The 288,358-nt window shown below is 41.8% G+C and overlaps 6 protein-coding genes across 13 annotated transcripts; 2 read left to right on the plus strand and 4 right to left on the minus strand.

Moving 5' to 3' along the window:
• Positions 1 to 24,935: 24,935 nt before the first annotated feature.
• ADGRE5 (adhesion G protein-coupled receptor E5) lies at positions 24,936 to 50,893 on the plus strand. 2 transcript variants are annotated; one of them, XM_063292520.1, is made up of 16 exons: positions 24,936 to 25,131; positions 30,679 to 30,813; positions 33,332 to 33,475; positions 35,570 to 35,616; positions 36,944 to 37,036; positions 40,162 to 40,330; positions 40,757 to 40,870; positions 42,493 to 42,722; positions 43,558 to 43,731; positions 44,988 to 45,176; positions 45,876 to 46,093; positions 46,483 to 46,549; positions 47,061 to 47,152; positions 47,440 to 47,608; positions 47,888 to 47,995; positions 48,926 to 50,893. In XM_063292520.1, the coding sequence occupies exons 1-16, from the start codon at positions 24,951 to 24,953 to the stop codon at positions 48,956 to 48,958; spliced, it is 2,163 nt and encodes a 720-aa protein (XP_063148590.1). In that variant the 5' UTR covers positions 24,936 to 24,950; the 3' UTR covers positions 48,959 to 50,893. The 2 variants fall into 2 exon arrangements, with proteins under 2 accessions (XP_063148590.1, XP_063148591.1); XM_063292521.1 differs by lacking the exon at positions 30,679 to 30,813 and having other exon boundaries at positions 48,926 to 50,890.
• A 2,788-nt stretch (positions 50,894 to 53,681) lies between these two features.
• DDX39A (DExD-box helicase 39A) lies at positions 53,682 to 69,209 on the minus strand. Of its 3 annotated transcripts, none has more exons than XM_063292524.1 (12): positions 69,188 to 69,209; positions 67,190 to 67,342; positions 65,198 to 65,408; positions 64,204 to 64,331; positions 62,750 to 62,842; positions 61,325 to 61,508; positions 58,931 to 59,049; positions 56,768 to 56,899; positions 56,508 to 56,617; positions 56,161 to 56,305; positions 55,533 to 55,680; positions 53,682 to 53,968 (listed from the first exon to the last, which is right to left on the minus strand). In XM_063292524.1, exons 3-12 carry the CDS (start codon positions 65,403 to 65,405, stop codon positions 53,952 to 53,954), a joined length of 1,284 nt encoding a protein of 427 aa, XP_063148594.1. In that variant the 5' UTR covers positions 65,406 to 65,408; positions 67,190 to 67,342; positions 69,188 to 69,209; the 3' UTR covers positions 53,682 to 53,951. The 3 variants fall into 3 exon arrangements, with proteins under 3 accessions (XP_063148594.1, XP_063148593.1, XP_063148595.1); XM_063292523.1 differs by lacking the exon at positions 69,188 to 69,209 and adding an exon at positions 68,609 to 68,738; XM_063292525.1 differs by lacking the exons at positions 67,190 to 67,342; positions 69,188 to 69,209 and adding an exon at positions 68,609 to 68,727.
• An 8,988-nt stretch (positions 69,210 to 78,197) lies between these two features.
• C2H19orf67 (chromosome 2 C19orf67 homolog) lies at positions 78,198 to 99,983 on the minus strand. The gene is made up of 6 exons (XM_063296489.1): positions 99,706 to 99,983; positions 89,897 to 90,041; positions 85,266 to 85,366; positions 84,401 to 84,586; positions 84,025 to 84,147; positions 78,198 to 78,425 (listed from the first exon to the last, which is right to left on the minus strand). Exons 1-6 carry the CDS (start codon positions 99,981 to 99,983, stop codon positions 78,251 to 78,253), a joined length of 1,008 nt encoding a protein of 335 aa, XP_063152559.1. The 3' UTR covers positions 78,198 to 78,250.
• A 9,894-nt stretch (positions 99,984 to 109,877) lies between these two features.
• Positions 109,878 to 193,032, minus strand: PKN1 (protein kinase N1). Of its 2 annotated transcripts, none has more exons than XM_063292528.1 (22): positions 192,539 to 193,032; positions 141,225 to 141,525; positions 135,249 to 135,394; positions 133,422 to 133,551; positions 132,611 to 132,756; positions 131,541 to 131,754; positions 130,987 to 131,187; positions 130,698 to 130,807; positions 130,141 to 130,284; positions 127,660 to 127,735; positions 125,669 to 125,825; positions 125,114 to 125,210; positions 124,948 to 125,030; positions 123,921 to 123,999; positions 118,395 to 118,486; positions 117,610 to 117,786; positions 117,261 to 117,323; positions 116,506 to 116,582; positions 115,769 to 115,911; positions 114,714 to 114,821; positions 114,342 to 114,422; positions 109,878 to 113,630 (listed from the first exon to the last, which is right to left on the minus strand). In XM_063292528.1, exons 1-22 carry the CDS (start codon positions 192,557 to 192,559, stop codon positions 113,427 to 113,429), a joined length of 2,850 nt encoding a protein of 949 aa, XP_063148598.1. In that variant the 5' UTR covers positions 192,560 to 193,032; the 3' UTR covers positions 109,878 to 113,426. The 2 variants fall into 2 exon arrangements, with proteins under 2 accessions (XP_063148598.1, XP_063148597.1); XM_063292527.1 differs by lacking the exon at positions 192,539 to 193,032 and adding an exon at positions 148,180 to 148,287.
• A 15,536-nt stretch (positions 193,033 to 208,568) lies between these two features.
• Positions 208,569 to 232,412, plus strand: LOC134489702 (transitional endoplasmic reticulum ATPase-like). 2 transcript variants are annotated; one of them, XM_063292529.1, is made up of 18 exons: positions 208,569 to 208,728; positions 211,091 to 211,202; positions 216,267 to 216,439; positions 217,270 to 217,412; positions 217,629 to 217,759; positions 218,275 to 218,406; positions 218,749 to 218,851; positions 219,149 to 219,282; positions 220,261 to 220,396; positions 221,085 to 221,197; positions 222,410 to 222,574; positions 226,343 to 226,465; positions 228,071 to 228,283; positions 229,055 to 229,233; positions 229,789 to 229,918; positions 230,591 to 230,749; positions 230,891 to 231,042; positions 231,691 to 232,412. In XM_063292529.1, the coding sequence occupies exons 1-18, from the start codon at positions 208,709 to 208,711 to the stop codon at positions 231,794 to 231,796; spliced, it is 2,424 nt and encodes an 807-aa protein (XP_063148599.1). In that variant the 5' UTR covers positions 208,569 to 208,708; the 3' UTR covers positions 231,797 to 232,412. The 2 variants fall into 2 exon arrangements, with proteins under 2 accessions (XP_063148599.1, XP_063148600.1); XM_063292530.1 differs by lacking the exon at positions 208,569 to 208,728 and adding an exon at positions 208,871 to 208,889.
• A 2,496-nt stretch (positions 232,413 to 234,908) lies between these two features.
• On the minus strand, positions 234,909 to 245,154 carry PTGER1 (prostaglandin E receptor 1). 3 transcript variants are annotated; one of them, XM_063292531.1, is made up of 3 exons: positions 244,981 to 245,154; positions 236,417 to 237,278; positions 234,909 to 235,658 (listed from the first exon to the last, which is right to left on the minus strand). In XM_063292531.1, the coding sequence occupies exons 2-3, from the start codon at positions 237,245 to 237,247 to the stop codon at positions 235,404 to 235,406; spliced, it is 1,086 nt and encodes a 361-aa protein (XP_063148601.1). In that variant the 5' UTR covers positions 237,248 to 237,278; positions 244,981 to 245,154; the 3' UTR covers positions 234,909 to 235,403. The 3 variants fall into 3 exon arrangements, with proteins under 3 accessions (XP_063148601.1, XP_063148603.1, XP_063148602.1); XM_063292533.1 differs by lacking the exon at positions 244,981 to 245,154 and adding an exon at positions 244,711 to 244,845; XM_063292532.1 differs by lacking the exon at positions 244,981 to 245,154 and having other exon boundaries at positions 236,417 to 237,328.
• Positions 245,155 to 288,358: the final 43,204 nt, after the last annotated feature.

Raw genomic sequence — 288,358 nt, forward strand, 5'->3', positions numbered from 1 at the left:
TCATGCTAAAAACTTTTCAGGAAAAAATTGAAAAAGCAACCCTTCTTTCTCTCTCAAATCTATTTCTTACATGAGGCTACAATCCTAAACACACGCAGTGAACTCAGTGGGATTTACTTTGGAGGGGCTATATATAGGATTATACTATTATTCCTGGCATGAGCTCAAGACTTACTGTCTGTGTTATTCTTAAAGAATACTTCCCCACCCCCTTCTGATCTGTTTCGAGGTGCTGCTTTGTGTATTTTCTTTAGAGCTGGAAGAGAACACAGCCAGGACTTCTCTGGAGCTGGATCACAGACATTTGGCCAGCTGGCTCCTCAATCTGTTGTCATAGGGTCAAGCCATGGCTTTATCAGAGAGTTTTTCCTGAAGAGTTGATGGCCCTTTTGTGTTTTAATCTATCTAGAAATTAACCTTGGCTGAGTCAGTGTTAACCTTGGTTTCCTCTTTTTTAACATTTATATTTTTAGACTGGATATTGTCTTTACTGTGCCTTTAAACCACACTGGCTCCTATGGGTGAAATTGATCAGTTATAAATAAGGTATGTTTTGGTGGAGCAGGTGCTACTGTATTTAGCTGCATTTATTTGACTCCATTAAAGATGATGGGGAGCCAGTTTGGTGTAGTGGTTAAGGCATCAGGGTAGAAATCAGGAGACTGTGAGTTCTAGTCCTGCCTTAGGCACAAAGCCAGCTGGGTGACCTTGGGCCAGTCACTCTCTCTCAGCCCCGGGAAGAAGGCAATGGCATACCACTTACAAAATCTTGCCAAGAAAACTGCAGGGACTTGTCCAGGCAGCTGCCAGGAGTCAATACTGACTCAAAGGCACAAAAAAAAAAAGATACAATCTCATGGGGACACAGTACAGCACCCCTTAGGAGCACCTTGTATGACTGAATCTCTTCCTAAGCAATCCTGGGCAAAGACATGTTTGGTTTAAGATGTTCTGAACAGGTGCTTCATGTCTGTCTATGTACAGTCTGAATCACATTTTGTTCAGATTTCTTCTCAGCCCTAATAACAAGAATAGCAATATTAAAAGGGTAAAGTTTCCATAGCACTGTGGTTTTTATCCTGGAAAAGTTTTAACTGATGACTTTTTGCATGTCACCACCTTTTAAAGCAGTATTTTTCAATAATTTTTGGGCCAAAATCTAGATTCAGCTTTTGAGTTGGATGCCAGGTATAATCCAAAAAAAGGGGTCAGAGCTAAGTTTGATTTAATTTAATACAGTAAATATTGTTACACCTTTGCTGTGTTAAAACTTACAATTCAGAGAAAACTTTTCAAAGGACTTTGGAAGCCATATACATGGGTTTAGAGCAGTGTTTCTCAGCCTCAGCAACTTTAAGATGTGTGGACTTCAACTCCCAGAATTCCCCAGCCAGCATGCTGGCTGGGGAATTCTGGGAGTTGAAGTCCACACATCTTAAAAGTTGCTGAGGCTGAGAAACACTGCTTTAGAGGGAAAGGATTTTGAAGGCTACAGATAATGTACCACTGTTTTAAAGGCTCAGGACCCTGGCAGGAAAATAAGTTAGCGGCTTTATCCATAGTCTACACTAATTCCAGAGTCGTCTTAGAGTATGAAAGAGAAGCCAAGAATCCTTTTCTTTTTTGTCATTGGCTCCATCATGGTTTTCTGGTTACCACGCTTCTCTGAGAACACTTGTAGTCTTGGAAGCAGTTGAGGGGGCCATGATACATGCCAAGGCAGAAAGAATATATTTTTAACTTTAAGACATATTTTAGTATTTGTCATGTGGAGGACTTCCTGGAATTTCACATTCTTTGACCCTAATTGGTTCCACTTCTTAAGTGACTTTTAGGGGGAAATAGGGATGACATCAGTGTACTTTAGCAATACCCTGTTTTTCAGTCACAAAACCCACACATGATAAATTCTAAGTGCAGTGCTTAATAGAGTCTGGAGGTCTAGCCTTGTTGACTAATTGAAGCTCTTTTTCTCTAGAGTAGACATCCATCCTCATGCTTCTTGCTAGAAATGTTCACGAAAGAGGGAGATGCAGATTAATTAAAGGTTATATTTATTCATCTACTATTCTCTTAAATTATCTACAAGTTATTTTTTGAAAAAGTTAAATAACTTTTTTCATATGCAGCTTTCCCCAATAAGTGCATTTGTGACCATAATTCTCCCTAATATATAGCATATTATGTGTTCTGTACGTACATGTGAGATTTGAAGAGATGATTTCCTACAGCTGATCCTCATATGCCAAGCCTTGTTTAGCTTGTAATAATGGGATAGCTGAGTCAAACAAACGTAGCTTGATTTAGTAAATTGAGGGGAGAGTGAGTCTTTTGTCCATGCATACAGATTTCTTACATCTCTGTTTCTAATGCAGAGAAACAAATCAAGAGATCTTCAGCTAAACAAAGTTTCCCATATTCTCTTAACAGGAAAACTGTTCTTATCATTTCTTAGAAAAAAACTAAGATTTAGAATTGGGTTAATATCCTGATTTGATAGGAAGCTGGTAACAATAGTTTTTTTTAAACTATGATTAGACATTGCTTCTTAGTTTAATTGCAGCTCCTGCGAAAGGACTAGTTACATGGAGATGGGTTTTCAATGCGTTATTTTTAATGAGATATATAATCCAATTTAACCTTTGTGCTCACAGATCTGATAGGCATTGTCTTTACCCATGAAAATAATGGACTGGAAATGGTGAGATTTGACTGTAAAGTCTCCCCCCCCCCCCCCAGGGAATGAGTAAATGACGATATCCCACCAAGATCTCCTTTTCTTAACTGTCTGAGGAAAACAAAATCCCTCCCTTTAAAAACCAATGTTCACTTCTTCATCTTTTCTTTCAAAACAAGAACAATTAGAAATTGCCATTTTTTGTTGGTTTGGATAGTGTGTGAGACTAAGGATGGCACAGTCAAAACAGAATTTAAAAGATTCAAGTATGCAGAGCCAAAGCCAGAAGACAAAGTACAGAAGAAAGAGCAGTCGATGCTTATCTATGTTTGCTTAGTCACTGCTGAGGAAGAGAGCAAGACTGATTGGAAACCTGTTCTGATTTTCTCCTCCAGACTCTGTGGAATTTTCTAAAATTTCTCCCCCAAAGCCAAATGATTTTCTCCTGTTGTCATAGCTGCCTAGACTTACATTTGCTAAATGATTGGATTTGCACAGGCCTCAGGTAGAGCCAGTTCACTTCTGACAGAAATTGTAGTTTGTTTCCCTGTTGATTTCCTCCCTGCCTGATGACAGCCACACCAGAGGTTCCCCTGCCTTGTCCCCTCCGATCTGTAGCCCTGCAAACTCTGATGGAACTTTATCTGTCTTCCTACCCATGGCTTCCCTCTTGCCTATGGATATTGACTTCAGTACATTTTCCCTCAGGACTTGTTTTTTCAGCTTCTGCATGACTTCCTTACAATTGTGTCCCGAGTGATTTGGAATAACTTCATCTGTCCATCTGGCTGGAAGCACAGCCTTGGAATTCAGCCACTTACTGGGCTTTTTGTACGCCATTCTGGCCCTTTAGCCAAAGGGGCCCATTTACTTTTCTGGCCCTTCTTCCCATCGGTTCAAATCTTGACAGCTATTATATACTGAACCTGTAGATGAATGAGGGTTGTCGAATATATAGTGAACTTGTATGAAAGATATCCCCCCAGATAATATGTTCTGCCCCAACACAGTCTCTCTCATATGGTTGACATTTAAATCAAAGTTCCTATCATAGCTTAGGTAGCACTGCCTTTCACAGAACTTGGAAGGGCAAAGAAGTCTGTAGTATAGTATGCATATTAATTCTATCCTGTAATGGCAACCAAACTGAAATTTTCACGCTGGCCCCTCCCCTCATTCTGAAACATTGCACTGTATTGTTTTCCTTTGTTTATCTTTTCCTTCGTTTCTGAATTCGTGCTAAGGTGTTAGATCAGAGAGATGAAATATGAATTAAGCATCAAGGAGAAGAACAATATTTGGGATCCAGTATTATCCCGTTAGGAACTTATTGCTAGAAAATGTGGCCTAGGGTGTCAGATGAACTATAAAAAAGAGAGCAGAGTAGATTTTGTTATTTATCCTAGAAAGAAAAAGAGTGGGAAACTAGTTCATATTATGCCAGGATGCTGCCCCTTGACTTGAAAAAAAGTATGCATTTTATTCTTGTACCACAAAACAAACCAGAGGGCATCCAAGTTGGTTTGAGTCAAATCAGGCTGCTTTCTGGATCACCACATTAGGGAGAGAACTGCATCTTGTAATTAGTATATATCCATAGCCACAGTTGTTCTTTGGTTACATATCTTGCAGACATAAAACATGAAGAATCTGGACTAGCTCCTCTTCCTATTTATAAGTTCAGGGAATTCCCACTCAAGGCTGGTGTAGGGGACCAATCCAGAAAGCTATTTCCAGTGCCAGAAATGATGACTTATTGCCACTCCTGCTCATATGGAATGCGTAGGTCCTGGACTAGCAGCCTCTAATCGACGTCCACGTAGCTAAGAATGTGAGAGCTTGAGCTTGACCTAGAAAACCAGAGTCCTGGACTTTTAGTCGGTCAGAGAGGGGAGTCAAAGTCTGCAGGGTACCTCCAGGGCATCGCAGTGAAAAAAGATGTTTTGCTCTGATTGTATTACACACTCTGAATGAGCCTTCCCATCTGAGTTCAGCTGTCAATGTATTCATAGCATTGCCTCAAATAATTTCCAGGTCATTCATATTAGAATGGCTACGAGCAGCCAGAAAACAGGACATTATGGAAATTTCCACCAATTCAGAATATTGATGCTGAGCATTAAGTTAAATAACGATGAAGTGCAAAGGCCTAGGGGACAAGCGATCTCAGTGATGTAGATAGTTACTCTTGTGGAGATCAAAGTACTGAGTCTTCTGGAAGGAGTACGCCACAGGGGAGAGGAGTTAGCGATGGCAGATCCTTAGCTGATGCGAACGGGAGTGAAGACTTATGGGAAAGAACATGATCCAAGGATAAGTTTCTCATGGGCCCCCTGCAGTTCTCTGTTGCATCCTACCCAGATTTGGCCTTCCATTGTATGCTTATGAAGCAATTTAATGGGAATCCTTTTATGTATATAGCAGCCTTTCTCAACCTTTTCACCCCGGAGGAACCCTTGAAATATTTCTCAGGCCTTGGGGAAGCCCTGCACATTCAGGCTCAAATATAGGCCAGAAGTTGCAAAATTACTATATTCCTTTCATGGGTAGGCGTGTATAGATGCATTAACAGTCCGTGTTCTTAAACTAAAAATAAAGAATGAAACTTACCTCTTTAATGTGAAGTTGCCCAAATTTGAAATAATTTTTTAAATAAATCGTGATCTCCCAGGGAATCCCTAGTGACCTTGCGCGGAACCCCAGGGTTCCACAGAACCCTGGTTGAGAAACCCTGGTATATAGTCTTATAATACATCTATATATATAACATGCAGAAGAAAATCTGTGCTGTGGGGCCCTGTGCTGATATGACGCTTATTTTTCCTTGGTGACAAAATTCTGCTTAGGCTTTGGAAGTGGGGAAAGTCCTTGGTTATTTCTTCACATTCAGTTCAGGAAATGAAGCTGCTTTTCCATCTTGGTTACACATAGTAGTTCTGCAACTACCACAACTTCCTTTGCTATTTGCTGTTCCCTAGGTAGAAAGAGTAATTTCAAAATGGTATGAAAAGACTGTTCTTTGCTCCAATCAAGCAATGAGACAGATGGAGATTTCCATCTCAGGTTTATTTGTTTGTTTGTTTGTTAGGTTTATATGATTACCCAATTCACAAAAAAACAACTCTGGGTGACTTACAATTTGTGTGGGAGAATAAAAACAAGGAACTAAAAAATAAAATACCATAAACATCCAAACAGAAAAGAGAATAACAGAAATAACAAAAATTAACTGAGGCCAACCAATGCATATGTCATTTAAGATCTTTCATTCTAGACAGGCTCATTCCATCTTCTGACCCAATGCCAAGGGGAAGAACCAGGTTTTCAGGGCCATGCAGAAGGACAGAAGGGTTGGGGCCATCTGAACCTCAAAGGGAATGTTGTTCCACAGATTAGGTGTTGTGACAGAGAAGGACTCCCCCCCACCCACCCCCACGTTCTGCCAGGGGACACTGTTCCATAGAAGGAACCTGAAGTATAACCACTCTGCCAGATCTCATAGGCCAAGCAGAGATAATTAGAGACAGCTGGTCCTGCAAATATCCAGCTGTGTGCCATGAAAGATTTTATAGAAGATAAGCAGCACCTTGAATTGCACTTGGAAGCTTGTAGGGAGCAAGTACAGGTTGTGAAATTGTGGTGTTACGTGGTTATACTATGGTGTGCCCTTATCTGTTTGCATCAATGCATTTGGGCCCAATTGGAAAAGCTTCTGGAGGTTTTCAAGAGCAGCCACATGTAAAGTTCATTGCAATAATCCAAATAGGAGGTGATAAGAACATGTGACTATGAGCAGAGCCTCCTGATCCATGACTGGCACAGTTGGTGTGCAAGGTAGATTTGTGCAAAGGTGCTCATGAGCTGTCCAGCTCTTCCAGCTAAACCTGAGAGCCCAAGAGGGACTCCCAAATTGCTCATCAGTTCTGCCTATGTGGGGTATAACACCATCCAGGACCAAAGAGAATCTCTAGAATTGGGGTACCCAAAAGCCCACAGCCGCCCAGTCTTGCTCAGGTTGAGCTAAAACCTGTTTTTCCCGATACAGGCCCTCACAATCTCCAGACACTGGAAATCAAATCTTTACAGTATCATTTGGTCAGCCTAGGGTGGAGATATATAATTAGGTATCATTGACATATTGATATTTGACTCTATGTCACCCAATGCTTTTATGTAGATGTTAAATAAGAATGGAGAAAAAGAGCCCTGAGGAGTCCCACAAAGCAGGAACTTTAGTTAGATTTCCTCCCCCAAAACTGACTGGAAACAATCCTGGTGGAAGGAGAAAAACCATTACGACACTGTTCTTCTGACCTCTAAACCTCAAAGCCAGGCCAGAAGGTGCCATAATCAGTGATATTGAAAGCTGCTGAGAGATCAAGGAGAGCTAGAATAGATGCACTACCTCCATCCTGGTTACTGCAGAGATAATCTATAAGTAAAATCAGTGCTGTTTCAGTACTACATCCTGGTCTGAAACCTGGCTGAAAAGGATCTAGATAATTTTTTCTCCAGGGCCCTCAACAACTTTCCCTAAAAAGAGAAGGTTGAAGACTTGATGGAAATTGTCCAGTGTTGTTGAATCCAGGGAAGGCTTCTTGAAGAGCTAGAGGTACCACTCTCTCCCCCAAGAATGCATTTATTATTTCTTGGATCGAACTACATGTTGTCTTCCAGGAGGCCTTAAGCAGTCAGGAGGGACATAGATCTAATATACAAGTAACTGCATTCACAGCTCCACTTTCACAGGACAAACAGGTTCAAAGTCTTTCCAAGCAACCATGCTAAACAGTGCCCTGCTCACCTTCAAGGGACTTGCAAAACTGGAGTATAACTCAGTGAATCCAATTGTTTATCTGACAATTGCTTGGAATAGTCTTCACAATGCCTTGTAAATGTTCTTCTGATCCCTCCTTCCCCAGGAGAGATTGAGTTACCCTGAACAAGGTAGCTAGGCAGCAGTTTATGGACGGAAGAGTGGAAAAACAGTTACATTTTGTTGCTCTTATCACCGCAAGGTGTGGGAAAAGTCCCTCATGGAATAAATTTGATGAAGTCTTGAGAAGCAGCAAAAAGATTTTATTAACGTTCTTGCAAGGACAGGTGCCCAGCCAAAATAGGCACACCCCTTCACACAAAGCATGCAGTTTTATTCCCTACCCCCGGCCGGTGAAATTCCTCCTCCTGTTCCCCATTGGATAGGTACTTGGGAGTTCACAGCCTACCCGAGATGACTTAGATTTTGCAGGAAGTCCCGCCTTTGTTTATATCTCCCATTCCTCACTTTTTACCTCCCCCAGTCCCCTATTTATTCTTTTCCTTATAAGGCAGCTAGCCCCCTTGGAATAAGTAGGTCAGGGTCTTGTCTGACCACAAAGTTCGCTAGAACTGGTTTTGAGCATATTTTCAGCATTGGTTAGGCAGCTTATTTCCTTTATACCTGCCCTTATGGAGATACAGTCTCCTGTTTCCCCTAACCATATATCCCACATCCTCAATATACTGATAAGCAAGCCTAGCTGCTAGAAAGCAAGCTTCAGTTGGCAAGTTACTGAAAAAGCAAGTTCTGTTCTATTGTAGGCCTTGCAAAAACAACATCGATATCCCCCCTTTCTCACAAAGGTAATCCTTAAGAACGGTTCTTACCCATGCTTGATTGGATTAACTCCTTGTCTTCCTCCAATGGCATTCCAGGCATCCCTTCTGCTGTTTCATCTTCCAGAATTCCTCAGAGAACCAAGGAGTTCTTCAGGATTTATGGACAGAGAGAAGCTGCACAGGCACAATCAGACCCATGGCCATGATTGCCCATTCATTCCAGGCAGCAATGACAGCCTAGATCAATCCTGCTTAGAGACTTTGGAACAACTGCAAGCTTCCTCTGAAACCCAACGTGGTTCATCAGGTGCCTGGAGTGGACCAATCGAAGAGGTCCTTCCTCCCTGCACCAAGGAGTGGCTGCAGTGCACTCTGGGGCTAGCAGAGAGTGATCCAACTATGGTGGGGGGTTGATGGTGATAACCTCCCAATTTTAGATTATGCCACCACTGCCCCAAGATAAAAACCAGGTCCAACGTGTGACCGCTACAATGGCCCTATAAAAACCTGAGTCAGGTCTGAATCACCTCCAAACCCATGCCCGTAGAGAGCAAATTAAAGTCCACCAGTACCATGAGTCTGGAAAACTCCACTCCCAACCCAGACAGGGCCTCAAGTAGCTCAGGCAGGGAGGCTGCTGTGCAGCAAGGAGGCTGATATAGTAGCAGCAGTCCCATTTGATCCAGCCAGCAGAGTCTCACAACTGGCATTGCTTCTGAAAACCACCAGGGTTTCACAAATAACTATAGCTACTTCAAGTTCCTCTGCCCTGGGGTCACAGCTATTGCCATATTTGGAACTTAGATGGCCACATCTCCAAAAGGGGAAGCCCCCACTGCTGGTACCCAGCCAGGTCTTGGTAATGGGCGCCTGGTCAGCCCTCTCATCCGTTATTTGATCACAGATGAGGGAAGCTTTATTACAGGCCAATTTGACATTCCGTAGTGATAACTGGAAACCTGGGACACTGAGGGACTGATAACTAGGCCCTGGGATTGAGCACAGGGGGTTCGAGAGCAGAATTGGGATTAAACACTAAGGCGGCCTGCCTCTTGCATCTCACCATATCTCCCTCTGCCCATCACCATGGTGTTGTTAGGGCTGCCTGTATTCTCTTGGACAAACTAGCTTTTTCCTGGAAAAGTCTATGCCATTTCATTCAAATTTGTGGGTCCTCTTGTGAGTTTCAGTGACCCATTCCCTCTGTTATTTTGGTGTTAAGACACGAGCAAATACTGATACCCCAACTCACCCTCTGTTGAACTGTTCTGAGAGGCTGGCCTTACCACCAGCAGGTAAGGGAACTGCCTCTGGCAATTTTGTATGTCCCCAAAGGGCAACAAATGGGCATTCATTCAATATAGTACTGCATTTTAGTGACAGAAGAAAAGAACATCTGGCATTTTCAATAACTTGGCCAACCTTGAGTACTACTTGAAGTTTGACTTCACATAGCAAAATACATTGGATTGACCTTAACTACCTCCCCCACAATTTCAGAATAGCAGGCTTGAGGTCCTTCCTTCCTTCCTTCCTTCCTTCCTTCCTTCCTTCCTTCCTTCCTTCCTTCCTTCCTTCCTATCCCACCTTTATTATTTTTACAAATAACTCAAGGCAGCGAACATACCTAATACTCCTTCCTCCTCCTATTTTCCCCACAACTACAACCCTATGTGGTGAGTTGGGCTGAGAGAGAGTGACTGTAATGAATTTTGCTTTCTTGACTTGACTTTCTTGGATCTTACTGTGTCACACAAGTGTTGAAGGCACCAGAGCTCTGTAAAAACAACCAGCTGCTCTAAACTAAGCATCATTGGTGGGGTTTTACAGTGATAAAATAGTCTCACGTTTCCGTGGAGATGAATGGAGACATCTCAAAAGCAGCTTAAGGCTGATTGGTGTGGCTAGACTGCTTTGTTTTCTAGCAGCCTTGTTGGGTCCTGCAGATTTATATCTTTCTGTCTATGGATGCGTGCACAGGCACATACTCTTCATCTCTTTGCAGTATGCTGTTGATTGCAATGGGGCACACCAGTCAATATATCATGTGGTATATGTTGTGATCACGCATCAAGAATTTCTACCATACGTACAGTAGTCATGGGCTCTCTAGTTGTCCTTCCTAGTACACAGTGTTACTTAGCGCCTCGCTGAACTCTGTCTAGATTGTTTGGCTCGTTACCATATTGGATTTTCTACCAGTAACTTCCTTTCCGATTGTGCTAAGAGGTGCTTAGCCTGCCCCACCAGGGCACGTTTGCATATGCAGTACTGGCTCAGATATCATGCTGAGTCATAATGCAGTTTATTTGGTTTGGTCTTAGAGTTTCATGTGAACCTAGCCCATGTGCTTGGTATGCTGTGTTCCACATAGCTTAGTTTGCTAGGCAAACTCAGGCAATTAGGGTTATGCATTATTACCCATGGCTTAATCGGCAGGGTGAACATGTCCACAGGCATGTATCTTCAGTTTCCAGAATTCTCCACATGGAAAGGATGACAGTTAAGCTAACTTACTTTTGTGATAGAGACATACCCAGAAAGATACAGAGAATGTAATGAAAATTGATAGGATTGTTTTGGTCTAAAATTTAAGTATCATTTCATTAAGTATTTGGGCTAAATTTGTTTGCAGTGTGTCGCTAGATACGGCTATAATTCCTGGTTGCCCTTCAGCAATATTTGAATTATTTCCCCGAAAAATGTGGCATTTTAAACGCCTGGCCAGCATTATTCACGCTTGTATGAAATAGCCTCAGTATCTGAGGGCGCTTCTACATCATCCTCCTTGCTGCTTGCAAAGCCATCTGAGGCTTTTTTAAAATGCACTGGAGATTGATCCAGACTGCTTTGACTATTTTCAGATCTGACTGAATGGAAACATGAATGTAGATGTGCTTACGCATTTGTATCCCTTAAGTTTGCAGAAGGCCACTGGTTCCCTCTTTTGACCAAAATCAAAGAGAATAAATTGCTAACCTTTCCCTCTGTTTCTGTGCTTGCCATGGTGACAGGCCTCTGTTACTTTCCAAACCCCTAATTGATAGGATGACAAGTCTATTTTATCCTGATCATGCCAGCTCATTCTGTCCTGTGTTCCCAGGAGCTGGGAGGCTGGCAAGCCACAAATTCCTTTCAGCGGAAGTCCAGAATGATCCTTCCAATACAAGGCCATTTCATTTTAAATACACGGCCATTTCTAAAGCAACTATTTGATGCCCTGAAATGGCATTGCACTACTATGGGCCAGAGCAAAATTGCCTGTGGTTGCAAGCCCAAGGCACAATATCATGAGATTAACAGCATATGTGTGTGAGCGAGATGTTATCTCTCAATGTGCCATTCTTTTGCAGTTCATTAAACTGGGCCAGTTCTGGACATGTAGAAACCTGGGTTTTTGCCTTTGTCCGTTGGCTCTGAAATAATTTCCCAGCTATTTTATCACCCCCCTCATGGCACTCCTCAGGGTACTCATTGTAAAGTATAACAAGAGGAAGTTGCAGCGGCAACTATAATAATTCCTTCTCTAGAGGCTTCTGGGGGAAAAACAGTTGGGAATCAAATTGGTATACTTAAGAGGAATATGACAGTTGTAACCAGTCTGTATCATATGATCCAGCTCCCCCACGGGTACCTATTTACATGCTAATCTGTCAGAGAAGAGTTTCCTCAGACTTGCATATAAGAAAGGTAGTTCTGGCAACCTTGCTCCTGAATTCTCTACCCTTTGTCTGCCTGAAACAGTCAGTCAGTCTCTCTCTCTCTCTGTTCTGAGAAGTTCAGGGATTTCAGTACAGAGTCCTTAAATATCTTCTATGTGGTTGTTTACACAAAAGTTGCAACATTTGAGAGTTTCCTCCAAATAATATCTGAAACCTTAAAGAACAGCTGCCATGTGGTTTAACCCAGGCAAGATTTTTTTTACATCTCCTTCATGGGTGCAATGTTTCTGTTAACCACTTTGCTTCCTTGAGCATTTCTATTAGCTGTCAGCCTATTTTGTTCTTGCACGTAGCCTAGTCCTGCTTTTCAATATCTGAAGATCTCCTTATGAGAATTCCTACTTTCATTGTTCTGGAAGTTTAATGGCTCCTAACTTCACTTCTCTTCAGCAAAGGTTCGTTACCTTGTCGTGGTGCTGGAGCTTGAGCACCTCAGTGATGCCATGAGATAAACCATGAAGGGCCACCCAAGACGGGAAGATCATGACAGAGAGGTCAGACTAAATGCGATCCCTGGGGAAGGTAATGGCAACCCACCCCAGTATTCTTGCCGTGAAAACTAAATGGATCAGTACAACCAGAGATATGTCGGTATAGCATTGGAAGATGAGACTCCCAGGTTGGAAGATGGTCAAAATGCTACTGGGGAGGAACAGAGGATGAGTTCAACTAGCCCCAGATGTGATGACGCAGCTAGCTCAAAGCCGAAAGGACGGCTAGCGGCCGACGGTGCTGGTGGTGAACGGCGAATCCGATGTTCTAAGGATCAACACACCATTGGAACCTGGAATGTAAGATCTATGAGCCAGGGCAAATTGGATGTGGTTATTGGTGAGATGTCAAGATTAAAGATAGACATTTTGGGCGTCAGTGAACTGAAATGGACTGGAATGGGCCACTTCACATCAAATGACCACCAGATCTACTACTGTGGACAAGAGGACCACAGAAGAAATGGAGTAGCCTTCATAATTAATAGTAAAGTGGCTAAAGCAGTGCTTGGATACAACCCAAAAAACAACAGAATGATCTCAATTCGAATTCAGGGCAAACCATCTAACATCACAGTGATCCAAATATACGCCCCAACCACAGATGCTGAAGAAGCTGAAGTAGAGCAGTTCTATGAGGATCTGCAGCACCTACTGGACAACATGCCTAAAAGAGATGTTATTTTCATCATGGGAGACTGGAATGCTAAGGTGGGCAGTCAAATGACACCTGGAATTACAGGTAAGCATGACCTGGGAGAAAAAAACGAAGCAGGACATAGGCTGATAGAATTTTGCCAAGACAACTCACTCTGCATAACAAACACTCTCTTCCAACAACCTCAGAGACGGCTTTATACATGGACTTCACCAGATGGACAACACCGAAATCAGATTGACTACATCCTTTGCAGCCAAAGGTGGCGGACATCTCTACAGTCGGTAAAAACAAGACCTGGAGCTGACTGTAGTTCAGATCACAAACTTCTTCTTGCACAATTTAGGATCAGACTAAGGAGATTAGGGAAGACCCACAGATCAGCTAGATAATGAGCTCACTAATATTCCTAAGCAATATGAAGTGGAGGTGAAGAATAGATTTAAGGGACTGGACTTAGTAGATAGGGTCCCAGAAGAACTATGGACAGAAGTTCGCAACATTGTTCAGGAGGTGGCAACAAAATACATCCCAAAGAAAGAGAAAACCAAGAAGGCAAAGTGGCTGTCTGCTGAAACACTAGAAGTAGCCCAAGAAAGAAGGAAAGCAAAAGGCAACAGTGATAGGGGGAGATATGCCCAATTAAATGCAAAATTCCAGAGGTTAGCCAGAAGAGATAAGGAATTATTTTTAAACAAGCAATGCACGGAAGTGGAAGAAGACAATAGAATAGGAAGGACAAGAGTCCTCTTCCAGAAAATTAGAAACATTGGAGGTAAATTCCAGGCAAAAATGGGTATGATCAAAAACAAAGATGGCAAGGACCTAACAGAAGAAGAAGAGATCAAGAAAAGGTGGCAAGAATATACAGAAGACCTGTATAGGAAGGATAACAATATCGGGGATAGCTTTGACGGTGTGGTCAGTGAGCTAGAGCCAGACGTCCTGAAGAGTGAGGTTGAATGGGCCTTAAGAAGCATTGCTAATAACAAGGCAGCAGGAGATGACGGCATCCCAGCTGAACTGTTCAAAATCTTGCAAGATGATGCTGTCAAGGTAATGCATGCTATATGCCAGCAAATTTGGAAAACACAAGAATGGCCATCAGACTGGAAAAAATCAACTTATATCCCCATACCAAAAAAGGGAAACACTAAAGAATGTTCAAACTGTCGAACAGTGGCACTCATTTCACATGCCAGTAAGGTAATGCTCAAGATCCTGCAAGGCAGACTTCAACAATTCATGGAGCGAGAATTGCCAGATGTACAAGCTGGGTTTAGAAAAGGCAGAGGAACTAGGGACCAAATTGCCAATATCCGCTGCATAATGGAAAAAGCCAGGGAGTTTCAGAAAAACATCTATTTCTGTTTTATTGACTATTCTAAAGCCTTTGACTGTGTGGACCATAACAAATTGTGGCAAGTTCTTAGCGGTATGGAGATACCAAGTCATCTTGTCTGCCTCCTGAAGAATCTGTATAATTACCAAGTAGCAACAGTAAGAACAGACCAGGGAACAACGGACTGGTTTATGATTGGGAAAGGAGTACGGCAGGGCTGTATACTCTCACCCTACCTATTCAACTTGTACGCAGAACACATCATGCGACATGCTGGGCTTGAGGAATCCAAGGCTGGAGTTAAAATCGCTGGAAGAAACATTAACAATCTCAGATATGCAGATGATACCACTTTGATGGCTGAAAGCGAAGAGGAACTGAGGAACCTTATGATGAAGGTGAAAGAAGAAAGTGCAAAAGCTGGCTTGCAGCTAAACCTCAAAAAAACCAAGATTATGGCAACCAGCTTGATTGATAACTGGCAAATAGAGGGAGGAAATGTAGAAGCAGTGAAAGACTTTGTATTTCTAGGTGCGAAGATTACTGCAGATACTGACTGCAGTCAGGAAATCAGAAGACGCTTAATCCTTGGGAGAAGAGCAATGACACATCTCGATAAAATAGTTCAGAGACATCACACTGACAACAAAGGCCCGCATAGTTAAAGCAATGGTGTTCCCCATAGTAACATATGGCTGCGAGAGCTGGACTGTAAGGAAGGCTGAGAGAAGGAAGATCGATGCTTTTGAACTGTGGTGTTGGAGGAAACTTCTGAGAGTGTCTTGGACTGCAAGAAGATCAAACCAGTCCATCCTCCAGGAAATAAAGCCAGACTGCTCACTTGAGGGAATGATATTAAAGGCAAAACTGAAATACTTTGGCCATATAATGAGAAGACAGGACACTCTGGAGAAGGTGCTGATGCTAGGGTGAGTGGAGGGCAAAAGGAAGAGGGGCCGACCAAGGGCAAGGTGGATGGATGATATTCTAGAGGTGACGGACTCGTCCCTGGGGGAGCTGGGGGTGTTGACGACTGACAGGTAGCTCTGGCGTGGGCTGGTCCATGGAGTCACGAAGAGTCGGAAGCGACTGAACGAATAAACAACAAAACTTGACTTCTAACAGTATAAAAATCCCTGCCGTCTAATAAAAAAACCAAATTTCCTGAATCTTATAAAATAGATAATAGCACCAGTGACATGCGTGAAACAGAAAAATATTTAGTTCTGGGCTTGAAATGAATTAACACCTTCAGAGTATTATGTCAACAAGACTCAAATATGCCCTGTTCTGATGGAATAAAACTCAAAACTGAATGTTCCAGTGGAGTAAAACTCCATTTTGTACTTTAAGATACAAACCTTCCTCCCTTGTTTTTCATATATACTACTCAGCATATACATAAAATCAGCATTGGGGTCAAAACAAACATTTTAAAAATCATATAGCAAATAATGGAAGCAACATTTAAACATGCTTTTTGTAGCCCGGTTTGCAAACAGTCTCAGAACTGATCCAACAAAAAAGCCAGCATTAGCAATGAATTTATTTCAACACAGCCCTTTAACAATATAATAACACAAAAACACAGTCTGGTTATTAGCTCAAGTCTCTAATATACATGCACACGGCTCTCTTTCCCATTTGGCAGTCTGCCTGCTTAGCTCAACAAGCAAATCAACATAGCTTATTTGACTGTCTACCTGAGAATAAAGCATGCACACATGCAGAGAACATACAGGAAGCGCAGCATTACGTTATAAACCCTGAATCCTAAATTCTCCAGAGAAGGAGCTTAGAAACAGCAATAAATTTGCATATCAGGCAACCACATTCTTTTTTTTTTAACGTTTTGCTGGTTGGCCATATAGATGGAAGTTGGACAGCTGATATTGCTGATATGTCATCTGATGGGGCCTCACCCTTGGAACTCCTTTCCTGTAGAAACTCAGTCCACTCTATCCCACCTCTGCTTTAGGAAAGCTGTTCTATAGAGTTTGGTTTTCCTACTCTATACTTCTGAGCCCTGTGTAATTAAATTTGTTTTGGTAGCCATTGTCAGTCCTGTGTGGATCATTCACTATGGGTGCAATACAGTCCCAGCTCTATGCTCAAAATAGTTGAAGCTTCTGGAAACTCTCCAAAAATAGCCCTACATAATCATCTTGCAGTGGTCTAGTTATGATATACCCAAGGTATGACTGCATTTCTGAATCTAATCAGATCAGGAGCAGGGGCAGCTGGTTCATTAAATGCAATTGTACACATTTTCATGCTGTAACTATCATTTGGAAGTCCAGAAAAAGTGATATCAAAGTACACTGCCAAAACTATGAATCTGCTCTGTTAGGGTAAGCACATCCTTTTCCAGAACTAGTTGAATCCCAATTCTAAAGATTGATTTTCTACTTGCCAACAATACCTCCATCTTAATAGTTTTTAATTTAGGTTGTTCTCGGCAATGGCAAACCACCCCGCTATAGTCTGCCAAGAAAACATCGCAAAAGCGACATCTCCCCAAAGGGTCAAAGGTGACCCAAAAGCGACATCTCCCCAAAGGGTCAAAGGTGACCCAAAAGCGACATCTCCCCAAAGGGTCAAAGGTGACCCAAAAGCGACATCTCCCCAAAGGGTCAAAGGTGACCCAAAAGCGACATCTCCCCAAAGGGTCAAAGGTGACCCAAAAGCGACATCTCCCCAAAGGGTCAAAGGTGACCCAAAAGCGACATCTCCCCAAAGGGTCAAAGGTGACCCAAAAGCGACATCTCCCCAAAGGTGCTTGCACAGGGGACCTTTCACTTTCACACTATTACTGAAAGTAGCAGGGTTCAAAGGAATCAAGCTCTCTCTTGGTTTTGTGTGATCTGGAACAATAAAGCTGAGTATAATCAGCATATTGCTGGCATCTCACTGCTTCCTGATGCAATCCTTTCTTAGTACAGTGCTTGAGTAAAACTGCTTGACCTTTTGGGGCAAGTTGCCTGTTGGAATTTCTCAAACAGCTCCAGTGAAGAGACCCAGGTAATATAGACCATTGCCATTTTCCTGAGTGGTTTATTTATTTCTGCCTTACCTTGAAATTTTGGCCATTTCAAATTAGAAAAAAGTGGGATGCTTTCCTGGCAACTTCTTAATAACACTGTGACAGGGTAGCCCCCTCCGTAAGAGGGCAGGGTTCCCTTCTTCTTTGGGTTATTACATCACTCCCACAGAAAAGGTGAAAGAGGTCACCTCTGTATGGTAAGCAGTGGCAAGAGCAAGAAATGAAGGAAGAGGAAGCATGAGTGACTCCATCTCTCCCTGTCACCAGTTCCGTCAGTGCGGCAAAGGAGCGTTTTTGTCTAGAATAGGTATTTGAAAGTTCATGCACTGTGTACCAATGGATTTGGGGCGGGGTGGTTGCTTTCTGGCAGGGCAGAGATAGGCTGCTCTCAAAATGGTGCAATTAGCGGGAAACTTGTCAGTTAAACCAAAATCAGCAGGGTGCATGAGCTTACTCTAATTTCCCCTTTCTTTATCTGCTCCTCTCCAGATTCCTTCCTACTGTAATAGGTTTTTTCATTTGCTAGTTTGGGCCAGCTGTGGTACCTAGGTCATTTGGCACCTAAACTAAATTTGTGAGCGTTAACTTCACACTTGCTTCCTATCTTATTGAGGTTTACGGATTACGAGAACACATGCATTTTTCCCTTAGCTCCTCCTTCTTAGCTTTCCCGGAGACTATTCCTGGCAGAGGCTAGGTATAGATGAGGCAGGCAGTACAAAAGTTGGAGAGCGGGGTACCTCCACCACTGTGAAAGTTGCAGATTTGGGCTAGAGGGCAGCAGGTACAGAACAGCATCACTGAGGGTATTAAAGGGTATTGAAGTGTCTTTATACTGAGAGCATGGGAAGATTTGAGGATGAAGTATGAGAAAATGGCGTGTTTCAGCTGCGTAGGGGTTTCAGATTTGTAGTCTTTGGAATTCCTGTTAGAAAGTAGATTTGGGCAAGGCTGACTTTATAGGCTCTTCAGCAGATAATACTTGGAATTTTCTAAGTATGTTAAGGATGCTGTCGTATGGCTAGTGTGGCCACTCACGAAAATCCATTTGACAGAAAGCAAACTACAGTAGTGCAGCAAGCAAACATCTCTGCCTGATCTTTGGGAAGAGGAACTCTGAGTAGAACCTAAGGAGCTAAGAAAAGTTACTGGTTGCTGAAAACAGGGTAGCATATTGTTTGTTTGAATCAAGACGCAGGGAGGATGTTTACCACATGACTTTGAGGGTTGCCTGTCCAACTGGAGTAACTTTGGTTAATGATTCTTGAACATTTCCTGGTTCATAATTGGCTTAGAGTCTTGAACTCCATCTCCCACTGCTGAGTATAACAAGTCAGAAGCATCTTAAGCAGGTTGTGATCTGAGAAAGCATAGCCAAATACTCTCAGCGAATTCCAAGCTAGAGAGGCAGGTCCATACAGCAGCGTTGAAGCTTTGAACCAGAGAAGGCGGGTAAGTGTCGAATATGGGAGTGAGGATAAATTCCTCTATACATATTAATCTGTGAAATAATACTTTCATAGCATGCAGAGTTTATTCCTCCCCCCCCCCAATAAATAATAGAAAAAAAGAAAAATACTCTTCATTTTCTTCACAGTAGTGTGAAAACTCTCAAAATGCTTGAAACAGCAGTCAGAAAAGCTACAGAAATGAGATAAAACAGCAGAGATCTGTATGAGAAAATGCAATGAAAAGTTTTTTCAAACTATGTTACAGAAACTTGATGATAGCATAAAAGCGTGTGCCAGTAATGTGACTGATAAGACACTTTTAAGTTACTAAATGAGGCCATGATCCAGGCAGAGTGAATCGAAGTGGCCGTATCTTGGGCTGGTGGCTAGCATGTCATGTGGGCACCCTAATCCAGGCACCAGATCTCAGCAACTAACCCTGGGGAGTTATCCTTAGCCTTAACTGACTGGAAATGTTTGGGGCTAAAGTAACTGTCCCCAGTCAGCTGAGTCAACTGAACAGCTTATGTGGTGTGGGGGCCAGCAACCACCTTTCTTCCTGCCATGATGGAAACAGAATTACAGTACAGTATTGCTTTAGTTTTCACATCCCCTGTGTCCGCCATGGCTGTGAAAAGGAGGCAGAAAAGATGGGGGTGAGTAAACACAGTTTTGGTTTTGGTTTTAATTTAAAATTGTCTCTGTCAGGGGAAAAAACAGGAAATTACTGCCCCCTAGCCTCCTTTGGGGTAGCTGGGAGGGGGCCATACTGGCTAATGTACAACTGCCTAGTTATTCCAAATTGTGTGCCACTAGTTCCTAGAGGTACATTAGTTGATTGAGGGAGGGGATAGTCCACTATTATGTACCAACAGAGCAATAACATAGTTAAACTGCATTTTTATTTTGACTGTTTTATTCTCATGTCAGTGTTTACCACCCAGAGTCTTTATTCACTGGGGAAATTTACAAATATTGCAAATAGAGTCAAATGTACTCAGCTTTGAGAGGGTGGCTTCAAATTATAATAAGAGTTGAGCTAGAAGAAAAATATTTATAATTCAAAGATGAAGAAAGGAAAGCATAATAATCTATCATCAATATATATATATATCGTTTTTAAAGGATCAGTTATCAGCTTTAACTTCTCTTTGAATAAGAGCTAACTTTAAAAAAAAATCAGAAGATTCCTCAAGTGTTCGTTTAAAAAGCAATAATTAGCAGGTCAAACTGAAGGGCAGTAAAAAAAATGGAGATACTTTTATACCTCTCAGTTCTTTGCTCTCTCTTTTTTTAATTGCCCATCTAACAATTGCTTGGATGGGCAATTAAAGTGGAAGGAAGGATGAATAGATGGATGGCTATTTATACCATCCTAAAAATGACAGTTGGAATTTTTTTTTCATAATGTCATCTCCTTTCCCAGCCTAGTGCTGGAGTTTCTGATGGAGGGAGCCAGAAAATTGGCTAATCCTTTCAGCAGGCAGAACCCTCAGGGCAACCTTCTCTGGCCTCAGCAGCTAAGCAGGGCTGGTTAATACTTCATGGGAGACCTTTAGGAAATACCAGATGTTTAAACTGGAATTGGAAGTTGAGAAAACATCCCAGAAGACAGTGAAAAACCACTTTGGTAATGCTGCCAGGAAAACTACATGGACATGACTTGAAGAAGACTTTATCTTATGTAACATTATTGAACACTAAATACTTAGTATCCTGGTGGAAAAATTAACCCAATAAAAACCAACAACAGTGGTTTTATTTTCTGAAGTTAGCAGGTTACAGTGAATCACTGGTCTCATATATCCAGATGAGGCAAGAGTCAGTTTATATGGAAAACTGATCAAAGAAAATTTGAGTATGCATTTACACTAATCAAAGGCCATCAATAAAGAGAATTGCTTTGCAACTGATAGGGAAACAAGGTAATTTTAAAGGAGACACATCTGAAAACATTTGAACATATACTTTGGAATGCAAGATTATACAAGAGGTGGTAGTTATTCTAAAAGCTGATCATGTACCTTACAGCAGGAGGAGGAAAAAATAAGGAAGCCCAGCGGTATATATCTATGAATTTACTGTCTTTGTTCTAGGCATAAGTTCTATAGGCATTGTAACAAGAATTCCATACTTAAAAGGAACCATCAAAGAAATATACAGTAGCTCAAAGCATATATATGCAAAACCATATAAAAATCATTATAAAATAGTGTAATTAATCCAGGCAATTTTTTTATTCCAAATCACCACAATATTCCTGGTATGACACAGTGAACATGAATTATGCAATAAATTATATAGGTGGAGTAAATTAATTAAAACAAATGAACATAAAGGTATATATTTTATTCTTGAGATTAAGATTTGGTATCTTTTTTATGAACTATGATAGTCTTTAAAAAAAAAAGTACTATAAATGATCAGGAGAGGCATATTCTCCCAAAAATCTTGTGTTTCTACTACTCAGCAGCTGGCTAATAAAGAGAAAAAATGTTTTGAAAAATGTTAAAGTGATTCCTGTGCGTGCGTGCGCGCAACACACCTTATTTCAGGTAACTAAATTATTTTGACCTTGCGCAGGAGGGAAGTGAAAGAAAAGATGGCAGGTGTTTGGTTCTCCCCAATGGGTTGCACAGGAAGGAAATTAGCCATTCAGACTGAGGAGGAGACCGTCCAGACAATGCTGTTTGTAATCTAGCCAGAACTTCCTGAGCCGGGGATCCTCCAGATATGTGGACTTGAATTCCCAGAATTCCCTGGTCATTCTGGGATTTAAAGTTCATTCATTTGGAGAAGGCTGAAATAGTCTTTTACATTAACATTGGCATTCCTATCAGGCTTAAACAAGTTCCAATGGAAGAGAATGTCTGTAACTCAGGGTTGAACTATGGAGTCTCTCTGAGCTTCATTGTTTGCTTGCTGACATTTCCTTATCCAGCTAGGTAACTTCATCAGAGAGCAACAAGAAGTCCACAGTTAAACAAATTTTAACAATGTTTGCCATTCACATTTTTCCTGACACATATTCCCAAAAACTGAGTACCAGAACTTAGAAAATACTAAAGAAGAAAGTATCTCTGAGAACATGCAGGAAGCATCTTGCATGCCATGGTGTGCTCAAGGTACACTTTGCACCCCAGTGAAAGAGTGTGCCTTGCAGGCTGAGACTAGAAAATGCTGTTTAGAAACTGAACAGAGATCAGACCGGTCATCTGTAAATTATGAATATCTGGAAGAATGAATTCTTGGATGTGCATGAATCAAGGGAATTATATATAAAAATGTTTGGTTGAATTATTGAAGAAAATGATAGATACATGGAAATGAAAACATTTTAGCATTCCCTTTTGTAAACATTGAAGTCCAAATGGTAAATACAAAAAAAACAACAGATCTCCACCCTCCCAAATAAAATCATAGCTTCCTTTTAACATTTTTGTTTATTCTTTGTTAATGTAAACAAATATACCTTATTCTTTCTTCATCTTTCCAGTTGTGCTGGGCTGCAATTCCTAGAATTCTGAGACACTTGTAGTCCATCATGAGGGCAACAGGTTGCAGAAGGCAGAAATGTAGCTGATCATATTTTCTAACATAAATAAAGGCTTGAAAGATGCTTCCTGATGGAGGGTCCTGGCACACCCAAGCAAATACCAACTTTTATTCTTAATGGATTTTCTCTCAAAAGAGAAGTGGTGTTAAAAATGATGGGAAATGGTGGAAAGATTATACATGGAGAAGGAAGTTGCCTGGACACCCAGGTAGGGTAATTGTCCACAAACAAAGTCATATATAGTAATTTTTCCATTACTTGAACACTGAGCCAGGAGGAACAACCCCCCCCCCCCCCATGTTGTTCTACCTACCTCAAAGGTATTTGGGTTGCAAATACTGAATATCTGAGTTCCTTCCTAATGTCACAAGGCAACCCCCACCCCACAAAAAGTTAAACTTGACAGGGTTCCTTCAGAAAAAAAAAAGATGCTACAATGCCTGAGGCCCATAAGTGTAGCTTTTTGGATCCTGTGTAATGTCCTGATGTGGAGAAATGCTCTAATATCTGTAAATTTCAGTGGACTTTCTATGGCTATCATCTGTTTGGTATTCAAATGAAATGAGAGCTGATATCTCCCAGCAACAATAAGACTTGCATGTGGCAGTAGGTCAATTTCCAACAAACTGATGTGAGAGCTTCTAGGTGCAACTTAATAGCCTTCCTAGCCCTAGAAGGGAGAGGATCTCCAGTCATGATGTAAGAGCCAGTGCACTATAATGGACAAAGACCAGTAGGTAAGGTTCACATCCCCATTAAACCATGAAACTCGATGGATGCCCTTGGGCAGTGCTTAGGTCTAAGCTTATTCTGCCAGTACAAGATTGTGACAGTAAAATAGGAAGAGATATGCATACTGCCATTGATCTGCTTGGAGGAAAGATTAGTATGCAATTGGGTGCCCTCCAAGTGTGTTTACACCTCACCATCTTTGGCCATGCAAATTGAAGATGAAGTAGTCTAATGTATCTGGAGGGTGCCAAGTTGAAGAAGGTCAGTATATGGAATAAGACAAACTATTGGACATTCCCTGATCCTATCCTCTCTCTCTTTCTTCTCAGGCCTCCTTATTTTTATTTTCCAACCACTTCTGGTCCAAAATCAAGGTAAGTACTTCTTGGATCAAAAAGTCCTTAGAAGCATTAGAAAGCTCATTTAAAACCACTGCTGTTAAACAAATTTGCTTTCTCTTGAGTAGGTGTACCAAAACTGGACTGCAAAAATCTGACTTCTAAATAAAAGCAAAATAAAAGACTCTTCATTCTTTGAGTCCAGTACTGGTAGCCCTACTCTTGAGTAGTGTAGACTATGCTGAATTTCCAAAAGGAAGAGCTATTGTGCTACATGTGTAGCCACATTCAGAAAGCAATTCAAGGGGATCTTATTCAGACCAAGAGGCGCTGAAAGCAGAAATATGGGGGAGCATGTCTTATAAAGGTATGGTTTTTCAGGTAAGCTCATGTGATTATGCACCGTTAGTTTTAGCTTTAGACATTTTAGATGGGTACCTGGTGTTCTTAAGTATGACAAGTAAATAATGAGCCTAAGCATGACACACCTTCAAGGGAGAAAAACATGGGACCTCTGCAGGCAGTTGGGATGGAACTGGTCATCTTCATTTAGAGTGGTGGAAAGGAGAAGATGGGGAACCAGAGTGGAAGCTGAATAGTGACATAGGTGCCTGCCAGGTATGGCTGACCACTCAGAACCAGAGATGAAGCCTTGTGTAGAAGCAGCAGCACAAACACTGGATTCCAGAGGTTATCAGGGCTTCTTGGTTGCTTGGAAGCTCGGAGGAGGAGTGGACGGTTTGGAGATGTTTAAACAGCTTGCGCACTGGTTTGGCCAGAACTAAGATTATATAGAAAAATGGGGGTTTCTCCCTGAGGACAAGGATATTTGCTGCGAATGTGGCAATATTCAAACAACTACCCATCTTTTACAGTGCCCTTTGGGACCGACATGCTCACAGAGTGACTTATTGGTCAGAAACACCTTTGCTATCAATGTGGCCTGGCATTGGGCTAGAGTTACATAAATTTTATATTTTTATTAAAGGTTTTTAACTTCTTAAATTTTAATTAATACTTTCCCCTTTTCTACTTCCTGCATTTCTCACACGAAATGAGAGGAGATGACTGCTAAAACAGGGCAACAGCTCATAATGCAAGAACGGCTTCCATATGGCAATGATCAAACTCTCTTATTTCCAATTTTGAAAAGACACCATATAAAAACAAAAAGGGGACACACTTTTCTCACCCCAGCAATGTGGATGCACCCTGTATTGATGGGAAGATCTCCACCCAAATTTCTTCTCAGCCTGCTTCTACAGATTGACTAGTTTCCCTTCCTTTCCTCCCTTTTGAGATTGGTCTCTATTTTTAAACCCAGCAAAGAAATTTATTTCTGATGTCAATTTTTCCCCCTAATGGTCTTCTTATAGCTAGCAGAAACTGCACAGATGTGAAGTGTGGAATACATGCTCTATATCAGTTGGACAGTGGGGACATCTGCTGCCAATGCAAACAGGGGTTTCAGTTACCTGATGGGAGAAGTAAATTCCGGAATGTGAGTGAAGGTAACTGTACAGGTAAGTGCTTTCTGGAGCCCTTGTTTCTTTACGCATGGCACGCATCCTTATTCCAGGCAATGCACTGACAGCACATGAGCAAAGAGGGTTACTGCAGAGCGAGAAGCCTGTAATGTTATGCTGCTGTGGAGCTGGAAATGGCTACAGCAAACTCTCAATAAACTCTTCTCTTCCCACCTGGGATTGAAAGCAAAGAGTTTCTCGCATCTGTGGCCAAAACTGTGGAAGAGGATGAAGTTCAGTTGCTGTCCTGCCACCTGTACTTTTTTCTCCTAACCTCTTTCTTGCACTGCTTCAAACACTTGGGGTTGACGTGAATTTGAAGCCACTTAGGTCTGTGTAGCCTTGTTCATCAATGTCTGTTTCTGACCAGCAGCAACTCCTTGAGATCTTGCAGTGGGCCCAACCAATTTAGGAAATAATTGTCTGCTAGGCTTTTGGTCTGCTGGGGATTGCACTCCAAAAAAGTGTGCAAGCTATGACAAAATCTAAATTTGATTTAATTGATCTTAAAATACTTACTTCTGTTTACTTGAAAAATTGGACGTACTTACTCATTTTCTCTTTTTGTCCTGTTAAAAATTATAATTTGATGGCAATTTATGGACAGATGTATTCAAGATTTTTGCAAGCTCTGCACACCTAGGACCTAAGGTTATGCACTCCTTTTTAGAGGAATTCTCCAAACTCAGCTGTCTTTTCCTGGAGTTTCCCAACTGACTTGTTGCATGCAGAGCTATGGATGTCTTGACCTGCAAGAGTTCCTTTTGATCTCAGAACTAACCAATCAGAGCCCGGTGGTCCATGAAGATGGGCCATTCCAGGAACATATTGAGAAAGGAACTTTTTCCATATCTTAAATGTAATTGGAGTAAACATAATGCCAATATTGAGCTAGTGGGCAGTGTTCTGTGCTATTTTTATTTTAATGCTACTAAAATGCACATTTAGAGAAAGCATCAGAAAACGATTTTCGTGATTGACTCCTAGCAGCTGAATATATTGTATTTTTTTAACTTGAATTGAATACTTGCTTGTTCCTTTGCCTTTCCGTTTGGGGGAGGGGATAGTTTTAGGTTTGCTGAGAATACCATAAACTAGGCTGACACTTTTTTTCTAGTCTTATCTTTTGTGGGGGCATCGTTTTAAATTCAGGGTCCTTTTCCTTTCAAGAAAATAACATACATCTTGCTATCACAGATAGGAGCATTGTCTGTTTCACGAGCTAGAACTTTTCTGTTGCAAAAGGAGAGAGAGGATGTGACTCCTCCAAAGGGGGTTGTTTCCCTTTCACTTTTCTGCTGTCTTAGTATCCATAGCAGAGCTCTTTGACTCTAAATAAGGAACTGGGCCTGGGGATTTACTAAGAATCTCACTGGTTATTCATGGCAAAGTGTACCACAATGTCCTTCCAATGTTTAGCATTTGCAATTATGCATTTTGTTTGGTTTGCAGTGAATGGCACAAAAAGTACTAATTATTGTACAGGAAAGGGGAATATGATCACAGGGTCATTGGGCATCATCCCCATCCTTTCACTTCCATTTTTAATACATGCCTGATGAGGAGGAAATTATTCCAGCTTTGTCTACCCATCATTTCCTTCTTATCTGTTGCTGCCATGACTGAAACTGAGCTTTTGTTTACTTGAAAAATTGGACGTGCTGGTTTCTCTGGGCTCTCCCTGGCTCTCTCTTTTAAACAGGAGATTTCTCAGTTACTTAAAATAGAGAAGTTCAAAATAGATTTATTTGATGACCCTCGGCTCTATTCCTCCTTGTCGTCTTGTCATCTCCTTGCAAAAAAGTGGTCAGTTCCCTTCATCATTGACTGAGTGTGAGAATGAACTGGATAAGAGTGAGCAAGCCAAAAATTAGCTCAGACAGGACAGAAATACTGTTGTTCAGTAGGATACCAGATTTTGGGGGTAGCGTTCACGTGTTCTAGACAAAATTGTCTTCCCTCTGAACAAGCAGCTTGAAATGTTAGCTTCAGTTTTTAAAGCCCTACATTTCTCATGATCTGGCCATTTGAAGGGCTGCCTGTCTCATGCATCTCCTCAAGCACGCAGGCCATCAGAAAAGCCTTCTTGAAGAGAAACCCCCTTTCAGAGCCCTGTTTATGGGACAGGCAGGAGAGGGCTCTGGCTTTCTCCCACCCTGCTCCCAAGCTGGGGAATGTACTCTCTTAGGAGTTGCTTTCAAGAGTGAAGACTGTCCTCTTCAGCTGGGTCTGTTGGGTTGTAGTAATAATTATTAGAGCTGCTTTTTAAATTTTAAATTTTTTTAAACTTTAGATTGCCCCACAGAGAGAACGGTAGGATCTAAATCAAATGAATAAAGTAGGAAACTGTTTTCTCTACTAACAGCTTGGTGCCCCAGCCATAATGCTCATGCAACTCACCACTTCAGAGTTTTTGTCTGAAGTGCATATGTCATTCAGGAATTTCTACTGGCCTTCAGGAGCCCTGCTCCACATGTGACCAGTTAGGAAACCCTGTTTTTCAAGTTGGCTGCCTGAGAACAGTTGGGAGTGCTGCTAGTGTACCAGCCACCCTGCTGCATAGCAACCTCCCTGCCTGAGCTGCTGGAGGCTGTCTCAGGGTTGGCAGTGGAGTTCCCCAGGCTTATGTTCTGGGGGATTTCAATCTGCCTTCCCTGGGGCGTGCCTTGGAGGCAGGTCAGGAGTTCATGGCCACCATGGTGGCCATGGGCCTGTCTCAGATTATTCAGGACCCGACTTGGGACAATGGCCTCACACTGGATTTAGTTTTCTTGTTGGAGCAATGACAACATGATCTGAAGGGACAGTTACACCTATCCCCATTGTCATGGTCAGATCACGCCCTGGTGACCTTGAGATTCTTCTATGCCGCCTCCCTCTGCAGGGAGGCAGGACCCATTCAATTGGTCCACCCCTGGTGACTGATAGACCCAGCTGGGTTTCAGAGGGAGCTGCTGCACAGTCCAGCAGAGGCCCTGGCTGCTGCCTGGAATAAGGAGGTGGCCAGGGCCTTGGACAGGATCGTGCCCATGTGACCTCTCTTGCCCCATCTAACCCGACACTCCTCGTGGTTTACGGAGGAGCTGAGGGTCTTGAAGAGGATTAAGAGACATCTGGAGCGCCTCTGGAGGAAGACAAAGACCGAATCTGACCGAACGCAAGCTAGAGCTGCTGTTAAGGCCTACCTTGTGGCAGTAAGAGCAGTGAAATATCAATATTTCTCCACTCTTATTGCATCCGCGGAATGCCGCCCAGCGGTTCTGTTTAAGATCACCCGATCCCTTCTGGGGAAAGGGGGATCAGAAATCCATCTATAGGCTGTGCTGAGGAGTTTTCTGGGCATCTGCAGGATAAAATTGCTCGGATTTGCTTCACGTTGAACTCCAACCATGAGACAGGGTCTGGGGAGATTCCCAGGGAATGGTCTTACCCAGTTATCTGGGAACAGTTTGATCCTATTGGGCCTGAGGAAGTGGACAGGATCCTCCAGACTGTAAATTCCACCACTTGCCAACTAGACCCATGTCCCTCCTGGCTAGTGAAGGCAGCTCAGGAGATGACGTGTGGTTGGGTCCAGTTGATGGTAAATAAATCTTTGAGAGAGGGAGTGTTTCCGGAAGACTTTAAGGCGGTGCTGGTACGCCCCCTCCTCAAGAAACCATCGCTGGACCCTACTATCTTGGGCAGTTTTCGTCCAGTCTCCCACCTCCCCTTTTTGGGGAAGGTGATTGAGAAAGTGGTGATGTTACAGCTCCAGAGGATTCTGGATGAAATGGATTATCTAGACCCCTTCCAGTCAGGTTTCAGTCCGGGATATGGGACAGAGACTGCATTGGTTGCACTTATGGATGATCTCTGGCGGGAGTGGGATGGAGGGAGTGCATCCATCCTGGCTCTTCTGGACCTCTCAGCGGCTTTCAATACCATCAACCATGGTATACTTTTGGGCCAGCTCAGGGAGTTGAGGTGGGGGGCGTAGTCTTGCGCTGGTTCACCTCCTTCCTCCAGGGCTGGTCCGAATCGCTGTTGATAAGGGGCGAGAGATCCAGCCCGCGGCACCTTCTTTGTGGGGTGCCACAGGGATCAGTACTCTCCCCTCTCCTTTTTAACATCTACATAAAACCACTGGGTGAGATCATCCATCACCACAGGATGAGGTGGGTCTAATTGGGTGTCATCAGTATGCTGATGACGCCCAATTATACATATCCATCCCAGGTGAAGTAAGTGATGCCATGACCACCATCTCCAGGTGCCTGGGGGCTGTGGGGGCCTGGATGCGGAACAACAGGCTTCAGCTGAACCCTGGTGAGATGGAGTGGCTGTGGATTAATGGCTCCTCGGTATCTGGGAAATTGTCATCTTTAGTTCTGGATGGGGTGGCACTGCCCCAGACAGACCCAGTATGTAACTTGGGGGTCCTCCTGGACTCTCAACTCCTGCTCAAAGAGCAGGTGGAAGTTGTGGCCAGAAGGGCCTTTGCACAGCTTTGCGTTGTGCGCCAGTTACACCCTTTCCTGGATCGAGAGGCCCTCCAAACGGTCACTCATGCCCTGGTCATCTCCCATATAGATTACTGTAATGCGCTGTACATGGGGCTACCCTTGAAGAATATCCGGAAGCTACAACTGGTCCAGAACACAGCCATATGGGCTATTTTAAGTGCACCAAGGTCAGCACATGTAACACCTTTGCTACGCAAGCTGCACTGGGTGCCAATTTGCTTCCAGGTCCAATTCAAGGTATTGGTTATAATCTTTAAAGCCCTACATGGCATGGGGCCAGGTTACCTGAGGAACCGTCTCATCCCCATGACATCGACCCATCCCACCCGGTCATCCAGAGAGGGCATGCTACGGACCCCATCCGTAAAGGAGTTCCATCTGACAGGGTCCAGGAAGTGGGCCTTCTCTGCAGTAGCTCCCGCTGTATGGAACATTCTTCCCCCAGACCTGAGACAAGCCCCCTCGCTCCTGGACTTCTGCAAAAACCTAGAAACTTGGTTTTGCCATCATGCCTGGAGCAGGATGGGGATCAGCCATTCGTGGGGATGGCTAGCACCCTAGGACGATCTTTTATACTCACTGACTGAATCACAATTTTTAGCCATCTGGTTTTTACTATATTTTATTATGTTTTATTTTTATTGTATATTTATTATGTATTGATATATTGAATTTTAAATTTTGTTTTTGTAAACCGCCCAGAATCCCTCCTTTGGGGGGCAGATGGGCGGTAATAAAATTTGACGAACAAAATAAACAAATAAATATGATACAGCATGCTGCTTTGCATAGCTTGCATGGGGAATGGCTTGCCCTTCTGTAGCTGTAAGCAGTTTCTTTCTTACAACGCAGCTTTCCCAACCTGGGCACTCTCCAGTTATGTGGACTCAATTCCCATAATCTTCAGTGACCATGCTGGATGGGGAATTCTGGGAGTTGAAGTCCATTCTCCTCCAGAGAATACCCAGGTCAGGGGACACTGGTGTAATAGGTTGTGGTATTTTGCCAGATATCATTTAGCGTTGCTTTTTTCTTGCAGACATTGATGAGTGCAAGAAAAATGTTTCCATCTGTGGTCCCAAGGGAAGTTGCATTAACACTGAAGGGGATTATCATTGCAAATGCAAACAAGGATATGGAAAGAGCTTTAAAGATGATAGAAAGCTATGCAGAGGTACAGCTGAGTAAGAATACAACTTCTGTGTTATGCAACCAAACTAATACATGGAGGGTAACAAATCTTAAATTAAATCACTACTACAGCTAAGTGCTTTTGCTGAGTGATCTTGAAGAGATGATAGAGCCAGAGATGGTCATGTGAAGTTGCCAAACAAAACAGACTGTATTAGAAGTTGCTTGGACCCTTGCTTAAGCTCCTTAAATTAAGATTTTTAAAAAGTATTTAACTTCAAAAGAATCACAATTGTGGGCATTTATATGAAACATTTTTTTAGAAATAGAATACAGGCAGTCCTCAAGTTATGATCATTCATTCATTCATTTTCTATCCCACCTGTATTATTTTTATAAATAACTCAAGGCAGCGAACATACCTAATACTCCTTCCTTCTCCTGTTTTCCCCACAACAACAACCCTGTGAGGTGGGTTGGGCTGAGAGAGAGTGACTGGTCCAAGGCCACCCAGCCGGCTTTCGTGCCTAAGGCGGGACTAGAACTCACAGTTTCCTGGTTTCTAGCCCGTTGCCTTAACCACTAGACTAGACAGCACTGAAAGAAATGACTTAGAACCAGTCTTTGCATTTATAACCGTCACAGCATCCCCGTGGTCGCATGATCAAAATTCGGGCACTTGGCAGCCAGCATGTATTTACGATGGTTGCAGCGTCCCGGGCTCACATGATCATCATTTGCAACCTTCCTAGCCAGCTTCTGACAAGCAAAAGTAATGGGGAATCATGTGATTCACTTAACGACCATATGATTCACTAAATGATCACAGTGATTCGCTTAACGACTGCCACAAAAAAGTTGTGAAATCAGGTGTGGTCACATGGTGCCTATTTTTGTCGTAAGTTGAGGACTACCTGTACCTATTTTGGGCATGATTTGCTATGGAGAATCAGTTCCTTTCAATCATATCTTTTTTTTTTAATGTGCTATTTACTTCAGAGCATGTTTGTGGTGGTTGAAGTCACTAGTGTCTCTATTTCTGCTAAGGTCTTGGGAATAGCTGGTTTTCTTATATAAGCTTTGCCAGCTGGCATCCGCCAAACGTGCTGTGCCTAGAACTTCTAGAATTCCCATAGAGTGGCTGGGATTGGCGTTATGCAAGTTATACAGTTGCAACAAATCTGGGGATCAAATCAGGGAAAGTTGTATTATATCCGCTCCATTTCTTAGTTTGTCTGATAGCTTCATTTCTTTCCATACATAGTGCTAAAATGGAAGAAAAATTGCTCCTGTTGCTTAGTCAGCAAAAGTTGTATTAAATAGCTGAAAGTTGCTGGAGCTCATCTCGCTCCTATTTTTTTTAATGGGTTAGAAAAGACATTGGGAAAGGGCTTTCCTGGAGCAAGCAGGTATAATGACAGTCATCCGTGGCACACTTCCTGGTATGCATTGTTCATGCGTTATGCCCTTGTGACCCAAGCAGCTGCTCCACCACAAAATGTGTGGACGTGTACCTGAGGAACTAGGAGACAAGCTTATGATCCCAGGCAGAGTGACTTGCTAGCCAGTTTCCTCAGTATCAGTGAAGGACAATTGTTCCATCTGCAATGCTGGAATAAGATGCAGTTACCAATCCAGTGAGTTTGGAATATCCAGAACCGAGTGTGCTGAGAAGATGTCATTGCTTGTTTTAGCCTGGGCAACAAAATATCTTGGTTTAGTCCTAGTTGCCATCTGTTCAAAGACTGGCTGCAACTGCGTTTTGTGATTCCATTGATAAAGCAATGACTGTCTTTGTTGTCGGAGGGGCTTGTGTATCACATGAGAGAAGAGGCTGAGAAAATCATAATATTTGAAAATAATTTGGTGACTGTACAGATGAGCCAAACTGAGGGATTCCTTGAGGCAGTGGAGCAAAGCAACATTTCAGTCACCTGGACTTGCAACAAAAATAGAAGCAGATGACCCCTACTGCTTTCAAGACCATGCTGCTTAAAAGTCCTGAGGGCACAGGACTGTAGAATTCTTTATCTCATTCTCATTACCTTGTAACTCTCATTATCTTTACCAATAATTATTGAATATGTTCTGAATATGTTTGAAGTAAATCTTTAATGGCACTTCTTGTAATACCTCTACAAAACTGTAAAACTAAGTATCCAGGGATTCTAATGTATACATCAATATTTGCCCATCCTGGGACTTACCGCTTCACTTCTATAACCAGGAGAGTATTTGGTACATGCAGTGAGACATTGTTGTGAGATCATAAAGTGATTTTCCATTCCACTTCAGAAGGCTGTCCCAGAGAGAACCTATCAGCTCCAATTAAAGGGCAGGTTCTGATATATAACTTGGACTGTTGCACTCCATGTGAATGTGTTACATTGGTTTATGAAGCATGATTAGAACATCACAGAGTATAGAATACATCACCCGCAGAATACTCATAACAAATCTGAGTTTTTGGCTTGGTTTGGTTTGGTTTTGCTTCTCATTCCACTTTCTGCATTTTGTATTCTTACACTAGTTTTATATCCATCCCCCTTTTGTTTTTACAGATATTAATGAGTGTAGTGAAAATCTTTGTGATAAAACTGCCAAGTGCGGAAACTATGAAGGAGGTTATTTATGTTACTGCCCATCAGGGTATCTCCAATATTCCCATGCTGCCCAGGAGAATGAAACAAAGATAAAATGCAAAGGTAAATTCCAAAGGAGAAGAGGGGGGGAAAGGGCTTAAGGGCAGAGGCAGCATTCATAGAGGGAACAGCCCCACAGTGACACAGATGGGGCAGGGGGGGGTGGGGGGAGCGGGGGCCAGGGTTGCTGCTGGGCAGGAGCCAGGGAGGCAGGTTCCATGACATAAGACAATCCAAGAACTGAGAATAAATAAGATTTATTGAAGAAACTTGGAAGCCATTGCCAAAAGCATTTCAGCAACTGCAGTTAAGCAAAAACTAGCCTTCTTTATAAAGGCAAGGTTCAAACCTCCTTCAGTTTAGTTTTTAATCCCACCTTATCTAACAAGCTACTTGGCCTCCTCTTTTGTTAAGCTTTTTCCATCTGTCCTTTGTTTTTGCAATGGTCAGCTTTGTTCTTACCTTGTTTTTTACAGACAGTATGAGAAATGACTTTCATGTTAACTTGTATCATTATTTCAACTTTTAAGAGATGCATATTTCCTGTGCTGGCCTTAACATAGCATTATAATTTGGTTTATATTTTATTATAATAAAATTAAATTCATGCAAGAGAAAAACAATTCTAAAAGATCCATTGATTGTCTCCATAAACAGAACTGCTTCCCTTGCTCAGCTTGTTTTACTGGCTCCCTGCATACAAAGACAGTTTGATTCTAGACCTGTTAAGAGTGATCATTTTCTGTTCAGACTACATCTAAGTAGGCTACCTGGGTGCATTATTTTCTTACAGCATCCACTGATAGCTCATCTCTGCAGGGGTGACAAGTTTCCACTCCCTTGGAACTCTGGTTTGACAGCTTTATCTTCTAGCCTAAGTGATTGGCAACAATTAGCCCCCCTCTGCTCTTCAGTTCTGGCTCATTAAGGCAGGTGTGGGGTGAGGAACATTGCTTGCCAGAGCCCAGCAGTTCACATGGGAAAATCTATGGGACCAACATGATTTGGACAAACAGGCTTCATGCAGTTAGAATACCTTAAAATATATCCCAGCATAGCCCTGGTTAGATATGGAATACCAGACTTAGCAACTCAGCAAGCCATCATCAGAGAAAAATCTTCTCCAGTTGCACAGTTCCCAGTGTACCCTGTGAAAGGTGAAAGGTCCCCTGTGCAAGCACCGAGTCATGTCTGACCCTTTGGGGGGATGCTGCTTTCATGACGTTTTCTTGGCAGACTATAGCGGGGTGGTTTGCCATTGCCTTCCCCAGTCATTGCCTTCCCCAGTCATCACCTTCCCCAGCAAGCTGGGTCCTCATTTTACCGACCTCGGAAGGACGGAAGGCTGAGTCGACCTGAGCCAGCTACCCAAGAATCCAGCTTCCGCTGGGATCAAACTCGGGTTGCGGGGAGAGTTTTCAGTTGCAATACTGCTGCCTACCACCCTGCGCCACCCGAGGCTGTCACTGTACCCTAGTGTTTAAAAATATTTTATTCTGCCCCTAGGATTCAGGCTTTTAAAATTTTGAACCAAGAGCCAAAAGGACTCTATAGCTGGGTCAACATTTGGAAAATAGAGCATGCATAGATGGCTGCAGAGTCTTATAATTTAAATTTGTTCTCCTGTGCAGCTCTACCTCACTAGAAAGCTGAAGAATAGTGCCTTTTCCATCTCTTCCTGGGACCAACCCTGGGCCTTTGGTGTAGAGAACAACCCTTTCCTCATCCCTCCTTTGCTTCTGCCATTGCCATTTCCACTCCTTGCTGGTTCTCTGGATTAGATGTTGCTGGAAAGCTTCTGCCCTTGATTTGCATGGTGATTCTTGGCAAAGCTCATTCAGCCTCTTTTTTTTTTAATAGATTAATAGAGATCTGCCTTGTGGCACCGTTAGGAGAACCAAAACAATAAAAAGCATTTAATATGGGAAAAGTACCAAGCATAGTTCCTCTTCAGCTGCATTATGAGGCCAAAACAAGATCTTTTTTCACTGCATCCTGAGACTTGACCCTGTTAGTTTCCACTCAGAAATAGATAGCGTTAATATGGACTGGTCAATACAAAGTACAACCTAACATGCTTCAGAAAAAGAAAGAGTAAATGAAGAGATTTTTAGCAATGAAAAATATTTTTCCATGAATTGTTTGTTGTGTCCTCAGAATTCAGCTTCCCCACGCCTTCATGGAATAACTGTTCAGATGGTCAGGTGAGTCCTAAACACTTAGACCTTGAAGTCAGGATGACATTTATGGTAAGCATAGAATAATCTAAATTTCCCCTCTGGTGAGATGGCCATAAAATGTTGTGGAAGTGCTGTTCCACTGACAAAGAGGGAAGTGCTCCTGCAGGTTGGCACTTGTACCTTGGAGGCTCTCAGTATCCTGAGATCATACATGTACCACCTGTGGAGTTCCTGCATGTGGAGGGACAGAACTGTGGCATGCTGTGCAAGACCCGGATATGGCTTAGGCCTGCAGGATACATAGCCCCTTCGTTCCCTTTGGATATACATAACTGCTGAACCTAAAAGGGCATTCGCACTGGAGATGACTTGAGTTCCCTCCCATTATAGTTTGTGTGAAGAGGCACAGGACAAAAGAGGCACCCACTTCGGCCCCAGTGGGCCAGCACATCTCGGGATGTAATGGTATTTTTATTTTAAACCACCCAGAGTCCCCTTTTTGGGAGAGATGGGCAATGATAGAAATTTGAAAAATAAATATTTCCACCATGGATCACTAAACTTAGGTTTGCTTTCAAACTTGGGCAATTCAGCATTGTCCCCTGAGCAGCAACCTAATGGCCTTTTGAATAAAAACAACAACCCCTAACATCACAATACGATTTAATTTATTTATTTTATTTATTCATCAAATTTCACCACCACCCATCTCCCCCAAAGGACATTATCTGCCTAGGTTAAGCAAACGGTGAAGAGTTGCATGTAGTTAGCTAATTGAACTGCTTCAACCTTGTAACTAGTAAGGGTTTGCCTGTGTTTTGCCTTGTAACCTTAAGGGTCAGAAGCTAAGTTTTTAAGAAAACAGACTAGGGTTTTTCAGGATACCAAATTAAATGGCACATATGGTTTTTACATTTATGTTGTGAGGGGTAAAATATATTAGATCCCTGCAGGGGTGGACTCAAGCGTGTGATCTTGGGAAAAGACACTGTTGTTTTAAGGTGTCATGCTGCAGTCATGCTCCCATGTTCTCCCAAGCTCATTTAGACCTTGAATCCAAACCACTGCCATTGTGCAGAGCCTTAAATGTATCTAGTGCTGGTTCATTTGTCCACTAAAACAGATGAGGGCAGGTTGTAGCATTTGTGAAGATAATCCTCCTGGAATTTTATTCTTGAAATTTATTTATTTATTTATTCAGGAGGGGGGAAGCTTTCGAAACTTGAGTTTTCTATCCAGTATAGTGTACATATAACTGCAGTGAATTATATGTTTGATTTCATATTTCTTCATCATGGTTCTCCCCTCATTCTCATCCCGTGATGGTGTTTGGGGGGGCGTTGTTTTGCAGAGTCTCCTTTGCAACGTTACTACTCAGCTGGGAAACCTCTTCAGTTCACTGCCAAATGTGAGAAGCCAAATGGATTCAAAGAAGCTTTTGAGGGTATGTTTCCAGTTTGGTTCTTTGCTGGCTTAGAGGAAGTGTCAACCTGGGAAAATATGTGGGGAGAGAAGCTGACAGGAGATGTTTTGAAGGCAGCTCCCTGCCCTGCCTGCACCACATACTAAGACCAAAAGCAGTTCAGACCTTTGGCATTTTTCACATTGCACAACGCCATCTAAAAGGGTATCACATACGCTACTCAAATAACAGTTGTTTTGTTTTGTTTGAGGGTTGTATTTTTTTTTTGCATTTCCTGCCTCTCTTCAACAAATGAACCCTCAGACTAGATATGATGGTGTATGTGATTTTGCAAGGCCCCTGCTCTACTTTCTCTCTTTTTTTTTAAACAGGCTTTCCAAGCAAAGCATCCTAGGTTAAATGGTGGTGTAAAAATCCTAGCAAACTGTTGCAGTTTAGTTTGAGGATGCAAGGGGTATCTTTTTAAAGGTAAAAGCAGCAGCAGCCAGGATCACATGCTGCAAGCTTTTATTTTCTCTCTCAGCTGGGAAACTTCTGCTGCCCAGCCACCCATTGCTGCAGACCTTTCTTCAGCCTTATTTGTTTATTTGTTTATTTATATTTCAAATTTAGTCACCACCCATCTCACTCAAAGAGCGGCTCTGGGCTAGTTATTCACTTCTTCATTTGCATCCCTGCCCTCCAAGCTTCTCTTCTGTCAGAAAGCTCCCTGAGCCACCCACCCTTTCTCCATCACTTAACACAAACAAGGATTGCTCAGTGCTGGCCAGGTCAGCTCAGTTTAGAGGCTGCCTGAGACCAATCCCAGCTGTGTGCATCACATGGAAGGTGGGTGGGGGGAGAGGGAGGGGGAGAGAACCAAAAGCAGGGCAGCATCAGGTAGATGGTTAGTCGACAAAACTTTCATTCTGAGTATAAAAACCACAGAGGGCTCCATGTGACCAGCAATTAACTCTCAGAAAGATATTTCTGCCTCCCAAAATGATGTAGAATAATGCTCTTACATGAATTCCTTTAAAAAGTAAACAGCAATGTATTGCTATTCCAGTTAAACATACTATTTTATGTGACTTCTAAAAAACAAGGGAAAAATATTTGGGTTGGAGTAAGAATAATGTGCAAAAAATAATTCAAGTGAGTGTCTGCAGTGTATAGGAACATGCAATATTTATTTATTCATTTATTATTCACATTTCTATCACCTCCCATCTCCCCCTAAGAGGGGGACTCTGGGCGGTTTACAATAAAATTCACCTTAAAACCTGACATCATAAAATCACCAATACTAAAATAATAAAAATATAAATATAAAATCCAAGTGGTATTATATAACAGCATCAGCATCCTTTTTATTGACAGACCCCTGGCTGTGCGGTATTCATAGACCCTTTACTGTGAATTTCCAAATAGTTCACAGCCAGTTGTTTATGATGAAGGAACCAGTTTTCATATCACCAAAACGCCCATTTGATTAAGAATGCAAGGGCATGAAGCTCGTCCACGAATGCTGTTCCTATGTTGATCGTTTATGTAGTACATGAGGATACAAATCGGTGTATAAACTAATATCTTTAATTTGTTTCAAATCAGTGGAGCCTTCTCTTGAGTAGTTGTGTTCTGAATAAGGAATTATTGTGCAGAATACACATTAATGTATTTCTTTATGTCCTCTCCCCTCACCCTACCTCAATCCCAAGTGGTTTTCTGAGAAATTTGGAAAAGCTGAAATGATTATACTGTAAAAATGGGGAAATTATAGTTAGTCTGTTTTGAGGAGGACATACCAATCTTGGGGTTTTTTGCCCTGTTTTTTTTAATTGGGTTTGCCACTCAAGTCAGCCTTTCTCAATCCTTTGACCCTGGAGGAACCCTTGAAATATTTTTCAGGCCTCAGGGAACCCCTGCACATTCAGGCTCGAAGATAGGCCAGAAGTTACAAAACTGTTATATTTGTTTCACGTGTAGGCCTGTATATATGCAATAACAGTGTTCTTAAACTAAAAATAATGAAACTTACCTCTTTAATGTGAAGTTGCCCGAATTTGAAATAATTTTTTAAATAAATTGTGATGTCCCAGGGAACCCCTAGTGACTCTCGTGGAACCCTAGGGTTCTACAGAACCCTGGTTGAGAAACCCTGATCTAGTACTTTCTAGCTGTTCTGTGGCCACAACTGTCATCATCACATCCAGCATGATCAATAGCTGTGCTTATTGGAAATAATGGAGGTTGTAGTCCCAAGAGAACTGTAGGAGGAGGGAAAGCTGATAATGTAACAAGTTAGCTCATTCTCTCATCCAGCAGCAGGGATCCCCAACCAGGCGGGGCCAAAATGTGGCATTTTGAAAATGTGCCATAGGCCCACCCACAAAAGGACTCCATTGGAGACAGTGGCCAATCTTAGTGCCTACAGACCAGAATACACTCTTTTTCTAGCTCAGCGTTTGTCTTTTGGGGGTGATGGTGGTGGAAGGGCATGCCTCCACACAAAGTACTTTTCTTCTTTTCTCTGAAAATGGTACGCTTTGTGTAGGACCCAGGGGCATTCCTGACCATAAATATGATGCCTGATGCCAGTGGTCTGCTTTATAGCTTTATGTATGCTTTATAGCATGCTAGCTTACCATTTAATTTTTTTTAATTAAAAGAATCTTTTAACGGAATAATGATGGAGACATCACCAAGCGTATTCAGTAAAGGGACTGAATAAAGAGACAGATTATCTCTTAGATCTTACATGCTCAAGAATCCCACTGAAATTCACCATCCCTGTGCGTGATGGAATGTGAGGGTGTCCCTGGAAGATGGGGGTGGGGGAGATGCCTCCTAGGGAACGATCAGATAAAAGAGGAAGGAGCCCGCAACAGAGTAATGGCCAGAGAAAGAAACTTAGGAAGGACTAGCCCTAACTACTCAGGCAGTAAATAAGGAGGGCGGGAGGTTTGTACTTTCAGGCTTGCAAGATTCTGTTAAGGTGGCCCTACAATAAAGTAGAATTAGCTCATCTCGCTGTGTTTCCTGTCTGGTTTACCTGGGAGGGCTGACACTGCTTATCTATGCACAATGGCTTTAATAATGTGCCAGTGTGCGCTTCTGAGTGCCAGCTTTTCCCATAAACACCAGTGACATCATGTCATCCAACTTAGAAAACAGTGGACACACTGGACAATCTATTGAACTTAATGGAAGATGAGAACAAGGAACAAAAACACCAGATGGCCACTGAGATAATGCAACTGATGGAGGCCTGGCTCAGAATGTTTGCCTTTGTCCTACCTAGTGGGAGCACCACCATCAGGTCCAAAGCAGGCTCAGGTCAGTATACAGGTGATTTGAGATTTCCCTGATGGCATTGCCCAGCAATTTTCTCCTTCCTCCACTACAGAGGCACTTCCTTAGTATCTTAGCCATCCTGGTGCCTTCCAGGTGAATTAGACTGGGGCTGATTGGGAATGTTGGGAATTATACTACAATGTAACTGGAGAGGTCACAGGCTGGGAAAGCTCTTTTGTGCCACTGAACTGGAGGAGGAGGGGGAGGAGGGGGGGATTTTGAAACATGAAATCAGCTCTCCTTCCCCAGTTTCATACTGCTTTATGGTAGATCTCCCCCTTGCAGAGTAAATCTGTTGCTTGAATAGTTGGAATATTTTGAAGGAAGTGATATTTGTTTCAGAGATTCTGCCACTTGCCCTTTTCTGTTCCCTGTTAACCTTGTCTTCTTCCTTTCCTTTCATAATAGAATTGGCGATGGAAATCAAGACCACTGAAAAACCGAGCCAAGGTCTGGCGCAACTGTGGCTGAATGGAACACAGATGGAGCTAAGCTGGGAAGCAGCAAGCAATAAGGGAGAAGGTGAAAACCTGCAGCAGCGCAACAGTGGTGTGGGGTGGGGGTGGTGCGGCGAGAAGAACAGAATGCCGGTAACGGCCTGGAAAAGCTGAGGGGAAGGCAGCAGGAGAGCATTTCTTGGGTCAAAGCTTCAGGGCCAGACAGTGGGTATGGGAGATGGGTTCTCTTCTTTGGGAAGCAACGTTGTCTTGGTTTCTCGATTAGTTGAGAAACTTTCATTCACACTTTCAGCTTACATCAGAGGAGGATAGAACACTTCTTGCCCCGTTTCTGTCCCCATTCAGCAGACTGCTGCGGAAGAGACAGGTAGTTCTTGCCAGAGGTCTAGGTGGCTGGCAGAGGATTTCCTTCCTTACTCCGTCTCCCGCCTGCCTTCCACCTGTCTTCTTTTCCTTTATGGACCTGTGAATCCCCCCTCTTCTGCTCCGCTCAGCATCACTGAGGCCTTGAGCCGTACATGGTCTTTTCCAAGGGAGCAGGCAGAGAGGTGGAATCAAGGATGTCATGGTGGGCCAGGAGAGGGGAAAACCTGGGACTGCTTTCCTCACAGCTGGCCTAAATATATGTTAAGAGAACTGAAGTGCTGGGAAATAACGAATTTTGAAGATGCGTTAAAGTTTTATTTTAAGAAAAATCATGGCAAGGGAAAAGGGTTGTTAAATTTTTTCTTACCATATTAGATGGGAGGGTTGTTCAAAAGAGTTGATTGGGAAAATGTTCAGGACACAATGTTGGATTTAATGTATGGAATTCTTTACCACTAGTGCCAATGACCTTGAATAACTTTTAAAAATTATTTGACAAAATGGAGAATACAGCATTCATATTTCTGAAGTATTTCTAAATAAATGTTGGTGGGGGAGAGAATTTAAGGGAAAATTTGCCTCTGCCTGAGCTTCCCAGAAGCAACTGTCTATTCATTTTTGCCAACAGAATACTAAACTGGATGGACTTTCGGTCTGGTGCAAGACAATTCTTAGTTTTGAAGAAATGACAGAGGCAGCTTCTTTTTGTATTGATGAGTTTCTTAAACCTAGATGACACTGAACACAATAAAAATTTTAATATATATTTTATTGAACATGGGGAAAATATATAAACAGGAGGAAAAGACACAAAAAAGGCAAAGGAATAGAATCAGGTGAATAAACAAGGGATTTAAAATAGGTTAAAATTACAATTTTTCATTATGTTAATAAGCAATTGGAGATAACTGAATATACTATGTTTAAATACCTGAAAATTACAATTAAACTCTACACAGAATATAAATATCCAGAGCAACAGACAACGCAATAAATTGTTAACAGCACAATAAATTGTTAACTGGGAATTACACATTGAGACTGCAAGGAGAGAGTATTTTTTAAAAAAAATCCATATGAATATCTTTCCGAAATCGTACAAGAGAAAATTCCCTGCTGTGCTAGTTCTCGCTTGCAAAGATTATTTTTCCACATAGACCCGAATTTGCACATACTATTTCCCTCCATTGCCAGTTTGAACAGAGTCCACTCAACTCTTCTAAGGCTCGCTGCGTTCTCCTGCTTATATAGGCCAGCATTGGATTGTCTCATCTCAGTAGCTGCTGCATCCTCAGATCTGAATCACTCTTCCTTTTTCAGCCCTCAGTAGTGCTGGCCTCCTCTCCTACCAGAACCTGGGGCACATCCTGTCGGGTGCATGTGTTGAAGGAATAGACTGGGAGCAAATAGGGAAGTCAAAGCAGTTGATGCAGCAGACTGGCAAGCCCAGCTATAAGGTGCTGTCCAAGGTGGCATCTGCTTTTGTGGGCCATAACAAGACTGCTGCCCTGAGCGATCATGTCATCTTCTCCTTTAATCATCCAAAACCAGTGAGTATCCATTTCTTCTTTGTCTTCCCTGGATCTACAGGGCAGGCAATAATGTACTCTTTCCTTACTCTCATAATACCCATTTACATGAGGAAAATGAGCTTTTCAGAAGAAAATATACTGTATAATTTATATACTTTATAATAATAACATAAGTTTATAGTAATAAACTTGATAGCAATATAATATACTGTATAATGCATATATTATATAATTTATATACTGTATAATTTACTTTGTCTTCTACTTCGCCAAACTCAAAGGTGAGCTGTTTGACCAGATGTTGACACTGATTCACATTAAAGATCAGGAAGCCCAACTTGTCCACTTTCCTCACTTTCTGTATACAGGTAATCCTTGCTTAATAACCACAACTGGGACTGGAATTTTGGTTGCTAAGCGAAGAAGTCATTAAGCAAGTCTGACTCGATTTTACAACCTTTTTTGTGGCAGTCGTTAAGTGAATCACTGTGGGTGTTAAGCAGCCCATGTTGTCGTTAAGCAAATCATGTGGTTTCCCATTGATTTTGCTTTCCAGAAGCTGGCCAGGAAGGTCAAAAATGGCAATCATGCAACCATGTGATGCTGTGACAGTCATAAATGCAAACCAGTTGCCAAGTACCCAAATCATGATCACGTGGCTGTGGGGACATGGTGATGGGTGTAAGTGTGAGGACCAGTCATAAGTCGTTTTTTTCAGTGCCATCATAAGTCCAAACCATCACTAAACGAATGATTGTTAAGTGAGGACTATCTGTACGCAGAGTTCAGACTTATATGTATCTGGTGATATTGGCTCACTCATCCTGCCTCCATCTTCCTTTTTTCCTTCTAGGAATCAAAGCCTGACATGAAGGTGATTTGTGCTTTCTGGAAGCCCACTGGCAAGAGTGGACATTGGTCTCAAGAAGGTTGTGTTCGTCTGAGCACCAGTACTGCTAACAGGACGTACTGCCGGTGCAACCACCTGACCAGCTTTGCAGTGCTCATGGCCTTCTATGATGTGGAGGCAAGAATATATATTGTGCCGGCAATATAGCATATTGTGCCAACAATATAGCAGAAAACTTAGGAATGGGTTTAGATGTGGCAGAGAAGTGAATAAATGGATGTACGATTGACCTGTTATCCACAGTTTGTGTTCCTTGCATAACCTTCAAAGAAGAAATATGTATTTCTAACACAAATCTAGTACTCATATCTTTTATCTATGAAGATGCATTACCTCTTTTAAGATGCTGCATTAGACATGGAAAAATTATTTGTGTATCAGGCTTATGTATTGGGTTTCCAATTTGCTCAGTAACCTAAGTTGTTTGAACTGATTACAAAATTGCTCATTAAAAACAAGCAACAGAGAGTAAGGCAACTTGTGGCAATGGCAGTGGCCTTTTTGAACAGAAATGGGCAGGAGCCTTAGGCAGTCTGGTTTCTATGGCAGCCCCCTCACCCCGGCCTATTTACCACTGTGGTTTTTATATTTTGAGCCACTCATAGTTGGCCCGGAGTTGGGCATCACCAAAGTCGAAGTAAGTAAATAAATATTTGCACTTCCGCTCACTCTTCTACTCTCGCCATCTTCTTGTCTTTCCTTGGCCAGCCGGTTTGCTCCCTCACTTGGAATCTAGCTCTCCACTAGGAGAACGTCCAGGTGAAATGTGCCATGAGAGAAAGTGGAAGCGAGCCCAAGATGGCAAGAGAAGGGAGAAGAAGACTTCTTTGCAGATGGCTTGGTTCAGCTCCGTTGGCTGGCAGTAGAAAGACTAGCCTCTTCCCCCCTCCAACTGGATAGTGGGGAAGTAGGGCCTGCAGGTCCTTCACTGTCCAGAGACCTACAAAAATGGTAGCTAGGCCATGGGGGTAGTGGGCTCCTAAAGCAAAAGTATTGGAACAAAATTAGAACCAAGGCAAGATTCTGATCAGATTATTTACTGGAATTTGCTGCTCTAATGGGAATCAGATTCCTACTATTTAAGGAGAAGGTGGTGTGATCAAAGCAAGCTGTCTAAAAAGCAAAAAGCGCTTCACTATCTTCAGCCTGGAGATGTGGGCTGCTAAACTATTTTTCAGTCTGATTTCTGAGCCCTTCTTCCTATTGTCTTCTCCTGAAGCATCGAAGACTTGTCTCCTAGATATTGGCAATTAGAGAGTAACTCATTAGCTTTTTATTACCTGAAGCTTCTGTGAGGTATTTTTCAAGTAGAGGTACCAAGACCTGGCTTATTTGGCATTGCCTTAATTAATTTATACTGGTCTTTACTCCAGGTTTGGAGCCTGTCTATCATCACAAAGGTTGGGCTGGTTGTATCTCTGATCTGCCTGTTCTTCTCCATCCTCACCTTCCTGTTCTGCCATGCCATCCAAGGTATCCGCACCACCATCCACCTCCACCTTTGCCTGGCACTCTTTGCTGCCCATGCCATCTTCTTGGGTGCTGGGGCATCTAGCAATACGGTAAGTAGCAGGGATGGATTTTGATTGCACACTTGGGGGAGGCCTTCTGAGGAAAACAGCTGAGAGAAATGAATGGAAAATCCTTCACTTAATGGGAAAGGCTGGGTGAAAGGGCCATTCCCCTATAATGTACATGAAAAATGGATTCCACACCTCCCACTCTTTGAATATAATTAAAAATGCATCTCCCCGTCCTGTAATAGAGAACTTGGTAGAGATTGGATTTCTATCCTGTTAGCCAATTTCTGACATTTGGGAGCTAACTGTCCTTCTTCCCCCCTTCCAAGTCAACTGCCATTGACTTGCAAAGGGGAAAGTTGCCTAATGGGCAGGTAGATATTGTTTACCAGCTCCTGCTCTGATTAATTAGTATCCTGGAACACAGCATTACGAAGGGCTATGCTTGTTCCTTCAAGATCAGAGTATTCAACTGACCAGACAGAATGGGGATGCCAAGAGGCACCAGTATTAAGGGTTGCTGTTGGTTCTTAAAGAAGTAAGAACAGGGAGTGTATCACATTTCCTGGGTATGGAAGATGTCTTCCTCTGGGTAGGAGGAGGATGTTTGAAGAAACAGGTAAGCTTTTCCTGCATCTCTTGCCATCATGACCATCAATACTCACCATAATGGACTGGATTTTGAAACTGCTGCCAGAACAGCTCAGTCTGACCTTCCCTAGTTTTTGTGTCCCTTCTTAGATGGCATGTGCTGTAATTGCTGGACTGCTCCATTATTTCTTCCTCTGCGTCTTCTGTTGGATGCTACTGGAAGGTGTGCAGCTCTACCTGATGGTAGTTCAGGTCTTCAACACACACAGCCTTAAACACTGGCACATCTTCCTTGTGGGGTATGGACTCCCAGCCATCTTGGTGGGCATCTCTGCTGCCATCAACAGCAAAGGATACAGCAGCAAAAAGTGAGTCCTCAATTTATATACCACTGCTGTCACCACCACCACCACCCCCGCAAGCTAGAGGATACCTGTGCATCGTGCACTGAAGCTCAGGCTACCAAGTCCTGAATATAAATGAGTGTGTCAGTAGGTCATCTAGTGCATATCATGCTGGAATTGCTTGTAAAGTAAAAGGGCTCAGCAGGCAAGTTGAGCAACCTACAGTGGCCAGCCTCAAGCACCAGTGACCCAGCCCTTCTCCCTCCCCACACCTGTGTGACAGATAGGGAGCTCCCAAAGGAAAGTGAATTTCTAAAGGAGCAGAGGAGCAGATCCAAGTGATCTGCCAGGAAAGAAGTACACAGTAGGTTCAGTTACTTGCAGAACAAGTCATCCTCTGTCTTTCCACACAGCTGCTGGCTTTCCAGGGAACATGGGTTCTTGTGGAGCTTCCTAGCACCTGTCTCCATCATCATCATGGTAATGCTTAATGCATACTCAAGCTGTGGCTTCTTCCTTCTGATTTCTGCCTTGGGAGCTACTTAAAATGTTAATCTCTGTACTGTACCCCAGCTTTGGTCTACTGTAACCTTTCTGAAAGTGTTTTATTATTTGTATTTAGCTTTGGATGCAGTGGTCTAGCTCCTGCTATAGGTCCTTTGATCCATCTCTGCTAGTGACAAGTTCTGGATCTCCTTTAGAGAAGTATTAGCCTCAGTTCTTACATACGTTGTCTGATGTCAAGTTAAAACGCTCCTCTTTCCCCCTCCCCCATACATACATGATACGACTAAAGTGAAATGACTGTGGACGAATATACAGCTTAGATTTAATTTGTCAAAGCAGAATCCCCTAATTCTAACACTGTCCAGCTTCCAAAAGCTTAATGCTCCATCTTTAAGCTTCCATAAAGAAAGCTAGAAAAGCTGTGATATTTGTGCCAGGTCTCATCTCAAAGCCTGATTATCCCTGTCCAATCTTTTCTGCACAGGTCAATGCTGTTGTCTTTCTTATTACTGTCTGGAGGCTTTCAGTGAAGTTTGCTGACATTAACCCTGATTTGACTAAATTGAAAAAGCAGAGGTAAGTAGCCAAGAAAAAGTGATCATCTGTGTCTTAAAAGATCAGGAATTAATAACTGGTAAGATTATAGTAATCCCCTTAGATAATAAATGATTTATTTAATAAAATGTATTTCAAAGCTCCATCTAATACAATTCTGGTGGAGAATTAGGGCATAAGCTGTTACCTAGCCCTGTCTGATGTAATAGATGCCCTCTGCATTCTGTTTCAAGGCTGCTACTCATTGTGTAAGGTCACAAACCATAGCAACAAGTATTAAGTTGTGTCCTAAATCTCTTTTCCTACAGGGTGCTCACAGTCACAGCCATTGCACAGCTCTGTATTCTAGGCCTCACTTGGATCTTTGGCTTGTTTCAGTTCAGCGATCAAACCCTCATCTTATCTTACCTCTTCACCATCTTCAATAGCCTACAGGGTCTCTTCATCTTTCTCCTGCACTGTGTACTCAAGAAACAGGTACCTGCCTTTATAGAAAGGCAAAGATGCGGGGCACCATCTAAGAGACTGCAGTCTTCTGTCAATTTATTTGGGAGTAAAGCCCATTAAACATGTTAGGATGTACTTTTCAACAGACAAGTATAGGATTACATTGTCAGTTGAGCATGTTGCAATGATGGGTGTTGGGGGAAAAAAAGACTCCAAGACTGGCAAGGGTCAAGGTGTGTCTGTGTGTATGGCAGGGGAAGTGGGGAGATACAAAGATCAGAGTTTCCTAAAGATGTTGTTTGTGTCTAGGTACGTGATGATTATTACCGCTGGTTGTGCCAGGGCAGACGTGGCAAGACCCAGAGTTCTGACAAGTATTCAGAGTTCAGTTCCACAGCAGGCTCCAACACATTAAGGGTAAGAGCTGATGAAATGGTTCATCCTCCAGATTTTTCCACTTTCCCATTTGGAGCTTGGAGCTGCCCTGCAATCCTACAGCACTGTTTTGGCTCTGAGCCTGGCCTTATCTTCTGCAGTTCCTCTACATGGTCCTTTTACAAATGACCAAGAATCAGACTAAACCTGAATCAAGACCTGGAATAGCTTTATCCTCCACCTGTCATGCTGCTTTTAGAAGCCATGCAAACCAGTCACAATTAATGCTTGCTTCCTCTAATGAGGCGCAAGTGGATCTATTCGATATCTCTCCAGTCATTTTTCTATAAATATTGAGAATACATGTCAATGTGAAATGAAGCAAAAAATGTTCAAAATAGGGATTAATCTGACCATAAACCTAGGGCAAGAAAATAGGAAGCAACACACTGAGATCCAGGTAAAGGGCTGTTCAGGTGTGAACACAGACTTAGAAGTGACCAGTTGTACAATATAATGCAAGTAGGAAAATGGGGAGGACATGATCCCTGAGCACTATCTCAGCAGCTTCTGTAGATCATGGGTAGGCTAGTCATTCAGGGCTCCTAAGCCGAGCAGAATCCAGACCACTTAACCAAGGATTATTGTAAATCATATGCCTCACATTTAAACTGAAGTGATTAGCTGTGTAGTTTGAACCAAAATTGATTCTCTGACTGTAATGCTACAGACTTTGTATCATTTGCTTTAAAGCTGTAGATTAAAGTTGCATTGTCCTATAGAGAACTATTACTAGATTGATTGACAGGAAAATATCCTTCCTTAAAAAGGAAGGACTTACAAATCTGTTGAAACTCTTGTCTGTTATCAAGAGCTAATGAAATATTTTAAAAAAACATTGTCTACACACTACTCCAGTGGAGGCAAACAATTATTAGATAATTTTAAGACCATCTTTCTTTTCTTCCACAGTCCCCCAAAACTTTGAAAAAATCTAGTATGTAGCAACAGTTTGCAGAAATGAATTCCAGGAATGCTACTTTACATACAAACGCTTCCAGGGAAAAGATGGACTGGATAACAGAACTACCACCTGCTGATTCAGACCTACTAAAACAAGGACAGTAAAACTGCTGAAACCTATGCAGAGGTCCATCTAGCAAGCTCAGGAACTGGGCCCATCAAGATTCCCTTCTCATTCATGCTAAGGCTCTTCTCTTTCAAAGAGAGGATCATGTCTTTAAAAAAGGTATTCCTACATATGACACTTTCATAAAAGGCCCTTTCCATGGACACTGGTTAGTCTTCTGCCTGGCTATTTATGCATCAAACATCTGAAGTGAATTTTGCATAATGTGCATGATCTTTTCCATCTAGTATAAGCTGTCTATGGACTGATCTGATAGCATTATCCCTAATGTACATCAAGTTATTTTCAAGTATGAATCTATGACTGCCTGCAGTACTCATTAAGTCAACTAGAAACAGGGGTGGTAAGTATGCTATATCAAGTGTACGTAAGGAGTTAAACAAGAGAAAAGAGTGGCAAGGATGCTGCAACCTAGGATTGGACAAAGAACTTCACATTATTTTGCCTTGTGTTAATTTGATTTGTCCAAAAGTTGATATAAATTTTGAACTCTGATAATCAATGAGATAATAAAGCCAGTCTAGAGGCTATCCCCTTTTAGGTGGCTCAAAAGGGCTGTCCTGGTTTGAATAGTCCTGCACATAAATATATACCTGCATGTGGAAACATAGCATGGTATAGGCAAAGCACAGACTTTTTAGACAAGGCCTTTTATTTACTTTTAATGGAAAACTAAGCCTTCATCTGCAGACTTTCATACTGACCCAGGCTAATTAGGTATAAGTAAGCCCTGTGCTATAAAACTGTTCAAATTACAGTGTGTTTTCATTGCCCAAAGATTTTATAGTTCTGCTTCTTAGTGCACTAAAAGTCTGCTATGCTCAAAATTCAGATTCAACTCAAAAGGCAGATCTAAACACTTTAGCATCTGCTGCTTCATATCTGACATGTTCGAGTAGAAGCACAAAAATACAGGAATAGTTTTCATTTGAAGTTTTTCTTTACTGCTATTCCCTGGTGTTCTGCATATGGCAACAAGATGCAAAGACAAAGAAAGGTACAGGATACAGTATAATCTCAGCCACAAGAATCCAGGTAACCAGTAGCAAAATGCTGCTTATTCAGACAGATAAACTTGAGCCAATGAAAAGAAAAAGGGTTTGGTGTTCTGTTTTTTTATTACTTGGATGGAAGACCTCCAGAGAATACCAGAGCTTTGGTTAGATTAGGGAAGTTGAAAGCATCCCAAAAGGTAGCAATGGAAAACCACTTCCGTGCTTTTACGGAAAACGACACAAACATGAGATCATCAGAAGTCAAGGTGACTCAAAGGGAATTTTATGTTTTTATGAAGCTAATGAACCCTTCCATGATGGCAATTCCCAGAAAATATTAAAGAACTTCCTGTTTAAACCAATTGGGTTTGAACAATTTTCAGTAATCCTAACTTTGTTTTTGTAAAATGCTTGGTATTTTTATTTTGTATGTATCTCAATACCAGGTGTGCCTTATTTGCATAAGTAGCAAAACACACAAGAGTTCACAGGTAATTTTTTTTCCTACTGAATGTCGCTCCCAAAAGTACTCACAAGTTATACCTGACCTAGTCTTCAGATAGCTTTGCATGCATCTGCATGCCAACTTTTGTAGTATTAGAAAATACTGTTAATTTGTACTTGGGCAAGGGGAAAAATAGATGGATTCAGATTAGAAGTTTCTATTGTTGTCTCTCAGTTTCAGTAACCGCCCTGCCATGAGATATATTCACTCTAAGAGTGCCATTAAAGATGTGCAAATTTTAAAAAAAAGTTTGTCTAATTAACTTGCTTCCTTAAAGCACTTTTTTCTCAAGTACTTTTCCCCCTTCACTTTTTAATTAAACCAGAAAAAAATCTGGTAGCATCTCTTCAGACTAATACATTCCAATAGAAGAGAATATATGTGGCTCAGGATTGAACTATGGAGTCCTAGGTGGTCCCTGGGCTTGGTTGTTTGCTTGCAGATGTTTCATAGTGTGAGTGTGTCATTTGCTTCCTGAATCAGATGTGTACATTTGCACTGCAGCAACCAAACAGACCGCCTATACAACATCTCACAACACATGGACAGACTCAACCATAGTTTCAGCTGGGAAACTCTGAGCCCCCTAGACCAAGCTAAATCCAAAAATGCTGGGGAATTCCTGGAAGCTTGGCATTCAGACACATTAGCCAAATCAATAGACACATAGAAATAAACCATATTTACACACCATTCAAAAGAGACAATAAAAAGGCTATGACAGAAACAAAAAGACCAGAACACATGCTCTCCAGCAGCCAACACCCAGTTAAGCAGGGATTAACACCAGGCAAACAAGCAGAAAATACCCTAATCTACGAAGGAGAAAATCACACCTCCACCAAAACTGGGAGGGCAACTACTGCATACACAACAGGAAGCAAACCCCACACTCACTAGCACTGATGATGTTACCTAACTGGGTAATGAAACATCTGCAAGCAAACAACCAAGCTCAGAGAGCACACGGACTCCATAACACATTTTATTAAAAGGCGTAAACTTTCATGGATGTATGGAGTGGCTAAACTGATGTAGAATTTAAATTGGGAGGGGAAGACAGAATAGCTATGCAGATGCAGATGTGTGAGACAGATTATAAGCACTTTATCAATTAACAATTGTAATATGTTAAAATCCCATTGTGTTTGTCAAGATCTTCTGAACTAGACTGCAACTCTTTAACTAGGCGAGTTCAGCAATCTCTCACTCAATTTTCCTGGCAGTTTCTTTTTTCCAAAATGGCTACTTTGAGATCTGCAATGGAGTGTCCTGTGAGGTTGAGATGCTCCAGTTTTACTTTGCCCTTCTTTTGAGTTGTGGTGTCAAACTTGCATCCATTAATTATTTTGTGCAAAGTTTGGTCTGTTTGTCCTACACAGAATCTAGAGAGGAATTGCTGGCAGATGATGCCATATATCACATTAGAGGAAGAGCATGAAAAGGTGCCTCTAATATTGTATATGAAGTTGTTGGGGCCTGTGGTGGTGCTGCTGATGAAAATGTAGGGACATAGTAGGCACCTGAGTTGATTGGAACATCTGGTTCCCATGTTAGCATCATTATCCTGTAGGTTCTTGTTGCTTGTCAAAATTTACTTCAGATTGGATGGTTATCTGTATACAGGTATGGCCCTGCCACCCAGTGCCTAAAAAAATGCAGTGTCCAGTATGGGCTGCAGCTTACTGTGTTTGAATAGCTTGAACTGCAGGTAACAACCAATGGTGTTCTATTTTTTGTGGTCTTTTAATACACCCTCCCTGGGAATCAATCTGGCTCTGTTGGTTTGTCTACTGAACTCAGGTGGGTCATCTCCAGAATGTCTGGTTTAATTCCATCAGATGCACATCTCTGCAAGTTGGTTGGAACAAATGCAGTTGTAGTGTAGAGCCTGGTTATAGATGATATATTCAATAGTGTATTCTGGGTGGAAGATGGAGACATGTAGCAGGCATAGTGATTTGTGGGCTGAGTAATATGCTGTTTGTGTCCACTGTGTTGTTTTACTGTGACATCGAGGAAGTGGACTTGTTTCCTGGATAGTCAAGGCCTTGATGGTGGGGTGGAATTTGATGGTTCATTTCCAGGTATCCAGATGATTAAAATGTCATCAATGAATCTTAAGGAGCAGGTATACTAGGTCACGTATGAAGATGTTGGCATATTGTGGAGCCATGAGCACGCCATGGTTATTTATTTGAAGTTATGTTATTGTCAAAGGTGAAGTAGTCATACAATAGTATTCAGTCAGCCTGGTGGCAAAACATGCAATTTTGTGGGGGATGTTGGTATAGTGCCTCAACATCCATGATGCTTAAAACATTGTTGGGGAAATTAATGGATTTCATTCATTTTAGGAAGTCGGTGGTGTCCTTATATATTTGGTAGTGCTGGTGGCCTAAGGTCTGAATACAGAGTCCATGAAACCCGATATTCTGGCTGTTAATTGACAAGGTAATCTGTCTCACATGTAATCTGCATAATAAATCCTACATCAGTTTAGCCACTCCATGCATCTGACAAGTAAGCTGTAGCTAACAAAAGCCTATGCCTTTCAATAAAATTCTTTAGTCTGAAAAGGTGCTATCAGACTCCTGATTTGGGGTTACCACAGAGCTGTCCTCCTACAATACCTTTTGTTATTTTGAAATTGCAAGTAATGTTTTCCAAACAAGTAAAGTAATAGGCAGATCAATATTTGGGCACTCCGTTTTTATAGGAAAAACAGAGGGCCTAAACAGGTGTGAGTATATAGACAGAGATCAGTGGTAAGATGGTGTTTTAGCTCTTTCTCAAGATAGCTAAACTAGCAGCCTCTTTAGAACTTCTATCTTGGTCTTTTAAAAAAAAAAAAAAAGGCTCAAGCAAATCTGAAACCAATTGAAGACCAGACAAGGTATATGTTGGGGAGAAGTCCAACACTTACAAGGTAAATTGCTTTTCCTGAAAGCACTGCAAGTAGGTCAAGGGAATGAAGGTCGGAGACCACAGGAAAGTGGAAGAAGCAAGCAAGAATGTGTATCTGTGTGTCTTCTGGAACCAGCAGATTCATTATGCATCAAGAACCACCAGAAAACGTTATTTTAAAATTTTATTTATGAAACTTAGCCTCAGGGGCTGACTATTCAGAAAATAGAAACATCTAATTAAAAAAGCCCCCAGGCTTCAGCTGAGGCAAAATACCATCTGGGCACTTTGTAAGACTTCATGTTAAGAACCAACATCCCTACATATTGCATAGCATATCTTTTCAAGAAGATATTAATCTGAGTTCAGCAGAAGAGACGTGGGATGTGCTCAACCTCCAGTTCCACCCTGGGCTGAGAGAAGAGGCTCGGTGAACTCAGGCTACCGGCTTTGTTCAACTGCAAGAGACCAAATGAAAAAAAGCAGTCAGTCATCCTCGGTGGCCGAATTAGCTGAATGCTGGCTGTGTGGTGGTGCAGCCTTTCCTGGGAACCAGTCTCATCTCTCCAATACTAGAAGAGGGCCGTTCTACTGGGAGTTCAATGCTGTCCTCTTGCACAGTTCAGCAGGCACTGTCATCAGTGCTTTGCTTCTCCATTAGTCAGGTCTACTTTTGAAGAAGTATATCCGGAGTGCAGACGGAAACCCTCACCAGCCATCTCCTATCCCTAAACAGCCTTCCTTATGAGTAAAACGACAGCTACCACTGCCCGCCCCCCAGCCCCCCTTCAGGGTCATTTTTTGCTAATTCCTATCATATATCTAAAAGTCTGGTCTCCTAAACAGATTGAAGACTTAACTGAGAAAAATACTGGTTTTACATATTCATACACATGCACACTTCCATATTTCCATTATGAAACATGTAAAAAGTTTACCAAAGGTGCAAGGCCCTATACTTTCAAACCAGCAACTGATACCTATTCCACCTGTAGCTGCTATCTGCTAATTTAAGGCTGTTTCCAGCACTCAGTGTGCAGGCCTAGCTCCCCCCCAGTATGTCACCAGTAGCAACCCAATTTTTCTTTTTCCTCTATAGCAACATTTCTTAACTTTTTTCTCTCAGGACACCTTTCCACTTTTAAAAATTACAGAGGATCCCAGAAGAGTTTTTGTTTGTATGATATTTATTGATGCTGTATTAAAAATTAAAATTGACACATTTGCTGGTGCTACCACTTCTCATGACTGTTTGATGGGCTTTTAATATTGTATTAATTTTCAACATAAGTTGGCAAATAATTTTGATTTTGCAGACTCCTGAGAGGGCCTTGGGGGACCCCCAGGGGCCCTAGGACCATACTTTAAGAAACACTATTCTGTAGGATTCCCAGAAACACAAATGGGCAGCCATCCTACATTAGCTACACTTGTGATTTTCTATCTCTGAGCTGCAAAAAAAGCAAAACCTGGCAACAATGGCTCACTTATCACAATGCAACTGGGTTACTGTAATGTATTGTACTCGGTGCTGCCTCTGAAGAGCATCCAGAAACTACAACTGGCCCCAAATGCAATGGCTCACAAATTTGTAAATTGGAGTAGCCATATTCATATAAAATCTATATTGCACTGGTCACCAAGAGGTTTTAGGGTGCAGTTCAAATCTTTACCACTATGCAGAACCTAGCAAAATTGCCTGAAAGTCCCCCAGCTTTTTGAGGTGACCCCAAATGATATTTGTGTCACAGTCTCTTTATGGTGGAACAATCTCCCTCTTAAAATCAGGTTAGCATCCTCCCTGCTGACTTTTCAGAAAGTAGTAAAAAAGTAAACTAGTCTAGAAGGCACTTGGGGACTGATGAAGATCGTCACTGCACTTTTTAAACTCTATTTTATGCTATTTTGATTTTACATGGTTTTAGCATGTTTTTATATGTTGGGAGTCAAAACAGATTATGGTAGTATAAAATGCAACAAAGAAATATTTAAATTAAAATATCAGGAGGAATCAATACATACTATATGAGGAGATGTCTATCTCTTCTGGGAGCAAACCCACGTTGACCTCAAAGCGATCCTGCACTTCATTGAGGATTTTGGCATCACCTTCATCTGACACAAAGGTAATGGCCAAGCCTTTTGTGCCGAAGCGCCCAGCCCGGGCCACCTGCAGAGAGAAGTTATATCAAGGACCAAAAGAAGCTCCTCCCCAAGCCAAACCCAGTATTTCAGAGTTTTTTTCATTTTTATTTATGTATTTATTTTCTATCCCACCTATATTACTTTTACAAGTAACTCAAGGCAAGGAACATACCTAATACTCCTTCCTCCTATTTTCCCCACAACCACAACCCTGTGAGGTAAGCTGGGCTGAGAGAGTGACTGGCCCAAGGTCACCCAACCAGCTTATCTGTCAGATAAATCATTAGATGCGCAGTGAAAATCAGGCAAACCTCATTTAAGAATTTTCATTAGGAAAGTCATATCCAAAAAAGGAGGCTCAGATTCCACAGAGTGATCAGAAGCCATCTAGAACTTGCAAGTCACCAGCTCCCTACCACAAGCACAAGTGGCAAGCTATCAGAACAAGCATCTCCCAGGGATAGAAGGCAACTGTGATTTGCTCCTGCCCAGTGCACACACTCACCCTGTGTAAGTAGGTATCAGAATCCTCAGGCATATCATAGTTGAAGACTATGTTGACTCGCTCTATGTCCATCCCACGGCCAAACAGATTAGTGGCCACCAGGATACGACGCTGGAAGTCCTTGAACTGCTGATATCTAGAGAGCCTACCAAAAAAAAAGTGACAGACTTCTTTGAACTGCAAGACATTCCTCTCCATAGCTGGGTGCAATTCATAGGCCCGAAGAACTTAGAACTAGTTTGCACAACACGTTTTTCCCATCAAAACATAATTGTCCCCCATATTCCATCCTCAAAAGCATAGATACTCCACTCAGTGTTCAGGTTTCATAGTTTGATGCTGCTCACCTCTCTTCCTGAGACATGCCCCTATGTATAGCAATAGCTGGGAAGTTCTGTTCAACTAGAAGTTGGGCTAATGCCATGCAGCGCTGCACAGACTTTACAAATATCACAACCTGCAGGGATGGGAAAAGGAATTGAGCTGGAACCCCTACAGACTCCCGTTAGCCTTCTACTCCCAGGGTTTGTGACCATACTCAGCCTCCAACCCCAAGAGGAAGGATACCATTTACAAGCCCTGGTCACCAATCCTCTTTCATACAGACCTGATTGAACTCCAGTACATCCAGCAGGTCAAAAAGTTTGCGGTTTTTCTCTGTGTCCTTCAGCTTTACGTAGTACTGCTGCAGACCATGTAGAGTCAGCTTTGTCTCGTCATCCACAAATACCTCCATGGGCTGCAAGCAGTGAACAAATGATTATAGCAAAATCTTCTCTTTTGCACGCATACACGCACACATACATTCATGGTTTAAATATTAATATTTAATATTAATATAATATAATATATTTATATTAAAAATATAAAATTCCCAAATCTACAGAACTAACCTTTGTTCCTACATCTGGGGCAGCTGATGAAGTGAGCTGTAGCTCACAAAAGCTTATGCCTTTTAATAAAATGTATTAGTCAGAAAAGGTGCTGTTGGCAGCTTCTAATTTTTATCACTATAGAAAAGCATACTTTGTTCCTACAGTGAACACTATGGTCTAGAAATAGTTACATCATTATTTCATGTACAGGATTGTACATTAACTCTCTACAAGTTCAAAAACTCCATCTGCCAAAGAGTGTATACAGAACTTCTAGTACTATTGTTACTCACAAAACTGGTTCCTAACTTAAAGGGCATTATCATGATTTTATCAGGGCCCAGTCAATGAAGTAAAAGAATCTTTCCTAACCAAATAAATTAGCTGGGCAGGATGCATCAGCACATATTACCTTTTATGACCATGATCATATAGCAGCTGAACTCAGCCCTATACTATACCTGAATCCGTGCTAGCGGCAGAAGAGTAACAAGACTGTCACCGCTTTTCCTATGTCCCAAACAGCTAACCGCTTTCTCTTTACCTGCCATGGCACAACCTTTCACTTGCAACAAGCCAAGGCAGCTAATCCTCATCAGCTATGCAAGACCCAAGGTAAAGCAAGAGAGTTTCAAGTTGAGTCCCCAGTATCTATAATTCAAAACATCCTAACAAGTAGAGCCATTTCTAGCCCCAGAAGTGGGAAATACAGTTTTTAAATTTGATATGCACTGTTTTTAATCCCAGCTAAGTACTGGGGAGTCATATGCTGCTCAGCACTGGCTGACTGGAGTGGGCTATAAGTCCTGTAAATAAACAAACAAGCAAACAAACAAGGCTACTACTGATTGTCGAGAGAGGGGAAAGAAATCATACAGTACCAGAACCAAGAACTGGAGCCCAAAGTTGGAAGGCTTTCCAGTGTTCTGTGACAATTTCCAGTGCCATCCTGTTTCCTATCACTTATGGATAGAGTTAGAGGGAAAGGAAAGCAGAGCTTTTCAGCAGTTCACTGAGGAGAAGAATCGGAGAACAAGACTCAAGTGAGTCACGGCTGGACAGCCTGATAAAGTCTGAGTAGGAGGGCTGTAAATGTCCCCGCAAGATCAACAACAGGGAACAAAGCAGTGTCATGTGTTCCACTTCACGCACCAGAAAGGAAATTTCAAGAACCCCACTCTATAGGATTCATTCAACCAAGACTTACGGAAGGGCAGGAGGAAAGCTGCCATAGTCCTACACAGGATGAAACAGAGAATGTATGCATTGGCTTGCACATGCCACCACTTGGTAAAAAGCATGCAAAGATAAAAATAATAGTAGAGTTCAATCTAAACACAAAGGAAGGGGGTCTATTCCACTGAGAGCACGTGTCCTTGGCTCCCTCCACTATCATCTAACCGCAGTTATTCCAAAAGGGAACTCTTTCCACTCAGCTGCTTATCTGAATTGCAACTAAGAACTGGAGCCTGCACTTGCTCTCTCTCTTGGCTACATCTCTTAGACTGTAACTCTCAGGGCAAGGACTGCCCTAAGTTTTGACGGAATTGCAAACTGCCCTCAGTTAAAGAGCACAGTACACGCTTCCAATTGAGGCCATCTTCCTACTGTATCTGTAATGTTGCCAGGAGGGTGTAAATGACGGCAAATGTACGACAACTTAATTATGCAAATGCTGCAACATACTTACTTCAGTCAGGTAACCTGATGCAAGTTCATAATCGTGGTATTTGCATGATTAAGCCACTGACATTTGCTGCTTTCAAGTACCCACAGTCTGCTTCAGCCCCCCAAACAGGATGCTGAGAAGGAATACGAAACTGCCTTTTGTCTACTTTGCATATGCTGCATGCATTGTCCTCACTGGGAGGCAAAAGATAAGACTTGGCGCTTACATCCTGCATGAACTTCCTGCAGACAGGCCGGATCTCCTTACTCAAGGTGGCACTAAACATCATACACTGCTTTTCATGGGGTGTCAATCGAAAGATCTCCTGCACATCACGGCGCATGTCTAGAAGAAACACAGATAAAAACAAGCGTTCCCAATAAAAGCAGATTTGAAATTCAAAGATTCACCAGCTCAACCACTACTGTCACCCTTTGTCAGACTCGGTATGTTTCACTCTAATGGCTGAGAGAACAAAAACACAATAGAGTTCTGACAATTTTTACAGAAAGCTTTCTCAACTCACGTTGCCTCTTCTGATTATAACTTGTAGAAAGAAGTGACTTTTTTCTTCATACCCTTCCATACAAAATTATGGAATGAGTAGTACAGGAATAAGCAAAATGGTACCGCAGAGAATTCCCCTTGGACCTTTGATGTGCCCTGATCGTAGCTGTGATTTTTACAAAAGCATTTAAAACAATGTGCAGGTGGCTCAACAACCACTTGACATCTTTATTCTCCCAAATGCCACAGGCCCCATGGAATTAGTCATAAGAATGTGGCTGGAGGCCAATGCTCAGCTTTCATGTGCTCCCAACCATTCCTCCTTCCAGCAGGAAAGAAGGAACAGACCCTTCTACTGCTCTCTGCAAAAAGAGAACAAGAGGGAGGTAAGCTGGGTTAGGGCTGCAGCAGAAAACCACGAAAGCCTTCAGCTGACCAGTGAGAGAGTTTGAAGGAAGAAGGCAGGCTGGAACTGGGTTGCAGGTGATCAACCCTGTGAGAGAAGGAAATAGGGAAGACTACAGAAAGCATGGAAGAGAGATGAAAGGGCAGCTCAGTGAAGGAAAGCACAGAACAGATGTGAAAATAAGGGGCAGGAGGAAGCTGGGAAGCGCGTTCTTGGGCGCTGGAAGTCTTGGAAGAAAGCATTTGGGGAGAATGATCCCAATAACAAGAAAGAACAGTTCAGATGAACAGAATTTGTTTCCTAAGGCTCTGTATTCTGCTTTTGGGGCAAGCTAGCTGTCTTTCAGCATATCAGCGAACATTTCTGTGCATGTTTTGTGAGTAGCCACGTCCACCACAGTAGACATTTTGTGAATGGACACACTCTTCCATGGTTGTTATATGTCCCACACAGGTTTCCCTTCAGGTGTGCTTAAATGCTATACAAATCAGCTCAGATTTTGTCTCACTATATGTGAGTTTCTCAACCTGGTATCTTTCATATGTTTTGGATTACAACTCTCTTCAAGAATTGTATTACAAATGCTAATGGTTATGTTAGCAATATAATTCAGTACTTGAAGGACATCTGATTGCAGATAGATGATTTATGATTTGTACTTGCCCACAAAGCAGTTTGTTCCTGGGTTGTATGAAAGCATGAAGCCATTGTTTGTCTGCTTGGACAAACTGGCAGATTGCACACTGCAGATAAGGAGTTTCTGACAGCACTGCAAAGAGAGAGTTGCAAAGTTTGCAATAGTAGTATGTAAAATGTTTTCAGTCTAAAAAATTTTGAAATCAAAGCAACCCTTTTTCTGAGTTTGATGCAACACAACCTTACCCAAAGTGTTGGACACTGCTCCAACCATTCTGGAAGTATTCCAAGCCCAAGGCATTCCAAGCATAAAATGTTTTGTATCCTTTTTTATCTTATGTCAAAATGAGCGGTATTTTGCAGCTGTTTTTATTTCACTGCTATCTTGTCATAAGACCTCCTCTTTGGGCGCAAAGAAATCAGGGCAGATTTGTTCTTTGAAAAGTTTCTAAATATGTCAGAAAAACCTAAGCAATTCAGAAATACTGCCATCTGTCTTCTTTTTCCCCCAGTGTTTGCACCTTAATTCCATCCCAAATTAATTAAAGGGGCAGTTTTTAGGTTTTGTCTCAAGACAATTATTCGCATCCTCTCTGTACAAGCTAACAGCCACTCCTCATTTGTCTGGAAAGAGATGGTGAGTTACTGACATAACCCCTTTAAAAGAGCTTAGCTTTACCACTAGCAGGGCGATACACTCTTCCAAGATCATCTGGAAGAAATGCTTCAGACCTCCTGCAAGCACAGCAACTTGCTTTTTAAAGCAGCTCACTTCTGTGAACACCTGCAAATAGTTGCTTTAAAGGTTGTATTAAACTGATTCATTAAAGCAGCACCACTTTTTTCAGGTTTTCTTGTTGTCTGAAAAGATCGGACTGTTTCCTGAATAGTAAGTAGGTGCTCTGCTCAAACGAAGTTTGAAGCATGCAGACCAAATCTCTAGCTCAGTGTCTTGATCTGTAATTTGGGCATCAGGCCATCTGACTACAATAAGTCAAGAATTCTACATTCTAACCATTCCAGCTTTACCTTTACAGCCTATCCCCCCATCCCCCTACCAGGTTCTCTTACCTAGCTGTTCAAGCATCTTGTCACACTCATCCAACACAAAATGCTTCACGTTACGCAGGTTGAGCGTCTTGTTGCGCACCAATGCTAGAATACGGCCTGGGGTTCCCACAACAATATGCGGGCAGCTTTTCTTAAGTACCTCTTCATCTTTCTTGATAGAAAGCCCCCCGAAGAAAACTGACACCTGCAAGAGAATCAGAAATCGCTAAAATGACTTTGCAACGTATTTATTTATTTTCTATCCCGCCTTTATTATTTTTATAAATAACTCAAGGTGGCGAACATACCTAATACTCCTTCCTCCTATTTTCCCCACAACAGCCCTGAGGTGGGTTGGGCTGAGAGAGAGCAACTGGCCCAAGGTCTTATTTATATAGTGCAGTAAATAAAATACAAACAGAGCCAGTTTGGTGTAGTGGTTAAGGTATCAGGCTAGAAACCAGGAGACCATGAATTCTAGTCCCACCTTAGGTACAAAGCCACCTTGGGCCAGTCACATTCTCTCAGCCCTAGGAAGGAGGCAATGGCAAACCACTTCCAAAAAACCTTATCAATACTGCAGGGGCTAGTCTAGGCAGTTGCCAGGAGTCAACACTGACTCAAAGGTGCATGCACACACACAAGCACACACAGGAGGCACTCATAAGCTAGGACTCACACTAGCTAACCTCCTTTCTAGAAAGAAGAGACAAGGATTTTGGTCCTTTGAAAGAATAAAGTGGCTCAAGCAGGCCACGATAAGCTTTTATACACTATTTAAGAGTCAAATAATGAGTCCATTAGAGAGCCAGTTTGGTGTACTGGTTAAGGCACCAGGCTAGAAACCAGGAGACCACAAGTTCTAATCCTGTCTTAGGCACAAAGCCAACTGGGTGACCTTGGGCCTGTCACTCTCTCTCAGCCCTAGGAAGGAGGCAATGGCAAATGATTTCTGAAATCTTGCCAAGAAAACAGTAGGGACTTGTCTGGACAGTCACCAGGAGTCAACACTGACTCAGAGGCCTGCCCTTCCCTCCCCCTACCCTCTCTCATTAGCTCAGAACTGTCTATTCTCACTAGCAGAAGCTCTCTGTAATTTTAGAGGGACCTAGGAAGTCCTAGCAGTACCTGGAAATGCAAGGGACTGAACAGAGGGATGTTTACATATGAAGTATGTGTTGGACCATTGACCTACAGCCTTTCCCTTAATATCAAAAGTCCAAAAGGAGAATCCCACCTACAAGCTCTCTAAAGGAAGCTTTAGGGGAGGTCATGAAGAAATATGAGCAAGCAATGCCAGAGTAAGGACATTCTCTCTTTAGCCACATAAACTCCTTCCCCCAATCAATTATACATGCCATTCACAACACAACCTTTCCAAAGATTTAAAAAATACCAAACATATATACTATATCTTGGAACCCCAAAGCAACACTTGACCCTCACCTTGACATTGGTCATATACTTTGAGAAGCGTTCATATTCTTTACTGATCTGGAATGCCAGCTCCCGGGTATGACACATCACTAGCACTGAGACCTAGCAGAATTAAAAGAAATGCTGGTACAAAGGCATCAAGAAGGGCTGTCTACTTGTTTGGATGGGGAAGAACCATCTCTGACTCAATCCTACCAAGACCGAGTTTGAACCACCCAGCTGACCTTGGATGAGGTTGCGCTTCCCCCTTCAAGGTTGGTATATAATGTGGGGGTCTTCCTGGACTCACAGCTTTTGCCTGAAGAGCAGGTCTCAGCTATGACTAGGAAGGTCTTTGAGCAACTCCATCTGGTGGGACAGTTGTGCCCTCTTCTAGATCAAGGAGCCCTTCAGACAGTTGTTCATGCCCTAGTGACCTCATGGCTTGACTACTCCAATGCTGTCTACATGGGGTTGCCCTTGAAGACCACCTGGAAGCTTCAAGTGGTCCGGAACATTGCAGCGTGAGCAATACTGCATGCCCAAGACATGCCCATGTAACACCTGTGCCTCACAAGTTGCACTGATTGACAATTTGCTTCCAGGTGCGATTCAAAGTACTGGTTGTTACCTAAAAAGCCCTACATGTCATAGGCCCTGGTTACTTGAGGGACTGCATGTCTCCCACAACATCTACCCAGCCAATTCGATCCTGCAGGGTCAACACACTCCAGGTTCCTTTGACTAACCATGTCATCTCTCAGGACCCCAGAAGCACACCTTCTCTGTAGCAATGCCTGCCCTCTGGAACAAGGTTCCCCCCTAGATTTGGATGGCCCCCACTCTGTCAGTTAGAAGAGCCGTGAAGACCTGGCTCTTCACCCAGGCCTTTGCCAAGGGAGGGTGAGACCGCTCACTTCATTGCACTTGCCATCTTTTTTCTTTATGTGTATGTTTTATTGTAAGTTTTGACTGCTGTGAGATACCCAGAGTTGCTGAGAGTCAGGTGGCATACACGTTTAATTTATTATTAGTATTATTATATGAATCAACAGTCTCTGCTTGACTATGGAATGTTTTGCAACAGCAGACATATGGCCAAAGGCAACAGATGACACAAGGGTTAACTGAATGATTAAATCCTTACCCCCTTTAAATGTGCAAGAAATGCATGTGGAGCATCAATAGCCGCCCCCCTCCCTGGACACCTCTGAGATGAAGCTACTAAAACACCCCAATTGGAATCTGTCTCTTTATGAATTGGGATTAGCAAGAAACAGCACTTTGAAGTTAATTCAACTGCTTGTTAGGAAACAAAAAACAGCATCCCCATTAATTTCTGTCCTCTTTGGTGTCCATGCCCAGAATCATTACTAAAGAAATCCCTCCCTGTAGTAGCTGAATCACATTTACAAGACTCCTACCACAATCTTATGCTATTTAGCTTTCTGTTAACATACTTTGTCCCAACATCCTTTACATACCTGCCCATCCAGTGGCTCAATCTGCTGCAGAGTAGCCAACACAAAAACAGCGGTCTTGCCCATGCCTGATTTGGCCTGACATAGTACATCCATACCTAGGATTGCCTGTGGAATGCATTCATGCTGCACTGATAGGGCAAGAAGAAAAGATAATTGCACAAGAATCACTGGGCAAATGGAAGTACGTAGAATATATAGAACTCCAGGCAGCTTTGATCCCAGCTTCCTTTCCTTCAAATAGATATTCCATATTATATCCTTGGAGATTAAATTTCCTATATACATATTCCATAAGAAAATAATACTGCTTTCACACCACTGACATTTAATCCATGTATCATTTCGAATTATAAGACAAACCTAACAGGCCATAAAGAACTTTGATGTAGACTGGCACACCTGCAAATCCCTAACCTCTTCCCTTAGGCATAACATCCTACCCCATTTCATAAAGGGAGCTCTGATGCTAACCAGACTTCAGTTAGTTGGCTAGCTGAACTACTTAACTCTTAGATCTTGCATCAAAGGAGATATGGCTTTGTGAAAACTTATTTGATCTCTTTCAGAACTCCTGGAGCGGGCGATTACTTGTTTCACACTTGGGCATCCCATATTGAATGGTATGTTTAAAGAAGTAAATGAAACAAGCACCAGACTTATTTGTTCTCCTATACTCTCTTTATATTTCAGTAGGTCCCACAGTGATAACATTCTAAGATGTGCAAAATTTTAGAGAATTAAAAAGAAATACTTTCTCACAGAATAGTAATAATCTCCAATATGATATTTCATCTGCAGAGCTCCCCAAAGGATCATCATCATAATGCCTATACTAGGCTCAACACTGATGACCATGAAAACCCTACCATCCCACCCCTGCTCCCTGCAGCCCCCAGCTCTCACCCTGCACCGCGTGGCACCACTGGCAGTTGCTTCCCGGTGGGTGGGCTGGGCTGACTGACGAGGGGGCCAAGGGCCTTGGCTCAGCTCCTACCTTCTGATGGATGTTCAAAGCCGCAATCCACAATGGCACGAAGTAACTCTGGCTTCAGCAGGAAATCTCGGAAGCCAGAGCTGTGAATGGAGACGTAAGAGCCCTTCACATCCTTTTTAGCCAGGACAGGGGTTGCATCTGTCACTGCCTGAGGCTCTTCATCCTCTTCATAGTCCAGCAACTCATTCTCCACATCGTGCTCAGCCATGTCCTGCAGGGAAAGCAAAAATCACAGGACGTCTATAATACATTGGTGGATGAGAGCTAAATCCAGGACCAGGGAGACTCAAAGCCTAAAAGGGAACTGCAACTATACTGGGAGGCAGCAATTAATAGACTTCAGCTTGAAGCTGTTGACACCCATCAATTTTGAGCAACAAATCCTACTGATAGACGTTGATTAACTTCCCAACATCCCAAAGTTGTGATTTTTCAAACATCTTCTGAGCCTAAGATCAGCATTACCCATTATTTGGCCATCCTCAACTATTATTTTTCAAGTCAGATTTTTTTTAAAAAACATGCATGTGATCGTTGGTTATTTTCATGTAGTAGTAGGTAAAGGTTTCCCTTGACATTAAGTCCAGTCGTGTCCGACTCTAGGGGGCGGTGCTCATCTCCGTTTCAAAGCCGAAGAGCCGGCGTTTGTCTGTAGACACTTCCATGGTCATGTGGCTGGCATGACTACACGGAATGCCATTACCTGCCCGCCAAAGCGGTACCTATTAATCTACTCACATTTGCATGTTTTCGAACTGCTAGGTTGGCAGGAGCTGGGATTAGCAACGGGAGCTCACCCCGTCACGTGGATTCGAACCGCCCACCTTTCGATCGGCAAGCTCAGCAGCTCAGCAGTTTAACCTGCAGCACCACCGCATCCCTGTACATGCTACTAAAACCCTTTTACCATATATTTATTATAGTAGACATGTCCCTTCCCCTTTAACACAGACTTTTCGTATCATAGAAGTTGTTGTAAAAATAATCCAAAACAGAAAGCAGGGAACTGACAATGCTCTGACAAAGTGATCTGGTCTTCTCGTTAAATCTATCTTTCAAACAAGTCTTCAAAGATCTATGATAAAATTATAGTGCTTAAGCTGTAATCTCATCTCTGCTATACTAACTATATATATGACAGGTAGGCATCAATCTAGTTCCATATACTTTTACCCATCTCTCTTCATGGATTTTCACAGAATGCTATGCAGACATTGCATCTTTTATAACAGTTTACATTTAAATCAAGGATAAAAATATTGTTCTTTTATATTTACTTGTTCTTCATTAACCTTAGGAAGACTCATTTTCAGTGTGAATTCTTTTAATTAATATTACATCTGTCAAGGACCAAAAAGATTAAATCACAGATTAACCCTAATGAGACTTCCATCAATCCTACAGAGAAAGGGCTCTGTAATTTGCTCATAATTCAAGACGGCTTCTGCTTAAAGTCCCAATCATAAAATATAAATGTAGACTGACAGCCAGTCTTAATGGCTGCTCCCCAGTTTTAACCCACCCTTTCACATGGAGCCAAGCAAGCCTATTCAAGTATCAGCTTAATAGCATATTTTCATAGGTTTTATTTAGAGCTATGTATCTTGCAATGCAGAGCCAGTTTGGTGTAGTGATTAAAGGTACCAGGCTAGAAACCAGGAGATTGTATGTTTTAGTTCTGCCTTGGGCATGAAGCCAGCAGGGTGACTCTGGGCCAGATTTTCCTTCAGAAGGCAATGGCAAACCACTTCCAAAAATCTTTCCAAGAAAACTGCATGGACTTGTTCATCTGGTCAACAGAAGTCAACACTGACTCAAAGGCGTGCATGCACACGCACACACTGAACTAGACAGTAAACTAAATTGTTTTTCTAAAAATGGGTCACAATATGGTACTGTATCCTATGTTACAATTCCTGCCCTCTGGAATGAGCATCTCCAAGAAATTCACGTGGATCCCACCCTTATGTCATTTAGGAAATTGCCAAAGACCTTGTTCTCCCAGGCCACTGGATGACTGTGGAGTCCCTTTTTCGTTTTGTTGGTTTAATCTGCTTTGGTATTTTGCTCTTCCAGTCAGTTGTATTTTCTGTATGTTGGTTTTTTAGTTGTAAGCCACCCAGAATAATTTGGGAGTTAGGCAGCCTATAAATAAAATAAACAAACAATGAAAGATGCTTCTGACCTCCCCAATCCAAAGGCCTGATATACTGGACACACACACCCTGCGCGCTCATTGTTGGTATAGTGGGACTTGACACCGAGAAGGCAAACCCAGAGGTCCTACAACATAATATGACTGCATATTGAAACATATATGAAACAGCCTGCTTTTTTCTTTTAGGCAAAAAGGTGTAGTGGCTGAGATTCTGAATTAGGAAAACCCAGGTCCAAATCCACCACCACCAGCCCTTTATGAGTGACTCTAGGCCAATCACTTATCTTTCAGGATTATTCTTGTGAGAAACAACTGAATGCTGCATCCTGAATGCTACATCCTCCCCTTGAAAAGGAAAGGTGGGTCTGTTGAAAATGTTTACAGGGTGAAGGAACCTTTTACCCTCTTCGGTGGACTTGCGAGGCGGCTAAAAAGTTCTGGGATCAAATATGCATTATTATTCAAAAGATTCTTAAAGTAAATATACAAAGAAAACCAGAACTTTTCCTTTTGGGATTGATGGAAAAGGAGTTAGAAAAACAACATGGAGTGTTGCTGTTATATATGATCACGGCTGCAAGATTGTTATATGCACGATAGAAAGATCCACAAATACCTACAGTTGAAGATTGGATTGTTAAACTAATGGACTTGGCTCAAATGGCTAAATTAACAGCTTTAATAAGAGATCATTCTGTTTTTGTATTTATATCAACTTGGCAACCACTTTTGGACTACTTGCTTGTAATAGAAAAAAATGATGTTTTGATTTTGGGTTTTAGAGATTAAATGGTTTGCTCTAACAGAAATAATGTTAAGATAAGTTAATTAATTGTAAGAGATTAGACTTGTAAACTTATTTATATCGGAGAAAGGCAGAAGTCCCTTTCCTTTTCTGTTTTCTTTCTACTGACACTTCTGTAGTTTGCTTTTTTCTTTAGTTCTGTTTTCTATCTGTTCTATATTCTCTTTTGTTTGTATCTTAACTATATCTTGAAAATAATGAAGTTTAAAAAAAGAGAAGGAAAAGTGGGATGAAAATTTAATGAATAAAATTTAGTATTCATAAAGTAGACAGAAAAATGAAATTTTTTTTAGCAAAGATAAAATAACATCTCCAGAACTACTTAAGGGCAAAGACTTCAACCAACCCAGAAGTTACAGATTGGCGCCCGCGTTTGTGGGTATCTCACTATGTTACGTTTCGCATATGGCTTCAAACAGAACATTACTAACAGCCTATTTTAATTCACCTGTATTATTAAGCTTCAGGCTGACACGTGCTTCATCGGAGTGCCCCGTCGAAGCGAGCCGTAGGAGAGGAGAAAGCGCAGGCTTCGCTCTCACAAGGACTGAACGGCGGCGGAGGCACCAGGCGGGACTCCCACGCGACACGGTGCCCACGACCGCCGAAACCGGCGGTGACTTAAGACTTGCGGCCTCCCAACGCGCAGCTCTCCTTCCCCGCCGCTTTACTTGGGAGGTGAACAGCCAAGTCGAGCCTTTCCTTTACCTCCCAAGGTAAAGGGGGTGGGGGGTGGGGTTAAGCGCGGGGATACACCCCACTCCCAAACAGATTTTTCACGCATCCCAGCAGTCCGGCGGGGTAAAGTAGTTCGTTTGAATCGCCAAGCGACGGAGTCCTGCACACCAGAAGCCTTTCTTCCCTTGAGTGCAGCCGAGGCGATAAGCACCAAGCTGGCGCTTCTCCGCCACCGGCCACAGAAACCGCGGCCGAAAGCCGAGGAGCCACACGCCGGGCTCCCCTCGGTCCGTCGGGGCTTCCACGCCGACCCCACCAGCTCTCGCCCTCGCCCCCCAGCACCGCTCACCTGCCCACGTCCAACTCGAACTCCTACCTCGACCGCTGAACGCTCGCCCCACGCCAATTTGGACAGGGCGGGTTAGGGAAGGAAGTTCTTTCCATTTTCATTGGCCATTGCCAAACAAAGTTCCGCCTCCCCTTGAAAGCGGGGTAGGAAGGCGTCGGCCTCTAGGCCCGCCAATCCAAGCCACTTGCTTAATGATTGGCTGGAAGGATACGCGCCGATCTCCTTCCTGCTTTTCAGGTCCCGTGCCTACAGTGAAAGGAAAATGGCTGCCGGGAGCTGGAAGAGGAAGTCGGGGCAGCTGAAGTTTCTCTAGAGGGTGTATGGCGGTGAAATGGAGGGAGGAACTAATCGCCATTTTGGGTGCGGGCATGTGCGTTCGTGAGTACTTTTATGCTTAGGATTAAAAACTGGTTTTCCTTTTCTCTACAGACCTTTTATAGGTTAGAAATAATAATTACTAACGTAAGTGTGTATGGAACACGAGTTGTCTCGAGGAAGAAAGGATTTTAAAAGATAGGCAATGACAAGGAACGGAATGCGTTAGAATGGCTTTCTGCGATTGATGCAGATGCAGAAACAGAAAGTGGGCTGGGTTAAGGACAAATGAAAACAAGGGGATGTAATTCTTAATTCTTAAAGTGGAAGCTTTTCAGAATTACAACCCCTTAACCCCCGAAGCTATCCAGAACAACGCAGAACTGCCTAGAGCATCTATTTCCCTGCCAGCCAAACTCCCAAATCTTGCACAAGACTGAAATATTGGTTTGCCCGCACCTTGCAGACTTCCACAGGAACTGTATTCCTGTGTGTGTTCCGGGCCAATATTCCTAAAACAGCCCCAGATGCTGTCAGCCAAATGAATTAAATACATATAATTTCTGTAATACTAAAAAGCTTTAAGGCAGGAAGAGCACAACCCTGATGGACAGGTAAAAACAGGCATATTTCGAATATAGTCCAGATGGCCACATCCAAACTCACCAGTTTCACCAACCATAGATACAGCTAGATGCAGGAAGACAATATAGATTATGTCTGCTATATTGTTCTGGATAAAAATGCATGTGTTTTTGAAAACGGCAAGGAATGCCCACTTCTCAACCAGGCACATTGACACAAACCTAGACAGAACTGATGCTATGAGGTCCAATCCTCTAGCTGTTCCCAGTGAAACATGGCACTGGGTAGCATTGTTATGACTTTCCAAAGAGCCAGATCACTCCAACTCACTAGCCATGGAGCAGTAGTGTACCTTGCTTCAGTAAGACCCAAAATGTCTTTGGGTGCCTTGTTCTGCTCCTTCCAAGCAAGGAAAACTGATGTATGGTCTTTTGAATGGACCTAAATGTGTTGCTCTTAGATGTTTTTGATCTTATTGCATCAAGGCTATCTATTCTTCCATAAGTGGGATGTTTGCAGAGTTTGGCTAGTTGAAGTATGACCATTTGAAGCATTTTTCAGAAATACGCAGTTTTCCCTAAAATGGCAGTAGAATATGAATCTATGGAACTTCTGTATTTTATTCCATCAAGATCCTCTAGTTTTGTGCAACCATAGAATGTGGTCTGCTTGGCTGATTAGAAAATGATTGGCTGATTAGAAAAGCATGGGTGGTGCCTTCTGAAGAATTATTGTGGTCAACAATCTGCAGTTTGTGTCTTTGTGTATTCACATTCTGTTCATATAAATAATGTATATAATGTTATATAAAGTTCCATTCTCAGAATGTTGCTTAATTCAGCTTTCAGAGCATGCTTACTATGAGTAATTTAGAAATCTATCTTAGGGTCAATTTATATGATTCTGAAAATGTGCTGGAATATGCTGCATTACTTCAGGGGTTCTTAACCTTTTTTGTGCCATGGACCGCTTTTAGAGTCTGGTGAAACCTATGAACCCCAATTATGTTCAAATACAGTTATCAAACTATAAAAAATATAGGTAATATAGTAATACATGTGAAAATAAAGCTATGTTTTTCCCATCTAAATGGGACCCCATGAAATCTATCCACAGACCCCCACAAGTGGTTTGTGGGCCCAGGTTAAGAACCCTGTACTTCTGGATGTGAGACATATGTATGCTATATGGAAGGGAGTGTGAGAGCACATGACTACAACTTGAAACTATGGAAAGTTTTCAGTATTCCATGACTTTAAAATTCTAGAAAAAACTTGGGCGAGTAGTGGCTACAACACTTGACTTTTACCATGTCCAGCTACTTGTAATAGCAATCAGTATTTCAGTACAACTTCAGAGTTGCATTAAATTACCTTTAGAGTTGTTGTTGTTTATTCATTCAGTCGCTTCCGACTCTTCGTGACTTCATGGACCAGCCCACACCAGAGCTTCCTGTCAGTCAACACCCCCAGCTCCCCCAGGGATGAGTCCATCACCTCTAGAATATCATCCATCCATCTTGCCCTTGGTCGACCCCTCTTCCTTTTCCCTTCCACTCTCCCTAGCATCAGCATCTTCTCCAGGGTGTCCTGTCTTCTCATTATGTGGCCAAAGTATTTCAGTTTTGCCTTTAATATTCCCTCAAGTGAGCAGTCTGGCTTTATTTCCCGGAGGATGGACTGGTTTGATCTTCTTGCAGTCCAAGGCACTCTCAGAAGTTTCCTCCAACACCACAGTTCAAAAGCATCAATCTTCCTTCTCTCAGCCTTCCTAATGCTCCAGCTCTCGCAGCCATATGTTACTACGGGGAACACCATTGCTTTAACTATGCGGGCCTTTGTTGTCAGTGTGATGTCTCTGCTCTTAACTATTTTATCGAGATTTGTCATTGCTCTTCTTCCAAGGATTAAACGTCTTCTGATTTCCTGACTGCAGTCAGCATCTGCAGTAATCTTCGCACCTAGAAATACAAAGTCTTTCACTGCCTCTACATTTTCTCCCTCTATTTGCCAGTTATCAATCAAGCTGGTTGCCATAATCTTGGTTTTTTTCAGGTTTAGCTGCAAGCCAGCTTTTGCACTTTCTTCTTTCGCCTTCATCATAAGGTTCCTCAGTTCCTCTTTGCTTTCAGCCATCAAAGTGGTATCATCTGCATATCTGAGATTGTTAATGTTTCTTCCAGCGATTTTAACTCCAGCCTTGGATTCCTCAAGCCCAGCATGTCACATGATGTGTTCTGCATACAAGTTGAATAGGTAGGGTGAGAGTATACAGCCCGGCCGTACTCCTTTCCCAATCATAAACCAGTCTGTTGTTCCATGATCTGTTCTTACTGTTGCTACTTGGTCGTTATACAGATTCTTCAGGAGGCAGACAAGATGACTTGGTATCTCCATACCGCTAAGAACTTGCCACAATTTGTTATGGTCCGCACAGTCAAAGGCTTTAGAATAGTCAATAAAACAGAAATAGATGTTTTTCTGAAACTCCCTGGCTTTTTCCATTATCCAGCGGATATTGGCAATTTGGTCCCGAGTTCCTCTGCCTTTTCTAAACCCAGCTTGTGCATCTGGCAATTCTCACTCCATGAATTGCTGAAGTCTACCTTGCAGGATCTTGAGCATTACCTTACTGGCATGTGAAGTGAGTGCCACTGTTCGATAGTTTGAACATTCTTTAGTGTTTCCCTTTTTTGGTATGGGGATATAAGTTGATTTTTTCCAATCTGATAGCCATTCCTGTGTTTTCCAAATTTGCTGGCATATAGCATGCATTACTTTGACAGCATCATCTTGCAAGATTTTGAACAGTTCAGCTGGGATGCCGTCGTCTCCTGCTGCCTTGTTTTAGCAATGCTTCTTAAGGCCCATTCAACCTCACTCTTCAGGATGTCTGGCTCTAGCTCACTGACCACACCGTCAAAGCTATCCCCGATATTGTTATCCTTCCTATACAGGTCTCCCGTATATTCTTGCCACCTTTTCTTGATCTCTTCTTCTTCTGTTAGGTCCTTGCCATCTTTGTTTTTGATCATACCCATTTTTGCCTGGAATTTACCTCCAATGTTTCTAATTTTCTGGAAGAGGACTCTTATCCTTCCTATTCTATTGTCTTCTTCCACTTCCGCGCATTGCTTGTTTAAAAATAATTCCTTATCTCTTCTGGCTAACCTCTGGAATTTTGCATTTAATTGGGCATATCTCCCCCTATCACTGTTGCCTTTTGCTTTCCTTCTTTCTTGGGCTACTTCTAGTGTCTCAGCAGACAGCCACTTTGCCTTCTTGGTTTTCTCTTTCTTTGGGATGTATTTTGTTGCCGCCTCCTGAACAATGTTGCGAACTTCTGTCCATAGTTCTTCTGGGACCCTATCTACTAAGTCCAGTCCCTTAAATCTATTCTTCACCTCCACTGCATATTCCTTAGGGATATTAGTGAGCTCATATCTAGCTGATCTCTGGGTCTTCCCTAATCTCTTTAGTCTGATTCTAAATTGCGCAATAAGAAGTTCGTGATCTGAACTGCAGTCAGCTCCAGGTCTTGTTTTTACCGACTATAGATGTCCACCACCTTTGGCTGCAAAGGATGTAGTCAATCTGATTTCGGTGTTGTCCATCTGATGAAGTCCATGTATAAAGCCATCTCTTAGGTTGTTGGAAGAGAGTGTTTGTTATGCAGAGTGAGTTGTCTTGGCAAAATTCTATCAGCCTATGTCCTGCTTCGTTTTGTTCTCCCAGGCCATGCTTACCTGTAATTCCAGGTGTCATTTGACTGCCCACCTTAGCATTCCAGTCTCCTGTGATGAAAATAACATCTCTTTTAGGCGTGTTGTCCAGTAGGTGCTGCAGATCCTCATAGAACTGCTCTACTTCAGCTTCTTCAGCATCTGTGGTTGGGGAGTATATTTGGATCACTGTGATGTTAGATGGCTTGCCCTGAGATCATTCTATCGTTTTTTGGGTTGTATCCAAGCACTGCTTTAGCCACTTTACTATTAATTATGAAGGCTACTCCATTTCTTCTGTGGTCCTCTTGTCCACAGTAGTAGATCTCGTGGTCATTTGATGTGAAATGGCCCATTCCAGTCCATTTCAGTTCACTGATGCCCAAAATGTCTATCTTTAATCTTGACATTTCACCAATAACCACATCCAATTTGCCCTGGCTCATAGATCTTACATTCCAGGTTCCAATGGTGTGTTGATCCTTATAACATTGGATTTGCTGTTCACCACCAGCACCATCGGGCGCTAACTGTCCTTTTGGCTTTGAGCTAGCTGCGTCATCACGTCTGGGGCTAGTTGAACTCATCCTCTGTTCCTCCCCAGTAGCATTTTGACCATCTTCCGACCTGGGGGTCTCATCTTCCGATGGTATACTGACATATCTCTGGTTGTACTGATCCATTTAGTTTTCACGGCAAGAATACTCGGGTGGGTTGCCATTACCTTCCCCAGGGATCGCATTTAGTCTGACCTCTCTGTCATGACCTTCCCATCCTGGGTGGCCCTTCACGGTTTAGCTCATGGCATCATTGAGGTGCTTAAGCTCCAGCACCACGGCAAGGTAACGATCCTTTGCTGAAGACCTTTAGAGTAGTAGTAGAAAAATGAAAACATGCTCCTTGCTTTTACTGATACTGGCTTTATAATTTTAACAGCTCTGGAATATGGTATCCTCTAATATTTCAGGAGCTTATTGCTTATTTGAAGAGTATAAAAACATATAGCGAATATTTGTTCAGTGTAACAAATGAAAGCTTTCAGCTTCAAAAGCTTCAAAAACTCTTCTAGCAGTCTAGCCTTGATGCTTCAAAAAGAAAAACTATAGAAAAACTAGCAAGACTTTGTCTCCTACTGATGCGTATTTTGTGAGTGGAACAATTCCCCCAGGCACTGAGTAATTCTGCCAGTTTTAATGTATGCATCTCTTTTCAAATCAATATTCAAGTTTGGAGAAGCTGGAAACAACTTTTGGCTATTGACCTCTTCTCCCATTTCTTAATCACTGCATATTAAGCATGAGGATAACTACAAGGTATGGCAAGACAGAAGGTTTTATAGAATTAGAGATTTAATTGTAAATCTGAATATATTTTGCAAAAGCACTGCAAAGAAGCACCAACCTGATTTCAAATGAGTAAAATTCAGTCATTCTTTCATAAAACATACAAATCATATCAGTAAGGGCTATTAACAATATTTAAAGAATGGTATAACTACATTTAATAATAAGGAACTCTCAAAAATGTTATATAAAAATCTCATGATTCTCTTGAGAGTCTAAAAAAAATGCAGGATAATTTGGGCACTGAACCTAATGAATTTCATCAAACTTCCTTATGGCAAGCAAATTCCTTTTACAGTAACATCTTAAGTAATCCAAAAGACCCAGTAGCCCAAGAAGAAAAAACGGGAGTTATCTACAACATACAGTGTAAGGACTGTAACAGCCATGTAGGACAGACAGGCAGAAGACTAGCAGAACGCATCCACAAACACCAACTAGCAGTCAGAAGACACGATGAGAACTCCTTAATCTCACAACACATGGACAGACTCAACCATACTTTCAACTGGGAAACTGTGAGCATCCTAAACCAAGCCAAATCCAAAAACGCTAGAGAATTCCTGGATGCTTGGCACTCAGACAAAGCAGCCATCAACAGACACATAGAGGTAAACAACATTTACATACTATTCAAAAGAGACAATAGAAAAGCCAAAAGACCAGAACACCTCCTCACCAGCAATCAACACCCAGATATGCAAAGATTAACACTAGGATTAACAGCAGATGAACAATCAAGCAGCACAAGACACACTCATCAAGGAACTATTAACACAGTAAATCAACCAAGCAGCAAAACAGCCCAATCAAGGAACTCCCAAGGAGAGAACAACACCCCCACCAACGCAAGTGGGACAAACCAAGGTACATAAACAGAGAGCAAGGCCCACTCCCTCTCCGCGCTGAAGATGTTGCCTAGTCTGGCAATGAAACGTCTGCAAGAAAACAAGGCTCAGAGAGCACTAAGGACTCCACGGTTCAACCCTGAGCTACAAATATCTCTTCGACTGGTACAGTAATTTATTTCAGTTAGCCCTCAAGAATTTACCATAAAAATAATCTGTTGGTGACATTATACCTCACTAAAACTGCACTATTATTCCAGTTAGTCCATGCTTTTGGTTGAAAGTTTTTGAACAAATTTTTAAAAACCATTAAACAATCTTCCGTACTAAATCCTGAGGTTGGTTTACTATCTATATTTTATAATGCACATAAATCAATTCACCATGAGAAATTGATTCAATTGTTCTTAATAGCTGCTATGTTTTATTGTAAAATGTAGAAAAACTAAAATCTTTTATTGAAACAGTAATATTCAAAACCATGTGACATTGCTTTTGCTGAAGAATTAACAGAGTGAAACCCTTTGGAAAATTATAGTGGACCAATTCAAGTAACTTGGTATTCATTTATTACCTGTATTTACACTTTCCTAATATCAATACAAATGTCATTTTGAACAGATGCATTGAATATGGATGTTTAAAATGTTTGTATTTTTCTTAATGATTAATTGTCATTGTTTTCCAATATATTTGGGTTTGTTGGATTTTTTCAAAGTTTGTATTGTTTTTATTCTGTGCTGCAAAATAAAAAATGCACCTCTTTTTGTATGTGTTTACCACAATTCTTTACTTTCATTTCTGTTTTTCACATCTGTGTAGATTTTGTTGTATAGTTTAACAAAACAAAAACAACACAATGTTTGTGTACATCTTGTTCCGTAGATTTACAAAAACAACACACCAGTATGGCTGACCTTTGAAATAAATATTTAGGCCACTAGATGGCAGGGCTTCTTTTTTATTTCTGTTTTGCTTTATAATACATGCCCTTCTGACTCAGCATTCTTGCTTAACTTTTTTCTTCTTCAGGTTTTAACTCTGGATGGTCAGTGTTTTAATAGCAGCAGTTCTTTCATGCATAACAGGAGGACACTAGCTATCCCTATTACATACCCTGTGGAAAATTATACCATATGTGCAGGACCTGTTATTTCTCATATGAAGGTTGGTTTTGTTGCAGTAATTTCAGGCTGCATTTATGAGTTCCAAGTTTCTTATGTATAATTCTAACATTCTTCCAAATGAATTCCAGCCATTATTATTGCAGATGGAGAAAAATAGGATTATATCCAGCCCAGTTTTGCAAAGTTGGCTAGTGCATTTGCATTTCTAAACACAATGCATGGTGTTAAAAAATGCTGAACATTCCTTTTATTTCCTTGTACTGTTTTATGGGTTTTTTCTAAACTAAATTATTGTAGTTTACCATTTGGTCTGAAACAGTGTGATTTTTTAAAAAGTGAACTGTAGGATATAATGTTTAACATAATATTTAGAATAATTACCTGAGTGAACCCATGGAAGCACAGAGCTTGTCAGTTTCAAAATAGTCAAGACATCCTATTCATGATCCCATTAATTCAAGAAGTAAAGTCACACTAGGATAGGAAAGCTTTTCGTGGCAAGAGGAATGTAATATCTGGCATTGGAAGATCTTGTTGCTTGATTTGTTTTGTAGATTTAATAGCTTGTGTTATGTTTAGTTTTTAAATGGGACTTTAAAATTTATCTTCAGATGTTTTAATTGTGTTATTTGTGTGCTACCATAGACATTGGAAAAATGAGTCAATAAATGAATAACAATTAGAACAGAACCTGAAGTAACTTTTCATAGCCTGGCCTCCCAGATATTTTGTGTATCAGTTCTTAACATCTCCAACCCGAAATAATATGATGGAAAAGCCTCAAAATACACCGGAACTGATATGTGTTGCTATATTCAATAAACTGTATTATAATTTTTAAAGAAACAAATTATCTTGATCTCTCTTAGATAGTTTCAGAGACATATCTAAGGAAATTAAAGTGGGATGTGAGATAAAAATAATCCTTTTTTCCCACATAAAAACAAAGTTGCCAAAATCTTAAATTTTCATACCTGTCATACAAAGCACCTACACACTTTTGACTGCAGTGTGAAAACATTGGCACCTGAAATTATGCACCTGATAATGCGGTGTTGGTGATGCTATGCAGTAAGAGTATACATGAAGTATACTTTGTGGTACACATGAAAGTGATGTACATGTTACTGCACCTGTTCTCCTGGGCCCACCCAACAAGATGACTCCCGATTAAGAAGACCAGAACTCTGAGCAGTTAGCATCTGCACCAAGAGGTCTGTAGCTAAGGTGTGGGAAGGTTCCTCAAATCCAATTGTCAAGAGCTGCTGGTAATCCCCCGTGGGCTGGTGACACAACACCCTGTATGAAGAAAAAGGGTAAAGTCAGAGGTGATCATTACAGCATCCATCCTATCCAGGTAAGTGCCCTGGAGTTCACATTCCATTGTTTTAATGGTCAGGCATTCTTATGGCATGACTGTAGGATGTTCTAGAAGTACATGGCAGGTATACTTGCATAAATGTATTACCTGGCACTAAGCCATGCTGCAAATTTGTCTTTTACAAAAGGTGGGTATTCTCAGATGAGAATCTGTTTACATTGTATTTTCAAGCACACATTTGTTCTGTCCTATTTTCTCATTTTTTTTCCTAATACAAGACATTTTGGATGAGTAACGTGCATATTTTTGTATGTATTTTTGAAAAATTGCATCCTGAAATTCAAAGAAATGTGAAAAGTAAGGCAATGGGCTAGAAACCAGGAAACTGGGAGTTCTAGTCCTGCCTTAGGCATGAAAGCTAGCTGGGTGACCTTGGGCCAGTCTCTCTCTCTCACCTTGGGCCAACTCACCTCACAGGGTTGTTATGGGGAAAACAGGAGGAGGAAGGAGTATTAGGTACGTTCTCCACCTTGAGTAGTTTATGAAAATAATAAAGGTGGAATAGAAAATAAATAAAAAAATGAAAGGCAATGCATGTGTGAATTTCTTCCCATTCACTACCTTCAGATGGATGGCTGTTCTTGACAGTTACACTAATACAATATGCCCTGGGTTTTGTTTTTTTTTGAAGTAAATGGGATAACAATGGAAAAAGGAGATAGAAAACGTGGGAGGTTTACACTTGGAAGACTACCATTCTTTTGGAGGAGTCAGAACATCTATACAATAAAAGTCATCTGGAAGCATCAGGTATCTATTATAAAACGGTCTGTTCCCAGAGGTCTGTATATATTCAGTGTTTAAAGATAGTTTACATTTTGCTTTTGAATTTTCAGAACTGGTACTTTGTATGTTTTTTCAGAAAGTGTGTATTGTTGACTGTCAGTCACCAGTCACAATATTGAATTCAGTCATAAAATTGAATCAAACAGATGGCATCAGCTACACTTGTTTTTACCACAATAAAAATGAGTGGGAAGTTACAACACAATCCTTCAGTTAAAGAGAATCAGCTTTGTCCCACACATTTCAACTACATCCCGCATTATATAAACAGGAAACTGTTTTAGATAAAATTGCAATAGTGTTGTGATGTGCAATACTCTACATTTCCAGTGTAGAATTGTTATCATAATTTCCTCTTAGAATGTTTGTTGATGCCAAAGATAATGCAAGCCATTTCAAGTATCATTTTAATCTATATATATGTATATGTATATTTGTACATATGTCTGTGTTCACATGTATCAATTTAGGCATTCAGCTGATCTCTCTTTCCATTCTGCCTGCACATGCAAAAGTACCCACATATGCATTGTCTTGATTATGTGATGTGATAGACAGCTGATACAGAATAGAGTCCTACAGTGGTAGAGCAATGCAATTACCAAATTCTAATGCTGACAGTCACTATTACCTGAAGCACCAGCATAGGCCAGTCTATGCTACTTGCAAACATGGTTCACAAATGCATATGAGTGGCTAATACAAACTTACTATGTATTTTTATCAAGTTTCCCCATTAAGAAAACTATTGGAGATTGGAGATAATGTATCTGAACACCCAAGGAAAGTTCTATGTGAATTAAAAAATAATATTTGTATGGTGATAGAAGGAGTAGTGGTGTAGCATCCCAGGTTCTTTAGAGGATACAGAACTTGTTTTCCATCAGTAACTAGGACATCAATTATTTCAATGCAAATTTATAGCAATCTATGGACTATAGTTCCATAGAAGAGCTCATTGTTTGTATATAGAATGCCTTGAATTCAATCCCAGTTATAAAGTAAGGTTGATAGGAAGGATCTCTTCCAGTCACTGTGGTAAAGCATTGTTAGTCAAAAGAAAACAATGCTAGATTAAAGGGACAAAATAATTTAACCTAGCACAGAGCAAATGTACAATACACATACACACGTACAACCAAAAGTATGGATTTGTCATCTGGATGACAATTTCATCATCATAAAAAAGGAATAACTAGAGAAGACACATGAGACAATTAACAATAAATTCACAAGGGAAGAAGAAAATAACATACTATCCTTCCTGGATTTCCTCATCAGCAGAGAAAATGATGGCAAATTAGAAACCTAAGTCTATTGAAAAATCCCCACACTAACCAACAACTCCACTATCAAAGCAACAACCCAAATTCCCACAAGAGAAACTGTGTAAGAACATTATTCAGATGAGCATTATTTTGATTATGTGATGTGATAGATAACTGGTACAGAATAGAGTCCTACAATGGTAGAGCAATGCAATTACTAAATTGCAGCTACTCAGAACGCCAGAAAGAGGAAACAGACCACTTAGACAACATCTTCCAACAAAATGACCCACACAACTTGATCAAAAAGCGCCTGACTGCACAACCCGCTACAGCACAACCAGTACAACGTATGAAAAGGATAACACTCTCTTACATCAAAAACATCTTGGAGACAACTGACAGACTATTACAACCACTTGGCATCACTGTAGCATACAAACTAACTAAAGTCCTCCAAAACATCTTAAGCGAACCAAAAGGCCTAGTAGCCCAAGAAGAAGAAAAACGGGAGTTATTTACAACATACAAGGCAAGGACTGTAACAGCCACGTATGTAGGACAGACAGGCAGAAGACTAGCAGAGCACATCCACGAACACCAACTAGCAGTCAGAAGACATGACAAAAACTTAATCTCACAATGCATGGGCAGACAACCACAGTTTGAACTGGGAAACTATTAGCATTTTAGGTCAAGCCAAATCCAACATACTAGGGAATTCTTGGAAGCTTGATATTCAGACAGATCAGCCATCAATAGACCCATAGAGATAAACCACATTTACATACCATTCAAAACAGACAATAAAAAAACCTAGGAAAGAAACAAAAGACTAGAGTACATCCCTTCCAGAAGCCAACATTCAGATAAGCAGGGATCACCAGACAGACAATCAGGCAGAAAACAATACTCTAATCAAGGAACCACCAAAGGAGGAAAACAGCCCCACCAAAACTGGCAGGGCCAGCTACTATATAAAAACAGGCAGCAGAGCCCACACTCACTGACACTGGTGATGTTACTTAGTTGGGTAATTAAACACCTGCATGTAAACAACCAAGCTTAGAGAGCACCAAGGAAGCCACAGTTCAACCTTAAGCTACATATATTCTCTTCTATTGCAAATGTTGTATGTTCCCTTACCAATTTTATTCTAAGAGTATATAACTGAAATAGGAAACACTATTTCATCCATCTCAAGGCAATTTATAAACAATTTATATTGTCATGGCTCCAATTCTAAACCCAACAAATCACTACTCTTGACACAAACCACTTAGAAATATGAAAGGGTCTTTATTGGGCAAGTGACTCAAAGCACGTCAAAGATTTGAGTAACTTAGTGATTCACAAGTGACAGTATAAGTACATTCTTCCCCCCCTCCCCACCAAAGTCTCTGGCGCACCGCTTCCTTCCCCGTCTCGCACCTCTCCATGTGAATTCCCTGACAGCATGATCACATGCTTTTGTCTGTCCAGGGTGCTGAATTAACATGTCTGAGTGTTGGTGAATCCACAAAGGCTGGTCTGCCACATTTTGCAGCTCTGCCCCTTCCTGTCGCTGATTTCTATCGATGGGCTGACGGGTGCTTCTCTTTTGGCACCGTGCTGGGGTGGCCTGGCGGCAGGCAGTTTATGACAGTGTGGCACCATGCAGTCTGCCACGTTTTGCGCACCTGCCTCTTCCTGCTGTTGATTTCCGTCAGTGGGCTGATGGGTGCTTTTGTTTTGGTGCCGTACTGGGGCAGCCTAGTGGCGAGCACTTTATGGCAGGATGGCACCCGGGGGGGCGGGGGTCTCCTGACAAACATGATATGTTCAGCATAAGCAGAACAATAAATTAGCAAAGCAGTCCAGATCCAAAAGCCCACTGGAACAGTGTAATCTTAACAGCTTTGTGAAAGGCAAGCAAGTTGGAGGCTTCCAATACCTGAGGGGGCAAAATATTCCATAATGTGGGGCATCAAGAAGGTGCACCTCTAGGCTCCCATTCTATCTACCTAGGTGGGGATCCTCAGCAGCTCTTCTGGGATGAGCCTATGGACTGGCTGATTGTGATCAGGAAAAACAATCTGGTAGCAACATGGATGTCAAGTCATGTAAGGCTTTTAAGCTTTAAACCAGCACCTTGAATTGAAAGCCTGTCAGTAAAAAAAATGCAGTAACCTAAACCTGTTCTCTCCTGTTAGTGGCCAGGCAGCTGCACTTTGAACTGCCTGCAGCTTGAGAGTAATTTTCAAGTGCATTACAGCAGTCTAATAGTCTGTGTTTACTCAGAAGGGCAGTGCAGTTAAGTAACTCATTTTCTCCATCCAGTCCTGAGCACTGCAAGAGCTTTAAACATTACAAGCCTTTCTAGCTGTTCTAAGCCTTGTATTAGTATGCCTATTGGAAACTGGGTTGATTTTTATGAGGGTGAGAGTGGAGTAAAAAGTTGCAGAAATGTAAAATGATCAGATCTTGTCATTCAGAAACTTAGTTGAGACTAGATTTCAAAAACTATTCTGTTTAAAATCCAAGCTATTTCAACAGTTAATTAATTTCAAGAGTAATATTTTTCTTTCCTGCACTGAACAGAAGGTTGGGCTCTTGGGCCTGAATGACTTCTTCCAGCACGCTCTATCATTACTAAGATTCTAATTTGAAAACCAGTAATAGACATAACTAAACTGTGCTCCATGAACAGAAATTGGAGTTGGAAAATTTGCAGGGCAAAATTTTCTACTTCAAAGAAGTTTAGCAGTTTCCAAATTGTACAATGTTTGCTTTTCATGAAATTGTTCTTAAAATGTGAGAAATTAAAAGTACATTGTAATTGCATATTATTATATTGCCTATTCCCCAAAGTGATTTCCTACATTAATTTCTTTAATTTGTTTGAAGGTAATATTCAAACCTTGTACAATAGATTTACCTTCATATCAGATAATATAGTCCCAATACTATGGCTAGTGAACTGACTATATTTATTTGAATCATACCCTTTTGCATAGGAAAATATAATATATTAAGAATCTCACATCTCTATCTACTCATATAACGGTTCTTGGATTTTCGTATCTAAAGTCCTTCCAACCACTCTGTCAAAGAATTTGGTTCTCACCACAACTTTTTCTGCAAAGGGCCTTTTTGTGTTTTACAAGCCTTGTGTTATTGTTATTTATTTAGGATAAGTTTTAAAAACTTATTCTGTATTTCATCTGAGTCCCGGCTGAAGTAAACATACCATTAGCTGAGAGCACTGCACTAAATGACCGGTGCCATTCCAAACACTTAATTATATTCTTTATTACATAGTCAGGATTGTTTAATGTAGATCAGTTTTGTCTATTTTCTTAGCAGTTCTGCCTTGAGTATACAATTTGTATATAGAAAAGAGGCCATTGACTTAACACGTATTTATGTGTTAAGTCAATGGCCTATCTCTTTTCTACTTAGCAATATAATGCTGCACACCTACCAGGATAACACATCAGAACTGTGCTCACTGTCTGGATCGATAGGCACCCAGCGTCCAATGGACCAAAGCTTCTGCATTTTCACAGTTGTTTCATCTCCTGTATCACGGAAGCATAGGAAGTAGCTACAACAAAAGGACAAGATTGCATGAAGGCAGTGAAGTGGTTGACTGATCAAACAGCCTCTGGGAAACTCAAGAAATAAAAATCTAGTGAGACCAAAGAAGGAGCTGTTCTGATATTGCATGGAGCAGCCTTTGGAATGACCCCATTCTCCAAACACCAGAAATACAGACAGGGGAAAGTATTGTTAGATCATCTGTCTAGCCAAGTCCCATCCACCCATCCCACACATCCCCAGTGTATCCAGCAACTCACTATTCTGTCCGGAGTGTTTGATTCCGACCAGCAGACCCCTCCAAGATGTCAAGGTTCCAGCGCATCTTCTTATAAAGATTGTGGGGAATGTGAGCAGCTGTGTATGGTGCTGAGATACAGTATCGAAAGATGGAAATTTGCCGGGCCTCATTCATCCAAAATTTTCCACAGAAGAAACATGATACGCTAGTGGAGATTTTGAGATAGATATGCAGTGGCAGATATGTATGTGCATGTAAGTAAGAGGAAAGTTGAGACAACAGGGCAGGTTCAGAACCAAGAACACCATCCTCCCAATTGCACACAAGTAAGTTAAGTAAGTAAGTAAGTAACTTTTCAAGAAAACTTATGAATATGAACCTAAGTTGTTACAACATAACATTAGGTCACTTCAGAATTCTGAAAATGCTTAAATGGATGGGATCTTCCTAACAATTCAAACATTTTTTAAAGGAATCTTTAGGAAAACTTTAAAAAGCTATTTAACCTGTAACAGTCTAGAGTACTTCAGAGAGCAAAAGTACTTTACAGTATAAATATGTTTTGTGGTACATGTCAACTGCTGATTTTATTTGGAAGAACATTTTCTTCAATTCTACACATTTGACTGATTAGCAAAGATCACATCTGAAACAGTTTGTCACACCTAACTCTAACTTTGCATCACCTTGCATTGGTTAATTTGTTTTTAACTGTTAATTGTTTTAATTTTTATTTATATGAATTTTGTTTTTTGTTGTTTTAACATGTGAGCCATCCAGAGTCACATACATGAGATGGATGGCTATATAAATTGAAATGAATACAGTAAATCAGTCATACTGAGATACATAGAGCTAGCCTTTCCCTGATGACTGCTTTGTACCTGAATGGGTCTGTGTCTTCAAGAGAAACAAAGCTGAAGGAGGCGTACATTAGCACCAGTTGCTCAAGCTGGCAAGCCAATTGCTGAGAAATTTCCAGAAGCTGTGGCAAACAAAAGAACTAGGGTTATAAATGTTTTGAGACTGGAGGCTGAAAAACAAGGTCTTAAACAATGTCAGGCAAGTCCTTGAGACCAGGCTAATCCCCAATATTTAGTCCACTAACTCAATTCTTCCATTAGCTAAAAAATGGTTTGGGGTTTCATGTGGGGGAGGTGTTGCAGCCAAACTCCTCATATCTGAAATCTAACAGAAACACTGAGGCTGGAGTATTTCTTACTGCCTCCTTCCCTCTCAGCAGGAGGAGAAAGCACAGCTTTCAATCAGCAATCAATTCACCACCTGAAAATAAAATAATAAAATAAAAGTGGGGAAGAGATGTATCTCCTCCTCTTTTTATTCTGCCATAGTGCTCACCCTGAATTAGGCAGCAAGGTCTGAATATTGTGAGAAATGGACAGCTTTCAGTATTTTCAAGAAAAATACAATGTGCAGTTATTCTGTCTTATCTTCCTAATGGTTAATTTTGTAGTGAAAAAAAATGGTGGGAGAAAGGGTCTGGGTTACAAATGAAGGATGTCACAATCCAAATACCCAGTAAAAATCTATGAAAAAAAAGCCTATTTTAACAGCATCCTATATTGGAGGACTCAGGGTTTCCACAGGCAAGCAGTACATAATTGTTGAGATATTGCTTATGGAGGGGCAAATGTAATTGGATTAGTATTGATGATAGAAGATCTTACATATACAGAACTTAAATACAAATATATTTTATATTTAGTATTCACATATTAGAAACTTTTGCACTCTTATGATGGCTCTGAAACCATGTTATATTTCCTTGAAGAGTTTTGTTGGCTTTCTTACTCTTCCTTTCTAACAGAACTTCATAGATAGCTATGCCCACAGAAACAAGATAAGGTGTACATTCCAAGGATAGCTTCTCCAGAGGAAAGGTATTGTTTCATTGCGGTCAAGGGGCCCTAGCAAGGATGGAAGGAAGTCCCTTATGAGGTATGATGTTAAGATGGAGTGGAGGAAGGAAGTTCCTAATATGGAATGAGGTTAAGGTGGAGTATGGGTAACTGAGTAAGGGGTGGTATTCTAAAGGAGGAGTTGAATGGAATGTATATAATGTGCTGTAAGGAGGGGGTCCTGCACAATCGCCCACCTAACAGCTTGCTGTCATTGCTTTTGCTCTTGGGTGAAATATAAATAACTTAATTTCATGCAACTGCCTGCTTCTTTGGTCCCGGCTCAGAAACGAGCCTGGTAAGGAAATAAAAAAAAATTCTAACATTGGGATGTCTATTCTTGCTATCCTGGTAGGAATATTGCTACAGTCTTGTTGGAAGGAAATCTTACCAGGTCCGTTCTGAGATGGGAATGAAAGTTCTTAGGCGATTGCTTGAACAGAAAGGGAATTTTATTTTCCAAGAGCATGTACAGAGTCTGCTGGTTGGAGGTGGCCACAGTTGTATTCCCCCCTCCCCCCCCCCACAAGCCCTTTATATAGGAGAGCTTGGCTGTTGTTATGCAAAAGTGTTCCCCCTCTCTAGGAACTTCTGAGAAAAGTGCAGTTTACGGGAGTTCAGAGAGGAGGCGCTGTGTGGTCAGGCCCCCTGGTGTTTGTGTTTTCTGTTCTGATAGTCCAGGTTCCCTGTGGGGCTGTGGCTTTTTTTACTAGCCTGGACTGTCCACCTTGGAAGGAATCTTTTGTTATGATTATGGAGATCTGTTTGGCTGTTCACCTGAATGGGCTTTGCTAAATTCTGTGAATGAGCGACCTTTTGTTTTCCAAGGTTTCTGATTAAATCAGAAGGGAATCCTTTGTCTAAACAGTTGGCCTTCCTTTTACATTTTAATCTCTGGCATCCCCTTTTGCACTGAACCCATTCTATTTTGTAACTTTTAACCTTTTACCTTGCTCAAGGGGAAGGCAATATTGGGGGAAGCAGTGTTTCGAAAATGGCGGTCTGAGAGAGAAGGAGGGTTGCCTCAAACCTTTCCAACAGTCTGTCCCCAGCTGTAGGTGGAGAAAGCTGGAGCATTTCCTGTCAAAAAGTGACAGGAAGCTTATGTATCTGAGCGTGCCAGGGTTCGTGAATTCAAACTCCTCTTTCACCTCCCCTCCAGAGGGGAGGAGGGAATCCTTTATAGTGGTTCCCCCCAACACACAACACCAATTCCATTTGTCTACTTCTCATCTCTTGCTGATGGAAGACTGTCCTGTAAAGACAACACAAGCCTTTCAAGAACCTGGCCAAGTATTTCAAAGGTGTCCTCTGAAAGGGAAGGACCAGGGAAGTGTGAGCGCATGAACTGTGAACCATCCTTTTGGAACCTAGACAGGCATTGTCAAACAGTTCTCCGAATAAGGGAAACACCCTTTTTGAGTGTTCCCGTACTATAGACTCCCTGCAGGGTAGGTATGATATGAGGAAGGCTTGCTGAAGTATGGGGGAAAAACAACAGGAGGGATGAAGAAATGGTAAGAAAATGCTCTTCTAGAAAAGCATGCCAGAAAGATCACCTTTCAGGACAGCTGAAACATTGCAAAACACCAAGTTATTAGAATGATGTGAGAAATGCAGCAGGTTTCTGAGGAAACTGCAGACTTTCTGCAGCAAGAAAAGATATGGGGGAAGAATACCTAAATATTGGACTGTGTACTGGATAATAACTATGAGGCAACAACCAATACATTTTGTGGGAATAGAGCATTTTGCTGGCCCAGAAAAGTCATCTGAGTATATCTACCCTTTATGGATCTGGGAATCTAACACCCCCATACTGAGAGACATGTGTAACCTTCTCTAGCTAATGTAGGGCATGTTGACATAAAGTTTTTTCCCCCATACCGTGGCTCCACTATGGGTTTGTTTTTGTTTCTGTTTTGAAAACCAAAGAGAAGTAGTTTTGTTGCAACACTCTATGAGACTAGGCTGAAGCTGCCATAACCTAAAGATGAAGCAGGCATGTAAGCAGGGAGGATGAAAGCCAGGATACTTGTCTAAAAGATCCCTTCAAGGAGGTAGATAAGAAGGAAACAAGTCATTAAGGAAACAGGAAAAATGTCACCTGAACCAGACAAAGGAAGTTGGGCCTGAGCACATGGAAATGCCCCCCAAACCCATCAACAGCTACCAGACTTGTAAATTAACAAGGCAAGAGTAGCTGCCAGTCTTGTGAATCAACAAAGCAAGGACTTTTGGGGATAAAAGGGATCCAAAAGCCCGTCCACTCCTTGAGTCTGGATCCAGACTTGGCGTCCCTGACGTGGGGTAAGTGTGGATGAGCGTGTGTGTGCATGTGAGAAAGAGCAAATGTACATTGCAATCAGTAAAGTCTTGCTGTTACTTTAAATTCACTGGGTCTCCATGTGTTACAAAGAGCCTGTTGTGCCTCAGTGTTAGTTGGAAGTGATTTGTGTGTATCCCTAATTATTTCCCGGCTGTTGACCAGGGCTGTGTGTCTTGTCTGCTCAAGCTCAAGCTGCACCTATTTGGAAAACCCAGGTAGAAAGCAGGGGGGGGGGGGGGGGCTGACAAGATCCGTGTGTCTCAACAGGCTGTGCATGTGTGAGCGAGTAAGCTGAACCTGGGAGCAGTGTGTAACAGCTGCAGCCCTAAATAGTCAATGGGAACTTGTGATTTACCCCTTCCTTTATTCCCCATATCAATATGCTGTCATTCCACCTTTGGAGACTTTTGTTAAATGTAACATAAGAATGACTTCTTATGGGGGAAGTTGGATATTTCCAAATGACCTTCCCTAATATTGTTTTCCCTCATAGCAACATGGATTTGGGAAGTGATGGTAGAAAATTATTTTTTCACCTGCAGGGGGTAGGAGAGGATTTTTGTTAGTCCAAGACCCATAGCCATGTAGAGGGTGGGACAGTGACTGAATAATGTTCTTTATACTCCCCTGTTGATTGGCTGAAAAGAGCACTAAATGGCTCATGGTAATCTCTGCACATGCTCAGCACTTGGAAGATGTGAAGATGACTGCAGGTGTCCATCAAACTACTTTGGAAGAAATTAGAAGTGGAAACTGGGGAAGCTCTGATACATTAGGTTTACCAGTGATCCTGCTATATCCATCTTCTAAGTTTAGTATCACTATCTTTGTTTTATTCAACTTATCCTGAAATGTTCCCTTCCAATATATTTGTAGTTTCCCTAAGAGAGAACTTGTGTTTGTTTTGTTTTTAAGAGGTATTTTTTTGTGAAAGAAAAGTGTAGAACAATGACAAAAATGATAAATAATTTGATGGGAAATGCTGAAATTACAGTGTAATTTTGGTATTGCACATAAGAAGCATCTGATTATACAGCCACAGTATAACTGAAACACCTGGAATGAATCTCAGTTACCCTCCCCAAACTGAATAAATAATGATTTTGAAGAGTTTTCTTTTATTGATACTAGAATCTATTTCTCCTCCCCCTCTGTCATTCTCAAATTAGTTCCACAAAGATGCAAACAGAGTAGTCCTCTCTGCTTTTTTTTTTTTTCCAGCCTGACTGGATGGAATAGAACCAAGAGTTTCGATGGGAAGACTCACCCTTTTCCGGACTGGCTCCTGTGGAGGTCTTAAATAAGGTGTGCAGCTGCGGGCTGTAGATTCCAAATAGTGGAAATAAGGCTGGCACATCTGCAAAAAGGTGGGCATGGCTTTGGCAAACTGTTCCTTCTGCATTCTGTCTCTGCTGAAAATAGGAGAGTGCTACGTCAAGGAGGAAGTTGAGCTGCTGCCTTTGCTCCCTGCAGAGCACTATTCGGTGACACACCTGCTAGTGCTACTGCACACATGCTGGCACAGGCATACATATGCTACCCTTAGGGAATACCAGATCAACAACTCCAGGCTGGTCTCAAAATGTGAAAGCTTCTTTTTTAATTGAGGTATGGCAAAGAACTTGGTACACACCAAAGGAAGAATCTATGGATATTGCTGCCTTTGGACACCAGGCTACCCACCTCTAAACTGGAATCAGGCAAGCAATGCCTTACAGGCAATCCTAATGGGGAAAACAATATAGAAATTCTCTTTCATATCCTAATTGCTGCTATCTTGTTCAATGCTTTTCCAACCAATCATAAGAATTTTGTGGACAAATATACTTCCTCTCCCACTTTAAACTCCCATTCTGGAGACCTTTTGTTGTCAGCATATTTTTTATAATTCCCTTGAGCAGTGGCAAGGGTTTTTTGAATTATTGGCCATTGATCACTTATTTGTTTCATCCACTCAGTGGCAAAGTGGGACTTACATAGTTCTTGTGGTAACTCGGGAATTGGCACAAACTCTGGGCTGTACACCATCTGGAGACAGTCCCATGCTCTGATGCAGAGTTATTATAAGCAACTTCAGCAAATGGCAATAGTCCTGTTGGTAACTTATATAACACCTTAAAAATTGCTCCAGGGTGGCATTCAATCATTCATACCCTCTGTCCAATTCCAGATGATGCGATGAGGATAGGGCTTGGGTTGCTCCAATTAATTTTAAAAACGATCTCCAAAACTGTGAGGTGTACTGGGGCCTGCGATCGCTCACTATTCTATTGGGTACCCCGTGCAGTCTATAGATATGCTGAATAAAGAGCTTTGCAAGTTTGGCAGTGGGCATGCCTGCACATGGAATAAAATGAGCTTGCTTGGAAAAAAGTTCTGCACAACTGAGATTACAGTCCTTTTCTTACTTTCTGGCAATTCTCCATAGCAATAAAGTCCATAGCAATTTCCTTCCAGGCTTTGTTGGGCTAGCCACTGGCTGCAATAAGCCTTGAGGTTTTCCCCCTTTCTTTTTTGAGGTGGCACAAACTGGGTAACTAGCCACATAGTCCTTCACACCCTGTCTCAGACTGGGCCACTAAAATTGTCTATGCACTAAATACAGAGTTTTTACCAGCAAACTTCAGCAAAGGATCGTTACCTTGTCGTGGTGCTGGAGCTTGAGCACCTCAATGATACCATGAGCTAAACTGTGAAGGGCCACCCAAGACGGGAAGGTCATGACAGAGAGGTCAGACTAAATGCGATCCCTGGGGAAGGTAATGGCAACCCACCCCAGTATTCTTGCCATGAAAACTAAATGGATCAGTACAACCAGAGATATGTCGGTATACCATCGGAAGATGAGACCCCCAGGTCGGAAGATGGTCAAAATGCTACTGGGGAGGAACAGAGGATGAGTTCAACTAGCCCCAGACGTGATGACGCAGCTAGCTCAAAGCCAAAAGGACGGCTAGCGGCCGACGGTGCTGGTGGTGAACGGCGAATCCGATGTTCTAAGGATCAACACACCATTGGAACCTGGAATGTAAGATCTATGAGCCAGTGTGGTTATTGGTGAAATGTCAAGATTAAAGATAGACATTTTGGGCGTCAGTGAACTGAAATGGACTGGAATGGGCCACTTCACATCAAATGACCACGAGATCTACTACTGTGGACAAGAGGACCACAGAAGAAATGGAGTAGCCTTCATAATTAATAGTAAAGTGGCTAAAGCAGTGCTTGGATACAATCCAAAAAACGATAGAATGATCTCAATGCGAATTCAGGGCAAGCCATCTAACATCACAGTGATCCAAATATACGCCCCAACCACAAATGCTGAAGAAGCTGAAGTAGAGCAGTTCTATGAGGATCTGCAGCACCTAATGGACGACACGCCTAAAAGAGATGTTATTTTCATCACAGGAGACTGGAATGCTAAGGTGGGCAGTCAAATGACACCTGGAATTACAGGTAAGTATGGCCTGGGAGAACAAAACGAAGCAGGACATAGGCTGATAGAATTTTGCCAAGACAACTCACTCTGCATAACAAACACTCTCTTCCAACAACCTCAGAGACGGCTTTATACATGGACTTCACCAGATGGACAACACCGAAATCAGATTGACTACATCCTTTGCAGCCAAAGGTGGTGGACATCTGTACAGTCGGTAAAAACAAGACCTGGAGCTGACTGTAGTTCAGATCACGAACGTCTTCTTGCACAATTTAGGATCAGACTAAGGAGATTAGGGAAGACCCACAGATCAGCTAGATATGAGCTCACTAATATTCCTAAGGAATATGCAGTGGAGGTGAAGAACAGATTTAAGGGACTGGACTTAGTAGATAGGGTCCCGGAAGAACTATGGACAGCCTGGAGAAGATGTTGATGCTAGGGAGAGTGGAAGGCAAAAGGAAGAGGGGCCGACCAAGGGCAAGATGGATGGATGATATTCTAGAGGTGATGGACTCGTCCCTGGGGGAGCTGGGGGTGTTGACGACCGACAGGAGGCTCTGGCGTGGGCTGGTCCATGAAATCACGAAGAGTCGGAGGCGACTAAACGAATAAACAACAAACCAGCCCAAAATGGCCAGCTGACTTGGCATCATGACTGCGCATTAGAACTTCTTTACATAGAGTCTCTAGTGCATACATTTTACCTTCTGCCCACTATATCCTGTCTGTCTCTGTCAGAGAGGTTTTATTTTCTTGCAACCAGGTATCATTCTTAAGTTCTCGAGTCAGTTTCTCTCTTGAGTCAGTTTATCTCTTAATTCGGTAGGCACTTTTGCTTTCTCTGCTTTCGCCTGGCTTTGGGTAACTACCCCCAACCTACTTCCTCTTTTTGGCTATTATATTGAGGTAAGAGCATCTGCCAGAAAGTTTTTTCCTCCAGGCTAGTACTTTAGTGTGAAATTGAACCTACTGAAAAACTGAGCCCAACAAATTTGCTTGGCTTTTAACCGTCACCTGGTTTTCAACACTTTTAGGCTTTTATGGTCAGTCCAAACTTCAAAAGGCTCTGCAATCCCTTCCAACAAATGTCTCCACGTTAACAAAGCCCAACACACTGCAAATGTCTCTTTCTCCCAAACATGCCACCAGAGCTCCATCTCGTTGAACTTCCATGACAAATAAGCACATGGCTGTAAATCTCCTTTCTCATTTTTCTGTAAAAGTACAGCTCCAATTGCAACATCTGACGAAACAGCCTGTAAGATAAATGGTTTTGTGGGATTGGGATGGCACAGTATGGGTTCTGCCATATACAATCGCTTTAAATTGTCAAAATCTGTTTGACATTCTGGGGTCCAATTCAACACTGCGCCAGGGTTCTTGGCTTTTTTCAACTCCCCGACCCCCTTAGTTTTTAACAGATCAGTCAGAGGCAATGCAATTTGGGCAAAGTGGGGGATGAACTGGCAGTAAAAATTCACAAACCCCAAAAAACTCTGCAGTTGTCTCCTTGTCCTGGGAGGTTCCCATTCCAACACATATTTTACCTTAGCTGGATCCATTTCAGTGCCCTTGTTTGACACTCTATATCCTAAATAGTCCAATTGCTTCTTATGAAATTCACATTTAGATAGCTTAGCACACAATTTAGTGTCCCTAAGTTTTTTCAACACTTTTCGCACCAGCTGAACATGCTCCTTTTCATTCTCTGAGTAGATTAGGATATCAAAAATGGGGGAACCAGGTACTCATAGCTTCCTAGAGGGCAATTAAAAGCAATTTTCCATTCATCTCCCTCCCGGATACACACTCTGAAGTAAACCTCCCTCAGGTCCAGCTTTGTGAAAATCTTTCCCTTAGACAGATGAGACAACATATCTTTCATCAGAGTCAGGGGATACTGGTTCGTGCTACAAATCGCATTCAACCCTCTATAGTCCGTGCACGGTCTTAAAGAACCATCTTTCTTTGAATAGCACCGGGGCAGCCATGGGGGAGTTAGCTGGATGAATGAAACCAGGTTTTTGTCTATAAACTCCCACAATACCTCCTGCTCTTTCAAAGACATAGAGTACATTTTGGGTTTGAGAAGTTTTGCCCTTGGTTCAATCTCTGTGGCACAGTCTGTCTTTCAATGGGGTGGCAGTTGGTCACATTTGACCTCTTCGAACACCTCCCTCAGGTCTCAATAGGGTTCAGGAATCAAATCATCATCAGGGTGGGTGACCATCCCCACTTCTGTTGATACTGTTGCTAAGCCCCCAGCAGCTTTCATCTCCCCCTCTTCTTGGTTCCCCACATACAGTCAATTCTTAAATTGAATCCTCCCCGTCATGAGGTGGTGAGCCTTCAGCCAGGGTACTCCCAAAATTATTGAATAATTGGCTATGGCTGCTACTGTGAATTGGAGGATTTCTTGGTGGGTGCCCACTCTCATTTCCACCTCTTCAGTACCGTACATCGCTGGGGCCCCCACAGCCTCAGAGCCATCCAGCTGGTTAAACGCTACAGGCTCTTTCAATTTCTGCACTTTTAAACCCAAGCCATTCACTATGGCAGGGTGGATTAAACACTTGGCACACCCTGAGTCCACCAGAGCATTTAAATCCGCACTCTTATTCCTCCCCAAAGTCTATAACTGCACCCCCACCACCACCATGCAATTATCTCCACTCACCACCGCATTCTTCCGCCCCTTCTGTCCAGCCTGCCTGCTTGCACCCTTCAAGGCAAGGGTGCCCTGCCTGTTTCCTGCTAGTGATTGGGGTTCATCTGAGGAGTCCACCTCAGAGGTATCTGAACTGATGACTAGTTGCAATGCTTCACTAGCCACTGCTGCTTTACCATTAGCGGTGGGAGACTTGGCAGGTTTGGGTTTGGGTTTGGTGAAGGGGTGGGGGGTCTGCTGGAACAATCAGCTCAATGACCTCCTTGCCCACTTTTGAAACATAATCCCTCCTTCAAATGACAACCTTTTTCTTCGTCCCAGGGCTTCCGTGAAGATGGCTTTGGTGCCGTGCTCCCTTTTGGGGTTGTTTTCTCGACCGGTGGTTGAAACTGACACTGTTTCTTCAGACAAAACTTCTGATTCTCACCATTTTGGCTAGGCAAATCCACTCTTTCAGGGTTTCTGGATCACCCCTGGCCATGCATCAGTCCAGAATGTCAGGCTGCACTCCCATCTGGAAAAATTCCACCTTGAGTGACTCCAGCCAGTCAGTCAACTCCCCACCAGGCTCTTAAACTCCATGGCATACTCAGTCACCATCCGATTCCCTTGTCTGGTACTGCAGACTGGTCTTAGCCTTCATCCTGGCTAAGGGGTCTTCGAACTGATCCCTCAGAGCTGTCATAAAATCATCAAAGTTCTGCAACTCTGGAGCCCTGCCTTCATGCAACCCCACCATCCATTTGGAAGCTTCTGTTTCCAGATGTGTGGACACATACCTGACTTTCGCTTCATCGGAGCGGAAAGTGTTTCCAAACTCATCCATAAATCCATTCACATGAGTCAAAAAACAAGCCAACTCATTTGGGTCCCCGCCGAACTTCACCCTCAGGTCACGGAATGGTTTTCGGCTGTCAGCTCATCACATCGGTCTTGGTGCTGTCTGGATTTGAACTCGCCTCCCCGCTGATTGATCTCGTGGTTGAGCTGGCCCAGCAGCTTCCTCTCCACTCAACTGGGAATGCTCTGATGTCCCCGAATCATCCCCCAACACTGATACCAATGGGGCACTCTCCGGAGTGGGTGCCTTGTGAGTTAGATGACTCACCAGTCCATCCATGGACTCCTTCAAGCTGGCTACGGTGCTGGCCACCAAGTGCACTTCATGCTCCAGCCTGGTCAGTTGATCTGTCAGCAGGTCCCGGCTTCTCACTTCCTGCTGGATTGATCTCTACCTCGCTGGTGTTCTCTCCGTTCCATCTCCTACCCTGAATGTCCAGCCTGGTTTGGGTTGCTGCAGGAGTTCCTTCTCTAGTCTGTCATCAGAGTCCAGGGAGGGGGGTTGGGTTGCCAGTGGTTTCTTTGCTTTTGGCTTAGCTCCTTTCTCCTTAGCTTTTCCTCCCTGGGACTTCACCCCCTGACCTCTCGTAGTCACCGAGGTCCCAGCGGCCGCTCCGGAGGCTGCTGCTTCTTCCATCGCCACCTCCAACTTGGGCTACTCAGCCTCTTCCATTCCACCCAATTAGGACAGCGAGAAAACGTTAAATTTCCTCAGAGAAGACAGCTTCTCCCGATAAAGTTGGATTTGGTACAGTTGTGGCTTTATATAAGAATCTGACACAATTGTCTCAATAATGGTCTGACTCATGCATCCATTGAAAATGCAGAATTCAGATTTATTGAAGATGTGTACAGAATAAAGGAAAAAGCCACAACTAAAGATTCCCACTCAAACTACCTAATTAAAAGCAAACAGGCAAGCCAGAACCCCACTCCACATTCCTTCCCCCTTGCACCAGTAGTCTGGCATTCCACTTCCAAACATCTCCAGTTGGTAGGACCTTGAATCCCCTCATTAGAGCAAACACTATGCTTTCTCACTCTCACTGATTCCCCCTCCCTTCTGGTGCTTGACATGCGTTGGCTCAAACTGGCAGGGAGCACAATCAAACGATCTACTGATTCTTTGATCATGAATTCTGACACTTGGTAGACACCAAAGGAAGAATCTATGGATATTGCTGCCTTTGGGCACCAGGCTGCCCACCCCTAAGCTGGAATCAGGCAAGCAATGCCTTACAGGCAATCCTAATGGGGAAAACAATATAGAAATTCTCTTTCATATCCTAATTGCTGCTATCTTGTTCAATGCTTTCCCAACCTATTTGATATTTCTCTCTAAAACAATAACTAAAGAGTAACAATAACTACTTAAAATGTTTAGAAGAACAGAGTTTAAGATGTTCAATTCATGATTTATTCTAGTCTGAGGAGGGAATCTAAAAAGAAGAGAAAACACTGGGGACAAATACAAAAGAAAAAATTGTGGATGAGATAGCATTATTAAGGGTTCTCCTCTTCATTTCCAATCAGAAGCCAAAAATTTAAATCATGACAGATGCCCAAATAAGAAGCAGGGTTAGATCTGAGCTTCAACCAGATTAACCTACAGCATGCATACATTAAATACAGATGCTTTTTGAAAATGAATTTGAAGACACAGGGCCTTTCCCCCTGCTGAGCTAAAGTACTCTTCAACTATCCTTGATTTGGCAATAAACTCTACTAGTGGTCGATGACTACTGGTGGGGACATGGTGGACTGAACAGCTGTGCCCGCAGGCTCAGCAGGCAGAACCGACAACGCGGCAGTTTTTTGGGCTCAGGCAGGTTTTTCCTGAAGCCCAGGAGTGTTTTTCCGGAAAAAGGAAAACACCTGGAATCACCCCAGCGTTTGACTGGTAAGAGCAGCCAACTCTGGTACAGCAAAGGATGACTTATCCCTATATTGGTCATGGACTGGGGATAAAATAAAAGAGACATCATGGGGACAGAATTGCACTACTGAACAAGCCCACAAGAAATCCTAAAGATTTTCTGATCAGTCATATTTACTGGAGAAAGTTAGGAAGCCATATTCAAGGAATCTCAGCAATTGCTGTTACAAGCACAAGCCCTACACAGAGAAAAAGCATTCAGAACTTAGTGCATATCTTTCTCCTTCCTGTCTGTGGGAGGAAAAACTGCTGGGCAGAGTGAAAGCATTTGTGCTCTTTGCTTCCCCTCCTGCTTGGGCCCTTCCCCACCATGAGGACAGCACAGTTACCAGTAGCAGCTCTGTTGGAAAGAACAATCAGGATATTGCAATATAATAGAGAAATAAGAGAGATATCAAAAGAGAGAGAGAATTGTATAGCAATATGGATACAGAAATAGAAGGTAGATATTGTACAGAAGTATAGAGTAATAGAAGTGCAGCCTTCGAACCAAGAACACTGGCATAGGAGTAGGTCAATGGGAAAAATAGAGCAATAGTAATACGGAAGTAGCTGTGGGGAGGTACAAGACATTGGCCAAGGAGTAAGATAAGACCTATAGAAAATAAGACAAATATAGATGGAAACCAAGCAAAAAGATACTAGCCTATACAAGAAGCAGATACCTGTATATCCATAATTAACTTTTATAAAACATCCTTATTTTTTGTGCAAGAAAAATCTCCCCCGACCACTGAATGGAGATGAAAATCAAAAGTTCTAGTACCCAGAGCTTAGTATGTCTTTGTTGAGGTTGGGTCAATCCTATTGGTAGTCATCCAAAAGAACCTATAACCTGTCCTGTGTAACAGACCTCTTGGCTTTCTCTTTTGCATGGACTGGCTCATTTCTATCTGTCTTTTGCTTTTGCAATTGCCAGATTTGCTATTGGGTTGTTTTTTATTGACTGTGTGAAGCCCACAGAAACCTTAGCACTGCATAGCCAGATTTCAACTTGTGAGATCTATTTTTTTCTTTATCAGAATCCCAAGATCCACCACCTATAGCTTGAGTCAAAATGCACATCTTTACAACAGAACTATTCTGAGCCCAGAAGTCTGAACTGAAATCCTTCCCATCCCCAAAATGGTTCTATTAATCATCCTTCACTTCTGATGGAGAAAGAAAAGCCATTCTATTTTTGTTATTCAACATTTGGGTGTCAGAAATTCTTGCCTATTTATTGATTAAATAAATAAATAAAAATCCCCTCCCCAATACTTATCTTCAAGACTCACTGAAGTTGAGCTGAACTCCTAATGTCTAAATGGTCATGTTCGTATAGTTTGCTTTGATAACCAGGTGAAAGTAATTTTGTTTAACTTTTCAGTTGCTAGAATTCTACAGCTATGGAATTTCCTGGTGGTTTTCTATCCAAGTATTATCCAGATCCAATCCTGTTTAGATTTTTGAAATCAGCCAAGGTTAGCTAGGTGCTGACATGTGCTGGGCACTTCTGTCTTAGATATAATATTACTAGACAACCCTGTGACCCATTGGGTCATCCCTTGAGAAAAAGGTAGTGCAGTCTGATGTGACCAGAATGAACATTAAATTTTAGGCTGACCATACGTTTTTTACCCCAATGCTGGATGGCCCCATGATCATCTAAGAAGAGTATATATCATAAATGGAAAAATAATTGTGGTGGCAAACACACTTCAATAATAAGTCAATGTTTACTTACCTAAACAGATAAACAGAATGACCACAGGCAGGCAAAAAAGCTGTGGGAGTGGGAGTGACTCCTGACTTCCTGCCCGCTTCCCCATCGACTTTGCTTGTGGGAAGCTGGCAGGGAACATCGGAAATCATGATCACATGACTGGGGACACTGCAATGGCTACAACTTTGCAAATAAAACTATCCGAACATCATGGAAATTTCAATTCCACAGGAGTAATGGGTCCTGGATTTTTTACTCATTCTTTAAGTTAGCGGATTTTAGGTACCTTGATTCAAAAATTATTGCAGTATAATGTACCATTTGGGCTAACTTGAGGGTACAAACAGACAAAACAGATAAACACACTGAGAGTTTTAGTATTATATAGATAAATTCTTTGCCATATTAAAATAATAATGTCAAGTTTCAGCAAACATTGTGCTGTCAAAAGGTTGCAAATATTTCCATTTCTGACCCACCTGTACAGAAGGTAAGTCTGGAAGTCCTCAGCTTTCTTCAACAAATATTTGAGCTTTTCAGTTATTGGAGCAAGCAACTTTTCCAAAGTGATGTTCATTTCTGATGGAGTCTCAGGCTGTGGTTGAGCATTGCTCAGCCAGTGAGATTCTGCAATTGGAGGAGAAATAAGACATAGTCCTGGACTATGAGGACTGAGACTGGGGGTGCCTTCGGGGCTGGACATTGGAATATCCAGAGAGCCATCTGAGAGACAACTGTACCCTTGCTTATTGGCCATCTTCAGTGACCTGCTTCAGGCATCTGTCAAGAAAAAGATAGGGAACTAAACATCTAGATAGCTTCTCCAGAGAGCTACCAAATGAAAATGGAAATCTCAAGGTTCAAAATTAAAATAACAGCCCCCATCCTCTACCCTCTCACCCCCCCTTTTGTTACTGAAGTATACTGGGTAGTCTTATGGTCATCATGAGTTTGAAGTTCACTGAATGGCCATTAATTATAACCTGTAATTCAATCTAGCCTATGGTTGTGTGAATAAAATTGGGAGAGCCCTGATATAGCAAATTCCTTAAAGTGTGTGTGGGCTACAAATGTTTTAAAATATGCTGACATTTTATTATGGGCATTTTTCAAAATATATGTGTATCTAGCCATATATTCTAAATTTGCTTTAAAAGTTAAGTTAGAAACTTTATTAATAGACCACTATAAAAATTGCTTGGTATATCTTTTGGTAGAGACCATATAGGTAAACAACATTCAAGAAATATTATTTTTCTATTAAATTTGTATTACACCAGTCAAAACCTGTTAGGGTTTGCACTCAAACAATAGAAGCTGCCCAGAATCTACTGGAGTGGGCAGCCATAACAAATTTAAATAACAACAACAATCCAAACTGGCTAGAATTAGAGCTAACACTGGACAGGATTTGCAAAGTGAATTATTCTTATTATTTTTTAAATCTGTTCAATCATGTCTGATTCTCAGAGACTGTCTGGACAAGTCCCTGCGGTTTCCTTGGCAAAGTTTTTTAGAAGTGGTTTGCCACTGCCTGCTTCCTAGGGCTGAGAGAGAGTCACCCACTGGCTTTGTGCCTAAGGAGGGACTAGAACTCACAGTTTCCTGGTTTCTAACCTGGTGCCTTATCCACTACATCAAACTGGCTCTAAAGTGGTTTATAGTCCAAATGAAATTAAACTGTGATTCACATGTGGTCCATGGTCCCAGAATCCTCATTCCTGAGCTACAGTAACTAGCAGACAAGGCACTCCAGTATTTTGCCAATCACACATCCACAGCCAGGACAATGTGAACATGAAACTAGAGGATAAGCTCTCCAGATCAGAGGACATCCAACAAGCTTCTGGGGAAGAGCCGATGGCAAGTTCAAGTAATACTGTTGCTCATTATGCAGCTGGATTAAAGTTCCTAATGAGCCTGGAGACAAAAGTAAAGTTTGATTTTGCAAAGATATGTATAATATTGTTATATACAATGTCAGAACCACAAAGCAAAGCAAATGATGTTACTGCAGAAATCTTGAAATTGAACATTGACACTCTGGGAATCATTTAAATGAAATGGACTGAAATGAGTCACTTCCTGCAGAAATCTTGAAATTCAACATTGACACTCTGGGAATCATTTAAATGAAATGGACTGAAATGAGTCACTTCCCATCAGAGGGATATCAGATCTTCTATTGTGGAAAAGAAAATCATAGAAGAAATGGATTAGCCATAAGTATTAACCAAAGGGTGTTAAAGCCAGTCTTTGGATATAACCTCAAAATGATAAAATGATCTCAATTTGATGCTTGGAAAAACCAAAAACAATTTAAAAAGAGTGCAACAGAAGACAAAGTAGCTAAGCACCATCACTGATGACACAAACATATGGCTACGTTCAAATAAGTTAGTGACAGATAATGTTGGTGAAATATGTCCACCATATCACAAAGAATTTAACTATATATTTATATCATAATCCCACTTTACCTCCTCTGGAATTGAGCTTAGCCAGGCCAGTTCTATTCACTCTTGACTTCTGTTTGAGGTGGAAATTCTTTTGCCATACATACAACTGTATTCATAAGAACACTGAAGCACAAACTAGTGAACAGCATTTCAGCTTACTGTGTCATATGAACAGAACCCATATAGATAATTTGTGGTCCAATGTACTGGAGAAACCCAGAAAATTGAATTAATCATTTCTTTGTTTAACCATACCTGAATATGTCCTGGGAACCCATGCTATCTTGAGCGCTCTCTGTTGGAATTATCAGGAGTCAATTCAGCATTGTCTCATAAGCATAAGCGGGTCTCTCTAGAATACACATCTCTATTGTGCTTGTGGGATGTCACATGGGTCACCTGATTTCCACTTCCTCCTCGGGCTTGGGGATTAACAATCTCCATTACCCTTCTGACAGACCTGCAAGCAGGAGGTGCTGCAGCTCCTCCCACTATCATCTTGCTGGCACGCAGACTTTCTATGCTACACAGAAAGTGTCTACAAAGAACCAGTGATTATTAAGTGCTTTCTACTATGAATTTACCTATATCCAGATCTACTGAATAAAAGTAAGCTATCTCTATTTTTCTTCATCTAACTACAGTGTGAAGACTGAATTTATTTCTGAACGTAATTAAGCTTAATGTGCAAGTTCCTTTTTTTGGTTCATGCTTCTACTCTGCAAGGTTGCTGTTTGCTGCTTGGAGTTCTTTTATTAACCTTTAAAAACTCCATCACTCTCAACCACCACCTCTTAATTTACTCTCTTAAAATTTCTGATATTCTTTCCCTCGCTAACAATTGCCAAACCTTGCAGATTCTTTTCCAATATTTGGGGCTTTTAAAAAGCATCTTTTAATTTACAAACCTATGTTCTTCTGCATTCCTAAGTATAACCCTCCTCCATTCAGTAAAATGACTACTATACTGTATGTTTAGGTGGCATGTTTTATTTCCAAAGTGATAAACGCTGGTCTACTTCAAGTTTGCTCTCTCAGGAAATTATGATGATTCAGATCTTCAGGTTAGTACTTACTGATAGGAAAACATGAAGGAGAAAAAATAGCCCTGGGCAATGGGTTCAACAGGACTTGTACCATTTGGAATCCAAACTTTGAAAGATAAGTACCTCCCCACAGTGAAGCAGATTTATTATGTTGCTCTGGTGACCAATTTTCTTCCTTGTATTTTTTGCTTATGTTTGGAAACAGCAAGATATTGTCCCGATGGTACAAGTCCTGCTGAACCCATTGCCCAGGGCTATTTTTTCTCCTTCATGTTTTCCTATCGGTATGTACTAACCTGAAGATCTGTATCTTCATAATTTCCTGAGAGAGCAAACTTGAAGTTTGGAAATAAAACACGCCACTGTTACCTGGAATTGTTAGGCTTCATTATTAGCTTTTAAGGAAAGGTGATATTGGCATTTCTAACATGGCAGTCTGGGCCTCTTTTCTAACTTTAGGAAAACATTTTTTCTTCTGGGCCAAGGCTCTTTCTTCTGGTATGTGAGAACTTGCCTTTTCAGCAACTACAAGAGGGAGCGTATTCTGGAAGTCCTTGAATACACTTGCAAGTATTAAAAGATAGGAACCCCGCTGGGAAAGGGACTGGTGTAACTCATAAATTTGCCACTTGTGGAATGTTATCTAGAATCAGTGTTTTCTATTGTTCAATTCTCACCTGTAATCAGTGTCTTTCATTGTTTGATTACTTGCTTTATGACGTATCACATGTACTGAATGTGTGTATCATTTGTTTCTGCACCCTATAAAAGTTCTTCACCCCCATTAATAAACACTTTTTGCTTTTGCCTGAATTGCTCTGTGATTCCTTTTTTTCAGGTAGGCAGAAAGCCGCCTTTGCAAAGGTTAAGTTGTTTCTCTCCCAAATTCAGGGAATAGGTCTTCAGCTCCACGCCAAACTTGGGGTGCCTGAGTTTACAGGCAACACCACCTAAACGTACAGTATAGTAGTCATTTTACTGAATGGAGGAAGGCTATACTTAGGAATGGATAAGCCTCGTGTGGCACAGGGTGGTAGGTGGCGGTATTGCAACCGAAACTCTCCCCGTGACCCAAGTTCAATCCCAGTGGAAGCTGGATTCTTGGGTAGCCGGCTCAGGTCAACTCAGCCTTCCAGCCTTCCAAGGTCAGTAAAACGAATACCCAGCTTGCTGGGGAAGGTGATAACTGGGGAAGGCAATGGCAAACCACCCCGCTATAGTCCGTCAAGAAAATGTGAAAGTGGCATTCCCCCAAAGGGTCAGACATGACTCGGTGTTTGCACAGGAGACTGGTCACCTTCCACATACTTAGGAATGCAGAATAACATAGGTTTGTAAATCTGTTGGACCAGAGAAATAGGTTTGGGTATGTGTACAAAAACTCACTGATACACACCACACAAATCAGGCATAGCAAATGTTCTAAGTCTATTGGCTGGGAAGGAACCTTTACAGTTTTCTCTTTAAACCTTAACTTATATAATGCAGAGGATCAAGGAAAGTGTCACTGGGAAGAGGAAATCTTTGGAGAAAACAAAGACCCACCTAGGTTTGATAGGGAAAGCAATCCACAGACTGTTACAGTTGGAACTGTGAAGCTCAGCCTCAGCTGGGCTGGGCTTTTCTAGAAGTCAGTGACAGTTAAGGTTTAAAGAGAGAACCCTAACGGTTCCTCCCCAGGCAATAGACTTTGCCTTGACAACATGGTCTGTCCAGCAGGAAAGGTTTCTATCTCCGCGCTTCTGAACCCTTAGGAGCGAATGCCCCAGTACAGATACAGATAGCCTTAGAACATTTGCTATGCCTGATTTGTGTGGTGTGTATCAGGTTTTGTACAGACACCCCCAACCCATTTCTCTGGTCCAACCGCCTTTAAATCGACAATTCCAATCATAGCATCTTCCTCCTTAGGTAACAGAGATGAAGTAACAGACTAAGAAAAATGATTAGTCAAGACCTCACACAAAGTCTGAGAAACAAAGATGGACTTTTTCTTACTCTGTCAGTTCTCAAGGCATAATCTTACATAAGGCCATAAGGCCACAGACTGCTTTATACTAATGCGGAATTTGTTTTTGAAGTGTACCAGGAGCAGCAGCAAAACACTTTAGAAGCAGGACATGAAAACATGTCTGGGGGGGTGGGCAGTTGAAAGCGTCATTGCTCATTCATGCTCTATAAATAGCAGTTGCTAAGCCATCACTGATCCATGGTTAGTGGGTTATATGGAAAAGCCTGTTACTATTAGCCTTTGGAACAACAGCTATCAGCGAACAAAGCATTCAGCATGCTTAGAACTTCAAACATAGTTCTTGAGCTCATTGATGCCACGTGACCACATTTATCAGCAATAGAATAATAATCTTACCTTCCACTCCACTATGATTATGTACACTTACTTCCTCTCTGTATAAAAGAGGAAAGCAGTGCCAACCCTACCAAAAGCTGGTATTAGGCAGTTGGTAACTGGCAACAGTTACCCTGGACCTTTCTCCTTGCCTAATGGCCCTCAGCACGGACAGTGGCAGTCTTTCCTTGATGTTGCCTGTCCCACCAAGTCACCTTTTGTTATCAAATCCAAGATAACACCACTGGGAAGAGTTCTTGACCATATGAGCAGAATGGGAGCTATTCTGGCCATATATTCTGGCAGGCAGAGTCCTTTTTGCTTTACTTACATTAAACATGCTAGTTCTTCTGGCCCTAAGCTACTCCATACGCTTGAGCACCAAGCCAAGCAAAAACAAGAGGACATGCTACAACAGAGTATATGTTCTCCTACACCTCTGCTCATTTTCTCTTACATAGTAAAAGAGGAAAGCTAGTCTAACACCCACCCTGTCCTGTTTTGAGGGGAAAAGAAGCTGAACGACCACTTCTCATCCTTCATAGAAGACTGTGAAGATTTTATGTGGGATCTGAGTTTCAGAATCTCTCTTTTGTACTATGATGCTGTTGAGTCATCCATAGTTCAGATTTCTCTAGTGATGGAGATAGATAAGATGAAAATGTGAATCCAACTGTCTCCAAGTTCAACCTTATCTTCAAAAGTGCTTTTACATAATGAGATTTTATAATATTTAAGATTCTGTCATGCAGTTTGTGAAAATATATACAGTTCTTCAGTGCAAAATAGGAAGCAAGATAATCTGAATAAGAAGTCTGGACAAATGTCGTGCCATACAATCTTATGCTTCTTTGTTCAGGGATATAACTTTGGATTTACTGCCACCTAAGTGGGCATTACACTGATATTTTTCTCCAAAGGCTACAGTGAAAAATATCCCATTTTAGATGTTATGGAAAGCTTTATGACCTGAAGAAGGCACTGGTTGCTTCCTTCTCCCTTAGCTCTTTAAAGAACCAAAAAATAAAAGCACCCAGCCATTTAGCAATCATTTCATACTGTGGGGAAATTTCCATGGAATATATGCTTCCTGTCTTAGCTCTTGTCTTTCCAGTTGCCCTTTAGGGTATGTGATGAGCCAGTATTTTCCAGCGAAACTGTGAATGTGAAAGTTTCTATTGAGCCCTAAACTCTTTTTGTTTGTTTGTTTGTTTGTTTATAAGGAGTTCTAAAATACTCAGGGGAAAGATTCACATATGTGGATATTTTGTTATTAGCACAATCAAAAGAACTGAAAGTGATGGATAATGTATACAGATAATAGAAGAATCTGTCCATATGAATTAGTAGCCTCTGACCTGCTTATTTACTAAATTTATATTCTCTATATTAATTCTAAATAAACAGACTCATACTTAACATTAAGTCAGAATGGTACTACATTTCTTGTCTCGGGCCTATTGATTTCCTTAGATTCTACAACTGCAAATGCCAGTGTTTAAAAATTAAGAATGTACCCTATGGGATAATGGCAGTTAATGTTACCCGAGGAAAACTGCACTTGTTCCCAAATATCAATTTTAATTTTATTACATTTTGGAACTTTTGGGGGGATCAATGGGAAATAAAAAGGATGTTACAAAAGATATGCAAAGTTCATATTTATTTATATCTCACCTTTATTGTTTTTATAAATAACTCAAGACAGCAAACATATCTTCCTCCTCCTATTTTCCCCACAACAACAACCCTGTGAGGTGAGTTGGGCTGAGAGAGAGCGACTGGCCCAAGGTCAGCTTAGGCTTTCATGCCTAAGGTGGGACTAGAACTCACAGTCTTCTGATTTCTAGGCCAGCACCTTAACCACTGGACCAAACTGGTTCTCTTATCCACCCCTGTTTATTATTCACACTTTCTTCATTTCAGCAGCCAAATGACAAGTGGGGCAATTGCTGCTAGCGTGAATAAACATTTGGGGAAAATCTATACAACCTTACTGCAAATTACCCAGAAACTTACCACTAAATATTTACTTTCTTCTGATCTCTATTGCAGGGGATTGTCGCATCCGCGTTACTGGTTAGAGCAGTATTTCTCAACCTTGGCAGCTTGAAGATGTGTGGACTTCAACTCCCAGAATTCTGGGAGTTCAAGTCCACATATTTTCAAGCTGCCAAAGTTGAGAAATACTGGGTGAGAGGCTTCTTAACAGATGTTTATTGTATTTCTCTTAGCATAGATACTTGCAGATCAGGTAATATTGAAATGGAAGAATTTATTTCCTACTCTCCTCCCATTGACCCAACACCAGAAAACTTAAGTCTGAAAGAAAACGCTGAACTTCCGTCTCGTTCGTGTCTTTTAGGGGGTTCGGCGACGTGACGCCGCAGCTGCCCAATTCCTGTCGCTGCTGATATTCCTGAAGCAGAGTCCATTATAATTCAGATACAGTCTCAAGCCATTTCAGCCCCGTGCCCGCTTCTACCAGTCTAGCAGACTTGGCCATAGCCGCGGCTTCGAAATTAACTGAGAAAAGTCCTTGAGGCAAAAGTGTAGCTGAGTCGTCTGTCAGACGCGGAAGGCGAGCACAAACGAAACCTGCCGGGGCGGGGCGCGCTTGCACGAGGGGAAGGTCAGCAATACTGTAGTACAAACAGGTGGCGATAAGCTGCAGCTGCTTGTTGCAACAGCTGAGCGGTAGCAGGGCGAGAAAATGGTGTGCGTTGTAAGTGCCCCTTCTGTGGGCACCTCCACAGTGTTTAGAACCATGAGCGCTCCACGAAGGGGTCTCCGGCTACTACGGACATCTCAGCCAGGAAGTCGGCGAGGCGAGCGTCGCCGTCAAGGCAAGGGCTGCAGCAGCATCGCTCTTGAACCCCCGCCAGTAAATTTCCGGAAGACGCAACGTTCCCGGAAGGGCCAGGCGAGGTCGAGAATCGAAACAATAATTTTAAAAAAGCTCTTAAGCGCAGCGGTGTGGCAGACAGCTCTTTCCCTCCTGACCGCTTTTAATACGATTTGCGTAGAGATGCTTTTCAGCTCTCTTGCAACCAGCCCTCGCGAGCCGCCCTCAAAATGTTTCAGACCAGAAGCATTTATATATACCTCGACAACCATTTGTTGGTGTGGGGGTGAATATTTGATGGAAGCGATAATTGCTTTCAGCAGGACTGTTTCTTATTCTTTTTCCTGCTTCTGGAACTTACCTATTGCCAGATGTGTACAATACTTTATAGTCTCAAACGTTCTCAGTTCTCAAACGATCAACTTGGTTTAAGGACTGGGACGACGCGACCCAGGAAACTCACTGAGTGACTCTGGGCAAGTCATTCTCTTTCAGCCCAGTCAACCCAGGATTGTTGTTGTGGGAAAGAAATAGAGGAGGTGCTCTCTATGGCCTCGTGAGCCCCTGAAGGATAGGTGGGATATAAATCTAATAAGTAGTTGGGCTGGGTAATTCCCTTTCCTGTCTTATTAATGGCCCACTTAGTAGTCCCAGGACATACATAAAAAAGGTCAGCAAAAGCAGTGGAGAATCCACGCTGCAGGGTCCCCCTTGCCTCAAGGGATTCTCAGATTGCAGGTGAAACCAAATAGGGCAGATTGCTAAAAATCCAACACTAAGGCTGGTTTACACTCAAAAAAATGCATACTGGATTGAAGGGTAAAGGTAAAGCCACACCACAGTCTTAGTGGGATGTCATTTCAATAATAGGCAGGCAGATAAATGGCTTATCTACATAGATATTTCAGCAGCTCTTCCCAATAGCTCATTATAGATGGTATTTTCCCCTTACAAACTACAATCCAGTGCAACAAAGACCCAAGGAAACTGGTGTTATGCAGTTGTTATTGATAGTATTCTACTTGCCATGCAATATAGGTATCATAGGATGGTAGGAGTTAATAAATTAAGAGAGAAATATGTATCTATTATTTCAAGCTTGGGCATCAACCTCTATAGTGATTCAGCATTTATTCATTCAGTTACCCTATACAGGTAGTCCTCTTTTAGTTGCTGCCTTGTTTAGCAACCATTCAGAATTACGATGGTGATGAAAAAGTAACTTGATGATCAATCCTTGCATTCAAGACCTTCACAGGTTGGCAAAGCAAAGATGATCATAAGCAGAGTTGTGGTTTCACTTAGCAACCAAGTTGCCTGTCCCAATTGTGGTCACTAAATGAGGACTACCTGTACTTAAGTTGTAAAGAATACAGAATGTTAAGTGGAAGAGATGAATATGAAACTGTTGTGAAAATTTATAACAAGGGCAACTTTGGTTATCCTTCCAAAGTAGTAAGAGTTGGTGTTTCAGATGAAGGTCTGTACTTGTTTCCTAATATACGGATGTGCCTTATGAGCTATTTAGTTGAAGCAGTCGTCTTATCTTCACTCCATAACCACCTGTTTTCTCCATGCGTATATTCCATTAGAGAAATTTCTCTAGTTCCCAGAGAAATTAACTGGAGCTGCCAAACTAAGTCCAACCCATCACTGATACAGAGAAATTATGCTCATGCTGCTGATGCTCCATACATCTAATGGCATTATGGACTTATCTTCAAATTATCTGTGTAGTAATGAAACTATAAAATCCAGTGGAAAAAGGCAAACTTGCCACCATTTATGATTTGGTTCCACTGGAAAAATATTCCAGTGAAATCAAACATAGTGCAAAAACATTTTATACAAAATAAAATCCAGACTAATATGGAGTAATTTCACAGTAATTAGATCTCTGTCCTAGAGTCATATGGTCAACTGCTGTAGTCACTGTTCATTTAGTCCAACAATATGCATTATAAACAAGGTATTTATTTTGTAACAAGGCAATAAAGGAGAACAAGCACCTAATTCCACAACTTTCCTGGAAAACTATTTGTACTTTATTGTAATACACACATTTTCTCTCTAGTCTGAAGACTCAGGAATTTGGTCTTAGTACTCTGCATCCAAGCAGATAACATTCTTTCTTATGGAAAATGTTAATTCCCCCTCTGCTGCCAAACTTTACTCAAAATGCCACTGTAGAACTAAGAATGTAGGGCTGGGGTCTATGAATCTAATCTGAGGAAAGGCTAGGAATACCTTTCACATGCCCTACCTCTTGAATGAAGAATGACACCACTCAGTTAAAGGATTTTTTTTGCCACATATCCTCCAATATTTTGCTAAGCTCAATAAATTTGTACTGAGATGTCTACAGTCTAAAACTCAGGCTTTACAACACAGTGTGGTTCTGGTCAGGCAACAGAGGTAGTAACATTAATAAAGGAAACCTAGTAAACCAGACACGGTCTTAGCATGATAGTGCCTCTTAGCACAAGTCCACGTAGGTACTAAGCTTGGACATGCCCTGAAAAAGATCTAAAAGGCAATACAGAACAGAAGAGGCGGGACAGGAAGTTAAAACCCTATCTGGTAATACAAGCTGTTCTTCAGAATTCATGTTGAAATGCTGAAATTTTCTGTGATCTAGATTGCACCAGGACTGCCTCCATAATTGAGGACTGAAACCCGAAGTTCTGATTCTGAAGCAGGCTGTGCTACGATTAACAACAATGAACGCATTCATCTTTTCAGGTGAGGTAAAAAGAAATGGCAAGCCACCAGTGATCTGCCTTATCTGGGCTGCAAAAAAACCGTATGACTGCCAGAGTTAAGTTTTCTGCATCTCTTTGCTGCCATCTAGTGGTTGTCCAGATGTGTGCAGTCCAGTTGTTAATATAACACAGAGGTATGGAAGGACCAAATGAAAATTAAAACCTCAAGCTACTTAAATAAATCACATATATGCTTCAGTTCCTCTCCAAGCCTCTTACTCCTTCCCAGTAGAGTGACTGCCTTTTCCTTACCATGCAAAACAGTAACAAATCCATGCTTCTACTCTTCTGTGAAGCAGCAGTTTATACCTAGAAGGAATCTTTGCTGCTTTCTTTAAATGAAAATTATTGCCTGGTCCAGTCTTTCAGTCCTGATACAGGACTCCGTGAGACTTGAAAAGGCTTCTTTGGGAGAAAACTGAAAGATATAAAATTTCTGTCCTGTTTTATGTAACGAATTAGACTTCCTTTCTTAAAAATGGCAGGTCTGTTCTAATCTCTTGGCCAAAATGTATTTTAAAGGGGTATACTTTGGCAAACCTTCCACACAAAGTGATAGCAGCAACCTCTAAAAATGTTGATTAGACCTTATCTCAGGCATACCTCACGATACTAGGCAATTTACTTTTTTTTATAAAAAAGATAACATACTGTACTTGAGATATTGCCAGTTTTGTTTATACTCCTCTATATATCCGCGTTCAAGAATTTCAGACATTTGTAGGAAGTCAGATTAATAAAAAGTAGATTCCCCCCCCCAATGAGTGCTGAAGAAAGGCAATCAATCATTCTGTAGGACAAGTGCTCCTGATGCAGAATGAACCTAATGAAGGTATTTCAGTGTGGACGAACTATAACGGTAGATGTTGCATTTTGAAGAGAATTGTGCTTTCATTAGACACTCTACAAGGACTGTTTAAAAGACCTTTTCCTTTTTCATTGCCACTTTCATCATGAATTTTTGGATTGCCAGAGCAAAACTCAAACAACTCAAAAGCCTGTACAATATACCTTCTTGCTGGTAGAGCAGGGCAAGTGCAAGGATGTTGTCACTAGTGAAAATTAGGAGTAGAGGCAGAGTTGTTGGAAAAGTCATCAAAATCAGCAAGGAGAAATGTCTGAGTTCTATTAAATCATAAGCTAACCCCACTGAGTTTGCACAACACACTGTACCATAAGCTAGCTAACCACATTTTAGTCTATAGTGCTGTACAAACCCATTCTGTCTTATTTGTGTATTTTATAGGTTTGATGTCCTTGTTCTTCATTTACAACTTTGTTTTTTCTCTGTTTTCTTCTAATTACAGAAGATCTATTACAGAAAAAAAAACTAACATAGCTAGACATTTTTACTGTTATCTGTCTGAAAGCATCCAGAGTCTCAACCACTTTTTTTCTCCTGAGATTTGATATACTCTCTTGGCATAATAGTATACCGATCTCCAAGAGAAAACTGGGATATAGGATGGAAACAAAACAATTTGATCATTATTTCCAAATGATGGATTTGAGTTCATGTTGCTGCTGAAATCCACAGTAATTTTGCTCTGTAATCAAGTATGTTCTCTCACTGAATCAAGTATTTTGTCCTGAGAAATTCTTCTCCAGTTTGTAGTATTAAATGAGCCTCTGTGCATGTATGGTTTGTAGGCCATTAAACTGAACGTTAGCTGAAGGTACAAGTACATAGGTTCTTACACTGCTCAAGTGTAACTCTCATTAAATTACTATAATTTGGTGACCAGAATCACACAACCAAGAATCATTTCATTTGGTGCCACTATTTTCTTGGTTGTTCCTTGCAATTATTTTAATGCAATTATTTACCATCCAGACCTAGGTGCTCACCAATTCCCAAACGAATTTGTTCAGAGTATGGGAGTTGGATTTTAACAAACTTTCTGCCCCAGTTAGCGCTATGGGATGGGTACAAGGCGGGTGAATTCCCAGGGAGGGTAAAGTAATAACTTACATGCATACACTAGCAGTACATATGCCAGCCTTATGAACCTGGAGAGAATTCTTGAGGAAAAAAACAAGAGCTTTTTGCAAATGGTTGTTAAGAAAGCCCAGAAATACAGAGCTGATTCAAAATCGACCCGAGGAGTTTGTCCATCACTAACTGAATACTGACAGAAAGCTGTGATGCAGAAAGGGATTCTGTTTTCCCTTTCAGGTTAGAATTTGAAGCAGTGGATTTCAGCAATAATATCAGAAAGGCACCCCCCCCTTTTTTTTACAATATGATTTAAAAAAATCCTTCACAAGAGTATGTTAGGGCAGAGATTGGCCCTTCGACTTCAGCATCTCCAGTACTGGTGGATTCCTAATAATAGTTTTGCTTGTTCCAGCAGAAAGTTTGGGAATCACTGTAGACAAATATGGTTTCATGAAACCTCAGGGTTGACAATGCCAGTTATGTTTGGCTGGCAGTCTTTCTCTCTCTTTTTCCCTTTCCTCCCCTCCCTCTGAGCCAGCAAATGCCCAACTTTCTGCATGAATTATACTGTGTTCTGGACAAGGCAGAAATGTTACTGGAATTTCCCGTCTGATCCCAGAGCTGGTATATGTTGGTGAACACTACTCTTTCCCCATTATGCTAGCAATGTGATTGGGTTTTTCCCAGTTTTGCTTCTGGGCTAGCAGGCAGTGCTAGGAATTGTCTGAGTCAATGGAGGAACAGGATTCTGCCTGATCGAGCTGGCAGTGTTGAGGAAATCTCCTTGCCCCCACTTCCAGAGCTAGCAGACACTGGAGACATAGTCAAAATCTTTGAAGGCATCCTGTTCCTTTTGGGTGAGGGGCCGTGATTCACGGGGTGGCGTCAGCACAGCTGCTTCAGTGGTAAACTCCTCATCAAAGTTGCTGATGTCTTCACGACCCTTAATTACTGGCACAAAGGGTGGCTTGATCTTACGAGCCAGCAGAGCTTCCCACTCAATGCTCTGTGTACAGGGGGGGAAAAAAACACAAGTAAGAACGCTAACTTCTTTGAGATTATTGTTAATATCAAGCCAGACAGGAAATTATATAAATAAATAACACACTGTGAGTCCTTTGTCTGAAGCAAGAAGAGTACATAAGATAAGCTTCAAGATGCTGGAAATATATGGAGGCTACAGCAGTAATTAGCAATAAAGACCAACCATTTCAGAGCAAGAAGCTTTCTTTTCAAAATCTGTATTTGGTGGCCACTTCTACTTCATTTAAACTATAGATTTTAGATTCAGAAACAGTGCTCCTTAACCATAGGAAGTGTGCAGCTGTTTGATGCAGGAAATCTTCAGCTTCAGGAAAAGACAAACTGTCCATAGAGAGCAAAAGTGTTTTGGGTGCAACAAGACTTCTTTTTTATAGCATAAGCATTCACAAACTGGGGTCTATGTGATCAGATGTATGAAAGTAGCCTATGTCTTAATGGATTAAAATCCCTCTGCATTTAAAACTGACATAAGGGATCTACTTTTTATACGACAACTGAGTGTTCTTCTCTAAGAAGGCATTGCAGGAACGCTGTCCTGGTTGCAATAGTATAGCTTTAGTGAAGGATGGTCTCAATTGATAGTTTCAGTCCATAAAACAGTGCAGAACTTTATTTGGAAGAAACCATAACTAACAATCTGAAGAAAGAATGTAAAAGCAGCAAAGGTACTGACTCTGAAAAACGGGTGCTTCTTCACATCTTCTGCATCACGCTCACTAGAACCCAAGCGCCGTTCTGGGTTCCGACGCAGCAGCTGAATGAAAAACGAGGTTGTCAACATCAGATTATCACATGGGCAGCCAAAGTGGTTCTTATCCACCACCTCCTCTCCCAAGCCCAGAGCAGTATTTTACATGGCTATCGTGTTTTATGCTTTCTTGCATAGCCTAGGCCTAACATCGGTATGGAAAGATCGCAATTAAACCTATGTTCATTATGCTCAAGTCTCCCTCCCTGTGTTCATCTAATCATACAGTCCCATAAGATGAATCTTCTCCCCAACTTTAGTCCTGGCAAATTTATAGCCCAAGCAAGAGGCACTCACCCGGCGCATGATGCCAATTGCCTCTGTAGAAAGGAAACGGGGGTAGCGCACCTCATCATTGACAATGCTGTCAAATACTTCTTCTTCGTCATCTCCTGGGAACGGGGACTACATCATCAAGACAGAATCAGTTATCAGTCTGGGCTCTTTCCTCACTCTCAGAACCAGTTCCATCCATTCTCATCTATCCTAGATTCCCCCCCAAAACTTGAGAAGCTACAGTAGATCAGCATCTCCCAACCTGGATAGTTTCCAGCCTTCAACTCCCAGAATTTTCAGCAATAGCTACACTTGCTGGGATTTTTGAGTGTCATGCGCTGCCTACCTCTGAATAATGCTCAGACACTGGTTCGGTGGAACAGGCTCTGGTTTATTCACAGCGCAGGTACAGCATCGGAAAAAAGCTGAGAGTGACAGGAGCGCGCCGGTGCGGGGTTTAAATACCCCGCGCCGGTCAGCGCCCCCTCACTCGCGGTCACGTCACCCCCCTTTGTCCAACATGTTGACTTGCCGGTGGGTGAGGGGTTGCGAGGCCCCGCTGGCGTTCCGGGATCGCCCATCATCGGTTTCTCTATTCCTCCGGTGATTGCTGTCAGCTGGGCGATCTCCGTTGTATTAGCGCTAATGGCTTGGGTGTGCTCCGCGATCCGTTTAGCTATTGTTTCTTGACCTTCAGTCGTTGTGAGTTGATGGCTACTTATCTTGAGCCCCTTCCCCTGTTTCCTTGCTATTGTCATGTGTGCCATTGCGCTGATGACTTCAGCTCAATGGCACTCATGACATTGAGAGGTTGAAGACCACACACTTGGAAGTTGCCCAGATTAGGAAATACTGATCCAAATGCTTCAGCCTCTTATATCAAGCTCCCTGTGAAACATTTCTACCCTATTAGGCACACATTAAACACATCATTCTGTTTAATTTTCCCTTAATGTTTGATTGTACAACTATGAACAGGATATAAAGTCATATCCAAGTCTCATTCCAGGGCATCTACACCAAAACCCCCTTTTGTCCCACTCAAATATTTTCCATAATCACATAAAGCGACTTACCTCCCCTACAAGCATCTCATAGATAAGGACACCCAAGCCCCACCAATCAACTGCTCTTGTGTAGGAGGTGTCTGTGAGCACCTCAGGAGCCAGAAACTCTGGTGTCCCACAGAATGTACTGGTACGGTCAGCATAGCCCATTCCTGGCAAACAGAAGGAAGCTGTATTAAAAATATGACTTCAGCAGTAGTCCTCAACAGAAGTGAGGAGAAGAACAAAAATTTGGAAGTCTTCATAGAATGTTCTGAAATAGGAACAGGGTCATCCACAGCCAGGGGGAAGGGGTGAATGGCATCAGAATGGTCAGTATGACTGAACTACTGAAGCCCCACCCCTTTTTAATGAATGTCACACAGGTAAAAAGGTGCAGGGCTTCGATCACCTGGTTACACTTGCCATTTTGATGTTATGGACACGCCCCCCGGCCGAAACACCCCTGAATAGGGACTTTCCCCAACATTCACTGCTAACTTTTATGTTTTTGTATATCACAAGACTACCAAATTTTATGCATAGTGATTGTACAAGGAATCTTGGCAAAACAGATGCTTTTCCCACTTCTTTTGCAGTCTCTGCTCTCCCCAACCAACCAACCAACCCCTAAGTTTTCTTGGAAGAGCTGCAGATCAGTTTCTGTTAATCAAGCCAGTTTAATTCTACGAAATGCATTATGTTTGCATTTTATTTAGAAGATGTATGCCAACTTTGGAGACAATTATCCCATCCCTCCAAATCACCTTCCTTGCAGAGGCCAAAATCTGCAATCTTCACAAAGCCTTCTGTGTCCAACAGTAAGTTATCCAGCTTCAGATCCCTGCAGGATAAGAAAACTTTAAGCAAAAGAACCCCTGCATTTTGCAGGAATTATTATCTGCTGCCACAAAATCATACAATGGAGTTGTTAAGGCAAAATTGTTACATAGGAATCCTCCATTACTACATTTCAAAAGTCACGCTTAGGAGAAATGGTATGAATGATTATCCTTGCTAGGTGAATTTTCAGCTTAATGCAGTTACTCATATAAAAAGAGGTGGAAATTAATACACAGGTAGTTCTTGCTTACTGTTCAGCAACCATTTGAAATTATGATGGTGCTGAAAAAAGGAGATTTATGACCGGTCCTTGTATTTGCAGCTGTCACAGTGTCCCCATGTCACATGATCACCATTTGCGACCTTCATAGCCAGCTTCCAACAAGCGAAGTCAATGAGGAAGGTGGCAGGAAGTCACAAGTTGTGGTCACATGACTTCACACTTAATGACCATGGGTGATTCACTTAACGACTGCAGCTGGAACTGATGTCGTAAGTTATCACAGTCATGTGACATTTCACTTTATGACCGCATCGCTTAGTGATGGAGTTGCCAGTTCCAAATGTGGTTGGTAAATGAGAAATACCTGTAGTGTAATAATGTGATGACGTGGAAGGATGCAGAAACGACTATGAAAGAAAGGGATCATAATGGAATGGCTTTAGTAGTGATACTTACCTATATACTATCTTGTGGTCATGAAGAAACTGCAGCCCCAGGACAACACAAGCAGCATAAAACCTGAAGGTGAGAACAAACTGTGAAACCATTGCAGCATAGGTCATGCCAACTCTATTCTGGTAGTCAGCAATGACTAGGGTATCAATATTCCTGGGAGCTGGAATCTAAGAGCGACTTATGATATAACTGAAATAAATAGGACTGAAAACCAAGATCTAAATCTATTCTCAGTATACTGGAAGGAGAGCAACATTTAAAATGGCACCCAACAAGATCCTTTTAGGAAGCCTTTAGCTGCATTTTTGTACTGTAATCTCTGCCTTTTTTTCTCTGATGTGACACTTACGTTGCACGTGGCTCTGAGAATACATCGGTGTGTATGTGCATCATGAGGTCTCCACCTGCTGTGTACTCCATGACAAAACAGACATGCTGGGGTGTCTGAAAACAGGCGAAAAGGTTCACTAGGAAAGGATGCCGCGCTTGGGTCACAATCTCAAAAATCCGCTTCTCACACATCAGGCTAGGAGGAGGGGGAAAACAATATCAGGATGAGGCAACCATATACAATCTGATCCTCAGTCATGTTAACTATCACTTTCATAATTGCAATGGTGCACAACTACACATCATTCACAAAGAACAGACGTTGACAGACTTGCACAGGTGAGCAATACTATACCATGATTACAGGTAGTCTTCACTTAACAACCATTCATTTAGTGATAGTTCGGACTTATGACAGTGCTAAAAAACCAACTTACAACTGATCCTCACACTAATGACCATCGCCATGTCCCCCATGGTCATATGATCACAATTTGGGCACTTGGCAACTGTTTCACATATATGACCATTGCAGTGTCCCGTGGTCACGTGATTGCCATTTTCAACCTTCGCAGCTGGCTTCTGGCAAGCAAAATCAGTGGGGAACTGCGTGATTTGCTTAACGACTGCTGTGATTTACTTAATGACCACTGCAAAAAAGGTCGTAAAATCAGGTCGGATTCACTTAATGGCCACTTTGCTTAGCAATCAAAATTCCAGTCCCAATTGTGGTCGTTAAATGAGGACTACCTGTATATATTCGTCTGGGCACTTATCCTTTCCATTTCTAACACACAGACTCACCTCTCTACTTCATCTCTTGCAACAATATCTCCTTTCTTTAAGGCCTTAATAGCAAACAGTTCTTTTGTTTGGTGTAACTCAGATAACAACACCTATACAAAAGATGAACAGAAGCAAAGTAGGTAGTTACAGTATTGATCAGTGACCGGAAGTAAAAGTCAGGCAATGCTAAGAAGGCTCATAGGGAAAAAATACCTTTCAACTCCACATCAGGTTTTTTCCCTGCTTGATTGTTTTTTAGTATTTTGATCAGGCATATAAATGTAATATAAGTCCTACTGCAATAACTGATCTAACTCTGGTAACACTATCAGTTATTGTAAGAAAAGGTCATCCTATTTTTCCAAGATGGTTCTTAAACACATGTTATGAAAGGATTTACTTAAAACAGATAAAACGTGACTTTGAATTAAAAAAAATGAACACTCTACAAAAATACTGGTTGTTTAGGATGCTTTTAAAGCATATTCATGGCCGTATTATTGCACATGCTTCAGGGAAAAATAAAAATAAAAAACCTAAACAAGAAAAGTTGGAAAATAAAGTTTAGGAACTTTTAGAATATATGCAAGACAACCTACATTGGAACTGCATAAAGCTGTTATGTCTGTTAAATTGGAACTTAATTCCTTCTATGTATTTGATATACAATATTCATAAAATGACAACAACCAAAGAGCATCATTTCTACCGTTGAGAATGCCCAGAACAATGTATATAATGATTCTGATCTAGTAAATCAGCATTTTTTTAAAAAATACACTAAACTTCATAATAGGGTTACTCTGGAAGAATGTATACAGGATCAAGTTCTTTATCTAGTTCAGCCTTTCACAATCTTTGTACCCTGGAGAAACCCTTGAAATAATTTTCAAAAAATATGAAAACCTCATAATACAATTCACTTCTAACTGACACAATTCAAGTTTTATGACCTTTACAACAGCAGCAAAGCAGCAGGCTGACAGCTGAGTCACGGTGCATAAAAATTCCCACCACTGCGAGTGCTAGCTTCGCACAGCATACGTTATTTTTTTTAAAAAATCAATCATGATTTCTCACAGAACCCCTAGCAATCTCTTGCGGACCCCTGGAGCACCACAAAACCCTAGCTGAGAAAATGTGATCAAGCTGAACCTTTTGCTCTTCAGAAATAACACATGCTATTAAATGTATGAAAACAGGAAAAGATCCCAATCCTTGAGAAGCATAATACTGGAGTTCCCCAGACTTATGGTTCAACCTGCCATCCCTGGGGTGTGCCTCAGAGGCAGCTCAGGAGTTCATGGCCACCATGGAAACCATGGGCCTGTCTCAGATTATTCGGGACCCGACTCAAGACAGTGGCCTCACACTGGATTTGGTTTTCTTTCTGGAGCAGTGGCAATTTGATCTGAGGGGAGAGTTACATCTGTCCCCTTTGTCATGGTCAGATCATGCCCTAGTGACCTTGAGATTCACCTATGCTGCCCCCCTCCGCAGGGAGGCAGGACCGATCAGTTCACCCCCGGCAACTGATGGACCCGGCAGGGTTTCAGAGGGAGCTGGGGGTTATACCCGAGGATCTGCTGCACGGTCCAGTGGAGGCCCTGGCTGCTGCCTGGAATAGGGAGGCGGCCAGGGCCTTGGACAGGATTGTGCCCGTGTGGCCTCTCTTGCCCCATTGAGCCTGACACTCCTCGTGGTTTACGGAGGAGCTGAGGGTTCTGAAGAGGATTAAGAGATGTCTAGAGTGTCGCTGGAGGAAGACAAGGACTGAATTCAACCGAACACAAGCTAGTGACCTGTTCAGACTATGAGGTGGCCAGACAGGATTATTGTCAAACAACTCTTTATTACAACAACTATTTACAACAATAACTCCATGCAATAAATGAGGTAAGACTGTTTCCGATCAAGAAAAGGTAACAACGGAACAGACAAGGTTGCAGGATCACATTGTGGCAGGACCGCAGGGCAGGATTTGCTGACCGAAGCTGCAGGACTGGATGATTCTAGGAAACGTGGCAAGACTGGAACTGAAGGCGAGAGCCCACAATCTGGAACACCAACCAAACTGGGCTGGCACTTGGAGGCTAGGCGAGATCAAACTGGAACCACTGGAAAAGACTTGGCTCTAGAGGCTAGCTGGACTGGACTGGAGACTCAAGGCTAGGCTGGGAACTTGAAGCCAGAATTGTCTGGGCTAGAGATTTCGAACAAGACAGAGAACTAGGAGCAGGACTGGACTGGACTGGAAATTCTGGACTAGGCTGAGAGCTTGGAGCACGACCAGACTGGACTGGAGTTCCTGGACAAGGCTGTATGCTTAATGCATGACTAGACTGGATTGGAGATCCTGGGCAAGGCTGGAAGCTTGGAGCATGATGAAACTGGGCTGGAGATCCTGGGCAAGGCTGGAAACTTGGAGCATGATGAGGCTGGACTGGAGATCCTGGACTAGGCTGAGGGCTAGGAACAAGGCTAGGAACATGCTTGGAATGTGCTGGATGGTGGCGGCAAGGTCCGGAACTGGACTCAAGGCTGATATTGCAAGAATCAGCAGGAAGAAGATCCTCTATGGCAGCTTGTGCAGTGGGCAGGTCCTCAACGACAGGAAATGCAGGCGCTGATTCTCCTTTGGCTACAGATGAGGTTTCTGATGAAGTTAGGGACTCTTCTGCTGGGGCTGCAAGCTTAAAGGATTGGTTGTCTCCAGCAGATTGCTCTTCGTGCATCTGCCTTTTATGGCGATCCTTCATGCACCTGTTTCCATCTACAGCCAATTGGGCTGCCTTCTCCTTTGTGCGCTTTTCTGCATGTCTTTCCTGCGCACTGATTGGTGGATTCAAATCCTCCTCCAAAGACTGGCCAATCAGCATCTGTAACTTCTCCCATGCTGCTGAGTCACTTCTAGGTTTTGCTTTCTCGATTTCTGCCTGGTAAGTTTCTGTTTCCCCTTTGAGTTTCGTTTTCTGAATCAGAAGCCGGCTGAAACCTCACAGCTAGAACCGCTGTTAAGGCCTACCTTGTGGCGGTAAGAGTGGCAAAATGTATTTCTCTGCTCTTATTACATCTGCAGAATGCTGCCTGAAGGCCCTGTTTAAGATCATCCAATCCCTTTTAGGGAAGATGGATCTAGCAACCCACTTACAGGGCCATGCTGAGGAGTTTTCTGGGCATCTGGAGGATAAAATTGCTTGGTTTTGTTCCAAGTTGGATGCCAGGCATGGGGCAGGGTCTGGGGAGATGCCTGGGGAGTGTACTTGCCCAGTTATCTGGGAACAGTTTGATCCTGTTGGGCCTGAGGAAGTGGACAGGATTCTTGGGTCTGTAAACACCACCACTTGCCAACTAGATCCCTGTCCCTCCTGGCTGGTGAAGGCAGCTCGGGAGGTGATGTGTAGGTGGGTCCAGGTGATGGTGAATTAATCTTTAGGGGAGGGGGTATTTCTGGTGGCCTTTAAAGAGGCGCTGGCGCGCCCCCTTCTCAAGAAACCATCATTGGACCCCACTATTCTGGACAATTTTCATCCAGTCTCCCACCTCCCCATTTTAGGGAAAGTGGTTTAGAAAGTGGTGGCATTGCTGCTCTAGAGGATCCTGGATGAAACGGATTATCTGAACCCTTTTCAGTCGGGTTTCAGGCTTGGATATGGGACAGAAACAACTTTGGTCACATTTATGGATGATCTCTGGCGGGAGCGGGATGGGGGCAGTGCATCCATCCTAGCTCTTCTTGACCTCTCAGTGGCTTTTGATACCATCAACCATGGTATCCTTTTGGGTCAGCTCAGGGAGTTGAGGGTGGATGGCGTAGTGTTGTGCTGGTTCACCTCCCTCCTCCAGAGCCAGTCCCAATCGGTGTTGATAGGGAGCGAGAGGTCCGGCCCACGGTCCCTCCTGTGTGGGGTGCCACAGGGTTTGGAGCTCTCTCTGCTCCTTTTCAACATCTACACGAAACCACTGGGCAAGATAATCCGCCGCTATGGAATGAGGTATCATCAATATGCTGACGATGCTCAACTATACATCTCCACCCTGGGTGACATAAGTGATGTTGTTGCCACCCTTTTGCGGTGCCTGGAGGCTGTAAGGTTCGGATGGGGAACAACAGGCTTTAGCTGAACCCTGGCAAGACAGAGTGGCTGTGGGTTGGGGGCTCCCAGGTATCCAGGAACTTACCATCTTTGGTTCTGGATGGGGCTGCACTGCCCCAGACAGACCCGGTGCAGAACCTGGGGATTCTCCTGGACTCACAACTCCTGCTCAAAGAGCAGGTGGCTGTCGTGGCCAGGGGAGCCTTTGCACAACTTAGTGCAAAGCTACATCCTTTCCTGGATCAGGAGTCCCTCCAAACACTCATGCCCTGGTCATCTCCCACATAGACTACTGCAGTGCTCTCTACATGGGGCTACCCTTGAAGAGTATCCAGAAGCTACAGCTGGTGCAGCATGCGGCTGCGTGAGCAGTTTAGGAGCCCCTAGAAGGGCACATATAACACTGTTGCTGCGCAAGCTGCAGTGGGTGCCAGTTTGCTTCTGGGTCCAATTCAAGGTGTTGGTTATCACCTTTAAAGCCCTACATGGCATGGGTCCAGGTTACCTGAGGGACCACCTCACTACTGTTACATCAACCCATCCCACCTGGTCAGGCAGAGAGGGCATGTTACAGACCCTGTCCATGAGGGATGGCTGATTGGCAGGGTCCAGGAAGAGGGCCTTCTCTGCCATAGCACCCGCCCTTTGTAACAAGCTACCCCCAGGGATAAGACAGGCCCCCACTCTCCCGGCTTTCGGAAGGGAGTAAAAATTTGGTTATGCCACCTGGCCTGGGATGGGAGGGGGGACAGCTATTCATAAGGGTGGTTGGTCCCCATGAAGCTTAAGTATTTCAAGCAGGTTGATAAATTATTAGGAAAGCTTTTATGAGAACCACCCCCTAAATTTTATTAACACATAATGATTGGGGCTTTAACTGTCCTGAACTTCAGCTTTATCACTGTGCATATATATGTTGAGTTGCATTTCTTTATGGAGCCAAGTTATTATGTGACCCTCTTTGATAGGATGGCAAAATCTTTTAGTCAAAATTCTATTGAATTTCCAGTATTAAAGTTGTAGCAAAACTATTACTCTTTTATGATAGAAAAAGACAGTGCTGCCATGAATTTTTGATTAAGATCTAGTGTAATATCTAGATTTATAATATTGGGCTGATGATAGTTGTTTGCTATTAGGAATTGGTTCTTTATTGATGTAATGGAGAGACTGATCAATGTTATTCTGTGTGGTCAAGGTTTATTACTTGGTTTAAGAACTGAGCTGTTTTAATATATACCATTTTCTATCTATCTTTCTTTTCTTTCTCAACAATAACATACATTAAAAATGAAAAAAACCAGGACTGTAGCATTTCACACAGTGTTTACTTTCATTCTGCTACTACTTGATGATTCTACATCCATCAGGATGGAAGGAGACAGATGTTCCTCTTACTGAGAGAGAGATACTGGGAAGAACTGTGGGGAAGGCATGCAATACTTACTTTGCCGAAGTGTCCACGACCTAGCACAGCTACAAAACGAAAATCATCCATAGTGAGAGGTATTTTTCTCAGGTGACTGCTACAAAATAAAAAAGCAAGTCAGAATGTCTCCCTACTACCACCACCACAATACATACATACAAACCCTTCTACTGAAAATAATGTTGTTAGAGAAAGATAATGATTTAGCAAAATCAGCCCTGGGCATTCCTTTTTCCTATGAATATTCCCCAACCCTCCAGATCTGTGGGCTTTAATTCCTAAAGTCCCTTAGCCAACATGGCCACTGGTGAGAATTCTGAGAACTGGAAACCCACACATTTAAACAGGTCAAGATTAAGGAAGGCTGAGGCAGGCATTATTAATCTACTAGAGAAATAAGTTTCTGATTATTCAAATAGGATTGAAAATAGCAAAAAAGCCTATTACCCCTATACAGGGACTTAGCAAAATAATCTTGTACAATCACATGGGTAAAGGATTTATTTGGGATAAATGCAGATGTAATTGATGGCAGACCACCAGATTTAACCCACATAATTTTATCAGTAAGTGCACAGGAGATGTAGGTCAAGGAGAGAGCAAAAGCAAAGAAACATCTAAAGACAAGGAACTTCTCTGTGTTTTGCCTAGAGATACGTTACAACTCAACTCCCATTAGAATACATGTCTTGCAGGGTGAGCACAGCACACTGTGGATGTTCTGCAGTGAAGTCATTTATTATCAGTGTTAGACATTGTGCTGGTGACATTTGTATCCACATTTCAGACATCACTGTATGCATAAGTGTTTTTGAACCACTATACACTGTATTTAATGAAGCAAATCCTAGGAAGAAAAATCAGGGTAATGGATGAACAACTATGCACTTGTTGCAATATAGACTGTTTATAATATGCTGACAGAACAGGGTGTTAGAAATGTAAGTGAGCCATTTCATGGAAAAGGATAATTAATAGTAAGATAGAACAATTAAAGCAAAGAGGCTATGATGGCAGATAATGGGGGAGAAAGTTTGTTACCTACCTGTGAAAAGTACTTTCAGATCCTCTGGTCTCACTTCCTGAACCTAGCTCCATCTGAAAGATCTCCTCCCCAGCTCGTGAAGTCTAAAGAAATATAAATATAAAAAAGAAGTAATTGCTTGAAAACAGCAGCTTCACTGCTGCCAAACTAAAAAAGAAACACTTACCAATAAGACCTTCCCAGGAAGCTCAGTATCATCCTGGCCCAAGCGCTCAATTTGAACTCTATCCCCTTCCAAGTTCAGCTTCTCAATAGCAATGTCCCTGGATAGGGGGAAATGCCAATCTTAAGAAACCCCATGCAAAATTATCATAGAAACTTCAACTTGATGAGAACTTGGGTTAATTCACTTTTTCACTCCAGAACATCAGGGGGTGGGTATACTGAAGGCTTTTCAGATGTTTCTGAACTACAAATCCCAGCAGCCCCAGCCATCACAGTCAATAGTAAGGGATATCGAAAGCTAAACATGGAGACGTTTTACTAAAGGCCTATAATCCTGAGGGGATTTAGCAGGACTTCCAGTGGTCCAAGGAATTTTAACATTAGCCCCTCAAATATATGGCTTCCCAAATATCCAAGCCTTAACTTTCTATCATTACCCTATAGCCACAAAATAAAAGAAGTATAATATGAAACAAGAGACCTTGGTTTTTAAACACTGCAGTAGCTAAGATTTTTAGCTGCTCATCCCCCACCTTCAAGTGTAAGAAACACCTACCCAGAGTTCTGCCTACTTTCTGAGCCAGATGTTGGAGTCATCTGTGTTGAGGGGCTGTAAGTGCCTGTCGTACTGGCAGTGGGAATGATGCGTCGCAGGAGACGCACCCATGTGGCAATATCAATGTTCATCTGACGAGCACGCAAGAAAGCTTTCCCTAGGAAAGAGACAGAGATGAAAAAGATAGTTGGAATTTTTCAAGTGATGAGACACAGACAGCCATACACATTAAGAGGACTATTGGACCAAACCAAAGACACACCTAGCTAGCACCCCATTTCCACAGCAGCCAATCAGATATCTTTGTGAAACCTGTAAGTAGCCAGCCTTCACGGTCAGAAATTGATATTTGGAAATATATTGTTTCTGGTCCTGGACAGAGTATCATGGCTATTTAAGCATAATAGCCTTATCCCTCATTAGTTTTGTTATGAAAAAAGGTGAAAGGTCTCCTGTGCAAGCACCGAGTCATGTCTGACCCTTTGGGGGGATACCACTTTCGCGCGGTTTTCTTGGCAGACTATAGCAGGGGTGGTTTGCCATTGCCTTCCCCAGTTGTCACCTTCCCCAGCAAGCTGGGTACGCATTTGACAGTCCTCAGAAGGATGGAAGGCTGAGTCGATCTGAGCCGGCTACCCGACAAAGAATCCAGCTTCCATTGGGATCGAACTCGGGTCGTGAGGAGAGTTTTTGGTTGCAGAACTACTGCCTACCGCTCTGCACCACATGAGGCTCATAGTTTTGTTATACTCCTTTCAAAACATTTAAACCTAATGGCCATCACCTCTTATGACACATAGTTCCATAAGCTGACTTTGTGTTATGTTTAAATACTTATATTTGTTCCAGCCATTCAGATAGGTTCATTTGATTACCTAATATTCTAATGCTGTGCTGTACCAATCCATAAAAAATCATGAAATGGAAGTCAATACAGGAATGTATGAGATACTTCCTTAAGTGGTATAGGAAAATTGCCACATCTGTCTTCATTTATGTTTTTATTTTTTTATGCAGAAAAAAATTCCATAGAAAACACCAAATTAATATTTAGCCTCCATTCAAACACTGTACATTCATGTTCCAAATCCAAATATACTGTATGAGATCAAATCTCCAAGATGAGACAATACAAGAACTAATGCTGCATAATGGCCAAGAAAGTGGGTCATGAAATCCTTAGGTTAAAACTTACCTTTGCTACAACATTCTTGTATATACAATATAAGCTATTATCCTCTCACCTCCAGCCCCATCCAATGTGGACTAGGAAGCCTGCAGGCCTCCAAATGTTATTGGACTTCAGCCCTCATTAACTCACTCAGCAGATCCCCAAAGTCTTGATTATAATAAAGCTGTTACCGCAAAGGATCTTTTCTAAGGGTTAGGTTAAATTAAGATATTGAGGTACTCTTAATATTTAAAATAAGCTATGTATGTATGTGTCTATATATATACCCATACACATGCCTTTATCTCTCTCTCTCATAAAAGATGCAGGTATTTAACACAGATTTCATATTTAATGAAAGCAATTACTGAAGCAATTTTATGAAAACAAAGTGATCAATTTGTGGAAAGGAATATTTAAATACAGCCAGGAAATAGTTGAGTATGTTACAAGACTAAGTTTCACTGGGGAGGCCAACAGGTTACTTTTCTGACAGAGATCCTAGCAGGAAATGTTCCCTTGAAGGAAAAATACTTTGGCCTGCTCATCTTTACCCTTACTCTTTTTCACAATGAGGATAATGTGAGCAATCACGCGTGGTATGCAACAACGACAACAGATCCTCCATAAAAATGTGCCCGTCTTGTTGCTTCTTCGTGTGACGCTCTAGCACCTTATTTCCAGTGCCATTTCTCTCTCACAGCTAACCACGCTGGCAATCAGTATGGCCCGGTCCTTCAACACTGTGGGTTAAGGAAGCACCCAAGCAGACCAGGCAAGGCTGGCTGATCAAGATTCAAACCGTTGCCTGGTTCCTTACCTTGCTGCTTGGAAAAGATCTTCTTCTGTCGCTGGAGCTTGGGTATGCGCTCAATGACAGGGTTAAAAAAGATAACCTGCAGCAAGAGAGAGTTCTGTCAGCCAGGCAAAGGTGCTGTGCCTCCTGAGAAACAGCTCTTGCTGCAACACTGCTGCAGTGAACAGCAGCCTTGAGGCTGAGGCTATTCAGCCAGCTAGATCGGCCCAGCTGCAGACAGCAACCTCTGGCAGACTGGGGCTGAGAAGCCTCCACCGCAGAGGAGTAATCCCACATCAGCACTCAGTCTCAAGGGTGCAAAGGCTCCCACCCGCCGTTCTCCTGCCCCAACTTCTAAAGTAGCCAAGATGTCAAGCCCCAATCCACTACATTAAAAAACAAAACCCATAACCAGAAATCACAGAGGTTTATTCATTAAGACATTCCTACTACCCTTTATCTTTGTAAAATAATTTCAGAGGGTATCACAACCTGGCTAAAATATAAAGACAACCCCCAAATGATTAAGGCTACATAAGAACAGGTTCAAACAAATAAAGCTGGGAGAGATAAAAAAAATGGAACCACCATGAAAGCTTGGAAAAATACAAAATCTTTGCAGCATGTCTAAGAATTCAAAGAGCTGGGTCCAGCCCTGTGCTAAAGCCTGAAATCTGTACAAGGAGGCATATCTAGCCCGGCTTCTAGAGAGTCACAGCTGGACAGAATAAGAACCTCTAACCCAGTTAATGAAGCACAACAAAAGCTGGGATATTTTGACTTCACCGAGCATCTCAAGGACAAGGTTAATTATAAGCAAACAGTCTTGTAACATGAATTGTTTGTGATGGCAAAATCTTTCCATACATAAAAACTGACCAATATTAAAGGGATAAAATATTTATCCAGCTATTATTCTGTAATGATTTTTAATCTAGCGTCCATGTAATATGTAGTACCTTAAAAAGTGACAAGGTCATCCCAGACAATTTTGCTCACTACTTCCGCAGTTATTCATTTATTTTCAAGGCTGAGCTTTTATTACAGGGAAATTTCAATTTTTCTTATCATATACATAAACTGTAATAAATTATACATCAAGGAATTCCATAGATAATTAATGTTTTAGTGCAATTTAGTTCCAATCCAGAGCTACAATAATCCATCATATACTGATTTGGGATTGCTGAAAATTGCAATATCATTTTTCAAAGATAATCAGGGAATACATGATCTAATATTAAACAAGGGGTATGCACATAAAAAGCTTAAAGAAAAAAACGAGACTGATCAAAATATGAGGGATTTATGCAAATAGAGGGAAAGATGGGGGTCAGGGCTAGCTTTGCTGATGATTTGCCCCCCCCCTTTTTAAACAGCAATACACAAGTAGCACACTGCAATAATGTTCAGTATCAAAATAATTGTTTTAAAGTAGTAACATTTCAAAACATATTTGTGAAAACTTAATTTTCACAAAAGGAGAGAGAAATAGTGCCATGTCTCATCAATGACACACAAAAAAAGAAATATAATGTTTTGTCCTTGAGTTACTGATGATAAAACATGTGGGTCTTATTATCACTGGTTATCAGTTCCCTGAAGACCATTTGCTATCTCAAACTACTTGGGATTTTAACATTCATGAAAAGTTGCTGACTTCTAGGAATACGATGAGTCCACTGGAATTGGGCAGCTAATAAATTCAAATAAATAAATAAAGCTTTGTCTGTTTCTTTTCACCATGAATCCCTCTCCATTTCATTCCTGGTATGGTATGATGCAAAAATGAGTTCAAGGAGTGTGAACAGGCTAAGAATCTCATACAACAGTCTTCATATAAACAATCTTTTTAACTCTGATACAACGCCGTATCATTACTGGTAAGGGTAGACTGTCTCTACAGGCTGAATAAAACCAGAAGCAAATGCCTGATTCTATAGTTGAAGCAGCTGAGTAGAGATGGCACCCTAGGGCCCATAAGATGCTGTTGTCTACAATCCCCATTATTCCTGGCCATTAGCCAGACTGGTGGGACTTAAGAGTTCAGTGACCTTTAGTGGCCTACAAGTCTTCCCCACCCTACCCCCTTTGGGGAAAAAAGAAAGTCTTAACTTATGTGATTGATTTGTATCTAAGTATGCGGTGTGGTAAACATTCAGCATGTATGGATTAATTATGGTGGAACTGTCACATGCAAGAACTGGAAACAAGAAAATAGATAACTGAAAACTCTTTCAATAGCATGTAGGTAATAATGCTCTCCCTTCATTCTCTCCACAATTATAACGTGTACACACAGCACTTATATATAAAAGCCATCAGAGTTTACATCCATTCATTGTATAAAAGTATTACTGGCAATATTTGGGACATGCTGCTGCTACCATTCTCTTTTCACATTTCAGCACTTTCTATCCCCTCACTCAACTAAAATAACTTAACTACTAAAATTTCAGTTGCTTCTATTTCCACCCAGCTTGACTCCAATCTTTTTTCTGTTACCTCTGCTAACAGAGTACCCTGTGGCTCCAATTCCAGGTGAATTTCATGGCGTTCATTATCAAGAAAATCTTCCAGCTTGAGGTATTTCAGGGCACAGAGACTGCGATAATCACGCCAATATACACCAATCTCCAGCTCTCTTGACTGATTGGAGAAAAAATCAGCAGAAAGTAGTTAGTCATTGTCTCCACAACACATCCACTACTCTTACATCGAAGCCCAAATGGTTTCCTAACAATTAGTTAACAGATACTTCACCATCTTTATCCATTTGAAGCATGGTGTTCCCAAAGACTACACAAAGGTACTGAGATCATTATTAACAGATGTACTGTACTTTGATAAGTATGAAAAATATTAATTGGAATATTTAATGAAATAATTTCTATAATAACCTATAAATTCCCCCACTCCCCCAGTTATTTCTAATTTGACTGTGGGATGATATTGGAGGAGTAACATGGTTTCTTTGCAACAGAGATATAAGCAGACAGAGGTTTATACAGCATAGATCTGGTATCCTAACCCCATTAAAAAGGCACCATCTTTACACGTACCCTTTCTAATTCCACTGTGAAAGCCTGGTTCCATGCTTGTAGGCCAATGGGCTTCCAAGCAGTCTGGCCTACGACTCCATTGTCCAGCTTCAGTACAGCACTTACTTCATCTACGAGATCAAGAGGAACAATTGGAACGTTGAGAAAGAGCAAATAAGATAGAGAGCAGAATGTAAGGATTTCATTTCATTTGACTGAAGTGCATTAACGCCATGCAGCTCTAAAATATATTTACATCCCTCTTCTTCATTCCCTCATTTTAGTGCTAATCACCCACAAGGCTACTTACTGCTGGAATCTTCTGATTTGATGGTGGTCCTGCCGCTTACACTGCCACTGCGATTATACAGCCCTCGCCCACTGCGGCTCATGAAAGAAGGCCGTGCTTCACCAGGACTGTTGCAAGGCAGGCAGACAGTGGAGCCACGGGTACGTCCTGGGACAACCTCCAACAACCCACTGCAGCCCAACAACTGCACTTCCAGTGTCCCTGCCAACAAGAAACTGTTAAGAACCAAAGTCTGGAACATTTAAAACAAAACAATACCTTCTCTGAGCCTTAAGAGAGAGAATGAGCAGGAAATAGGGGGGAAAGTCCTACTATCCCACTTGTGTATGGAAAAAGAAGGTACATTAAAAATGGATTAGAAAGTAGAGAAAACAGCTATGAGATGGGGAATGTTCTGGTTGTTGTTGTTATTAACAATTATGCTTACAATTTCATTTCTATGTCACCCTTCTTAAATGGCTCAAGCTGAATTAAACATAATCAAAAACTAAGTTGAAACATTCTGGCAAGAGACTGACCCAACCTACACCCACGGGGAGTGGGAGCACAGTCACCTGTGAGTGGAGATGGCTTTGATAGGGTATTATACTGGTTATGCTGGTAGGAACTGGTATTGCGGGCACTGAAGGCAGGAGAGGAGGCCAAGATGAGTTCCTCCTTGATGATGCAGGCCTTTGGATGATCTTCAGGCAGTTCAGCCAGACGTTGCTCCAGAGAATATCGCAAAAGATCCAACTTCTGGCTTGATTCATTCAGCTTGGTCTGTGCCTATAGCAAAGGACCAGATGATCAGGTACCAGTTTGGCTCTATGCTCAGCTTAGCAATGACACACTTTACATTCTTTCATTTCTACACAGCTTCCAATCTTGCATAAACCAAGACAGTCCACCTGATATATTAACAATGATATGGAGACTCAGCACCCTGTGGCACAGAATCCTTACTTCTTCAGCAAGTGGGCTGTTGGATCCCAGGCCATATCCCAGCAACAGAGTTTGCTCTGTTTGGGAAACCAAAGTGCAGTACCCCCCGTGCCCATGGTACAGGCTATAGGAAATGTATAAGAGCAGAGCACGTAATGGGATTGCTTTTTTTCTTTGCAGGATTTAGTTGACCAGGAGCATACAACATGAGGCTTCAGATCAACCAGTGGCCTCCCAAAATTTTGACTGTGACCCCCAGCTCCATTTCAGATGTTGCCTTTGAACTGTAATTTTTAATATGCCAGAAGTGGGAAATTATTAAATATAGCAGAAAGTCATATTAATTTAATCAAATACAACTTTTGTCTAGAATGTGATTTTTAGGATTTCACCCAAAAGCCAAAAACAGTGCTCAGTTGGAAGAAGGTTGAGCCTATCTAGCACAGGAAGTTGTGTTTGGACAATAACCACCTGGGCTGAGAATGCTGACTTGTGGTGCCAAATCTAGAGGCACCAGACTGAGAAAAGATGACACAGAAGTTGCAAATATATGTCAGAGAATGGCATACTTGGGAAGAGAAGTTAATTTATTTCAAACTGATCACATACTTACAGTAATGCTAAGGAAAGAAATTGCTTCATTTCTCCATTCAATTTATGTATCTTTATTATATATCAACTAAAAACAGTGCACCATTACCTCAGAGATAGCATGGCGATCCTGAACTTTGCTGGAGCTCAGAAGGCGCAGTACATTTTTGGCACCCTCAGATACAGCGTGTTCTACTTGGAAGTGATGGCGAAGCTCCTCAATTCTCAACTCTATGGCACTTAGATCTGTGTTCCCTACAAGAACATTAAAAAGTCAGTCCATCCCCATTTGTATGCTTAGCACCTGGGCCCCCAACATGACACCCACAACTTCCCTAGTGCAGTGCCAGCCTCAAATATGTGTTTCCAAGAATATCCCCAACCCCACATAAATTCCAGAGGTGTTCTTAGGAAATAAAAATGATGGAAGAATATAGTCTAGTGCTCTATTAGAAGACAGACCATTTGCCCACAAACAGTGGCAATGGAACATCCAAGGCTGGAGGGAACTGGAAGAGGTTTAGAGAACAGCCCCACTGGTAGGATATAAACATAAATGGATGCATTGTGACTAACTACCCACCAGAGCAGCCATTTTGTGTCCATGACATGCTCTTAAACTTTACTGTGCCCACCAGTCCAAAAAGGTTGAGGGATCCCTGGCTTAAAAGAAATGACAGATCCCTTTGTGCCGAATATGTGCACGGCTGCAGAGAGAAGCCTAGAGTCCTGTATCCAGACACAGAAATAGGGGCTTCGCACCAGCTGGAGAAAAGAGCTGGTTTATTAAACTGTTCCAGAAATAATTTCCCAGTTCCTGAAGGGTTTGAGATGGTGGCAGAGACTGGAGTGATTGCCTGCTTGTGGCACACACAGAACTTGCAGAATACACGGGGGTTTCTTCTTCATCCTCCCTTCACCTTGCCCATCCTCCATAGTCAGCTGCACCTCATCAGCCTGCACAGCCTTGCGAATCTGCATGCGGATAATATTTATCTTGGTCTTGCTATCTTGTAGCATTTGCTGGGCTGTCTGCAGCAACTTCCGATCCTAGAGGGAAGACCAAAGGGGTGGGTTGAATTCTCTCCAGCAGAAGAGAATTATAGTAAATCACAGCAAAACCTATGTAGTTGGCAGTAGATTTAAGACAGACAAACAGAAATAAGCTATCAGAATGTATGCCAAACCAACCGGTCTGGCTCCGAGGGTATTAACAATTATTTCAATTATTATCTCCAATAATTATCTCTTATTAATTCTGCCCATCCAGTAACAGTTCGGCGGCCTCCCAAAATGTAATCAATCAGTCAATTTGGCAGGATCCAGGAGATGTGCCTTCCCTGTTGTTGCTCTTGGCCACTGGAACAGCATTCTCCTTGACATCTGGCTGGCCCTGACCCTGCCTGGCTTTCAGAAGACATTAAAGACCTGTTTTTCCCCTCAGCATTGAGTCTGGGAGCAGTATGACCCACTGGATGAGTTTTTCCCTGACACTTTATGTCTACAGTATATGACTTGGTCTATTTTTTGTCTTTTTTATTATGTGATTTTATTGAATGAATTATTGTTCTTTAATGATGTACACCACTCCAAGTTACATGATGAGTGGGTGGCCATATAAATTGATCAAACAAACAAACAAACAAACAAACAAGCACTTCCCAAACCTGGGGATGCAAATTGTTACCTTCTGTGTGTTGCTAGCAAAGTGGGAATACAAGTGGCTATTCTATTGGGTTTTCAGTTAAACAGTCAATTTACAAAGCCTGTCTACTTTTTCAACCAAAATTGTTTCTAAAGTAATTAAAAAAAAACACCTCCAAAATTCAGATATAGATTCTCAAATTGTGAGAAACTATAGCTGCAAACTGTTCAGTTATATATTGCATTCTGACAGTGAAGCAACTAAAACAGGATTCACAGAAGCATCTGCCTCTGTCAAAGTTCATGGACACTAAAGTGTAGTGTTGAGACCAATTCAATCAACATTCGCCTTCTTGATCATAAGGATCGGCATACATAATATAATTAATTATATATGAAATTTAGGCCACAATTTGCTAAGACATAGGCCACACCATTTCATTTGATGTTTTAAAGAAGCATTTTTTCCAGATCTTTTTGTACTGAGGATGGTTCACAGGAAGGAGTTGGCCTGCTAAACTTCTTCCAGCTTAACCATAGAGGGTCCCCCGAATGAAGCCTCTTCCCTTCCCCAAAGTGTGCACTCTTCCTGTTCCTACTTGCAAAATGAAGGGAATGTACCACTTCAAGGTAACTTGAGCCCCTTGAAGTAGCAGTTATCAGAAGCTGCTTGTTCCTGTGCTATAAACTGTTTAAACATTTTAGAACAGTTTATTCAAAAGGTTTCTAATGGGAAATATGTTGTGCACCAACATGGGAGATAATTCTGTAATTATCCAAGGAAGTTTGGAAATCAGCATATCAGTTTGTTACTTCTGCTTTGCAGGAAAAAAGTAAGGGCAACCAGGGATGCTGATATGCATTCTTATTTAAAACTTCTTGGATATTTTGGTTGGGAAAAATCTTCTCAATACCCTTAAGAGAATGGGCCTACCAAAATAGGCAACACTGACTTAGATGGATGGTCTGATTCTTTATCAGGATGAGGACACTGATGCAGATATTTATATTGTATGGGCATACATATTGCTTGAGAATATGTAAAGTGGCAAGAAATGCCCTAGCTTAGAGGAGGACGACAGTGGAGAGGAAAACACACATACCTTGGCAGTACTGTTGGCATACATCTGGATCATGTTCTCTGCTCCCTGCTTCACCTTCAACTCAATATTGAGTTGCTTTTCCAGACCAGCAATACGATTTTGGGTAGCTGTTGATCGGCTCAGGCTGCCTGGTGATTGTGGGGCATCTAAAAAAGTATCAATAACAGACATTAATGTAAGCAGGACACACATCCTAAAAAAGAACCATCAGAATTTCTGAACAGAGAGTAAGGAAGGGTGTCACAAGCTTAGAAGAATGGAAGGATCACTGTGTCAGGGACATTTGAGATAAGGGAAAGAAACATTCATCCTTCCCATCTCCCATTCCATATCCTGGAAAAAACTATCTACCAATGTCAGCAACATATGCTGACCAAAAAACCCACAAAAAACTGCTGAGCACTCTTATATTATATTGAACAAGTCTCATGCAGCCCATAGATTCCTCATGCAAATTTCTCTTTGTGTTGATCCACCACCAAATATTGGTGGGAGAGTAATTATTTCAATTTACTACTATCAAAAATCAGCCAAGGGAGAGTAATTAAAGAATTTCCCCCTTCTCAGTTACATTTTGTGAATGGGGAAGAAATCTTTATTATTCCATTAACATGGCTGTTTCTGTTAAGAATTAATCCTTTTTCTCCTGCTTTTCAACTATTCTGACTTTTTTCTTTTCATTCCTTCTTCTTTTTCTCCTTTCCCCATTAACATTTTCTATTTGACCTATTACTTGATCATCCTTCCTTTTCTCCTCAATATTTTGGCTTTTGCCCTCAAGTTTGAATGCCAGAGTGTCCATCAGAGAATGTTCTATTCCCTGTCAAGTTTTGGGTTGGTTAGTCAGCCAACTAGGCAGGAAAGAAATGTAAGTAACACAATAACTTGATTTTACTGACGAGAGAGACTGGGAAAGCAGTTATAGGTAAGAGAGGGTAAAAAATCACAAGTCTGCCCAATTTATTTGGAGAAATAATTTCATATATTTTAAAAATGCTTCACTCTCTTGCTCATTCCTAGACAGGGACAATTCAAAGTGTACATTTTTAACTCTCTTAGACTTTCAAAGACCTACATGGCTGCATGATACAAGTATCTAAGAGACTACTTACTCCCACATGATCAACAGTCAAATACTTTCCTTCATTACTGTGGGAAGAGGACCTCTGCAGTACCAGTAATCCAATTTTGAAATGTTCTCCCCAAGACTGCTCAATAGACATCTGATTTAAACAATTTTAAAAACTATTTTTATGCCTAAAATGCAGAAAGTGTTTAATATGGTCTTTCACAGCCACAGGGTTAATGGGTTAGATTACAATGCCTATCATTCCTCAGTCATTGGAGATAATGAGAGTAGTAGTTAATCTGGTTGTATACACTGGTTTAGTAAAACAAATCTTGCTACTGTATTTTTTTATTTATTTTGACTGCTAATTGCTGTTTTATGGTTTATTTTTAAAACATTGCTTTAAATAGTATTTCAGATAATTGTGTACTTTGAAAATCTTCTGAATTATAAACATAGGGTATAAAATTAAAATATGTGTAGAGAGCATAGAGAATAGCCTTGAAGAACAGGAGGAATAGCTGCTATGAAGGCAATGGTCAGATAAGTTTCTTAGTCTGGTCTACCTTGTAGCTGACAATAAGACATATACAGTATAAAAGGATTTTTTGTGTGTATGCCTTCGAGTCAGTCTTGATTTCTGGTAAATAGATGAACAAGTCCATGCAGTTTTCTTGGCAACATTTTCAGACGTGGTTTGCCACTGCCTTCCCCCTAGGGGTGGGAGTGAATGACTGGTCCAAAGTCACCCAGCTGGCTTCATGCGTAAGGGAGGACTAGAACTCAGTATACCGGGTTCAAACTTGGTGTATTTAACTACTGCACCAAACTGGCTCTCATAAAAGCAAATATCCTTGTTTAAACCATGGGCCATCGCAAATATAATTTCATAAAATAGCTTACTTGCTTATCTATCTATCTATCTATCTATCAGTCAATCAATCAATCAATCAATCAAACTTTATCACCGCCCATCTCCCTCCCAAGGAGGGACTCTGGGCAGTTTACAATAAAATAGAATTAAAACCAGAACAGTTATAAATACAATAAATACAATAAAAGTAAAAATGTGACGGAATCTAGATGGCCAAGAGGTCTTTATCAGACCGTGAGTATAGTAGGTCCATCAGAAGTCATTCTAGGTATGGCGATTCCCCCTCTCATTCCAAGCCTGCTGGCAAAACCAGGTCTTTAATCTTTTTCAGAAGTCCAGGAGTGAGGGGGCCTGTCTCACCTCTGGGGGGAGGATGTTCCAAAGGGCGGGAGCTACTGCAGAGAAGGCTTGCTTCTGAGGCCCCGCTAGATGGAATTCTTTTACGGATGGGGTCCGCAACATGCCCTCCCTGCGTGACTGGGTGGGGTGGATCGATGTTATAGGGACGAGGCGGTCCCTCAGATAATGCCTGTCACAGAGCGGCTGCATCTCATTAGTGCAGAGAAAGTGCCCTATTGGAATGAAAAGGACTTAATGTAGGTATATTTTACTTGAAAGTGATGAAAGGGACAAATAGAACGTGCAATTATTTCTTTAAGTGTAAAAGGTTAAACAATGGGAATATGTCAAACCTAGTAATAGGATTTCTCACACTATTTTCTTAACTGAAGAACATATTTCCAATGAGACCACAGAGAAAATGGCAAGATCAAGTCAATTTAGTATGTTTTTTTGGGTTTCATGGAATTCTGTTTTTAATCTTGTGTGCCACTGAGTTTTTTGGATAGATGGGCGGCCATATCAATTGGATGGATGGATGGATGGATGGATGGATGGATGGATGGATGGATGGATGAATCAATCAATCAATCAATCAATCAATCCATGAAGTTGTTTTTCATAATATGACTGGCAAGTTACAGTACATTATCTACATTCTGTAGAACACTGCTACTCTATTAAAGAGGCATCGTTTATAGTCTATTCTGTACATTTTAGGTCCTAGCTGATATTATGTGGACCTGGCATTAGGCAATGGTAAGGTCATAATTCTCCCAAGTAGTGTTTTCTGTCCTTTTTATTTCCTGGGGCAAAGAACTAACTATGAATTTAGAAATTTATTCTTAAGACTAGCAGAACTGCTTGGTATTTACTGCTTGGTATTTACTTGCTTTACAGTGAAGCAAGCCAAGTGGAATAAAATTTTAAAGAAAAGGAGCTTCTCACTGTAGACGTTTTAGGAAGAGAATCGTAGTAGTCTATGGTAGTAAAAAATCAGGAGGAGTCTGGTAGCACTTTTTCAAATTAATGAATTTTATTAAAAGGTATAAGCTTTGGTGAGCTATAGCTCATTTCATCAGTGAAGTGCAGCTGATGAATGGATTGTAGCTCTCAAAAATTTATGCCTTTTAACAAAATGTGTTAGTCAGAAAAGCGCTACCAGACTCTTGGATAAAGCAAAGGAGCAGCTCATATCTTTTAAGCCAGTACACCATGGGGTAACTCTAGAATGGGTGGTCCCACAGAATACCCACAGTGTTGTCAGCAATGTCATGCCAGAATTTCTAGGACTAAATGGGGTCAGGGTAGGCATTTATCTAGTTAGAATTCTCTCCTGTCATCAGCAATGGCTGTAGCTGCATGGAATATACCACAGTGGCCTTTCCCCAAAGTGACCACCTTATAAAGCTCAGTGTAGTGTTTCTTTTTTTGTTTGCAGGAGTTCTGAGCCTTGGGCCCAAAAATATTACTATTTTTTCTCCACTGAAGAGGAAATAACCACACCCATGTGCCAAACTCTTTCTAGTCCAGCTGTTTACTCTCTGAACCTCCCTCCTCCTCCCTTTTGTGGCATGTATTTTAGAGTGGAGTCAGGTACAATAGCAGCCACTTCCTCTTTGATAAAGTCTCAGATAGAAACTTCTACATATGATGTAGTCCTAGTTTTGTACAACATGGTCCTTGGCTTGCTTAACACTCTACTAAAAGATTTAGGGCAAGGTTCCACAAGAAGGGTAAGAGTAGGAACATAGACAGGTATGCACATAAGCATCATGGGCACCATCTTGATTTTTGCCTTTCCTCTACAACTTCAGGAGGAGACGGCATATTCTTTCTGCTGTTTTTTATCCCATAAGGTTAATTCCTGTCAGGAGAGATCAAGGGCTTATCTTTCTGCTACCTGCACCTCTGCAATGGCTGGAAAAAGTGCTGGAAAATGAAATAGTAGGGTTACCAGATCTGTTTCAGACAACCACTGGACTGCACAGTTAGACTGTTCTGTATCTCTGTGTTACTATCCAGGATCTGGAGTTTTGCAGCCCAGATCTGGTAGTCCTGAGCAAGAGAGGAAAAACATTAAACAAGTCTGCTGCCCTTCTGAACTCTCAAGTTTCACTTGCCAACAGACTGGAGTGTGGATTTATACAAGGAGCTTTTAGAAACAATACTTGGCAGCTAAACAACTTTTATTAAAGGTTCGTAATGCTAAGTATAACATAAGGGAACAATGTGGTTTTGATACTGTGTGTCATTGGTAACAGATGAAGTGAACTGGAACTGGATTAAAAACATTGTTTTCAGATGTTTTCTTGAAATATAAAACCAGATACAAAAAAATAGTTATAAAAAAATTGCTTATGTTACACCCAAGTTTAGCATAACCTAAATGATCTTTTTTACCCAGTAAGTAAATGGTTGGTCATACTTTGCATTTCTATAAAATACTAAAAGTGGCTAAAAGATCTTTCAACAGAAATATAAATGTGCAAACTGATGAAAATTAATATAAAATGTATGCATAACGATAGTAGTATATTGATTTATCTTTCAACAGCTACCTTTCCTGGACTTGTCAGACTACAGTCCCCATAATCTCCCATATAAAATGGGCCACTGTCATAGTCCAGAACAACTGGGAAGACACAGAGGAGAAAACTAGTCAGCCCAATACTTCAGAAGGAAGAAAGTTGCTGTAGATTGGAGCAGGCGGATGGAAAGCCCTTAGAATTTTTATATTTTTTAATATGTATGAATATATTTTAATTATTTTTTTCTTCCGTTAGCTGCTTTGATTATCCAGATGGTCAGAAAGGTTGGACCTCAGATTCAAGTTCATCTTCAGTCATGGAGGTTCAGTGGGTTCTTTGGGGCAGGCCCTCTCTCTCAGCCCAACCTATCTCAAAAGGAGGTTGTTATTGTGGAGAAAAACGGGAAAAGAGAGCGCTACATACATAACTTTTTGCTCCTGAAGGAAAGGCAGGTTATAAATCTAATAAATAAGCTAAAATGAATGAACACACCAATAAATAAATAAATAAGCTAGACACATTAACCTATCTATCCGTAATTAAGTCCACTTTGTTAAAGAACTTGAAGAGTAATTAAAACGAATTATTACTCATGCAGGAAGATATTATATATGAGACACGTATTACAAATCACAGCAGCATTCCTATCAACCTCGAAGTATTTGGTTTCCAGTAAGTGTCTTTACTTTAAGTTAAGCCTGCAGAAATAAGATAAGATTCCCAATCTATCTCCATACACGCATGCACACACATGTACTCAGAATCCCTTGAGAATATATGGAGATGTCATCAGATCTATCTAAATAAGTAACGCACCTTTGCCAAATTAATTGCTTCCTTTGAAGTGCCTGCCATTATATTAGGGACCAACCCAAACATTACCAGTAAATTGCCTGATTTCCTTATCACCCAGCATAGTTTTAAAAAAGGTGTTGCTGGTTGTCGATTTTCCTGACCAAAGAAACTCACCAAAACTCAGATTAAGAATGCTTTTCTACTGCTATAAACCTCTTCTAGCTACATTTATTATGGTGCCTAATCTACTGAGAGCTGAAAACAATTTGTGCGCTTTTCTTTCGGTTCCTTTCCCCTATCACTGTTTCTCTCTGCACCCTGCAATATCTAATCCCTGTTTTCCCAACCCAATGACTTAGCATACTCACCCCCCAGCTCTTCAGGGTCCTTGACGACAATATGTGCATTGAGATCCTGAAGCTGGTGATGCAATGTCTCCAGTTTGCGGTTGGAATTCTTGAGCAAGTTTTCCACATTGGAGAGATTCTTACGGTCTGTGGTAGCCTTGCGCAAATTTTCTGCTCCCTCCTTTATTTTCAGTTCTTTGCGGATCTCACGTTTAATTTTCTCTTTCTCTTCATCCAGTTTCTGCTGCACACTTGTGTCTGAAAAATCTGAGCTCTGGTCCAGACCCAGATGCTCCAGTACTGACCAGTTGCCTGGGTCACTCTGCAAAGCAAGCATGGCAAAAAGAGAGTCACATGCATGGTCATTACACTACCAACATTAATCTTTGTCTCTGTCCCTGTGATTCCTTTCTAAAATCTTAAAAGCCTTTGAGATATTCCAGTGGTGCTGTAAACTACGCAAAAAAAGAGAAAAAAATCTAGCAAATTGAACTCTTTCAAGAATTTTATCCCCTTCCCCAAACAAACAAACAAATAAATAAATATATTCTGGCATGGAATACAATCAGTCATAACTGTGTGTTTTATATATTCATTAAAACAAGAAATATAGTTTGTTTAAATATATAAACTTGCCTTTAAAAAAAACCTCCTGGTTGTTGAAAGTTAAATCTAAATCTACTGCAAATTTGCTAAAGTGGGCATTTAATTTTTAAAAAACTAAATCATTAGTATTTACACATGCATTAGCCTAATGAGGATATAGTATTAAATGCATATAAATGAGCCTCAGATGCATATATTTCTCTTACTCCTCCCATTTTCTGCCATAGTTACCAAAAGCAGGAGATTGGAAAATTATATGGTGCACTGAAGCACACTAAATTCAAGTTATAGTATGATGCCGGCCATTAAAGCACCTCTGTTTAGATTAATCACAGGTAGGGTTTGGATGTAACAAAGATTCTAATCTCCCTGCAGTCAGGCTTGAAGGAAGCAAGAAGAGTTCATGAGCCAAATCCAGTTACATTTGAATTAAAATAATTCAATACATCTGGTGTTTTTCAAAGTAAAAAAGAATCCTGGGGAGTAAATAAAACATTTATTTAATAAAAAAACATATTCCAAATAATTCAGTAGGTTGTGTGTTATACTGTATTATATTAGTAGTGAATTCCTGCTAGGATAACAAGAAACAAGAGACAGACACACAATTGCATTTGCTACAGGACCTGAAAAGAAAAATGGACCAAGAACAGTATTCGGCTGTTGTATCTACTTCCAGGCCCATGTCAACTACATTCCCTCTCATCACCCTCTCCTTCTAAAAATGAAACCCAGAAATCTGGGTTTCTGTCCTTTTTCTGCATCCAAACATACCTTCCTTCCCTGAATATACTATATCCAGTTGTACCCTGGAGATCTTTTGAAGTTGATGTTGGCAATTACAGCCAGTTTCCCTGAACTGCAGTCCTATTAAGAATCTTCTGTTTCTCTTGTCTAACAAAGTCAATAATTTCCATGCCTTAGACTTTACATTAGGACTACAAAAATCCAAACAGCCACCAGTCATCTGGATGTTTGGAGACCAGATCTGGTAGACCCATGGTACTTGCAAACACTGTGGGGCATCAAACCCAAAAATAGTTGCACAGAACAAGTTAGGCTTTACTGAAATCTTAGATGATCAGTTGGTACTTTAATTATGCTGAAACAAGAATTATCTCAAGGTTTCTCTCTATACAAATGTCTTTGTGAATAGAAGTATTTAATGGGGATGTTAAAAAAATTGTACAGGTAGCCCTTGACTTACGATCACAATTGGGACCAGAACTTTGGTTGCTAAGCAATGTGGTTGTTAAGTGAGGCATTACATGACCATGTCTGATTTTACAACATTTTTGCCATTGTCATTAAATGAATCACATGGTTGTTAAGTGAATCTGGCTTCCCCCATTGATTTTGCTTGTTGGAAGCAGGCTGGGAAGGTCGCAAATGGTGACAACGTGACTCCAGGACACTGCAACCATTGTAATACATGCCGGTTGCCAAGCACCTGAATTCTGATCACGTGACCTCGGGGATGCTGCAAAGGTTGTAAATCCGAGGACCAGTCATAAGTCACTTTTTTCAGCACCATCATAACTTCATATGGTCACTAAACGAATGGTCTTAAGTCGAGGACTACCTGTATTTCTCCTTAAGGTTCCAAATATATTTATATATACTCCCAATACTATGTAATTTTGTTTGCTTTTGTGTAGTTTCTTTTCTTCTTCTTTTTTCCATTTTGTTCCAATGCTGTTTTTTTACCTTTGGTGTTTCACTGGTCACTGTGTTTAAAAAGATGTTTAAAAACAAAAAGATGGTGGAAACCTTGTGATATTTTTTTTTTAACATCACAAGGTTTCCACCATCTGTTTGCTGGAGATATGAAGTATTACTATTATATGCTACTCTTCCTCCTAAAGGAGCCTAGAGCAATGTACAAAACAATAAATAAGTATAGTAAACAGCTGGCATTTTGCATATCTACCTGCATTATAATTAAACTGGTCAACACTGAGAAATATGTTGTTTAATAGTTTATATATTATTTAACACTTACTTAGTAACAATGTATCCATCTTTTTGCTATGTCATGTTCCTTTCATCTCATGCCTCCTGCTCTTTCTTCATCACAGCCAAGAAGTTGAACACTTTCATTTCCAATTTTAGTTAACCGCAACTTGTCATATAATTCACCTCCCTAAATTGTGCTTAGTGTTTAGTACGATTTATTATAAAAAGAAAACTTTATAACCTATTTTTTTGATGCTGGCCTGTATCAAACAAACAGTAATTCCTAAGAACCAAATTATCTTGGATGCTGTCAATATAGTTATGTTTTATTTTTATTTACTTAAAAGACTAATATCGATGCTCATATTGTAACCACTACCCTGGGCAGCTCAGAAGACAATAAAAACAGCCAAAAAACCCATAATTGATAGCAATAAAAACTTGGCATCTCAAGGCAACACTCTCTCACACATCAACATATCATCTTGCTGGGCTCCAGACTCATCCTACCCCAATACTTGTGGGAAGAGCCAGCTCTTCAAGGCCTTCCAGGAGGCAAGAAAACCGGGGGCCTGATGAATCTCTGGAGTCCGAAGTCCTATTAGATAACAGCATTTAAGAGAGAGGATTTGAAGTGCACCCCCCCATCTAACCGGGTGGGATGGACAGATACCCTCAGGGAGAGATAGTCCTGCAAGTAACCTGGTCCCATGCTATTTATGGGTTCAAAGGTAATAATCAGCACCTTGAATTGCACCCTCCAAAAAACTGGGACCCAGTGCAACTCATGCAGCAGCAAGGTAATATGGGCAAAACATGGAGTGCCCAGAACTGGAACCCACAGCTGTATTTTGGACCAGTTGTAGTTTCCAGATGGTCCTCAAGCGACCACATAGAGCAAATTACAGTAACCCAGCTGGGAAGTGACCAGGGCGTGACTATGAACAAGGCCTCCTGGTCCAGGAATGGGCGCAACTGGCACACAAGATGCATCTGTGCAAAGCCCCCCTAGCCATGGCTGCCATCTGCTCCTTGAGCAGGAGCCACAAATCCAGGAGGACCTCCAAGTTGTGTATTAGCTCTGTTCTAGGGAGTACAACTCTGGCAACAGTCAAAGATGACATATCACTAGACTCAGGAGGGCCAAAACCCCAGAGCTATTCTGTCTTGCTAGGGTTGAGTTGAAGCCAGTTCCTCCCTATCCAAACCCTTACAGCCTTCAGGTACTGGGCCAACACTGGGACACCATCGCTTGGCCAGTAAGGAAGGGGGATGTATAGCTGGTATCATCAGCGTATTGATAATACCACATCTCATGCTGCCAGATGACCTTTCCCAGCAGTCTCCTGTAGATATTAAAGAGGAAGGGCAAAGGACTTGAGCCCTGGGGCACCCTATATTGTAGGGGCCTAGGACTTGATCTATGCCCCCCTCCCAAGACTGTCTGGAACCACCACAAAACGAAGGAGGAAGGAAGGAAGGAAGGAAGGAAGGAAGGAAGGAAGGAAGGAAGGAAGGAAGGAAGGAAGGAAGGAAGGAAGGAGCACCACAAAACAGTGACCCCCCCACACCCCTGAAGCTGGTCCAGAAAGATACCTTCAATGGCATCAAAAGCTGCTGAGAGATCAGGAGAGTCAGGGTAGATACACCGCTCCCATCCCAAGTCCTCCATAGGTGATCCACAAGCACAACCAGTGCTGTCTCAATGCCTTAGCCAGGCCTGAACCCTGACTGAAAAGGGTGTAGATAATCCACTTCATCCAGGGCCCTCTGAAACTGAGTGCTTACCACTCTCTCAACAACCTTCCTCAAAAAGAGAAGGTTGGTGACTGGATGAAAGTTATGTAACATGGTTGGGGCCAAGGATGGCCTCTTGAGAAGGGGATGTATCACCACCTCCTTCAAGGCAGGCAGCACCACCCCTTCTGCAATGAGTGGCAAATCATCCCTTGGACCCAACTGTGTGCCATTTCCTGGGAGGCCTTAACCAACCAGGAGGGACATGGGTCCAAAAAGCAAGTGGCAGAGCTCACAGCCCTGAGGATCTTGTTCACTTCCTTGGGAGTAACTGGCTCAAACTCTTCTCAAATAACCAAGCTCAGATGTGCCCCAGTTATTTACAAAGGACTTGCCCAGGCATCCAACTCTGAGCAAAACCGAGCAACTTTATCTGACACATGCCAAAAATATTCCTCACAGAAGCCTGCAAAGCGTCCTTTGGTCTCTCCTTACCCAGAAGGGACATGGTCACCCTAAACAGGGCCGCCAACCAGCTATCTGCAGACACAACTCCAGTCCATAGGAATCGGAGGAGCTCCAGTCCATATGAATCAGAGGAGAAGGTTTTCAACATTTTTTCTGTAATCACACCAGAATAAGCTGGTCTGGGATTCCTAAACGTGTAGGGCTTGTAACCTCATATTAAAAGTAACACAATGTATATCACATACATACAGGCTAGCTCTTTGGAAAGGAACTGTAAAGTAATGTCAAATTAAGAAAGTACATTTTGAAGTATGCATGCTTAATATTGCAGCTAATGTGCATCAAGCTTTCCTTGCAAAACTAGTGTTGTTTTTTCATCTTTTGCTTGACTTTGATAATGGACAAGTATGTGTGATAGAGGCTACTTATGGAGTTCCAAGGACAAGCAAAATATAGACTGCAGATATTTTATTACATATACAATACTATCACCCTACGCAACTCTTTAAAGGAGAAATATAAGACAGAAGACAGGTTCTTGCTGTTAGGTGTTTGGAATCTTAGATTGGCAGATGGGAACACAATAAAGAAGAGAGGAATAAAAACAAAGAAAACCCTCAAGGAGTACACCAAATGTAACCAGAAGTATATAAGCTATTCCAGTGTGACTTTGGGGAAGGGGTCAATGAATCAAAATTAAGGATAGGAACTGAGTCAAAATTAAAAGCACTTAGTCAATAATAACAAACTAATTGGTGCCAACTTGGAATGGGAAATATAACTAGCAGACTCTTCTGGCACCACCCGTGAAGTCAGAAACCATTGCAGTATTCCAACTACAGAATGCAACCCTGGCATAATCAGTTGCGTAGTCAAATGACATTCACACAGCTCATTCAGTAACATAATCAACATGTGAGAAACCTCCTGGAGGGAATTAAAGAACGGGACTGGAAAAACTCAACAAAGAGCTGCAGTCTTCTAATGTTTCAAGATGCTACACAAGGAACAATGCCCCAAATATGGAGAAAAAATTGGAAATAAGATCTTGCCTTTTTCCCCCCCTATGTATTAATTGTCAATTTCCAGAATAGGGTAAACCTCAACAGTCAGAGAAGATAGCATCGGGATAGCTAAAATATTACACTGAAGTGGATGGAAGGGGGGAAAGACAGCTGGAGCATTAAAGGTTTAGAGCAAGTCAAGATGCAGACAGATCTCTCTAAATGAACAAGAACCTGCATATATTTGCTCTCTGACAAGACTAATGTTTTAAAAAGTAATTCTAGCCAGTATATAAAGACTTTCTGATATCAGATAGCTTCTGCAGTAAAATATTGTGCTCTCTCCCTTTCTTAATACACAGTATTTTTACTCTTTTTCTCAACAAACACATAACTCTACTGCTCCTGTTTGCCAGATACCTTGCCATCGTTCCTGCTTCCTAAACTCCACATATGGTTACACATGGCCCACAACGTTATCATGTAATCCACTGGGATCACCAAACATACCACTCCTACCACCATTCCTCAGCAGCTTGCACAGTGTGATTACTATAAGAAAGAGTATATATTGTGAGAGTCACCTGAACACACACACACCCATTTAAAATATATTCCCCTCTGCCCACCTAACTGGGGCTGGGAAAGGCTGTTCCAATCAGTTGGAGAGGAGGGGAAAGGCAGTCTCATTGCATGGAAAAGGAAGGCTAATAGCACCCTGTCCTCACATGGTGAGGTGGTGGTAAAGATTCAGCCTGGTTATATTTGTGAATATGAAGCCCCTCACCCAGTCTTGCACGAGGCTCTCCACCCATACTTGTTTATGTCTTTAATACAGCTATTCTGTAATATGCAGAGACATGTTCATCTCAATCACCAATCAACTGTACAGAGCCAATGCACAGCAGATTAAGAATTAAAACTTCCCAGTCATTTGTAGGTAAGGCACCATGGATCTCAAACCAGAAACACACTTCATGATATAGGATACACGTCCACATCTCTATATTCATGCTAGAATGCTCTCCAGTCTAATTCCTCACTTAAACTGAAATTCCTCCTCCCATTTAACTTCGCTATTCATACTAACTACTGTAAGGTTGGCAGAAAAGCCTCCCTCCTTGGCTATTAAATGACAGGGAAAAGAAAAAGGAATGTTCAAATGATTTCCCAACCGCCTCAAACCCTCTTTCAAAAGATAGTACCTCCAGGTCATGCTCAGAGTTTGTGTCTGGTTCCGAAAAGGACATCTGAGCACCAAGAGAGAAACAGCAGGCCGCTAGTTTGCTTGCTACTGCATGCTAACTGCACCCTCACTTCCTGCATGTTGATTCAAACAGCTCTTCCAGCCTGTGTGCAAACAAACCACTTCCTAACACAGTTCCTGTATTTGCTAGTAATAGCAGAACAGAGGCCAACGGAAGGAATAAAGATGAGGCTCACATATCCTCCTACTGATTTCTCATATCCATTCCATTTTAAGTGTTGATTTTACATAAATACATATCCATCATGTTATTCTCTTTGCAGTTAAGCACTGTTACTGTATTACACAAAGCAAGAAAAAAGTAGTAAGCAAAATAAATTTAAAGTAGAACAGAAAAGCAAAGCAAATATTAATAAATCTAGTTTACATTACGACCATTCACTACACCCACTTCCTATCTTTCCAATTTTGCAAACCACCTTTCTTTCCACCACATCCATACCCAACTTCAAACACTGTCCTTTGTTCTTTAAATTTCTCATCTCTCTCTTTAAATCTCTCTTTCAACCCCATCTAACCGCAATACTCTCAGTTGTCCCCTTCCTTTCAACCCATTCATTTTTACTTCCTATATTTGAGAGTGAATTTTCAAAGTGGGGGGCGGGGGGAATACCAAAATTACAGCTAAGGTAATTTCTTTATATGGTTCAATCAAAATTGCACACATAGTGAGAAAGATTTCACATTCTTCAGAATTTTTCTTCACACTAAGAAAACAGTGGAGAGAAAAAGCATGGAGAGCCCAAGAGTTTCCAAGCGGTAAATCATAGAATGGAATGCAAAAGGTGGTAGACTGATCTAAACAAATTAAAGCTGTTTTGGTTACAAAACAATTTCAACAAGTAGCAAAGGCTGCTGTGAGGAACAAACCAACAAAGAATAGCTAATTCTCACCTTTTGAAAATATATTATCTTTATGTAATGATTTAGTTTTGACTTCCATGCCGCCTAGAATGCAGGTGAGCTGGAGAACAAAAATGATTATAGTACTTTTCCTACTAGCTACAAGGCTAATAATTAATTAAAATAATGAATAATAATTAAGGCCATTACATCACTCCCAACCCAGTGATCAGCAAAAAGTAAACATCTATATATCAATACTTAATTGGCATATAAGAGATAAAACAAACCTACCATGAAAGGTATATGAGTGTTGGATCCTTATAACATTGATCAGATAAAACAAGTACAATTATGCGGGAGTAACTAACCGCCCAGTCAGAGATGCTGTCGTGGCTCCCAGATCAAATGTTCTCAGTACACTTGATGGGACTCGCACGCATGTTTCAATCAACACGTGTCTTCTTCTTGTAAGTTGGAGGAAAGGGAGGGGGAACATCGTTGGAGTGTGAAATCATTTTGTTTGGACTATCTTGGACTGCCAAGGTCATTGGCAAAGAATGCTGGAAGCAGCTGCACATGCTTTCACTAACTGGCATGAGAGGGAGGGGGCATACCTGACAGGGGAGTGGGGGGGTGGATTTGAAGTCACTGAAGATGTTTAATTGGGAAAAAGCGCAGGCTTTTCCATCCGCAACTTTTTCTCCTGTACTGAATGCTACGCACTATTAAAGAGAATTCTAAGTAATTACTTATGAGTCATATTTAATAGGAAGTTGAGTATTCCAGTCATCACATGATGTTACGAATCATCAAAACTTGACTCCACCTGGAGACATTTGTACCCATTTGAGAGTCTAAGAACATTTTCCACAAAATGTCAAAAGTGGCATTGGACGAATCATCGCAGTTGGGGGAAGCTGAGGAATCTCTGCTGTTCCCAAAAACGACGGAGGTGGTGGCTGATGCGTTGGCCGAGTCGGATGATTTGGAACCTGAAGGAGCAGGTGGAATCTCCATGGCTCTGCCGGAAGGTGCTACAGAGATAGATACTGAACTAATTGCCTGGGATGTAACCCAGGGGTCCAGAGTGACGGCATCGTGGATCCAGCAGCAGTCATCCTGACCTCTGAGAGGTGGAGTGGACGCCACACAGAGACCAGGAAGGAAGGGCACCGGGATGGCCTGCTGGAGGAGAGGGAGAATCCAGAATGAGACCCCACCAGTTGACAGATGTGCGCTCGAAGGGTAGAAGAACCAATTCCCAAGGGATGGAGGAAGAGAAAGGGAGTACACCAGAGAGACTGAAAGTGCTAGAAGCCAGAGTGAGTTCCATGGAAGCAATATTGCAGAATGTTTCGCTCTCCCTGGAGAGACTACTAATCAATAACAAAGAGGGAGCTAGTGTCCATTCCAAGAGATCTACCCCAGAGCCAGCGCCTGAATCGAGACCAACCCCTCCAACCGGACAGGAAGAAGGAAGGCAGACCATCAGTGACGTGGGTGAGCTGCTGACCGGACATGTAAGTCTCCCTCCTCCTAGGGGTGGCCCGAGGGATTTCCAAGTAAAGTTTAATGGAGACCCTCAACAGCTGTCATTTTTTATGACGAATGTGGCAGTGTACTTGCAGGAATTTGGGGATACATTCCTCACAGAGTACTCTTTAGTAAATCTAGTGGGCTCTAAGTTGAGGGGTCCGGCAGCGGACTGGCTGGTGCAACTGCATGACGCCATGGTTCCTAAACTCCACAGCCTAGATGATTTCATGGCAGCCCTGAGGGAGAGATTTGAAGATCCCTTGGCCAACTTGCGAGCTAAAACAGCACTGCAACAACTTCAACAGGGAACTAAGACTGTCTCTGAATTGTTGCAAAGTGCTGGAAAGCATTTGGCCCAGGAGAGATCAGAAAAATCACACATTTCTATAAAAATACATTTATTTACAGAAAGCACAAAAACATATTTACAGGCTTGTGCATTCACACACGTTCAGAGAGAGGAGAGAGCTCTCTCAGAGAGCTGCTTACTGGCTGCAAGGCTAAAAGAAAACAAAAGTCCTGCAAGTTGCCTTCCCCTCAGGCAATGCAACTATTAACACCTAAACTGAGGACAGTTAAATTCGACCTCTTCACCTGGCCAGAATTTGTTACCATAGTAACCTTAATTTCTGTAGCAGAAAACAATAAACCAACACTCCCCTTTTTATGCTACAGAATGAGATGCAGACCAATTTGCTTTGTTAACTCTGTATGTCTTGGTAGAGCAAGAGATTTGGTTAAAATATCAGCCATCGTATCTTTTGATTCACAATATTTTAACATTATTTCCCCTTTGGCTATCATATCTTTGATATATTGATATCTAATATCGATATGTTTTGTCCTATTCTTGCAGGCTTCAGATTTTGCCATAGCTATGCAAGCGTGATTATCCTCATAAACAGGTATAGGCTGGTTCACTTCCATGCCTATGTCTTTTAACAATTGTTTAAACCATATAACCTCATTACAGGTTTGTGCTAGAGAATAAAACTCTGCTTCTGCAGTGGAAAGAGCAACAGGTGTTTGCTTTCTAGAATGCCAGCCCAAGCTTGACCAAGCAAATTGAATTAAAATCCCAGAAGTGGATTTCCTGTCACTGACATCTGCTCCCCAGTCAGAATCAGCAAAAGCCTGCAATTTCTCTGTTCCACAGGCATTTAGCTTCAGGCAATAATTCTGTGTTCCTTGCAAATACCTCATTAACCTCTTCACTGCTGCTTTTCCAGTAGATGGAGGCTTCTCTACCTGTTTACTTAAAATGGCCACAGAATTTGAGATATCTGGGTGAGAGTGATTTGCAATGTACAGTAAACTTCCAATTGTAGATCTATATTTCTCTGCCTCAGTTAATTGAGTTTCTCCGATATCTTTCTGAAAATCTGTTATCATCGGAGTAGAGACTGGCTTACAGTCTTGCATATTAAAATCCTCTAGGAGCTTTTGAAACAGCTACCATCCTTCTCCCTGTGTATTTCCAAGCCTAGGTAATTTGTTACTGTTCCAAGGCTTTTTAATGTGAAATGGCTTTTCATGCAGGCTTCAAAATCAAGCCTTTGTTTTTCTGTTGATGTGAACAGCAGCAAATCATCAACATAAATGCACAGATACATACAGTCTTGTTTGTCTTTCTTCACATATACACATGGATCTCCTTTTCTTTTTACAAAACCAAAATTCTGCAGTTTTTCATCTAATTTTTGGTTCTGGGATCTAGCAGCTTGTTTTAACCCATAGAATGACTTCTGCAGTTCACAGACTAGATTCTCCCCTTTTTCACAGACAGGGGGTTGCTGCATGTATAATTCGTGGTCTAAATCACCATAGAGAAATGCAGTTTGAATGTCATAGTGGTGAACTTGACATTCCTTTGAATGCAGCAATTTTTAACAGTAATCTAATTGATTCACCTTTAGTAACTGGTACAAAAGTCTTGTCAAAGTCTAAATCTTTCCTTTGAGTGAACCCTTTTGCAACTAACCTTGCTTTATATTTTTGGATTTTGCCATCAGCATCCCTTTTCCGTTTGAAAACCCACCTGCAACCTAGACAGCGTTCATTGGGAGGTAGATTTACCAGTTTCCATGTTTTATTTTCTTTCAAGGATGCTAACTCCTGTTGCACGGCAGAATGCCAATTTTGTGCAATCTCAGGTGGTAAAGCATTCACTTGTTCTAAAGACTCAGGTTCTGTGAATATGTGAAATGCCTTTACTGTTTCAGCCTGAAAATGTGATGGAGGAACGCCTTTATTACTCCTCTGAGATCTGCGAGGTAATACAGGGCTTAAATTTTGACTCCTATCACTTTCCTGAGAAGCATCTGTCTCATCAGACAGATCTTCAGTTTGCTTTTCTGGTTTAATGTCCTCATCAGGCAAAAGATCACCATCAGCAAGTCCTTGCTGTTCTATTGTTGATAGATCAACTGGAGAGCTAGAATTTAATCTCCCCCAGTTTTGTTCAGCAAAAGAAGCACTTTTGCTAATTATTAATTTCTCTCCCATTATGAACCTGTAGCTCCTCTGGTTTTGTTCACAGCCAACAAAGATGGCTTTCTTTGTTGTGGGGCCTCCTTTCCTTCTCTGTTGTTTTGGAATATGAACCCATGCAGTACTACCAAACACTCTAAGATGGTTTACCTTTGGTTTCACACCATAAAACAAATGGAATGGAGTGTCCTGAATCACAGAGTTATACAGTCTGTTTTGTACATAACAGGCAGTAGATATGGTCTCTCCCCAATACTTAAAAGATCAATGTGAATCTTTAAGCATGCATTCCATCGCATTTTGCAAGGTTCTGCCCTTTCTTTCAGCAACACCATTTTGCTGAGGGGTGTAAGGGTTAGAAAGAATTTGTTCTATCCCCTTTTCAGCTAAGAACCTTTTGAATTTGTGAGAAAGGTACTCTCCTCCTCTATCACACTGGAGTGCAGATACAGGCCTAGGGAATTTTCTATTTGCCCATGTCACAAAACTTTTAAATTTCTCGAACGCTCATCTTTGTGTTTTAAGATTTAGATAAATGTGTATGTTGAGAAATCATCAATTATGGTCATTGCATACCTTGCTTGTCCAAGACTTGGAGCAAAAGGACCAATAATGTCAAAGTGTACAATTTCCAAAGGTTTAGTTGTAACTCTGTCACTGTGCTTACTCACAGGAGCTTTTAGTGTTTGCAAACTACACAATCTAAGTATTTATCACAGGGTTTTATCTTTAGGTCAGCACACAGCTGTGGCATTTGTGCTATATACTTGAAATTAGCATGACCAAATCTCCTGTGCATCAGGTGTACACACTGGTCATGATATGGAGTGTTGCCAACTGCAGCCTTGCAGCTTGGCTTCCTTGCATTTTGCACAATGTACAAGTCGTCTTTTAAAATACCAGTAGCACACAATTTCCCATTTTTACGTATCTCACAACCATTTTTCTTAAATGTTATGATATACCCTGCTGCAGCCAATTGTGCCACAGATAAAAGGTCTGACTGTAAATTGGCACATACAACACACCTTTTACAGTTTCTCCCAAGCAGGATAAATACAAGTCACCTTGTCCCATAATTTTGGTCACAGACCCATCAGCCAAAGATACACTTTGTCTTTCAGTTTTAGACAGTGACACAAAAGAGCTTTTACAACTACATAAATGACAATTGGCCCCAGAATCTAACACCCATACATCAGAATTACCCTTCTCAGCAACCTGTGCAATTTGGGTTGTCTGAAGAGCCTTCTTCTGTGTTGCCCTTGTGTTCTTCTTCTCTGTCTTTCTACTCTTGGGTCTCAAGGCACAGTCTTTCTGCAAATGTCCAGCTGAACCACAAGTGAAGCATCACTGGCTGGCTAGTCCTGTAGCCTCAGCTTCTTTTCCCTTCTTTTCCCTTGTTTTCTGGTACTGCAGCTTTCCAGAAGAGATGGGGGGGGATCTTTCCTCTCTCTTCTCCCATTCAGCCAGTAAGCGCTGTGTAACATATGATGGGGTGAGGTCTGTTTCAGGCATAGCCTCCAGGGTACAAATTAGCGTGTCCCACATTTCATTCAGTGAGGACAGGAGTATATAGGATTTTGTGAGAGGTGTAAATTCCATTCCTCTCTCCTGCAACTCAACAAACAGCTGCTGAATATAATGCAGGTGTTCAGGAAGGCTATCTCCCTCTGCTAGGCAGGCTTTGTACAGCTTTTTTGTCAGGGTAACTTTGCTCCCTGCTGTTGCCTTTACATACAAGTCTCTCAAAGTGTCCCACAGTTGCTTTGCAGACAGCATACCTCGCACATGGACTAGCTGATTGTCCTCAACTCCCAGGATAATGGTGGCTCTAGCCCACTCATCCTGTTTAAGCCATTCAGCACTGGAATTTTGTGGGGTTTGCTCACCAATTGGCAGCCAAAGATCCTCTCTGCGAAGATACATTTCCATCTTCAGGGCCCAATTCAAATAGTTCGTCTCTGATAGGCGCTCAAGAGGCATCGCTGAGGGCTGGGAGGTAGCCATGGCTTCTTCCTTCTTTTGCAAGTCACCTCAGCTGGCTTCTTTGTCCTGTAGACTAGCAGTGGCTGGAAAATCTCCAGGTGGCTCCAAAGAAAAATCTTCACAGGTCTTTGCTACCTGTCTTTAAAATGTTGCATGAGGTGTGGAGCTGATCCCTCTGCTCTCTCTGGGGTTTTACTGGATTTCTTACTGGGTTTACTGGGCCCATAACCTGTTGCAGAGTGCTGGAAAGCATTTGGCCCAGGAGAGATCAGAAAAATCACACACCAGGCATTTCTATAAAAATACATTTATTTACAGAAAGCACAAAAACATATTTACAGGCTTGTGCATTCACACACGCTCAGAGAGAGGAGAGAGCTCTCTCAGAGAGCTGCTTACTGGCTGCAAGGCTAAAAGAAAACAAAAGTCCTGCAAGTTGCCTTCCCCTCAGGCAATGCAACTATTAACACCTAAACTGAGGACAGTTAAATTCGACCTCTTTACCTGGCCAGAATGATTTGTTACCATAGTAACCTTAATTTCTGTAGCAGAAAACTATATACCAGCATGAATATGCCATAGAATTCAAGGCTTTGGCTGGGAAAATAACTGATTGGTCTGAATCCACAAAGGTGGACTATTTTGATGGTGGCCTGCAGCCTGATGTATTATGCTGGGCACTGGGGAGAGGCGATCCGACTACTGTGAGAGAGTGAATCTGCCTGGCAGGAGAAGTGGAAAACACCCAGTTCCAGATCAGAAGACAATTGCGAGCCCAGGCCCTGGGGAGGAATACAAGCATACTAAGTCAGGCACCCACTGCTCCAAAGAAACCAAGTAAAACCGGGGAGGAAGACCAAGAGTGAAAGCTAAAGAGAAGCGGATGTTTCAAGTGTGGGAAGGACGGTCATCGTGAGTCGGAATGCCCGCATGGGGGATCAGCGACTACCACAAAATCAGCAGGGAAACTGACCAAGTCTCTGACTGTCAAGAGAAGGGGTTCTGCAGCCACCATGACCGCCCCAAAAAGAGGAGGCCATATTCCTATCAGAAGATTCTGGGAGAGACTCTAAGGATGAAGCCCCCAAGCCGGCGGGAAATGGGAAGCACCTGCTCTGAAGGGCACCTGTAGGCAGGTGGGGAAGTATGGGCACATGACACCAAGCTCTGAGGAGGAGGATGCTGAAGATCCATTGGTAAGTGAGGACTGTTCAACATTACTAGTGGGGGTGCAACTAAAGAATTTAAGAAGCAAACACAAAGCAAATTTTACTGCCATGATAGACTCAGGGTGTACCAAATTCTTGATTCACCTGAAGTTAGTAAGAGTCCTTAATCTGGTGGTGAAAACACTTAAACAACCCAGTGTCCACCCAGATGGATGGAATGGAAGCTCATGGGAATCCTGTAGAATTCCGCACAGAAACATATAATTTGATTGTGAATTTACAGCAGTCCCATCTGCTATGATTCACAAACGTATTAGTTCATTTTGCATAAAAATTTAATACTGTTAGTACTGTGGAAGGAAGCAGCCCAAAGGGACAAAGCGCATAGTGCAGAGCAAGTCACACAAAGGTACAGATGCAGCCAATGTCTTCTGGAACCCACTGTCCTGTGAAGATGTGAGAACAAAGAGAACCTGGTAGTTTGGCTGTGGTAATGGATCTCATTGAAATGGCACTTGAAAGCTTACAGTATACTGTATTTCTTGAAGTTTGAAACATGTATTACTGGCTGTCTCTCTGAGTGGGACTCAGGCCAAGTCATGCTCTGAACATCCTCTGTGCTTGCTCTGGAACCTTCTGATGCAATGCAGGAAATGAAGTTGCTGCTGACTCACCACACTTCCTTCAGAATCAGAGCTGACCTTAACACAGTGTAGCAGACGCTGCAATGCAAAGGTCAAGGCAAGAGGGAAGAAACTTCTTTAGTCAATGTTAGGACAGCAGAGCTAAGGCCAGCATGATTCTATAAGGAAGAGGACAAAGCATCCATATACTTTCTTTGTACTTTTTCCTGCACTCTGGACACAGAAGGCAAAGCTATGCAAGTATTGGAAAAATTCAAAAATCACATATGTCAATGGAAAGGTGCAAATATATCTAATGGAAGTCAAATAAACTATTTGTTCCACATCTACCATACATTTCCTACAAGACTTATCTTAAGGATTTGAGGCTGAATTCTCCAGAGTAAAAACAGAACACAAGGCTATACAGAGATACCTCCAAACACACATAAATGAGTTATCATAATAGGAAATAAAGCCTCGAATGGTACATTACTTACCATGAAGATCCCCTTGGGATACAGGAAATTCTATAGTAGCCTTATCACCCCAGAGGCAGGGCTAGCCTAAAAAGAGTTCTGATGCAGCTTCCTGTAGGAGGAGATAGTCCCTTTTCCAGTTTCAGGATGACAAACCAAAAAGAAATCCCCCAAAAGACACACCTTCTCCAGTGTGAAACGAGAGCCTTCATGGTAAGTCTAATGTACTATTCTCCTGCACCTGGGAGAAGACATTCTATACTGTAGTGCAACATGCTAGAGCTTTCTTGAGAGGACTTCCAGGCAGGAGGCAACTCTATAAATGTCTCTATAAATGTCAAAGTGGTCAAGATAGCTGCACTTCTAGTGAAGAGGGCCAGAATTCCCAGTGAGGAGAGTTTACTCTGAGTCTCATAGCCTAATCTAAAATAAGCTTCATTCTATGTGGAGATCATGGTCAATGAAACTTAACAGCCCAGTGACAATGTTGAAAGAAAATCAGGAGACTGACTGAGGTTCTACTCAGGTAGATCTTGATGTCTTGTCTGGCATCTGGTTTGTACCAATTCTTCTCTAGCTGGGTCTTGAGGTGGGGGAGAATAAAGGATGAATCACTTCCTGGTCCTTGCGAAAGACTGAGTTCACCTTGGTCATGAAGGCTATATCTAGGCCAGAGTGAGAATACCTGACTGGATGATGTAGAACTTCTTTTTGGCAGAGAGCTCACCTTTTTTTGACATATGTCTAACAAAGGTTATAGCTACTTTCCATTAAGAGGCTCTAAGGATAACTTGTACAAGCACTGAATGGGGCTCGGGTTAGAGCTTGATACTACCTGAAGGTCCCATGATGGATATTAGAGGGTGGTCTTAGTGAGGAAGCCAATTTAAGAATTTCTTAATGTATGAATGGGCCACATAAGGCTTATTTATTTCCCAGTTTGAGGATTGAGAAGACTGATACCTCTTTCAGTGGATGCTTGGTTGCAGATCTTTATCAAGGCCAGTGTATAAGAAGGGTAGGACTTGTTGGGTGGGTATTGATGAGATTCCCTTTCTTTGGTTCATCTGCAGTGCAACCCCTATCCCTCCCTCAGCAGCTGAAGCACTGGTTGGCAGTCAAACAAAGTGCACTGTCATACCATAGGGGACCAGGCCCTTGGCTCAGCCCCAGCCACTGTGACTCTGTGACTCTGCTGGCCATGCATCTGAGCTACTAAACTGAGAACTAAGCAAGAAAAAGAAGGGGGAACAAAGAAAGAAGAGGGAGTCCTCATTCCATGAATGATTTGTGAAGCCAGCAGGCTCATGTCCTCTCTGGAATAAGGCTGGGCTGGAATTGAGACAGGAACTACCCTCGCCTAAAAAACTTATATTAAAACTCCTTCTGGCCCTGTCTCTAGAGTGAATGGGAGGAGGATACCCACTAGAGAATGACCTGGCTCTGCTGTAGGAAAAAGGCAAATGTTTTTAACTAAAACACAGCAAGAAAACCTCAGCTCACTGTATCAGCATGCCCAGTGCTCAACACTATGAGACAGGAACTGTTAACTGTTTTGTCCGATAGAAAAAAAACACAAAGGGTATCTGATCCTACAGCCTTCAGAGCCGGAAACTCATCCAACAGACCTCCAAAAGCTGATTTGTGTACAGTTTGCCTTTTGATCCAACAAGCAGGGTTATTTTGCTCCCTTCGTGTCCATCAACTTATTTTCCTTTTGTTGTTGTTAAGATGACAGATGACAGAAGTTTTTCTCAAGAAAAGAGGGCACATAATTATGCTATCTATGCATATAATCCAGATGACACAGAAAAGAGACAAGTAATTTTAGACGTGCAGATGCTCAGAACTCTCAAACAAGCTTGTGTCTTGAGCCAGCTGTCAGAAAAACAATGGGCGGCTTAGATAATTCAAGCTAGCATTTGTTACTGTAGCACAGGGAATAGCAAAAGATACCCTGCTCCAATAAAATATGCAAGCTAATGGACTCATTGCATACAGCATGAGAAAGAATTAAAAATAATTGTACAGTTTATGCTGTTCAACCACTTTATATCTAAAGGTGAAGCAGCTGATTCCGTTGTATTTTATTCTGTTGAAACACAAACATACACTAGCGTACAAAAACAGAAACAACAAAACCGATCCAGGATTCAATCTGTGATGAATCTGTCAGAGATATGTTGTATAGATATTAATATGTACTGCTCTACCTATTAATTTTGCTAGTCTTTCATATTATGCTGCACCATGACCAGCTGGTCAAACACGTATGCTTTCATCTTTCCCATATTTATTCCCGATTTGCTAGTTACAAATTCTTTTCATATACCTGAACCTAAATTCTCTCTACATTAATAACACATTTAATATAGATATTGGGTGGTGAATCAAACACTGATTCAGTTATCTCCTGGCTTATTACTCTTTTGAGTATAATTTTATCATGTACAGCCTGCATAAACTGGCTAGATTTTCTAGGACATACAATGGCATTTGAAGGTTCTAGTTTAACTAAATTATACAGACAGCCTGCTCCCACACGCATATCATTATCTATACAGAAAAATGTACTCTCCACATCTATTGAGAAACTTTATCCTCACTATGGCTTATCTCCCATCCATCCAGTCTGAAACAAATTATTTTGTTGTTTTTGTTTTATTCAAGTCACTTCACACATCAGGTGACTAAGTAAATTTGAACAAATAGATTATCCTATTTGTCCTTGGAAAAAGGATATAGTGGTTGTGAAGAATTCTACGAATTATATTTCTTCCAATTTTTCACCTCTAGTTAAGACAGTTTTAGTCTGGTTATACCAAATACCAGATTTTATGTTATCTATTTTGCTCTTATTGATCAACTTGTTTACTTATGGTATTTTGTTAACATTTCAAGGGAGTGAATACTCAGGATATCTTAATTAAAAAATAAGAGTTTGTAACACACCAAATGCTAGTCTCTGTCTCGTATTATTTTTAAAGACAAGATGGGCTATAATATCTGATATTACCTGAGTTCTTTGTTGGGGTAGGGGTACAAAACAATCTGAGCTTGAAACTTTTAAAACTCAGAAAAAAATGTTTGAGATATTCCCAGCTGGTTTCTTCCCACATTATTCTGAGAGTTCCATTGTCCCACAACTGGCTTAAAAATAAAATAAAATAAAATAAAAACACTAAAATCCTCCAGACAGCCATAGAGACTTGGAAAGGACACATCAACAAATAAAGCATGCAGGCATATGTTCAATCCCAACTACCATTGGCTGGAATCATTTGGAAGGACTCAGTGAGGATGAGGGAGCATCAGTTAAGCACATGTTCCATGTCTGAGAAGCTCCATTTCAGACATAAGAAAAATGCTTCCTGCCTAGTATGAAAATTTAATGTTTATAAATTTGTTGGTATCAGGATGTTAGAATTCACGGGTTGTGATGTTGTTTTCCCCATGCATTTTGTGTATTTGCCTTTCTTTTTTAAACAGATTGCCAAATGCAAAATGTACCCTGTGCATAAACATCAGGAAGAAACCACAACCCTATAGCTAAAGAAATGTGTTTCTGCAATTATACTGTTCACGGGTTGTATTGCTTAACTGGTCTGTTGCTGTTAATTCTTTGCTGAGCTCAATTCTTCGGCTGTTTTAGCAAGTCAGACAGCAAAAGTAGTGCTTAACACTTGCTATCATTGTGTTTTTTATTTCCAACAACTGTATATCCAGCCTCTGCTCGAGTATATTCCATGAAAGGAGTCCACTTTCTCTTCTAACTTACTGCAAAAACATAGATTGGCCTCATTAGAAAGCCACAGTAATCATACATTTTTCACAGACTTGTGTAAATAAGCACAGAGTATGGGTCTTTTATACTGTAGCTATTTGGATCTGAAGCAAAAGAGATGTACTGGGTCAGGCATAAGCACAGCTGCTATATCTGTTAGGGTACAGACTCCCCTGGATAGCTTTGTGGGGTAAAGTATTTGTATGTGTAATACAACAGATTAAGACTTACAGAGCCCACAATCTAAAAAAAGCTGCCTTAAAATCCAAACTTGAGAGAAGTGTGGGACTCGGTAGAGAATATGATGCACTGCTCCAGTTTTATTCAGTGATAGGGGCCCCCTTGGGACCAGCACTCAGCACAGCTATAAAAGGAAAGCAACTATTTCCACACAAAATAGCTTGAATAATGCCCTGAAGGCCTAAGAAATCTAGGCAACTGGGATAGAAAATGATCTTTTTCTGGCCTTCTTTTAGACTGACTATGGCTTTCACATAGGATGAGAGAAAACATGGAAATAATATTCCCCCTTGTTCTTTTTCAATGGATGGCAGAAGCTGCCGCAAAATTAGGTTTTGCCCTTCCTTGCTTCAATCAGATTTCCCTTTTTTGTTTTATTTTATTTTGTTTTAAATCAGATCCAAGAGTCCTTTTTCATTGAAGCCTAGGACACAGCAACCTCTCCCTTCTAACGAGTTAAAATGGTAATATGTGAATTGGGTACAAGTCATTAAGATCACATGTTTTATTGTAGCACTCATAATAATCAAGGATTAGAGACTATCAGGCTAGCTGAAGTATACATGACACTGAGGGCTCAGCAGCCACATTTCTGAAAGATGCTTTGGGTGCTATCACTAAATTGCTGCAATAGTGATATGGCCAACCATAAGACACCCATTTATCAGAAAGTAAACTGCTAAAGTTGCTCCCTGCCATCTTCTCAAGCCCACCAGGATGATCTTATGCTCTATCACTTTTATCTTTTTTTTTTTTCTGGGCAGGTGAGTATACTTCCAAGCAAAGCACTGGGCTACATCTGCTTACTGTTTTTATTTTCTAAGAATACTTATGGACCTTTGTGAGAATAAAGAAATGAGGTTGTTTTGAAGGAGACTTAACCTGACTTACAACTTGAGTTCCGGGTACTTATAATCAACCACCCTTAGAATTCATGGACATGCCACAATATCCAGAATGTGCTGGTTTACCCATTTTACTTCCCGCTTACACCATATTGCATTTGAGGGTCTAATTTATGGCAAACCAAGATTATTCAGAAAATATGGACAAATGGTGGGTTTGCTGCCACATTTCAACAGTATAATCTGGAGGTGCTCTGGGAGCCAGAGTTGCTCACCCCAATATATCAGGACTTTAACAGAACTGAGCCTTGCAATCAATCTCTCTCATACATATAGTGCTAAATAGGGCCTATAGATTCATAAAAGATTAAGGGTTACACTTTTTATGGTCATGGTAAATGAGAGATCCCTTGTATAAGCAACTACCTTTCACAGAGCTTAATCATTCAGCAGAAATGTCCAATTAGACCAGACTTTCTACCATCCACTTGAGGAAACTGCTGTTAGGTTATCTCATATTGCACACCTTCAAATCAAATATAAACAGAGGCACTCATAGGTCCCCCCCCACAAAAGAGCAGAATAACTGGAAATTTTTGTTAGGGCTGCTAAAGTCCAGATTTCCACTAGATGGCAGCAAAGATATACTTTCTTCCTTTCACCCTTCCTGTCCACCCTAACTAATGTGTATAGTTCTGCAGCTGAATAAAGACAGTAATTAGGCTGAAGAAAAACACTTATTTTATGTGCAAAGCTTGCAGTAACCCTCTCCAAACCCATTAAGCAAGGAGAACCAGCAACAGTGAGGTGACTGAGGCCAAGGGAGGTGTACCTCAACTAGCCAAATTCTTTACTTCTGATCTTCAAAACTGAAACAAAGCTGCCTTAAGAAGCAAGGAATTGGACTCAGCAGATATGTACTGAAATAAATTAATTTCTCCTCTGATGTGGGTTATCTGTTTCATTCAGTCTACAGTATCTCCATTTCTGTGATATGGGTTGCTCTCAGCTGTCAAAGTTTACTGACTGTAGCATGCTTATGTGCTCCTTAGCCTCGGCAGGATGAATACAGTATGTAATAAACACATTCACAATGTTCATGTCTTCCAAGGGAATACACATATTTCAGGCAGAACAATCACATGTATGGGACCAACTTGAAGGATATTTCTTCCTGTGTGATAACTCAAAATAAGGTAGCAAGTGCTTATGCACTATCACTGAAGAGAGCACAAAGAACTGAGGAAAGGAAATCCAATTTGTTAATGAAATGCTCTGTTTTGTTCCCTGAAGCAAAATTCTTAGTAGTCAACAGGCTACTCTCACTGCCCTACTATACACACACATACTCTCTAAGAAAGTCTTAGTAGTCAACAGGCTACTCTCACTGCCCTACTATACACACACACATACTAAGAAAGTCTTAGTAGTCAACAGGCTACTCTCACTGCCCTACTATATACACACACATCTGACTGCCACAGCTCAGCTGTCAAAATCAGGACAACCACTAGATGGCAGCAAAAGCTCCAGAAAAGTCTAACTCTCCTGCCACCTAGTGGTCATCTGGATTGCAGCCCAGAACTGGTAGCTGTACACACATACATACACACTCATTTTTCAGTGAAAGAGTCCTGACCTTTAAGTAGCAGAGGTTCTGAAAATCTAAAGGCTGCAATGTAGTGAGTCATGTGACCTACACACAGGCAAGATATCCAGAAATACTATTACTGCATAATAACGTTTTGTAGAATCTCATTAGCTGAATGAGTAAGTGCCAGTGGTAAACCAAGCACTGATGAGCTCCTTCTAATTCATATGTAGAATACAAAAAAAAAAAAAGCCCAAAACAAAACAAAAACCCAAAACAAGCAAAACAAAAACCAGGAGTTCAAAGGATTACAAACAGGAGATAGATGAACAAGAACCAGACTTCAGCCATCTAGGAGCCAGCAGGTTTCAGATATCCTTTTTATTTTAAAAGGAAACCGACTGGAGAAGCTGCACTGATTGGAAACCAAGCCTTAGTAGTAAAAACCTGCAATGCAGCTTGATACATCCAGTGTGAGCATGACATAAATCTTCTGAAGCAAATGAACGGTTGACCATTTACTTGGAGAAACCGACCAGTTAGCCCAGGGGCAGACAACCCACAATGCATGGGCTGTGTAAGGCCCCCAGCATACTAAGACCATACTACCAAATTTTAGCCAACTTTTGATAATGCATTTCCCCCCTCAAAATAAGGGTTGGAATGGGAGTGGGAGGCCTTTTTGGAGGCAAATCACTTGCATTTCCACCCTTAAACCCCCCTCTCCCAGGACCAAAATCACACCGGTGATATTTGACCATTTTGCAACTGAATTTCATAATTTCAGGCTGTTTTTTTTATAGTTAAAGGGTTAAATAATTTATTTCTTGAAAAGCTCCCAAACACTGCCTTCCAAAATACTGTAGATAAAAGGCTGAAAAACTGCTCCTGGGCTTTCCAAAAATGTCACATATCACTAGCCTCCTGCTGCCCTCCAGCTATTTGGAAGAGGAAGCTGCACAATCCAGGAAAGTTGGCCACCCCAGCCTTAGCTAAAACAGCTACTCCTGGAAGACTACCTAGCAAACACTAGTTGATCTGAAAAGCCTCTGTGGGAGAAAAATCTTTTACTCCGTCCTTTCAGGACAATTAATTTTGGAAAATACAGTTTCCAAAATGTAATTCAGTGGCTTCTACTAACCTTAAAGAGTGAACAACGAGCCAAGTTGGTCTGCCATGGTGAGAAAAAGCAGCATTCAGCACTACCAATCAAATGAAGTACTCTGAACACAGATTCTGAATAACTTCTTCCAGCCCTCTCATGCTTTCAGTTTAAGGCATGCAATCTTTTGGTGGCTGGGGGCAACACCTAAAAAAAGTAGTATGAATTCATACTTATAAGGGCGATAGGGCCTCTTGCTATGATGTGATAATATCACTAAGGGGGTGGTGGTTGTTGTTCAGTCGTTAAGTCGTGTCCGACCCTTCATGACCCCATGGACCATAGCACGCCAGGCCTTCCTGTCCTCCACTGTCTCCCGGAGTTTGCTCAAATTCATGTTCATTGCATTGGTGATGCTATCTAACCACCTCATCCTCTGCCGTCCTTCTCCTTTTGCCTTCAGTCTTTCCCAGCATCAGGGTCTTCTCCAGTGAGTCCTCTCTTCGCATTAGGTGGCCAACGTATTTGAGCTTCAGCTTCAGTGTCTGTCCTTCCAATCAACAGTCAAGGTTGATTTCCTGTAGGATTGACTGATTTGACCTCACTGCAGTCCAAGGGACTCTCAAGAGTCTTCTCCAACACCACAGTTCAAAAGCATCAATTCTTTGGCACTCAGCCTTCCTTATGGTCCAACTCTCACAGCCATACATCAGCCATAGCTCTGATGATACGGACCTTTGTTGGCAAGGTGATGTCTCTGCTTTTTAATATGCTGTCTAGGTTTGCCATAGCTTTCCTCCCAAGAAGCAGACACCTTTTAATTTCATGGCTGCAGTCATGATCTGCGGTGATCTTGGAGCCCAAGAAAATAAAATCTGTCACTGCTTCCATTTCTTCCCCTTCTATTAGCCAGGAAGTGATGGGACCAAATGCCATGATCTTAGTTTTTTTAATGTTGAGTTTCAAGCCAGCTTTTGCACTCTCCTCTTTCACCCTCATCAAGAGGCTCTTTAGTTCCTCCTCACTTTCTGCCATTAGGGTGGTATTGTCTGCATATCTAATAGATCTACATGGGGATGGTTGCTATAGGCCACTCCTCCCACACTTGGACTGTTTTGGATTCTTTTGCCACTTGGACTTTTTATATTTACTCTTATTTATATTATTTATTATTGTATTTTTATACTGTGTATTTTATGATTGTTGTTTTTAATCGATTGTTGTAAACCACCCAGAATCCCCCAATGGGAGGAGATGGGCGAGGACAAATTAGATAAATAAATAAATAAATATCTGAGGTTGTTGATATTTCTTCTGGCAATCTTAATTCCGGCTTGTAATTCAGACAGACTGAAATTTTCAGAATTTGGGGGGAACTTGTGAGGTTTCTTAACCAGTAAGCATTTTAGGCCCTGTAGAGAATGACACCCTCTCTTTTCTTATAATTTCATTAAAAACAACAAAAATGCTCTTGAATTTTCATTATTTTGCCACTAAATTTGATAGCATAACCTGGAGAAATTTAGAGAAGCCACAAAAAACCATGCCTCATATGGCCACTACTGCTATAATTAATTCCTTGAAAGCAGACTCTATAGAAACAAAGGATACCTACACCCTCTGGATGAATATGGAAACATATATTCTAGGATTGCTATATAAAGAAATAAGCTCAATCTTTCCTCTCACTGAATTGCTCCAATGTATTCTGGCCCAGATGCTTTCTTCACATATCTTGAAATAGTTGTATGGTGGGCAGAAGGAGACTCTTTGAAAGTTACCCACAATCAGAAGCTGGTTTGTCTTCATTACAAAGGCACTCAGTGAAGGAAAGAAGAGTATGCCTGATTTAGATTTTAAGCTGCCTCTGAGTCCTTTAAGTAATACAGCTGAAAGGACAATTATTTGCTTCTGCAGCTTTGCAAAACTATACCATGCTGGCATGTTAGTGTAAAATATTACGTATCAACACTGGTTTTAACAATCTAATAGTGGTAGCCAAAACTAGCTTTATACTGGTACTAAATATTTCACCAAGCGTTCCAGTTTATTTAGATCCATGGATGCAGGCAAATTCTTAGGGCAAGTTTGACAAATTAAGTGTTTGACCCTTTCCCAGCTTGGCTTCTTACATCTGATAAAGAAAGAAGGGACAACTACTTATAAGAGATTGTGATGCCTCCTTGAGTGACAGAGCAATTCCAGCACTAATCAGGACACTTCTGAAAAAAATCTGATTTAGGCTGAGATATAGGCAACCCTAGGTCAATTGTTTACATATCTTTCTTATACAATATAAGGAGTTTGAGCAAATGGCTGGTGACCAACTCTAGCACTGTTCAAAGTATATTATTTCCTAGATCCATTTCAACTCGACTTTGGTCAAAACCTCTCCTCATCAACCAGAGAGATTATCTTTGGCTACAGAGAAAGACAGGAAGAGTACAACCCTGCTGGTTGCATCACAGATTTCCATAGTTAAAAATTATAGCTGTAAAGTATTAAAATGTGAAGTGCCAACAGTAAGAGTTTCAAAATTGAGATAGCTGTTAATACCTATTTGAAAATAACAAAAGCAGCTACAAATATTACTATTGGTACTAGGATTTTACCAAAGGTTTCAGTTCAATTGTGTTTCAGGATGCAGTTGTTCACAGATGACTTCAATCAACCACATGTTTGCTCAACTCTTGCTTGGCTTGGCTTCTTATATCTTATAAGGAGATGAAGAGTAGTTGGCAGTGGCAGATAAGTTTATTTCAGACAATCAGCAGAGAACAGACTGTTGAATATTCTGCCACAGTAAGAACCTTTTTTTTAATGCAGCTATCAACAAAACAAGGCAGAAATTCCTCTTTTACAAGGCAACAGATTGCACCTTGTTCTTGATAAACAGCTTTGTTGTAGGGCAGAAGCTTTGTGTGCTGAAGGCCCCAGTATCAATTCCTAGAACCCTGAATTAAAAAAGATCAAGTTGCAGGTGATGACAAATACTTTTGCTCTGAAAGTCTAAACGCACAGAATAGACAACAGCAGTTTAGGCTATTTAATATAAAGCTGCCTTTTTTGTTGTTTTAAGGCTGAAATGAAGAATTCCTCTAAAAGGTCACCCTCTTTATTCATTTATTTAGAAAACATATACTGCTGCCCATCTTATATACCATAACTCTACACAGCTCACAGCAACTACAATAAAATCATGTAAAAAATAAAAAACCTAAAACATGAGATGAGATGGATCTGTGCAAAGGCCCTCCCAGCCACCTGATTCTCAAGCAGAAGCTGTAAGTCAAGGAGGACCCCCAAGTTGTGCATCAGCTCTGCCAGGGAGGTGCTACCCTATGGAGAGTTGTGGGGGGGGGGTCTACTCCCTTCCAGTAAAATTCTCTTGTCATGTTCCTGCTTTGCCTCTGGAAAAAAAGGAAACAGATTCAGTGGTCATAATAGTTGGCTTCAAAGCCCAGCCAATAAACCAAAAGGACTGGACATTTAAAGAATTGTTTAGGTATAATGCTAATTCTGATTCTCAACATTCTTTTTCCCAGACAAACCAGTTATCCTCCAACATCACAAATATCTTTTTATAGTAACAGTGGTTGAATTTGCTGTTGTAGTACTGGATGATTGTTATTGAAGTTGGGCAGAATTTTAGATCGGGAAATAAAACTATATTGTGCAATATTCCCTTACTGTATCTCTGTTCTCCGGGCACTAGGACACTGGCAATTTTCTAATGTACCTTGCAGGGCATTAACCAAGTGCCAATACAGCAGTGCAATAAATAATTCATGCAACTTGGCAAAGAGCTGACCCAAAGCCATGGGCAATGGGCATAAAGATCTTAACTTTACTGCCAGGACTTGTACACTCAGCAACTGGAGACATAGGGAGGAGGAGGAAGAAAAATTCCTGCTATAGTTAGCATCATCTATGAAAGACTTTAAGGTTAACAAGTAGCTTTCCTAAATTCTGTAAACAGCTTGCTCTTGTGCAAATAATCCTCTCAATAACCCAAACTTCTTGCATAACAGAATCAAAGCATCAACAAAATATTATAAGAATAAATGCTGGGCTCAAACACACCAGAACAATACATACATATCTTGACTTGTGCCATGATTCACAGCTTTCTGCATTTCACTTCCCCACACTGGTAGCATTAGCTGTCACACTTCACATCAGTCATAGTAATAAATCTGACCTCTCTGAAAATTCAATTCTGCATTCAGGAGTTAGCTAACAGCACAAGCTTGACAAACTTAACATGGCTAGATAAGTTGTTTTATTGCCGACAAGAAATTAAATATATACACAGAAAACCAGCCTACTGCATAAAAGAGGAGCTGAGCTGTGAGAACAGAGGAACTGAGCTGCATGTGAGAGGGAGGGAGAGGAAGAGTCCCAGGGTCTTTTCCTCCCTCTTTTTTGAGCCAATAGACATTTGGCCATTCTTTTCTGAGCCTTGAGAGTCAGAAGCATCTGTTCCCTGTTTACACAGCAGTTCTTTCTGACCTGAGAATTGCTGGTTTCCATTTTGCCAGTTTCAGCCTCTACATCAGCTAATGCTGTGGATGCAGGGAAATGCTTAATGCCATGATACAGCAGAAGGTAAATTTTACGACTGATCTTTTGCTTTTATATCCTGCACTTACACTAGATCAATAAAAAAGCACAACTGCAATCCTAGCAGTTTAAAGACAGAACACAAAAAGAAAAAAAGATGGAGTGGAAAATGAAAACAAGGACAAGGGGGCTTTTAATATCGTAAGGATCTTAGCTTCTCCCTCTGCCACACCTGGCAAAGTAGCTATTGAAGGTTGCTGCAAGTAAAGCAAAACCTGGCAAATCTATTTTTCCTGATGGCCTTAGTTTCCTTTTCTTCCTGTCACAGAACAGTAAAATAGCTGTTGACTAAAAATGGGAGGGAGAAGGAACGACAGACACTGATCATCTTGGTAGCATCTATACATTTATTCTCTCTGTGCAGCAGGTCCTGCACATAATTGGTATGTGAGACATAACTCCTCCTCCTCGGGGTTATTATCATGATACCTCTGAAAAGCATAAACAGAAAGAGTGTTGACCACAGCAATAACTTCAGGGATTGAAATTATTCTCTCATCACCCTTGTCAGTGTGTGTGTGTGTGTGTATAAAAATTATTGTTGGATCTTCCTTCTTATTAAGAAAATGCTAGGCTATTAAGGTTGTTTTCTTGCCTTCTTACAAAGTGAATACCAACTAGATTGTGCATGTTAAAATTATTGAAACATTTATCCATTCTATGTCTATTAACTTTTGTTTTTAAAAACTGTGTCTTTTATAATTCATATTTCACAGACAATTCCTCTGCAAATAGCAATAAACGCATGGCTTACTGCAATCATGTCCTTCAAAGATGCCAGATGTAACATGCATTTAAAAGACAGCTGGGATGGCAGGAAAAAAAGCTTAACATCTTTGTCTTTAAAATCCCAGACAAATACATTCTTTACAGGATTCTTCCTATTCAGAAACTTTAACTTTCCCACTGCAAGGAATGGAAAGATCTGTCCTTCCCTATTTTCCAGTGTTGGAAAACAAGCGAAACAGCAATTCTCCATCCTCTTCAACTTGCTCTGGCTTTTCCTATGAATGTTCTGTTTACAAAAAATAACACTTTCAATTATACCTGATTTTTCACCAGGACATTTTCATGTGAGACAAGAGGACAGTTTTCCAAGATCTCTCTCCTTAAGTTCACCCCATCCCACCCTCACACGCCACACTAACCACCACTGCAGGGAGTAGAAATGCTAAATCACGCTCAGAAAATTACTAGATAGTCTCCTGACATTTACTGCTCAGTACTGTGGCAGTAAGGAGGGAGCTGAAGTCACCTATTCAAGCAAGACAGTTTTTGCTCTTTTTAGAGGAAGAAGCAATTCAGACTTCATTTCCTAAGAAGGGCTTAACTGATCATTGCCTATCTGGTTATTTGTTACTCAGAATTCTGACTACAGAATGGCTGATATAGTATAACAGAGGAAGAGGTCAGGAACTTTTTATTACCCTAGCATGCATCCGCCTTTAGATTTGGCCTGCCAGAATAGATTCTCTCAGAGGACCAAGCTTATTTAGCAGAGTCTCAAAGACTGCTGCAAGGCAATACAAACCAAACTCAGATTGTTATATCCATCTTCTGCCTTGATAGTCTTTCATGTTTGGTTGCTGCATGGATAGACCATTTATTTCTTTATATCTGAATTCTCTTTACTCCTCTAACGTATTGCAGGCATACAAAGAACAGACTGAAGCCCTACCAGAAGTATAAATTTATTTTTTTTCAGAGAAACTTTGGGGGAAGCATTTATTACAGATCTTGGAGGCTTGGCACATTTTCAATGTATGGCTGAATGCTGGTATCAGGCTCTGCAAATCCAGGCCAATTCCCACATTAACTATTCTCAGGGCCAAGGAAGCACAAGAATCTCTCTGTCTGACCCACCTGGCTCTATAGAAGCTCCCAGTTGGCCTGTTCTTTGTGTATAATGCAGGGCAGCTAACAATTGCATATGGGGTCACAAGGAAACCAAACTATTTGCTGGAAAAGACACAGAGCTGCAGATCAAAGCCAAAATCATCCCATGTGGTGAAGGACAAGTGGCTAGAGAAGGTTCTGCCCTACAAACATAGTGGGACTTAGAAAAGGGGTGAGGGCAACCAAGGCATCCAATTTCCTGCCAGCAAGCTTTCCTTGTGAAGGTCACTAGAGTTTGGTACAGACTATGAGAAATGTTCTCAGGAAGACTTTGTTTCTTTTACCATCCATAGGCACAGGAGGAACACTTCTTCCTTTGCAAAATAAGGGGGAGTAAGGATGGTGCTTGAACAAAAACTGCAGTGATTTTGAAAAGCCGAAAAATGTTATCTGCCTGAGCAAATTCATTTCTAAAAGCCCCAGGCTAATGAAGCAGGCTGTACTTTCTTCTGTCCCTCTTTCCAACTCTGTCTTGGACAAAAGCCAGATGAGAGAAACTGACTCAGATGCTGGGAACCAGGGGAATTTGTTGCCTTTTGTCCAGAGAGGCCTTCAAAAAGATTTGCACTGTGTAGGAGAAGAGAACTGGTCATATAGTTGATTCATCCCCGACAAGAAGCCCAAGGTAAAGTATCAGGAAATAAACTGGCGCATTACAGGCTAATGAAGCAGGCTGTGTCCATGTTACAATAAGATAAGCATGGAGTGAGAAAATTTCCCACTAGGCCATTTGAACCCACCACTCATCCCATCCTAGGATGCATTTAGTGAAACTAATTATAGTAGGATGCATTTAGTGTAGTACCAAGATGCATTTAGTGGAACTAGAATTACATCTATTGATGGTTGGAACAGGGATTAGTGAAATGAATTAAAAGCAGATTCACTAAGTGAGAGCAAGCAAAACAGCTTGTAATGCCATGGCGTTCTCTCTCAGACTGGAGATCTGGACATTTCATCATCCTGTCTAGGGAATCCTGATAGATGGGATTAGAAATTTCTAAATGAATGACCAGCACTCCTGCCAAACTACAATTCCTAGGTTTCTTTGGGGAAAAGTATGACAATTATATGTGGCGTAAAACGTTTGTAATATAAGGCTGTCTGTAAAAATGTTTTGATACCTGAGACATGTTGTCAACTAGTGATTACAGCATGTCATGAATGAGGTGTTTGGTTTCTTTAGTTCTACCTTCATGGAGGAAGAGGGAAAAACAAGGAAGAATTAATCAGTAGGTAAAATGGCTTTTTTTTGGTTCATGATTTGACTGCATTTACATATTTTTACTCCCCTGAGGTTGTTTTACAGTAATTATAATAGTCCCTCTTAACTAAGTAAACAGATACTAGATTCACATCCAATCCCCAATATGATTTTATATTCAAATGTAACAATTTGAATTCTGGAACACAGGAAGCACAGCCAATAATTACCAGCAGTTACAACTGTGGATGATGGGTGATGGAAAGATCTCTTCCTCCACAACTGATGGAAGATAATCAGCTGATTTTTAACTCATCCTTAAATGATCTAATTAGGAGTGACTAGAAAATTGGCCAAATTTATTGACAACACCAAATTATTTAGTGAGGCTTCAGATGAAAAAGGACAATGAAGAACTCTAAATGGTCTCTCCAGACAGAAGGATCAGGCATTAGGTGCTCAGCTCTTCTCCACTGAATGGGATCAAGCAGAGGCTTGATAATAATGTATCAGGAGTGCTTTAATTTACCTGGACTCAGCAGGAGATTAGCTTGATGATTCTTTCCAACTCTAGATCAGGCTGACTATAAACAGTACTGAGTGATACACATTACAGCATCACAGTAATAATTTTTGAAAAGCCTAAATTCACATATATCCTAATGGAGAGTAGTCTAGCAGGGACTGACTAGGAAAGAGATCTTGGGGTAGTGATGGATAGCCTGATGAAACTTTTAACTAAGCTGTTCTGAAAAAGACAATTTTCATCTTGAGAATCATTAGAAAGGAATTTTTTAAAATGTCAATATCATAATGAGTTACATTTCGAATACTATGGACAGTTCTGCTCAAAAGACAAAAATAAAGAAGTGCTGAAGTAACTTTCCTATGAAAAAGTGCAAAACTTAAGCTTCTTAGCTTAGAAAGGAAAAGGGTATAAAATCAGACAAGTCATTGAAAAAATGAAAAGAAGTTCTCGTTCCCATCATTAGATCAGAGCTTTAAAGCATACAAGTGAATGGGAACATAGTTCTCCAGAAACCATCATACTTGGAGTCCTGCTTGCCAGGTGTTGCAAGGTATATGTTCTGTGACAAAGAGTCACAATAACTTATCAATTAATGAAGTACAGTGCTCTTTTTCTTGACTATAGGTCTATCCTAGTATAAGTGTTGTCCTCTCTAGAGGAAAAACTCTGTTTCATGAAGTAGGCCATATGAACATACTCAATTTTGCAATCCTATTTTGTATTTAATTAAAGCCTGCCATTACTGTGTGGCTGATGTTTCCAGGATCAGTCTTCCAGTAGAAAGGGTAGGAAATTAACAAAACAGTATCTGACTCCAGACCTGAATTGCTTCTAAATCGCTTTAGCATTTTTTTTTACACCTAAGGGTGTACTGTACTGAATTCTGTTAGGCCACACAGAGGCTTTTGGCTTCTGCCAAGGTCGTCTCTGACCTTTCAGCATTAATGGATGGCACCTCTTGGATGCCAGCTGATTTAGCCACAGAAGAATAAATACTCCAGTCACTAACTAGAAACTAAGAGCCAGAAGCCTGGAGAAAGGAATCATGGGAAGGCTCTTTGTAAATCACTTAGTCTTCTAAAGTTGAAGTGGTCTAAAAAATTCATAAATAAATAAAACAAAAAAAACTAAGCCTGAGCTACTGCTTTGCTAAAAAAGAAGTGTGGAAAACAACCTGAGATTCAGAACTGCTTGGCACGGCAGCAGGGAAGTTGCTGTCTAATCAAAACATAGGCAAGGCCAACCCCTCTACAAGGTGTCTGAGCAACTTTGGATTTGCATCACTGTTGGGCTTGAGCAGCACTGATAGTGGCTATGAGATAAAAGTAAATTTAAAAATATGTTATCTGCTTCCAGAACAGATAACTTTTGAATGTGATCTGTGAAAATGTGAACACTTGCTGCACTCATTTAAAATCTGTACGAGCTCATCACACCGTTTTTCCTTAATTTCTTAACTATGACCATGGTGCACAAACATTTAGAAAAATATTATCCTGATTAAATCAATGACATGCACCCTTAAGTCATTTCAAATATATCTCTGCGTGAACAAATCTTGCTGCTGTTCCTAATTCTTCCTGCCCTTCTTTTCTCCCAGATGCCTTTTATGAAAAATTGTATTGTAAACAAAAGTAACAAAAAGCGCAATAACACTTTTGAGGCTTAAAACACATGCACTAAAAAGCTGGGTAGACATAAAATTGCAAAAATGAATCTACTGAAGATAAAGAAGCTACACTATTGAAAGCACCCATAATTCACCAAGGCTGTACAATGCTTTAGACATAATTTGAAAAAGTCCTCAGGAATGCATGGGAGTGAGAAGCTATACCAATTTGCAACATATTAAAGTATCCACATGTTCCCAGGATCATAAAGCTGACCTCCACAGCTGGCACACAATCTTGGGAAAAGAATGGTTGCTTTAGAGATTAACAGACCAATGCTATGTTGACCTCTATGTGCTCCAAAGCACCTTTTCTGGAAGTCATTCTGAAACATTTCACAGTCCTAACATTAACGTATCATCTTATTTTATAATTCTCACAACATGTCTAATCTGTATAATTCAGTGATTTGTTTTTTCTCTTCAAATCTTTAGATATAAAGTGCCCTAAGAATCCAAACAGCACATTAAAGCAGAGTTGAGGAAATCATGCAGCTGTTACTATGTGCAGTACCACTGATGGACAAGTTATAAGATGTTGGCTAATTAGTTGGAAACGAATTTCCATTCAATCATCCTGCTTAAATTCACTCCTATCGCATCCAAATCAACTAACAGCAGCCAAGGGAATTTAAATAGAGTCTTTGATTGTTCCTGTTTTAGTACAGAAATAAGGGGTAGGATTGAACAGATGAAAGTAGTTTTTCAAAAAAAAATATCAGTCAATTTGTTTGCTGTTGGGACCTAAGACTGGAACTTCATTAACAGATTGTATGCTGTTATGTCTTGCCATTTCTTTTGTATGGATTAAAAGCACAGGCAATGATCCCAGTGACAATCAGGAGAACAGAAGCCTTTGAAATGTGAATTTACAAAAGATAACTTAAAATACCATAACTTGAATGAATCTTCCAAAGAATGGGAAGAGACTGGGAAATTGCAAATACCATCAAGAAAAGGAAATTGGAATATTTTAGAACACACGAAATGCAATGAGAAGTATTTCCTATCTCAATTAATTATACAAGCAAAGATTAAAGGAAAATTCAGGGCTGGCTGAAAAAAATTGTACATGAGTTGACAAAAATACCAGGTTCTTGTTTTGGACAGTGACATCAAAGAAACAAACAGCATTGATGGTCACCAACATCTGTACACAAAAGAAGCAGCCTTGCTTAATGCAAACCACAAATGTCCATTTCCCTTCTCAAAATGGAAGATCACTCCATTCTAAGACATATATAATAAATTATAAGGCACACCTCTCAAACGATTTTTCATTAGGAAGCCACAAATTATGGCTGACCTTACTAGCTAGCCAGCCTATTTTTACTTATGAACAACAGTGATACTACCATTTCTTCTTTGCTTCTTCCTCCTCTTTGTAGGAGTCACGATCTGAATCCATGATGCATTTTACAGGTAATTTGAATACCACGGAATACAATACTGTACGAAGTCAGAGATGAGAAGGAATTATTGCTCAGGGAAAGATGACTGAATATATCAACCTTCTTCAAAATATGAAATATTTCTATTCTTGAATTAGCTACTGAAAAATAGAACACATGAACTAGATTTCCAGGCTTTTTTATTTGGAAAGGTACCTGTTCTTTGCTCAGTTTTCTAATCAATTGCTTTTTGAAGCCATGTACCTCTGGTTTAGTTTGGAAATTTGTGAATTTTGGCCCAGTGTGTGAATCATACCTAACAACTGATTTATTACATTATGATAACAAAGTATATCAAAGTGTACCTCAAGGTTTGTTCACTGTTTTGTTGTTCTTCAATGATAACAGCATATCCTTGAAATTGAATGTCTCTAATTCCTTCATACTATTCTGAAATAGTGCTCTGTATAAGCATACAGACAAATCCAAATCCAGGGACCAAGGAATATAATCATTCTTCTTTGATCCAAGAGGCATCCATAAAATGGAATAGAAAACAAAGGATTCCCCACACCTTCCCATATATCATTCACCTGCAGCTACTGAAGCACAAAGAGATGCAGGAATGGACAACTTGTGAAAAAAAAGCTCTGACCAACACATTTTCAACATTAGCTGCTTGCCGGGTATTGCCAGTCAGAGCCAATATACCAAAAAGATGTGAGAAGAAATGAGTATCCATAGCAAACTGTTTGCCTGTACAACAACAGCCATTCTGAAAAACTGTAGCCTAGCCTTGCAGTGAAGCCACCAGAACAGATTCTCAAGATCAAACCCAGGCAGTTGTAGCAACAGGAGGCACTTCGTATTCAAAGAAGAATCTCATTCTCTCTCACACACACATGCTAAAAGCACCCTAGCTTCTCTCACCTCCATTGTAGAAAGGGTTCAAAGCTTTGAGCATACGAGGTACGAACAGTTCTCTATTCTTCCAGACGAGATACTCTACTCAAGATGAATATGGAAATACTAAACAGGCATGCAAGAACCTTGGCAGACACATGAGCTCTCATTCTCGCTTCTCAAGCTCCCAGCACCAAGACCTTTTTTGCCTTCCCCCACAGATCCAATATAGTGTTACAGGGCATCAGTTTCTGGTTTCAGTTCCACTTTGTAAAAGCAAGCCAGTCACAGGCAAGAGGCTGAAAAAATTTATATTGCAGGGCCAGACAACATGAAGAACTCCATATGTTTCTTAACTACAGCTCCCAATAGCTGTACAAATCATGAAGGATGCCTTGAATTATAGTTTAGAAACATCTGGAATACTACAGATCACCTTTCTCTATCCTACAGCTATTAAACTGTCATGGCCCCACAATTTCAAGCCAATACAACAAAATAAGGCATACATTCACACATATAATTCCCCTCCAAGAACTGTTGAGTGTTGAGGTGTCTCACAACAATTGGGGGCTGGGATGCACTACTGGAGGGTTATCAAAGGATGCTAAAAATATAAATGTGCATAAACCCATTTAGACAGTAGCCACTGTGACCAGAAATTCCCAATTCTAGACATGCCCTTCTGTGAATCTACATGTACTTGCAAAACTATATATAAGTCTTGTTGGTTTTCTGAAGTGAAAACAAATGTATTGGTAAAGTTTTGTTATAAACAGGTTTGGGGAACAGAACATACAGATGGGAAATGAACCATATTTCAGTCACGAGTTTCATACTGAGAGAAATGCAGGCAGCCTGATACACCTCAATGGATCTGTGGATATAACAGATATAATTTGGGAGTTGGCTCTTTGTAACCTAAAAATTATTCACATCAGGTAAATCTGCCTATGTTAAATTACATTTTAGGTTTTGCTCTGTTTTAAAAACTTTGCATTTTCTTCTATTCAGACACTGAGAAAGACAGCTTGAATCCGTTACTAAGGAAGCAATTTGAGGCTCCTGGGACATGAGGAGCAACAAGTGCATAAACACTTCCAAAGCAGTATTTGCATTATTCTGTTACAGGAAAAAAAATCAAATAACTTTGTAGCTCTAAAATCTAATTAATTTATCAAGCCTGGACCAGAGTCTGGATGCAATAAATTAATCTAGCAATAAGTTAATCTTAAGCAGCCATTATTTAGAAAAGATATATATGCACATTTCTGGTTGGGAGGGTGGTGCAGGGCAGCAAAATTGAAGGAATATAAAAACAAACAAATCAGGCAATGACACATAATTAAAATAGTCATGGCAGTCATTTAAAAGGCAGCATTTAGCGATAATACAAGTATCCTGGCTTTGGTAAATTATTGCATATGTATGAGATAATTTAAAAAAGCATCTGTAACCTCAATTCAGGTAATGATGACAGTACTGAATTTCTTGATGAAGGATAATTAAGGGTTTCACAATGGAATTTCCTTTTGAAATTCTTCCCACTCCCTCTCTCCACAGGATGGCCAATACCCAATAGCCCAGCAGGTTGAAATGGTCCTTTCCTATAAAGATGAATAACCATGGACCAACTCTGAAAAACTTTTTGGCAGCCTCCAGAAATTTTGCTGTGAAATTTAGTAACTAACTGCCCAAAAATACAAACATAATTTTGGTAGAAGCAAAAAGAAGTCACTGGAAAGGCTTATCAGACATGAAAGGGTTTTTTTCCTAAACCACCATCTCTGAAAATCCTAGTCCTACTTACTTGTACCATAACATAATGAAATTGCTCCACTCATTGCAGCCATCAGTTGTCCAAAAAAGTATCAAAATAAAAGTATTTCCTACCCCACTAAGCAACTGTTTGGTTTTTTGATATTGCCATTTGTCAGATTTTCAGAGACTGGCCTGTCTATGTTATGTAGGTAAAAATACTAAGCATTGTTGATTAGATAGATTAATATAGGAACCAAGTTGTTATCTGAGTCTGCCTATGGTTTGTGTCTTTTATATCTGGCTTTTTGTTGCTGGTGAGTAGTTGTAAGGAGAACAAGGTCTATGACCAAAAAACTAATGTCCAGATTCAGCAACCATCCTTGACGAAACACTGGAATAATTTTAGCTGGGAACCATAGATGCCAAAGATCCTGTCACTTTCTCTTTTTTGTTGTCTTGTGGTTAATTAAACTAGGCACTAGCCCAGCAGTGATGAACCATATCTATTTAGATGGGCATCATAAATCCTCAAACTATATGGTAAAATCAAACCTGCTACACACCAAACCAAGCTGATTGGTATTAATCTCACAATTCATCACAACATAACCAAGCAGGCTAATAATAATTTCCTTCCTATTTAGGCTACTGTTCCACTTTATAGGATGCATTTCATCGTTTGCAACTCATGTGTATTCCAAAATCCCTGTGCATGCATAGCCCGATAATGTGCAGGGGATTTAAAATTTAGACACAATTTAGTCTACAGATAGAAGACAACTGGGATTGTTCCATCATCTGTACAGTCAACTGTGTACAGGGAACTAAAAGCTACTCTTTTTAAAAAGTGAAAGATTCTTGACAGAAAGCATGCCCTACTATTTAAAAGAAATGGTGATTAATAGCATTACTTCCTGGTTGATTTTAAGTTATGTTGAGAAGTATCACCTCATCTGCTTGTTGATTAAAAGCAACCACAAACTTCTCAGGATTAAGGATTTATTATGTATTATGCAGCAAAATCCTATGTATATTTTCTTGGAAGGGAGTCATGTTGTCTATCTCTGTTTCCTTCAATTGTTCAGTCAGTTCTGACTCTGTGACCCAGGAACATCATTTCACTAAGACTATCTGTCAGTAGCTGCTTCTTTAAATTCTTGTAAGCTTATGTTTATATAATTTAACATTGCCTTCAATTGCTTTCAATTTTTCCAAGCATCATGGTCTTCTCTAGTGAGACTTGTCTTTCCATTATGTGTTCAAAATATCTAAGTCTTAGGTTTGTTGTCCTTCTTGTAGTCCAAGATATTCTCAACAATTTTCCACAGCAACAGTTTAATTTTTCTTTGTATAGCCTTTCTAATGATCCAAATTTCACAGCCCTATGTTGTAACTGGGAAAACCATAATTTTGACAATACATATGTTCATTGTCAATGTGATGTCTCAATCTTTCAATATCTAATATTGTCCAGCTTGGACAAAATGTTTTTCTCTTTGCAAAAAAGGTTATTTAGACTGTAATGTTCTTAAATAAATCTCTTGTCCTGCCTATTCAGTTGTTATCCTCAACTTTTTGCATACCTTGTATCTCCTTATCTTTTGTTCTTCTCTAGAACTCAGCATTTATTTGGACAAATTTTTCTGTTTTTATTGCCTTTCTGCCTTTTTGGGGGGTATTTTGCATTTCAGGATATTTTTATTTTCTTCAGATGTATGATGTCTTGCATTTCTGCCCAAAGTTCTTCAGACATTGTTCAGTATTTATCAAATCTAATACATTTAATCTATTTACCTTCACCATGCAATCATGTGGATTATTGCTGAAATCATATATTGTTGATATGATTATATTTGTTTCATTAATTTAAGTGGTAGTTTTGCATAAAGAATGTTATAATCTCAGCTGCAGTCAGTACCTGGTCTTGTTTTTGTGATTAAAGAGGACATTTCCATCTTTGCTTATAGAGTATGTGGACAGTTTGATATTGGTATTCTCCATCTGGCAACGTCCATGTGTAAAGTCATCTTTTAGGTGGTTGAAAGAAGGTATTTGCTATAAACATTTAATCTGCTTGGCAGAACTCTTATTAGTCTGTTTTCTGCTTCATTTTGTACACTGAGGCAAATTTTTCTCATTATTTCAGATGCTATTTTACTTTCAACTTTATTATTCCAGCCTCCAATAATTAGTATGATATATTTTTCTGGTGTTGTATCTACAAATTGTTGCAAATTGTTACAACTGTTCAAAGTGTTTACCCTCTGCATCTGCTGTTGGAAGACAGGCTTGGATAACCATAATACTGATTGGTTTGCCCTGAATTTGAATTGACATCATTACATCATTTTTGGGGTTGTATTTGAGCACTGTCTTTGACATCCTTTTTTAAAATAAGGATGGCTATTCTGTTTTGTCTTTAGTAGAAAATCTGGTGCTCCTCTGATGTGAACTGACCCATTCTACTCTATTTAAGTTTACTGATTCACAGAACATCGATGTTCAATCTTGACATTTCCACTCTGAACCTTAGTTCATGGTTCTAACATTCTAGGTACCAGCAGTAGACATACCAACACTGAACTTTCTTTTGCCTCTGGGCACCAGCCATCTATCTAGATGACATCAATTATATATCTTAGGTGTCTCTGTTTAGAACTGCACTTCGAGTGGATCTTCTCAGAAACAATTCTCACTGAATTCTGTGATACTCATAACTTCCCTGAAATTGCTGCCATCTAGATGTACAGGGCAACTCAAGAAAATCTGAGATGAACCAATTATTTTTTTAAGAAACAGTTCCAACATTAGAAACTTAGTTTTGAGCAATGCCACTTAAAATCTCTTCTCATTCACAGAAAGAAAAAAGTCTAAATATTAAAATAAATGTATTATCCTTATCACCATGAACCTGTATCATTTGAATGTTAAAAGCATGATTAGATGTTCTTTGGCATTCTACTAAATAAATTATTTCTGAATGGAATTGTTTCATTAAAATGGCACATGAATCTTGACAATCTTGTGGCTTTCCAGATCATCACAATACTCACATCCTTGGTTCACTTCAGCAGTCCACTGTTGAAATGAAGGAAAGGCCTTATTGCTCAGTGCCAACTTTCCAAAATGTTTTTGATTTTTTTTTTAAAAAAATTGAAAATATACAGATAATTGGTAGCCACACTTAGTTTCAACCTCAGATATTGAAGGGCATACTGTTCTTTATAATCATATAGTAAAGCTTACTCTAAAATATTTATAGACAGTGCCTTAAGTCTTCAGATAGCATGCCTCTTATCTTCTTTGGCCAATTGTTTAATTCCCACCTTTCAGATTCATCTGGAAATACAGAAGTGCTTGTATAGTATGCAGATGTCTTTAATGTATCTACATTTTTATTTACTAGTGAATCAGACAAAAAGAAGATTTGTCCCATGGGAGATCCCTGTCTACAGAAATATTCAGGTACTTTCTGAGACCTGAGCCTTGGCAGTAGGTTGTAGATTGAAAAAAGAAGAAATGGCATTAACACCAAGCAGATTAAGAAAAAATGCATGAAACCCAGTGTAATCGAGGCACTCACTGGGATATTAATGGCATTCAATGAAACAAGCAGGTCTATCATGTTTACAATAGTAAACAGCAAATTAAGGGTGGGACTGCAATCAACAGTCCACCTAATCCTAGAACAAGGTTTTTTAAACTATAATTTGTTGAACAAACGATGATGACTTGGTCCCCACATAAAGTTAAACCATAGTAGGTGGCTTCATACATCACATTAAGTCCAAGCCAAACGAATTCATTTTATGGCTTGTTATTTTATATGACCCAATTTTCGGGCCTTGCTGGGTAAAAATTAAAACAATGAAACTACTTAGAATCAGGTTTAGATGTTGATATAGAAACAAATTAACTGGTTCAAGGTTTCTCTGAGAACTTGTATCAGAAGAGGAGATAAGTGAACATTTACAGGATTTCTCCTTCAGATGGATCATCGGGGTCTTACTGATTCATCTACATAATACTCTCTCTTCCCTCCCCATTTTGAATCTGGTGCCTCAAATATTTTCACATGCACTTTTTTCCCCTAAGTCACATACATCTTTTTCACATGTACTTTTTCCCCCCTAATTTGGGGAACAGATTTGGAGAAGCAAAAGCCAACAGCCTTGCAACTCCAAAGAGGAACATTTGATCCTCTCCATTAACTCAGTCTGAATTATTTACATAAAAAGTAACGTTTCTCTCCTCAGTGACTAAGATAGATTCAACCACCATTCAAGCCAGCAGTTACAAACTACTGCTGTCAGAATGTTCCAGACAGGAATCAGCTTCCATCCACAGCACAGTCACCATGTAACCATAACACTAATAGGCACTTTGTAGTCACCACTTCAGACTGTACAACCAGCAACGGAAAGAACGCAGTAGTTTAACTTTCCCTCCAAATCAAGAGAAGGTTTGGCTCCGGTGAGCCAGGCCAAACAGTTTTACACTTAGTTCACATGGAGAAAGACACAACAAGCCCTACAGCAGCAAATATTCCAAGGAATGCAATGAGTTGGAACTATTTATCTTCCACAAAAACAGAAAGGAAGTAACAACCCTGAACTCTATTAGTTAACAACTTCAGGAGAAAGCATAGTGTTCGGAGGTACACGCAACTGTTCCTCTGAAAGACAAATCTATCTAGTTATCTAGTAGTCCAGCAACTGCACTAAAGATGATATAGGATCTTAAAGCATAGAAACGTATTCGATTTTGCTACTGAAACATGAAGTCTGAGCATCGTGCAGCAGCATATTCCTGTCGGATAAGCTCTATCTTTCAGCTCCTACTTGCTATAGGAGAGACTCCAGAGGATCAGCACCATTAAAGCTATTAAAAGAAAGCTTTCTTCTGAACACAGGAATACTGTTCAGATGGTACAGCAAGGAATATGAGCTTGCAGAAAAGAAATGCAAGCAGACAATAAGGGATGCAAAAAGTGCTTTGGAGGAACCTAACATGGATAACATTAAGATCATCTATGAGTTATTTAAATACATTAGAAGCAGAAAACTGGCTAGAAAATTGGAGTGCTGGATGATATAGGAGTTAAAGTAGAACTAAGAAATAGCTTAAATGAAAAGATAATTCTTCAAATTTATCTTTGTTGCAGAAGATGTAGGACAAATATCTTTGAACCAATGTTTTCAGGAATGAAGTACTGTATATGAAAATGAGGCAAATTGCTTTTGAGGTTGATCAACAGGATTGTAATGGGATTCTCAAAGCATGAGAAAGAGGATGGTGGTTTACAAACTATTACAAGGACAGAACATCTGAACATTCTTCTTATGGCTTGTGTGAAAATAAGGCACTGGAAACCTGTTCAGTAGTTAGCAACATTCTTGGTGGATGGGTTGCCATGGTCTAGGTCAGCCTTTCTCAACCTTTTGACCCTGGAGGAACCCTTGAAATATTTTCCAGCCCTGTACATTCGGGCTCAAATACAGGCCACAATAATTTTTTATTATTATATTCGTTTCATGTGTAGGCCTGCATATATGCATGAACAGTGTTCTTAAACTAAAAGTAAAGAATGAAACTTACCTCTTTAATGTGAAGTTGCCTGCATTTGAAATAATTTTTTTAAATAAATTGTGTTCTCCCAGGGAAACCCTAGTGACCTATTGTGGAACCCTGGTCAAGAAACCCTGGTCTAGGTCAAGAACACAGAATTAGGCAGCCTCCCTTGTAAAGGGAGAAGAGGAATTGCCAAGACTAATGTTAAGCTCTTAGCACCTACTTACAACTACAAATCAAAATTTTCAGACTTTACTATTACCAGATTTCTTGAAAAGGAAAAAGGAATTAGATTATAGAAATCTTGGCAACTGTTTACTTTAGCACCCAAATTATCTCTAAATTAATTTCTTGATCCTCTTTTTAATCACCTATTATGCACTAGGGAAGTACCCCCATTTTTTTGATAAAGGAGGAAAATGCAGATATTCTCTGCTTGTAATATTCTGTTCCTATCCTCTTTTCCATTCTCTAAACAGTCCATTACAAGCATTTTGACAAAGTAAATGAAAATCTCCTGAGCAAACTTATTTCAATTATGAAATAAGAGGAAAGTGTTTTTTTAATGGATCAATAATTAGTAACCAGTAAGAATACAAAGCAAAGTGTAAAATAAATGGACAATAGAGTTCCCCAGTGCTCCTTAATTGTTCATAAATGATTTGCAATTCAAGGTAAGCAGAGGCTATATTTTCTAACACCAATTAATGTAGGGTGATTAATGAGACAACAATTCCCGAATGATCTCTCCACACTGGAGGAATGGCAAGTATTCAAAATAAACAAGTATAAAATGGCAAACATATAAACAAGTATAATTTGAAACACAACAATCCTAGTTTTTGTGGTTGAAGCTGGTAGTGACTGCTCAGTTCTTGCTATTCCTATGGATGAAAGGTGAAAGGTCCCCTGTGCAAGCACCAAGTCATGTCTGACCCTTTAGAGGGATGCCACTTTCATGACGTTTTCTTAGCATATCAGGGTGGTTTGCCATTGCCTTCCCCAGTCGTCACCTTCCCCAGCAAGCTGGGTACTCATTTTACTGACCTCGGAAGGATGGAAGGCTGAGTCAACTTGAGCCGGCTACCTGAGAATCCAGCTTCTGCTGGGATCCAGCTCGGGCCGTGGGGAGAGTTTTTGGTTGCAGTACTGCTGCCTACCACTCTGAGCCACACGAGGAACATTTTGATTTTTAATGGCCTTCTTCCCAACAACTGGGCACTGGATGGATGTTTCAATGAAACATCCATCCAGTGCCCAATTATTGGGAAGAAGGCCATTAAAAATTAAAATGTTCATATTGTAATGTTTTAAACAAGTGCCAGATGCAACCACACTTTGAATAAGTAATACAGTTCTGATCGCACCTCAAAAAGGTTATGTTAAAGTGGGCTTGAAAAGGTGGAGAAAAGTTCACAGTGTCTGATATTAGAATGCAGGATCATTAAATGAACTTGTACAATGAGAGATTCAAGACTGAAGAGTTGACATAGTTCATATTACCACCATGTGGTAGAGAATTCCAGTTTATACTACATACTTAAACTGTGGAATTCATTGCTGCAAGATGTAGAGATGGCCACCAAATCACTTGGATTTAAAACGGGTATTAAGCAATTTATGACTACCATAAAAATATGAGTACTATAGGCTATTAAGCATGATGATTATATATTATCTCCAGGAGTGGAGACAGCATGGAGAACTTAGGCAGAAAGGTACAACTGGGTTCTTGTCTTGCTTGTGCAATTCTCAAAGGCATTTAGTGGCTACTCTAGGAACAGAATGCTGGACATCAGTGCATCAAGCAAGCCTTTTCTTCTGTTCTTATAGCTCTGTGCAAAAAGCACATTCAAATTCATGAATTTTACCATTATTTGATAGCTATTATTGTAATAGCTAGAAATGTAAACTGCCTCCATCAAATTCTGCTTGCCCATAAAATCAATCCAAAAATTTAGGCAAAGCTGTTTGTTTGTTTATCAAATTCATCACCACCCATCTGCCCCTCAAGAGGAGACTCTGGGCGGTTTACAGTAAAAATAGTTTTTACGGTAAAAAAAACTATTATCCTACCATGAGAATAATACTGTGTAAGAGATGAAAAATAAATGCTGTTCATCTCACCATGAGTTCAATAGCTCTTTGCATCTGCTGCACGCTGCATAATCTGTACATTATAGTTCAATAAAGTCACACTAACTCTACACAAAAGGTAAGATTGAAGAAAACAAAGTAGTCCAGGTTTTCTGCTCCCTCTTAAACTTTTTCTTTAGGATTTGATGAAATTTTTAAAGTAGACACATGGAACTTCTCCCTATTAAATGAATATCAGCCTTTATGGGGAAGGTTGTTAAGAAGGGCTGCAGCTCCAGAAGGCCATGGGGGAAACCGATGATATGGACCCTTTTCAACTGAGTTTCAGGCTCAGGCACAGTACAGAGACAGCATTGATTGTGCTTGTGGAGTACTTCTGGCAAAGCCAGGATAGGGGTAGTGCTATTGTCTTGGTTCTCCTTGGTGCCTCAGTGATTTTTGATACCACTGATTATCGCATCCTTCTGGATTGCCCACAGGGAGTAGGGGTGAGGGAAGGAACTGTTCTATGGTGGTTCTGCTCTTTTCTCTGTGGATGGTCTCAGTTATACTGACTGAGCAGAGGAGACATTGAGGCTAAGGCTCCTAACCTGTGGGGTGCCTCAGGGCTCAACACTCTTACCACTTCTGTTTAATATCTACATGAAGCTGTTGGACAAGGTCATCTAATGATTTGGGATCGGATATCAATAGTATGGAGAGCCAGTGTGGTCTAGTGGTTAAGGCATCAGGCCAGAAACCAGGAGACTATGAGTTTAGTCCTGCTTTAGGCACAAAGCCAGCTGGGTGACCTTGGGCCAGTCACTCTCTCAGGCCTAGGAAGGAGGCAATGGCAAACCACTTCTGAAAAACCTGCCAAGAAAACTGCAGGGATTTGTCCAGGCAGTCTCCAAGAACTCGACATGACTGAACGAATTAAAAAAAAATCAATAGTACCATTGATACCCAGCTGTATATCTCAATTCCGGGCCATCTAAGTGACACTGTTAAATTCTGGAGGCTTCAAGGGTCTGGATGAGATAGAACAGACTCAAGTTCAACCCCAGCAAGACTGAGTGGCTGGGGATATTTGGACCTCTGGTCCCAGAAAATTTCATCTTCAATCGTACATGGGGTAGTATTTCCCCATTTGAGAGCCGTGTGCAGCTTGGGAATTTTCCTGGATTTGCAGCTTCTGCTCTCCAAGGGCAGGAAGGTCTTTACACAGATTCTTCTGGTGCACCAGTTGCACGCATTCCTGGATTGGAGAGGTCATTCTCACCCTAGTCACCTCACATGTGGACTATTGCAATATGCTGTACAAGGGGCTGCCGTTGAAGACCACTTGGAAACTGCAGCTGGTACCAAATGTGGCAATGCAGACAGTAATAGGCATGACACAATATATGCCCATGTAACATCCCTGCTCCATGAAATGCATTGGATGCCAGTTAGTTTTGAACACAATTCAAGGTGCTGGTTACCACCTACAAAACCCCTCATAGCTTGGAGCCTGGCTATCAGAGGGATTGCCTAGCTCCAATAGTTTCTGCCTATCTTGTATGATTGGACAAAGTTGGCATACTTTGGGTCCATCAACTAAACAATGTCATCTGATGAGACCCAGGAAGCCAACAGCATCCCCCAAGATATCCACATGGCCCCACCTTGACTATTCTAACCAGTCTTTAAAAACCCGGCTTTTCCCCCAGGTCTTAGATTGGGGAGGGTAGTGAATTTCCTTCTGAGACCTATGTTGTTCTTTTTAAAAATTATCTTGGTTTCTCTTGTTTTTAATGTTATATGCTGCCCAGAGTCGTAAGGAGTTGGGTGGCTCTCTAAGTTTGACAGATAAATAAAATCTCCCCATATATATATTAATTAGCTCTAGCGGATATGGTTGTAGCTGTTAGGCAAAGCCTGGTATTCAGAAGTTCCTCTAACTTAACTCACATGATGGCTTCAATCAGAAGAACGTCCTCAAATTTGCAAAATAAGAAGAGAATGCATAGGTTCTTGTAATCTATGATTTTTAAAAAAAAATCCCAGGTACTTTCTGCTTTTCCAGTTTTACTTTTTCATGGGATAACTGACAATTTCAGTGAGACCAGTTACAACTTTATCAGCTTCACTCTGATTTGTGAATTTAGTCTTATGCAAAACTCATTTCTTGCTGGCTTGTTGTTAAACTACATCTTAATCTGCCTTTAAACATTTGTATATAAATTCCTATAAATAAAGTTAAGCAATTCTAAACTATTGCAAAAATACCTAAAACCCACTAAGCCTCTAATTTTTAGCATCTCTCTCTAAGCCTGCAAGTTGTTATAAAGTACATTAAGACAAGAAGGGAAAAGTGGTGAATCTGCAGAAAATTAAATGCTTAATTTGATTCTAACTTAGTCAGAAACTAAGTAAGATCTTACTTATAATGCTTTACAATAGCTAGGTCTGCACGACAATCTGAATCACAAACTAGCCAATCACATTATAGGTGGATTGGTCATATGAACCCAGCTGATATGATTAGCTGATGGTTCTATTATATCATGCAAATCTAGAAAATGGGGTTAACTGTAAATTATGTCTCAATAAGCCATGGGTAAATGCATTGTGTGAACACAATCGTTACATTAAATATGTTTGGACAAACTACTTAAAGAAAGGAAACAGTCCTCCATCCAGCTGAAGAATAGCAAAATTTGCCACATTTGTATTAAGTTTTCACAATTTTTTTTACTTACAAGTCTAGAAGGCACTGTCCTTAAACTGTCAAAAAGGAACTGTCTTTTTTCCATTTATCTCATTTAAAGACAAAGATCTAAACTAGATGTTACATATTCACATGTGTAAATGGCTTTTTTTTCCTCCAAAGGAAAAACAAACCTTCAATATCACAATCAGGAAGTAAGAAATGAAAGAGAATGCTTGAATGATCAAATAAAGTATCACGGTTTTACAACACAATTTTTAATTTATTCAACATATTTATACCCTGCTTTTCAAAGATCTAACCTCAATAATAAAGCTTTCAGACAATAAAGGATACAACTACATTTAAATACTGAAAAACTGCACTACTGTAATTCAGAAGGTAAAGGTTCACTTGAAGTTTAAATGATTTTTTAAAACTTTCTTTAAATACTTCTACTCGCTCCCTATTTCTCTTCATCCAACAGCAAAATTCTAAGGCTACTTTTCTTTTTTAATGGAAATTCATGCATGCATTTAATGCCTTCAGCTGAGCACATTCTCATGTACCTTTTGCATGTATGCATATTATGAAGAGATTGAAATTCAGTTCATAAGTCAAAGCAAGTTTTTCTCTAAGCTCTTTGTTTTATATTTGTCATCATTAACTTTGCAATCTTTTAAAGTGTTTTATCTAAAAAAAATTGTTTGGTCTTCATTTCAAACACCCAAGCTAAACAATATAAAATGCAGTGTCAGGATAAAGCTTAATCTGATGTTTTGTTCCTTTTAGCTCAACAGACTCTGTTGACAGTGCAAGGTAAGGGGCTGACAGTAACGGATTTGATTATCAGCACCATACCTTTAATAATTGAAATGTTGTTAGCTGTACAGACAAGTAAGAATGGTTTTAGCACATTGATTTTTAAGCTGGCAATGATTTGTTGCTTTAAACAAGCAAGCAACAAATCACATACCAGCTATAGTCCTTATCCTGCAGTTTACTGTAAAGAGAAGGACTGTCAGATACCCATTGTTTCCAAAACAGACTAATGGCCAAGAAACTTGGCCAGAAAGCAGAAATCTCCATCCAGCAGTTCCAGAAAGTCTTTAATATTCCAATCAACAGGTAGTCTCATATACTAAATCCTTAAAACCCCATTACAGGCCCATTCCACAGATTCTACACAGTGTTGTCTAAATGACATTTGCCTAGCAAATATTTTTTCTTTCAGGAAATGCTGCGGTGCATGTCTCCCTGATTAAAAATCTCACATCAGCATTTAAAACTCCCTTTTCAAGAGAACTCCCCAGAGCCCACAGATAGAAACAATAAATCTACACAAATGAAAATAGCTTTATGACAGGAAAAGAATCTTAAACTGACAGCAACTATCATGGCACAAGGGAGAAAGCACAAATATATGTAAAGATAGGTTATTACATTTCTTGCAATATTATTCAGAGGAAAGGAAATGTATCATATCCTAGCAAAAATCAAGGGGAACTATATTCTATTTCACTTACTTAGCCTGCCCTAAACTGGAAACATCCTTCTGAAGTTAAAGGAAGGTCCCATTCAGTTTTACCACTTTGAGCCACACAAAGGGAGAAAGAATTCAAAGGCTGCTGGCACTGACAAATTCAGAGTCAGAAAAATAAAAGAATAGCCATACTGAGTCAGACCAAATGCCCTTCGGATCAAGAATTCTAATGTGCCCACCCCCCATCAGCTGCATGCCAATGGGAAGTCAACAAGCAGGATTACAATACAGTAGCACCCTCCAATTTGTGTTTCCTACCTAATGATACTGAGACACAACGCCTCATGATACACAGCCAGTGTTATCCATGGGTATGTTTAAATTTGCCTTTTTAAAGTACTTCAAACTGGGAACCCCCATCTCCCACTGTCTGTGATAGAGAATTCTGTAGTTTAACTATGTGCTTTCCAAAGTAATTCCTTTTTTTCTGTCTCAATCTCAAAGTTTTCAGCTTTTAGGGGCAACTCCAAATTCTAACTATGAGAACAACAAAAATCCCTATATTCTCTTCACGCTGTGCCTAACTTCCTATCTTCTGCCAGGCCTCATTTTGCTGAAAATCCAAAACCGTGTAGCCTGTTTCTATAGGGCTCCACCACTGAACCTTCTGGTTGCTCTCTCTGCTAATTCCACAATACCCTCTTGAAGTGTCATGACCAGAAATATAAGCAGCATTCCAAGTATGGTCACAGCGACAGGATAGACAAAGACACTACAGCGTTTGGCAGTGTTACCTTCAGTTCCCTCTCCAATGATCCTTAACCCGTAATTCGCTCTTTTGGATCAACATTTTTGCCACAGCCTCAGGATCTCTTCCCTGACCAAGCACCGTTAACTCAGATGGACGTTCCTGCCTCCCAGCCAGTGAAACAGGAATGGTTTGGCCAATCTCTATACATGTTCTTACTTACACCAAACCTGTTTGGAAAGGAGTCTCCAACTGGGGGAACAATGTGTTTTTTGTATCTTTTTCTTTTAACCATCTAAAACAAGTTGGTCAAGTCAGCAAACCTGGCCACACGACTACTCACCCTTGAGATGTCTACTTCAACAGATCAAAAGAAATAAAGCCTTTAATTAGCTACCATTATATCTAAGCCCAGGCTTGTTTCTGTCCCTCTTGAGATGTAGTGACAGATGGCAAGATGTAGAAGGCAGCCACTCAGTAAGGTGACTGCCTTCTACAGTCTCCCATCAATCTCCCATCCAAGCCAGAAGGACATGTACACACATACCCTGGGTATTACATATTTGTTAATGTGCTTCCGTAGGCAAAGGATGCTACTATCCATGTCTCAGTTTCCCATATCAATGAAGCAGAATGTTCATGTTTACTGAACAGAGACCCAGGGACACTTCCAAGCAGAAATCCAAGTCTAGGTCTTCGGAGCTCCAAGTCTAAGCCCCCCCTTCCCACCCAGTTATGGAAGGATAAACATAAGCAAGGCGCCGGGGCGGGGGGGGGGGGTGGAGGATAGTGCCAGGATCGGGCTGCTCGTGCAGTGACAGCCTGCACACGAGGAATGGTCAGCAGCTCCTGTCGCCACCGCTACCACCAGCTGGCAGGAGGGGCGAGGAGAAGGGAACCAAGCGAAGTCCGAGCCGGGTGCAGGAAGACGTCCCGCAGCCGCTCATCTGTTGCTACTCCAAGGGGCGCAGAGACCGGCGGCCCGCTCCCCTCACAGTTTGCGCGTGCCGGGTCTCTACTCGGGATAGAGGCAGGAGCGAGAAGTCTGGCTTCTTACCTGAAGCGAATCGTTAGCCATCTCCACCCCGCGTTTCCCGCCAAGTCTCAGCTAGCTGCCTCCTCTTCGCGCTGCTCCGGGGGAAGCGGCTGCTCCCTGGGGTGCCCTTACAGCCACAGCCGATCCGCCATCCTCTCTTCCACCGCTGGTTGGCGGGGCGTATAGGAGCCGTTGAGCCCCACAAGGGGGCGGTCCACCCACCCACAAACAAACAGCGAGCGAGAGGACCAAAGGAAGGAAGACTCGAAAGCTTTCCTCGGCAGCAGCTTGCTCCGGCGGGCGAGCTGCTGTCTGCAGTGGCGGCAGCTCCTCCTCGTCCCCCCAGACCTTCGGCCGGAGCACTGAGCGGCACAGAAATGCCCTCCCTCCTCCTGGCCCGAGTACACTATGTGCCACTCACTCTTATTGTTGCTGCGGCGTCGGCCGCGCTGGCTCACTCCCTCCCAGCGCCCAACTTGCCGGGCTGGTCACGTGAGCGGGGGAACGCGAGTCGAGTCGGCGAAGCCGTGGGGCGAGGACGAGGAGGTGGAGAGACTATTGTGGCTGCAGCGAGTGCCGGGAGGAAGCTGACCGAGACGGCTACAGCTTTGTGGATTGCTTGCCGCAGCTGCAGCAGCCGCGCGCTTTAGACCGCCTTCTTTCCTTTCCGGAGCAGACTAAGAGATTAGCAGTAAGGGAGGGAGGGCTAAAGGAGGAAACTGAACCCCATTATTTCTCTCCGCTGTACCTCGCAGAAGCTGGGCTAGTGGCAGCTCTTTTCTGCACTAAGGACAGGACAAGGCTGCTTTGCACCCTGGTTTTGGAGAGGAAGGCCTGACTTCCGTTTAGAGGCTCCCCACCGCGAGCCGTCTTTTCTCTGCGCTGCTCGCCGGCCCAAAGCCTTGAAGTCCGGACCTACCGTTAGGAGGAACGAGATAGCTACCGTAGAGAACTGAACTGAGTCATAAAAGAGCCTCAAATTCTTTTTTAAATTTATTTTTCCGAGAAAAGCGCTTATGGGCTTTTCTGCCTTAGATGTTCTCTTACTTAAGCCCTGGTGGATCAGGTGCCGCCAGAGTGGGGCGGCGGCGCAGTATTTGGGGGGGCTGAATTTCAGTGTCGCTGCTACTACCAGCTTTTCTCTTTTTGCACAGCCTTAGCAGAGGAGCTGCCCCCAATCTTTTTGGGGCACTGCTTCACTTTCTCTACCAATTTTTTCGGCTGTACTTTTTTAATCGAATCCCTTTCAGAGTAGCTCAGGAGTATAGTGCAAAATGCAGCTGGAAAATAAATGATGGTGCCTCAAGCAGTGTTTTAACCATCAGGCCACCCTGATTTCTCCCAATTTTAGCCAAGTTATACTGTACCTCACTCCCCATGGTTTGCTAAAATGGCCTTTCACAAAGGGGCACCAGCCTCATTGTCCCATCCTATTCTTATTTTAAACTATAATATATCCATAGACACACATTGAGTAATAGCTTGGGATATTAAAGGTAGTCCTATATCCGCTTTCATCTGAGACTATCATTCAGTGGCTAGGTGCTGGCTATTTCTGGTAAATTCTCTGTTGTCTTCTTGTCTTTCAAAACACTGGATCCTTAGCTAAATATCAACCCAAATAATCCCAAGTCCTTCAAACTGCTCCAGGTCCTATTCTTTTTCAAGTAAGTCCCACAGTGGTGGTAGTAATAATTTTATTTAGTTTGTGCTTGTAACTTAAATGCAGTACAGGTAGATTAAAAATTATATTCAATGTAAACAATATAATTGAAATGTTTCATTATAATATAAACATTTCCTAATACTAGGAAAACTTTAGTATAAATTTATAGTGAATAGTGAAAAAGAAGGCTTTTCTAGCTTCACAGAAGTCCTGCAAAAAAAAGGGGCTTTTAAAACTTCAAGGGATGAATCCTAATTCAAAGGCAATGATTCCAGAAATAGGAGCTAAATGGAAAAAGGCCCTAAAACATAAAGTGATCATTTTAACATGAAGAAAAACTAATCAACTTTGATTGCATGATTGAACCAAGTACACAGGATCATGAACTGCAATCAAGCTATTAAAATAACTTGGATTCAGTCAATACGTACTTGTAGGATTACAACCTTCACCTATGTTAAATCCTGTCTCATTTTTGCATTAATACTGTATACATTCTGATCCTTCCATAAACTGACATCCTGCCTTGATAACAAAAAGGCAAAGGTTAAATTTGACTCAACAGAGTACTATTCCTTAGAAAAGGACATGTGCCAGGAAGCAAATTCCTAATCCTCAAGCAGGTTTAGTCTTTATTTTGCATTCTGGTTTTAAGATTAATATATCTAGTAATAGTACTGAACATCTTACAAATTATGCAAGGCTGATGTTTTAAATGATTACATTTCTGCTTTGCTTCTTTAACTACAATAAGCAGCTGCAGCAGGGTCCTTGTTCTAAATCATACAAAGCTTTTAATTTTTACTGTGAAGGATGAATCTTTCTCCCTTAGCTTACGTGAAAGGAAAATGGCAAAATGTAACTTCTTTCCACAGCCTGTCTTTGCCACCATGAATAACAAAGTTTTTGAAAAGAAAAAACCCATGATTTGTTCTACCTCCTTCATGAATGGATTTGATTCAAAATTGGAATGGGGGTTGATCCAAGTATCTGAGACAAACCTACATTAACCATTAATGTAGATTTGAACAATAAAGTTTCTCTGAAACCATTTAAATCAACATGTTTGACCATATTTATTCCCATAGGATTGTACAGTACAATACAAGAATAAATTTAAGTTCATATAATTTACTATATAACTGTCAAAAGTCAGTTCACACAATAATTGTATATAAGGGGCTCTGTTTTTAAAAGGAAAGTTGATAACAACAGGGGCTGAAATCTAGCCTGGGAAATTGAAAAACATTTCAGCAGAAGGTAATGGCAAACTACTAATGTACTGTTGCCAAGAAAACTGCATGGATGTGTCCATTAAGTCATTAAGTTCAACTTGAAGGAGACTTCATAGTTTAACCATAAGGAAGTTATCAAAATCTTTGTCACAAGCACAGAACCCAGCATGTCAGCACACTCTCAAACTGCTGATCTTCAGGATTTTCTATAGATAGACAACTCAAGCAACACATTTGCTATAAAGTATTTTGGTACACATACTGTAAAAGAGGAGGTTTCAAGTCCTTTGACAAGTCACCCTGATTTCAATAGAAGCACTGTATTCTACTTGAACTACTGGAAACCAAATGAATTATGGAGTCTGCCAATGTTTCTCCCGTCTTCAACTCCTTCTTTTAATGGGATGAAGAATGAACTATGATGCTCATCAGGAGCTGAAATTATTACATTCTTTATATATAAGTAAACAAGGATCTAAATGTACTTTTATAGCTAGGTTATCTTAGCATATTGAAATGGTCATATGTCCATTACCACAAACCAAGTCCAAGTTGTATCACATCTACTACAATAATTTATTTTTGTCTTTCTGTATTCCCATATGTTCAGTTTGAACTTGTCGTAAAGCAGTAAAATGCAATATTGTAGCTTACAGTAAAGCAGAGTATTGCACCATTTTATAGCATAAAATGAATAGCTACAGAATAAAATGGCTACAAAAGATGTTTGATAACATTACTACAACGTATTTCAAAGGGCTTATTGAAAAATTGTTCACATCATCCTTTCAAATAGGGGCAGAAATAACATATACACATTCCAATAGAAGAGAGTATCTGTAGCTCAGGGTTGAATTGTGGAGTCCTTGGTGCTCTCTGAGCTTGGTTGTTTGCTTGCAGACGTTTCATCACCTGAGTAGGTAACATCAGTGCTAGTGAGTGTGGGGTTTGCTCCCTGTTTATACAGTATACAGTAGCTTGCCCTGCCAGGGTGGGTGGGGGTATGGCTTTCTCCGTGGTAGTTTCTCAATTAGGGTATTGTTTTCTGCTTGTTTGTCTGGTGTTAATCCTTGCTTATCTGGGTATTGGTTGCTGGAGAAGATGTGTTCTGGTCTTTTTGTTTCCTCCTTAGCCTTATTATCTTTTGAATAGTGTGTAAATGTGCTTTATGTGTCTATTGATAGCTGATTTGTCTGAATGCCAAGCTTCCAGAAATTCCCTAGCGTTTTTTGGATTTAGCTTGGTCTAGGATGCTCACAGTTTCCCAGTTGAAAAGTTGATGCTCACAGTTTCCCAATTTCAAACTGCAATCCAAATTGTTTGCAAGGTACACAAGTCCAAGATATAGGAAAGCTAAAGGAGTGAAGAAAAGAAAAATCTCTAACTGAAATATCTCAGCTGTTTGAGATTAATGATAGCAGTGCACATGTCTAGGGAAGAATACTGTTGCACTGTATTGGTGGAGAAACGGAAAAGCAGAGGTACAGCTGCCTACATGTCAATGCCTGTTGTAGTAACAGACATAGGGCCACTTTTCTGTAACTCAAGACTTCTGAGTATATTGAATGACAACCCCCACCATCCTCATCCAGCATGGCAAGCCCCTTTCTACTGCCCCTTAAATGGATCTCAAAGACTTGGCTGTTTCCTCCAGACCTTGGTTTAGGTAGAGTAAGTGAGTGTTAGATTGACTATTGAGGTATGTTGGTTCCCTGGTTATCATCTTTATTTTATTGTAAGTGTTTAACCTGTATACCACCTAGAATACTTTTAAGTTGGATGGCTTTATAAATTTGATAGATGTATAGATGATAACCTGGTATAACTGGACATCATAAATTTAGTTTCTAAGTTAATATATTAAGTGTAGACATTCTGAAGTGATTAATATATTAATATTATTTCAGAACAATCATTCTGAAGTGATTTCTATAATATATTAATGTTATTTCAGAACAATCAATATAGGTTATAAGCTTCATTTTGTAGTGAAAATAGCTAGAATATTACCCTTGTTTGGGAATAAAAATAGCTTTGGTTGTTTATAATGTCCTTGAATACTACCTGTCTAAGAAAACAAGTTCTCTCTTTAGATTTGAAGAGCACTGCCAATAACAACCAACAGGCGATAGAGATCATTTGTTATTTGAGCCCACCATTGCAGATAATTTGCATATTTCCCTTGTTTTAATACCAAATATTTTAACAATAGTTTTAATATATACTAATCTGTTGCATTCAGTTGCCTGATGTAGATTATTTTCAGAATTTATCTTTAAATAGGTTGATGTCCTTGTAGGCAGTCATCTTTATAAAACAACCTAATAAGTGTAGCATAAAAGTCTACCTCTAAATATGTTAGGTACCACAAGCATAGGTGATTCTATGTACTCATTAAATATCACAAATACAAGATGCCTGTGTAGATTCTGCAACTTCAGAATCATTAGTATTATTTATCAAATAAAGGTATAAATAGGCACTGTTACATTATTTTGTCACATAAGTCCACTGACTATAGCCAGATTTTGCACATCATGGCAAGAACTAGAATCTGTCCTCCCGGTTCGATCTGGCAGGGTTGGCGCACTCCAGGTTCCATCAATTAAACAATGCCACCTATTGGGACCCCAGAAGTGTACCTTCTCTGTAGCAGCACCTGCCCTCTGGAATGAGGTTCCCCCTGAAATTCGAATGGCTCCCACCCTACTGGGATTTTGAAGGGCCTTAAAGACCTGGCTCTTCACCCAGGCCTTTGGAGAGGATGATGGATGTCTGTTTTTCCTGTTTCCCTCTGCCATTATTGTCCCTTTGTCTCATGCCGTTTTTGTGTTTTTTGTCTTGTTCTATTTTTTAAATGTTTTAAAAACTGTAAACCCCACAGAATTGCTGGGAGTCAGACAGCATATAAATTTAATAAATTATTATTACTCTTATTATTATTAAAAATAGAATGGAGCAGGGTTCAGGGTTAAAAAAGGCTTTTGTCTCTTAAACTTTCCCCAACTCTAAAAAGTAGAGAGAGAAAGATCAAAATATATAGTCCCATTCATACTAGGACAGCTGTAGTGACTACAAAAGGATACTGGCAAGAGACATGCAGCCCTTGAGCTACACTGCACTTCTCTCTTAAGCTATGGTTTGTTAAACACTGTTGACCAAGACACAATTGGGTGGATTCACAAACAAATGGTTATATATTACAATGATTAGGTTCAAACATTGTTCTAAGCCCAAACCATTTTTATTTATTTATTTATGCTTAGTATGATATATAAAACCAGCTTATGTGAAACAAAGAGCCCTGTTTTTCACAAGGTCAGAATGAAGGTGAAGATTGGAAGTATGAATTCTTCTCTGTTCCTTCTTGGCCCAAATAGTGCATTTTTATTGATAGGACTAGAAACACAGTGACAGCTGATCTGCACTTATCACGGCCTATTAATTATATATACAGTGTAAAATGAAATAATTTTCTGTTGGCTTTTTATTTTCCCAGCAATGGAACACATATATTTGCATCTTCTTGAATATGTTACTGACACTTCAAACTACTTCAGCTAAAATTAGCTATGACTGAATCTCTCAGCAATGAACCTCAGAAATTAATGTGTTTGAAACCACATACTTTCAGTGGGACATGCAGCTAAATATATGCTGTAACTGGGAGTGGGGCTACTTGCCACATTCATGATAGGACAAATCTGCTTTGTCACCACCACATAATGCCTGGGTTCATACATCATGCTAAATTATAAGGACTGGTTTATGAACCACAATGGCTGGGTCCATACAGGTAATCCTTGAGTTACGACGGCAAGCGGGACTGGAATTTCCTCACTTAAGTGATGTGGTCGTAAAGCACAATGTCATATAACTGTATCGCTTAGTGATGGCAATCCCTGCGCTCCCTGTTGCTGTCATTAAGTGAGGATTGTGAGTTAAGCGAGTACTTCCTTGCAACTTCCTGCTGGCTTCCCACAAGCAAAGTCAGTGGGGAAGTCGACAGGAAGTTGCAAGTCCCAGGCGGCTCACAAGCAGGCCAGCAGGCAGGCAAGTGGCTGCTGCCAGGTGGGAGAGGGGATGCACAGGTGGCCAGGGAGGTGCTGCACAAGCATGGCTTGAGGTGGCTGCTCCTGGGTGGGAAAGTGTGTGTGAGTGGCCGGGGAGGTGCAGTGCAAGTGCAGTGAGGCTCAGGGAGGGTGTTTGGGTGGCCAGCAAGGCATAGCATGAGTGCTGAGGGGCTGGGGGAGGGTGCGCAGTTGGGGGACACTTACCTGAGCAACTTGCGACCTTGCTATTACAATTAAATCAGAAAGCAAGAGCTGCATGTTGTAATTTGAAGCTCAATCCTATTTGAAGGACCAGCTCAAAACATACTATGCAGGCTAATTCTAACAGTAACCTATTATTAACATTAAAAAGGAAATCGAATAGCAAAAGCAGTGTGTATAGAGGAGGATCAAAGAAAGAACTGAATCCAAAAACTTGGTAATGTCAATCAGCCTAATAATAAAAGTCATACATTAGAATTCTAAAATAGCTTACAAATGAAGTAGGACACATTTAATCTCATTTTACTAATCAGAAACTAATTTTAACAGTGACATAGAATCTCAGTACATATATGATTAAGCAGGAAGAATCAGAACAGTGTATATTGCTAATACACAATGGCATTCAAAAACTATAGATGCAAGGTAAAAAATAGCACTATAGATCTAGATTCAAACCAGTATTGCTTATACATGAAATTTAGATTTAATTAGCACACTCTTCAGATGTTCAGTTTTGATGGGCAACTCCTAAATGTACACCCTTAATTAAACCAGTAAATATAAACGAGTCTGCCTTCTGTGCTGCATGTGCTTTCAAGATGTGAAATGAAGCAAGAGTATCTTGTTGTTCAACTTAGTGTCTAGGTCAGAGATCCTAGCTTGTATAGAATAGTATGAGCACACTCGGGTAAAACTAGGCTTTTTTCTTTTTGTACTTGTGTGCCATAATGGCTGAAATGTGCCCAAAGTGACCCATACCGTACTTACTATGAGTAGGGAATGCTGCATGTGACATGGGTGCAGCTCAGGCTGTTAATCATGTCTACTTTTTTGTCTTGCTAAAAAAGAGTATAGTATGTGAAAGCCTCAGTACCATTCCTCAGTACCCCTGAAGAATGGTAGAGATCAGTATTTGTGGGCCCATGTACTGGTAAGCATGGCATATGGAAAAGTGTAACTTAGAATGTAACAGGAGTTCAGTAAATGGTAAAGAATATGAACTACCGCATGGATGGATGGATGGATGGATGGATGGATGGATGGATGGATGGATGGATGGGTGGATGGGTGGGTGGATGGATGGGTGGGTGGGTGGGTGGGAAGAAGGAAGGAGGAGATAAGAACTGATGTTAACCAAATTACTGAGGAAGTGCATAAAAGTAGGAATCCACAGGTTGGTGTTAGTTACATATTACACTCTAGTAAGTGATAATGGAAGAACCAGAGAGGAATTTTGGAAAAATTATGTATAATTCTGAATGAATGTAATTCGGAGGAAAATATTATTCTGCTAGATGACATGAAGGGATGGATAGGCACAAGATGAGAGTGTGCTGAAAAAGTGTTTTGGACATTTTGGAACCCAAAAAGGTAAGAGAATAGTGAATGTTTGGTCAGCATCTGCTTTAAAAAAGACCTATTAATGTTGAATATATAGCTTAAGCATATGTCTTTTTGTATGTTCACATGGCAGAAGAATGATTTGATTTTAATTGTTTCCGATGAATGATTGTTAGAATTAGTAAAGGATACCTGGATAATGAGATGTTCTGAATGTGGGACAGACCATTATTTGGTAGCCTTAAGAGTATATCTTGGGGGAAATGGACATGGGACAAAAAAAAGTGAAAGGAAATAGACTGAAAGTAGAACAACTAAAGGAAGAGAATGAGTCCTGTATGAAAAAGATGATAGATTAATCTCTCAAAAGAATGAGTGGATGTAAAGAAAAAGGATGTAGAAACTTGTTGGAACAGAGTGATAACAAGTTACAGAGTGTCACAGAAGTTTTTGGAGCTATGCTAATGGGAAGTATGAACAAATTTGTGTGGTAGAATTGTGAAGTGAGAGGCTGTGGATGAGAAAAAATGCATAATAAGAAAATAATTGCTGCAAGAATACTGCAAAAAATAACAAGAAAAATACATTGTATAATATTTCTAAAGATGTAGTCAAAGAGCAAAACCAACTTATTTATTGATCTATTTATGAGCAATTTATATTGCTTCAACCCTAACTGATTAAGTAGTTAAAAGAGGCAAGAGTAGAGAAAATAGAGAGCAGGTTTGATAAAAATAAAATAACTCTTTTGGACCTGGATGAAGAGGGTTAAACAAGGAGCTACCAACAGAGTGAATGGAATTAAGAATAAAATGATGAAATGATCTTGGATGAAACTGAAGTGAAGGAATACTAGGAAGAGTATTTTAGAGATAGGTATGGGAATGGTCATTGTATGTTGAGTGGAAGTGAAACAAATGCTATATATTTTAGTATCTAAGAAAAAAATGATGAAAAGAAAAACCATAAATTCTGAAAGGAAGTCAAACAATGGTAAAATGGTAGATAGTGTAATTAGTGAAATGTAAAAATATAGATATGGTTTACCTGTGGAGAGGCAGTGTAATTTGGTTAATGTGGTTGTCAGTGTGTGAAGACTGTATCCAATCTGCCTGATGATTCAAGACTGCTGTCATTGTTCTCCTATACAAAGGGGAAAGTATTGAGAGTAAAAGCAAAAACTACAGGAGTATTTGTTTATTAAGTGTGCTTGGGAAAGTGTTTGACAAAATTCTGAAAGGGTACAAGAGATGACCAAGCGTCAATGAACAGGTGAAGTTCAGTGGCTTTATGCCAGGCAGGAGGTGTATACAACAGATTTCTGCTCTTCAGGTCATTGAGTAATATATGAAAATGAGAAAGTTTATTGTACAATTGTTGATTTAGAGAAAGTATATGATAAAAAGGCTTGAATTATGGAATATTTTTGTGATAATAAAGTTATGGGTTGGTTGCTGAATGGAGTAAGAGTGGTATATAATGCATGAGAATAAAGAATGCTTAGGGAATTCAACAATGAGCAGGAAGTTAGACAGGGATAGGTAATATCCTCTTGATTGTTCAATGTATTAATGGGTAAATATATAGGGAATGCTTGTAGTGATATTAGATGTATTTTGATTGGGAAAGTGAATGAACTTGTACTTTGTATGTTGTATGTGAGTAGATATTAATTTAGATTCTGATGAGAAATAGTCTCATAGGAGAAGACAGGGTCATACATATAGAATGGCAAAGGTGGAAATGTTAAAACAAAAGCCTGAAAACAAAAGTGATGGGCAGCTAAAATTGCAAACATGGAATTAAACAGCTCTGGTGGCTATGGAAAATGGACTGTTGGTTTCAGTAGAGAAAGGATAGCTTGTGATCAAAAATGGATTAGGCAGTGTTTACACTGCTAAGGCTCATTAGTTTGTGAGTAGTCCAAAATCCACAAAGCTTTTGAGGGCACTATCCAGGGAGAGAGTGCTGAAGAGGAAGGAAGTCTTCATGGTACCTCATCTACTCATCACAGGGTTCAAGATGATAGAAAATCAAAGATTTTACTTCTCGAAGTATCACCAACCTTTTGGCTTTTCAGAAAGCCTTGAATACCTGGCTATGTGCCTGGGCCTGGGGTACGGAGCACGCAAAGGGCCCCGTTTCCTGGTTGTGCTGACACAGATGGATCTTAATATTTCTTGGCTATTTATTTTTAATTTATTTTGTACTGTTTTCATTGTTTGACTGTTTTTTATGATTGTTAGCTGCCCAAAATTACTGGTTTGAGATGGGCGGCTATATTGAATGAATGAATGAATGAATGCCAGCTGCCAGTTCATCTGATTGGGAGAATAGTAAAATTTGCAAGTACTATTGGTAAGCCTTTTCTTAACTGTGAAATTAGGAAAGGTAGGTACAGAATTAGAATACAGCATGCATATGTTAAGCTTAAACAATAATTTTCACACATGTACATGCTTAGAATTGACTAGAGCCGAAAGTGGGAAAATCAGAAAAAATGCGATCACTTGTACTTTTAAAACCCTGTCTCATAAAAGAAGGGGAGGGGAATATTGTACATGTTGGTATGAAGAACACTTAGAAGTTGGAGATTGTACTTGTCAAGTTCAAGGCTGAAGAAATGAAACTGCTGTTGCTATGTTTTTTATAGTTTTAATAAAAAGAAGGGAAATCTGGAATGCTGTTTTGCACTCTCTCTTTCAATCAAACTTTCAAACCCTTAAATGTACCCTATGAAATAATGGGTAGTATCTGGTCAGTTACAGAGGTATGGGGGGAGGGTTTTCAAGAGAATGACAAATATACTTTTGCATGTGTGACATGACATATGCACATATGAAAGGGGTGGAGCTTACAGTACAATGTTGTTTTCATAATTTTAATGAAAGCATCAGGTGCTGCACACGCCTCTGCTGAGTTGTAAGAAATAAATGTCGAAAGTAGTGAAAATAGTAGTGTTAAGGATTGTGCTTTTGCCCAGTTTGTTATATGGAAGAGTTGGGATATGTTAGGTGAAACACATAAAGTTAAATTCAATAGGAGCAGAATACTTAAAAAGTATACTTGATAAAACAAGAAGGGATAGGTGCTGAATGAATGTGGACTGTATACAAAAGTGAATGACCATTATGAAACAATTATGGCAATGTGGTTTGGTCATATCAAGAGAATAAATTAGGATCAAATTGCAAAACAAACGTATAAAGGAATTATCAGTGGGTTGACTGGAAGGCAAAGACCAAGAAAGTCTTGGATGGATGGACTTGATGAGATTTTGAAAAGGAGAGAAATGAAAGGTAGGGAGAAATTTAAAGAACAGAAGGCAATGTATGAAGCCATGTATGAACAAGGTATAAACAAATAGCTTGCAAGGGTAGAAAGGTATAGAAGGATATAGTGAATGGAGTTGATGTAAACTAACTATAGTTATATTTCCTTTTCTTATCTCATGATTTTAATTTCTTGCTTAGCGTGAAAGGAATACTGTAGCATGATGGGTATATATCTATATATCTATGTATGTAGAGAATAAATGTGTCAACTCTCTTGAGTATTCTTGAGAATAGAGAGCGAAGAGAATGCTAACAGCACTGAAGAGTGCTGACCCCACTGAACAGACAATTACATCGTCCCCTACTTCTCACTAGGGTGATCAGAAAAACATGCCTTGCTGTGTTTTCCAGAACACTGCTTTGCCCACAGTACTTCTTAGCATTTTTCTTGTGAGACCAATGTGCCTTTTTTAAAGATACATGCAGTGGATGGAAAAGGCTAGCAACTTTATATGATGTTGTAAAAGACATGTATCTTTTATAATACAATTATCCTAAAGCAAAATCCAGATATTGCTGCACAGACAGAAGCCTTAAAACCACCTTATGACAGAAGAACACTTTTTGCTAAAATATCTGTCTCATTCCAGCATGCAGCATTTCCTAACGTACAATGAAAATAGAGGTCTGTACAGACTCAGATAAGACAGTATTCCCAGTTTATCTACCAATAACACTGCAATACACCTTATAGAAGCAAGCCAGTGTTTAGGGAATCATTCAGATTTTTCCATTTCTTTCCCTTCAGCCAAGCAGTTTGAAAGCAATAACTTCCCAGTTCACCTGGACTGACTGATTTTAATCCTGGGGTTTTTCAGTTTGTATCTGAGAGCACCAAAGAGTTTGAACAGCCAGTGCTGGCTTGGCTGCATCCTCTCTATTGCTTTTTTCATGGAATGCCATCTGGTTATGCTGAGTGCCAAGGGCCCAGATGCATTCTCTCCTTCTCCCCACACAGACATTCTAGGCAGTGACAGAGAATAAACAGAAGGAATTAGTTATCAAACCAAGAAATTGTGATATAATTTAAGTAACCTCTGGCTGGCTGGGGAGAAAAGGAAGGCATTCTCTTTCCATGCAACTTTTGATGATAAAAATAACCAATCATACTGAGGTGAATAACCAAAAACACTGAGGTGAATAACATACTTTCATTGACAATTGGAGCATTTCCTTAAAATGGAATGAAACAAATAATATGAAATAATTCACCAACACATTCTAGAGGATATCATGTGCACTTTTTTTTAATGAAAATCAAAGTTGCTATTTTAAAAAAAAGTCTATAGTTTGCAACAGTCTTAAAACAGCAATGGAGGAGGTTAGGCCAGTGTTTCTTAAACTTCTTTCTCTCAGGACCCCTTCCCTCTTTTAAAAATTATGGAAGACCCCAAAAGAGCGTTTTGTTTTTATGGGTTATATTTATCAATATTTACTTATTAAAATTGATGCATTCATTGCCACTGCCACTTCTCACAATTGTTTGATGGAATTTTAATATTGTATTATTTTTCAACATAGGCTGGCAAGTAATTTTGATTTTGTAGACCTCTGAGGTGGTTTTGGGAGACTCCCAGGGGTCCTCAGACCACACTTTGAGAAACACTGGGTTAGGCAAACTTAACTGGATTGGAGTCTACTAGATGCCGATAGACTTAAACTGATCATGTACTGTATATATTTATTTTATTTTTATCTTGCCTTTATTATTTTTATGAATAACTCAAGGCAGTGAACATACCTAATACTCCTTCTTCCTCCTATTTTCCCCACAACCACCCTGTGAGGTGAGTTGGGCTGAGAGTGTGTGACTGGCTCAAGGTCAGCTTAGGCTTTCATGCCTAAGGTGGGACTAGAACTCACAGTCTCCTGGTTTCTAGCCCAGCATCTTAACCACTAGACCAATAAAGTTTATTGGCCCTGAGGAAAGGAATTGTAAAAAAATGTAAGTAAAAGTAATGGTATTCTACTAGTGCTTTTTTAAAATGATATATTTCAATCACATGAAAAATACTCCAGTAACAGGATTCTCTGAAGCTATAATCTGCCCTCAACAGCGTGTCCAGGCCTTTATAACACATATACAGTAGCTGTGGCAAAATAAATAATTCAATCTAATGCTGTACTCAAATATTCAGAATCACATATACTCTTACACAAAGATACTGTGTTTTCTGAGACGAGGGAATAAGAGAATAAAAGTCTATCTTTTGATTGCATTCAGATATAAGGATACAGTATATGATGTAAGGATATGATACTGACACACACAGATATGCAACTATACAGTGGCTTGAACATGTTATAACATACAATAGTTCATATAAGAATTATGCAGTTTTTTGTGCAAATGTAAACAAGTTGTGAACAATTAAATAATATGTTCAGATTTGGAATATAAATTATAATTTTGCATTGGTGCCACATGATGTAAATTTGATGTTTTTAAAAAAATGCTCAATATATTGAGCTACATGTATAACTTATCAAATATTTATATGCAAACATATATTTTAAGTCCAAAATATTCAAAGTTCACCTAGGTGAATTTTTTAATGTCTGCTCACCAATTTGCCTTCATGAAGTAAATCTAAACATCACAACCAGCTACAATTTTTTTCCTTTTTTTTCCTGTTGTTTAAGTGTTTTTTTTCCCTTTTCTGTTTAAGAAGGGGAAAGCAGCATAGCAGGACAATTTCCATACTTGACGTATATGGTTATAGATCAGGCTATAGGTTCCACTGATTGCAATGGCAAATGATAGACGGCTGGTGTAGTACTTTAGCAAATTAGTTACAAACAGATAGCCTGCCATATAATCTGTTTCAGACCATCATCTAATTAAATTTATTTACCCTCATAACCAGGCTAGACATTTGTTCCATTGATTTTACATGCCTGTCAGTTGGGCTATTCCTTCACAGCAAAAAACAGAAACAAGAGATGATGCATGCAGCAGAAGGCTAGAGGATTTCAGCCAGCAGGATTAGAGTGAAATCTATAGAAATTCATTCAGGAAAAAAAATGGTATAGAGCCCTCCAGGAAAAGATCTGTAGTGCATTCTATGAAATTACTCTGGAACTACTTGCATCAGTTCTTGAAAATAATGTCCACCAATTGTATAAAACTGATTTATAAAAGGAAAAAAAAAGCATGCCTTGTGAACTATTGATTGCATGAATTTTGCAAGTGTAAAAAAAGGTAATCAAAGGATTAAGCAAGTCTAGTTTGTAAGGAATAAATTGCTCTCCAGCCTAACCTATCCAAGACATGGGCCCTTTTTACCGTAGTATGGCAACTGCACCAAAGTGAGAATGAGAAGTGCAGCTTCCTTATGGTGTGGGCTTTTCTTGAAGAGGCGCTGAACATCTTCAAAAAATCTGCAGTGCGCTCGACCAAGCAGCAGGGAAGTGGGAAGAGTTACAAAAGATTATTTAAAATGGTGGACACAGAATTACAAGCTTGGGGTTTCTTACTATAATGCCCTAAATTCAGTTTATCTGCAGACACACAGGAGTGCCTTCATTTATTATTTACCACATCTCCGGAATATCCAGAACACCCCTGTTGGCCAGGCTCCTTGCTACTGGCCTTGTTTTCTCCACAGGCCATGACTTACTGAAGCTTCCTCTCGTTTTTCTGTACTGCCAAATACCTACTCGACGCAAAACACAACTTGCTTCTAGTTCAATCGCATTTGCTATGTGATCTCCCTGCCTCGTACACAGAATTGCACGCCGGAGGTTTCAAGCACCGTGCTTTCTCCATTTGCACGCTCTCGCCTGCTTTGCCTCTTGTTTTTTTACCCACAGAAATATCCGTTAAGAGGCAGAGAAAGCGACGTTTTACAGAGCTTCGAGCCACTAGTCGGAGAGGGCCCAGAGACTGGAGGAAAAGAGGACAAGTCACTTATTATGCAACGGAGAGTCCCACGAACATGAAATGTCACTATGTGGCATACAATAATCCAGCCCTTCGTTCTCTATTCACCATTTCAGACTACGGTAGAACGCGGTTCGTCATGGGGGTTCTAGGGCCAACGAGTAAGCTAGCTGTGCGACCGCGCTTGCAGTTTACGGGGTTGCGGTAGCGCGTCTTCTTCCGACCACCAGTCGTCGGCCTGCCTGGGAAAGAGTTGGCACGACTGTGGCGAAAAGAGGGCGGGCCAACAAGCTGGGAGAGGGGCGGGTGGGAGCAGAGCGGAGCACGGCTATTTTCCAGCCGCTGTGAGCAGGCAGGGAAGACCGAGCAGGGCACGGCCCGTGTATTCTGCGTGGCCGAGCGGGAAAGGGAACAGGAATCGGGCCCGGACGTGACAGGGCTCGGAGCAGCCGATATGCCTACCTCGGGAGGGGAGTAAGTGATCTGGCGCGGGAGCTAGCTGCTGCTTCACCCTACTTTTGCTTTCTGCGCGAGGAAGGCTGTGAGGGGAAGGGGCATTCGGGGACCTGGCGCTGGCATTTGGAGGGTCACTTTCGAAAGCCCTCCCCCTCTCTCCAGCTTTGGAAACAGCTGCGGTGGGGAGGGGAAGGAGGAGGGAAGAAGTTAGGGAAAACTCGGTTTGGGCCTGACCTGACGCTTGGTTCTGCCCAGAAAGCTTGGCAGGATCCGGAAACTTTCCCCAAGTTGAGGGTTAGAAACTTGCTTAACTCGGCCGGGATAAGGCAGCTTCCGTAGGCTTGAGTGAGTGCTGGTGTGGTGTTGACACCCTGATCCTTAGCATGAGTAGGGGATTTTCTAAGCACGGTGGTGGGCCTTTTCTTCTCTCTCTCCTCCCCAGTTAGTTGTTTGGGGAAACCCAAACGGGGGCAGCTGATGTTTATATCCGAGAATGATCTCACAACAGGAGCACGGAGGAGGAGGGTCAGCACTGCCCGGTTATTTATAGGTGCAGGAATCTGTCTTGGAGATGAGACTTTAAAGAAACATGAACCCCCTTCTTTCCTCACGAGGTATTAAGGTTATTCTTCCCTCAATATTTGCAAAGAAAGTGCACTGATTCTTGTCAACTCCTGAAGACACTTTTTTGCATCTAAATCTAAAGAATGAACGCCCACTTTGTCTCAGTATCAGAGTGGACTTTTGTCCATAAGTGCTAAAATAAATATTTGTCTTTAAGCTGTTGCTTCCATCAGATTGAGGTGGCTACCGCTGGAAATTTGCCTTGAGAAGCAAATCTATGGTTGTTTTGAAAGGTGACTTATTTTGTGCAGTTGTCTGGCCTCATCTGTGGAATTTTAGAAGGGTCCAGAAAATGTCTGCTTGTTCCTCCCCATTTCCTTACTTTCTCTTTCTTTTCTAATAAGGAGCAAACAAACAAACAAAATCACTTATGTTTGGATAGAATAGCTACACAAAACATTTTGACTGATGAAGCTAGAAGTTCTCTCTATCTGGAATAGTCCGTTCTTTCTGCTAGGTAACTAGGATGTAAGCTGTCAAACCACTCCGCAGTTAGTGCTTAGTTTTTGTGACTCGTATACTGAATCCAGGGTTTTTCTTTAATGTAGCACTGTTTTGGAGATAACTAATTTTCATAGCCTTCAAACCGTCATTCCAACAGCAGCTTTCATTGTTTGGATTCACATATTGTGCTAAACCATCATGTAATTTATTTATTTATTTTGTTTAACACAATGCGTGAACCTGCCTGTGAAGAATTAGTGTTATGCAAACTAGTCCACTATGGCATAATCAGTAAGCTGTGGTTAAAAATCCTGGCTTTACACAATATGTGAACTCAGATATATTGTAGTTATGTCAGTGTCAAAGGCATCTCTTGGATAAAGCCTGCAATAGTTAAAACATGAACACTTTTTAGGAAGGCTTGCAGAGGGGAGAATTCTCTAATCACATATCATTTGAATTTCAAGCTATGTTTATTTCTTATGTAAAATAATAATACATAATTGTTCCCCACCTAGGTTTCTAGCAATGTGAGGTATGAAAAAATATTAACAATAAATATCGTTGAGATATGTTGTTTAATATACTGCTGTGAATCTTGTCTTGCAAAAATATTTGGATGGTATAATAGTTAATGTAGTGTAGTGCCATGGTTTGAGATCCAAACTGAAGTCTACCTTCTACCATCAAAGCTCCCTGGTTGACTCTGGGCCTGTCATTCTCCCTTAGCTAGCCTTCCCCATTATGATGTGGTAAGAAAAATGGAAAGAGAAGGTGCTGCACATGTCAATTTGAACTCCAGGATGAAAGATGGGATAGAAATTTAATGAATAATATGGTGGTGATTATGTTAATGATGATAAATAATGGTCTTCAATAATACATTTTATCTCAGATTCCCACATTGTTTGAGATCCTAGACTTCTGTGGTCTGGGTATCTCCTTGGCCTGGATTTTTTTGTACTTAAAAATCCATGGCTGTGTTCACACAACTTCCTGAACCACAAACTAACACATCATGCAGACCCAACCTGGGTGATTAGCTTATGATTAAGTTAACTCTGGTTTACCTTACCCAAGTTTACAGGTTTATATAACACTGAACCATAAACTAACTACACTGGCTTTATTTATTTATAAATCATTCATTCATTCAATTTTGACAATATGCTGAGTTAAAATGTGGTTGGTCAGTTTGTAGTTCAGTATGTTATGTGAATACAGCCTGCATGTTGTAGACCTTCTCAGAACCTTTTCTCCACCATAACATCCCATGTTCATGCATCGAAACCACCTTGATTCTCTTCTGCAGCCCCAAGGGAGAGGATTATTCCACAGCCATCCTGCGCCAAAAGCATCGTCCTAATCGCCTCATTGTAGATGAAGCAGCCAATGAAGACAACAGTATTGTGAGCCTGTCCCAGGTAAGTTTAAGCCCATTGTTCCATTTTTTTTCTGCCTTCAGTAGACCCATCTCTAACCTATGTCCCACTTTCCACAATCAGTCTTCCCAATCTGTTGCCTGCTAGATGTGTTAAGTCAGCCTATTCCCAGAAATTTCTACCTTTGGCCAAGATAACTGGGAATTTGGGAAGTTGCTGTCCCAACATATCCGGAGAATGAGAAGATAGGGAAGGCCACTCTATCATCTGACTTACAGCTAACCTCAAATATTCTACCCAATAAACACATCATAAAACTTTTCTCCAATTCACAAAATACTTTAGCTTTAAAGTTTATATTTTTCATTATACTGGGTTGGTTGGGGGTTAGATTAACCATAACTGACCCTCTCTTAGCTGCTAGAATTTGAAGCAAGTTAGTTTTTAATCCCTATTGCTGTTTTCTTCATGAACGCACATAAGCACACACACATGCACTTACAATGAACACTGCAGTGTTCAACTACAGTATTTGTTGTATGGGTAACTATTCTTAGTATTCCATGAGTTTTGCATGAAGAATTCTGAGTTCTTGTCAGACTCAGACCCTGTTTTGCTTTTCCTATTTTTTTCTTTTTAGCTTAACAAAAACTGTTTTTGCATGCTTGAGAAGTCTTGTATGTAGAGCACTACCACAGGCATCATTACCACTGCCATCCCTGTTTCTATCTAGCAGAGCACAGTGGCCTGTCATTGAAAGCACAGTTTTGTTCTTGTTTTTGTTTTTGTTTTTGTTTTTGTTTCTGTTTTTTTTTTTAAAGTCTTGGAAAGAGAGCAGGAGACTTCTTAGAGGCAAATCACTACCAATTCTACATTTTATGCCCCAAATTGCCCTTACAGGTAGTCCTCACTTAACAACCATTCATTTAGTGATGGTTCAGACTTACAATGAAGCTGAAAAAAACTGACTTACAACCAGTTCTAACACGACCATGATTTGGACACTTGGCAACCAGTTCGCATTTATGACTGTTGCAGCATCCCATGGTCATACGATCACTATTTCTTACCTTCCTGGCTGGCTTCTGGCAAGCAGAATCAATGGGAACTGTGTGATTCACTTAATGACTGTGGTTTGCTTAACGCCCACAGTAATTCACTGAACAACCACCCCAAAAAAGGTTGTAAAATCGGGTCAGATTTGCTTAATGACTGCTTTGCTTAGCAACTGAAATTCCAGTCTCAATTGTGGTCGTTAAGTGAGGACTACCTCTATTTATTTATTTGCTTACTTATTTCAACATATTTTTTGGCTTGGGGGAAGTTTTAATGGTAGGAATGAGATGCCTTTGAGAGGCAAACTGCTCCAATCCCACTCTTAAATCACCACCACCACCCTCATTGCCTGAAATTTGCCATAAGGGTAATTTAGGAGCAATTATATCAGAGTGAAATATGGCTTGAGACCAAATATTGACAGTTGGGGTGTGAGAAAATGTAGAATAGATAAGGTCTTAGAGTGTATATTACTTTCTTTTATAGTAGTTGTATTAAAAATAATTGCAACAGACAGTTGTTCCTCACGAGGAGACCGCAAGACTAACTAAAACAATGAAAAGAAAAAAAAATAGAAGGTGCAGAAAAGAAAAAAATAGAAAAAATAAGACTACAGTAAAGAAAAAGAAAAGAAATATATAAACAAATGACTTCCCCCTTCATCACAACAAGTATAAACAATTTTAGTAACTTATCACCTTCTCTTAAAATACAACAAATGATCTCTTCTTCCCATATCCCATCTCTTATCTATAAAGAAATCCTTAAAGCCTCGTCATTTCAACCCTGATGTCAGCAAAAGCCCATTAAGGGTTACCAGAGATAGCAACTTATCAATTTAAAGTTGATAAAATAAACCAACTTTATATTCCTTCCTTTTACTTCTAACAATCTTGATCTTTAGTCCCTTCAAATATTGTCCTAGAACATGATTTCTTTTCATTTTTAATTTGTCCCATCTCATGAGATTCTTCAAAGGTTTAACAAGCCTCTTTTGTAAATCCAATGTAGGAAAATTATCCATGTCACTCTCTTAGTTTGTTACTTGTATATTCTGGGGAAGAAATGGCTAACTGAAGAGGACTGCAGTGGAATGAAGAGCCAGCAAGTAGACTGGCTCTTCATCATTCCTTTCCGGACAAGGAGAGGACTTGAGATTGCCCACAAGTGCTCCAAACAGTTGCTCCTCACAAGGAGATCGCAAGACAGTGGTCTTTGGCGGGTTTAATGCTCTGGGAGATGAGGGAATAGCCATCTTGCTCAAACCACAGTCGGTGCCTTTAAAAGGACACTGGGTTCGCATACTTTCTTTCCTAATCACTTTTGGAAATTGCTTCTTAATTTCTTTTCAGCTATTAGGAACCTTTGAATCAACAAGTCTGACAACACTGGGTGAGTTTTGTTCACCCCTTAGTGAAAGAAGTTTTAAATACAAGTTTAAGGGCTTAAAAAAAGGCTGATTAGAAATTTGATTTTGGAAAAGTTACAAATGGACTAAGGGTCCTGATGAATTTGAAGTAAGATTTTGGAATTAATTATAAGAATCCTTCCCATGGGAAAATGCTTTTATTTTGAATTCTTTAAAAAAAAAACGATAGGTGGGACTTTGACGGTTGGACACTAGAGGGAACTAAAAATTACAGTTAAAGGAGAACACTTAAATTCAACTTACAAATACAGAATGAAGCAAAATATTTTGACATTGGACATATTGAAGGATATTTTTGAACAATGGACCCAAAAGTTCATTTTAAAAGTGTCTGTCTCAATAGATAGACAGTTTAAAAGGAGTTATGGAAAAGTAACAAGTTTTACCTGAGAAGATTGAGACTGATCTGAAAGTGGATTTAAAAATGTCAGGCTATAAGAATGATATGGAAGAAGATGCTACACTGGACATACAAAAGAAACTGGCTGAGACTGTATATTACTGATAATGCTGGTGAATATTTACATCCTAGCCACATCTGAGAAATACATTTCTTTATTACATTTCTGTGCTACCTTTCTGTTTCTTCAACAATGAAGGCAGCTTATAGTGATAAAAATAGAAAGCATAAACTAAGACATTAATACATTTAAAATCAATTTAATTAAACATTAAAAAAATCAATAACTAAAAATATGGCAGAAGAGATACACTTTTACCATCTCTTGCTGGATGCTAAAACAATTTATTTACTTATTTTTCAAATTTTTATCACTGCCCATCTCCCCCAAAAGGAGGACTCTGGGTGGTTTACAATAAAATTAAACAATTAAAACCATAAAACATGTAAAATACAGTACAAACAGCCAAATATAAATAGGAATAAAATAAATATAAAATCCAAGTAGCAATGAGATCTAATTCCGTGAGGAGGGCTCTATGGTGCCAGCTGTCATGTTCACTGTTTCAATGTGCAATGTACATCGTAATGTTTCACATGCTATGGTGCTGACGCGCGTTTCTGTTGGGAGGGAGCTGCTGTGAAACCTTGTACCGAGCTCTGTATCTAGGTTCATTTCAATGGAATGTGTTTGGGTTATGTGCTCTGTTCAAGGACTTTTCCCGCAGACCATCAGAAGCCGTTAGGAGCACCTGGGATTGTGAGCCTGGGAAGATTCTACGGGGGGAGGGATCTCGTTTGTACCGAGGGTTTTTTAGTTTGCATTTGGCGCACTTTTTCCATTCTCAGCTTTCTTTGTGATCCTGCATACTATTCTTTAATAAATCAGATATCTTTATGAACCTGTTCATGAGTCTGATGGTGTTTTAGGATAGGCAATCATTACACCAGCCATCCCCAGGAAGAACTATTGCCCTTCCTATCCCAGGCAAGGCAGCAGAGCCAGGTCTTCAAATTCTTCTGGAAGGCCAGGAGTGAAGGGGCCTGCCTCACCTCCAGGGGCAGAATGTTCCAGAGGGCAGGTGCCACTGCAGAGAAGGCCTGCCTCCTGGACCCCGCCAAGTAGAATTCCCTTACTGACAGGGTCTGTAGCATGCCCTCTCTGCATGACTGGGTGGGATGGGTCAATGTCATGGGGATGAGACAGTCCCTCAGGTAGCCTGGCCCCGTGTCATGTAAGGCTTTAAAGGTCATAACCAACACCTTGAATTGGACCCGGAAGCAAATTGGCACACAATGCAGCTTGTGCAGCAGTGGTGTCACATGTGCCAATCTTGGGGCACCAATAACTGCTCGCACAGCTGCATTCTGGACCAGTTGAAGCTTCTGGATACTCTTTAAGGGTAGCCCCATGTACAGTGCATTGCAATAGTCTATATGGGAGATGACCAGGGCATGAGTGACTGTTCGGAGGGCATCTTGATCCAGGAAAGGGTGTAACTGGCGCACAACACAAAGTTGCACAAAGGCCTTTCTGGCCACGTCTACCACCTGCTCTTCGAGCAGGAATCGTGAGTCCAGAAGGACCCCCAGATTCCGCACTGGGTCTGAATGCGGCACTGCAACCCCATCCAGAACTAAAGATGACAACTTCTCAGATACAAAGGAGCCATCAATCCACAGCCACTCCATCTTACCAGGGTTGAGCTGAAGCCTGTTGTTCCCCATCCAGACCCCCACAGCCCCCAGGCACTGAGAAAGGGCAGTCACTGCATCCCTTACCTCACCTGGGATGGAGATATATAATTGATGATATCTCATCTTTTGGTGATGGATGATCTCACCCGGCGGTTTCATGTAGATGGTAAATAGGAGAGGGGAGAGAACCAAACCCTGCAGCACCCCACACAAGAGGGGTCGAGGGTCGGATCTCCCATCTCCTTTCACCACTGATTGGGACTGGCCCTGGAGGAAGGAAGTGAACCAGCGCAAAGCCATGCCACCCACCCCCAACTCCCTGAGCCGCCCCAAAAGAATACCATGGTCGATGGTATCGAAAGCCGCTGAGAGGTCAAGGAAAACCAGGATGGATGCACTCCCTCCATCCCACTCTCGCCAGAGATCATCCATAAGTGTGACCAATGCAGTCTCTGTCCCATATTCTGGCCTGAAACCTGACCGGAAGGGGTCTAGATAATCAGACTATTTTGGTTTTCCTCAGGCCAAAATGGAAGAACTGCACTTGTTCCGTGGAGATACGGTGCTTATGAAGGGAAAGAAACGCAGGGAGACAGTATGCATTGTTCTTACCGATGACTCTTGCCAGAACGAGAAGATTCGGATGAACCGTGTCACCCGTAACAACCTCCGTGTGCGTCTTGGAGATGTGGTCAGGTGAGGGCATCCTAAATTAGAATGATGGCAGGAAAGGGAAGGCTGTTGGGGAAAGAGAAGGCTAGAATGTAAATGTCTCAGAGTTAGTTTAGGCTCAGAAGGAGGAGGTATCAAACAAAATGTGGGGCTAAATATGGGGATTTCAAAGAGTTAGAGGGAAACAGCCTTAATAATAGTTTTCCTATGTAGGTGTGGTGAAGTGGTTAGAATGTTGGACTAGGATTAGGGAAACTCAGGTTCAAGTCTCAGTCATGAAACTTTTTGAGTAACTTTGGCACAGTTACCATCTTATTTAGCATATCTCACAAAATTATTGAGAGGAAAAATGGCATGAGGAGGAATGCATGTGCTGCCTGGAGATTCTGAAGGAAAAGCACAACTACTGTATATAAATGAAATAATTTTAGAAGTTGTCCAGATAGAATTTTGGGATATTAAGTTTGATGAAAACACTAGAAGTTAGTAAGTGCTATGGTGATCTGCCCTGTAGATTCAGGATATTTGTAAAGCAGTGGTGGGCAGCCTACAGTCCTAGAGCTGCAAGGGTTCTTTGGCCTTACTTCAAAAGCCTTATGGGATCTTGGATAAGGGTTCCTTTTTTCTTCTCTGCAGCTTGCTGCTGGGTAGAGGAATAGGGCTGTCAGGAAGAGGGAGGAAAAGGGTGATACGGGAGAGAAAATAGATGTCTGGATGCTCTGGCCCTATCCAGTCCTTGTTTCAACACCACCCATCATGGAAGCCTCCATAGATGAACATTGGGGGATTATGTGTGCACAGAGGATGCATGTAGCACAATGCTGGGGAGGCCATCTGAGTCTTTCTATTTCTAGTGTGCAGGCCTGTCCGGATGTGAAGTATGGAAAGAGGATTCATGTGCTCCCCATCGATGACACTATTACAGGGCTGACTGGGAACCTCTTTGAAGTTTACCTCAAACCATACTTTCTGGAAGCTTATCGTCCTGTGCATAAAGGTGAGAATGACAGAATCACCTAGATCAGTGGTGAGAACAACTGCCCCAGCATCTCTTTCTTGCACTCCCACCAAGCTGTCCCCTCTCTGCCAGACTCACTTGCCTATCCGACTGGCAAAGTAGAAACACCTTTCTCTGCTTCACTTTGATTTTGTGGTTCAATTCTGATGAAGATAATGAATTGAGCTAACAGTGTACTTCCCCTGCTCTTTCTAGGCGATATCTTCCTTGTGCGTGGTGGAATGAGGGCTGTGGAGTTTAAGGTGGTGGAAGTGGATCCCAGTCCCCACTGCATTGTTGCTCCTGACACAATTATCCACTGTGAAGGGGAGCCCATCAAACGAGAAGTATGTCGGGTTGCTAAAGAGATTCATCTCAAGAATGGGAACCCAGTAGCTAGATTATGGTACTAATCACTAGAGGCTCTTCAACAGTTTCCAGTATGAATAGTGCAGAGGTGTAATAGTTTTTGGGAATGAACTTGGGAGACAGGAGGAAGAGCTGCAACCTAGACAACTGTCATGCAAGATATCTCAGCTCACAGAAGGAAAAGGGATGTGGGAAGCATCTCAGAAGGAACCCTCCCTAGTTTTCTGGAAAGTAAAAGTAAAGGAGAAGTGCTTTATAATAATGTGCTAGTACTTACGGTTTCTGCTTCTTGTCTGGGCTACCTCAAAGGGCTGACAAGAGGGGTAAGATTTTAAAGGCAAAATCTGCAGTTATTCCAGTAAAATATAAACTTCACTGGAGAAAACATAAAGACTTAAGATAGAGTCTCCTATCCCATTGTGGCTGTAGTCCTGGCTGAGGAGGAAGTAATGGTTCATTGCGATCATCTTGTGGTCTGTGCACCTTTTGTTAGGATGAAGAGGAGAGCCTCAATGATGTTGGCTATGATGACATTGGGGGATGCCGTAAACAGTTGGCTCAGATCAAGGAGATGGTGGAACTGCCATTGAGACACCCAGCACTCTTCAAAGCAATTGGAGTGAAGGTACTACAAGGGAAGGGTAGGAGATCATAATCTCCATATTATTGTTCACCATCATTCTTAGCTTTAAAATATGCCACAATATTCTATCATGGGCTGATGGACATTCTGTTTCTCTTGACTGCAACCCCTCCATCTTCCTCTCCAAGCAGGATAGACCTTGTAATGTAAGCTTTTACTGCTGAAAGGGTAAGAGCATGCTGGGGGTTTCTGTGGCTTTTATTGTATCCTCATCTAATTTATTGCCCCAAATATCTTTCTTGATTGTGTCACTGCCAGGTGAGCCAGTTACCTATTGCACGCTCATTTGATGTGACTCCTCTGCTTTCTCTCTCCCTTCCTCAGCCTCCAAGAGGGATCCTTCTTTATGGCCCCCCTGGAACTGGGAAAACACTCGTGGCCCGTGCAGTTGCAAATGAAACTGGAGCATTTTTTTTCCTTATCAATGGTAAGAAACATGGCAAGATGGGAGCATTTCTGTGTCAGTGTCATAGGAAAAAATTCTCTTAGCATCCACATTTCTGTATGATGATCGTTAAGGAATCAGTGTATATTGTGGAATGGCATAACAAAATAATGGGAACCAGTGCAATGGAGTTTACAACTCTAGGCAATGACCAAAATAGGAAGAGCAGGAGTGACAGAGTCCTAAAGCCAGATAGCCCATTGGGTCCTCTTTTCTGACCCTGATGATTGTTCAAGAACCGTGGAGCCATTTTGTTTATATTCTGTCTTGCTTCCTCAGGCCCAGAGATCATGAGCAAGTTGGCTGGCGAATCTGAGAGCAACTTGCGCAAAGCCTTTGAAGAGGCTGAGAAGAATGCTCCGGCTATTATCTTTATTGATGAGCTGGATGCTATTGCTCCTAAGAGGGAGAAGGTAAGGGATGGTCTCTTGAAAGCAAAGAGGAAACCTCAAAGAAACATTCATGCTCTCTGTCAAAAGACAACTGCATCTCCAAATTCGTCTGTTTAGTTGCCCCTGCCTCAGATGTTGGGTAGAGATATTTCAATACAAAGAGTAGCCTCAAAGATGACAGCATTTCCATCAAAGGCTGAAACATTAAACAAAGCCCTGTCCTCTTTCCTCAGTACAAATGTGTAGATCCAGTCTTCCGAGAGATAATGCAGCTTTTTCCTTGGTGAATTATATGTAACAGCAGGTGCGGCTACTGATAGTTTTTGCACATGCAACAAAGTTGGACAGCATGGAACCTATCTAGAAGAGAAGATGGCAATGTGGAATAAAATTCAGTCCAGGATGAAGGGGTTGATAATGCAGGGATGGAGTTGCAGAAAGCTGTATCATGTTAAGTGATAAGATTAGGTGCTGTTCTAGCCTGATACTAACTGAAGTCATACTACAGAAGAGCTAGCAAGAAACTTGCTGGAATTTGTGGTTGGTGGACAAGGTGCTGCTAAATAAAATATTACCTTGATTTATAAATGAATGAATGAATGAATATTTGTAATGTACCTTTCCTGTTCAGGTGGTGTTATACATGGTGTTTGGTCCCCATGTTTTATTTTCACAGTTCTCGTGTGATAATAATAAGTTATATTGGGAGACAGTGACAGCCAGAGGTCATCCAATTAATTTCTTGGCTGAGCAGGGAGTTGGACTCGCTCAAATCCAATATCCAAACGAGGCAATACAGCAAATAACGCATCTCATGCTTTCTGTGCCCTTGTTCCTTTTGCTATTTTATCTCCTTGGGTTATCTCCAATAACATTCGCATGCAGTTTTTCCACTAGGAGGCGCTGTGCTCACAATCTGAAATCTGGAAAGGTTTGCTGGCTTCTCTAGGACTGTTGCTGATATTTGAGCATCTTTTCTTCTTTGCACTCCCATTTCAGACACATGGGGAAGTGGAACGCCGGATTGTTTCCCAGCTGCTCACCCTCATGGATGGTCTGAAGCAACGCTCTCATGTCATAGTCATGGCCGCCACTAACCGGCCAAATAGTATTGATCCTGCCTTGCGTCGATTTGGTAAGAGTCCACTCCATATTTTTCTCTTTCTACCCCCAACCTTTCTTCCATCTGAGACCTGGTCTTATATCCATTCATAATGATATTATATCCCAAAGTCACAAGTTGCTTTTAGTTATAGGCTAAAAAACCCCTTCAGCCTAAAGATGTTGACTGTCATGTCTTAAAAGTGTCTGTCACTGACAATCCATTGAACAAAAAGAAGTCAAGCTTTCTGCACCTGGGGGCTGCATTCTCTCTGCCTGTTTGTCTATCTAATGATACCACTTTTTCAGCCTCTGAGCTTTGGAGTGTATTGGGGACAGGGGGGGGCATAGGTGAATTTATAGAATTTTTAGAACTATTTATATTTAAATAGAGGGAAGTTGGAAATATCAAAGTTTGCACTTGTTTTATTGTACTTTACTTTTTAAAAAAGTATATGTGCCATTAAATTTTGACTGTGTAATCTTAAGAGATTCTTAGGTTATAGAAGAATGACTGGAGAGATCATATGTAGACCATGAATTACCTATCCCTGCACTTGGGCTTAGCTAACCCACTCAGCAACCTATCCCCAAAGCAGGTACCATCTCTTTCCATCAGCCATCAAGCCAATTCATTCCTGATATATAAGATATGATGGTTGTGTGGAAAAAATTATAGATTCAGGGCTGGACAATTTTGTTCACTCACTGCTTTTCTACAGGGCGCTTTGATCGAGAAATTGACATTGGAATCCCAGATTCCGTGGGAAGACTGGAAATCTTACAGATACATACCAAGAATATGAAACTGGCTGATGATGTAGACCTAGAGAGGGTAAGAACAAAGAATAAAGGGTTTTAAGGGGTAAGGATAAGCAAAATGGCACTTAATTCAATTTATTCTATGAATTGGGTCTACATATCTAAATATCCAATGCGCAAATGTTAAGGAATCCTTGATAGTAGCAATAACTTTTCTTTTCTTGGTAATTTTATTCAGAAGGCACTCACATTGTAGTTTCTTTTGACTGAGTGAGTTTATTGACCATGGACATGTAAGACACACCTACCTATCTAAACACACACACACACATTATTTAATAAATAATGAAGTAAGCAATTAGTAAATTGCAAAAAATACATTGTTAACTGCAGGCAGTATAAATTACTCCCAATAGTTAAAACTCTAAACATGTAGCTGGCTTAGATTCTTGAACTAAGGCCATGATTACATTAGCCTGATTAGGATATATAGGCCAAATGAGTACCTCATTAAGAAGGTTAGCTGTAATCAAAACAGTTATAGGAATTAGGAGAGATAAATTCTAACAAAATTGCAGAAGGATGAGGTGCCTCATCACTGTTAGGTTATTATGTTGTTTTGCAAGATTGTGTTTGCAAAAAAAGAAGAGTGGAGAGAACGGAAAGGCTTAAAGTTAGAAATTCAATCATGCTTTCTTTAGAAGTCACAGATTAATTAACAACAGCTGTAACTTTCACATGAGGTTGATCATTGCCTTTCATGGTTGTGATTTTTCCCCTGTTCTGCTCTTAAAATAGCCTAGCACCACCATAAACAAAGAGCCATTTTGCCTCTGAATTTTTATCAGCATAATTTCAGGATGTTTTGGGGCTATGGCATCCCATTTGGAACATCATTCCCCCTGAGGTGAGGTTGGCCCCAACCCTCTTGGCCTTCCCGAAGGCCCTTAAAACATGGTTTTGCCAACAAGCTTGGGGATCCCATGATAGAGTGGAGCCTGTTAGGTGGTTGTATGATGGTTAATGGAATGCACACTCTTTATGTTTTCCTGCCATTTTGTTTATTTGTTTTTATCTTGTTTTTATTTTAAATTGGTTGTTTTAATGGTTTTTCTATACTTTTGATTATTGCTATGTATGCCTCCCAGAGTCACTATGTAAGATGGGCAGTTATGTGATTAAATAAATAAATACCGGGAGGAGCCCCTGTAGGCTGCCGGCTGCCTCCCCCTGGTTTTAGGATGGCCCAATTAAATGTGCTGATGCACATGGTCTGTTGTTGCAGGTGGCCAATGAGACCCATGGTCATGTGGGTGCTGACCTGGCAGCATTGTGTTCTGAGGCAGCGCTCCAAGCGATCCGTAAGAAGATGAGTGTCATTGACCTGGAGGATGATACAATTGATGCTGACATCCTTAATTCTATGGCTGTCACCATGGATGATTTCCAGGTAGGTTGGTTCTGGGCATCCAATAGAAAAATAGTTTTTCTGTAATAACTTTTGTTTTTTAGTTCTTGTCAACAGAACCTTGTTTCTCAGAAAAACTAATCCCAGAACACTGCCCCAAATATGGAGAAGATTTCAATCTTACTCCTCCAGCCACTTCCTTCAGTGTTACTGATTTATTATATTTCTGTTTTTTAGCACATCAGTTTTTACCACTGAGCTTTAAAAATTAACTACAAACAAATGAACTCAACATTTTCCTAAGTATACACAACAGCATCTTGATTTTTGTAAAGATCATTTTCTAAGTCCTAAATAGCTTCCAACTGTGTTTGTTCAGAGTGCAGATGTTTAGGGTTTGATTTAATTTGAAAAAGGTGGTGTTTGCCATTATCTTGTTATCTTGTGTTGAAATAAGTGTATGTTATTTGGTGTGACTTCAGTGTTTGATTTCTGCCTTTAATATTTTTGTTGTCATAACGTTTTGCACCATCTTGCAGGCCTGAATATCTTTCTTGTACCTAAAATCTTTAGTCTCCTCTAGTGTCCAGTTTTTGAAATCATGAAATTATTTATCTATGTTTTGTCTTTTGAAAACCAAAACAGGATCTATTTCCCATGAGAAGTTGTTTGTACTTTATAATTAATTCCAAAATCTTATTGTAAAAGTTTCAATATTCCAATTTTATCTGGACCCTTAGTCCATTTATAACTTTCTGAGATCAAAATCTTATTTAGCATTTTGCTTTAAATTCTTAAGATTATATTTAAAATGTTCTTTCATTCAGGATTGAAGGCAGACTTACAAAGTCTTCAAATTTGTCATTCCGAAGGTCTCTAATAGCTTAGAAGTAGTTAATGAGCAATTTCCAAAAGTGATTAGAAAGTGAGGTTTGTGAACTTAGTGTCCTTTAAAAGTCTCTGCCACGGTTATCAGCATGGTCCCCTCACAAGGAGCAGCTGTCCAGAGCACATGTGAGTGATCTCCAGAGAGGTTCCTGATGGAGTTTTTAAATGTTAATAAAAGAACTCCAAGCAGCTAACAGCAATCTTGCAGAACAGAAGCATGAACCAAAAAGAGAATTTGCACATTAAGCTCAATTACGTTCAGAAATAAATTCAGTCTTCACACTGTAGTTAGATGAAGAAAATAGAGATAACTTACTTTTATTCAATAGATCTGGATACAGGTAGGTTCATAGTAGAAAGCACTTAATCATCACTGGATGGTGGAAAAAGGGGAGAGCTTTATTCTGCGGTTCTTCCTGCTTGCATGTCTGCCCATGAGGGTAATGGAGACTGTTAAATCCCCAAGCCCAAGAAGGAGGAGGAAGTGGAAATCAGGTGACCCATGTGACATCCCACAAGCACAATAGAGATGTGATTTGCTAGAGCAACCCCCTTATGCTTATGAGACAATGCTGAGTTGATTCCTGATAATTCCAGCAGTTCCAAGAAACCGGTTTATACGCTGGTTCTTTGATCTTTGCCGTGGTCTTCAGTTCACCATATCTCCCCTGAAACACTTTGCTATACATTCTAGATCTTATGTACACAAAGAAAAAAAACAGCCATTAAACAATGTTTAACCCTTTTTATTGATTCCAGTAGTCCAGCTGCTAAATCAACCCGTCTCTAGGGCCCTCTGACTTTTCTACTATATCTTCCTTCCTCCATCTTTTTGAAACAATGCTAAGAACTACACAGTAGAATCATTTTTGTACAGTAATTACTCAGTGCCGAGTTTCAAAGTTTCCTGATTTGCTTGATCTGAATTAGTGATAACTTTGAAATCAATGCTTTTGTCAGTTTTGCCATCTGAGTCTGACGTAGTCTCAGTAGGACTTGACAGTCCATATTTACACATTGAAGGATGCTTATTCTCAGGGAGTTTGAGAAGATACCTGCAGTTCTATTAAGGATTCAGTATTTGGTCTTCATCTAATACAAGCTGAGTCTATAGCTACTGTCATGGTTTTTCCCTATCCAATTTTAGATACTTCCTTCTTCCCATAGTTCTCAAACCAAGAAGTTATCAGTGTCTTTGTAATCTCTTTGGGCTCAACAGTCTGTGGTTTTCCCGAACTGAGCCATTTTTGTGTTCAGATTTCTTTTGAGCTGGAATGAGAAGTGGAGTTGCAATCCTCTTAATAATTTGGCAGGTGATTAGCAGTGCCAGTCTGAGGCTCAAAAAAGCAATATGTAAGTCATCCTACTGCAAAGCCCTCAGGGGTCATCTTTGCTTGTGGTGGTGATGTGGTGAAAGTTACAAGATGTACAAAATGACGTCAGTTGTACTGCAATGGACTGGGTATACTTAACAGTCATAAGGACTTCTGAAGTCCCAACATAAACAAAAATGTTACTTTACTGTACAACCTTGCTGCAACAAGTAAGTTTGGGGATAAAGTATCACTATGTGGTTGCAGGTGGCCAATGATAGAGGTTGGTCTTGATGAACAGAGGGGAGATTCATTACCAAGGCAATGATCAGATAACTGTGGATTGAGTCCACACCATGACAGTGATGTACGAAAACACCTCAGGCGCCCCACCCCGTGTCCCTAATTCATATGAAGATAAAAGAGGGAGTAGGGGAAGCACAGTCAGACTTGCAAGATTCTGTTGCTATAGCTGTTCTAATTTCCACCTGTACTATGAAGAGTAATCTGTTTCTTCAATGCATTCTGTAAAGGTCTCTTCCAAAACAAAAGTTATATCCGCTCTGGAATCTAACTTGAAATTAATGTTTGTACCACTGATGGGAAATAAATTCTTCATACAGGTTCCATATCTTCACCTACAACTCCCTCCCCCCAGCTTCTTCCAGTTAATCCTTACAAATCAGTTTATGTACTATTTATGTATGGCACGCAATAGCAAAATCTCCTACAGTACTTAAATATTTCCTGTAACGTGCTCCTCCACTGGAGCAGATTCCTTTAGCCTTGTGGACTTTACCACATCGTGTACAGACAGACCAAGAAGCTGGGTCCTTTTTGAACTCTGTAGAACACTTAGGCTACTTACCTGGGCCATCTTCTCTCCTCTTCAAAGTGGCTGTCACTCCTCCTCCTTACATCATATGGAGAAGAGGTCATATTTTCTGAATTATTCCTTGTATATCTGCTCCCCAAGCCACATCACTAAGGTATGGGAGATGGAGACCATGGTCCCACAATGGTAGGTTAAACAGATATTTGATTCCACATTGTGTGTCAAACTCCAAATCTCTTTGTTTAGCATCCTCTACAGATCTAACATAAAACATTTTTGTATACTAGGTAAGGCCCTAGTGGAGACATTATGCTTATTCCAAAGTCACTTGAGAGCTTCTGTGCACTACAAAATAGAAATTCACTCCATCACTGTTTTAGGTCTGACTATCTGCATTGTTCATTACTAAGACTTTCATCATTTCCATCATTTTTCTTGCAAAGTGGTTATTACTATTATTCATTAAATTTATATGCCACCTGACTCCCAACAATGGTTAGAAAATTCTCCCCAGTGCAGATTTGAATATTAATGAATATTGTGAAACTAGTGTCTCCTTGTATTCCTGTTGCACATCTGTGCCACCAATCTGAATATAAACAGGTTTATTCTTTTGAGTGGACATGTTCTAGCCTCATGGGAAGTTAGGCTTCGTTATGGGAAATGAAAGATGAGCAAAATGGTGAATTCTGTTGGGGGGAGTCAACTGATTTCAGTGCTTTGTGCTGCCATACAAACTGCAGTGGTGACCATGCTGCCCTTTCTGCTTTCTAGTGGGCTCTTGGCCAGAGCAACCCCTCTGCCCTACGGGAGACTGTAGTAGAAGTGCCACAGGTCTGCTGGGATGACATTGGGGGCTTGCAGGAAGTAAAACGTGAGCTACAGGAACTGGTGCAGGTCAGTCATTCAGACACATAATGCAAACACATTAGAATGTATGTGTGTATAATTGTGTCTGTGTGTTTGTGCTTGTCTGTGCATTAGCACAAAAAGATAAAAGACTATCGGAATAAGTTAAATTTGCTGAGATCCAACCCTTGTGAAAGATCTCAGTGCATCTCAGGTTTGTAATAGCTCATCCATTTTGGTAAATCAAGGCCAGGGAAGGAAAAGTTCCAAAATGGTGGGCTACAGTTTCAGAGTATCTTGATGAAATTAATTCAGTTGAAAACACAGTTTACTGCATTCGCCATTAATGAGAGCTCTCAGTGGCTTAAAGAATAGCTCCAACTTGCACTAATACAGTGGCCTCCTTTAGAGACTGCGAAAATCCATGTATTCATTTCTAGGGAGAAAAAAGCAGGAGATGACAGACATCTGCCAGCACTGTTCTATTTTATATCCGGTTCTGAACAGCAGGTTGGATCATTTAACCTCGAAAGCCCCTTTCAGCTCTTCCTTTGAGCAGGCCTCTTGGCTGTAAAATCAAAGCCAACTTCAGTCCAAATATACCACCACTGAGATATGCAAAGTTCAGTGATTCAGAAATGGAACTTTTTGGAGAACATTCCCTATGGACCATGCCAAATTTCTTTTGGATCATTCTATTCCAGGGGCAGTTAAACCATTTCTGAAAGTAAATTTCCTAACCCAAAGCTTTGACATGGGCAAACAATGTTCTGGAATTCTCTGGAAAATTCCATTGCTGAATTTTAACTCATCCTCACACCACAGTATTTGTACACAATTTATGCACTTGCTGGCCCCATTCCTGCTCTGAGCAAAAAGGCAGGCAAAGCAGGCAAGAATTTTGCTTGCTTTGACACATTAAGAGATGGAGGTGGGGGTAGTAAGGTGTTACAGATTACTTCCAAATTGGTAACTTAGCCAGAATTATAAGAGTTGTCTCCTTGACATCTCTCCTCTGTAACAGTGATGAACGTAAGGTTTGGTATTTAATTCTTGAAGAAAACTGATTGAACCATTTTTATCACAGACATCCTTGATATTGTCTCTATAAATATAAAATGCATATTAAGTTCACATACATATACATAATTTAACCCAGTGTGTGTGTCTGTCTCTGTGTGTGTGTATATAATTACAAATTATAAATATAAAGACCAGCTCTAAACAAAAGGGAAGAGTGTTGGTCAACTATAACTATGTGCACTAGTCCCCTGAACACAGAACTCTGGGACCTTTTGGAAGCTGCTGAACATCACCTCCTGTCACCTCCAGTCAGCATGGCCAGGATTCAGTGATAATGGGAATTAGAATCTAAACTCCACAAAGTGCCTCCCCAGATTGTGTGACTGTCTCCCGTGGCAGTGAGGTACTTTTTATGGTCCACCCCATTCCAGATTAATAGTGGGTGGTGTGCATATTTCATAGGCAGTGAGGACAGAAAATGAGGGTAAATTCACTCACTTTAGCTGGTCTCCACAATCCAGACAATGAAGAAAAGTAGTGTAGTTTTTCAAGCAGAAGGAATACTGACTCTTAATTTAATAAGAAGAATGGTTCACGCTTTTAAATCCCTTGCTCTTTTGTTTTCATCAGTTCCCAGTGGAATATCCTGACAAGTTTCTGAAGTTTGGAATGACACCTTCCCGAGGTGTACTGTTCTATGGACCCCCTGGCTGTGGCAAGACCCTACTGGCCAAGGCCATTGCAAATGAATGCCAGGCCAACTTTGTCTCTATCAAGGGTCCTGAGCTGCTCACCATGTGGTTTGGAGAGAGCGAGGCCAACGTCCGGGATGTTTTTGACAAGGTGCAGAGTACAAAGCTGGTGGGGGGTGGGGAGGAGAGGGGCTGACTATTGAGGCAGGAACTGAAGGCATCAGCTATTTCCCAGTCACCCATAATGTCAGATCTCCTTTAAAGTGAACTCTTGTGCTGATGGCTTCATCCACTCATGCCTGCAGTTTTTGGGTAACAGTATGGAAGTGGTTTGCCATCATCTTTCGCGAATTTTTATTTTACTCCCCAAGGTAATCCACAACCTGGCATTCCCTGGAAGTCTCCCATCCAAATACTAACTAGTCCAACCTTGCTTAGCTTGAGTCCAGACAGAGGTGGCCAGGTCCTGCCTTCCTGTGAGGTTCAGCCACCCACAGAAAGAAAGAAAAAGTGAAAGAGGTTAGAATGAGCTCCCACTTTATTTTGAAATTCTAAATAAATTGTGGAATTATGGCACTAATTCCTTTTTATTAAAGGAAGTCATTGGAGAAAGTTGTGCTATTGTTTGTACTAGGATAGACATTCCATTTTTGAATAGCTGTCCACAATTCATTGTCTCAGGCCATTGGTTTAAAATCCACTAGCTCTTCATTGTCCAACGATTGGATCATTCAGTCCAATCTTCACTTTACAAAAGGATAGTCCTGTAATTCAAAATAATGTGGTCTTGTAGTTCAGGGCATCACAGTTGAAATACATTACCCTGGAAAGATAGAAGGCCTTTGAACTCAAGACACAAACTTTCCCAGTCCCATATTCCTTCCTTTGTTGTCTGACTCGTATTGGTCTTTCTGTTCCCCAGGCCCGGCAGGCCGCTCCCTGCATCCTGTTTTTTGATGAGCTGGACTCCATTGCCAAGGCCCGAGGTGGTGGAGCAGGGGATGCTGGGGGTGCAGCTGACCGTGTTATCAACCAAATCCTCACAGAAATGGATGGCATGACCAACAAGAAGACAGTATTTATTATAGGTGCCACCAATAGGTGAGAACTCAAAGAAAGGAAGGTCCAGATCTGTGGGCAGTGGAGAACTACGGGCAACACCCGCCTCTTTGTCCTGCTCCCAGTTTCGCCATTCCTCCTCCAGAGTCCCAGAGTCCCTTTTACTCTGCTGGTCAATGGGGCTGAACTGAAGTAAGAGCTCATTGAGGAAAAATAAAATCAGGATCACTTCTGTGGAAACAAGTCTCCAGGATGACACGTGACCCCCACACCTGATTTTTGTGGCCCCCTTTGGCCATGATTTCTCAAACCTGACATTAAAAGTTTCCTGCCTTTGAGATAAGAAAAACAGGAAAACTGTAGTATCAGCTCTAAAACAGATTTACTATAGTTAAAAACAAAACTCCCTGCAAAACATCCATGTAATACAGTCTCACCAATTTTGCAGTCTTTCATCTCCTCCATGACCATTCTTGCCCATTTCTGCTGTAGAGCTACAGTCCTGACAAATAAGCTTCTGAGTAGAGATGCTAGAGCCATTTCTGGGGAAAAGCAACCAGTGTATCTTGTTTTTGTCTCTTTGCCCACCCCTTCCAGACCAGACATCATTGACCCGGCCATCCTACGCCCAGGACGTCTGGACCAGCTCATCTACATCCCATTGCCTGATGAAAAGTCTCGCGTAGCTATCCTCCAAGCTAATTTGCGAAAGTCACCAGTTGCCAAGGTCAGTTAAAGCAGGCGAAAATTAGGGGAGGGGTGTTATCAGCAGTAGCTGTCAAGGTCCAGGGACTGAACTCCTTGGCTTCACCCATCACCTTCCAGGAGAGGAAGATCGATTGTGAGAAGGGCATGTGTCTTTAAAGGGGGAGCATTATTCAGTCTTCCCTGAAGTTCTGGACTACCCCAGGATGCTTTACTGTCCAAGTGAAGAACAAGATGGCATTGCTTCTCACTCCATGGATAAGACCACACTGCTCCAATACAGAGAATGGGGCAGTGACTCCCACTGCTCCTGAAGCCAGATGGCTCACCATGGAGGGCAGAATTTGTTTGTTTGTTTTATTTTCTATCCTGCCTTCATTATTTTTATAAATAACTCAAGGCGGCGAACATACCTAATACTCCTTCCTCCTCCTATTTTCCCCACAACAACAAATCTGTGAGGTGAGTTGGGCTGAGAACTCTCAACTGGCCCAAGGTCACCTAGCTGGCTTTCATGCCTAAGGCAGAACTAGAACTCTTGGTCTCCTGGTTTCTAGCCCAGCACCTTAACTGGCATACAGTCATCTCCTCAAACACTTTTCTGCTGCCCCTCAGCATCCACCTCCCAAGAAGTTTGCCTTACTTTGCTCACCTGGGCCAGTAGTAATTTAGCTTGTATCTCTTTTCCCAACAGGATGTGGACCTGAATTACCTAGCTAAAATCACACATGGCTTCTCGGGTGCTGACCTCACCGAAATCTGTCAGCGGGCCTGCAAGCTTGCCATCCGTGAGGCCATTGAGATGGAGATCAAGGCAGAACGGGAACGCCAGCGTCAGAAATACGCTGCCATGGTAGGGACACATTTTCCTACTTCTATTTAAGGCCAGACCAGAATCCTTCCCTTGCTTTCAGCTCTGTTGTCTTTAAGAGTGTGTTCTCCATCTTGGGGCTAAGGTGTGCCTGACAACATGTTCTTCTTTGTTTTGTAACAGGATGATGATTATGACCCAGTGCCAGAGATCCGACGGGATCACTTTGAGGAAGCAATGCGCTTTGCGCGCCGTTCAGTTAGCGATAACGATATACGCAAATATGAGATGTTTGCCCAGACATTGCAGCAGAGCCGTGGCTTTGGCAACTTCAGGTAACATTAGAAGAACTTTGTGTTTCTTCTGTCCCCCCAAAAATAAAATAAAGGTACCACAGCAAGGGGGAGGGGGGCAGGGATGGGGGTTGCATAATCTGACTTCTTCCCAAGAAGGTGCATATAATTTTATTCATTACATTTAGGCCATATCAGGGGCCCCAAAATAGTTTATAAAATCCCATAGACAGAACAAGCGGTGTTTGCAACGAAATGCGGCAGTGTGTAATACTGATACTGGGATGCTAGCCGTTTTTATCGCCTCTTCCCACCCAATTTCCCTGAATGAAAGGTGTGATATAATTTTTTAAAAAGGTCCTTCTTTTTAAGAGGGATATAAATTTAGTAAATGCTTTGGTTAACAAGGATGCTTGTGCCCTACTAGACTGCATTAGAATTTTTTTTTTTAACTTCCATATCAAGAACCACATCCATCAATTGGACGTTGTGCATTTTAAAAAATGCGATACTGCATGTATCTGAGGGTGACTGCAGTCCTTTTATTAATCCGCGGCCACATTTCTGACCAACTGGTCACACTTGAACATTGTGATAATGCGGAACTAGATCTGGTTGAGATGTCCCCTCATCCAGTGAATACCCCACATTTCTCCTGAACCGAACCAGCCCTGCCCTCTTTCCCCACAGGTTTCCATCTGGCAAGCAGAGCAGTGGTGGAGGCGGCAGCAGTGGTAGCAACAGCGGGCAAGGGAGCCTCTTCCAGGAGGAGGGGGATGACGACCTCTACAACTGATTGCACGGAGAATGCCCCCTTACAGCAGGGTGGACGGTCCTACGTGCTCATAGTTATTGTGCTCTTTAATGTAAGGACTGATGCTTGGGGCCCGTGACCCTGCCCTCATTATTGGATGCAAATCTGAGCTGCTCCACACAAGAAAACCTCATGCTTAATTTTGATGGGTGATACTGGGTGCCATTTCCTCTTGTCTGGCATGTCTGCTGCCAGGAATCCCATGGTTTTTCCACTCCTCCTGCTTTTTGAAGATTAAAGCAGTACCTGTGGCAGTCAGAAGGGGGAGCCAAAGCTTAAACAGCTGTCATAGGAATCTAAATATTTCCATTCTCCATCAGACCAAAGGTCCATCTTTTCTAGCATTTTGCTTTCCATAACAATCAGGAAGCTGCCCATTGAAGCTCAGATGCAGGATTACAGCTTCCCATTTCCCAGCCTCTCCCCATAATTGTATCAGATTGCCTCACCCCAGTGCCTGCTCTTGTATTGGCTTCCAGTTTAGAACACAAGGAAAAGGGTGGGCAGTCTCCCAGCCCTGCTTGCAAAATGTTCCCGTTGGCTGTTCTTAGCCCACAGCAAAGCCTTTGGACTAGTAAATAAGGTGGATTTCAACAAACTCTGGTCTGTGTTATTTGGTGACGAAGACTTCTGAATATCCAGTAAACAAAGTGCGTGCACCTTGCACTAGGAGGAATTCTGTGAAGGGTGCAAAGAAAGCAAAACTTGCCCAGGGGAGTGAGGTATGGGCATATCTATGCAGCATCCTTCCCTGGTGTAAAGAAAAACAGCCCCCCAGCTGTTTCCAGAGGATATGTCTGCATGCCCTTGCCTGTATCTCATTGTCTACCTGCAGCTGGGAACAGTTAGATACTCTGCTCTGGAATGGATGTATTCCCTCTTACCTTGCGTCCAGGCACTGCGTGTGGACGCTGTAGGGTGTTGATGCATCAGGGGAAGAGGGAGGGAGAACTGAAATGTGTTCTGGGTTGGGATGCCCCCTTCTATGTGGCTCTTGACCTGTTCCCCTGTCAATGCTCTTCAGGCTGTGAGGAAGCCTGGAAGTCAAACTTCAGCAGTGGCTTGGTTGTGGAAAGCCCTGGCCCTGCCCTGGCATGTAATTAGGGGTGTAATCAAAAGACTTGTGTCTTGTACTTTCTGTAACCTGCCTGGCAGAGAATCCCCTACCTTGGCTCCTCATGTAGCTTTCTTGGAGTTGTTTGTTTATTATTCGAATTTAATTACCACCCATCTTCCCCAAAAGAGGGACTCTGGGTTTACAACTACCACACTGATTCCCACAGCAATTCCCCTTTCTCAGCCTTTAGTTCTTCAACACCAGATATCCAGCGGCTGCATAAATTCAGACAACCACTAAATGGCAGTCAAGTAATGCAAAATTACTAACTTTTGCTGCCGCCAGTGGTCAGTAGTTAAACAGTCAACCCATAGTTTCAAGGAATACTTTTTTTAAAAAAAATTCAATCAGTAGACAATACAACAGAAAAGAAAAAACTAATAGCGCATGGAGTAACCAAAGTGTGTGTGGGTGATGGAATTTCAGCCAAGGAACCACCAGTCATGGCCCTTAGAATGTTGCATGTGAATAAATACTTTATTAAAAGGCCAATGGACAGCAGCATAGTACAGACCCCTTTCAGCAGGGTCACCCCGTGAGGGCAGCATGCTTTTCTGCTGGGCATCAGATGGTATGGAACATGGAAAACATCTGTGTGATTACAAACATACCAAAGGACAGGATTGGTGAGGCAGCACCAGGTATATAGATTTGGCTAGAATATTTGAACCAGGAGCAACAGATCTGCAGCTTTGCAAGCCTGTCTCTCCAATGAATTCCTACAATATTTTTTTTTCTGCTGTTTGATCCGCTTGCCAGCTTTCAACCAGGATTCTACAAGCTTGATTCTACATGCTCCAGCTACCAGGAGATGACAATAAGCAGAGCAGAGCAGTCACTGAATGAAAATGAAACACATGGAATGATAAATGGGACCCTGCTGCTGACTAGATTAGTTGGGCTGGCACAGGCTGCTGACAGGGACATGAAGAAAATACAGCATAAAAGGCCAGAGTGCCCCACTGAAATGGTTTATTGTGGAATGCCTGGTGTTGATTAAGTTGCCACAGAACACAGCCAAGCCACAGCCAGCCCCTACAGATCAATCACTTCAGGACTTTCCCTCTGCCCTTGCTCTGTTCCTCACAGCATCCCAGAACATGCAGAGCAGCAGGCAGAGGCATCCCCCTTGCAGTCCCACCTTTTCCCCAAGGGCATTATTTTGCAGGGTTGTCAGCAACTTAGCAATTTGTTGAAATCCATTCTAGGACAGAACTGTTCTGTTGCAGATCTCCTGCTCTGTGAGGAAATGATGCCATATGTCCACTTACTCTGTTCTGAAAGGAGCTTTCTTCCTTATTGAGTTTGGGAGGCCACATGAGATCACAGCCTTCTCCATCCACTAAGCCCACAAAAGCATTCTCTAGAATTCCCACATTTGTGTCTAAATTAAAGGCCACCCTGAACCACAAGCACATGCCTTTGTTTTCTCCACTGCAACTGACATGCAATCTATACGAGATGGTGAGACAGACTGATTCTTTGCATCAGATTGCTTGTGTGGAAGTGCAGCAAATTTTAAGACACAGGTTCCTTTACACACTGCAGTAATACAGTAGCCTCAGCATTGTGAAAAACTACATCATAGGCTCCAAGTATACAGGTCACTTCTGGCAGCACATTAAACAACCTGCACTGGTGGGGGTTGGACTTGATTGGCTAGTCTCTGGCTAGGAAAGTGCAGCAGGATGATGATCTACCTGAACTGAATATCCAAGGAAGGATGCTACTTGGGATGTCTTCTTGCCTGATAATCCACAAGAGCAAGCTTCACACTCCTGAGAAGCTGTAGTTGCGCTGTGCAAGGAAGTCATAGGTGGCATGCTCCTGTACCTCCTACATTCTTCAGCTTTGGAATACTGCATGAATAACTACGAGGCTCTCCATGCACAGTGCATAGTCTGTATCAGGAAGGACGTAAGGCTTTCAAAATGCATTAAATCATAGCTTGTCTTCCTATCAAAACATAATGGACCTGCTTTCATTTACCGGGTCAAGAATTGTCTCCTTTTGATACTGATGACTGTCCAGGAGCAGACACAGAGGCCTTTCTCAGTTCTGCTTTATTGGAAGTATCAGGGATGTATAAGGCGTTCTTTATCAGTGAGCAAAGGTCCCCTCCATAGAGGTCCATTAGAAGCCACTTGGTCAAAAAGAAGTCATGGGCATCATGATATATTTGCTCTCCCTTACCTTATCTGTGGACGTCCCCGACTCCCTCCCCCAAAGAACTGTCATTATTAATATGTCTTCCAAGAAGATCCTGCAACTCACACTCTCTCATAAGAAAGCCACAAACAGGCAGGAGGCTGCTCCAAAATCTTGAACCTCTTACCTGGTGCCAAGATTTGCAACTGCCAATTTATCTGTTGTATCACCTACACCAGCAGCAGCCAAGGTACCTGGATTCTGAACTCCAGGAAGGTTCAAAGTGCTTTCAAGTAGGGCAACGCTTGCTCGCTCCACCCAATACTAGATGCGACCAGCAGCAACACTGCGCTCAGAGCTCTGGAAGGAGCTGGCCTCCCAGCGGTCAAAATGAGCTGTTTTGACATCAGGGCGCCTCAGAAGCAGAGCCAGGAGCTTGCGCAGCACTGCACGCCGCAGCAATATGTACACCCAAGGGTCCAGGATCTGGTTCCAGGAGGCCAGCCGCACACCAAGGAATAGCAGCTGATCGTAATTCAGGGCGGCCTGAGAGTTGCTCACTGATAAGATGACAATGACCTGGGAAGAGCACAAAAAGAAGAGCAGCAAGGTGACATCAGCAGATGAGAGAACAAGATATCAGACCCTAGGTTCCTACGGTCTGCCCCTCTCCAGTGACCCTGACAACGTAGAAACAGGTATTAACTGTATACACATTAGCTCAGCCCAGACGATAATTACAACCAGCCCTTTATTTCTATGCTAAGGCCTTCGCAACGTCCATTGATTCACCCAAAATATGGTCACTTGGTTCATTCTTTGGATTATTATACCCAAGCATAATGTCAGTTTGATCTGAACTGTTAACCTCAAGGCCAGAAGTTTTCCAATTAACATTATTTCTTAGGAGGACTCTCTAATCAGAGTCCCTTGCATAATCAAGGCACTGTGTTTCATGTAACCATAAATGCCAAGTATCTCCCTAACACACACGGGTGCCTTACCCCAAAGTTACCCAACATGATGCTGTCCATATATCTTAATGGAATTTTCAGCCACCATGGCTAATAGGACAACCACCTGCTGTAATCCCTTTAAGGTAAACCAGACTAGGAAACCAAAGTCATGTAGACCAGTACTACTATTATTATAAAGTTATAATAACAGAATTTTGCAAGTCTGAATGTGCCTCCACAGTCCCTCCGTCTTTATGTGCACTAAGGAGGGGCTTGTCTGAGACATGCCAACTTCCCACTTCTTTTGTGCCTCAAAACACCCACATGCCAACCTCCTACATGCTTCCATTGTCCCTTTTCCATTCTGTTTTATCTACTCACCAATAATGGACTCCAGCAAATACAGGAGACCATCATGATGCCCACAAGCTGCACAACCATTTCAATGTCATGAGCCTTGGCCCTCCGCCGACCGCATTTTCGCTGACCACGGAGACGGGCTCGCACCAGAATGAGTCCACTGAATGTGTTGCAGACGAGAGAGGCCACCAGGGAGGCCAATCCCAAAAAAGAGAAGAGCAGGGCAAAAACTATCTCAGGCCATGCTTCTGCCCCTCGCACCTTGATAAAACACCAAGTGTCCGGTGCCTGGACAACGTAGCTCCCAAAGCTGAAGAGAGGCATCAGGGCAATGGCAAGAGCAGTTGTCCACAGCCCTAGCAAGGAAAGCTTTGTTCGGCCTGGAGTGACCACTGCAGCATGCAGCAGAGGACGGGTGATGCCCATGCAGCGCTCCACTGCCATCATGAAGCCCAGAAAGAGTGGGCATAGTCCAAAGAATACCATGGAAGCACCAAAGAACTGGCAGAGAGCTCTGGAGGGGTCCATGGCTGCCCAGCCACGCTGCGTGGCATAAAGTTGCAACACGAAGGAGCCTGGGATGACATGACCTGCTAGGTCGGTGATAACCAAGCTGCTGGCAAAAAGCAGGAACGTGGCCTTGGAGCGGCGCCGAAAGCGGGTGTAGGACTGCACTAGGATCACCAGGGCCACGATATTGGAGACTGCCCCCAAGGTCATAGAGAAGATGGGGGCAGCAGGGGAAGAGGCACTTGGTGGAGTCTTCACCAGCTCTGTATGGCCCAAGGAGGAACTGTTCACTAGATGAACGGCAGGTGCCTGAGAAGCATTGGGGTGGTGGACAGCAAACATCCTGTCAGCGGCTGTTTCCAGGCTCAGGCATCTGCAAGGGGGAAAAGAGTATTAGACACCCCGTTTCTGCCCTGGGGAGCCGAAGCTGGTATCACATCCCCTTCTCTCCCGCTCAGCTCCTGCAGAATCCAAAGGCAAGAGAAGCCGTGAGACCCCCATCACATTCAGTATGGCTTCTCCCAACTTCCCCTTCTGTCTTGCCAGTTTCCTCTCTCCTGTCTGGCTGGCTTCTCTCGTATTTTTAAAAATATTTCTCTTCAAGCTGATTCTGATAGGTGTTTTATCACAGAACCCAACACGTTGTGGTGGAAGCAGAGCCGGGCCAGGCTGGTTACAACGGCTCTGCAGCTACAACTCACCCCCTACCCCCGCGGGCAGACAGCCATTTCACCTCCTCCCTGGCTGGAGAGTTGCTGAGAGTTATCTTCATGAACTGTTTCTAAGTAACAGTCATTATAACCCAAGAGGACCGATTGAAGAACGGATCAAAGGACTGCGATCAGAAGGGTTAGGCTTATGCCCTGGATTTTGTCCCGTCTCTGGGTGAGAGCCGGGGAGGGGTTGAATCACAGGGATTGTGTAATTGGGTCCTGAGCAGTCCGGTGAGAGGAGACTGGCTTATGGCAAGGAATGGTTGGTGTGGCTGGTGGATGGGGTTTTAAGGAGGTGACCCTTAATTAACTTGAGCTGCTGAGTGCTAATACTGCAGAAGCACCTTAGGTATTAAGGAGTTTCGTTGGGATTGTAGGTTGTTGTGAGGTGGGGGGTGCAGGCCTGGGCATGGATTTTGATAGACAGGGGAGGAGGAAGGGTTCTGAAGGGATGAGGGCAGGCTATAGTATCCCAGCAGTGATGGGTAGAGGGAGAAATGGCGGGAGACGAGGGGCAAGATTTGTATGTGGAAGGGGTCACAGGTATATTGTTCCTGTGGCACGTTCCAGCCCCTCGAACTCACTCCTGGGTCCTGGTTGGCAGACTTTCAAGTCTGGGCTGTCGGCTGCTGCTACTGAATGCCAGGTCAGTTTGTAATAAGGCCACCCTCATCCATGATTTGATCGTGGATGAGAAAGCTGACCGGGCTTGTATCACAGAAATGTGGCTGGGAGAGAAAGGGGGAGTCCCCCTTTCTGAAATGTGCCCAGCTGGTTATTGGGTGTGGCACCAGCCGAGACTCCAGGGTAGGGGTGGTGGGGTGGCGGTGGTCATCCGAGACACTTGGGAGGCATTCAGGGGCACTGCTCCTCAGATTGCCGGGTGCGAGACCCTGTTTGTTAAGTTGGGCTCTAGGGATCAGCTGGGACTGTTGCTATTGTACCAGCCTTCCTGCTGCATAGCAACTTCCCTGCCTGAGCTCCTTGACTCCATAGCTGGGTTGGCAGTGGAGTTCCCCAGGCTTATGGTCTTGGGGGATTTCAACCTGCCTTCCTTGGGGGCAGGGGCGGAGGTAGCTTGGGAGTTCATGGTTACCATGACAGCCATGGGCCTGTCCCAAGTAATCCAGGGCCCGACGCATAATAGTGGTCATTCACCTGACCTGGTTTTTCTGTCGGAGCAGTGGCAGAGTGCTCTAAAATTAGAGGAGATCTCGGTTTCTCCCCTGTCATGGTCAGATCACTGCCTGATGAGCCTCCAGTTCTCTGGCGCCACCCCGCTGTGCAGGGAGGCTGGGCCTCTTAGATCGGCCCACCCCAGGCAACTGATGGACCCGGTTGGGTTTCAGAGAGCTCGGGGTTTTTCTGAGAAGTCTGCTACACGGTCCGACTGAGGGCTTGGTGGCCATGTGGAATGAGGGTGTGGCCGGAGCCTTGGATCGGATCGCGCCTGAGCGGCCTCTCCGTGCCCATGGCTCCCACAGCTCCCCGTGGTTCATGGAGGAGCTGACGAGACTTAAGAGGGCTAAGAGACGCCTGGAGCGCCGCTGGTGGAAGATGGGGAGCAAAGACGACCGAACATGGGCTAGAGCCGCTATTAGAGCCTACCTCGTGGCGGTAAGGGCGGTGAAACGTGGTTATTTCTCCGCCCTTACTGCATCTGCAGATAGCCGTCCGGTGGCCCTATTTCGGGTGACTCGGTCCCTCCTCGGAGGGAATAATACCGAGCCTCACCTGCAGGGTCTCTGTGAGGAATATGCTGTGCATCTAGCAGATAAAGTCGCTCACATTCGCTCTACGTTGGACTCCAGCTTTAAGGCAGGGCCAGTGGAGGGTATGGGGGCAAAGTCTGGCATGGTTATCTGGGGGGAGTTTGATCCGGTTGCACCTGAGGAAGCGGACAGGGCCGTTGCAGCTACTAGTTTGGCCACCTCTGTATTAGAGGTGTATTAGATCCGGTCAAGGCTGCCCAGGAGGATGCACGTGATTGGGTCTGGGCGGTGGTTAATTCCTCTTTGAGAGAGGGGGTGCTCCCGCCGGCTCTTAAGGAGGCGGTGGTGCATCCTCTCCTCAAGGGCCAATCGCTTGACCCAACCAGCCTGGACAGTTTTCATCCAGTCTCCAACCTCCCCTTTTTGGGGAAGGTTGTGGAGAGAGAGGTCGCATGGCAGCTGCAGAGGACCCTGGATGAAGCGGATTATCTGGACCCTTTTCAATCAGGGTTCAGGCCGGGTTATGGGACTGAGATGGCATTGATCGCACTCTTAGATGACCTCTGGCCAGAGCGGGATGGGGGCAGTGCAACCATCCTTGCTCTTCTCGACCTCTCAGCAGCCTTCGATACCATTGATCATGATATCCTTCTGGACCAGCTTCGGGAGTTGGGGGTGGGGGGCACAGTATTGTGCTGGTTCTCCTCCTTCCTCCAGGGTTGGTTCCAGTCGGTGTTGATAGTGGGGGAAAGGTCCAGCCCATGCCCCCTACTTTGTGGGGTGCCTCAGGGCTCGGTCCTCTCCCCTCTCCTATTTAACATCTACATGAGACCGTTGGGGGAGGTGATCCGACGGTTTGGGGTAAGATACCATCAATATGCTGATGATACTCAGCTGTATATCTCTACCCCAGACCGCCTGAGTGATGCCATGGATGTCCTGACCCAGTGCCTGAAGGCTGTGAGGGCCTGGATGGGGTGCAATGGGCGTCGACTCAACCCAAGCAAGACTGAGTGGCTTTGGGTTTGTGGGCCTCCTGGTGCTAAGGTTTTTCCACCTCTGGTCTTGGATGGGGTTGCACTGCCCCAGACAGACCCGGTGCGCAATCTGGGGGTCCTCATAGACTCACGGCTCCTGCTCAAAGAGCAGGTGGCAGCCATGGCTAGGAGGGCCTTTGCACACCTTTGGGTTGTGCGCCAGCTGCGCCCATTCCTAGACCGAGAGGCTTTGCTCACAGTCACTCATGCCCTCGTGACCTCCCGTCTGGACTACTGTAATGTGTTCTACATGGGGTTGTCCTTGAAGAGCATTCAGAAGCTTCAACTGGTGCAGAATGCAGCTGCATGGATAGTAAATAGTGTTGGCTCCTCGACACATGTAACGCCACTGCTACGTGAGCTGCATTGGTTGCCAGTGTGCTTCCAGGTGCAATTCAAGGTGCTGGTTGTCACCTTTAAAGCCCTTCATGGCCTGGGGCCAGGTTACCTAAGGGACCGCCTTCTTCCAGTTGTTTCTGCCCGTCCAATTCGATCTAGTAGGTTGGGTATGCTGCGGGTCCCGTCAGCCAGGGAGTGTTGGCTGGCGGGAACTAGAAGGCATGCCTTCTCTTCCGTAGCGCCTGCCCTCTGGAACATCCTCCCTCCAGAAATTAGGATGTCCCCGACCCTGTTGGCCTTTCATAAGGCCGTAAAGACCTGGCTTTGTGCCTGGGCCTGGGGCCTCGAGTGGGTGGATGGTCCTGTGTCTTGGCTGTATTAATATCTATGCATTGCTCACTTGGCAACCATATATATTTATTCTGTATTTATTTTATATTTTAACTGTTTTAATTATAATTGTTTTAATTGTTTTATGGTTTTATTGTTGTAAGCCGCCCAGAGTCACTTGTTGAGATGGGTGGCTATAGAAATCAAATAAATAAATAAATTTTATGTACTTTAAATGAGGAGGAGAGCCAACAGAAACTTGGGGAAAGGCAGTAAGGCTTTCACGAAGTAGTAGTCAAGCACATTCTGTAGGGAAGGAGACCATTCTGCCCATGATTTATTCCACAGGACCTTAACCTGGGCGCCTCTCCTTCCCCCAGAGCTCCACTCCGACTGAGTATTAACCATGCAATCGCTTTTCTAGAATTAAGCCCTATTTAGCTCAACAGAGCTCACCTCTGGCCAGCCAATAGGACCACAAAGCAAAATGTCTGACTATCACCCAAGGGAAGCAGACTCTTATTTAATATACTGTTGTATTTCTACCACTTGTGATCAGCTGCCTCATCAGCTGCCAAAGTAATTTCTCCCAATTTGATTAAGATGAATGTTGACTTGGTGTTAATGGGGCATCTGTTAACTCCTTTTCTGCTATGCAGAGGATTGCCCTGTAAGGGTGCTTCCAAATGATAAAGACAAAATAGCTTCACAATGTACTTTAGTTATTTTTAGCACTACCAAGGAACTTGAGAACAATTTTGCAATTTTGTGAAAGACAATTTAAGATTAAGGATTTTGTATGATAGGAACACACGCATAAGAGAGTTATAGGGGTAGACAGACAGAAGTGAAAATGGACAATTGCCATATTTAATATTTTTATACCAAGTCTTTTGTTCTGATTCATAATTATGTTGTTCTTTCTACTTGTCATTTCCTTTGAACATAAAAAATGGGGATATTTTTAAAGTCTTGAAAATTTACAGCATATACATGTCTAATCTAATATTACCAACACAATAAACCCTCCAACTCATTCTTCAGATTGTAGAAGTCATCACAAAATTTGAGAGAGAACAAGCTGATGTTAAAACAAGTTGGGCTTATTTCTGAGAAACTTGCATCTGTGCTGCAAATAGCCAGGGAAACTGGAGGATGAGTCTAGGTGATGAAACCCAAAATATTAAGTGTTCTTATCAAAGGCATGCCAGCAAATAATACACTTAAAATGTACAATAGAATCATACTATTAGAATTAACTAAATGTCCTCCAAATAATGTTAACAAGCTTCTCAGTCTTCCAAAACTTTACAATAAGCAAAATAATAGAGATTGAGGGAAAAAATTCTATTGTTGCAACATTCTTACTATGTGGGACAATTACTCCGATTTCACATTGTTTACAAAAATCAGGGGACTAGTATTTCATTCCTATAGATTTAAGACTAATCCAAGAGTCTAATCTGACAGCACAATGACTATGTATGTTTACTTAAGACTACTAAATTCAAAGGCTTAATCTTTATGTACGTAGAAGATTCTCCCTAAATTTGCCTAACATGTCCTGCTCTCCAGCGTAGGGTAAAATTTCTATATCCTCTTACTTGAGACACCTCTTCTGATTGGACTTACTTCAGAGTAAAAAAAAAGTCAAGTGCAACTCCTGTTGACTTCATGGATGTGTCTCTGTACTTTTCATGGCAACAATATGGAAGTGGTTTGCCACTACTGGTTTCTGTTTGCTTGATGGTTTGTTTTTTAATCATCCCAGTCCTGGGATTTCTTGATGATCTCCCATCCAGAACTGATTATCAGTTACAAACTATCTAGATATACAAAAGTGCTGATATATATTTATACAAACACCACAACTGCAGCATCAGCATCATGCTGAGTTTTCTTTTCTCTCTGTCCCATTACTGTCCTTTATAACAATCACCTTGAAAAAGTGGTTTCTAAACTGTGAAAGATTATCACTACAGGACTTTGTGACATTTTAATTAGTGCTAATAAAAGTATTACTATATTGTGCCTTTTAGAACCCCCCCCCCCAACCAACAAAGATGCCTGCAACTTGCATATAGTTTGCAAGAGAAGCAAACCCTTCTGATGTTGGATAATGGGATGTAATTGTCTAAATTCATTTGGTAAAACCAGAAGCAAATTGTATTAGGCTATAGCTATCTTCTCCACTTTTGCAGCAGGCATGCGTGTTTAAATAAGCATCTCTCTTGTACTTATCATAGGCATTGGAACTGAATTGCTCCATTAAAAAAATCTTATTATCCAGCTGTAGTAACCTGGAGCTATATTCAAAATCAGATGATAGAATTATGACTTCCCATGTTTTCCCATTGACCCTATGAAAGAAAAACAGAATCTGGGGAGATATAGTTAAATTTACTTAACATTCACTCTTAATATCCTCTAATTGTCCCACTGTAGTCACACTGGAGATGACCGATGTCTGGCCATTTTTCACTCTTTCTATAAATGGTCATTGGAGGAGGCAAGAAATACCAGATCTGGACTAGACTCTTGGACCCTCCAGATAGGCGCAGACTACATTTCCCCTCATGGCAAACCATTTAGGGCTCATGAGATTTGAGAAAATCTGATCTAATCCATATTAGGGAGGGTGAATTCATGATCCAGAAGCTGGAAAGCTATTTAATTTTATTTTAGTGGTATATATTGAAAATTAATAACTTATAAAAATTGAACAACTGCAATGTTTAATTCATTGATTAAATTCATCAGTTAAAATGTTTAACAAAAAAGGAACAGTTAACAGAAATTATTTGAAAATCATTAAGGTATTCCTAAACACAGAACAGGGAAGCCTTATCCTAAACGTGATTATCTTCCTCCCCCTCATTCAAAGGAAAGACTTTTTCGGAAAATAGTTCTTGCTACAGCTTACATGGGCATTAATCAAAACAACATAAGCATCTTGCTTCAGAAGAAAAAAAAACTATCTACAAGTCTAATCAATCAACTAAATCTTACAATATATTATTACTCAATTAATTTTAATTGGATACACCCACACACCAACGTTGTACAGGAGTAAATAACTCGCAGGATTCACAATACTCCTTACTATGACAGCCTTCCACAAGTTGTGTCCTTCGGTTGCCTTGCCTTTCAGCTAAACAAAATCCCACCACCAACACAATCAAAAGCCCCCTCGGCTAGGAGGTGATGGGGACTGAAGTCCAATACAGTTGTTTGCGCAGATTAGAACTGCCATGTTCCAAATTATTTACAAACATATTAACAGGGTGGGAATATTCCACCTTGAACTAGGAATAAAAAGAGTCAAGTTGGGTTAAACTGTTACTCCAACAGGTGAGGAGTGTTTTGGGATAGACGTCTCTATTGAAAGAACTTCTGAATGGCAATTTTTCACCCATTTACCGGAATTCTTAGGCTTAACCGTTCCTGATAATACTTACAGAAAGGGGGCAGCTGTTTTGCTTCCCTCCGGGATTCCCTGGGTACCTTTTTCACGGAATAACTAAGCCCAAACAATTCCAGCTCCTGCCTTCTACCGCAGGTTCTCCCAGAGTGGCACAGATTCGTCTGGGTTCCCCCACCCCCAAAGGGAAAAAGTCACTCGGAAGGCATCTCAACCTCGCGAACACTAAGTATCCCCATTAATATTCTTCTACCAATCTGAGCGCACCAGGGAGTCCTGTAGTAGGCTCTCTGCCCGGAGATCGAAGAGCACCGCTTCTCCCACCAAGTCTCTTCGCCACTGCAACTTATTGGAGGCTCCCAACGGATCTGATTAGTAGGCACCTATCCGGAAGCCCCAGCCTTCGACCCTGGGCATACCTGCAGCCCCTCCCTTCCTTTTCCCCAAGCCCCGGTTCCGTCTTCCCGTCCCAACGAAACTGATGAGACAAGGAGTTGATCGAGCTCCCCGGAGCCTGACTCACCTTTGGCTCCCAGTGCATCGTTCACTTGCTGCGCCTCTTGAAACGCGGCTGCCTCCGTCGCAGCTCCCCAGCCCTCAGAGGGACCCGAGGGCGCTCCGCTGCGCCCGACTTCGCCTCACCCTTTCTTGCTCTGCCGCGAGGGGCAGGGGGAATGCCCTCCGCCGGCAGTAGGGGGCGCTCCGAAGTTCCCTTTCTCCTCCGGTGCGGGCGGCAGCCTTCGAAAGAAGGAGCCCTTCCTAAGGGCCGGACTCCCCCCCACCCCGCCGGCAACACTCTGCAGGAAAAGGTCTCTTCTTTATCCTCCCCCTTCGGAAAAGGAGCGAATCCTCTGCAAAAACTGAGCTTGGTGATCCGGGATTGGCGCGCGCAGAGAGGGCGCTCTCGCTGAGCGTGCGCTGGAGGAGAGGGGCTGCGGTCTGTGTAAGCCTTTTGCGTTCTCTTTAGCTACGCGGATTGGGAAGGGGAGTCTTTCCTGGGGAGGTTTGCATTCTGGGAGGTCCGGGTATTGCCCGTGTATCGTGCTCCTGTTTTCCCAAGGCTGCTTTTTTTCTTAACAGAAAAACCCGCCCCGAAGGAGGCAAAGATGGAAGAGCTACTACTTTTCCGGCAGAGAGTTGCGTGCCTGGGAGCGTGGGGGGGGGGACACACTCCCTAAAAGAAAGAAGGAAGCAGTTACAACTTTCAGCAACTGCTGGAACTCTTGTCTTTGAGGGCCAATAAGGTGGGACAACGTGACAAATCTCTGTACCTTTAGGGACCCCTCCCTAAAGGTATCCTAAACGTATCACCCCTGATCAGCCAAATGGGGGCCAAGGCCCACACAACATTGGGAGGGAACCTGGGGGGCCGCTAAGAGACTGTGTGACACAAATAGGCCAGATTTTTTAAGTCTACAGCATTTTTCCTCTTTAAAATGGTGGAGAATTGCCTTCAGCTTTCAAAGGCAATTCTCAGAACTGCAAAAAAAGTCTTGGAGGGCCCATCCCTGCTATGAGGTGTCTCTCTGGCTCTTTTGCTGGCCTGCTTGCCCTTCTGTTTCCCCTATGCACACGCAATACACTATGCCATCGTGTGGGTTGCTTAGGTTTGCTTTGTATGTTATAGGAGTCTAATCAGTTGGATTTTATTGAACGAACTATAGTTAGACAAACCATGATTTAGTGCTGTATGTGAATCCAGTCATTCTGGGACCTGCTGTCAGCCATTCTCAACCATAGCAACATCCTGTCATCACTACCCCACCAATCGTACTGTAGCTAGCCTCAAACAAACTTGTTTGGAGACGACTTCTTCCAGTTCAGTTTTGAAGTAATCCATTGGGCATAAGGGGCGGGGACCAAAACTGCTCTCTCAGAATCCTTTTTTCTGGCAGTTTTAGGCAATGGTATCTGAGAGAATATTTTGCTTAAATCTGACAAAAGTGTCAGGTAGGGAAGTCTTCATTATTATGAAAATTTTGACTTGTTGGGCACCTACACAGGCAACAACGTGCCTCTATCTACATCTGTCCCACAGTACGCCTCAGCAGGGGATGTGTGTTGTTCTACTGCCAGATAAGAAATCTTGTTTTTATGAAGAAGACATAAGAGGCTAGATGGAGGCTCCATTTTCACGAAAGGTTACCCAGAGCAAGAGATTATGAAATCCTCGGGGTGATGAAAAGGGGAGTATTGCAATTCTTTGCAGCACTTTTGTGAAGATTACCTAATAGCTCAAAAGCTTCTCAGATCCTGTATTAAGGAGGTTTAGAAAGCACTTCCTAACACATGCAACCCTTTATGCTGTCCAAGATGTGCATGTGTCCACACAAAGCTTGGTAGAATCCTTAAAATGGACAAAGGCAACCTGCCCCCCCATGTGGGATATAGGAAAATAAAACAATGTTTATAGTGCATATTCAGGAGAAAAGAGCTAACACCCAGAGTCTTGTATGGGAGAGGAAGTAGAGACAGCAGAAGGCATTAGTTGAAGATTATAGTCAGTAATAAAACCTACCAAACCTGTTGCCCATTCACAGACAGTGATGTGGCAAGAGATTGGACAGATGTCTTCTTCCACTCTGGTAGAACAGAAAGGCAGGCATTAATTCTTTGGACATAACCAAGCTAGTTGCTCAGCTGGGAAGTGCAGGTAAAAAAGTGAAAGCCGGAAACTTAACTGCTTTCTGTTTCACCTTGTTCTAGTTCTTGAGAGCCAGTGTAGATTGCAGGAAGTCTGGTGAGCAGTGGATCTGAGTGAAGCACAGCATGAGGACATGTGCTCAGAACTCAGAGAAGGAATGTAGGTAGTACCAAAGAATATATTTTTTAAAGCAGCTACTGGGACAAGTGACTCTCACACATGAAGAAACACCCTGGCCCAGGGTTTCTCAACCAGAGTTTTGTGGAACTCTAAGCTTCTGCGAGATGTCACTAGGGGTTCCCTGGAAGATCATGATTTATTTATAAGATTATTTCAAAGTCGGGCAACTTCACATTAAAGAGATAAGTTTCATTCTTTATTTTTATTTTAAGAACACTGTTAATGCATATATACAGGCCTACACATGAAACAAATAGAATAATTTTGTGGCCTATATTTGAGCCTGAATGTGCAGAGGTTCCCCAAGGCCTAAAAAATATTTCAAGTGTTCCTCAAGGGTCAACAAGTTGAGAAAGGCTGCCCTGGCCTTTCTTTAAAGGGCAGCTACAGCTTTTTTTTTTTCTTTTGGTGGCTTCAAGTCAGTGTTGACTCCTGGCAACTGCCTAGACAAGTCCCTGCAGTTTTCTTGGTGAGATTTAGGAAGTAGTTTGCCATTGCCTCCTTCCTAGGGTTGAGAGAGAATGACTGGCCCAAGGTCACCCAGTTGCTTTGGTGCCTAAGATGGGACTAGAACTCATGGTCTCCCAGTTTGTAGCCTGGTGCCTTAGCCACTAAAGCAAACTGGCTCTGTAAAAATTTTACAGTTGTATTTCTTATCTAGCATAACAGCAAGACTGTTTTAAAGGAAAAGAAGGCAGGCAAAATTAGGGAGAAATATAATACAGGACATTTTTCAACTAGTCACTTATAATCATCTGTCTCCCAGCTATTGTCAAGAAAATATAAAGCCTGTCCTCATTACTGTTATACTGGCACAACGATAGCTGGATTACTCTGGAAGATGCTGTGTGTCTAATGGAGAAGTGTGTGTGTATTCTCTCTCCCTTGGAGTCAGCGTTGACTCCTGGTGACTGCCTGGACAAGTCCCTGCAATTTTCTTAGCAAGATTTTGGAAGTGGTTTGCCATTGTCTGCTTCCTAGGGCTGGGAAGAAGTGGCTAGTCTATGGAGAAAACAAAGCTCGTGCTATCATATCTGCGTGGCAGAAATCCAGATGACCACTAGATGGCAACAAACAAATACTGAAAGCTCTTAACTCCTTGCTACCATTTAGAAGCTGTCTAGAAAGATAAGATGATTGAGCCAACATTGAGTAACAGGAAAGGCAAGAGCCATGCTTCCCTGGGCAACTGGAATTGGACAGTTCACCACCAACTACTACTTCTGTGTAAACCAAATGAAGTGTAAATTTGCATGAAATCAAATTAACTGAGTCCCATCATAGTCTTGGTACAGTACTCTAGTTAACTGCAGGCTGTGCCCTCATAGTCATGCTTCAGTTGGGGATATAGCTGTGCTGCAGGCGAACTGCTGTGTTGCTGAAGACAACATATTTTAGAAATGAGTGCGAATCAGCAAGGGAGGGCTGGCTTTGGGCAGCAGGAGGACCACACAGCCAGAAAGGAGCTGAATTACTCTGTTCTGTTGCCAAGAAAAGTGCATGGATGCATCCATGAAGTCACCAGGATCTGAGCCTGACTTGAAGGAAACTTTACCATAATAATGCACGTAACAGAGTTCAGATCTCATTTCAGCCATCAGTCCAGTACATGGCCTTAAGGAAGCACTACCAGACTCCTCTCCGCGATTCCCTGCTAATAAGTGTGATTCACTTCGGTTAATTTATATTGTTGCATAACATGTCCACATTCTTTGCCCAGATTTCTCCTTGTTACACTCCTTCACTGGCTTTTGTTTCCTTGTCCAATTTAATGCAACTGTTGTTTTTGTCTCCCAATCTCTTTTTTCATTATTTGCCCTTGTGTCACTTCTGCTTTCTTGAAAAATTCTTCTTAGGTAAGCCTTAGGTTACTTCCTTTATGTCACATGTAGAAATTACCATCTCAGGCACCTTTTAAAAAATTCTGGTTTCAAATGGCAATTATAATTGCCACTTACTACATGTGGAAGTAAAGCCCACTGAACCCAGGAGGCCCTTCTATGTAGACATGCACCGGATGATCATTTTGAAAAATAAATTGAAAAAAGTTCATCTGAAGCGAAGTTCTGGCGGCTCTTGGGATGAATCACTGCTCCTAGTAGCGGGGAGTCTTGCCTAAGAATAACCATTCTTCGCTGCGGGGTCCTGAGAGTTCCCAGCAATGCTGGGATAGGCTTTCTCTGACAAAAACCATTGCTGTAAGAGAAGCTCCTGGATTCCTGGGTGAAGAAACTCTTGGCTGCTGCAGATCTGTCTTTGCTCAACATCTGCATAGCCTTTTCTCTTCCCCATTGCAGCTCTGCAGAGGGCTGCCCCGCCCACTCACCAGAAGCTACAGTCCTTTGTGGCCCCATTAGTGATAATGATGCCATAACTGCTGAGTGCTTTAATAATGAGGTTGTGGTTAACCGTGGAAGCCCTCTAGGGTAAATTCCCAGCAGCAGCCGTCCTCCTCCTTTCCTGTGAAGAAGGATTAACCTGCTGCTTGCCCCAAATGGCGCTGAATTGGGGGAGTGCCACAGGTGCTTCCCTTCAGCCTTCATAGCACTCTCCATATCCCGAGCCCCGTGTATTGTAGCTTGTACTTCCTCTGTGGCTTTTAAATCCCCTTTTCAGTCTCTTTTTCTCCAAGATTTTAATGCTTTTCAAGGCTTGCTTTCCAGGTGACAATCCTTCGTATTGCACCATCTCTGCTTTGTTCTGTTGGACCTAAGAGGCAGTGGCTCCTAGTCATTATGGCCTTATTCCAACAACCTGATGCTTTTTAGGTGGCATAACTTTTGCTCTTCCTTACTGATAATGGGACATTCAGCTGTTAGGAGAGCTGTGGTCCTCCCCCACTCTGTGTACTTGGAATTGTCAACACCGCTAATGTTTGAGAAATCCTGTTTGAACTGCCAGTAAGGATAATTATGCATATGATGTGCAGAAGTATGCCAGTGTGTGTCTGGTGACAGGTAAGCATCTCTGCATCATCTGTCTGAGAGATGTAGCTGGTTCCTTTTCTGTAGGACCCTCTGGAAGCTTAAAAAGATGATAAGAGGCTCAAGTAGCAATGGAGTGTCCGGGGGGAGGGGGAGTCAAGATGGCAGCCATAACCATGCAGTCAAAGTCCCACCTCCAATTAATTTCATGATTGCATAGTTGTAGCCATCTTGACTTTTTTCACCCCCTTCTGCAGTAGAGAAGAAAAGGGGTATCTTGCCAGCTCGGGGGAGGACACACTCTTACAAATAGTTTAGCCACAGGAAGATTCTGTACTGTTGGCATCTCTCAGATTAATTCTGTTCTCTGGGATTGAAGATGCCCAAGAGATGAGGAGATATTGGGTCAAGGATTTGCTTCCACTGTCAGCATTTATGATGGAACAGCCGTCTTTCAAGAGCTTACATTTATGGGACTGACATCAGATCAGTACCTTCCTGTGTTTTCCTATCCTTCCTTTTTAAAACAACAAAAAACCTGTTTCATTTTGGGAGATGAAAGGAAGAGTTGTTCCATATTTATGTAGACGGCCAGAGGATAACTTTCATACCTAATTTAATACATAATTTTGACAGTTCCAATGAAATATTGAGCAGTTGAGCCTGTTGTGGTATCAGCATGTTTTAGAGCATTTCATTTGGACCAAAATGCTTCACCCACTGAAAAACCCAAAACAAAACTATGGTTCATAAATAAACACTCAAAAATATTTTAGTGGATATTAACTGATTTATTTAGAAAATATGCTGCCTCTTTGGTTGGTGCCAATTTAACATACGTCCTTTCTCCCATGATCTGTGGAATCATTCTTCAGACTTTTTTTTAATATACTTACTGTACATAGATATCCATTACACTTACCCTCTGAGCTAAGCAACATCATGCAAAACACAGAAAAAGAAAGAAGTAATAAGCAAAATATTATTTATTTAATTTATATAGTTTTCTCCTCAGCACATGTCTCAGGGCCTAATAATGGCAGGAGATACGGTAAAGGAAAATGGAACCAATATTTAGTTTACCACAACACAATTCCTTATATCTTGCCATACATTCATCCACCAGTGTGTATATAGTCTGTAAAGTCCTCCCCTTTCTGGGGATCTCACCAGCTCCAACCACAGCTTTCTTGGTCGTCGTCTTCTTGATCTACCCTTCCTTCATACATTGCCTTGTCTGGACATACAGTACATGTTTTTTTCCTACTATTGTTTTTTACTCTTTTATAATGTAAGCTGTCCAGAATCATTCTGGAGTCAGGTGGCCTTAAATCAGACAATCAAATAAATAGATTTTGCAGTTGGACCCTCAACCTCTCTATAGGACCAAACCACCTATTTCATACTGGTCCTTTTCTTTTGTATTCAAACCACGTTCATTCAGCATCCATGCATTTTTGATCCAACTCTTCTTGTTTTACCTTATACACTTCTTAAGTAATCTATTCCAACTGCATTCAGCTTCCTTTTATGTTTCTCCTGACACGTGCAACTCTTACTTCCATGTAACAAAGTGGGCAGAAGTATTCTCTTATTAATTCCTCACAACATAAAACATACTACCCACTACTTTTTCACCAGGATTTATTTCCATCAAAATCTCTTTGCATTTTCACTGCCACTTTTAATCTTTAACCTTTCCTTGCTCTATATTGTTGCTACTTTTTCTCTGTATATTTATTATCTTTCCCTAATCTTATGTTTGCAGCAATCATTCTCTTACAGGTAGACCTTGCTTACTGACTGCCTTGTTCAGCGACCATTTGAAGTTACGATGGTGCTGAAAAAATAACTTTGCAACCAAAACGTGTATTTATGACCTTTGCAGCATCTCTCTCTCAGTCATATGTTTGCCATTACAGTCAATTAGTATGCGTTGCCCTGTGCCTGAACCATTTTTTTTCTTTCTTCCTCCCTTGTAGAGCAGAGAGATTGGAGAGGAAGGGATTACAAGAGAGTAAGGCACACAATGGGGAATACACATCGAAAGGAGTGCACTGGTGCCAGCTGTTTGCCTAGCACATTCAGGGCTGGGAGTCGTGAGTGCACTAGGCAAACAGCTGGTGTATTCCCCATTGTGTGCTTGCTTACTCTCTTGTAATCCTTTCCAACGTCTCCACTCTGTGAGGGGTCGAGAAAAAAAATGGGTCCGGCGCAGAAGAGATTGCCTAAAGAGATTGCTTCTTTAGGCAATCTCTCCTGTGCCTGACCCATTTTTTTTCTTTCTTCCTCCCTTGCAGAGCAGAGAGATTGGAGAGGAAGGGATTACAAGAGAGTAAGCAGGTACATACACCAGCTGTTTGCCTAGTGCATTTGAGGCTTCCAGCCCCGAGCACACTAAGGCAAACAGCCAGCACTAGCACATTCCTTTCAATATGTATTCCCATTGTGTGCCTGCTTATTCTCTTGTAATCCCTTCCTCTCAATGAACGTAAATACATTAATTCCCCTTGTTGCTAATTATCCCAGCACCAGGGTGAGCATTCCCAAGAGTGGAGGAGTGGGGAAAAAGGAAAGCTGAAGTAAAATTGTAAGCACAGTCATGGTCACATGATTTTTCATTTAGTGACCACTTCACTTAGTGATCGAGTCGCCAGTCCCAATTGTGGTCACTGATTGTGGATATGTATATGTTTTCTCTTCATTCATAGTCTTTTTCACGACACCATTCCACTTAGCATTCCTTTTCATACCTTCCATTAGTATAAATAACTCCACAGACTTCTGTGGGACTTCATAACATAATTCTTTTCCCTCTATTATAAGCAGCTTCCATATCCTCTTTTCTTACATCCACATTCCACTGATTCTAATGAAAAATTAATCTATCTTATAAGACTTTTTCTTACAGGACTCATCATCTATGTTCTCTTTTTGAAGTTTCTTTTTTACTAGTTTCTTTTTTACTTCTTTTCTATCCTTCCATGTCCATTTCCTAAGTACTCCCTTTTGACATCATCAAATAATGGTCTGTTCCACATTTGAACTGTGGTGTTGGAGGAAAATTCTGAGAGTGCCTTGGACTGCAAGAAGATCAAACCAGTCCATCCTCCAGGAAATAAAGCCAGACTGCTCACTTGAGGGAATGATATTAAAGACAAAACTGAAATACTTTGGCCACATCATGAGAAGACAGGACAGCCTGGAGAAGGTGCTGATGCTAGGGAGAGTGGAAGGCAAAAGGAAGAGGGGCCGACCAAGGGCAAGATGGATGGATGATATTCTAGAGGTGACGGACTCGTCCCTGGGGGAGCTGGGGGTGTTGACGACCGACAGGAAGCTCTGGCGTGGGCTGGTCCATGAAGTCACAAAGAGTCGGAAGCGACTAAACGAATAAACAACAACAACCACATTTGAAATATCTCACTAATTCTTTCAGTTTTCATCATAAACAATCAAATCAGTGATGCTTTTCAATCCATTCCTTTGCCATGTGTATGCATAAACAGGCTTATGCTTAAGCCACTAACAAAGAACAAGCAGATCTTTAAGCACATGCTCACCAAAAGTCACCATTCATATTCACTCTTGGGTCTCCAAATGCTCTAATTACTTTTTCTGTCACCACTTGTCTCATTCTCACCCATCCTTTCATGTCACCTAACAAAAAAAACTCCTATGTTCACATTCATTGATACAATTTTCCTCAAAATAATTCCTTATTCCTTCATCATCACAGTTCACTGGAGAATGCAACTATCGCCAGCCTATGAATTTCTACTTTCATGCACACCCATAGTAATTTAGATGGCACATATTCATACTTTCTAACATACATACCTTCTGTTAAAAAAATTAAACTTTTGCCATCACTTCCATGCATGTTTTATCAACTCCACAATATCAGACCATCTTTATTCAGACCTATTATATCCTTCCTCTTCCTCTTCGCTTCATAAATACACAACTTATTTTTCTTTTTCCATTTCATTAATTTATTCATGCTCTTTACTATATATTCCTCTTATTCCAAGTTGCAATTTCCCACATGGCATGTTCAGCACTAGATGCGCTCATGAATGCTGATATCCACTACCCATCATGGCTTTGCCCAACTTAAGCTTTCACCTACTGCTTTTTAGTAAGACAATGAAAGAATAAAGTGGTTTATCAGCCTTAGTTGCACTCATGAAGTATTCCCTGCTAGCAGTAAGGATACAATACTGGTCAGTTTTGGCATATTTTGGCTGATATGCCACAAGTACAACCAAAGTACAGTTTATGCCAAGTTTGTTCATGCTTCAAGCTAGGATCATTAATCTAAAGGCTACTTTGCAAGCCAAAATACTATTGCTCATATCTTACCAACTAGGAGGTGCATGCAGTACACATATACACTACTAATTGCTATTGTGTGTATATAGCAACTTAAAATCTAAAAACTGCTCTAAAAGGATTGTGATCAGGTGAATGGCTTCTTTTCCAAAACCATGGTTATGTCATGCCTTTTTCTATGGGTGGAACACAGTGTAATGCACAAATATATGAAGCATATAACCCATTCCCCTCCAAACAGAAAGACAACTGCATTTTTGCAATTGCATAATGCTAGGAGCCACCAATATAGAAACATCCCACAATGGCCAGAAAATAGGCTGGATCTGGAGGGAAATTGATCATTACTGTATGCAGTCACTGAAATTTATCAGCCAGATCTTTGGCTGCATTGCAGTTCTCTGTTTTTACAATCAATAGTGCATATGATCAGAATAAGAAATGTATTTCCTCCATAATGGCAATTCCACCAAAATGAATGAAGTCATTCTTTCATTGGAGGTTAGTTAGAAGGTAATGTATAGGCTTAGGACTGAGAGAGAACACTCCAGAAAGGAAAGTTGGTTGTGTGTAACGGTATGTGGGAATGACCATGGAAGACTGGGTGAAGAGATGCTGCCCAGGAAACAGTCGGATAAGAGCAGCATAGCCCATGGCTGGATAGTGGGCAGGGCAAGAGGCTCAGAAGGGACCCTCCCAGGTTTCTTGGGCTGTAAAGGAGATGGCGGGAGAATTGTACTTTTAGACTTGCAAGATTCTGTTAATGTCGCTTTACAATAAAGTAGAATTCACTCATCTGGTCGTGTTTCTGTCTGGTCTACCTGGTAAGGCTGAGAGTGTGCTACTTAGATTTTCTGAGAAAGATTTTTTACTATGAGCTGCAATGTCAAATTTCATCAACTTTCTTTCCTTTTAATTGTTCTGAGAACATGAAGTAATGTCCATCTACTTACTTTCCTCTTACATTATCTGCTGTGTAGGGGCAGTCCTGTTATGCAAGGATGAAAAAGACTATCCTTTTTTAGATTTCTGTTGCTAAAGAAACTTCCCTAATGAACACTTGTTTACAGAAAATACTTACCTCTAAAGCTTTGTCTAACTTGGAGTGACTGAAATGTGTCCCTGCCTATAAGGACAAGAGAGGAGCAGCTGAGCTGGTATATAGCCAGCAAGGGAGCATCAAATGTAATACTTGCTGAGAAGAAGCCTTCAAGAAGTAGAAGCAACGTACTACTGATGTTATTTGAAATACCGCTGGTACTAACTGAGCAACATTTAATGTTATGGGATGTCACTCTGTACCTGGCAAATAGCCACAAGCTGGTTAGTTAACTAAACAAAACAAAAGAAGTACAAGTGAATACCTAGAGCAGTGTTTCTCAAACTTGGCAGCTTGAAGATGTGTGGACTTGAACTCCCAGACCAGCCAGCACATCTTCAAGTTTTCAAGGTTGAGAAACACTGACCTAGAGCAAGCTTTTTCAGACTGGGTTCCACAGAACCCTCCTCCTCTGATTCCTGAGACCCCTCTTGTTTTATCTCACTGGTCTTCCATCCAGTCCCAGTCCCAGACACAACACACCCACACTTAGCAATTGAGCTTGCCCACGGAAAAGATCTGTTTGTCCTGTAAATATAAAAATAGCTTCAGATGCAAACAGCAAAATATAGGCTTAGCTTTCAGGCCAGGCCTCTATCACCACGCATTCAAGGTGGATAGCTATGAAGAAACTTTATTTGCATACGTTGCTTGCAAACAAAATAATAAATGTTGCTTCATCATTAAAACAATGTAACATTGCTAAGGTTTGAACCTTCCTCTCACAACTATTTGCAATATGTAAGATCATTTACAGACAAATGTTCTGACTGCACACTTATGTAATTCAATAGTGGTGTTTGGGTACTTCACAAGAAAAAAATAATACCCCCCTTTTCCCCCCCTCCCTATTAAGAACATTTCCATGCTAGGTTTACCTGAAGATATTTTTGCTCCTCACATCTGTATAAAGCATTGCCTATTCAGACGCTCTTCTTACAACTTAAAATACAGGTGTACTTATCTTCAGTATTCCTCAGAGAAATGCTGAATTCTCTAAATATCAAGAATAAGGAAACTAGAATGGGCATTGCCAATCAAAGTGAGGAAAGCCCAATTGCCTAATCCTATTTTTTAAAAAATCTCATTCTTAAAGCCAGTTCTTACATAGAAATGGTCACTTATTCAGTGCTGGAGAAAACAGTTGTCAAGTTGTCATGTACCTTGTGACCTAAGGTGGCATGATGAACCAGGGGCTTGGACATTCATACAGGCAAATCTCTTGATGTTTCCCTCTTATTCAGTGTATGCTATCTTACGCATTCTTTCACACATACATTTCATCCCTACCCTATCAGACACGGTGACACCAGTACTACAACTTTAAACTTGCTGAGGCAGATGCAATGACATCCATTTTTAATAGGAAAGCAGTGTGTGGAGGAGAAATGCAGACAATCAGTTTGCCCCAGCTGGGCTACTCACAATCTGCTCCGAACCATGCATTTTTCTCTTCTGACGAGATCCAGTAGACTCAACTAGAAGGGAAATGCTCAGAGAAGAGTATAGAAGTTCCACACTCTTTTCTCTTTCATTCCTTCTGCTACTGGGCATGGAATCCCTCCCTTCTATTTCCACAAAACTGGGAATAAATGAAGTGTCTGAATGTATATCTATTTCTGACTTTACGTCTAATCCAGATCCATTAAAAGTGGAATCTGCCATCAGAAGGAATGGCTCAGATTGTGAAATGTTTTGAGCATTTCAGTTTAAGGTATTACTGTGAGGGATGGATGCACTCTATTAAATGTAAGCCTGTGAACTGAAATAAACAACTAACTCATCTGGATTTACAAACAATGAGCCATGAAGAGACACTCAGATCATCAATCATAAAAACAGTGCTCAGTGACTGATACTTAACCTTTTAACAACTATTTGCTATGCATGGTATCGCTCACATATTTTTGTATATTTTTTTCCTCCCCACTCTAGCAACCCAACCCTTTGGATTCATATGAATTCTTGCTACACTAATTCTTAATTTTGTGCAAAGAAAAGAACTGTATAGTGAAGGATTTAATGGAGCACCTGAAAAATGAAATGACTGGGGTAACTTTAAAGTTTGCTTGATCTCCAATAGCAGCTAGTCCAGGTTTGATAGAAACCAGAACAGAACATATCTTTATATTTTGGCAGCAGTTCAGGATATTCTTGTCTTGCCATTCAAATATTTTATACATCTGTCCGGGACATGCAGGACAGACTGTAGGAGGTAGGTTGCAAATTGGGAGTTGTAAATCCTAATCCTGCTTGCGTCTCACTGCATTGCTTCTCACTGCATTGATAATACTGCAGTTCCTCTCTTCAGTGTGCCTGACCCAGCCTCCCACAACCAAATGCCTTTCATATGTGTTGGAACTGCATGGCTATGCTGGCTGAGAATTTTGGGAGTTGCAGTTACAACACATCTGGAATGTGCCAGGTTGGTAGGAGGTTTGCTCACAAGAATTGAGTGACTCTAACTCATTGCATGATAGCACAAGCCTGATACTTTTTTTAAAGGTCAGTAGCAGTTCTGATCTTCAACACTTTTAATGCTCCACAGTGCATCCCAGTGTCAAAGCTGAACTGCAGATAGCCATATAAATCTGGAGCCAAGTCAGGAGGTAGCCAGAACCAAAATCAGAAGGAAGGCCCTAGCAGCAGGCGAGAGGTCGTGCCCCAAGAATACAGGAACACAGCTGAGTTAAGAAAGGCCTTGCTGACTTTGAACAAGAAGCTGTTCTTGGCTGGGAGTTCTGGGAGTTGAAGTCCACACATCTTAGAATTGGCAAGGTTGAGAAACCCTAGTCTTGAAGAATCCAGTGCCTAGACCAGAGAATAAAGCAATTTGGTAAGAAGCTGCCATCATCTAAGGCAGAACAAGCTGCTCTCGGTTCCCCTTACGTTTCCTCAAAGTATTCTTATCCCACCTTCCTGATGTATTATATTTCTGATTACTGTTTTGTTCCAGATCAGTATATTAAAAAATTAGTGAAGTATCACAGCCCTAAGGTAATTCTGTCAGTTTGCCCTCCCACCTTGACACTGAAAATGGACCTGCACTCAAGGATATAACCAGGCCAATATGCTGTAATTGTGCAGTCACAAAAATGGCCTTTTTTGAACTTGCAGCCTGAAAAGGACTTCATTTCAGCATAATCTGAAAGCCCTTTGCAGCACTATTTAATCTTGGAAATTATGTTATTCTTGAGAAAAAAAATGTATTACTATATTAATTTATTTCTCTTGCTCATTAATACTCTACCGAACCGCTAACAGAGAGCTGGATTGTTCTCTCTGGTTCCCCCATTGGGCCCCTGTGAAGCAATTCTGTTGAGAAAAACGGGGGCTGGTACATTGCAACAAGAGAATTAGGCAAGTATTTTCTCTGATGATCTTGTGCTCTTTATGGTGCTCTGAAAATGGGGGCTGGTACATTGCAACAAGAGAATTAGGCAAGTATTTTCTCTGATGATCTTGTGCTCTCTTAAAGATGACAATGCATAATCCTTCATCTTAGGAACAGAAACAGTTTTAATACCCTGCTGGAAACAGGATCCAACCAGAGAGAGAGAGAGTTGGGTGCATGCCACTGTGCTACAGAAAGGGTCTATAATACATCCCATTTTCATTATTTATTTATTTATCAATCAAATTTGTCACTGCCCATCTCCTCCCACCAGAGGGACTCTGGGCAGTTTACAACAACAATCAATAAAACAATAAATATACAATAAAATTGCAATATCTAAAAATACAATTACAAGTAAAAAACAATCATAGATAAAAATAGAATCCCATATTCTATTTCCCAAAACATAATGGGATTGTGTTTTCTGTTTTATCTTTTGTTCGCCACCCAGAGTTCCATTGGTAGATGTGCGGCTATGTCCATTTGTCAAATAAATAAATAAAAGTATCAAGGGGAGGGGGAGATCATCATTTAGGTATTTGGGGAAATTCCTTTCCATGGCCACTATCTTCCATCTGTCTAGATGATGTGGTATTTTCTGGAGCCAATAAAACACACTTAGGTCACATTTCCCTACTAGTGCTTATAGCATCTTGCAGAGTCATCCAATAATTGTTCTGCCAAAATAACAGTAATAAGGGCAGGTGTCCTAACAGTCAGGAACCATGCTGAGACGAGGAATAGGTCTCCAGTGTTTTATTACTGCTACATTAGACAGAAAATCCTAACAAACTGAAGAAGCGTGAGAAAACCCATACAGATAAACCCCAAAAGTCAGGGCGGGTCTGTTCTGTGTCTCTTTGAATGACTGCTCAACTCCTCACTACTACACATGCGTTTTCCCCCCTGGATAGGGGCCCCCTCCTGCTCACCATCAGTGCTCATGACAGCATGCTTTATTTCAAAAATGGCTGGGTGATGTTATAAAGACCCTCCTAAGTCACCTGGAAACGGCCTTAGAGCAGAGTAGGCTCAGAATTCCTTGTTTATAGATACATGAGGGGTATAGCTGGCGGGAGGGAAAATGCAGCACTTGAATCACGTGTCAGAGGAGTAGCTGTGTTAAGGTAAGTTCACCTGATGCACGAACTGTCAGCCTCAGCTGTCGGGCATAGCACATGTTCACGGTGGATGGATTTCTATTGCATCAAATGTGGTTGTGAACTTGTAATGTCATTGGAGTAATGTATAAGTAAAGCAAATAAAACTCTAAAAAAATCTGCAAGGTATAACTGCATTATTTTCCCATGATAGCAGATGCTGATGCCAATGCTGGTGACAGGACTTATAGGCTTGAAATACACATGAATAGATAGTAATTTCATTCACTCACACACACATAAATTTCAAAGTAAAATAGAAACTTTTTTCTTTCATTTTGCACAAGGTGGCTTGGGGCATATTTTGTGGAAGTGGGCCCGCATTAGAAGGATGTGGAAGCTTATATTGAGATGGATCCTTGGTTTTGGTTACAGGCAGGATAGCTCTTCAGGGGACTCATGCAAAGTTTCACAATCCACACTCCCTTGCCACCTGTTCCTCCTCCTGGAAAGTTGGGGTGCTCCAAAGCTGCCACCAAATTGTAATTTTTAATCTGAGATATAGGGAAACTTAATAAATGAATGGGAACCATCAGTGCTTCTAAATATGGCCAGGCCCCACCTACTGCTTTGTTCTGGTCATGTCCACGTGTGTGTGCCTCCCAGTATACCCATAAAAGGTCAAATGTTGCCCTTTGCCCCCCAAAAGTTGTCTATCCCAAGCCTAAGACATAGGCAGGAGCACAGGGAAGAGGAAGGGAAAAAAGCAGTTTTTGTTTTGTTGATAGATTCACTCCTGGCAAGTTGGGTAGTGGTGGTGAGGCAATGTAGAAGATTTGAAGAAGATCAGATAAGGAAGGGAGCATTCAGGAAATCATCCTGGGTTCCAAAATACTGTGAGGACATGGTGGGGGGGAATCCCCCGGATAAAACCTTGCTGTGTCCTGGTGCAAGTCTGTAGCCTTCATTCAAACAAGATTGCTTCGTCTCAGTGTGATCAACAAAGAGCATACTTATCAAGGTGAGAGAAGGGGAAGTGGGGTCCAGATAGGATGATCAGAGATACAGAAGAGAAATCCTTGCAGGCTTTCCTGCAAAGGCCTTCTGATCATCTTCCTTGGGTGGTGCCTGAATCCCAGCCAGCCATGAAACAAAATTACTCTATAATTTACTTTGTGTCAAGAGCACCAGCTATAAACATATTCCCAGGACCGTTAATGCAAAGTTTAGTTGTATGTGCCAAGGGCACTTTAGTGCCGACAGTATATCAACACTACCCTGGAGGGGATCTCTGCCTTCATTATAATCTATTCTGTTTCAGAAGAGAGGAAGGAAGTCTTGTAAGGGAACCTTTTCGTGAAGAAGAATATATGCCAACAGCCGTTTCTACCTTTGACACAGCAGTTCCTCAGCTGTACCCCCCCCAATATAATGTGTTTTGTTTGACTCTTAGAGATGTTTACATTACTGATTTCCACTTGACGCATAAGTGTTAAAGCCTCGTGCAATACCAGATAGCTGGGAAAGAACAATTTTCTTGTTGCAAGATTTGGTGGAACGGACTTTTGATTGGGAAATACAACAGGACATTTCTACACATCTCAGTTGTTTGTATCAGTTAATGTAATAACAAGAGAAAAAGATCCCTAAGTTGATACTGCTTTTCTGGCAACCTTGGGGCAACTTTATCAATTTGGGAATATTTACTTAATACCTATTGACATCATAGTGATAACTTGACATTTAAGGCTGATAATGAACAACTGTTGCCTCAACTTTTTAAAATTATTGCTCCCACAATGATGAATAATTGAAAATGTTAACATAACAATGTATATGAAGTCTTATTTTTTAAATTAGAAAAGAGAAAAACATAGGATTAATTATGTTTAATTATTAAGAAAAGATAAGAACGTGAGAAATACAGAAAGTGGAGAAAAGGCAACTCCGTGGGGACAATATGGGAGGAATAGAGAGATAAACCTGATCTTTATTGAAAATCTACAGCTCTACGGTGGTTGGGAAAGATTGTTCCATCCATTGCATTCCAAAGTCAAGTTCCGCCTGCACTAGTACTCGCTGTTACAGTCTTTAACTATCTGTTTTATAGTACATTTCTGACCTGTGGAGTCTGCTTTCAAAGATTTGCAAGTTGCTGTTTGCTTACGTCATTGGGTCTTCCTCTCAAGGTTATTGGATTATACTCTGAATTTCTGGGGATTGTTGTGTATGATTGCACACATTTTGTAAAAATAGATAGGAAATGTAGAGTTCTCCTGATATAAATCTAAAGTAGACAATTGCTGTGATCCAAGAAAACCATATCCTGTTCTGGTATTTTTCTACAGGATGATGATGCACTTGGGAAAAAAAATCCTAAACAGCTGGTCAGTCTTCAGTTTGCTTTTCACACATAAGCAATAAGACACCATATCCTTTTGCATGCAGGTAACAAAGGACACTTGTGAGATCAGCACAATAATCTGCAGGTTTGGTTTCATATGTGCAAAGAGTTGCACATGTAGAAATAAGAACAGGATGGTAGATATATTGAGGTTCAGGCAATATTGCTCTGTACATATAGGTATATTGGTCATAATTGGTCTGTCCTCCCAAAGTAGCTGTCCAAATCATGAACAGGAATAAATATGGATCTGCCACTTGAGATGCATAGAAATGCATATTCATAGAAAAGTATCAAACACAGCAATGTGAGGGTGATGCACAGTGCCCTTTTACATGCCCTTCAGACAGACTTGGACATATGAATGGTCCCTCCTCAGTCTCCAGAGCCTCATCTTGCATAGTGCTATTCATCTGGTTTCCCACTCTATGTAGGATATAGAAAGATGGATTCACTCACTCAGAAATCAACAGCATTGAAAATGCATGATACTCAGCTGAGAAATCTTTGCACAGGCTTCTAGTTCCTCATAATAGCCCTCCCACAGCTTAGGAAATAGTACAGACAGCAGCAGCATCCTTTCACTGGCTGGCTTAGCACATGCTGACAGGTGATCTTTTCCTATACAGCTGAAGAATTAACACATTGCTGATGATTTCACCTTCTGTGTAGACAGCTTTATAAACAGGAGGTGTGCTGGGGAAGGTGAGATGTAGATGCCTATCTAAAATGCCTCAAGCCGTTAAACTACTGAATGGCTTGAGGCATTTTAGATAGGCATCTACATCTCAGCTGAGGGAAGGGGCTGATTGGGTGACATTGATCAAGAAAGATTCTGAGGGCAGGCCTTTCTAAAAGCGTGGTGTACAAGCTTCTGAGTCTTCCAAAACTCTTCATCAGATTAAGATGGATAAACATACACGTGCACACACAGAGAAGGTGAAGATAGGTGGCTGGTGTTGACACCATGGAGGCTGTTCAGTCATGTGTTTAAGATTAAATGTGGGAGGAATATACAAAAACTCACATCTCTATAGGGATGAAGCAATTCTGGCCCAAGGGTATATCTACCCTCCAGCTTGGCTTGGTTGGCCTGCAGGACTTTGAATGAAACCTCTTCCCTACTGTAATGCTTTGCCCCTTCCTTAAACATCTTTGTCCTCACCACCACCATTCGTGGCTGTGAATCAAAATCTGCCCACATGAACAGCATAAGACATAGCAAAATCCTCTTTGTTCTTGTTCCCGGGTTGGTTACCCCGTATGTAAGCATTTCAGATTGGCAGAAGTGAAGGCAGTCACAACTTGCCTTCACACTTAGCTGGGAGTAATAATTCCCATGGAAAACAAGGCAATTTGTTTCTCAGGAGAGGTGTATAAGTTTGTGGTTGAATAAGGCTGCTACCTTCCTTAACACACTCAGAAAATAACCTACACCTTAACCTAGATCTTAACCTATATGCATTGCATTCAGCCTCAAAGCCGCTGTCTTTAGCAGCTGCACGGACTATGCTGTGCAAGACTGTGTTCTGAATGGTTTTCATTTCTGCAGCTGCTTACAAAAGAAAGTTTCTCATCTGCCTAAGGTCTCATGACTGCATTCAGAAAGCAGTGGGAACAAGCAGAATGATGGGCGCCGAAGAAAAGACCTTAGTTGACCATAATTTACTCAATTCACTTTGCAAGTAGATTTGAGCCCACAGACTTTCTGTATGAGAGAGAGAAAAGCACAGCTATTTGTCCATGCAGCTACCTTCCACTTACAAATAGGAATAACTGTATAGTCCTTTGCTTGGGGTCACACGTAGGTCATTTTCCTGCCAACCAATTTCCTTGGCAGAGACATTCTGGCCCTTTGGGATAGCAGCAGAGCTGAGAGTACAGTGGGAATGAGGGAAGAGCACTCAGATATTTATATCTGAAAAATATAGTATAGAGAAAGAGGGGAGCAGCTTTACTAAGGCCAGCTGCTTTACTAAGAACTGCAGGCCTCTTCTCTTGCTACTGACATAACCTAAACTTTATCCACATAATGGGGATCATTACACGGAGGTGGGCAAACAACTAGAAAAAGATAGATAGCAGTCCTGAGAATGGTATGACCCAGTCTACCAATTTAGGCTTTTCCTTAACATTAGCTGCTTTAACTTTCCTCAACATGATATCTTCCAGATGTTTTGGGTGAAAACAATTTCAACAAACTGCCATGAGAGTTGTAATCTAGCACATCTGAAGAACACTGGGTGGGAAAGCAGATTGATAAGCATTAACCTACACACAAGGCTGCCGAATCACAAAATCTGGCACAGTATGCTAAGAATCCCATTTTCTGCTAAAAAGGTAATTTTCTAGCTTTTATTGCTGAGGAGATAAAATTGAAAACGATCTGGCAGCTGTCCTGGTTTAGTAAACACATAGTGAATATGAACTGGAAACAAATGCCTGTAGTCTGATTGTTGAATTACAAATGCAGAAAGTATTCTACAAGGAAGAAGAGAGACTGAGTTGAAAAAACCTGTATCTATTGGGAGCCCACAAGACATTGCTTTTCAGCAGGTCCAGGAGGTTTGCTTGTAGCTTAAGAAGAGGACCAGAAAGCAAGGCTTTTTCTATGGGAAGGACCCAGGGCACTTCCATTCCTTCCCTGAAAGCAGCAGGTGGCAGACATGCATCTATCTGGGCCGATGCCAATTCCTGAAGCATGGGACTTCTCAGCAAGGCAATGAAGAGTCCTGGATGTCATCAAAGGCAGTGCAGAAAAGCCACCACTATGACCAAGCAACTTGTTCTGAAGCAGCCCTTTTTTAGTAAACTCTTCTTGGAAAAAGACAAAAAGAGAGAGAGAGAGTATAGACACAGCAACTGAAGATGACATGCAATTCCCAAGCAACCCAAACAGGTTCAAGTTCTCAATGGGAAAGTAGAAGATCCTTGAAGCAATCAGAAAGGAGGATGCAATGGTGGGTCTGATGGACTGATGGAACATGGCAATTTTGCTCACGGAGTCTTTTTTTTTCAAAAATCAGAAATAAAAAGATTTCTGAAAGACTGATCTTTCTGCACTTTAATTCCAGATGCTATTTATTGGAAAAGGAATGCAGTTGGATCATATTACTACCCGTTGCCTGTCCTTTTGATATACTTTTACATCAGATGATAATGAGCAGGCCAGCCCAAATAAAATGTTTGCTACCAAGTATAGGGCTATTGCAAGTTGCATTAAACAGCTGTTTCTTTCATGGTGTGATCCAGTAAGCAGCCAGCATCTCATCTGCTTGAGGAAGAGGTGTTGATTCTCACAGAGAATAGAAATGGTTATGAGAAAAAGAGAAACAAGACAAGATATACTTAAGGCAGCCTTCCTTTACCTGATATCAACTAAATATGCTGGATGACTCCCTTAAGAATTCCCACCACCCAGCAGTATTCCGGGAGCTGAACCTGTTACATTCGGAGAACATGTGCCAAAAGGGAACTTGTGGGATATCTACTTCTGAAAGTTTCATATCATTTCATATTATGCTTTGCCAGGGTGAGTCACTGATTATTCTGTTCAGTACCCCTTCCCCATGGATTTACAATTCCCAAGGTTCCCTGAGAGAAAGGAATTACAATTAAGCTCCTGTGAATCTCTAATATTGGTATGCCATGAGAACACAATGGTAACATTACTATGTAGAAACACAAAGATAAGGCTCTGTAAACCCTGGAAATTCTGTGCTGTTCCTCTGAGAATCATGAAGACTTTGAACGGATGAAGGAACTGCAAAGATGCCAGACTGAAATCGAGAAAAACACTGGGTTGCCTAGGTGAAGACTGGACAGAAGTAGGGGACAATGATCCAAACACTATGATGTCAGTTTGAGTAGCCTGGCCTGTTGATGAGCATGAAGAGACTCTTCTCTGCACCAGAATTCTTAACAATTGGGTTAAGAATAAAAATCCTAACAATTATTGCTTTTGAGAATATAATGTTGCCATGACTCACAGCTTGACTGCTATGCCTATGTATTGGTGTACATGCTCATTATATGGGCTATAACAGCAGGGTCAGGAAGTGGGTCCTGCATGCAGGATTGGGTGCCAAGTGTCTTATTTTGCAAAACCAGGAGGATAAAACAATCACTTCTATTTTCCAGAGAATTGTAGATCTACCCATAAAGATGATCTGCAGCAGTAGGACTAACAGATCTGGCATGCAAAATCCAGATCATCACTACTGGCAGCAGGGAGATACTGAATATTCAAACTCTTTGCTGCCATGTAGGGATTATGTAGATTTTTTGCAGTTCAGTCTGGTAGCCCTATACAACAGAGGTGGAAAAATTCTGACCAGCAGGCCTAAATATATCTTCCAGGTCAGCACATATAGTTCATGAGGCATCAACGTTTTGCCTTGTCCTTTTCTGAACAGGAAAGTAGGGTGAAAGTGACAGGTTGTCAGCACAGAGGTTGTCTGTACTGGATAGCTGTCATTTGGGCTATTTCTGAACTCGGGTCTACTGCTTTTCTGGAAGAACACTAAACCTATGTCCAAAAACAACCCAGCTGACAGATCGGTGAAGTGGAAGAAGGGTGCGAGGTGAAGCAGGATGAAGCTGTTGTACAAATTGGAACCATCTCCTTCTCATTTCATCCCACTCATTGTCCATTCCACTATGTCAACCTGTCAGCCAGGTTATTTTTGGATGTGAGTTTAGTGCTCTTCCAGAAATGCAGCAGAGCCATTCCATGTTCAGAAATAGCCTGAGTGACAGGCCACTGATGCAGTGAAGAGATTGTGAGGAGTCTGTCATTTCCCCCCACTTCCCCTGCTCATATGACCTGTTGCTTAGACTAGAAGAGGAACAGAACTCTTGACAATTTCACTCCAGTTCCAAGATATCCCAAATCAGAAAATAATCAGTTGAATGGCAGTCTTTGTAGTAAGTGGCCATGGCCAGCGGCACCTTGAGATAGTCTGCATGAAATGGGGGAAATCATCTAGGAGTAGGCAAAATGGTGCCTACCACCAAATAATAAAAACATAGAAAGTATGGCCACATTAAAGACCCTTCTCAGCTGAAGCAGTGGGGAACAAGTAACGTAGACTGAACAAGCACTTCAGAACAAAATCTGCCAAGCACTTCAGACTGTGCCAGGCAGGCATCTCCCTACAAAAGTCAGGTATCTGGTCTCTCCTGCAGTCCATGTCAAAACAGCTATGGAAGACAATGACCAGTAATGGGAGGTGGAGGGATAGAAAAGAGGGTTGCTTGCAGCAGCCTCAAGTGGCCAATGGAGCCACACAGAGCCCAGCCATTGACCATGTAATGGCCAGTACCATTAATAGTGTAATAGATCATGGGAGAAGAGGAAAGGACTGCTACCAACAATGGAACAGGTGCAGATGAATCTCAGCTGCCTCTGCAGGGGGCTAGGGATGAGTCAAAGACAGCCTCAAGAGGACACATCCTTTAAAAACCATTAATGGGGCAACTGTATACTGTACCACAGTTAGTTTAATATGAGGATCAGCCTGCAAACTTCATTCATTACTGTCTGTAATGAAGTTAGACACAAAGACTCCCTGAAGGTACATTCAACCATTAATAAAAACACTGGTTGCTCATGATGATGATCTATATTCCACTTCCTTCAAAAGCAAAAAAGTGGCTTCCATGGGAATCCCATTTCATTATCTCTCCAACCATACCCTTGTCGGGTTGGTTGGGCTGAGAGGGAGTAACTTACCCAAAGTCAGCCAGCAAGTTTCAATGGCTGAGGGTGAATTTGAACCTGGGTCTTCCCACTCCTAGTCCAAAGTGCTTACATCACGTTCAGCAGATCAGATTGGTTAGTTGTTCTTTAGAGGGCCTTTTCCATATATACCAGAACATTTTCTTTCCTTCTTTGATGTTGTGTGATCTAGTGATGGTTTTATAAATGGACTGATTGCATCAGGACAGACTGAAGATTAGAAAAATAAGCCAGCCATAACCCTGGGGTAGGGTTGCTTGCACATCAGTAAAACAAGAGGATCCTTGACTCTCTGTTTGAGATAGGGTGTTTATTTATATAAAACACAGGCTAGCTCAAGTTAGCCGCATTTTAAGATATAAACATCTCCTTGATGGATTGAGGACAACAGCTCAGAGTCATGAAATTTCAACTTACTGAACACAGTCTGGAGCTCCCCTTACCAGGCATCTTAGAAAAATAAATACAGAGGTTTTCTCTCCATTCCAGGTCTTGGCCTACCAGTTCCAGCAGTATTTCCATCTCTGGTGCCCCTGGTGACTCTCCCTCCACCTCTCCGAACCACACAGACCCCGGATGGGGAGAATGACTCAGCAGCATGTTTGAAAGGGCTGACTGATTCTGCAGCTCATGTTGGAGATAGGAATGGATGAGACCTTTCTTTTCCTGGATCTGCCAAACCAGTTTGGAAAGAGAGCCTAATATTTAACAATATATCTGTTTAATTTTTTTGGTCTTGCTGAATTCCAAGAAGATGAGACTTATTTCTGCATTGTGCTGACTTTTTCCCCCACTCTCAGCTGGAGCTGTAGTCCAGAAACCTTGTGTGTATGTCTGTGTGTCTGTTAATTAATTGTTTATAATTTATCTTTACCCAAGAAGTAGTCCCAAGATCAGTCACAATTAAAAATGAAAATATACAATGCAGCCAGCCAACCTCATAAAATCAGAAAACAGGAAAGCAAAAGGGCAGGTGCAAATTATTAAACAAGGTGCCCCAATCCTAGACACAGCAGGTTGTAGCAGCTCCCTGACCTTGGCTGATCTAGAAAAAATGAACTAGGGTCAGAACTTGGTTAATATATGGATGAATGATCACCAGGAAACAGAGAAGCTGTAGACTAGGCAGAGAAGTTGAAAACCAGCCCAGGAAAAGGCAGTCGCAAAACCATTGCTATACTATGTTGCCAAGAAAATTGTTTGGGCATTTATAGGTAGCCATTTAAAAGCCATTAAAAATTGAGATCAACTTGAGCAACAAGACTTATTATTTTAGCCACAACCAACAACAATGACAGAGAAATTTATGCGAACTGCTGATCTTGTCCCTATGTCTTATTTCCATTTCCACCAAAGAAGCCAAGTCTATGGATGATCATTATCCTGGTTGCAGTCCTATGGATAATTTTACTAGAAGTGAGACCCAGTGAATATAAACATTCCCTACGTTCACTTTGTTTGTTATCATTATAGTTAAGAGCATGATTACGGTCATGATTATTTGTGGTAGCTCACTCAATCATAAAATCTGGAGTGGTACATTCTCTGAGCTGAGCCAAATATCCCACATTCAGGCATGTCTTAGAGACTGTCAGTGATCAACTGGGCTGTGGTTAAACTTGTTGTGATCCATCTCCAGTGATGGTCAGGAAACTGTCTCTGAAACAGAAGTGTGAAAAACCTCTGGAGGCCCAGGAGTCCTGCAGCTCCTGCAGAACCCAGAGCAAGACCTGAGAACCTGCAGGCAGACACACACCCTCCCTGGGCTGGAACAACTAAGTTGGAGCCCACTCCTCCAATCACAGCCACCCAAGTTTCATGGTCTTTTAACAATCTGTTCAGTAACCCAATCTGGAAAGAATTAAACAGCTGTAGGTCTCCAAGAGAGTTGCTAAACCTTTTAGCTCAAGAGCTGCTCAGGGAAGGGGTGTAGCCTAGAACATCTGTGTATTGTCTTGGGTTCTGGAACTTGTTGGAACATGTTTTCTTTTCCCTGGAAGTCCTGTCATAGGTCCTGTGAATGACCTTTGCTTTCTGCCTGTCCTTTGGGATCTGGCTCTGGCTCTTTCTGTCTCTCTGGTGGAGTTCCCTTAGCTGCAACCTCCTTCCTGGTCATGATCAATTCCAACCTGAAGTTCCCCCTCTGTCCACTTTTCTCAGGATGTTTTGCAAATCATGGAGATTTGGACAAAATCCAGTTAACAGCCAGTTAGCCAGTGTATTGTTATTGACAGGGCAGGGCAGCTCCTGGTCTTCACAATCAAAAGTCCTCATGTGCAACTATTCTGTATTTTCCTACCGAATGGATTACTTAGTGGTTAAAAGAAAAATGGAAATGGAAGAAATGGGGAAAACAGAAGAGGAAAAGAAATGGAAAGCAAGAGATGTGTATGTCTTAGGAAAATCTATCTGTGATTCAGAGCATTTATCTGATAAAAGCATCATCAAAGAGCATACTTGGGACAAATCTGGCTGTGACTGCCTGATGGAAAGATTTGAAGAACAAGGCTTGGGGCAAAAGTATGCTGGTTAATGTTAATATGTTTTCTACTACAGATTAAGGTTACTATGGTAACTAATCATTTGGGTGAAGAGGTTGAATTTAATTGTCCTCTTTTCAGATGTTAATTTTTGCACCTGGGGAGAAGAACTTGCCTGGACTTGTTTTAGTTTCAGTTTCCCTTCTGTGTAGGCATGTAGAGAGTTAAGCAGCTCTCACTGAGAGCCTTTAAATATGTTTGCTTTCTGTAAATAAAATTATTTTAATAGAAATGCCTGGTGTGTGACTTTTCTGATCTCTCCTGGGCCAAAGGCTTTCCTAGCAAACTGCCAACAGGTTATGGGCCCAGTAAGCAGCCCAGTAAACCCAGTAAGCCCAGTAAAACCCAGAGAGAATAGAGAGATCAGCTCCATACCTCATGCACAATTTAAAGGCAGGTAGCAAAGACCTGTGAAGATTTTCTTTGGAGCCACCTGGAGATTTTCCAGCAATGGCCGGTCTACAGGACAAAGAAGCCAGCTGAGGTGACTTGCAAAAGAAAGAAGAAGCCATGGCTACCTCCCAGCCCTCAGTGATGCCTCTGGAGCGGCTATCAGAGACCAACTATTTGAATTGGGCCTTGAAGATGGGGATGTATCTTCGCAGAGAGAATCTTTGGCTGCCAATTGGTGAGCAAACCCCACAAAATCCCAGTGCTGAATGGCTTAGACAGGATGAGCAGGCTAGAACCACCATTATCCTGGGAGTTGAGGACAATCGGCTAGTCCACGTGCAGGCATGCAGTTTGCAAAGCAACTTTGGGACACTTTAAGAGACTTGTATATAAAGGCAACAGCAGGGAGTAAAGTTACCCTGACAAAAAAGCTGTACAAAGCCTACCTTGCAGAAGGAGATAGCCTTCCTGAGCACCTGCATTATATTCAGCAGCTGTTTGTTGAGTTGCAGGAGAGAGGAATGGAATTTACACCTCTCACAAAATCCTATATACTCCTGTCCTCAGTGAATGAAACATGGGACACGCTGATTTGTACCCTGGAGGCTATGCCTGAAGCAGACTTCACCCCATCGTATATTACACAGTGCTTACTCACTGAATGGGAGGCGAGGAAAGATGCCCCCCCATCTCTTCTGGAAAGCTGCAGTACCAGAAAACAAGGGAAAAGAAGGGAAAGGAAGTTGAGGCCACAGCACTAGCCAACCAGCGATGCTTCACTTGTGGTTCAGCTGGACATTTGCAGAAAGACTGTGCCTTGAGACCCAAGAGTAGAAAGACAAAGAAGAAGAACACAAGGGCAACACAGAAGAAGGCTCTTCAGACAACCCAAATTGCACAGGTTGCTGAGAAGGGTAATTCTGATGTATGGGTGTTAGATTCTGGGGCCAATTGTCATTTATGTAATTGTAAAAGCTCTTTTGTGTCACTGTCTAAAACTGAAAGACAAAGTGTATCTTTGGCTGATGGGTTTGTGACCAAAATTATGGGACAAGGTGACTTGTATTTATCCTGCTTGGGAGAAACTATAAAAGGTGTGTTGTATGTGCCAAATTTACAATCAAACCTTTTATCTGTGGCACAATTGGCTGAAACAGGGTATGTCATAACATTTAAGAAAAATGGTTGTGAGATACGTAAAAATGGAAAATTGTGTGCTACTGGTATTTTAAAAGACTCCTTGTACATTGTGCAAAATGCAAGGAAGCCAAGCTGCAAGGCTGCAGTTGGCAACACTCCATATCATGACCAGTGTGTACACCTGATGCACAGGAGATTTGGTCATGCTAATTTCAAGTATATAGCACAAATGCCACAGCTGTGTGCTGACCTAAAGATAAAACCCTGTGATAAATACTTAGATTGTGTAGTTTGCAAAGAATGCAAAACACTAAAAGCTCCTGTGAGTAAGCACAGTGACAGAGTTACAACTAGACCTTTGGAAATTGTACACTCTGACATTATTGGTCCTTTTGCTCCAAGTCTTGGACAAGCAAGGTATGCAATGACCATCATTGATGATTTCTCAAGATACACTTTTATCTACATCTTAAAACACAAAGATGAGGCATTTGAGAAATTTAAAGGTTTTGTGACATGGGCAAATAGAAAATTCCCTAGGCCTGTATCTGCACTCCAATGTGACAGAGGAGGAGAGTACCTTTCTCACAAATTCAAAAGGTTCCTAGTGGAAAAGGGGATAGAACAAATTCTTTCTAACCCTTACACCCCTCAGCAAAATGGTGTTGCTGAAAGAAAGGGCAGAACCTTGCAAAATGCGATGGAATGCATGCTTAAAGATTCACATTTATCTTTTAAGTATTGGGGAGAGGCAATATCTACTGCCTGTTATGTACAAAACAGATTGTATAACTCTGTGATTCAGGACACTCCATTCCATTTGTTTTATGGTGTGAAACCAAAGGTAAACCATCTTAGAGTGTTTGGTAGCACTGCATGGGTTCATATTCCAAAACAACAGAGAAGGAAAGGAGGCCCCACAACAAAGAAAGCCATCTTTGTTGGCTATGAACAAAGCCAAAGGAGCTACAGGTTCATAATGGGAGAGAAATTAATAATTAGCAAAAGCGCTTCTTTTGCTGAACAAAACTGGGGGAGATTAAATTCTAGCTCTCCAGTTGATCTGACCACCACAAGAGAACAGCAAGGACTTGCTGATGGTGATCTTTTGCCTGATGAGGACATTAAACCAGAAAAGCAAACTGAAGATCTGTCTGATGAGACAGATGCTTCTCAGGAAAGTGATAGGAGTCAAAATTTAAGCCCTGTATTACCTCGCAGATCTCAGAGGAGTAATAAAGGTGTTCCTCCATCACATTTTCAGGCTGAAACAGTAAAGGCATTTCACATATTCACAGAACCTGAGTCTTTAGAACAAGTGAATGCTTTACCACCTGAGATTGCACAAAATTGGCATTCTGCCGTGCAACAGGAGTTAGCATCCTTGAAAGAAAATAAAACATGGAAACTGGTAAATCTACCTCCCAATGAACGCTGTCTAGGTTGCAGGTGGGTTTTCAAACGGAAAAGGGATGCTGATGGCAAAATCCAAAAATATAAAGCAAGGTTAGTTGCAAAAGGGTTCACTCAAAGGAAAGATTTAGACTTTGACAAGACTTTTGCACCAGTTACTAAAGGTGAATCAATTAGATTACTGTTAAAAATTGCTGCACTCAAAGGAATGTCAGTTCATCAGTATGATATTCAAACTGCATTTCTCTATGGTGATTTAGACCACAAATTATACATGCAGCAACCCCCTGTCTGTGAAAAAGGGGAGAATCTAGTCTCTGAACTGCAGAAATCAATCTACGGGTTAAAACAAACTGCTAGATGCTGGAACCAAAAATTAGATGAAAAACGGCAGAATTTTGGTTTTGTAAAAGGAAAAGCAGATCCATGTGTACATATGAAGAAAGACAAACAAGGCTGTATGTATCTCTGCATTTATGTTGATGATTTGCTGCTGTTCACATCAACAGAAAAACAAAGGCTTGATTTTGAAGCCTGCATGAAAAGCCATTTCACATGAAAAAGCCTTGGAACTGTAACAAATTACCTAGGTTTGGAAATACACAGGAAGAAGGATGGTAGCTTTCTGTTAAACCAAAGGAGAGATAATGTTAAAATAATGTGAATGGAAAAACATACAGAATTGTCAAAATTGGTTTGCATCTTATTCTGTAGTATAAAAAGGGGAGTGTTAATGTTTTCTACTACAGATTAAGGTTACTATGGTAACTAATCATTTTGGCTGGGTGAAGAGGTTGAACTTAATTGTCCTCTTTTCAGATGTTGATTTTTGCACCTGGGGTAAAGAACTTGCCTGGACTTGTTTTAGTTTCAGTTTCCCTTCTGTGTAGGCATGTAGAGAGTTAAGCAGCTCTCACTGAGAGCCTTTAAATATGTTTGCTTTCTGTAAATACAATTATTTTTATAGAAATGCCTGGTGTGTGACTTTTCTGATCTCTCCTGGGCCAAAAGCTTTCCTGGCAATATGCCAACAGTTAAAATCTGTTTTCATTGAAACATGGATACTAGAGAAAACACAAGCTCACTACTAAAAATAAGCCTAGGAAACATACACAATAATCCACCAAGTCAGAGGAAATGAACCAGGATTCCAGAGAACACAATTCCTTGGACAACCTCAAAAATATTCCACGGAACATGGATTCCAAGTACCATATGCCTGAAAAATGAGAAATAAATATAACTGTAGCAAGCAGGGCGTGGGAAGAGAATGGGAAAATATCATCATCCGGTCCAAGAAGCTTTGGCGCAGAATGCTACCATCTCCTAAACCCTCACAAAGCAGACTCTGTGTTACCTTAAACAAAGCTGGCTTTATTGCAGGAGTTGTATATATACAGCACATCAAAGCAACATAAACAGAAATGTATTCTCTCTGCGGAACATTTATGCTGTATGTTTACCAATGGAGATTAAAAGGCAGTGCCACGTGGCTTCTGCAGAGGGATACTTGCTCTGTGTGAATCAAGAAGTAAGAACTAATGGGTACAAATGCGGTAAGGTAGCCAACTTCCCTGTGGAAGGAAGTGACGGTCAGGAGATATGCTTGCATGTGCAACACAGTCTTGGAAGAGGGAAATCTGCTGCTTTCAACTCAGAAGTGCAGGCATAATTTACAGGAGTTCTGTCTTCCCACATTACCCTATTGGCAGTAATGGGTCACCTGGGCCATCTCTACAATCTTGGAAAGTCTCCAGACTGGAAATTCTAATTTCTCCACAAATGAGTGCAGATCCATTTCATAAAGAAAATGACAAAGAAGACCAGTCACCAACTCAGAGGAAATTCCAAACTCAGAAATTGTTGGGGCCATACAGTACTAATTATTATACCCTAAAGTTTGGGTACAGCCTCATGTGGCGCAGAGTGGTAGGTGGCAGTATTGCAACCGAAACTCCCCACGACCCGAGTTCGATCCCAGCAGAAGCTGGATTCTCGGGTAGCCGGCTCAGGTCAACTCAGCCTTCCATCCTTCCGAGGTCGGTAAAATGAGCACCCAGCTTGCTGGGGAAGGTGACGACTGGGGAAGGCAATGGCAAACCACCCCGCTATAGTCTGCCAAGAAAAATGTTGCGAAAGCAGCATCCCCCCAAAGGGTCAGACATGACTTGGTGCTTGCACAGGGGACCTTTCACCTTTCAAAGTTTGGGTAGATGATTCAAATTTAAAAACCTCTGCAAGGGTCTGACCTTGACTTTCCTATTTTTGAAAAATAAAGCCTGTTGGGGTGCTTCCCTGTATAATGATGGGGAAGGAAGGAGGATGACTATTATAGCCAGAGGTCAATAAGGCTATCATTAGATCAGAATAACCTTTGCAAACAGACCGTTCCAGATGCAGTCTTTTGGATATGTAGCAGGAGCACAAGGACAGGGCCTCTTGGTGAATGACTGAGCATCACAGAGAAATCAAGGATGCACAGGGCAGAGGCAGACTTAGTCGTATTGCATTTGAAAATGGTTATTGGAAACTGACAACATTGCAAGCTGGTCCTGTGCAAACAGCTGCAATTTTTAAAAAGCCATGTTATGTTGGACTCAAGAATAAGGATTCTTGAATAAGGTGCTGTCACTTGTCACATGGTGGGCTGGAAGCAGGTAGAGGATAATGCATTCCTGCCCTCAAGAAATGGTTAGTGGCTTGTACTCATGCTGGCGCAACTTGATCCTGAAGGTCCTGAGAGTATCAGGAGACATCATCCTTCCCTCCATCCTTATGGAAGTAGACCTGCTTGGTTATTTGGTGGATGTGGTTTTTGTAACCTTGGATTAAGCTTTGAGAGAAATCCAAATGGGTGGGAAGGTACAAAAAGATGCTTGGTCATATCATAGTGGTTGAAACCAATCACTTGCTCTGTCCCAATAGAGCATCATCTTCTCCAAAGCATGCTCTAAAACTGGAAATAACCCCAGCAGGCTTTGGCTATTTCTGGAGCATTGGGTCGAGTCCATGAACTGAATGTTTGTGGTCTCTACATGTTCCCACTGTATGTGTTAACACCAATAATTACACGATTTCCCAGTTGGAAATGAGGCTTACAGTTGTTCAGAAATCCATTCATCCATCTATCCCCATCACAAAGGACGACACATATTTTTCACAAAGCAATAGATTTCTTCCTTCAAAAGCATTCAATTATCCAAGCTTTTCCATGGGCCTTTCTTCACTGTTGAATTAAAATGCTGTTTACTCATCCTGAATCATCAGAAAGTGATACCAGCATTTGTGTCATGTTCACTGTTTCAATGTATCTTAAACATCGTAACATTTCTCATGCCATGGCGCTGACCCGTGTTTCTGTTTGGGAGGGAGCTGCTGTGAAACTTTGTACCAAGCTCTGTATGTGGAATCAAGACAATGGAATGTGTTTGGGTTATTTTCTCTGTTCAAGGACTTTTCCCGCAGACCATCAGGAACCGTTAGGAGCACCTGTGGATATGGACTTGAGAAGATTCTAAGGGGGAGGGATTTCGTTTTCACCAAGGGTTTTTAGTTTGAATTTGCCTGCGCTTTTAGTATTCTCAGCTTTCTTTGTGATCCTGCATGCTGTTCTTTATTAAATCAGACATCCTTGAACTTCTGCCTGTGAGTCTGATAATATTTTAGAATAGGCAATCATTACATAAAGCTGAGAATACCAAAATTTGTACCATTAGCTCCTACCAAGATTTATTTCTTGTGAGGGAATATAGTTAACGATGGCTGAGTCAAAATCCACAGCCAGCAGACTTGAGGAGCCAACTAGCTCAATGCCCAAGTCAACAGTCAAGAGCGGAGAACTAGATGTCACTACAGAACCATCGAAACCTCGAGACCCTTTGAAGGAGGGCTCAGACTCCAAATCCGATTCGGAAGAATCCGATCATCGGGGGGGGGGGGGGAGATAAAGCAGCCGCCACAAGCCGAATCGCTCACCGAATTGATTACCTTGGATGAGGTGGGGGATCCACAACCAGGGACATTGGGGATGTCCTGGAAGTATCAGTTCCCACTGACCCCCAACAAGGAATCCACCATGGTGTCGACCGAAGGAAGATCAGGCACCCGAAGGAGAAGGGATTCTCCAAGCCCTGAGAGGCTACGAGTGATGGAGGTGAAGATGGAATCGATAGAGTATTTGTTAAAAAATGTCTCTATGACAATGGAGAGTCAGGGGAGATGAGGAAAAGATCCTATCCATCTGCAACCATCCCCCATTCTCCCATCTAGACCGGCAGTGGAGCGGGGCTGGAGGCATTTCTGGGATGAGTCTCCATCCCGCAGAGCCAGGCCATCAGTATCCCCACCTTGCAGGACTAAAGCAACCATAACCTGGGGGGGACCAGGCGACTACTGGGTCTACCCCAGCGAGAGGTGGAGTAAGAGACTTTTCTGTTAAATTTGATGGGGATCCGACAAAGCGGTCATTCTTTTTGACTAACGCTAAGAGTTATATGTGAGAATTTAGGGCATGTTTTCCCTCAGAAGAGTCCAAAATTAATGCAATTGCCACCAAGTTGAAAGGTTGAGCAGCTGACTGGTATGTCCAGTTACATGATGCTGACTCCCCTGCACTAGACCATTTCGATGACTTTGTGTGGGCACTAAAGATGCATTTTGAAGACCCTCTGGCCAAGGCGTGAGCCAAGAAGGCTTTGAAAGACCTTACCCAGGGCCAAATGTCAGTGGCCGATTATGCTTTGGAGTTCAAAGTGCTAGCTGGTAAAATTACCAACTGGTCTGAGTCAACCTTAATCGAATTTTTTAAAGAGGGACTCAACCGGGATGTCCTGCGCTGGGCATTAGGTTGAGATGACCCCGATTCACTCTATGAGTGGATCTGTCTGGCAGGGAAGGCTGAGAATGCCAAGTATACCTTCCTGCAAACCAGAAAGCCCAAGAAAGCACACCCACCCATGAGAGGTTCCTGAAGTAGTACAGTGACTGTCAGGCAAAGCCACAGACCCTGGGATGAAGACAGGGACTGGCGCTACGCTCAAGGTCAATGTCTTCATTGTGGGAAGGAGGGCCACCGAGCAACTGACTGCCCAAAAGCCAGAACCGAAGACTGGGCGGGGAAGCCACCGGGCAAATCGCTCCCTGCTTCGTGGAAAATGACAGCCGCCAAAGGAGCAGCCAACTCTGAAGAATTAATTTATTTTTCGGGAGAGTCTGAAGGCAAAATTAAGGAGCCGGCAGGAAATGCCGGCCACCTGCCATGATGGGCACCAGCTGGCAGGTGGGGGATGATGGGCACGAAGATTCTATGGTGAGTGATGACTATCCTACTTTGACAGTAAAAGTGAAGTTAAGTTCCCACACAAAGTCTGCAGAGGTGTGGGCTTTGGTTGACTGGGTGTTCCAGGTGTTTAATTCACCCCGACCTGGTTGCCGCTTTGGAACTACTGAGTTTTCCCCTTCAACACCCTTTTTTACCCAGCTTGATGGTTCAGAAGTGGGGGGGAGGGGGCGGCAACCCATTTCACCGGAACTGTGACAATGCAAATGGGCAGCCACCTTGAAAGTTTGAAATTTGTTATAGCCCCAGTTGGCAACCCTTTGGTCATTTTGGGGATGCCCTGGCTGACGCATCGCAGTCCATATATAAGTTGGGAACATAGGACTGTGACTTTTAAAGATGGGTTTTACCACGATCCTGCTGCGATGGTTGCTACCTGGGCTGGGGTTGGCAAGATGGAAGTTGACATGCCGCTCCCTGCCTCACCGCCTTTAGGCGGCTTGCCAGTCCAATATCAAAAATTTGTGGATGTCTTTGGGGAGATGGAAGCAGATCAGTTGCCCCCTCACTGGAAAACTGACTGTGCAATTGAATTGGTCCCCAATGCTCAATTGCCCAAACCTAAAATTTATCCTATGACACAAAAGGAGCTTGAAGCGCTACGGGACTTCATTGATAAAACTTTGGTGCGGGGGTTCATTGAGCCCAATTCTCCAGTTGGGGCTCCTGTTTTATTCAGGGAAAAGAAAGATGGCACGCTATGACTCTGCACCGATTATCGGGGGTTGAATTCTGTCTCAATAATCAACAAGTACCCTCTCCCCCTCATGAAAGACATGTTAGCCCATTTCTCTAAAGGCAAAATTTTTTCAAAGCTAGATCTTCGCGAAGCTTATTTTCGCATTTGCATCAAAGCTGGGGATGAGTGGAAAACTGCTTTTAACTGTCCATTGGGATCGTTCCAGTACAAAGTTTTACCTTTTGGGTTGGCGGGGGCACCAGGAGTGTTTATGCAGTTAATCAATGAAATGTTACATGATGATTTGTTCCAAGGTATTTTAGTTTATTTGGATGATGTTTTGATTTATACCGAAACTGAGGAGGAACATGAATATCTCCTCAGGCAGGTGTTAAGCAAGCTTAGGAATGCCAAGCTCTATGCTAAACTTTCCAAATGTGAGTTCCACAAGACACAAATTGACTATTTGGGCTACCGAGTGTCTGACCGTGGTATTGAAATGGATCCAGCTAAAATCCAAGTGATTTGGGAACGTCCCCATACCCTGAGGCAATTACAAAGTTTGCTAGGATTCAGTAATTTCTATAGGCAGTTCATCCCGGGGTTCGCTGAAATTGCCCTACCTCTCACTGATTTGCTCCGTACTAAGGGTTTGGGTGAAACACACAAAGTTAAGAACCCTGGGGTGGTTTTAAATTGGACAAATGAATGCCAAACTGCGTTTGACAAACTCAAAATTCTTTTCACTGCTGAACCCATTTTGCAGCATCCTGACCCTGATCGACCTTTTGTGATCCAAGTGGATGCCTCTGACTCTTCCACTGGGGCTATTTTATTACAAAGGGACTCAGAGAACCATCTAAAACCTTGTGCCTGTTTGTCTAGAAAGTTTTCTGAGACAGAACGCCGCTGGCATGTTTGGGAAAAGGAGGCATTTGCAGTTAAGGCAGCTTTGGAAACCTGGCGACATCTCCTCGAAAGGGCTAAATGCCCTTTCGAGGTTTGGACTGATCACAGAAATTTGGAAGCCCTTCACATGCCCCCTCATCTCAGCCCTAAGCAGATTCATTAGGCTCGGTTTTTTAGTCACTTTAACTTCCAGTTAAAATATATTCCAGGTCGGAAAAACTTTTTGGCTGATGAGCTTTCGCGCTTACCTCAAAATCACGATCAGGTAGCTGATGTGTTTGATACTGTGCTAACAAAACCGCAATTAGGTTTAGCTGCAGTCACTCTCAGCCAAACCCGTACACAATCACTCTTGCCACCAGCACAGCCTGGGAAACAAACAGTGCCAGTTCCTAGTCAATTACAAAAGGACTTTCTCCAGGCAGTGCAATCTGATACTTGGTTGCAAACTCACAGAGTCAAAGTTTCCTTTGCTGATGGTCTTGCTTGGGTGGAACACCACCTCTGTGTACCTGAAACTTTATGAGCAGAAATACTGCGGCATTCCCATGATGACAAGCTTGATGGACACTTTCGTTTTGTTAAGACTTTACACATGGTTCGCCACCAGTTTTGGTGGCCAACCCTCAGGCGTGATGTCAAAGACTATGTTGCCTCTTGCCCTGTTTGTGCCATGTCTAAACGTAAAGAGGGGAAACTGCAGGGGCTTTTACAGTCAGTGGCCAGCCCATCCTGTCCCTGGGACCAAATTTCCATGGATTTCATTGTGGACCTGCCGCCCAGTCAGAAGAAAACTGTTATTTGGGTGGTAAAAGATTTTTTTTCTAAACAAGCCCATTTTATTCCGTGTGCATCTGTGCCTTCCACTCCGCAGTTAGCATGTCTTTTCTTCCACCACTTCTACTGCCTCCACAGTAGCCCCTCCTGCATAATTTCAGACCGCGGCACAGTTTACTTCCCAATTTTGGAAATCATTTTTAAAACTAATTGGCACCAAACAGGCTCTCTCCATGTCCTCCCGTCCACAAACAGATGGTTCTACTGAAATTCTGAATGCCACATTAGAACAATTCCTTAGAGCATACATTAACTACCATCAGGATGACTGGGTCGATTTGTTACCCTTTGCTGAGGTTGCTTACAACAACGCTGTTCACCAAAGTACTGGACAGACTCCTTTTCAGGTTGTTTCGGGGCACGAGTTTGTGCCTATTCCTGAATTGCCACAGCCCCCCTCCCCAGCATGTTCCACAACTGATTGGGCTGCTAAGCTGTCCAGCTCTTGGCCAATTATCCAACAGGCTTTGGCTGATGCCCAGGCTACTTACAAGTCTCACGCTGACAAACACCGCTCTCCCCAAAGTGACTTTAAAGTTGGGGATCAAGTTTACTTGTCCACCAAATTTATTAAATCTCCTCAACCTTCTAAGAAGCTGGCTCCTAAGTTTATTGGTCCTTTTCCTGTCGTTGACATTATTAATCCAGTTACTGTTAAATTGCAACTGCCTCATAATTTGAAATGGCTTCACCCTGTTTTCCATTGCAGCTTATTAAAGCCCTTGCACTCATCACCCCGTTGGCACCCATTGCCTTCCCCTCCAGCTCCAATCATGATTGACGGGCAGCAACACTTCAAGGTGAAGGACATCATTGATTCACAAAAGCTTTGTGGTTCTCTGCAATATCTCGTTTGCTGGAAGCATTTCCCTCATCCAGAATGGATGCCCGCTCATCATGTTAATGCTCCTGATTTAGTTAAACACTTTCATATTGCCTATCCGTTGAAGCTTTCTGCTTGATTTGTCTGGATTTTATTTTGGGGGGTGGGAGGCACTATGTCATGTTCACTGTTTCAATGTATCTTAAACATCGTAACATTTCCCATGCCATGGCGCTGACCCATGTTTCTGTTTGGGAGGGAGCTGCTGTGAAACCTTGTACCAAGCTTTGTATGTGGAATCAGGGGAATGGAATGTGTTTGGGTTATCTTGCCTGTTCAAGGACTTTTCCCGCAGACCATCAGGAACCGTTAGGAGCACCTGTGGATATGGACTTGAGAAGATTCTAAGGGGGAGGGATTTCGTTTTCACCAAGGGTTTTTAGTTTGAATTTGCCCACGGTTTTAGTATTCTCAGCTTTCTTTGTGATCCTGCATGCTGTTCTTTATTAAATCAGATATCCTTGAACTTCTGCCTGTGAGTCTGATAATATTTTAGAATAGGCAATCATTACAATTTGCTATCCTTGACGCCTATCCATATCCTGCCTCTAGTGTGTCTCTTCTCACTTCTTGCTGAATAGTACCATCCTAATTATTGATTAGTGGGACATGGTGGCACTGCAGGTTAAACCACTGAGCTGCTGAGCTTGCCGATCGGAAGGTCGGCGGTTCGAATCTGCGTGACGGGGTGAGCTCCCGTTGCTAGTCCCAGCTCCTGCCAACCTTGAAAACATGCAAATGTGAGTAGATTAATAGGTACCACTTTGGTGGGCAGGTAACGGCATTCTGTTTAGTCATGCTGGCCACATGACCACGGAAGTGTCTACGGACAAATGCCGGCTCTTCGGCTTTGAAACGGAGATGAGCACCGCCCCCTAGAGTCAGACACGACTGGACTTAATGTCAAGGGAAACCTTTACCTTTACCTAATTATTGATAGGCAAAGTGACTGGCTGATTTTTCTGCTGGTTCACCACCACACGTCACCAACTGGCAGGGAAATGCATCTGTCAATCACACCACTGCAGCTGGAATGGGGCCAATCTGACTTCAGGACTCTGTCCATTACCTCTAAGCTTCCTTCTGTGCCCTTCCTCCTGTACTGCATTCTGTTATAATCAGAGCTGAATAAACTTAAAAAAAAAATTGGAGTCATAGAGAGAATTAAACTTCCAGGCCGTGCCTTTACTAAGCAGTTCTCAGCCCTTCCTTTTGGTTCCTTTCTTTATATAGGCCCTAAATGTCACCTTCCAGATTCCTCCATGCTCTGTTCTAGACACGGAGTGGGGCTTCTGTTCTGTTGCTCTTTTAGCCTTGCACTAAACCAGTGAGAACCATAAAGTCAGAATGTTTACGGTATTGCCAGTTGAGCAGTATAACCCTACAGGTAGATCTCACTTAATAACTGCCCCATTTAGCAATTGTTTGAAGCTACAATGGCACTGAAAAAGTAACTTTACGACCAGTCCTCACATTTACATCTGTCTGAGCATCCTGCAGTCACATGATCCCCATTTGCATGCTTCACAGCCAGCTTCTAACAAGCAGAGTCAATGGAGAAGCCAAGAATAAAATCACAAGTCAGGGTAATGTGGTGTCTCACTTAATGACCTGCAGTGACTTGCTTAATGACCAATTGGGAAGTGACCTTGTAAGTTAGTCACAGTCATGTGATATTTTGCTTAGCAACCATGTCGCTTAGCAAGAGAGTTTCTGGTCCCAATTGTGGTCACTAAGTGAAGACTACTTGCATTGTGCAAATCTAACTGATTGACCACCAAAGCAATGCAGCTGGATCTGGCTTTTTAAGGAGACAAGAGAGAATGAGCCAGATGAGGCTGACCAGAAACTGCAGGGGAGAAGCATGCCCTCATCAGTGTGAAATGGCTAATAAGCACTGCTCTGACCCTATTTCACATAACATTTTAAAACACTTTATAACTGTCATGGGATGCTATGTTTAAGAGAGAAACACTATTATATCACCAGTACAGTACAGCTAAGGACAACTTAAGACTGTCTCACTCTTGGGCTGGGGAGGGCTTGAGGGGACTGACCTCCTAAGGACATGGCAGAACAATGAGGATGCCAGGACATGTTTGTGCTGCAGTTAGGGGTGAATGGGAAGGGCCCTGTGACTCACAAGGTTGTGCTTACTTGTATTGCCAGAGTTCAGCTCTGTATCACAGGTACTCAATAAGAAGAAAATGTTCTGGTTATGGAAAACATCTAGTACTTTTCCATGTAGTGCTTTGAAATAGCCAGTATTTATGTATTTATTTGGCAAATTTATATGGCCACCCCATCTTCACCAAAGAAAGTCTAGGTGGTGAACAGGAAAAAAAAAACAGAGCAGAAAACAACAACCAATTAAAAACCCATTCAAGGTACCCTAAAAAAACTTTCCAATAGCCTGAGAAAGTCTCCAACAGCATAAACCAACACACACCACATGCCGGGCTCTGTTAACATCCTGGCTGCAATGCCTGGGAGAAAAGGCAGATCTTCAAGGCCTCCTAGAAGGCTAGCAGAATCAGGGCCATCCAGATCTCAGGGGGAAGGTTGTTCCACAAGGCACATGCCACAACAGAGAAGGCTGCCTGGGTCCTGTCACGTGACATTGCTTCACAGGAAGGACCCAGAGCATGGCCACCCTGCTGAACAGGGCCACAACTAGGGGGCGGCAAGCGGGGCATGTGCCCCAGGCGCCTTGCTGGGAAAGCACCAAAATGAGTGCTGGGGGGGCACCAAAATGAGCGCAGGGGGGCACCAAAATGGGCACGGAATCCATGTTTGCCCTGGGTGACAGAGACTGTCATGACCCCGTTGCAAGGCACAAAGAGCCTCACAACGTGGATCATGATCATTAAGGGAAAGAGGAAGGAGATAATTAAATCAGCGCTTAAACCAAGCGCCCAAAGCACCCACACCCATGGAATCATATACAGCTGAAAAGAAAGACTTCAGATAAGCAGCGATAAGCCGCACCTGGTGCCCTGGAGGACACACCTGAACCAAGAGGTCAAGGAAAGCCACCAGGAAAATGCCCACACAGCCATCAAGAAACCCATCAAGAAGCAAAGGGGGATTGGGGACAATGAAGGGTGGAGGAGCACGGGACCCCGCAAGAGGGTATAAACAGGACGCCTCACCACCGCACCCCCGTTCCCGTTTTTCTTTCTGTCAGAACCATTTCAATAAACCGGAAATCCTTAATCCCTATTAAGTGAGTCCGTGTCTTATTCGGAGCGAGGCTGACCCTGACAAAAAAACGGGAACCCACAAAAAAATTTTACCTAGCACCAATCCAACCAGCTTGTGAGGGACCCAGCTAGGTATGAAGAGCCACGGAGCACGGCAGCGCAACCACTCGGCACCCAGCGGAGAAGCTCCCCTCCCCTCGGGAGGGATGTGCCTGAGGTCCCGGCGGCGCAACGCCCAGGTAAGTATGGGATCCAGCTCGGAGGAAGAGGAGTGGGGGGGGGGACACCCAGGCGTCCCGTGGCCAGCGGGCTGTGGCGCGTGACATGGGGGGATCCCCTCTAGGTTCGCCCGAGACCCCGGCGGGACCAAAGGACGGACCGTTATCCACGACGGCCGGAGGCGAGAGCGAGCGGAGAGGTGAGCGCACCGGCAGGAGTCTGCGGATGGCGGCGAGGCTGGACGCGCTGGAGGAGGGGGTGCAAGCGATACGGCTGATGCTCCAGCAGCTGACGGCGGTGCAGGAACCCCGCGGCGGCAGCATCGTGGAGGCGCACCCGGACGAGAGGCGGCGGGATGACCTCGCGGGCGGCGGCGGCTACAGTGGAGCCCGGTCCAAGGAGCCCACCCGACGACTGGAGGTGCACCCGGACGAAAGGCGGAGCGGCGACCCAGCGGGCGGCGGCCACGACGGAGCCCGGTCCAAGGAGCCCACCCGACGACTGGAGGCGCACTCGGATGGGAGGCGGAGCGGCAACCCAGCGGACAGCGGCGGCTATGGCGGAGCCCGGTTCCAAGAGGCCACCAGATGGACAACATCCCACCCTCCCACCCTGCCGATGAGACGACCTACTGGCGAGGAGACCCAGCGAGAGATGACACCGACACCGCCAGACGCCTGGAGCCAATCCGACCCGCACCAGCCCCCATGCAGCATGCTGCACGGCCCAGATGTGACCTGGAGCCAGGCCAGAATGGCAGCCAAGGACTTTGGCATAACGTTTGATGGGGACCCCTCGAAACTCTCCTTTTTCTTAACAAATGAGAGGTACTACCTCGAAGAATGGGGTCCCTGTTTCAGGACTGAATGGGGCAAAGTCAATGCCCTCGCCATAAAATTAAAAGGATGGGCCGCTGATTGGTACGTCCAATTGTGCCAATCAGGCGCCCGGGCGCTGCAGGACAGCACAGAATTCCTTCGAGCGCTGGAACTGCACTTCAGGGACCCCCTGGAGCAAGAAAGAGCAAAAAGGACTCTGAAAACACTACAGCAAGGACAGCGCTCCATGGCAGAGTATGCCATGGAGTTCCAAGCGCTAGCTGGAAAGGTGGAAGCCTGGTCTCAATCGACCCTGATTGAGAAATTCAAAGAAGGACTTAACTTGAACATGCTCTGGTGGGCACTCTGTCGCAACAACCCCAACTCCCTGACCGAGTGGATCCGGCTGGCAGGGGAAGCAGAGGACGCCCACGACACGTTCCGCCAAGCCCAGAGGGAAGCACAGCAGGCAGAGACAGTGAGACCATCACGGACAGCTGCAAGGCCGGGGAAGGTGAGATTCCAACCGTGGAAGGAGGAACGGGACCGGCGCTTCGCTAAAGGGCAGTGCTTCACATGCGGCAGGGACGATCATAAGGCGGCAGCTTGCCCCAAACAGACACCCAGAGAGAGCACGCGGAGGGCACCAGCCGCACCAACCCCAGCGCCAAGAAAGTGACCAGCAGCAAGGGGGGAGTATTGAGCCAGACATTTCCCCTACAGCTCAGAGGAGGAGGGAAGCAATCCCGACAAGCCAACGGGAAACGCCAGCCACCTGGCCTAATGGGCACCAAAGGACAGGTGGAGAAGAGCAACAGGCACACCGACAGAGAGGTGAGTGAAGAATGCCCCACCCTCTACGTCCGTGTCACCCTCACCCATGGGGAAAAGACTGAAAAGGTCTGGGCACTGATTGACTCTGGCTGCTCAAAAAACTTAATGCACCTGGACCTGGTAGCCGCGCTTAACCTCCGCTGCTATCCACTTCAGCACCATTTGGTGTTTACTCAGCTTGATGGAACAGCAGCGGGAGGGGGCCCGGTCACCCAATACACTGGCGAAACTGCACTGCGGCTCGGCAGCCATGAGGAAAAGTTGGCTTTCATCGTGGCACTGGTGGGGCAACCCCTACTGATACTAGGGATCCCATGGCTCATGCAGCAAAACCCAGTCATCAACTGGAAAACCAGAGAGATCAAGTTTGCTGACGGGTGCTACCAAGCACCCACAGGGGACAGGGTCCCCCGGGCAGCAATGGGAAGGGCAACGATGACCTTGGAGCACAGAGCGACGGCGTTGCCGGACGGCCTGCCACCAAACTACGCAGACTTTGCAGACGTCTTCTGCGAGAAGGAAGCGGACAGACTCCCCCCCCACAGAAAAACAGACTGCTCCATCGAACTGATACGCCATGACCCCGAGGGAGCTGGCAGCGTTAAGGGACTTCATAGATAAGAACTTGGCGAGGGATTTTATCGAGCCTGCAAACTCCCCAGTAGGAGCGCCAGTCCTCTTTCGCGAAAAAAAGGACGGGTCACTGTGGCTCTGCACAGATTACCGGGGCCTGAACGCAGCATCTGTATCCAATAAAAGCCCACTGCCCCTAATAAAGGACATATTGTCCCACCTGGCAAAGGGCAAGGTATTCTCTAAACTAGACCTAAGGGAAGCCTATTACCGCATAAGGATACGGGAGGGGGATGAGT

The sequence above is a fragment of the Candoia aspera genome, chromosome 2 (genome assembly GCF_035149785.1).
Source record: "Candoia aspera isolate rCanAsp1 chromosome 2, rCanAsp1.hap2, whole genome shotgun sequence".
In the NCBI taxonomy this organism is placed as follows: Eukaryota; Metazoa; Chordata; class Lepidosauria; order Squamata; family Boidae; genus Candoia; species Candoia aspera.

Bases quoted from the DNA above. Each gene is read 5' to 3' on its own strand.
- ADGRE5 (XM_063292520.1), top strand. From the start codon at position 24,951: ATGTCAATTTTTCCCCCTAATGGTCTTCTTATAGCTAGCAGAAACTGC. The intron at 33,476-35,569 runs GTAAATTCCAAA...TTGTGTCCTCAG, and splicing joins AACAAAGATAAAATGCAAAG to AATTCAGCTTCCCCACGCCT. The intron at 47,609-47,887 runs GTACCTGCCTTT...GTTTGTGTCTAG, and splicing joins ACTGTGTACTCAAGAAACAG to GTACGTGATGATTATTACCG.
- DDX39A (XM_063292524.1), bottom strand. From the start codon at position 65,405: ATGGCTGAGCACGATGTGGAGAATGAGTTGCTGGACTATGAAGAGGAT. The intron at 64,332-65,197 runs GTAGGAGCTGAG...TTGCCCTATCAG, and splicing joins CTTTGAACATCCATCAGAAG to TGCAGCATGAATGCATTCCA. The intron at 59,050-61,324 runs GTAAGAGAACCT...TGTTTCTTCTAG, and splicing joins CAAGATGCTTGAACAGCTAG to ACATGCGCCGTGATGTGCAG.
- C2H19orf67 (XM_063296489.1), bottom strand. From the start codon at position 99,983: ATGGCCAATAAGCAAGGGTACAGTTGTCTCTCAGATGGCTCTCTGGAT. The intron at 85,367-89,896 runs GTGAGTCTTCCC...TGTTTGCCACAG, and splicing joins AGGAGCCAGTCCGGAAAAGG to CTTCTGGAAATTTCTCAGCA. The intron at 84,148-84,400 runs GTGAGTTGCTGG...CTTTTGTTGTAG, and splicing joins CAAACACTCCGGACAGAATA to CTACTTCCTATGCTTCCGTG.
- PKN1 (XM_063292527.1), bottom strand. From the start codon at position 148,224: ATGTCCTTTTCGGAACCAGACACAAACTCTGAGCATGACCTGGAG. The intron at 125,031-125,113 runs GTAAGTGTTTCT...ATATTTCTTTAG, and splicing joins TTCCTGGGAAGGTCTTATTG to ACTTCACGAGCTGGGGAGGA. The intron at 117,787-118,394 runs GTGAGTCTGTGT...CCCTCCTCCTAG, and splicing joins GCAAGAGATGAAGTAGAGAG to CCTGATGTGTGAGAAGCGGA.
- LOC134489702 (XM_063292529.1), top strand. From the start codon at position 208,709: ATGCCTACCTCGGGAGGGGA. The intron at 219,283-220,260 runs GTAAGGGATGGT...CTCCCATTTCAG, and splicing joins TTGCTCCTAAGAGGGAGAAG to ACACATGGGGAAGTGGAACG. The intron at 229,234-229,788 runs GTGAGAACTCAA...CACCCCTTCCAG, and splicing joins ATTATAGGTGCCACCAATAG to ACCAGACATCATTGACCCGG.
- PTGER1 (XM_063292531.1), bottom strand. From the start codon at position 237,247: ATGTTTGCTGTCCACCACCCCAATGCTTCTCAGGCACCTGCCGTTCAT. The intron at 235,659-236,416 runs GTGAGTAGATAA...TGCTCTTCCCAG, and splicing joins TTTGCTGGAGTCCATTATTG to GTCATTGTCATCTTATCAGT.